This window comes from Xenopus tropicalis, chromosome 6, assembly GCF_000004195.4.
Source record: "Xenopus tropicalis strain Nigerian chromosome 6, UCB_Xtro_10.0, whole genome shotgun sequence".
Classification (NCBI taxonomy): Eukaryota; Metazoa; Chordata; class Amphibia; order Anura; family Pipidae; genus Xenopus; species Xenopus tropicalis.
The window spans coordinates 146,736,700-146,994,386 of record NC_030682.2 but is presented as its reverse complement, the minus strand read 5'-3'; the positions used below and the strand labels follow the sequence as shown (position 1 = coordinate 146,994,386).

At 44.1% G+C, this 257,687-nt stretch overlaps 4 protein-coding genes across 9 annotated transcripts; 1 reads left to right on the top strand and 3 right to left on the bottom strand.

Annotated features, from left to right (window-relative positions):
* Positions 1–19,976: 19,976 nt before the first annotated feature.
* On the bottom strand, positions 19,977–92,745 carry slc45a4 (solute carrier family 45 member 4). Of its 5 annotated transcripts, none has more exons than XM_004915023.4 (8): positions 92,497–92,745; positions 62,146–62,787; positions 30,637–30,825; positions 25,494–25,673; positions 24,080–25,149; positions 23,900–23,999; positions 21,761–21,972; positions 19,977–20,547 (listed from the first exon to the last, which is right to left on the bottom strand). In XM_004915023.4, the coding sequence occupies exons 2-8, from the start codon at positions 62,381–62,383 to the stop codon at positions 20,182–20,184; spliced, it is 2,355 nt and encodes a 784-aa protein (XP_004915080.1). In that variant the 5' UTR covers positions 62,384–62,787; positions 92,497–92,745; the 3' UTR covers positions 19,977–20,181. The 5 variants fall into 5 exon arrangements, with proteins under 5 accessions (XP_004915080.1, XP_031759664.1, XP_004915081.1 ...); XM_031903804.1 differs by lacking the exon at positions 92,497–92,745 and adding an exon at positions 85,416–85,512; XM_004915024.4 differs by lacking the exon at positions 92,497–92,745 and adding an exon at positions 76,872–77,069.
* A 19,096-nt stretch (positions 92,746–111,841) lies between these two features.
* On the bottom strand, positions 111,842–157,044 carry dennd3 (DENN/MADD domain containing 3). The gene is made up of 23 exons (XM_002934475.5): positions 156,759–157,044; positions 142,928–143,204; positions 142,352–142,467; positions 140,705–140,847; positions 139,256–139,367; positions 136,423–136,542; positions 135,144–135,362; positions 133,702–133,823; positions 132,781–132,936; positions 131,708–131,804; positions 131,310–131,413; positions 130,426–130,598; positions 125,537–126,058; positions 124,530–124,786; positions 123,504–123,674; positions 121,854–121,983; positions 120,165–120,272; positions 118,666–118,799; positions 118,368–118,528; positions 117,849–117,982; positions 115,794–115,912; positions 115,574–115,711; positions 111,842–113,748 (listed from the first exon to the last, which is right to left on the bottom strand). Exons 1-23 carry the CDS (start codon positions 156,840–156,842, stop codon positions 113,521–113,523), a joined length of 3,825 nt encoding a protein of 1,274 aa, XP_002934521.2. The 5' UTR covers positions 156,843–157,044; the 3' UTR covers positions 111,842–113,520.
* Positions 157,045–175,327: 18,283 nt separating this feature from the next.
* Positions 175,328–179,613, top strand: rplp1 (ribosomal protein, large, P1). Its single transcript, NM_001017204.2, has 4 exons — positions 175,328–175,473; positions 177,418–177,492; positions 178,796–178,910; positions 179,487–179,613. Exons 1-4 carry the CDS (start codon positions 175,402–175,404, stop codon positions 179,564–179,566), a joined length of 342 nt encoding a protein of 113 aa, NP_001017204.1. The 5' UTR covers positions 175,328–175,401; the 3' UTR covers positions 179,567–179,613.
* Positions 179,614–197,216: 17,603 nt separating this feature from the next.
* Positions 197,217–237,492, bottom strand: ago2 (argonaute 2, RISC catalytic component). Of its 2 annotated transcripts, none has more exons than XM_012964517.3 (19): positions 237,164–237,492; positions 217,107–217,305; positions 215,675–215,795; positions 214,519–214,703; positions 214,257–214,393; positions 213,044–213,178; positions 212,665–212,752; positions 210,832–210,979; positions 210,226–210,345; positions 209,820–209,942; positions 208,275–208,408; positions 206,072–206,256; positions 205,137–205,296; positions 204,089–204,179; positions 203,755–203,949; positions 203,511–203,645; positions 202,834–202,935; positions 201,244–201,443; positions 197,217–200,089 (listed from the first exon to the last, which is right to left on the bottom strand). In XM_012964517.3, exons 1-19 carry the CDS (start codon positions 237,183–237,185, stop codon positions 199,981–199,983), a joined length of 2,589 nt encoding a protein of 862 aa, XP_012819971.1. In that variant the 5' UTR covers positions 237,186–237,492; the 3' UTR covers positions 197,217–199,980.
* Between the last annotated feature and the right edge of the window lie 20,195 nt (positions 237,493–257,687).

The window sequence follows — 257,687 nt, the reverse complement described above, 5'->3', positions numbered from 1 at the left end:
TGGGAATGCCGGGGGGGGCTGTAAGGTGCCACAGACAGTCACTATTTATTGGGCTGGGGGGCTGTTTGGGCCTCTGGGTACTGGGAATGCCAGGGGGGCTGTAAGGTGCCACAGACAGTCACTATTTATTGGGCTGGGGGGGCTGTTTGGGCCTCTGGGTACTGGGAATGCCAGGGGGGCTGTAAGGTGCCACAGACAGTCACTATTTATTGGGCTGGGGGGGCTGTTTGGGCCTCTGGGTACTGGGAATGCCAGGGGGGCTGTAAGGTGCCACAGACAGTCACTATTTATTGGGCTGGGGGGCTGTTTGTGCCTCTGGGTACTGGGAATGCCAGGGGGGGGGGCTGTAAGGTGCCACAGACAGTCACTATTTATTGGGCTGGGGGGGCTGTTTGTGCCTCTGGGTACTGGGAATACCAGGGGGGCTGTAAGGTGCCACAGACACTCACTATTTATTGGGCTGGGGGGGGGGCTGTTTGTGCCTCTGGGTACTGGGAATGCCAGGGGGGCTGTAAGGTGCCATAGACAGTCACTATTTATTGGGCTGGGGGGGGGGGCTGTTTGTGCCTCTGGGTACTGGGAATGCCAGGGGGGCTGTAAGGTGCCACAGACAGTCACTATTTATTGGGCTGGGGGGGCTGTTTGTGCCTCTGGGTACTGGGAATGCCAGGGGGGCTGTAAGGTGCCACAGACAGTCACTATTTATTGGGCTGGGGGGCTGTTTGTGCCTCTGGGTACTGGGAATGCCAGGGGGGCTGTAAGGTGCCACAGACAGTCACTATTTATTGGGCTGGGGGGGCTGTTTGTGCCTCTGGGTACTGGGAATGCCAGGGGGGCTGTAAGGTGCCACAGACACTCACTATTTATTGGGCTGGGGGGGGGCTGTTTGTGCCTCTGGGTACTGGGAATGCCAGGGGGGCTGTAAGGTGCCACAGTCACTATTTATTGGGCTGGGGGGGGCTGTTTGTGCCTCTGGGTACTGGGAATGCCAGGGGGGCTGTAAGGTGCCATAGACAGTCACTATTTATTGGGCTGGGGGGCTGTTTGTGCCTCTGGGTACTGGGAATGCCAGGGGGGCTGTAAGGTGCCACAGACAGTCACTATTTATTGGGCTGGGGGGGGGCTGTTTGTGCCTCTGGGTACTGGGAATGCCAGGGGGGCTGTAAGGTGCCACAGACAGTCACTATTTATTGGGCTGGGGGGGGGCTGTTTGTGCCTCTGGGTACTGGGAATGCCAGGGGGGCTGTAAGGTGCCACAGACAGTCACTATTTATTGGGCTGGGGGGCTGTTTGTGCCTCTGGGTACTGGGAATGCCAGGGGGGGGGCTGTAAGGTGCCACAGACAGTCACTATTTATTGGGCTGGGGGGGGCTGTTTGTGCCTCTGGGTACTGGGAATGCCAGGGGGGCTGTAAGGTGCCACAGACAGTCACTATTTATTGGGCTGGGGGGGCTGTTTGTGCCTCTGGGTACTGGGAATGCCAGGGGGGCTGTAAGGTGCCACAGACAGTCACTATTTATTGGGCTGGGGGGGGGGGGCTGTTTGTGCCTCTGGGTACTGGGAATGCCAGGGGGACTGTAAGGTGCCACAGACAGTCACTATTTATTGGGCTGGGGGAGTGTTTGTGCCTCTGGGTACTGGGAATGCCCTAGGGGCTGTAAGGTGCCACAAACAGTCACTATTTATTGGGCTGGGGGGGGGGCTGTTTGTGCCTCTGGGTACTGGGAATGCCAGGGGGGCTGTAAGGTGCCACAGACAGTCACTATTTATTGGGCTGGGGGGGGCTGTTTGTGCCTCTGGGTACTGGGAATACCAGGGCCTATTTTCAATCCCAGTCCAGGCCTGGCTCCCAGCAGTGATATTGTTTAGTTCAGGGGTCCTCAAACTTTTTAAACAGGGGGTCAGTTTACAGTCCCACAGAGGGTGGGAGGGTCAGACTATAGTTAGTCCTCAAACTACGGCCCCCACTGCATCCTCACCCCTGGCTACTACACGTCTGCCTAAGCTTGGTCCTCAGCCCCAGCGCCTCCCCACGTCACACCGGCCAACGCTAATGGCGCTGAGTCGGCCACTGGAACACGGTGATGTGATGCGCTGGGGCCCAGGGCCACACTGAGACAGACAGTAAGTAGCCAGGGGTGAGGATGCAGAGGGGGAGTGGGCCGGGTAAATGACCTTGGGGGGCTGCATCTGGCCTACGGGCCGTAGTTTGAGAACCCCTGGTTTAGATATTTAATAATAGATGTAAATAAATAACTCACCCCTCCCTCTCTGTGAGTTTCCCTAGAAAACTGACCACCCAACAAAACCCGACCATTGTAAAGTAATAAACAACCAATGATCAAATGAAAGGGAAAGTAAACACTAAAATAAACTGTTGCTTAATTATCTCCAGCCACTAGGTGTCACTGTGCGACCGATCACAAACACACAATGCAAATCCGATTGGATTGTTTCTAATGGCCCAGACATAAGAATGGCCGCAATGCATGCTCGCATTAAATGCAAATATTGTGTTTATTCGCATCTTTCAGTGCAAGTGCCTTTGTGTCAGTCATGTCCATTAAACACTGCATTTCTGGGGCACTTTGTGTCCTCTGAGGGCTTTAGACAACTCATAATATAGGGGTAATGGCAGCCCAGTGTAGCATATATTTATGAGAAATCTCTCATTCCCAGCAATTAGACGGGCCCTAAAATGATTCTGCTCTGGGGCCCAGTAACTTCCAGTTAATCACTGTGTCAGGCCAGTAGCCCAGGGCAGATAGGTTCCTGTATATGTAACGATGTGTCCCTGCCACTAGATGGCGATCTTCTCATTGTTTCTGACAGTAATGTAAGCGAACCTTTTTAGGAAATAGTTCATGGATCAATCTACGGGGCCTAAATGTAACTCAGAGTCATAGAAACGTTAAATGAATATTCCTATCGCTCTGTATTTCTCCTTAAGTGCGATTTGACGCAGTCCATAGGAATTACATGAATCATCTGCTTCTCTTCATTCCGCCGATAGCGCAGTACGGGACAATACTGACTGAGGCCAGCAGGTGGCGCCGCAGAGCACACAAACCATCGTTCTCTAGGTGCCAAGGTTTAAACTGAAAGGTTAGGGGTCAGGGGTCAGCCCATCAGGCTCAGGTTGGGTGAGGATGCTGGGAGCCCAGAAGCCGAACCCGCCTTGTTTATTTGCCGGCCGATCTATAAATTCCGTATCTATCGCAGAACTACCGTTCCCATAATCCCCTCTGGGCCAATTGAGGGACTGTGTTTGTTCCTGGGTGTGACGTTTCAGTTTTTAACATTCTTGTCTCCCTCTCTCTGTCCCCAGGGGAATTGATTTACCAAACAAGTGTCACATTTGCTGTATCCATAGCAACCCAAGAGCACTAAGCTCCAGATTTACTAACAATGAGAGAGGCAAGTCCGGGCAGGCAGCAGTGAGGGGCCTCGCTTAGCGGCGTGTCGGGAAGAACATTCGCCTCCTGCTTCTCCCTGTGCCTGGGGGGCCGCCAGCCTCTGTCACTCAGGGTCTGGGGAAATAAACAGCGGTGTCAGTACAGTAGGTCCCTGAGTACAGTAAGTACCTGAGTACAGTAAGTACCTGAGTACAGTAGGTAAGTACCTGAGTACAGTAAGTACCTGAATACAGTAGGTCCCTGAGTACAGTAGGTAAGTACCTGAGTACAGTAATGTCCCTGAGTACAGTAAGTACCTGAGTACAGTAGGTAGGTCCCTGAGTACAGTAAGTACCTGAGTACAGTAGGTACCTGAGTACAGTAGGTAGGTCCCTGAGTACAGTAAGTACCTGAGTACAGTAAGTACCTGAATACAGTAGGTCCCTGAGTACAGTAGGTAAGTACCTGAGTACAGTAGGTACCTGAGTACAGTAGGTCCCTGAGTACAGTAAGTACCTGAGTACAGTAGGTAAGTACCTGAGTACAGTAAGTACCTGAGTACAGTAGGTCCCTGAGTACAGTAGGTAGGTCCCTGAGTACAGTAGGTCCCTGAGTACAGTAGGTAGGTCCCTGAGTACAGTGGGTCCCTGAGTACAGTGGGTCCCTGAGTACAGTAGGTCCCTGAGTACAGTAGGTCCTTGAGTACAGTAGGTCCTTGAGTACAGTAAATACCTGAGTACAGTAGGTAGGTACCTGAGTACAGTAGGTAGGTCCCTGAGTACAGTGGGTCCCTGAGTACAGTAAGTACCTGAGTACAGTAGGTAGGTCCCTGAGTACAGTAGGTAGGTACCTGAGTACAGTAGGTAGGTCCCTGAGTACAGTGGGTCCCTGAGTACAGTAAGTACCTGAGTACAGTAGGTAAGTACCTGAGTACAGTAGGTAGGTCCCTGAGTACAGTAGGTCCCTGAGTACAGTAAGTACCTGAGTACAGTAGGTAAGTACCTGAGTACAGTTGGTCCCTGAGTACAGTAGGTAGGTCCCTGAGTACAGTGGGTCCCTGAGTACAGTAGGTCCCTGAGTACAGTAAGTACCTGAGTACAGTAGGTAAGTACCTGAGTACAGTGGGTCCCTGAGTACAGTAAGTACCTGAGTACAGTAGGTAAGTACCTGAGTACAGTGGGTCCCTGAGTACAGTAAGTACCTGAGTACAGTAGGTAAGTACCTGAGTACAGTAGGTACCTGAGTACAGTAAGTACCTGAGTACAGTAGGTCCCTGAGTACAGTAGGTCCCTGAGTACAGTAGGTCCCTGAGTACAGTAAGTACCTGAGTACAGTAGGTAAGTACCTGAGTACAGTAGGTAAGTACCTGAGTACAGTAAGTACCTGAGTACAGTAAGGAAAATGTGAGTGTGATTTAATTGTGTCATTTTAGGCTGACATTTCCATAGACTTCGTATAGCCTGAATCCTTATAATGTCTGTCAGGGGGCATAGCGGCACTTTATCCATCAGAACTGGAGGAGGGTGGCTGCTCCCCTCTCGTGTGAAATAATAAGTTAGGGCTCAGGTTATCAGGAAGGTGGCTGCTCTCCTCCCATGTTAACTGCCGGGCGGGGCTATCAGGAAGGTGGCTGCTCTCCTCCCATGTTAACTGCTGGGCGGGGCTATCAGGAAGGTGGCTGCTCTCCTTGCTATAGCCCTGGGCTTATTAGGATCTGGGGGGGCTGCCAGGGGAATCTCAGTGCACACATGGATCCTGGATGGTAACATAATCCCTATAGTGGGGGGCAACCTACCTGTGTGTATGAGGGGTTGGTTACCCCTAAATGCCAATCTCCAGATGTTTGCCTTCTCTGTTCCACCAGTGAGTAAGTGTTACTATACGAGTAAGTGGGGAGCAGCCCATGGAATCCTTACTAAGCGCCCTCTGACCCTACCAGACAGCCTCATTAATCAACACCGGGCACATTTGCCCCTGGGCAGTTACCCATAGCAGCCAATCAGCGATTTGCTTTTTTTTTCAGCCAGCTGCAGGTAGAACAATGAAAGCAACGATTTGATTTGTTGCCATGGGTTACTGCCCGCGGGCAAATTTGCCCAGTATTGATAAATGCTGCCTTGGGCAACCCTAGCTGAACTGACTAGAGTACAGATATAAGGAAATATCATAGTTCAGTAATATAGGTTGGGGCTGGCATATCTAGGGGGGCAAACCCCGTTCTGCCCATTTCTCACCCAAACTGGCCTTAAGGCTCAGCTCCCGTGCCATTTGCCCTCTGTCCCCTAGGGGGGGCCGTCCCCACAAATGGGAAGTGTTGCGGAATTGAGGAATTCTGACCCGGGCACTTCCTGTGAGGAACGGTGAGAATTAGTGCAGCCTGCCTGGGCATCTGGGCACATAGGGCATGTAGGGTTACCGCCTGTCTGGTTTTAACCCTGATAGCCCAGCCAGGACTCTCCTTGATTGACGTGATGATCAACCAATCACATCACAGTCTCTCATCCAACGTCATCAGACTCACCCCTGACATCACTATAGGGATTATGTTACCATCCAGGATCCATGTGTGCACTGAGATTCCCCATAGGCCCTGGCAGCCCCCCCCAGATCCTAATAAAGCTCCGGGGTATAGCAGGGTATCCAGCATGCCAGTCTGGGCCTGCCAGGGGCACCAATAGCAAATGGCTGGTTGGCATATATTCTGTACATTGAAACACAATATACAGAGTTCAGTCCTCCAATGAGGAAGGAGGTCAAAGTGTTTATCCTGATAGCCCCACCCAGCAGTGTACATGGGGGGAGAGCTGCCACCCTTCTGATAGCCCCAAGCAGCAGTGTACATGGGAGAAGAGCAGCCACCCTTCTGATAGCCCCGCCCAGCAGTGTACATGGGGGGAGAGCTGCCACCCTTCTGATAGCCCCACCCAGCAGTGTACATGGGAGGAGAGCAGCCACCTTCCTGATAGCCCCACCCAGCAGTGTACATGGGAGGAGAGCAGCCACCCTTCTGATAGCCCCACCCAGCAGTGAACATGGGAGAGCAGCCACCCTTCTGATAGCCCTGCCCGGCAGTTAACATGGGAGGAGAGCAGCCACCCTTCTGATAGCCCAGCCAGGACTCTCCTTGATTGACATGATGATCAACCAATCACATCACAGCCTCTCATCCGAAGTCATCAGACTCACCCTTGACATCACAATTCCTGCCCCCTGATGTCAACACCCCGCCCCCATGATACCACAAGTCCTTCCCCCTGACATCACTGCCCCACCCCATGGTATCACAAGTCCTTCCCCCTGACATCACTGCCCCGCCCCTGTGGCATCACTGCCCCGCCCCCAGATTGCCTAAAATACTAAAAGCAGCAACCCTAATGACATCTCAGGAGGTCAGCTTCTAAAGTCCACCCTGTGCTCCTACTGGGATGCTCCTGGTTTGTCCAAACACAACACCGTACCTGTAATTGCCCCTTCTAGGCAGATGGAGGGGTATCAACATTTCTGGAATACAGAGGCCATGCAGGTCCCTCTCTCTGCTCATTGGGCCTTTGACCCAAATTAAAGGGTAAATTCTATTTGAACATCCACGTGAGAGAGCCGCAATATGTCCCACTAAGTGTGTTGGGCCCCAAAGTCTCAAATATTGCCCCCCAAAGCCTGAAACCCTCCGGGCTCCAATGAAAATGCTTGAACACTGGATTAATAGGAAATAACGACACGGGGAGACGCCGTCCAATCCGTTACTGAAATGTTTATTGAGATCGACTGTAACGTACTGAAATACACTGTATACAGAGTAAAGGATTTGAAAATTCACTTTTTTTTCAGATTTTTCGTAAATGAAACCAGATCATTCAAATAGAACAAAAAAAACAACTAAAATTTACAGAACAAAGTCCGAAAAACAAGGGAAAAAAATCATGCAAATTATTATACATCGGAGAAAAAAAAAAGAGTTGAAACAGTGTCGAACATAATGAAAGTAACACAACGCTAGAAAATCAACCAATGAACATTCACTATTGACGTGAGTTGTATTGTATCCCTTTTCCCTCGTCAAACAAACAACTTTATGTGTTTAACACACATGTATAATAACATTGCGAAACTCAGCAAGAGCTACCATAGTGCTCAACTTAATAAGTTGATAAAAAAAAGTAGTTGTCGTATGGGCAGTTCACAATGGAACTAAATATATAGATTTTTCTTTCATTATGAGATGCCTGCGTGCAGGTTGGAGTTGGAGGTGGAGCTTATTCGTGGTGCACCTACTGGCAGAGTAGGGTATTGCAGTTGGTTAAACCCTCCCACTTGTTACCAGAGAGGCTGACGGCGCTCTGCTGCCCCCTCTGTCCGAGAACAGTTGTTGCAGGAGGTTCTTCCCAACCCGCCCCCTACCGTCCTGCTTTATTGTATATTTCGGCCGTGTTGGTGTTCAACCAGACAAATACACCGCTTGCCTGTGTGCCCTACACCCGCATCACATAGTTCTTTGTATTTTTCAACTGCAACTTACCAAAAATATTCTACTCTTCATAAAACTGAATTTATGTAACACTTCGTATGTGGCGCCAATATGATCTTGCTCTGTTTGCACAGCAGAAATGCCCCTGTGGCCCTTGGGCTGTTGTTTCCCCTCAACAGAAAGCTGTAGTTCAACAACAGCTAGAGGGGCTGCGGGCTGCATCTCCCCGCTGTATATACTGACATATCTAACAATACACATTAGGCTTAATAATATATTCTTTGTACTATGTTTGCAACCCCCTCAAAGGGGCCTCGTTCGTTTTAAAGGCCCAGGGGGCAATTGCCCTTTCTGCCCTAGTCTAAAGCCAGCCCTGGGAATATACTCATGTTATATGAGCTTTATGAGAATACATTTATCAGCTGGGTAAGTAACGAAGGAAAGCAGCAGTTTCTATTGAACATCACGGCCGCAGCTGCTCTGTGGGTTAATAAGTACTCTATTACCTATAGTATAGTCTATGGGAAGTAAGGGGTTAAATTATTTCCATATTTATATATAAAGGCACAGAATTATTAGGTTTTGAATAACATGAGTTATTACGTGCTCAGACCTTGCCCCCACTACTGCCCCACCCATACTTATACATACAAACTGTATACTTTCTATTTCTTATTTTTCCATTCAGCCCCTCTCCTATTCATATTCCAGCATCTTATTCCAACCACTGCCTGGTTGCTAGAGTGACTTGCACCCTAGCAACCAGATAACTGCTGAAATTCCGAACTGGAGAGCTAAGTAATTCAAAAACCACAGAAAATAAAAATACAAATTGTCTCCTACTACACAATATAGAGACAGTGGAGACAGTCGGAGAAAGCCGTTCATCGATATGGAAGAGATCTCTATGGAAACCTGATGCCGCAGAAAGCTTAAAGCTTTGATTGCAATTTGGGCTGGAATGGTTTGTTTTTGACATCTTGCCCACTATCGGGAAACTCCATACCCCCTATGTAATAAAAAGGCACTAAGTTTGCCCAGGTGATGTAACTCATAGCAACTAATAAAATGTCTGCTTTCAAACAGGTGACCATTAAATGCTACCTGCTAATTGGTTGCTATGGGTTACTGCTCCTGGGCAAACTTAGTGCCTTTTATTACACAACCCCAAGAGCAAAACTCTATCCAACTGATTCCACGTAGTGGCCCAGCTATTCACAATACAGGTATCGGGCCCCTTATCCGGAAACCCATTATCCAGAAAGTTCCGAATTATGGAAAGGCCATCTGCCATAGGCTCCATTTTAATCAAATAATTCACATTTTTTTTAAATGGTTTCCATTTTCACTCTAATAATAAAACATTACCTTGTATTAAATTAATCCTTATTGGACTCAAAACAATCCTATTGGGTTTAATTACTGTTTAAATAATTTTATTAGCAGACTTAAGGTAGGGGATCCGAATTACAGAAAGACCCCTTATCCGGAAAACCCCAGGTCCCAAGCATTCTGGATAATGGGTCCCATACCTGTAGTATATAATGGAGGGCCACATTACAATACATTGATGTTATCCAAAGGCCTCAGTGAGGGTCCTGAGCAGCCGGGGGGCCGCCATACCCAAGACTGTAATGTGCAGCATGAAAAGTATTGATGCATTATTACTTGGAGTAGATACTGGGTATTAAGGCTAATAATAAAGGGTAAATGAATATATTTGGGAACTGCCAATAAACTTTCCATGATAAAAGGATTGAAATGGAATCTTCGGGCTTCAACAGAAAAAGAAGCAAAGTATAAGCTTTTTATTGTTAGGAAATTAGTCGCCCGGGGTAGGGCAGATTTATCAGGGGCAACTGATTTTAGGCTATATTTATAGTTTTCAATATTTATCTTTACAGTTTGACATTTGTATTTTTGCCTGGTTGCTACACCAAGGGACAGTAGCAATGAGATAACAGTGTAAATGCCAGAATGCAAAGCTACAGTAGAAAAGAAAAGGTGCAATTGCAGTTTATATTAGAGTGTAAGCTCCTATAATACATTTGTACATGACAGCAAGTCATGATCTGTACAATATCCCTGTATAATGAAGATACCAGGCCCCTATCCCCCATCACCAATACCTTTTCTCCACCCCATGTCTCAATCAGACTCTCCCAAAATAAGGACACAACCTGGTGCCTTTACCCCCTACAGTACTGCACCCCAGGCCCACTGCACAGTAAGCATTAAAGGAGCACTACAGAGGAGTGGAACCCCCTAACCACAGCACAACCCACCTAAACTAAAATAATCACTCTTGATATTTCAAAGCTGCAAACCAAATTCTTCTACTCCCCACTCTTTGTGTGCCTATCTACACTAACTACAAAAAAAAAATCTAAAAATAAAGCGCTTAAAAAGAACTAAGAGACAGTATGACAGACAGGGTGTTTATTGTAAGACGGTCTTTGTTGGTCAGTGTCTGTGTCCTGTATATATAATACACAAGAGCCAAGAATTATCTATAAATTATAATCCTTATAATATACATTTGGGTCATTTCCTTATAAACGATATCCTTATAAACGATATCCTTATAAACGATGCTTAGTGATGTCATCAGTTATAATCAGAGCTTAGTGATGTTATTTTTGACACGTGACCCACTAAAGCTTGTACAGGTATGGGGTCCGTTATCCGGAAACCCGATATCCAGAAAGATTCTAACTATGGAAAGCCCGTCTCCCATAGACTCCATTTTAATCAAATAATTAAATTTTCCTTTTCTCTGTAATAATAAAACAGAACATTGTACTTGATTCCATCTAAGATATAATTAATCCTTATTGGATGCAAAATAATTATTGGGTTTAATTAATGTTTTATTGATTTTTTTACTAGACTTAAGATATGGAGATCCAAATTACGGAAATACTCCTTATCCGGAATATACTTGCTCCCGAGCATTCTGGATAACGGGTCCTATACCTGTATACTATAATAAATATGAGGCTATTAGAAGTCACCTCTAGTTCTGTGACCTGTATAAAAGCACAAGGACTCGTCCCTTTATATGGTCATGGAACCCCTCGGGGACTTATAATATCCCTATATGTTACAATAGGGGGTACTTTATTCACTATATATTATAAGGAACCCCTCGGGGGCTTATAATATCCCTATATGTTACAATAGGGGGCACTTTATTCACTATATATTATAAGGAACTCCTCGGGGGGTTATAATATCCCTATTTGTTACAATAGGGGTACTTTATTCATGCATCATAATAAATAACGTACCTCCAGCTGTAAAATATGAGGATATTAGTAGTCACCTTGGAGTTCTAGGACCATATAAAGGCACAGGGCCAATCCTTATATTTCACAATAGGGGGGTATATTATTCACTATATATTTCTACTAACCCTCCAGCTCCTACTGACCTATCCATGTAGTTGGTGGGGATGTTAATCACATGTTGCTGTATTTAAGTGGCATTAGGGCAGCTGAGACCTTATACATCACTAGCATCATTTAAAGTGAAAGCTACATTGGTTTTGCCTTCCCCGGCCTGCCATGCAATCCCTCCTCTGTGCGGCTGTGAGTACGGGGGGAGCGTTCATGCAGCCGCCCCCACATGCGCGTATATATAGGTTACTAATGCACCATGCGTTCCCTGCATTACACAGCGCTGGAGTATCTTGCAGCTTGGCTAGAAAATGCGAGACATTAAAATATTTCCTAAAGCAGCACTTTATAATAATAGGATTATAAAGGAGGCACTGACAGAAGCACTTTGTACATAGTAACTAACATGGCTTAAGGGATGATAGCCCAAAACTAGTTTAAGGGAGCCTTACATTCCCAAAAACATTCAGCGCCACTCTCCATTTATAGCAACGCCCACTTCCACATTTTGGACCAATAGAACTTTTTAATAGCACTATGCCCCACCCCAACCTTATCCCTCATACAGGAACAAGAAATTATATTATTCCTTATTTTCATTTATATATGATATATTATATTTATAATATTGGGGGGGGATTGACATTTTAAAAGTCTTGATAATGAACTAATTTGCCCAAATGGAAGACATAGAAAAAGATGCAGGACCTTACTGTTACATGGTGCAGGTATAGCTATTGGGCCATACAGGCTGATTCATCATTTCAGTTTACCATCTCTCCCTATTAACCCCCCACTGCTACTATAGGCACCATCTCTCCCTACTATACCTGCTATCCCACAGCCCCAGTCCCTTCCCAGAGGCTATTATCCCCCCACTGCTACTATAGGCACCATCTCTCCCTACTATACCTGCTATCCCACAGCCCCAGTCCCTTCCCAGAGGCTATTATCCCCCCACTGCTACTATAGGCACCATCTCTCCCTACTATACCTGCTATCCCACAGCCCCAGTCCCTTCCCAGAGGCTATTATCCCCCCACTGCTACTATAGGCACCATCTCTCCCTACTATACCTGCTATCCCACAGCCCCAGTCCCTTCCCAGAGGCTATTATCCCCCACTGCTACTATAGGCACCATCTCTCCCTACTATACCTACTATCCCACAGCCCCAGTCCCTTCCCAGAGGCTATTATCCCCCCCACTGCTACTATAGGCACCATCTCTCCCTACTATACCTGCTATCCCACAGCCCCAGTCCCTTCCCAGAGGCTATTATCCCCCCCACTGCTACTATAGGCACCATCTCTCCCTACTATACCTGCTATCCCACAGCCCCAGTCCCTTCCCAGAGGCTATTATCCCCCCACTGCTACTATAGGCACCATCTCTCCCTACTATACCTGCTATGCCACAGCCCCAATCCCTTCCCAGAGGCTATTATCCCCCCACTGCTACTATAGGCACCATCTCTCCCTACTATACCTGCTATCCCACAGCCCCAGTCCCTTCCCAGAGGCTATTATCCCCCACTGCTACTATAGGCACCATCTCTCCCTACTATACCTGCTATCCCACAGCCCCAGTCCCTTCCCAGAGGCTATTATCCCCCTCTGCTACTATAGGCACCATCTCTTCCTATTATACCTGCTATCCCACAGCCCTAGTCCCTTCCCAGAGGCTATTATCCCCCCACTGCTACTATAGGCACCATCTCTCCCTACTATACCTGCTATCCCACAGCCCCAGTCCCTTCCCAGAGGCTATTATCCCCCCACTGCTACTATAGGCACCATCTCTCCCTACTATACCTGCTATCCCACAGCCCCAGTCCCTTCCCAGAGGCTATTATCCCCCCACTGCTACTATAGGCACCATCTCTCCCTACTATACCTGCTATCCCACAGCCCCAGTCCCTTCCCAGAGGCTATTATCCCCCCACTGCTACTATAGGCACCATCTCTCCCTACTATACATGCTATCCCACAGCCCCAGTCCCTTCCCAGAGGCTATTATCCCCCCACTGCTACTATAGGCACCATCTCTCCCTACTATACCTGCTATCCCACAGCCCCAGTCCCTTCCCAGAGGCTATTATCCCCCCACTGCTACTATAGGCACCATCTCTCCCTACTATACATGCTATCCCACAGCCCCAGTCCCTTCCCAGAGGCTATTATCCCCCCACTGCTACTATAGGCACCATCTCTCCCTACTATACCTGCTATCCCACAGCCCCAGTCCCTTCCCAGAGGCTATTATCCCCCCACTGCTACTATAGGCACCATCTCTCCCTACTATACCTGCTATCCCACAGCCCCAGTCCCTTCCCAGAGGCTATTATCCCCCCACTGCTACTATAGGCACCAGACACTAGCTTGGAGTATTCACTATTTATTAGCTCAGTAAGGTCCAGTTAGCGCAGGAGTAATGTGCATTTTTATAAAATTCCCACAAAGGACAAGTTCAGATGTGCGGCTTGATAAATGTAATCACCATGCCACGTTAATAGCTTTCCTTTACTGAGGTCTAAAGCTTTATCAGTAGTAATGCTAATTGTCATAACATGCAAATAACATTCCTATAAATGAATAAATACAAAAGAGTATCCTTTTTTTATCATCATTTCTAATTCTTGCAATTAGCATTAGCAGCTAACTAAAGTCATTTCACTTTAAGTGCAGATATAGTGCACCGAGCATCAAGGCAAACTGCAAATACCATGGAACAAGTCAGAATATCAGTAACATACGGCATATTTAAGACAAACATTTCTTCAACATTCATTCAAGTACGAGCGTTTTTCCATGAGCACATAGACTTGTATGAGATCTCTCTGCTCTTGTAAAAGGCAGTCGTTATAAGGAAAAACTCAATGAATATAGCTTATTATTGCAGTATTGGCATTAAACCTTATTGTTCTAACACACAGAGTCAATGTGGGGACCTTAAGAGATTTTTTTCAAGTCAGAGAACACACAATAGCTATGAATTACCTGGAACTATACGCTAATTAACAGCTTTAATATGATGCCATTGGTTAAAATTAGCGGTCAGTGATGTCCCCTGTGTCACATGACTAATTAAAACTTTTGCATTATAAGAAAAAAGGTACCCTCTGTTGTAAAAATACAAGGATATTCTGTGTGCTCGACTTGTATTCTAATATGGTCATGGGATTCCTAGGTGATTTAATATCCTTATATTTTACTATATGGGGTACTTGTGCCTTTATATGGGCCCAGTGACTGCTAATGTCCTTATCATTTACAGTAGGGGGTACATTATCCCATATAATACATGAGTGATACTCAGAGTTCCCTGTATAACTCAGCCTGCAGCCTTGTGCCTTTATATGGGCACAGAACCCCTCAGTGACTGCTAATATCCTTATCATATACAGTAGGGGGTACATTATCCCATATAATACATGAGTGATACTCAGAGTTCCCTGTATAACTCAGCCTGCAGCCTTGTGCCTTTATATGGGCACAGAACCCCTCAGTGACTGCTAATATCCTTATCATTTACAGTAGGGGGTTCATTATCTCTTATAATACATGAGTGATACTCAGAGTTCCCTGTATAACTCAGCCTGCAGCCTTGTGCCTTTATATGGGGGGCACAGAACCCCTCAGTGACTGCTAATATCCTTATCATTTACAGTAGGGGGTACATTATCCCTTATAATACATGAGTGATACTCAGATTTCCCTGTATAACTCAGCCTGCAGCCTTTTGCCTTTATATGGGCACAGAACCCCTCAGTGACTGCTATCCTTATCATTTACAGTAGGGGGTACATTATCCCTTATAATACATGAGTGATAGTCAGAGTTCCCTGTATAACTCAGCCTGCAGCCTTGTGCCTTTATATGGGCACAGAACCCCTCAGTGACTGCTAATATCCTTATCATTTACAGTAGGGGGTACATTATCCCTTATAATACATGAGTGATACTCAGAGTTCCCTGTATAACTCAGCCTGCAGCCTTGTGCCTTTATATGGGCACAGAACCCCTCAGTGACTGCTAATATCCTTATCATTTACAGTAGGGGGTACATTATCCCTTATAATACACGAGTGATACTCAGAGTTCCCTGTATAACTCAGCCTGCAGCCTTGTGCCTTTATATGGGCACAGAACCCCTCAGTGACTGCTAATATCCTTATCATTTACAGTAGGGGGTACATTATCCCTTATAATACATGAGTGATACTCAGAGTTCCCTGTATAACTCAGCCTGCAGCCTTGTGCCTTTATATGGGCACAGAACCCCTCAGTGACTGCTAATATCCTTATCATTTACAGTAGGGGGTACATTATCCCTTATAATACACGAGTGATACTCAGAGTTCCCTGCCATAGTCTATATAGGTTTATATGCTCTATAAAGGCAAAAGACTGAAAGATACCGATTCCAGCTGCACATTTTTTCAGAATACCCACATCTATCCCATATTTTGAGGTCAACTACACCTAAATCTCACAAATATTTCTGCCGCTTCCCTGCATTTTCTTGTTTAAGGTAAATCAGTGTGGGATCCTACTGGAGATATATCGGCACCCTATCAGTAAATAAAAAAATAGAAAGGTAGATAAAGATGATTGTCATGTGAGCCAATTAGAGGGTCTCCAGCAGATAGGGGCTTAGCAACATCATAAAGGTGCCTGTAGTGTCCCAGTCTGGCATCAAAGTGTAATAACTAATTGTGAATTACGTGCCTACACGTTAGCTTACAAGACTCTAACACTGACTTTACAGTGACAGCCCCAAATGAGCATTTGAAATTAGACTGAATATTCTAAAGCTCTGATTGGTTACTTGCTGTAGCCTATGAATATTCTAAAGCTCTGATTGGTTACTTGCTGTAGCCTATGAATATTCTAAAGCTCTGATTGGTTACTTGCTGTAGCCTATGAATATTCTAAAGCTCTGATTGGTTACTTGCTGTAGCCTATGAATATTCTAAAGCTCTGATTGGTTACTTGCTGTAGCCTATGAATATTCTAAAGCTCTGATTGGTTACTTGCTGTAGCCTATGAATATTCTAAAGCTCTGATTGGTTACTTGCTGTAGCCTATGAATATTCTAAAGCTCTGATTGGTTACTTGCTGTAGCCTATGAATATTCTAAAGCTATGATTGGTTACTTGCTATAGCCTATGAATATTCTAAAGCTCTGATTGGTTACTTGCTGTAGCCTTATGGATATATACAATTGATTACAATATGTGATTGTACCCCGGTCAAAGCATCTAAAACCACTTTGCGAGATAAAGTAACTCCTTACTAGAACATGAGAAGGCAACAAGACATTTCCTGGTTGATTTATTATTTTAGCTCCCATTATGCAAGAGCGGAAGCCATCGCCCATTTGCGGCCCCAGTCTGTTCTCATTGGGCGTGCATCTGTCTAGTGATGTTGAATTTCAATATTGGAAAAAAATATAAAAGCTAAAATCAATATCACAATATTGATAGCCTTTTTTTGTATTATCTGTTAAACAGAATACTTATGATTTGTTACATGTACTGTTATCATACGACAAATCATTAGTGATAAATTACAGTATCACTTAACTGTCTCTAGTTTAGCAGGACAGGCCCAAATCTTAAAACCTAAAATGGGGTGGGGCTTACAAAAAGTGGGCAGAGCCTGTGGTAGTATAAGGGATGTGCCTAGTTACAAGTGGGCATGGCCTGCGTGAACTAGAGGTGTGGCCTAAACTCTTCAGTATTTAAAATCAGGAATGTTGGGAATTCTAAATTGATACATTAATAATATACATTTCTTTCTATAGTGTAATCCCTATAGGCCTTTCTACATAGACCTTTCTATAGTGTAATCCCTATATACCTGTAAGACTAGTACAGGTATGGGACCTGTTATCCAGAATGCTCGGGACCTGGGGTTTTCCGGATAAGGGATCTTTCCCTAATTTGGATCTCCATAACTTGAGTTTGCTAAAAAAAATCATTTAAATATTTAATAAACCCAAAAGGCTTGTTTTGCCTCTAATAAAGATTAATTATATCTTAGTTGGGATCAAGTACAGGTACTGTTTTATTATTACAGAGAAAAGGGAATCATTTAACCATGAAATAAACCCAATAGGGCTGTTCTGCCCCAATAAGGGGTAATTATATCTTAGTTGGGATCAAGTACAGGTACTGTTTTATTATTACAGAGAAAGGGTAATCATTTAACCATTAAATAAACCCAATAGGGCTGTTCTGCCCCAATAAGGGGTAATTATATCTTAGTTGGGATCAAGTACAGGTACTGTTTTATTATTACAGAGAAAAGGGAATCATTTAACCATGAAATAAACCCAATAGGGCTGTTCTGCCCCAATAAGGGGTAATTATATCTTAGTTGGGATCAAGTACAGGTACTGTTTTATTATTACAGAGAAAAGGGAATCATTTAACCATTAAATAAACCCAATAGGGCTGTTCTGCCCCAATAAGGGGTAATTATATCTTAGTTGGGATCAAGTACAGGTACTGTTTTATTATTACAGAGAAAAGGGAATCATTTAACCATTTAATAAACCCAATAGGGCTGTTCTGCCCCAATAAGGGGTAATTATATCTTAGTTGGGATCAAGTACAGGTACTGTTTTATTATTACAGAGAAAAGGGAATCATTTAACCATTAAATAAACCCAATAGGGCTGTTCTGCCCCAATAAGGGGTAATTATATCTTAGTTGGGATCAAGTACAGGTACTGTTTTATTATTACAGAGAAAAGGGAATCATTTAACCATGAAATAAACCCAATAGGGCTGTTCTGCCCCAATAAGGGGTAATTATATCTTAGTTGGGATCAAGTACAGGTACTGTTTTATTATTACAGAGAAAGGGGAATCATTTAACCATTAAATAAACCCAATAGGGCTGTTCTGCCCCCAATAAGGGGTAATTATATCTTAGTTGGGATCAAGTACAGGTACTGTTTTATTATTACAGAGAAAAGGGAATCATTTAACCATTAAATAAACCCAATAGGGCTGTTCTGCCCCCAATAAGGGGTAATTATATCTTAGTTGGGATCAAGTACAGGTACTGTTTTATTATTAAAGAGAAAAAGGAAATCATTTTTAAACCTTTATTTGCTTATAATGGAGTCTATAGCCTTTCCGTAATTCTGAACTTTCTGGATAACAGGTTTCCGGATAAGGGATCCCATACCTGTACTGATATATGAACCCCAGTCTGTAAAGGTCCAAAACTGATTTGTTGGGAGACCCAGGAGCCTTTTTGACCCTTGAGAACAGGCGGAATTAATACTTATTTCAGATAAACCATCACACTAATGTGGCATATGCTGAACAAGCCAAAGAGGCAGAACAGCTAAGAGCCCCCAAGTATCCAGAGCACAATGTGAAAAGCAAATAAAGTGAACTTATCTTTACCCTTTGCCAAAAACAATAGCAGAACATTTTCATTTGTACAGCATTAATCTTAAACGCAGCATATGAAACCTTGCTCTCTGTGCAAACCTCTATGGGGGTCCTGTAAGCCCCTGCTGGTATATTTGATTGTTTATTCAGAAAAAGGCATTGGGGAAAAATGTATTGCTGGATCCGTCCATACATTTTCATGGTCTCACTGATGCTCATTTATTTCTGCAGAGGATTTTTTAATATTTAAGGACTCTGAACCACCAACCATTACCCCCCACACCCAATTCACCACAAATAGATCCTCCCTATCACTGAGATGAGAAAGCGTATTGCTATAAAGTTTAGTGACCCCTAGCGGATCTGAGTGCACACTAAAGGGGGTTGTCAGTGATACATTGTAGAACATTCATTTCTGGCTAGATGATTTATTGTGGCGCTGTTACATGGCTGCCCTATTGGGAAAACTGCCCATTGGCCACAAGTGGTAAGAAGTGGTACTGCAGTCTGCATTCTACAACCCTGGGTTTCTGTAATCAAAGCCAAGGAGAGTTCTACAACCTAAATGATACAAGCCCTTTAGTTGGCACCTTTTCACTGCGTAGTGATATGGGATCGATTTGTTAGACGTTAAAAAGCGAGTTATTTGTATGTTCCAAAAATTAGAGGCCTAGGAAGCGTGTTACACAAACAAAATAGCAAATGTGCCTTTAACCTTGGCGACAGCAATTAGCAATGAAGATGACTCCTAAGACAACAAGAACTACCATACTGATACAGGTATAGGACCCATTATCCAGAATGCTTGGGACCAAGGGTATTCCGGATAAGGGGTCTCTCCGTAATTTGGATCTCCATACCTTAAGTCTACTAAAAAAAAATCAATAAAACATTAATTAAACCCAATAGGATTGTTTTGCATCCAATAAGGATTATTTATATCTTAGTTGGGATCAATTACAAGGTACTGATTTATTATTACAGAGAAAAAGGAAATCAGTTTTAAAATTCTGAATTATTTGATTAAAATGGAGTCTATGGGAGACGGGCTTTCCGTAATTCGATCTTTCTGGATAACGGGTTTCCGGATAAGGGGTCCGATACCTGTATTAGAAAGAGTCAAACTCGACTGGTGTAGAGGTTTTGTTTTCCGAAGAGCAAAGCTGAAACACAAGCCTAATGTATGGGGAATTGTGTGGGCTGTGACCTAGAGGAACAAGAAAGATGCGGCATTTTCAGCTAAAAGGTGAATTTTCGATACCTCGATGCTTGTCTTAAGAGTAAACATGCAGCATGAAACCTCCATTTGCATTGCAGAATATAAAAACAGTGATTTTTTATTTTGAATTTATAATTTGGATATGATTGTAAGGTTCAATACCGGGCATTTTACCAAACGCAGCCGATGTGTGACACAATGGCGACGCGACTCTCGTAGATCTTCGTAGATCCCGGCCCCTTGGGCAATTTGGCTGCTTGGAATGGGGAAAATGTCGGACAAACCTGCAGCTCAAACGGCAGATTCACTTTCGACACCTTTAGAAGCTGTGGTTACTTTGTGGGTGAGTTTCAAGACAGGCGGCTTTTCGGGATCCACTCCATTGGTGACCGGAGTCGCCGGCGGGTTCTGCTTTTTCTGGTCGTCTTTAGACTCGTCTGGGACTTCGGGGTAGATAACCAAGAAGGCCGCAGTTAGGAAACCCAAGAAGGATCCAACTGATGCCACCAAGGGTATCACCCTTACCGTCCCAACGGCATCGACCACCCCGCCTAGAGCAGAGGCCACTAGGATCTGTGAGATATAAACCTGGCAGGACAGGATAGCGCAGTCTATGCCGAAGCCTCGCTTTGAATTCCCAGGGCTGTGATGTATATACTGCAAGAGAGATGGGAGTCATGGGAATGGGATCAGCAATTTCATCAACAATCACTAATTAAAAAATGATTTCCAGTGTGTATGTGTAATAAATAATCAGCGGGCAACTTCAGCTATAATCAAACAGATGGATTCTCAGTACATTAGTGTTTAATTAATTGACACGATTGTCAAGGCAGAACAATATGTTCATTGCTATCAGCACAACACCATTCTGTGCTATGGGGGTGTTAGAGGTCAGGGAACTATTGGCAGAATGCATTGCATGTAATCTGGGGCCCTATTGACGTAGAACTGCTCTTTTGTACTCTGGGGTAAGTGCTTATTTGTGCCCTGGGTACCCCTGGAACTATAGCAGGGTGACTGTTACCCCAATGTTTCTATATATCTGTAACCTTGTTATGGGCTAAGGGGGCCCAGCCTGAAGGCCAGTTAGGGGGGGATTTGGGGTGAGAGCTTATTTGTACCCTGGGTACCCCTGGAACTATAGCGGGGTGACTGTTACCCCAATGTTTCTATATATCTGTAACCTTGTTATGGGCTAAGGGGGCCCAGCCTGAAGGCCAGTTAGGGGGGATTTGGGGTGAATGCTTATTTGTGCCCTGGGTACCCCTGGAACTATAGCAGGGTGACTGTTACCCCAATGTTTCTATATATCTGTAACCTTGTTATGGGCTAAGGGGGCCCAGCCTGAAGGCCAGTTAGGGGGGGATTTGGGGTGAGAGCTTATTTGTGCCCTGGGTACCCCTGGAACTATAGCGGGGTGACTGTTACCCCAATGTTTCTATATATCTGTAACCTTGTTATGGGCTAAGGGGGCCCAGCCTGAAGGCCAGTTAGGGGGGGATTTGGGGTGAGTGCTTATTTGTGCCCTGGTTACCCCTGGAACTATAGCGGGGTGACTGTTACCCCAATGTTTCTATATATCTGTAACCTTGTTATGGGCTAAGGGGGCCCAGCCTGAAGGCCAGTTAGGGGGGGATTTGGGGTGAGTGCTTATTTGCGCCCTGGGTACCCCTGGAACTATAGCGGGGTGACTGTTACCCCAATGTTTCTATATATCTGTAACCTTGTTATGGGCTAAGGGGGCCCAGCCTGAAGGCCAGTTAGGGGGGGATTTGGGGTGAGTGCTTATTTGTGCCCTGGGTACAAATTATTTTTAAAAAAACCTTTACGCATAAAGATATAAAAAGTCCTATTTCTTCCTACTCACCTCTTTAATTTCATGGTACTGGCCAAGGAGCGCATAAGGGCAGTAGGAGATACTCATGGACACAATTCCCATGGTGCTAATCATGATCATGGAGACGTAGACATTAGGAAAGATGGACATGACTGCAGTACCAATAGAAAATCCCAGGGTTCCCAGAATGTAGATCACCTTGATGCTCAAGTCATAATTATCCAGGTATTTCTGTAACAAAGCTGAAGAGACACAACAATGTAAAGGAATGCCTCTCCCACAAGCCAGTTCTACCCACAGAACTGGACTGGAACTGGAATGAACTTCCTTCAGTATAAACAATAATAAAAAATGGACGCAAATTAGCTAATTACTAGATTATTTTATCATCTGCACAATGGAATGCCGGTTTAATTACAATAACCCATTCTGCCCACTTCTCCTCTGATTATCATCAGTAATCCCACACTAGGCCGTGTAACAGGCACCACTGAGTTATATAAGAATATTTTGTTATATTGCCGGGAAAATCAGTTTCAGGCCTCAAAACGTCTTGACTGGCTCGGCGGCGCAGACATGGTATTTATTCACCATCGAGAATCAAGAAAGCGAAAGGCTGCACATCTGCTAAGGCTTATCTCCGAGCGGGCGATGCCCTTTCTATTTAATTAGTGGGCCACATGATACGCTCGTTTCACGTATTCTGCGCCAGTGTTTGGGACATAACAAAGTTTTCATTGATATTCGCTCCGCTAATTAAACGCACATTTCCAAAGACTGCAGATCGGTGTCTGACGGCAGAAGGCATTAGCAATTACATTTATTCTGAGTACAGGCACAGAGGTCTGGTTCTAATGGGTCTGGTTCTAATGGGTATCACTAACAGTAACTCAGTACGGAACAGAAGTTGCAACGGACCAAAGTAAATCCTTAAAGATTGCATTATACTTTCTACTCTACATCTGTTTCCTAATGAGAATGTTTGTTTCTCTCGGTTAATCTAACATACAGGTATGGGATCTATTATGTGGAAAAATGTTACCCAGAAAGCTTCAATACATGGCAGTCAACACAATTTCTGACAGATTTATTATCTTTCTGTAATACTTAAACAGTATCTTGTCTGTGATGATAACTAAGCTAGCTTAGAACATGCTACTATCCCTTTAATAAGATCTCTGAGTGCCTCCCTATTGGCCTCCATACCCCCTGCCTCCCCACAGACCCCTGAAATTAACTGGTGGTGGTCTCCATTCTCATAGAAGCTGCACAGATCAAAGTCTGATGGGCTGAGGCAGGGGCGCTGCTGTCATGTGGTGAAAAATTCACCTAATTTAGTTATCAGGGGTGGCAAAAGCAACTCCTGGTAAATTTACGAGCTGAATTTCCAGGTTTTGAAACCTCTCTGCCGTAGGAAAGGTAAGCTCTGGGGGCGAGGGGGGCATGGCAGGAGGCTCAGGGGATGGAATCACCGCTGGGCTGAGGACAAACAATGCCCTATGTATTGGGACACATTAGAAACATGTAACTATCACTTCAAAGAGATTACAACATCATATTATCCTTATATCAGCTCTAGGAGCTAAATTTTCTTCATTTATTCAAAATGAATTTCAGAGAAAAAGTCAACTGGCCTTCCTACTATGAAGAAAATCACAGCTTGGGATCAGCAGCGTCGGAGTGGGCACCCAGGGGTGTATTTAGGTCTAGTTCTGCCCTAGGCACCGGACCTTAATACGCCCCTACCCCCCTCACCCCCAGCTCCATTGCCGGATTTCCTATGGTGTAGGCTGTGGGAATTGTTTTTTAAATAAAAAAAAGAATATAGGCACCCAAAGGCTGCCCCCCAAAAAGTGCCACCCTAGGCACAGGTCCTATTATAAATACAACCCTGATCTAATGGGGTCACTCTCACAACAATTAGATGTAGCCACTGCTAAGTGTAATAGGCGCCATCTAGACCAATCATTGGAAATAAGAAAGGACTGATGGAAATTGTCATTGGCTGGGGCCCACTAGAGCTGGGGTTCAACAGGAGGGAACCCTGGTACAAAAGCAGCCCAGTCCATCCCTGCGGATTAGGTTACAATACAGTTTAATGTCACATGTTTAGCAGTAACTAACATATATGGAAAAGGTTAAAGAACAACACATTGGATAAAGAAGTACCTGAGCAAACAGCAGCAGTAGCAGCATAAATCACTAATCCCCAGCATCCCATCTGAACACCGGCATTGTAGTTATGTAATTCTGTTGAATTGAACAGAGCCTGCAGAAACAAACACAAACATGGTTGGGCAGGGTCCATACATGAGAAGACCAAGGCACTCGGTATGTTGATGACTTTACCTGTGGGTCACCTTCAAAAATGACCTGTCCCATGAAATCGGTGTAGAATACAGCTTCGGCGATGATTGAAAACCAAGTCAGCAGATGGCAAACGCACAGCCTCATGAGTTCCTTGGGCATCTTCAGCATGGACAACCAGAGGAGCCTGACGGTGGTTTCAGTCTCCCCTTCCTCACTCTCTGTGTCTCCACTGGAGTTGGTGGCGCCACTCTGGTTTCTGTGCCTCTGTCTCTGCCGTTGCTTCTTCTGAATATCATAAATGTCATTCATGCTGCGTGACGACTTTATCAACAAGATGGCGTTCGCCCTTCTGAATCGATACCGGTGGGAACCAACTTTGCCGTAGTATGAGAAAGTATAAGACGGCTGCCGATAGAACATGTGCCTCCTCCGGCGCATGGAGTTGGCTGTACAAGATTGCTTCATGCCGATTGCTGTGTGTCCATTCAGGTTGTCTTTTGGTAAGTAATCACTGCCGTTGGGAACTTTGGCTTCGTTAATGTGATTATCAAGCAACATTTCCTCTTCCTTCTCGTTCTCCCTGAGGAACGCGGAGAGTCTGTTGAATTTGGATTTCATTAGTTCCTGGCTGTTGCTGCGCGGGGTGTTTGGATACGAACAGTCTTGAAAAATTGAAGGCTCAATATCACTTAAAAAGAGCAGCTCTGATTCGTAGTCTAAAGTTGCGTCAGGCACGTGCAAGACAGAGTCGCTTTTACTCCTTACTATGTCCACCTCAAGGAAGTCCAGGCTGAGGTCGTGCTCTGACTGCACTTCATCGGGGAACGTTGAGTAGGCCTCGTCCTCATTGATAACATTTAATCGGGACATGGGCGCAATGGTGCTGCTCATCTTGACGCTGGATAAGGTGTCCCCTTCATCTTCAAGACGGTCCTGCTGAGGGCTGTACTGTTCTTCTTCGATGCTGAAAAGGTGAAGCACAACGGACACCGAAAAAATAATGGCAGCAAAGAAGAACAACACTTGTTCTTGAGATTTAAACAGACTCCCAAGGAAAGTCTGAGTCCAGTCCAGTCCACCAAGCATATAGCCAATAGCTCCACCGAGGCCTAGGGGAAAAGCAAAGTGTCAACAGAAATATTGCACAATTACATGATTGGACTGTTTAAAAGATGACAATTCCCATAGTCTACAAAGCGGAGGAGGTCATTTTGCATGGGGGTTAAAATGCCCTGTTTGCCATTGCCCTTGAGCCATAACTTCTAATTCATTTTATAAACACAGTAGAAGGCCTGTATGAGGAGATTATGGTGCAATGGCCCTTTTACAACATTTACCAATTTGCCCTGGAAAATTATTACAAGATAAATGCTTATCCAGTGGCCCTTCTACTGAACGTTGTAGCTTACAGAAGCAGATGGGTCACACGGGGTAACGTAGAATGTCTACATACCGGCGGAGAAGGCGTGGATATTAAGTGCCATGTCCTGTTCCTCATTGTCGGCCACGTCAAGTAGGTAAGCGCGGATGGGTCCTTCTGTCGCATCAGCGCAAAAGTCTAACACCACAACACCCAGAACTGTCAGGACTATTCCGATGGGCTGTCTGTCCGGAACATCGCCAATTGAGAGACCTGTGTAATGGGACAATTAGGGGTTCACTGAATTTTTTTTACATGAAGGTACATAGTTTTTACATAAAGTACATAGATGTCTATATAGAAAAGATACAAAAATACAGTTATGATGGACCCATCTTGTCTAATCTTTTAGTTTTTTCCCTTTCTTATGGCTTTTGGAATATTGAAAACATTGCTCTGAATACTTTTCACTGGACTGTCCTTAAGTGGAAAACTGGAGTCAATTTTTACCAATAAAGTAAAGACTGAAGACATAAAGCAATGTATTCTGTTATAGGGGTTTTTTAATATGAAGTAAAGTGTAGCAAAATTCTATACACATATGGCATCTAATATAAAAAATGCTTGGGAACCCTGTGCCAAAAATCTACTGAGAAACTGAGATAAAAAAAAATATTATTGTTTTGGCTTTACTGTGAATCTGTGAAGAACTAAACTCAAGTGCACAACTGTATTTTTATTAGAAGAGAAAGGAGGAGTTATTATAAAATAAAGATTGCTTTAACATTGGCACTTTTCTGGTTAATAGGTTTCCAGATAATGGACCCCAAATACCTGCGCAGAAAACTATTCGCTCAGGCAAGTGACTGTAGCCTAAAAATTAGGGATGCACCGAATCACGGATTCGGTTTGGTATTCGGGCCAAATCCAGGCTTTTTTTGAAGGATTCAGTTTCGGCCGAACCAAATCCAAATCCTAAGTAGCATAAATTAGCATCTAGAAAGGGTTAAATGGTCAGGGGCAATTTTTAACCCCTTCCAAACTGCTAATTAGAATTTAGATTCGGTTCAGGATTCGGTAAAATCCATCAGGGTGGGTTTGGGGGTTCGGCTGAACCCAAAGGGGCTGATTTACTAACCCACGAATCCGACCCGAATTGGAAAAGTTCCGACTTGAAAACGAATATTTTGCGACTTTTTTCGTAGCGTTAAAACTTACGCGAAAAGTTGCGCCTTTTTCGTAGCGTTAAAACTTAAATGGTGCAAAGTTTTGCGTAAGTTTTAACGCTACGAAAAAAAGCGCAACTTTTTGCGCAAGTTTTAACGCTACGAAAAATCGCTAGATTTTACGCAACTTTCGTAATGGCTACGAAAAACTCGCGTTTTTACGCAAAAATCGTATTGGTAACGGAAAATTCGTAAAGAAGCCGAAAAAATCGCAAAAAATATGAAAAAATCGCAAAATACCGATCATTACGAAAAAAACGCAATCGGACTCATTTCGACCCGTTCGTGGGTTAGTAAATGTGCCCCAAAAAGTGGGTTTGGTGCATCCCTACTAAAAATAATTGTTGGTGAGGCAATTAGAAAGAATAAATTGGAAATAAATGACAAATGATATATATAGCGCAAGCAAGTGGAAGCTTATCTACCAAGCTATCTATCCAGCACTAATTTACTTCTGTAGGCAGAAAAGAACATTGAGACAAAAACCTAATTCTGGTCTTTTTCAAACAACAAGTCTTTGAAAGGAAGAAAAAAAAATGAGAAAAAGGAGATAATTTTTGGAATAATAGTGGAAACAGGAAGCATTGTGAGATATGCAATAAAAGGAAAGCAAATCGATCACAACAGGAAAGGCTTCCCTGTGAACAGGTTCCTAGTGCTTTCCCAAGCCAAGAACTGGCACGGTGAGCGGAGCCGTGTGATTCCTGGGTAGGGTCCCCCCCACACGGTCCCACGGCCAAGACTGTCACATTGAACAACGCTCTATTATTGTGCCAGGGCGTCTGCTTTATGTCACAGCCAAGCTCAGTAACATGGGGGCTCTCGCCAGGCTGTGCGTGGGCACCGGCACCATTTCAAGGAAAAGAAAACACGAGCAGGAGGTTAATTGTAAGGAACAATGTGCATTTTTGTACCACAGGGAAATAATGTCTATAACACAATCAAAGAGGTAATATGAAATTAAACATGTTCTATTTTAATATTTCTTTTTCATTTTCTTATACTTTATTCTTTATATTTTGGTGACAGTGTCTTATAAAGATGGTGCTTGTTACGATACGTATATTTTGCGTATACAGGTATGGGATCCCTTATCCGGAAACCCATTATCCAGAAAGCTCTAAATTACAGAAAGCCTGTATCCCGTAGACTCCATTTTAATCAAATAATTCAGAACTTTAAAACTGATTTTCTTTTTCTCTGTAATAATAAAACAGTACCTGTACTTGATCCCAACTAAGATATAATTACCCCTTATTGGGGCAGAACAGCCCTATTGGGTTTATTTCATGGTTAAATGATTCCCTTTTCTCTGTAATAATAAAACAGTACCTGTACTTGATCCCAACTAAGATATAATTACCCCTTATTGGGGCAGAACAGCCCTATTGGGTTTATTTAATGGTTAAATGATTCCCTTTTCTCTGTAATAATAAAACAGTACCTGTACTTGATCCCAACTAAGATATAATTACCCCTTATTGGGGCAGAACAGCCCTATTGGGTTTATTTCATGGTTAAATGATTCCCTTTTCTCTGTAATAATAAAACAGTACCTGTACTTGATCCCAACTAAGATATAATTACCCCTTATTGGGGCAGAACAGCCCTATTGGGTTTATTTAATGGTTAAATGATTCCCTTTTCTCTGTAATAATAAAACAGTACCTGTACTTGATCCCAACTAAGATATAATTACCCCTTATTGGGGCAGAACAGCCCTATTGGGTTTATTAAATGGTTAAATGATTCCCTTTTCTCTGTAATAATAAAACAGTACCTGTACTTGATCCCAACTAAGATAGAATTACCCCTTATTGGGGCAGAACAGCCCTATTGGGTTTATTTAATGGTTAAATGATTCCCTTTTCTCTGTAATAATAAAACAGTACCTGTACTTGATCCCAACTAAGATATAATTACCCCTTATTGGGGGCAGAACAGCCCTATTGGGTTTATTTCATGGTTAAATGATTCCCTTTTCTCTGTAATAATAAAACAGTACCTGTACTTGATCCCAACTAAGATATAATTACCCCTTATTGGGGCAGAACAGCCCTATTGGGTTTATTTAATGGTTAAATGATTCCCTTTTCTCTGTAATAATAAAACAGTACCTGTACTTGATCCCAACTAAGATATAATTACCCCTTATTGGGGGCAGAACAGCCCTATTGGGTTTATTTAATGGTTAAATGATTCCCTTTTCTCTGTAATAATAAAACAGTACCTAGTAACTGATCCCAATTAAGATATAAATAATCCTTAAGGAATGCAAAACACTCCTGTTGGGTTTGATTAATTTTTTATTGATTTTTTTTAGTACACTTAAGGTATGGAGATTCAAATTTAGGAAAGACCCCTTATCTGGAATACCCTTGGTCCCGAGCATTCTGGATAACGGGTCCTATACCTGTATTTACATATGAATAATTAATTCTGCCCACTGTAAGCTGTGTAATACAGGTGTTCTGGGCTATGCAAGTGTTACTGGGCATTACAACAAGGTTACTCATTCTATGTACTGTACCTGTCATGGGAAAAACAAGACGCCAGGGGGCCAGTAATCAAGAAAATGATTTGGGTCCTAACCAGTCCATCAGATAATTACCCTCAATATCTGCCCAATATCTGGCCTATCTCTACCTAAAGTCTCTGGGCCCCCGTGGCACAGCATTTTGGATAGTTCCACCCCTGCCCATGCCCTGGGGATGCCACACAGGGCTGTAAGTACAGTAACCATACTGTCTGACCGTCAGTGCTGTACCGTATCACTCTTTGCACCCTTGGGCTTCTGTCTCCACATCTTTCTTGGAAAGCCCTACTACAATACTACACTGTACTGAGCTATAATGTACTGTGTTATTATCTACACCTTGCTTTACCCTCTCCATATCTGGCTCTGCTACACCTGCAACATGCCCAGGGCAGTCACTCCTTTATATTTCCACTCAGGTGAGCTCAGGTTTTATTATTCCCTTAGTAAGCCCTTAAGGCGAAGACACACAGAGCTACTAGTAGCAGCTACTTTTTCCCAGCTACTAAACTCCTGAAAATTCCCTGGCATAGACAGTTCCTCAGAATTTCCTCTGCTAAAACGCAAGTAGAGACAATTATCATTAAATGATCAGCATTGTCTATTTTAGTAGCCACAACAATTAGCTGCTACTAGTAGCTCTGTGTGTCTTCACCCTTAGGGCTCTGGCACACGAGGGAGTTTAGTCGCCCGCAACAAATCTCCCTTGTTGCGGGGGACTAAACTCCCAGATATGACATCCCACCGGCGAAAATGTAAATCGCCGGTGGGATGGCATACGTGGCGGCGCGATTTGCAGAAATCGACGAAGTTGCCTCGAGAGGCTGGTGGGACGGCATGTTGGGGAGATTAGTCGTGGGCGGTTAATCTCCCTGTGTGCCACTGCCCTTAGGGCAAAGACACACAGAGCTACTTGTCAGTGCCATAAACACCACTGCCATAGACAATACTGACAATCTAAACCTATTGAAAGGCTACATACTGGCTTCTTCCAATCAGAGCCAATTGAATATCAGTATGCATGGCACCTACCAGTGATTTAACTCTTAGCTACCATGTGTACTGATTTCTGATTGGCTCCTGTTGCAGAGAAGAGAGAGATTATTATGTTTGTAGCACATTAAAATACAGCGTTTGGTGTCAGGATTTCAATGAGACAATCTCCTTGGCTGCTATGCAGGTTGCCACGCAGGGCATCGGGTTAGGTTTGCTCACAAAATAACTGCTGCTGATACAGAGATGTTTGAACACATGGAACAAGTATTTACACACACGCAGAATGTCAGCTGGGCTTGGCAAAGGAACCGTAAAACACTCCGATGGCAAATCCTCATATTCCTACTATATAAATCCATTATTCAGCATTATAGGATAGCTATGTATTGTATAGCATACCCACTGTGCCTTATGCTACTAGTGATTAACTGGGCAGTACCATGAAAAAGTCCATAAAAAGAAGAGTCTTTGTACTCACCAATAACAGAACCATTGAGGAAAAGTGCAACTCCCAGGAGAACTCCAACACACAGAGCGAGAATGAAAGGACGCCTGCGGCCCCATCTCAGTGTGCAGCGGTCACTAGCAGAGCCAATCAGGGGAGTGAAGATCAAACCAAGAATGGGGCTCAGGAACCATGTTAGGCTGTAGTACTGCTCAGGAAGACCTAGAACAGAGAGCCACAAGTCTGGTGAGTAGCAAAGTCTGGTGAGTAGCAAAGTCTGGTGAGTAGCAAAGTCTGGTGAGTAGCAAAGTCTGGTGAGTAGCAAAGTCTGGTGAGTAGCAAAGTCTGGGGAGTAGCAAAGTCTGGGGAGTAGCAAAGTCTGGGGAGTAGCAAAGTCTGGTGAGTAGCAAAGTCTGGTGAGTAGCAAAGTCTGGTGAGTAGCAAAGTCTGGTGAGTAGCAAAGTCTGGTGAGTAGCAAAGTCTGGTGAGTAGCAAAGTCTGGTGAGTAGCAAAGTCTGGTGAGTAGCAAAGTCTGGTGAGTAGCAAAGTCTGGTGAGTAGCAAAGTCTGGTGAGTAGCAAAGTTTGGTGAGTAGCAAAGTTTGGTGAGTAGCAAAGTTTGGTGAGTAGCAAAGTCTGGTGAGTAGCCAAGTCTGGTGAGTAGCAAAATCTGGTGAGTAGCAAAATCTGGTGAGTAGCAAAGTCTGGTGAGTAGCAAAGTCTGATGAGTAGCCAGTTCATGTAACATATGAACTTCTGGCCATGAGCAACTATGTTCTTCCTAGAGGTAAAACTGCCTTAAGATGTAGCAAACCCCCCCCCCCCCCCCCCCCCCCGGGCTAATAATGTACATAAATGAGTACTTTTACTCATCTAGTCCTAACATTGTCATCTTCTCCTACCAGTGTCATCTTCTCCTACCAGTGTCATCTTCTCCTACCAGTGTCATCTTCTCCTACCAGTGTCATCTTCTCCTACCATTGTCATCTTCTCCTACCAGTGTCATCTTCTCCTACCAGTGTCATCTTCTCCTACCAGTGTCATCTTCTCCTACCAGTGTCATCTTCTCCTACCATTGTCATCTTCTCCTACCAGTGTCATCTTCTCCTACCAGTGTCATCTTCTCCTACCAGTGTCATCTTCTCCTACTATTGTCATCTTCTCCTACCAGTGTCATCTTCTCCTACTATTGTCATCTTCTCCTACCAGTGTCATCTTCTCCTACCAGTGTCATCTTCTCCTACTATTGTCATCTTCTCCTACCAGTGTCATCTTCTCCTACTATTGTCATATTCTCCTACCAGTGTCATCTTCTCCTACCAGTGTCATCTTCTCCTACTATTGTCATATTCTCCTACTATTATCATCTTCTCCTACCACTGTCATCTTCTCCTACCAGTGTCATCTTCTCCTACCAGTGTCATCTTCTTCTACCAGTGTCATCTTCTCCTACCACTGTCATGTTCTCCTACCAGTGTCATCTTCTCCTACTGCTGTCATCTTCTCCTACTACTGTCATCTTCTCCTACCAGTGTCATCTTCTCCTACTACTGTCATCTTCTCCTACCAGTGTCATCTTCTCCTACTGTCTCCATTATGAGCCACTGTCTCCATCATTAGCAACTGTCACCATCTTGGCCTACTATCTCTATAATGAGCTACTGTCTCCACCAAGGCCAACTTTTACTATTTTGTCTTACTCTCTCCGTATCATAACCTACTGTCTCCATCTATCCGAACACCTCTTCCTACCAGGAGCCTTGATATGTTCAGGACCCAAAGCATTAGCCTCAAATTGCACCCCCTTTAAAGCGTCTGTCAATATTAATTATCTGCTACATATTCTAGAAAGGATGTGCAAATAGACAGACAGACAGACAGATAGATCAATAGATAGAAAGATATATTAATACAGAGCTTGTTCCTTTTTCCAATTTAACTAGATATTTAAAAGGCCAGGAAATAACTGAATTATTATTTTACCAATCATGGCTACAGACCTGCAATAAATATAGAATGGCCCATTACTACTGCAGTCATATTTCTAATGTATCTCATGGAATCAATATTTAATGGCTTCCATTAGATCGCTCTACTTTGGAAATTAAGACCTATACTGTGCGTTTCCTAGAAGGCTTCAGAGCAGGGGAATTCAGAACTGAATTTTAGATACTAATGAACAAGTTAAGAGGTGGCCATTATTAAAACTGATATTTAGCAAAGCCTTTGGCAGGGCTGCAGAACAGTTGCTATGAGGGTCATTAACTCCCCCACGGGTTGCCCCTGATATAAATATAAAATGAACCAAATGGATAGGAGGACCTGGAACAGTATTGGCCACTAAATCCTACTAAAAGCCAGTAAGTCCAATGACCCCATCTGTATCCTGTTGAATTAAATATCCCCTAAAAGTAAAACTTTTTATCAAGAACTGCACAGAACTCCATGCCACCACTTGACATTGGCAGAGGTATCTCTGGGACCAGCACAAATATAAATGGAAAGGGGAGTGGAGATGAAATTCAGCTCAATGTAAGTGCCGGCTGCTCCCTTATTCACAGGGAAATTATCACAAAGAGATAACATGGCGTGATTAAATAGAGTGCAGGCTAATCGTTCTAATTCTGTCAGTATGAGATGATTCACAGCGACCAGTACTGAGCACAACACCCTGGCTGATTAAAGGGCAAGGAAAACACAGCAACTTCTATTGTGTAAAATTGGCATATTGTCCTGATGATATTGCTGTCACCTTCTAGTCACGCAGAGACCGATCCGAAAATACCTGTAATACAATCTTTTTTATGCTTATATTTAGCACCACTGTATCTAATTTATATAAAGGTGTCCTCAGTACTCCTCAGTTCATTGGTGAGACTGTACAGCTGCAAGGGTTACTTTATGACCACTGACTGGAGCCAATGGCTCTGCCTATAGAAATTCTTTACACGGGACTGAAAGTGTGCTTTGTATTTCTGGCTCATTTCGGCATGGGTAGATCTCAGGTAGATTCATCTAGTAATTCATGCCCATCCCAAGGTTATTATAAAGTACTTTTTATTTCACCCTTTACACAGCAAATAATTCCCTCTGCCATTTAACATTTTATTCTTGAACCAACAAATGTATTTGTAGCTGTAATATTGGTGTGTAGGCGCCATCTCAGTGCCTTGTGCCTGAGTCTGAGCTTTCAGCCAGCGCTACACATTAGAACTGCTTTCAGCTAACCTATTGTTTCTCCTACTCCCATGTAACTGGAGGAGTCCCAAGCCGGACTTGGATTTCTTACTATTGAGTGCTATTCTGATACCTACTGGGAGCTGCTATCTTGCTCCCTTCCCATTGTTCTGCTGATCGGCTGCTGGGGGTGAGGGGGGGTGGGATATCACTCCAACTTGCAGCGCAGCAGTAAAGTGTGCCTGAGTCTGAGCTTTCAGCCAGCGCTACACATTAGAACTGCTTTCAGCTAACCTATTGTTTCTCCTACTCCCATGTAACTGGAGGAGTCCCAAGCCGGACTTGGATTTCTTACTATTGAGTGCTATTCTGATACCTACTGGGAGCTGCTATCTTGCTCCCTTCCCATTGTTCTGCTGATCGGCTGCTGGGGGTGAGGGGGGGGGGATATCACTCCAACTTGCAGCGCAGCAGTAAAGTGTGCCTGAGTCTGAGCTTTCAGAAGGAGCCAGTGCTACACATTAGAACTGCTTTCAGCTAACCTATTGTTTCTCCTACTCCCATGTAACTGGAGGAGTCCCAAGCCGGACTTGGATTTCTTACTATTGAGTGCTATTCTGATACCTACTGGGAGCTGCTATCTTGCTCCCTTCCCATTGTTCTGCTGATCGGCTGCTGGGGGGGAGGGGGGGATATCACTCCAACTTGCAGCGCAGCAGTAAAATGTGACTGAAGTTTATCAGAGCACAGGTCACATGGCTGTGGCACCCTGGGAAATGAAGAATATGGCTAGCCCCATGGGAGAAACAGGTTACAATGCAGGATTCTGCTGGAGAATCTAAAGGGCACCAAACCCAATCTGACCTGCACCCAACCAAACACCAACATTGAAGCTTAGGGCCAACCAGTGCATTCTGAATGTTATAATGATACTATAGCAGCAAACCTCTCAATAGCTGAACTCTATAACATGAGACATTTAGGCGCCAGAAGCAAAAACAGATTGGGGGGGGGGGGGTATATCGTTATTTGCTATGGGACTAAAGAGACAAGGAGGGGCATCAGCTGCATCATTAGCGCATCAGACTGACACTGGGTGGGAGGGTCTAGATCCGTCTCTATGTATAAATCAGGGCACAATTAAATGTGTGGGAGTCGCTTTTCCAGTCTCTGAGCTGTATTTGTTTGTGTGTGAGCAGGTGTGTGTTTGTGTTAATGCTGTTAGTGCCTGTGTTGTTGTGTCTGTGTGTCTGTGTTTGTATCCGTCAGAAAATGATAAAAACACCTTTATGCAGATGAAAAATGTTTAATCAATATACACTGGAAAGGTGCCCAGTACTTATTTACAAGCAGACACATAAGGAGGAGGAGGCTATTACCTAATAGTTCTATTTGTTTGCTTTTCCCTATCTCTCATATTTACTCACATAAAGAGAATTCACAGTAATTCCAGTCCTACCTTCTAAACACCGACGGCACACACTGACTGGCAAATGAACACAAACTAATGGCTCAAAATAACATTTAGTATTTGTAATGACATCCAGTTATGTATATAAACCAGTAATGTATGTATATTACAGTATAGCATCTGTTATACTGAAACCCATTATCCAGAAAGCTCCGAATTATGGAATCACCATCTCACATAGACTCCATTTTAATCAAATAATTCAAATTTTAAAAAATGATTTCCTTTTTCTCTGTAATAATAAAACAGTACCAGTACTTGATCCCAACTAAGATATAATTACCCCTTATTGGGGGCAGAACAGCCCTATTGGGTTTATTTAATGGTTAAATGATTCCCTTTTCTCTGTAATAATAAAACAGTACCTGTACTTGATCCCAACTAAGATATAATTACCCCTTATTGGGGCAGAACAGCCCTATTGGGTTTATTTCATGGTTAAATGATTCCCTTTTCTCTGTAATAATAGAACAGTACCTGTACTTGATCCCAACTAAGATATAATTACCCCTTATTGGGGCAGAACAGCCCTATTGGGTTTATTTCATGGTTAAATGATTCCCTTTTCTCTGTAATGTTTAAATTATTTTTGTAGACTTATAAGTATGGAGACCAAAATTATGGAAAGATCCCTTATCCAGAATACCCCATGTCTCAAGCATTATGGATAAAAGGTCCCCTACCTGTACCAGTTAGTCAGCAAATACAACACAATTTGTATGTGTCTTGCAAGGTTGGATTCGGTGACTCCTGTTATAGAAAAGGAAATGCAGGGGAGACGGGGGCCACAAACTGGGGGGAAAAACGATAAAAAAAAACCCTAGAACCCTAGAGATTTAGAAGAACTCATAGAACCAAAGTGTAGCCAATCAGCGCACTAGAATGATCATAGAACAAGCTAAACTGCAGCCAACCATAACATCAGAATGTTGGTAGCATTAAACCAACCCGCAGCCAATCAGAAGATGAGAAAGTTTGCTTACTGAGGAATTCCAGTGAGAGTGCACCCAAGGTATCGAGGGAAGTCTCTTTGCACCAGTGAGACTCTCTCAGCCTTGGCCGATTGCTTTGTGTTGTTTTAACCTAATACCCTGCCTGTGTCAGCATGGCAATAAATAAGCGCTGGGCGCAGCTTTGCCTTTACAGAGCCCTTATTGTTACAAACGGAAATAAATTAGCGAGGAGAGATGACAACTGCAGAGCGGCTAAAGGCTAACTAAGGCCGAGGACTTTAATAAACATTTACCTTCTCACACTTCGGCAGATGTTGAAAGCTTACTGGCAGTTTTTAAAGAGAACTCAAGCTTAAAAATGTATATTGTATATACTTAACTTACTGTACCAGCCCAGAGCAGCCCTAACAGTAATGATTTAGGCAGCCAATGTTGTAGCTTCCCATCTTGGACTGACTTGGAGTCAGTGGCACTGCACATGCTCAGTGGGCTCCGGGCTGCCAATGAGAAACTAAGCTTAGGGGGTCATGGGAAAGCATCAGAACATTAGCAGAGGTTCCAGCAGTGGCGTATATATAGAGAAAGCAAACTCCGTGGTCGTGGGGGGCCTGGGGGACAGGGGGTTCCATGGGGTTAGTTTCTTCTATAGTTATTCCACTTTGCATTATACAAAAACATGTTACATGGTACTCACTAAAAATCCACGTTGCAGTGCGCCGGGCCCCTTGAAAGGGGCCCCCCTGGTGGTGTTTTGGTACGCCCCAGGGTTTCTCTGTCATAGAAGCTCATGCTAGAGGGCTGAATCAGTTCTAGTGCAGACTGCACTGATTTCTTAACTGCCATGTAATGTGACTGTGAATTAACTACTAATCAGCTGTTATATTGTATACATACTGTATATTGTGAATCAGTCGCTAAGCTTGGGTAAGTGACAGTGGCCAAAAACATCGCAGTCAATTTTTTTGAAAGAGATTACTGTGTTGTGATTGGTCAATTTGATATGGTCTCTTTAAAATTCCATGTCCCATTGGGACATTATCCACCTAATATTTTTTTCTCTCTCTGCAGTACAAGCAATACGATAGCTCCAACCTATTTCCATTAACGGAAGGAAAGGAATGTTCCGTGCAAGGACACCCTGCCTATAGGCTGTGATATTCGTGTTTTGCATGACTGTGGAACAAATGTAGGAACTTTACCTGCAGGTGTTACTATCACAAATTGAATTTGTTTAGCAATAAACAACATGTAAATATGGGGAGAGAAAAAAAACAACATCTGGCCCAAGGGATTGAAGCTGGATATATAGTCTCTATAGTAGTGACGATCCAGGCTTTCAAAGGTGTCACAGCTCCCCATCTTGGATTCTGTTAGAAGTGTCAGTGACACCGCACATGCTCAGTGTGTTCTGGGCAGCTGTTGAGACGCTTTGGGGTTGTCACAAATGATCAAGCAGAAGATGAGGTTTGCCTGCAACCTAAAGTGATGCTACAGGGCTGATTATTACATTCTGCTGCAGAACGAACCAGTTTCAGAGCTGCCATGTACTAATAATATGAATTATTTACTAATCTGACTTATATTGTATATACAGTATATACAGTTTATCGGTCCCTACTGGCACAGAGGAGGCACAGATCTTTACTGCTAAAGGGCTGTGGTGGCCTTGGGCTGGTACAGAACCCCAAAACAGTACTTCTCCCCACTTTGATACTTAGTTAAGCTTTAGCTCTCCTTTAATGAAATTATTAACCCCTACAAATGCAGGGTAATAACAGTATATTATGCCTTTGAGGCAGGGCTATCCAACTGGAGGCACTTGGCTAAAGGGCTGGCTTGCGGTAAGAAGGTAGCACCCACCAAGGATTCTGGGATTATTTCCCCTTTAAGGCAAATAGGACAGTAAATGTAAGTGTAAACTTGAATAATTAACAAGAGCACTGTAACAACAATGCAGGCAGATAAATGGATATTTAGAAGCTTAAGCCGCACCAGCTGGCCCAGTGTTTCCTTTATCTGCACAGGAACCAACCGTCTGTCGAGTTAGTTTTTAATCAGTAACATGAGCGCTCCTAACCCTTCACTACCAGGCCCTGGCCGGCCTCCAACTAACGACAAGCACCAAATGAGTCTGTGTTTCTACTGCTCCTATGAGCACTGGGGCCAAGCCAAAATGATGTTTACAGTGATCCCTCTATGCAGAGTGCCATAAAGGAACCTTAGCGCAAGCCGAAAAACGCTTGCCGAGAATACGCTCCATATGGTTAAAACTCCCCCTACCTGTTCCTGCACCCGAATTAATTGAATATGCTCGGGACACATGTACCTGATATCCGCCTAAAAACGCGAGACTTTGCATTTTCTCGTGTTTTAGGCGGATATTGGCTACATGTGCCTGCACCTGAGCTTATTCCATTCATTCGGCTGAAGGCACAGGTAGGAGCGTATTTTCGGCAAGCGTTTTTTGATTTGGCAAAAATATGCGCCATACGCTCCATGTGGTATTAGCCTTAGCTGAAAAACGCTTTCCGAGAATACGCTCAAAAATGCCCCTACCTGTGCCTGCACCCGAATGAATGGAATACGCTCGGGTGCAGGCACATGTAGCCGATATCCACCAAAAAACGCGAGACTTCATATTTTCGTTGGATATCGGCTACGTGTGCCTGCACCCGAGCGTATTCCATTCATTTGGGTGCAGGCACAGGAAGAGCGCAAGGATCAAAGTCATTTACGATCGTTAGGATACAAAAATTCTGGAACTTTCGGATCGTACTGTGATATTTTCCTACGCCACGATGCAATCCGAAATTTTTGGATTTAATATGTTTTTTTCCCACTACTTTTTAAGGCTACCGCCCTACGCCTCCTACATGTGTCTGCACCCGAATGAATGGAATACGCTCGGGTGCAGGCACATGTAGCCGAAATATGCATAAAAACGTGAGACTTTCAAACATGTTTTTATGTGTATTTCCGCTACATGTGCCTGCACCCGAGCGTATTCTATTCATTCGGGTGCAGGCCCAAGTAGGAGGCGTAGGGCGGAATTTTCAGCAATCGTTTTTCCGCTTGCCGAAAACATCCGCCCTACGCCTCGTCTGACATCAGCCTTAAGTCCGAAATTCAGACTTTGATAAGTCAGCCCCTAAGTGTGGCATTGGCCTTACAGCGTGACTGACAGAGCTGAACAAAAACAATAATTACCTGAAAATAGGGGCAGGTGTATGAGGTTAACGGAAGCTGCATTGTGCAGTCACTTAGGAATTCTAAACAGCTGAAAGCTCAAATGCATCCCCCCCCCAAAACCCTTTTATTGTACCTAAAAGTTGTTTTTGGCAGAGACTGATTTCTATCCATAGGCAGCGGCGCAGTCACACACAGCTCAGGGTGCAGGGAAAGCACATTCCTGCCCCAGGGGCAAAAGGCTGCTGTTCCCTGTGCCCCTTCTGCTCTCCAAGCACGCACACCGCTGTTCCTGGAATTTCTTGAAACTCCTTTTTCCAAGAAGCAGGAAAAGCAGAAAAGTTTCAAAGGACAAGGTCACCTTTCCATGGCGCAAAGAAAAATAATCGTAATGGGCAAACATGTAAAGAGCTGCTTCTTTGGCGACCAAACGAGCTGATCTTTCCATTTGAGGTGGGTGATATCTGGGAAATGTGATATTGGATCACAACAAAGATATGCAGACTGTGGGGGCAAGGGCTGCATCAACAAGCCAATGTTATCCTTGTCCAATGGGGATTTTTAAATCTGCCCAATGGGCAGCCCTGTCGGGGGGCCCCATACATGGGCAGAATGAATGGGGTATGGGTATACTGGGCTCAGTGGAACACAGACTGTAATAAATGGCAATTTATGCTTATATATAAATGTCTAAAGGTGACCATATACGGGCCAATTCGGCAGCTTATCTGCCCCTGTATGGGCACGAACGATGGGCCTGCCGAATCGATATCTGGCCTGAAATTGGGCAAATCTTGGTCGGGCATGTTTGATTTTTGCATTGGATCAGAGTGCATTGGTTCGTTGATGCGGGTCCCAAACCGTCAGCCCCTATACCTGCCATTTAGCCTGTGTATGGCCAGCTTTATTCCCAACGTATATTAAAAGATTTAGTGGTTGGGTCCTGTATCTTATTTATGATACTAATCTGAGCCATTTTGCAAATAGTATCTATAGAGGTAATTTAATAAACAGAAGGCAATGCAAAAAAGTGCAACACTTTGCACAGAGTTGTTTATTTATGGGGGGCCAGGGCACATAGGCACCCCCTAAGGCCCATCCACTCTTTCTCTTTCTTGCACGTCATTCATTACCCCGGGCAGAAGCGCCCCATGCATAAGACTAAGGTGCATAGTCTTTACCCCCTTGTCCCCTTCTGCCTGGGGGAATAGTCAATTAACCCTTATGTCCTCAACAGTCTTGTTTTTGGAGTACAAAGACCAACTACTGGGAATTCTAATCACATTATAAAGCGGGAGGTATGGGACCTGTTATCCACAATGCTCGGGACCTGGGGTTTCCCGGATAAGGGATCTTGTAATTTGGATCTCCATACCTTAATTCTACTAAAAATCATTTCAATATTAATTAAACCCAATAGGATTATTTGGCTTCCAACAAGGATTAATTATATCTTAGTTGGGATCAAGTACAGGTACTGTTTTATTATTACAGAGAAAAGGGAATTATTTAACCATTAAATAAACCCAATAGGGCTGTTCTGCCCCAATAAGGGGTAATTATATCTTAGTTGGGATCAAGTACAGGTACTGTTTTATTATTACAGAGAAAAGGGAATCATTTAACCATTAAATAAACCCAATAGGGCTGTTCTGCCCCAATAAGGGGTAATTATATCTTAGTTGGGATCAAGTACAGGTACTGTTTTATTATTACAGAGAAAAAGGAATCATTTAACCATTAAATAAACCCAATAGGGCTGTTCTGCCCCCAATAAGGGGTAATTATATCTTAGTTGGGATCAAGTACAGGTACTGTTTTATTATTACAGAGAAAAGGGAATCATTTAACCATTAAATAAACCCAATAGGGCTGTTCTGCCCCCAATAAGGGGTAATTATATTTTAGTTGGGATCAAGTACAGGTACTGTTTTATTATTACAGAGAAAAGGGAATCATTTAACCATTAAATAAACCCAATAGGGCTGTTCTGCCCCCAATAAGGGGTAATTATATCTTAGTTGGGATCAAGTACAGGTACTGTTTTATTATTACAGAGAAAAGGGAATCATTTAACCATGAAATAAACCCAATAGGGCTGTTCTGCCCCAATAAGGGGTAATTATATCTTAGTTGGGATCAAGTACAGGTACTGTTTTATTATTACAGAGAAAAGGGAATCATTTAACCATTAAATAAACCCAATAGGGCTGTTCTGCCCCCAATAAGGGGTAATTATATCTTAGTTGGGATCAAGTACAGGTACTGTTTTATTATTACAGAGAAAAGGGAATCGTTTAACCATTAAATAAACCCAATAGGATTCTTTGGCCTACAACAAGGATTAATTATATCCTAGTTAGGATCAAGTACAATATATATTTTTATACACTGCCTCTGAGCATTAACATCCCACAGAACAGAATGAAATTCTGATAAACTGGCACATTTGATAAACTCTAAGACAATCTCCGGGCTGGCAGGAAAGTGTTAATAAATTACAGTACAATCTGAACTTCTGGGAATCCCTCGGAACTACAAACAGTCACACAAGGGGGCAGAATATATTTTTCAGCTTTAATAAAACAGTTTGCAATATTGGCAGAAATTTCACACAACAGAAAGTAATATTGTAGTGCACTGCCAAGGAACACAAACTGGAGGCCTTAAAATATACTAAGTGAGCAGCACAATCCACTTATTCCACTTATTATAAACGTAATGCTTTGCCATCGCTTCAATTCGTTATTTTTGGCTCCTATGCAAAGTCACTTCTACACAAACCCATCTCGCATGAAAACCACAAATAGAAATACCACAGTCGCTGTGCATTTCACATGCAGAATGTAATAAACTGACCCACCTAAACCAGAACTGTAAGGGAAAAATATAACTCACATACAGTATCATTTTATAAAAAAAAGTATATGAGAGTATAGCTTACTGTGTGCCTAGAACATTCCTTCTCTGTATATTTGTATTTATACATATGGGTAGGGGGTGCCATAGTGTTTCCCTTAGACAGTACAGTATGGGGGTACAGCTTATTGTGTGCCCAGAACATTCCTTCTCTGTATATTTGTATTTATACATATGGGTAGGGGGTGCCATAGTGTTTCCCTTAGACAGTACAGTATGGGGGTACAGCTTATTGTGTGCCCAGAACATTCCTTCTCTGTATATTTGTATTTATACATATGGGTAGGGGGTGCCATAGTGTTTCCCTTAGAGAGTACAGTATGGGGGTACAGCTTATTGTGTGCCCAGAACATTCCTTCTCTGTATATTTGTATTTATACATATGGGTAGGGGGTGCCATAGTGTTTCCCTTAGACAGTACAGTATGGGGGTACAGCTTATTGTGTGCCCAGAGCATTCCTTCTCTGTATATTTGTATTTATACATATGGGTAGGGGGTGCCATAGTGTTTCCCTTAGACAGTACAGTATGGGGGTACAGCTTATTGTGTGCCCAGAACATTCCTTCTCTGTATATTTGTATTTATACATATGGGTAGGGGGTGCCATAGTGTTTCCCTTAGACAGTACAGTATGGGGGTACAGCTTATTGTGTGCCCAGAACATTCCTTCTCTGTATACTTGTATTTATACATATGGGTAGGGGGTGCCATAGTGTTTCCCTTAGACAGTACAGTATGGGGGTACAGCTTATTGTGTGCCCAGAACATTCCTTCTCTGTATACTTGTATTTATACATATGGGTAGGGGGTGCCATAGTGTTTCCCTTAGACAGTACAGTATGGGGGTACAGCTTATTGTGTGCCCAGAACATTCCTTCTCTGTATATTTGTATTTATACATATGGGTAGGGGGTGCCATAGTGTTTCCCTTAGAGAGTACAGTATGGGGGTACAGCTTATTGTGTGCCCAGAACATTCCTTCTCTGTATATTTGTATTTATACATATGGGTAGGGGGTGCCATAGTGTTTCCCTTAGACAGTACAGTATGGGGGTACAGCTTATTGTGTGCCCAGAGCATTCCTTCTCTGTATATTTGTATTTATACATATGGGTAGGGGGTGCCATAGTGTTTCCCTTAGACAGTACAGTATGGGGGTACAGCTTATTGTGTGCCCAGAACAGTCCTTCTCTGTATATTTGTATTTATACATATGGGTAGGGATTTTATTGAAAGTAAAAACATTACAAGTAAAATATAAACATTTCAGAAACAGAAAAGCAAACAAAAATGCATCACATTTTTACTCAATGAAATTCAGAAGCAAAGAAGAATCACAAATGAAAATGTACATTTACCCAGAGTGCAACATTCTCTGCCTTTCGCTCAGTCTCTCTGGATTTAATGAAAGCAAGTTCCCTTACAATTGCCCCTGTGACTTGCCCCACCGCTTCTCTCTTCTGACTGAGGGTTAACTTGCAGCGCATATGCCACAGATAATAGCGCATAACAGATATTATAAGATACAGGGTTTCCGTAGTTACCGCGCCAGCACACTCACGCCCCACTATCCCGTACGCCATCTCCGTATAATTCAAGTTCTCCAAAAAACCCAACTGTAAAGTATTTGCCAGGGAAGATTTGAGGCTCTTGGTAATGACACAGTCTAACAGAAAGTGCTCCTGGGTCTCATCCGTGCCACAGCCCCAGGGGCATTCCCTGTCCCCCACATTCAGATACCGTAGGTTCCCCCTGACAAACAGTTTCCCCTGGAGGGAGAGCCAAGCGTTATCCTGAAACTTTTTGGGCAGTCTCTTACTGTTTAGGAACTTTAGGCTCAGAGCCAGGGTCTCGCTCGTGCAGTCTCTCAGAGCAAGGGGAACACAAAAGAAAACCTCCAAAATCCTGAAATAAATGTTTCTCCTAGGGGCAGACTTGAGTTCCTCCATCCCTATGTGCCACTTCCTAATGAGCTTCAAGGCCTGAGCTACATGGGGTGGGACACAACCTCCTCTTATCCGGACACTCTTCAGCCTATCATTGAGCAGCCAGTCCTTGATAAAAGGCGATACCCAGGCCCTAATACTGCTCTCCCACAGAGAGTCGTTCCCCTGAGCCATACCCCCAAGGTTACATTTGAGGAATATGACACAGAAGAAAGCCACCGGGCACAGCATGCCCAAACCTCCCTCCTTTCTCTGCAGGAAAGTTACTCCCCTTTTCACTGGGTTCAGTCTGCTCCCCCAGAGCATTTGGAAGAACAGACTGTGGACTCTTGCGTAGAAAGATTCTGGCAACAAGAAGATATGAGAGACAAACAGAAGCAGAGGGACCAAGAAAGACTTGATAACGTTAATCCTTTCCCTATAGGTCAGCCTCCAAGCCTTCCATCGCTGAACCTTTGCTGCACAGGCATTCAGTTTCTCATCCCAATTTGCCTTTGCATCATCGCCCTTCCCAAATTTTACACCCAAGATCTTAACCCTCTCTGGGGCTACAGGGAAGTCTTTTAGTTGGAAACCCGGCTCTTCCTCTAAGACCCAAAAAGCTTCCGATTTTTCTTGGTTGACAAGAGACCCAGAGGCCTCTGAGTAGCTTCTGATGTGCTCCATTACCATAGACGCCTCCTCTGGTCTAGACAGAACAATGGTCACATCATCCGCGTAGGCTACTAACTTAAAGGGCTGACTCAAGGGAAACCGAACACCCTCCAATGCACTATGCTGTAATGCTCTTAGGAAAGGGTCCAGAGCAAACACATACAAAAGTGGACTGAGAGGGCACCCCTGTCTTACCCCTGCTCCCACCTCAAAGTCTTTGCCTCTCCAACCATTAATCAATGGAAAGCTTCTTGCCCCTTGATACAAAGTCTGTAACCATCTGACAAACTGACCCGGAATGCCGTATTTCAGCAAAGCAGCCCATAGGTATTGGTGATTAACTTTATCAAAAGCCTTTGCTTGGTCCAAGGTCAGGAGATACTTTCCCCATTTATGGACTTTGCACCTCTCTAAGGCCTCTCTTATTGTAAGGACTGCTCCAAAAATGCTACGTCCCTCCACTGTGCAGTACTGAAAGGAAGATAGTAAAGTGCCAGCAAACTTACTTAGCCTTGAAAAGAGAATTCTTGCAAGAATCTTTCTGTCAGTGTTAAGAAGAGCAATGGGCCTCCAATTCTCAACATGCCTTGAGTCCTTCCCCTTTGAAAGCAGGATCAAGGAAGAGTATCCCATAGAGGGAGGAAGACTACCCTTCTCCAAACTCTCATTGAAGACTTCAACAAGAACAGGAGCAAGTCTGTCTTTAAATCTTTTGTAAAACTCAGCTGTTAGACCATCAGGCCCTGGGGCCTTTTTCTTTTGCTGTTTGTCTATGGCCTGAATCACCTCTTCCAGTGTTATTTCTGCTTCCAAAGTGGAAAAATCCAAATGATCAGTATTGGGCCCTGGGGTTGCCTTCAAGAAAGCCTCGGTCTTTCCCTTATCCAAAACTCTTTCCCTGAAAAGCCCAACATAGTAAGATCTAACGGCTTCCAAGATCCCCTCCCTTGACTTATGAAAATGACCCTGGGAGTCATAAAGACCCTCAACCAGCTTTTTCTCAACAACCTCTTTGCAGTTCTGGCAAGGATCTGGGCAAACAGAAGCCCCATAGTCTCTTTCCAGAACCAAAGACTTGTACCGGCTGTACTGATGTTGCCTGATCAGTTGCTTGAGTCGGTTTCGCTTTTCAGCCCCCTCCCCTTCCGAAATACAGACCTCTAGCTCCTTTCTTAAGGACTGGTACCTCCTCTCCTTCTCCCTCCCTTTTTTATAAGAGATAGACTTGAAGAGGGACCGGAAAGAATCCTTGGCTGCATCCCACCATACAGATAGAGAATCATACAGCTCAACCTTTGATAGCTGCATCAGCAGCAGATCCTCAAAAGATTGTTCTGCCTGTTCTCCTTCCAGGGAACCTACATCAAGTCTCCATAAACCCCTCCCAATCTTGGGCTGGTTCCGGATACCATACAGAAAGGAGAGTACCGAGTGATCTGAGAACTCAACGGCCTTCTCACAGACCTCTGTAAAAGATTCACCTTTCTTAACAAAAATCATATCTATTCTGCTGCTTCTCTGCCCACAGAAATACGTATGTTTGCCTGCCCGACCCCCCCATGTGGCCACATCTACTAAACCCGCATCCTCAGCCAACTTATTCATAAATGAACCCTCATATTTACAGAATCTGCCAGTCCTGTCTACTGCCCTCAGGACTTGGTTGAAGTCCCCTGCCAAAATGACTGGACTTGATGTATACAGGTACGGTTTGATCTCTAATAAGAGTTCCCTTCTCTCTGAGGGCCCCTGGGGGCCATACACATTGATCAATCTGATCAGATTCCCTTGGAATACAATGTCAAGCATCAAACAACGCCCAACCTGGATTTCTATGATTTTTTTAATCTCCAACCCCTGAACATTTTTGAAAAGTATTCCTACCCCTCCTGCCGGCTCCTCAGCAATAGACCAAAAGGAGGGCCCGTGCCACCAATCTCTTTTGGCTTCAAAAATCTCACTTCTGGTTGTGAGCCTGGTCTCCTGCAAGAAAAGGATTTCAGCCTCCACCTTTCTAAAAAAATCAAAAGCCAAAAATCTGGTCTTCTTATTCTTAATGCTACAGACATTGGCTGTAAGGAATGGGATAGGATGATCCATCATTAGGTCTTGTTTTGCTTCTGCCTACCACCAACCCCTTCATCACCCCTTCTTTTCACCTGAACTTTTGGGGTACTCTCTGCCCCCTCCAGGTCAACCACCACCTCCTCCCCTGGGGACTCTGCCTCCTGACTCTCCTCCCCACTCTCTTTTCTCTCTCTTTTTTTCCTGTCCTTCTTTGCCAAGGCCCTAGCCTTCCTCTCCTCTTTCCTCTCCTCCTCCCGCAGCCTCTCCTCCTCTTCCTCAGCGAGATCCCCCCAGGTTTTACCATCTGGCAGGACAAATCTGTTGTCTGTTGCTACCGTCATTTTTGGGGGAATGTTTTTATTTTTCTCTGACGATTTTCCCCCCGCCACACTCCACTCCCCTTCTCCTCTAGGCTTACTGACCCTCTGCTCTCCTTCCTTTTTCCCACTGTTCCCCTTGGGTAACCTCCCTTGTGCCCCACCCATCACCTTAGTAACTGGGGCAGAGGATTCAGGCTGCACAGCCTCCCTCTCTGGTTCCACTACCTCTGAGGTTTGATCCCCTTCCTCCAGAAGTTCCATTGAGAGGCTCATTTCCTCCTCCAAATTAGAACATTCTGCCACCATATTGTGCCATGCGTCGGGGCAAGAGCTGTGGGCGTGGCCTAACTTCAAGCACAAATTGCAGCGGATTTTCTGGCATTCCTTACTGGGGTGCCCAGTCTCACCACAGAGGGCGCACTTTTGAACTGTGCATTTAACTGCAAAGTGCCTGTTTGATCCGCACTTGAAGCACACCCTGGGTTGGCCGGGGTAGAAACAAACGCCCCTGTCCTTCCCAATAAAAAAGGAATTGGGGAGGTGCTTGGGGACATGGAGATTCATGTGCAGTTTGACCTGCACCTTCCACCCTCCTACCCAGAAACCCTCCTCATCATACAGTGGGGTGAAGGGGGACAGAACGGTGCACTGTCTCTTTAGCCAGATCAGCACGTCATCCGGGTGCACAGACTCAGTCTTAAACATGATGGTGACTGTCTTGGTGTCGGGCCTGGAGACTGGGGTCACCCTAAACCCCTCCCACTCTGGGGCACCTTTCTTACCCTCATACCTGCGCCAGAAATCATCCAACCCCTGAGACAGTTTGAAGCCAAGATCAAACTCAGTGTCTGTGACACTTATCAGCCCACTTACGTCTGCAGGGGTAAAACCCAGGGACTGTTTGATGAGATTCCTGCCCACAAACCTGCGCCCCGGGAACTCACCCCTCTCCTTCTCCCACTTGATCTTCACTACATTCTTCCTCCTACTGGCAGCACTCTCACCCGCCATAGAGACATTCTGCTGAAACAGTCTCTTACCATCCCAGGCACCTCTCCTCCCTTGTGCCCCTTCACTCTCGGTATTTACAGGGGGATTCCCTGCACCCTCTGTGGCACCACTTTCACCCACTCTTGCTGCAGCATCACATACGGTTTTATCAGTCAGTGGTGCAGTCATGTCAGTACTCCCTGCAGCCATATTAGTACTCCCAGCAGCCATGTCAGTACTCCCAGCAGCCATGCCAGTACTCCCAGCAGCCATGCCAGTACTCCCAGCAGCCATGCCAGTACTCCCAGCAGCCGCGCCAGTACTCCCAGTAGCCATGTCAGTACTCCCAGTAGCCGTATGAGTACTCCCAGCAGCCATACCAGCACTCCCAGCAGCCATATGAGTACTCCCAGCAGCTATACCAGTACTCCCAGCAGCCATATGAGTACTCCCAGCAGCTATACCAGCACTCCCAGCAGCCATATGAGTACTCCCAGCAGCCATGCCAGTACTCCCAGCAGCTATGCCAGTACTCCCAGCAGCCATGTTACACTGCCCACTCACATGAGGCACACTCCCACCAGACACACTCACAGTATTAACATTATTGCATGGCAAAGAATTAGTCAGTGGATCCCAGGAATCCGCACATGACGGACCCCCATTCCCACCCGCAGGAGTCACAGTCCCTTTAGGAAAAGCAAAAGAGTCTTTCAAAACCTTTTTCAGTTGGTTTCTCTCCATTTCCTGGAACCTCCTGCGGTTATGATAAAGCTCTCTCCAGGGCTCTATAACTGCCAGAACCCCGGTAATGTTACTTTCAATGTCCTCCAAGTCTTTATTTAAATAAGCAATTTTTTGAATAGCTTTTGCTCTCTGTGCCCCCCTAAGGGCCCCCAGTCCAGCCACCATATTGTCTATACTCCCCTCCAAAATGTTCCTTTTCTCCTCCAGAATACTGATGTCTCTCAGAGCCCTGATGATCTGGGTCTGATTGGGCCCAGCTGAGCCCACAGTCTCTGGCTTCCCAGCGCCATTGCTAGCAGCTGTCTCTCCCCCATCACACAGGTGCATTGCTCCTACCTGGGCCATTGCAGCAGTCTCAGAACTCTCTCTCAGCGCCTCCTCAGCCACTTCCATAGCCACACAGCCTGCGGCCTCAGCACTCTCCATGGCTGCCTCGCAGCCTGCAGCACTTCCCTCCTGGGTCCCAGCATGCCTTGCAGCAGCTTCCTGGCTTGCCTCTGAACTGCAGCTCCCAGCAACAGAACTGCCGTTTTCCGCAGCAGAACTGCAACTCTCTGCAGTAACCTCGGCTTGGTCGTCCAGGGTGTTCGCTCGCTCGGGGACCTCCATTACAGATGGAACGCCGCACGTGCCGGTACTTTCTCCTTCTTTGTCACTTTTAGCCATGGCCTTCACCTCCTTGCGCACCTCACTGCTCTCAGCCGCTGCTGCCAGATTGGGGGGAGCAGCCTTCCTGCTGGATCTCAGGCAGATCCTCACTCCTTTACCCGGAGTTACCACAACTTTCTTCCTCATTTTTTGGAGGAAATGTTTTTGGGGAAAATGCAGGAGAAAAAAAAAATAAAGAAATCTCCTGAGAGAAATCCTCACAACCTGCAAGGTTTGCAGGTAAAAAAACACTCCTCCCAGACCCAAAAAGGGCCTGGGAAACCCTCACAGTCTGGAGCTCACACACACACCTCCTCTCAGTATGGGAGTACAGCTTATTGTGTGCCCAGAACATTCCTTCTCTGTATACTTGTATTTATACATATGGGTAGGGGGTGCCATAGTGTTTCCCTTAGACAGTACAGTATGGGGGTACAGCTTATTGTGTGCCCAGAACATTCCTTCTCTGTATATTTGTATTTATACATATGGGTAGGGGGTGCCATAGTGTTTCCCTTAGACAGTACAGTATGGGGGTACAGCTTATTGTGTGCCCAGAACATTCCTTCTCTGTATATTTGTATTTATACATATGGGTAGGGGGTGCCATAGTGTTTCCCTTAGACAGTACAGTATGGGGGTACAGCTTATTGTGTGCCCAGAACATTCCTTCTCTGTATACTTGTATTTATACATATGGGTAGGGGGTGCCATAGTGTTTCCCTTAGACAGTACAGTATGGGGGTACAGCTTATTGTGTGCCCAGAACATTCCTTCTCTGTATATTTGTATTTATACATATGGGTAGGGGGTGCCATAGTGTTTCCCTTAGACAGTACAGTATGGGGGTACAGCTTATTGTGTGCCCAGAACATTCCTTCTCTGTATATTTGTATTTATACATATGGGTAGGGGGTGCCATAGTGTTTCCCTTAGACAGTACAGTATGAGGGTACAGCTTATTGTGTGCCCAGAACATTCCTTATTCAACACAATTATTTTTTGGGTTAAATATTCATTCATTGCCTGCAAAACGAGCAAGTCGTTATCAGACTGAGGCCCCAGGTCCGTTCCAGGTCACTCTGGGAAACAAAAACTTGTACATCCACGTAAATCCATTGACTTGTGAGTGGGAAACAGGAACCGGCTCCAAACAGGAGCAACCAAAACAGCTTTATTTTAGATTCTGTTGACAACATTCCATAGGAAACGCTATTATTTCAGGACTTATCACAGATCATTCTGGGACGTTTACTGGCAGCTCCGACCTTGTTTACCTGGTGAGGAATTGAACTTCCGACTACGAGAAAAAAAACAAAAACAGCCGCCAGGGCGCTGAGTGGGTCCTCGCTCCTACTGAGACCCTCTCGGCCTGGCATTTCCCAGCCAGTTCCAAACAAACAGGACACCGCTTGTAGTAAATAATTGCTTTTTTATTCTTTTTTTTTTTTCCCTTTGGTAAAACAGGGTCTAAACAATAGTGAGACCAGAGCAACTTGTGGTTCACAGGAAATGCTGACTGTGTCGGAGTAAGTGTGAGCGCTGAGTCGGGTCACCGGCTACGGTGGAAAAAAAATCTCGCGTCACGTGTGAACATTTCTATCGCCGCAACAATTTGTGTCAAAGTGAAAAACCTCAGTTTGACTTCTGAAAAACAGCAGCGTGGGAGTCTGAATCATAAAGATGGGAGTTTAACGAAATGCGCCGAGAATATCCGCAACCCGGGGCAGAATATTTTTGACAGCATTTATTCAGTTTGCGTGGTCTGTAATGGTTAATTGGCACGCTTCAAATTACTTTGCCAATTAAATGTATTGATCACTTATAGTCTTTTGCAATGGCACCACAGAATATACCATCGTCCTAAATGGGCGCCAAAAAATTTCACTAGAATAAAATAAGTAGGGGTCTCACTAAAGGACAACAAAAGCCACATTTACTGCAGGAGGGTGTTTGTTAGTCTCAAATCCCTATCCTGGGACCCTGGACTGGCCAATATTTTCACCTTGGGCATACCCCCCAACTGTCCAGCTTTCTGCGGGACTGTCCCAGTTTTAATAGCGCATCCCGCTGTCCTGGACAGTTCAATGAATGTCCCGCATTTCCATAAAAGATTACGGAAATGCGGGACATTCATTAAACTAGCCCGGACCACTGGATGCGCTGGCTGGAGCCGGGCACTCCGGCTCCTTATGCGGCGGCGAAAGCCCTTTTATAAGGTTGCGCCCCGTGCGTATTGATGTCATACGTACCGATGGGGCACAACCTTATAAAAGGGCCTGTCACCGCCGCATAAGGAGCAGGAGCCGCAGAAGAAGGAGCATCTATGGCAGCACTGTGTATGGGGGGCACTGTGTATGGGGGGTACTGTCTATGGGGGCAACTGGGGGCACTTTCTATGGGGGGCACTGTCTATGGGGGCACTGTGTATGGGCGGTAGTGTCTATTGGGCCATTGGGGGCACTGTGTATGGAGGGCAAAACTGGTATATAGTTATAACTAACTTATAGCTGACTGCCTTCTCTCTATATTTGTATTTTATATGTAGGAGTTGCTATATTGTTTGGTAGGGTATAGCACATTTTGAATCTGATTACACCATTTCAACTATACAAAAGGAGTATTTTTTGAAAACAAAAAGGAAGGGGGGGGGGAATTGGGGCATGGCCACAAACTGGGCGTGGTCAAAAAATTTTGCTGCGCTGCACACGCCAAATCATTTTGTCCCTCTTTTCATTTTTCAAATGTTGGGAGGTATGCCTTGGGTCTATGGTAAAGTAAAGCTAGAATATTAGTATACTGTACACAACCAAGTCCCAGTGCCTATTTTTAAGAAAAGAAGGTTCCAGTTTGGCCTAACAAATTGGCTCTGCCCCAGTAAATTTGGCTTTTGTCCTAATTTTACTACTGCCTCCTAGTGGTAAGTGGCTTTTAAAACATGGCATAAATGGCTGTGTATATTGCATGTAAAAGGGCATTTTCTTGCTCCTAGCTGTTGTACAAACAGTGGTATCTGAGGCTCAATCTGTCCCAATATACGGTCTATTAGGATACTTTGAAAAAGGGGTGTGGCTTAGTAAAATAGTGAGTTGTGGGTACTGCAGTAGGCGGGACTAGAACACTAATGACAGCTTACAGGGGGACAGACAACAAAAGACTAACGAAGCACAATATGTTCACCTAGTCTAATAATACACAACATCAGGTATTTGCATTTAATAAGCAGGTGACTAGTACATTTATCAAGTTACCAGACTACAAACACTGGCACTTCTAATAAATTACCCCCAGGCCTCATCCAGGAATCTGCCAAGCAACACAATATCTGCACGTCTCCCAAGATGGCACAATGTACACCGACAACGCGCAGGACTTATATATATTCACATTGTGTCCCTCAGTCCTTCAAAAAATGTCCAGCCATTCTGCAGCCAAAGGGTTAAGCCTTCTTCCACATCCTCCTCCTCTTTCTCATTTATGTGCAGAAACAATGGCAGTCAGTTTAACCCCCGGCAGAAACATGCACGTGACATTGTTAGTGAAACGGCAACAATCAGGATGGTTTGCAGCTCTTATGCTTCCTTCTCTCTAAGCTAAAAGCAGGAGGGCCGCGCCAGAAGTGTGAGTGAGGGCTGCACTCCATAGAAACCAGTACAATAGCAACACATGCCTCAATACAAACAAATAAGCCACGCTCGAACTGGGCCTTTAGTTACCCTTTAAAGAGATAGGGACACCTGAAATGAAACCTTTTTAAAATATATCATATCATTGTGTTTGCATGTTATTTATAATTTTGCCTGATGCTTTTACATTCCCTATCTGATCCCCCATGTCCCTCCATATTTGTGTAGCAGGAGTCTGTTAGCTTTAGAACCCACAGGCTGAGAAGGGACAGTCAGATTTAGGAATTTTAAGTAACAATTACTTACAAAAGCAGCCCTAGCAGCAAAAAATGACCAACGTGACCTATAGGTGACTTTTTATGTAGATTCATATTTTGAAAAATAGCTTTTTTTTGTGTCAGTGTCACTTTAATAAAGTGGATTTTAGACTTTTATATTGGGAAGTTCCCCTACCTCACTCGCAACGATTCGTCCCAATAGAAGGAAAAAGCAAGAGACGGCATTATCCCGTGATTAAGCAGAATTACCACAAGTAATGTGATTTACTTGCAGCGATGTTAGCAAAGGGGGTGGCATTTTGACGGATTTGTTGCCCACAGGACATTTTTACCTCAGACCACTGTCACTGCCCTAAGGCTGATTCAGGGCAGGTAAAAGTAATGTGTGCATTGCAAAGAGACCTCTACTTTTGGTTGTACCGGTATGGGATCTGTTATCTGGAAACCCGTTATCCAGAAAGCTCCGAATTATGGAAAGTCTGTCTCTCATAGACTCCATTTTAATCAAATAATTCAGATTTTCTCTGTAATAAAACAGAACATTGTATTTGATCCCAGCTAAGATATAATCAATCCTTATTGGATGCAAATCAGTCCTATTGGGTTTAATTAATGTTTTATTTTTTTTTAGTACAGTTAAGGTATGGAGATCCAAATTACGGAAAAACCCCTTATCCGGAATACCCTTGGTCCCAAGTATTCTGGATAATGTAGGGATTGTCACAGGGAGCTGGAGTTATAGCCCAATACCATTTGGAAGAGAGCAGGCTATACAGGGCCGGAACTAGGGGTAGGCAGAAGAGACAGCTGCCTAGGGCGCAACGATTGGGGGGCGCCAGGCAGGTACCTCTCCTGCCTACCCCTAGTGCTACTTTGTCATTGCCTCCGCTGCTTGTCATTAGCGGTGGAGGCAATGACCGATCTAATCACACCGCCCCCCTGCACCTCCTCCTGTGCTTTGGCGCGCATGCGCCGTTCAGGGGGCGGGGAGGTGGGCAGAGTTGGCCGACCGGGTTGCCTAGGGTGCCCGGTTGGCTTGGCCCGCCCCTGAGGCTATATATCCTTGTGGTAGATGAGGTTATGAAATAAGACTAAGCATTGTATACGCTCGAGTGCAGGCACACTAAGCCGATATCCGCAAAAAACGCAAGACTTCACCTATTCGGCAGGTATCGGCTATATGTGGCTGCACAGGAGTGTATTCAATGCCTCCTGGAGCAGGAACAAGTAGGAGGATTTTACAGTAGTGGGGCGTATTCTCTGCAAGTGTTTTTCAGCTTGCCAAGAATATGTCATGTCTGGCATTACCCTAAGGCTTTCCAGTCAACAACTATAATTTAGCTCAGGTACTAGGGTTCTCCAATCAGAGCACAATACGGATATTTGTAATCATGTTTACAACGTTTTAGGGGATCCTCTCCCTTTCTAAAGCAGTCTCACAGAGTATAATTTATCTTCCCATTAGTAATGGGTGTCCTGTAACCCAGGCACCACAGAAGGGCAGACAAGCTTATGGTCACGGCGGCCATCTTGTGTGCAGACCTGAGTGCTCCCCTGCTCTTCCCAAACAGCCCTGAGCCGTGATATGGCTCTGTGCAGAATGAGGCTGCTGAAATGTGATACTTGTTTTGCACATGGAAAGCGGCGCGGCCACAGAATTCCTTATTCAGCAGTGATAGCACGACAGGGGGAAAGCACATGGAACCATTTCCCAATACTGTCTGGCACATCATATTTACACCTGAGAGGGAACTCTAATTCCCACCGTCCTTAGCTAGCCTCTGCAAATCCCTAATGCATCATTCTATTTCAGCAAGATTCTAACCAGTGTTAATGAACCTCTGGCCGTAACAATGATTCAAGTAGTATAAATGCACTAATGAGATAAAAGATAAACAACTAACATAAACTCTTACATGCCCCACCCACTTGCCCATCTGTAGTTGTCACATTGTATAACTGAAGAAAAAAAATCCCTGCTAGATAACAGGAACACCTCATTTATACTTCCTGTTACAGGCTCCACCCACATAATGATCATTCTATGGTACAGGTATAGAACCCCTTATCTGGAATCCCATTATCCAGAAAGTTCCGAATTACGTAAAGGCCATCTCCCATAGACTCCATTATAAGCAAATAATTTTTAAAAATGATTCCCTTTTCTCTGTAATAATAAAACAGTACCTGTACTTGATCCCAACTAAGATATAATTACCCCTTATTGGGGGCAGAACAGCCCTATTGGGTTTATTTCATGGTTAAATGATTCCCTTTTCTCTGTAATAATAAAACAGTACCTGTACTTGATCCCAACTAAGATATAATTACCCCTTATTGGGGGCAGAACAGCCCTATTGGGTTTATTTAATGGTTAAATGATTCCCTTTTCTCTGTAATAATAAAACAGTACCTGTACTTGATCCCAACTAAGATATAATTACCCCTTATTGGGGGCAGAACAGCCCTATTGGGTTTATTTCATGGTTAAATGATTCCCTTTTCTCTGTAATAATAAAACAGTACCTGTACTTGATCCCAACTAAGATATAATTACCCCTTATTGGGGGCAGAACAGCCCTATTGGGTTTATTTAATGGTTAAATGATTCCCTTTTCTCTGTAATAATAAAACAGTACCTGTACTTGATCCCAACTAAGATATAATTACCCCTTATTGGGGCAGAACAGCCCTATTGGGTTTATTTCATGGTTAAATGATTCCCTTTTCTCTGTAATAATAAAACAGTACCTGTACTTGATCCCAACTAAGATATAATTACCCCTTATTGGGGCAGAACAGCCCTATTGGGTTTATTTCATGGTTAAATGATTCCCTTTTCTCTGTAATAATGAAACAGTACCTGTACTTGATCCCAACTAAGATATAATTACCCCTTATTGGGGGCAGAACAGCCCTATTAGGTTTATTTAATGGTTAAATGATTCCCTTTTCTCTGTAATAATAAAACAGTACCTGTACTTGATCCCAACTAAGATATAATTACCCCTTATTGGGGGCAGAACAGCCCTATTGGGTTTATTTAATGGTTAAATGATTCCCTTTTCTCTGTAATAATAAAACAGTACTTGTACTTGATCCCAACTAAGATATAATTACCCCTTATTGGGGCAGAACAGCCCTATTGGGTTTATTTCATGGTTAAATGATTCCCTTTTCTCTGTAATAATGAAACAGTACCTGTACTTGATCCCAACTAAGATATAATTACCCCTTATTGGGGGCAGAACAGCCCTATTAGGTTTATTTAATGGTTAAATGATTCCCTTTTCTCTGTAATAATAAAACAGTACCTGTACTTGATCCCAACTAAGATATAATTACCCCTTATTGGGGGCAGAACAGCCCTATTGGGTTTATTTAATGGTTAAATGATTCCCTTTTCTCTGTAATAATAAAACAGTACTTGTACTTGATCCCAACTAAGATATAATTACCCCTTATTTGGGGCAGAACAGCCCTATTGGGTTTATTTCATGGTTAAATGATTCCCTTTTCTCTGTAATAATAAAACAGTACCTGTACTTGATCCCAACTAAGATATAATTACCCCTTATTGGGGTACGGAAAGACCCCTTGTCCTGAAAACCCCAGGTCCCGAGCATTCTAGATAAAAGGTCCCATACCTGTATAACTGAAGAAGCCAAAACCCAACTAGAAAATGGAACATCTCATATAAACTTCCAGTTACAGGCCTCACCCACTTACCCATCATTCTATGGGACAACCGAAACTGCCAAAACCAACCTAAAAAAAGAGGAATGCCTCATGTAAAATACATGCTATGCCACTCCATATTATACAGGCCCCACCCACTTACCCATCATTCTGAGGTATAACTGAACAAGCCCCACCTAGAAAATGGAACACCTCATAAAAACTTCCAATTACAGGCCCCACCCACTTACCCATCATTCTATAAGACAACTAAAACTGCCAAAACCCACCTAGAAATGAACGCCTCATGTAAAATACGTACTATGGCACTATGGCCTCCCCCCTATTCTATGGTTCAACTAAAGAAGGACAAATACCCCTAGACACGAGGAACGCCTCATATAAACCGCTTCTTACGCTAGGTAGGACGACTTATTGATGCGTGTAGCCCGAGTCTGAGGTAGAGGAGGATGCAAAGCTATTTTTTGGCAGCCATGAAGGAAACACAGCCCTCTACTGAAGCAGAACATATTTTCTTGTGTTGTGGGAACAGGGCAGAAATAAATGGTTATCAAACTGATACAGACAAGGTCCTGCACAAACCTGAACTGACCTTTGTGTGTTTACAAAACAAGATGGCAAGCTGTTACCCAGCTCAGCGCCAGAAGAGGTGCATAGGATCAGCAGGAGCAATGGCTGCCAAGAAAGTCCTTGCTAATAGTCACTCACATTTGTTCCACTGCTTTCTAAATAGAAGTTGTTGTGGCCACTAAATGCCAGTCAGTGATGTGATTCCAAGGCCATGGCTCACTAACAAGAACCATGTAGTCAATAAATTCCATTCAGGGTGTACAGTGGGACAATCGCTGTTGATAAATGTAAGGTCATGTACCTTGGATGTAAAAATATGCCTCAAGTGACAAATTCATTATGGAGAAGGATCTAGGTGTACTTGTGGGTACATACACCAGGCTGTAGCAATGCCAATCAGCAGCTCCAAGGGCAAACAAGGTTCTGAAATGTATTAAAAGGGGTATAGATTCTCAGGAGGGGGTCATCCTTCCCCTTTACAGAGCGCTGGTAATGCCCCTTCTAGAATATACTGTGCAGTCTTGGACTGCAGCGCTCAAACGGGACATCACTGAATTAGAGAGAATCCGAAGAAGGGCAACTAAGCTGGTAAAGGGTATGGAAAGTCTCAGTTCTGAAGAAAGAAGCTGGGATTGGTTATCTGGAAAAGATGAGCTTAAAGGTCCCCATACACGCTGAGATCTCGCCAAGCGAGCGGATCTGCACCCGATATCCCCACCTACGGGTGGGCGATATCGGGGAGCGTGGCTCTGGGGCCAAACGATCGAATTATACTGGCGGCAAGGGGCAGTCGGTTTGGGGACCGCATCAACGAGCCGATGTGGTCCCCGATCCGACATAATTTTCTAACCTGGCCGATCAATATGGCCAGCCAAGTTTCAGGCCAGATAACGGTCAGCCAGGCCCCTCGTTTCTGCCCCTACACGGGCAGATCAGCTGCCGAATCGGTCCAAGGGACCCATATCGGCAGCTACAATCTGCCCGTGTATGGGGACCTTAAGGGGCGATATGATAAATATATATAAAGGGCACCCATTCCAATTGTGGAATTCTCTCCCTGAAGTAGTTGTAATGGCAGATGCATTAGACAACTTCAAGAAATTACAATGTTAATATGCAAAAGGGGGATTTTCGGTGCCCCGTGTTTAATTAGCAGACATTCCTGGGGCAAATTCTTGCAATTTCAATAAAAGTAACTGGGGCATGTTTTTGGAAATATGTGTTTTCCGATGGTCTTAGGCGACCCCTGTGAAAGGGTTGTTCGACCCCCAAAGGGGCCCCGACCCACAGGTTGAGAACCACTGGTCTAAAGGCCAAAGTAATGGCCTCAAAAACGGATACCTGGTTGGGGATCAGCCACAGTTGGGCTAATTGTAAAATTCCAACATGTTTACAGAATTGGCAGGACAGTCCCACAGCACTGACCTGGAAAGGGGTGGGGCTTCATCAAAAGGTGGGTAGAGTTTGGGCATTTGGGGGAGGGTCTCGGTGCAACTTGGTGGGTGGGGCGTGATCTAATTTGTCCCACAGTTGATAATTCAAATGTTGGAAGCTTTGCAATAAAATGTGGCCCTCTCCCAGGCTCAGGGGCCAAATGATCACATCAGCCCAATCTGGCCAAACGCCATTCTGTACCAACCTACCCAAATAAGCAGATCCTGGCAGGTGTGGCTGAATAGCTTTAGCAAGGGGGAGACTAAAATCAACCAATCAGATCAACCATTCCAACCAACATTTCAAAATATTCTCATGGATAGTGCAGTTTGTAGCTCAGGGAATTACTTAGCACAATGCCCTTTCCTCCACATGGCATATACCAGCCTTGTGCCTCTGGCAGTGAAAGGGTAAAGACACTGGATACCAGTTTGTCGAGTTTCTTTAATCTCCAAACTGTTTTGTCTGCGCTTCACAATAACTCTCCCTGTTCCTTACGGACTGCTCAATTATTTAGCTGCTCCCTCATTTGTTTCCCAGCACATATCTTGTGTTATTAGAATCTATATTAAGCCTTTGATAAGAGAGAAGAAGTTCTGCAGTGGAAAATTCCACCGGCTGAAATGATTTTGCCTGTGCTCCGTCCCTGGTGGATCCATGACTCATTGTGTTGGGAAGACAAATAACTGGCACCGACACCGATCATTAGAGGTGTGTGCAAGCTGGGTACTGAGTCAGCTACAGGTGCTCTGTTGCAATTCTTTGTTGCTCAAAAAGTCTCATCGAACAGAAATGCAATCTAACATAATACAGGGTGGGGCAGATTGTGTAATGCACTTGCACTAATTATGCCATGTAATAAATGCTGTGCCCTAATCAGGTAGGTCATGGGCCTGTAAGATTGACACAGATAGTGTGGAATCCTTCCATAATATTATATGTCCTCTACCGCTACATTCTTAATATTTATTTCAGTATTATATGTGCTGCCAGCATAAAGTCAGAATCATGTACAACCAACATAAGTCAGATCTCTGTACTAGCATACATTAAATACATTTTACTTACAATTGGGGGGGGGATCAGATAGGATCTGTGCCACTGTGACAGAATGCTCTGTTATACAGATAGCTAGAATCTCAGCCATAAAGCAGGGCAGGACTGCTGCTTACAATGGGGGGATCAGATAGGATCTGTGCCACTGTGACAGAATGCTCTGTTATACAGATAGCTAGAATCTCAGCCATAAAGCAGGGCAGGACTGCTGCTTACAATGGGGGGATCAGATAGGATCTGTGCCACTGTGACAGAATGCTCTGTTATACAGATAGCTAGAATCTCAGCCATAAAGCAGGGCAGGACTGCTGCTTACAATGGGGGGATCAGATAGGATCTGTGCCACTGTGACAGAATGCTCTGTTATACAGATAGCTAGAATCTCAGCCATAAAGCAGGGCAGGACTGCTGCTTACAATGGGGGATCAGATAGGATCTGTGCCACTGTGACAGAATGCTCTGTTATACAGATAGCTAGAATCTCAGCCATAAAGCAGGGCAGGACTGCTGCTTACAGTGACTATAGGATCTATAACCACTGAGACAGAATGTAAATCCATATGCAAGCAAAAAATTGATTTAAATTTCATGAAACTGTACTACATTGCTAACCATTACACACTGTTTCAGGACAAATTTCATGCTTTATCAGTTAATGACAGAGTCTCTTTTAGGTTATCAAGTGCCAATTCCAGGGATGGCAAAATCTTAGTGATAAAACGGAGTACAAATTCTTTCTCCGTATCTGGTCCCAACTCTTTTTCAGTGACTAAGCACTGTAACTCATTAACAAGAAAAGTGAGAGATGTGCCAGGATAGATTAGTTGCTATCACCGATGGGATATAGCGATTAACACGGCATGTATTGCTTATGGTCTGGTCGCTGCTGATAAAGCCTTGCTGGCCTTGGCATTCCAGCTCTAGTGATTATACTAAAAGAAATATGCCTAATAACCCCAGTGTCAGTACTGAGAAATGGTTTGAGATATACCAGTTTGTGTGGTTTGACTGGTGTAAAACATTCAGCAATGTAAGGAGAAATATTTACTGCATTATTCTACTGAGCTTTAAGCAGTTCCGCAAGGTAATGTTACATGGGGGGGCTCAAGATGAAAGTGATCAGGGGTGAAAATGAAAACCAATCAATGGAAAGTAGAAACCAAACCAATTAACAGTAAACTAATTTCATATTTATGTTACTGTATTGCAAAACAAAGTGGTAACTCTGCCAGGGCGTGCCCAACACCAACACTGGCATTGTCTTAGCTTGCTGGTACGTAACAGGACCTGGGAGAATCTGTACAGGAAACCCACCAACAGCTCCTTCCCCATTGCTGCCCCCAATAACTAGTCTCCTTGCCCTCTAAAGGTCCCCATACACAGGCCGATGTGCTCGCTTGGCAACATCGCCAAGCGAGCGGATCTTCTCCCTATATCCCCACTTACGGGTGGGCCCTGGGGCCAAATGATCGAATTATAATGATGGGTATAGGAAAAGTCGGTCTGGGGACCGCATCAACGAGCTGATGCGGTCCCCGATCCGACTATATTTTCTAACCTGCCCGATCGAGATCTGGCCGATTTCAGGCCAGATATTGGTCGGGCAGGCCCGTCGGTAGTGCCCATACACGGGCCAATTAGCTGCCGAATTGGTCTAGAGATCTTAAAACAAAAAGGTCCTTTTTGTTTTAAGATCTCTACAATAAAGACAAGTTTTAGTGGGCCAAGGAGTGTGTGCCATTTCTCTTCAAACAGCAGACCAGATATGCCACTACAATTCATAACCAAAAGTATACACTTACCAATTTGCAAAAGAACAGGGGTGACCAAAGCCGTCTCCATGGCATAACAAAACTCTCTGCCGAACATGACCGCCCCGTGCATCACCCATAGCCTCACGGGGATCCGGTCAATGGAGCTCTCGCTGATGGTTTCATCGCGGCTCTCATTCTCCTTGGTCTCCTCTTTCTTTAGCTTGGTCAACGGCAGCTCCTGAACTTGCATAGATTCGGAGTCGGCATTCTGAGGGGCCATCTTCATCACCACAAAAATATATATATATATTCTTAGATTCTATATAAATATTAATACTATATCTCTCGAAAGATAAATAAAGATTTCTCTTTTTTTTTTGTTCAGCTTCGTCAGATTCTTCATGCAATTAATACTTGTATTCCACTGCGCTGGGGTGGATGTTTCCGCAGCTCGGTGAGCACGCAAGATACGCGCCGTACAAGAGAAAAGCTATTTGGTGCTAATGCAATCATATGGCTTGGTTGCTCTACTGTGAACTAGATTTAAAAATCCATAATTGCCATTCAGTTAATACCAGTTTCATCGTTTCTATAGAAGAAGTAGTAAAATTGTTGGTCTTGCTATAGCAGGTGGGAAAGGCGACACAAAATGGTGATCCACTTTTAATCCCCATCGAGTGGCTGATTAATCTGTAAAAGAGAGGGGGAAAAGTCAGAGAGGAACAACTTTATTCAGTAGGGGCTGCTTTCCAGCAACTGAGGCTACAGTAAAAACACACATTTTTTAGTATATTTTTATCCTAAAATGCAAAATATGTTATGATTTTGAATCACACATACAGGTTTGCCTAATGGAGTTTAAAGGCTAAATATAGATATTCCGTAAGGTTATCATTGGTTCAACCTGCAGTATTAGCCTTTCCTAAGCAGCCATCTTCTTACTGTAGGATGGCTACATCGCCCTGTCTCCTCCCACAGCCTCCTTTTGATAGAAAGGGTGTGGCCTGACAGCCAAAGGAAGTATAATGTGATATTTATAGGGGGTGTGGCCAGTGAAACAGGGCTATAGATGGCACTAGTCAGTCTTATTTTAGCCTCCTCTGCCCCTCCGTTACTGGCTTATGCCTGAGTTAGGGGACATATAAAGGGCTAGGGGGGTCCGACATGCAGGCAGGACTGTATTCATGGAGCTAGGTGCAGGGACTTTGTTAATTCAGACAGCATGAAAGGTAGGGTGCAAAGTGCTAAAAAAATAAATCAAAAAATGGTGCAATCTGCTCAGTTTTTGCACTTTGCACCCTGTCAGGTTGTAAATGAGCCCTCTATCATTTATTGATTGGGCCATGGTTGCTTCTTCCTCTTTAGAAAATAAAAAACAATGGCAGCACAAAGGCAGGTGAAATGGAATATCCCTTTATTATATACAGAACGTAATGAGAATGTATGGATATAATTATAGTGGGTCAGGAGTGCAAAAAACTCACTCAACAGGATCAGCAAATACACTTAAATATGAAAACTGACAAAAATCTATGGGCCCCCACCTGCCCAGTTTACAACCAGATGCTCAGCTTTGGTCAGGTCCGAAAATGGAACACTGGGAACTTCCCACTTGAACAAGGCTGTCGGCTATGGAAGAGGTCAAGAACCTTCCGTGCCCATATACATACACCTCAATAGAGAGAACATTATTTCTTGTCAAGTTGCAATGAGTCATGTGACCCCACTAATCACCCATTATAACGGATATCATAACTACAAATTATTTATAAGGTTTAACTGCATTTCTACTCCGGTCTAATAGAATCCTAGGCCCAACCTTCCCTGTTTCACCGGGCAATTATCGGATTATCTGAACAGAGCCGCCACAAAGACTTCTGCAAGGACTCTGAAGGTGTTGTCATTATTCCCTGTTTCCTTTGTGACTAACGACCCAAATGACTTCATTTCTACCGACCCCCCCAAATATAGAAGTTACAGGAAACAATCCGTGTTTGTGGGGAACGTGATAAACATCACAGAGATCCCTTCTGACTCACATACACACACCGGCTTTGCCCAAAAGACGTTGTTCTTTCCGAGCGCCCGTGGGCAGGAAGCTGGGAATTCATGGAAGGGCAGTCAGAGGAAGGGCGGGGGGGGTTACGTTTATACAGGACAATGCGCCCAGATCCCATGTCACCTGATTATTAGGGGAATATTAGATTCTAATGAATGAACAGAGGGATGCTGGGAACGGGGAGAAGCAGATGCCGGAAGCAGCCTTGGTCCCAATGTGTCAGTTACTGCTATGACCCTGGCGCCTCCTATGGCCCTGGCGCCTCCTATGACCCTGGCGCCTCCTATGACCCTGGCGCCTCCTATGGCCCTTGCGCCTCCTATGACCCTGGCGCCTCCTATGACCCTGGCGCCTCCTATGACCCTGGCGCCTCCTATGACCCTGGCGCCTCCTTTGACCCTGGCGCCTCCTATGGCCCTGGCGCCTCCTATGACCCTGGCGCCTCTTATGACCCTGGCGCCTCCTATGGCCCTGGCGCCTCCTATGACCCTGGCGCCTCCTTTGACCCTGGCGCCTCCTATGGCCCTGGCGCCTCCTATGACCCTGGCGCCTCCTTTGACCCTGGCGCTTCCTATGACCCTGGCGCCTCCTATGGCCCTGGCGCCTCCTATGACCCTGGCGCTTCCTATGGCCCTGGCGCCTCCTATGGCCCTGGCGCCTCCTTTGACCCTGATATTCTGAGAAACTTTGCAGTTGGTCTTCATTTTTTATTATTTGTGGTAATTGAATTATTGAATTATTTAATTTTTTTGTTCAGCAGCCCTCAGGTTGCTAGGTTCCAAGCTAACCTAGCAACGAGGCAGTCGTTTGAATGTGAGACTGGAATATAAATAGGAGAGAGACGGAAAAGAAATAATAGAATAATAAAAAGTAACCACAACAATAAAATGACCACAATAGTTTTAACAACAGTCTGAAAGCTGGAAAGAGTCAGTAGAAGAAGGCAAATAATTTAGAAACAATAAAAAATAAAGACCAGTTAAAAAGTTTGTAAGAATTGTCCATTTTATAACGCATTAAAAGTTAACTTGAAGGTGAACCGCCCCTTTAAAATCACATGACTTTGTCACATAAACATGGAAGTTGTGCGCCGTTCTCTTTCAATGGCCAAATTAGTATCTGGTTCGGTATTTGGCCAAATCTTTCACAAACCATTTGGCCAAATCCCAAAATAGTGTATTCAGTGCATCCCTGATATTTACTTTCCCTTAAATTGTATGGGCATCGCCCAATCAGGGACAAAAGTGGAATCATATAGTGAATACAAATTCTATCCCTTTTAAACAACAAGTAAATTGATGTTGGCATCTGCAATAAGTAAGTCAGCCTTAGGGCATCTTTAACCTCTTAAATGCCACCTTTATTTAGAAGCCAGAACACTGACCAGAAAGTACCACTGTGCCAACCTATGTTTCTGCGTTATAATATAATTATTGTATATAATATAATATGTAATTTACAATAAAAAGGCGCATGAAAAGGGTTAAAAAAAATGTTTTACATTTTCAACTGTCCCGTTAGCGCGGCCCAGTTATGGAGGGAAGTGGGGGCCACAGGGCTCCGGATGTTCATATTCGCACATCAAAGCAGAAAAAATGGCCTGACAATCAGCGAAATCAATGACTTCCTCTATTGTCCTGTAATAAAGCGGCTGCCAAGTCATGTGACCTCCCTGCGTCCCCGCTTTCCCGGATAGTTAAAGGTCAGCGCTGTGGGAAATGTTGTAGCCAGCGGTAGGCTAGGGGTTAACCGGGGGTTGGTTTCATATTGGGGTGTAAGGGCAGTGCCATTGGGAACCCCTTAACCTGAATGCAGCCATTTCCCTTCGTTTGAATAGGAATTGCAATGCCCATGGGAGATCCTTCCATTGTTTCACTAGGGGTAATATGGTTAGTGCTACTGCCTTGCAGGGCTGGGGGTCCTAGGTCCAATTCCAGCCAGGGTACTGCTCTGCGTGGAGTTTCTATGTTCCCCCCATGTCTGATTGGGTTCCCTTCAGGTACAGGTATGGGACCTGTAATCCAGAATGCTCAGGACCTGGAGTTTTCCGGATAATGGGTCTTTCCGTAATTCGGATCTCCTACCTTAAGTCTGCTAATAAAAATATTTAAACAGTAATTACACCCAATAGGATTGTTTGGCTCCAATAAGGATTAATTACATCTTGGAATCAAATACAAGTTACTGTTTTATTATTACAGAGAAAAGGGAATCATTTAACCATTAAATAAACCCAATAGGGCTGTTCTGCCCCCAATAAGGGGTAATTATATCTTAGTTGGGATCAAGTACAGGTACTGTTTTATTATTACAGAGAAAAGGGAATCATTTAACCATTAAATAAACCCAATAGGGCTGTTCTGCCCCCAATAAGGGGTAATTATATCTTCGTTGGGATCAAGTACAGGTACTGTTTTATTATTACAGAGAAAAGGGAATCATTTAACCATTAAATAAACCCAATAGGGCTGTTCTGCCCCAATAAGGGGTAATTATATCTTCGTTGGGATCAAGTACAGGTACTGTTTTATTATTACAGAGAAAAGGGAATCATTTAACCATTAAATAAACCCAATAGGGCTGTTCTGCCCCCAATAAGGGGTAATTATATCTTAGTTGGGATCAAGTACAGGTACTGTTTTATTATTACAGAGAAAAGGGAATCATTTAACCATTAAATAAACCCAATAGGGCTGTTCTGCCCCCAATAAGGGGTAATTATATCTTAGTTAGGATCAAGTACAGGTACTGTTTTATTATTACAGAGAAAAGGGAATCATTTAACCATTAAATAAACCCAATAGGGCTGTTCTGCCCCCAATAAGGGGTAATTATATCTTAGTTGGGATCAAGTACAGGTACTGTTTTATTATTACAGAGAAAAGGGAATCATTTAACCATTAAATAAACCCAATAGGGCTGTTCTGCCCCCAATAAGGGGTAATTATATCTTAGTTAGGATCAAGTACAGGTACTGTTTTATTATTACAGAGAAAAGGGAATCATAAAAGCGTATAAAAGCGTGCGCGTAACCCCGCCCACCCACCCTCCAGTCCGTGGAAAATTTTACCCGCTTGCCACCGGTCCTTGGCACAAAAAAGGTTGGGGGCCACTGCAATAGAGGACTGCGTAGATCTACAATTGACTGCTTTGATTTCTCCCATAAGCAAAATTTAACCAAATAGTGATATGGAGCTCTGTATAAACAAACTGCAGCCTTTGTTAGGCTTTGAGATAAATAGCAATTCATTATTCAAAGGGCTTCTCTGCGGACCAGAAATTGGCTTTACTACACCCTCCTTTGCAAAGCAGGAAGTTGGAAGGAAAGTTGCACGCTGGTTTCAATTTCTATTTTAAAGGGCAAGAAATAAAACCATAGATGTTTCTAAATTAAAAAAACTAAGTTCAGCACAAGCCCTACTCGCTGTGCCCTTGTGTCGTGCTGTTGTCTCCCACATAATTGCAATACAAGATGGAATACTGAAATATAAAATATTCTAGGTGCTCAATAACAGGACCTGCCCTTCATGTTTCCTTTCCCGGCTCAGCCAGGCCTGAAGAAGGCAAGAAAAACCAAGCTGTTTGCTTTAGAGGTTTATATTTAACCCAAAATCGCGCTCTCTGGGTCGGCAGAGTCACCCCCTGATTCAACCGAGACGCGCTGCAGGGCAATTAGCCGAGAGAACAGAAGTAAAATGCATGAAAAACAAGACTAATTGCGCACATGTGACACGTGAATCCATCAAAAACATAAAAAGGACAAAAACAGACCTTTAACTTTCTATATAATTACTATAATTAAGGAGAAATAACCTATATTTAGAGCTGTGTTTACCTTCCACATATCAAGGGCACCGCTTTTTACAAGAATATTGAATAAAAGGAAAAATATGCTGTACCCTCATACTGTACTGTCTAAGGGAAACACTATGGCACCTCCTACCCATATGTATAAATACAAATATACAGAGAAGGACTGTTCTGGGCACACAATAAGCTGTACCCCCATACTGTACTGTCTAAGGGAAACACTATGGCACCTCCTACCCATATGTATAAATACAAATATACAGAGAAGGAATGTTCTGGGCACACAATAAGCTGTACCCCCATACTGTACTGTCTAAGGGAAACACTATGGCACCCCCTACCCATATGTATAAATACAAATATACAGAGAGGGAATGTTCTGGGCACACAATAAGCTGTACCCCCATACTGTACTGTCTAAGGGAAACACTATGGCACCTCCTACCCATATGTATAAATACAAATATACAGAGAAGGAATGTTCTGGGCACACAATAAGCTGTACCCCCATACTGTACTGTCTAAGGGAAACACTATGGCACCTCCTACCCATATGTATAAATACAAATATACAGAGAAGGAATGTTCTGGGCACACAATAAGCTGAACCCCCATACTGTACTGTCTAAGGGAAACACTATGGCACTTCCTACCCATATGTATAAATACAAATATACAGAGAAGGAATGTTCTGGGCACACAATAAGCTGTACCCCCATACTGTACTGTCTAAGGGAAACACTATGGCACCCCCTACCCATATGTATAAATACAAATATACAGAGAAGGAATGTTCTGGGCACACAATAAGCTGTACCCCCATACTGTACTGTCTAAGGGAAACACTATGGCACCTCCTACCCATATGTATAAATGCAAATATACAGAGAAGGAATGTTCTGGGCACACAATAAGCTGTACCCCCATACTGTACTGTCTAAGGGAAACACTATGGCACCCCCTACCCATATGTATAAATACAAATATACAGAGAAGGAATGTTCTGGGCACACAATAAGCTGTACCCCCATACTGTACTGTCTAAGGGAAACACTATGGCACCCCCTACCCATATGTATAAATACAAATATACAGAGAAGGAATGTTCTGGGCACACAATAAGCTGTACCCCCCTACTGTACTGTCTAAGGGAAACAATATGGCAGCTCCCCTGAGCTTTCCTTTCCTTACTAACCTGCCAATATCTCTGTATATTGCATTCATTGGGACTGGTAGCAGAACTGGAATGCAACAAAGAAATAAATCCTACAATGTAAGTCTAATCGCCGTAATTACATTGCAGCCGATTCTGATTTAATGGGAACATTCAGAACTCAAGGCTCTAATCCTGCGAAAGATTTAAGGATCTGGCACTGTGAGTAGTATATAAGGTTAATGTTCTATTACCAGCCCTGGGAACAGTGGCTTCCAATCAGTCCTGGGGTTAGTAAAACCAGGACAAAATGGCCTTTGTGATACTGGCGAATCAGAAGGTATAATATACTTGTCCCAACACAGAGAAGCTATCGGGTAGGTTTCTGGGTTCACCTATAACTTTGCCTTTATTACAAGCCCCAGTGGATAAATATCAAATAAAATGACACCCGAGTTACTGATAAATCCCCACACGCAAGCACTGGATTTATCACTGATCTGAGTTGAGGGGCGGGGAGTGGGAGGGGTTTATCTGCGACATCAGATATTATTATAAAGGATCAGCTACATACCTACTTGCCCCAACATGTACCAATACTGGGGAATAAATCTTATAAATGATCTTGTCTCGCAGGTCAGCACATACACGCAGCCATTAAAGGGAATATAAACCCAAAAATAATTGCACCTAAAAAAAGCAATTGTTTTTCTAGGCAACTTTCCAATTTGTTTTTTTTTTACTGTATCTATGTATCCACTTCTGCACTGCTGGTTCTGACTACTGAAACTATAACCGAAGAAGAAGCATTCTGTGCACGTGGGGATAAATACGGCCACACGGTAGTCAAAGTGCACGTGACTGAAAGTTCATGGAAGCTAAACCTTGGTAAATAGAGGGTATTTTGTATTAAATAGCTTAGCGTGGCCGGTGCTTATCCTCTTCGGACCATATGGGCCGCCACATTGTGCATCTCTGCAGCCTCGCTCGGCATACGGCGGGATCAGGTGGCACGACTGCTGAGGAAGGGGGGAATTGATTGCCTCAGGTTTTATGTTTTTATGAATAACTTTGGGGCAAACTGCCCATGTATAACATCTGCCAGTGATCCCCATACACATTGCGCCTGATACACTGTATTAGTTATTATCATGTGCCCATGGAGCAAGGCTACTGGTAGATGACTTAAGGTGGCCAACAGTTATTGGCCCGTGTACGGGGCCCACCCAACAGATATTTGCTCGAAAATTGGCCATTAGGGCAGGATTAAAAATGCTATCTAGGCAATGTGACCCAATTGGTTGGCCCGAGGGCGAATGATCGGATCAGCCTGATTTCATTAATTAAGGTGGGCACATTGGGAAAAGATCTGCCTGTTGGGCGAGGGCATCTTGTGGTGCCAGGCAGAGCACAAATAAATCATTCCCTTTTTTTAAAATGAGCAAAGGAAGCACAGAATCAAAGGGAGGAGCTTACAAACCCTCCAGCCATTGGTACAGCATCTCCAGCGTCTCCCTAAGGCAGGGGTGGGCAAACTTTTTGGCTCAGGGGCCACATTGACTTATCGCCAGGCGGGGCCAGTGTTACGCCGTTTCCGCTCGTCAGTCCCCGGACGCCAAGTCTCATGTGATGAGACTTGCAGAGTTGGCAGGCCGGATTAAACAGTCCAAGGGGCCGGACGTGGCCCGTGGGCCGTAGTTTGCCCACCCCTGCCATAGGGCCAAACGATCACATTGAAACTGCGGGTATATGGGCCATCGGCATCGGAAAATCAAAATTGCCCGATTGAGATCTGCCCAATTCTAAGGCAGATATCGGTTGTGTAGACCAGTCAGGGGTGCCCATACACGGGCAGATACAGATAAGCTGCCGAATCAGTCAATATGTACAGATATGTTTAATATTAGCCACTGGTCACATGCTGATTATGTATGAATATTACAGAATACTGTAGCATTTAGACCCCCCCCACACACACACAAACTGCAGCCCATCCTCCAGCAGAGCAGATTGGGATACAATGTAATGCTGATCATTTCCTAATCATTAGACCCATTTCTCCCTGTTCCTCTCTCTCCGGCACCGAGTTACTTGGCCTCAGCTATTATGGGAGCCGAGTGTTATGGCCCCTTTCTCCATACAGATAACTGCGAGGAGGACAATTTCCGATGCGCACAGATGTGTCATAACCTACTGGGGGAGATTGCGCTGCAGCCTGATGTGCGCGGGGGGAGGCCCTTCCTATGCGGCTGTTCGGCACATACGCTGCGTATTTATTGGATAAATGGATTTATTGGCCTATAAAGATAAAACCTTCGGAGCTCTGTGCCTAATCTCCTTCTCAGCGATTTCCCAGTATATGTTCATTACATTTTTTTATTGTTCTTTGTAAAAGTCATTGCTATTAAAAGCAGTGTCTCTCTGTCCCTTTCTACTCCCTGCACTGCTGGTTCTGACTCCTGAAGCAGGATTAACAGACCTGGTGAAGAACTAATTTCTCTTTCAGGGGTCAGAACCGGAAAGCAGAAAGATAAACAGACACTGCTTTCAACTGCAATTGCCTTTCCAAATACAGGTATGGAATCCATTATCCGTAAACCCGTTATCCAGAAAGCAGCATAAAACAGTACCTGTACCTGATCCAAACTAAGATATAATTACCCCTTATTGGGGCAGAACAGTCCTATTGGGATTATTTAATGGTTAAATGATTCCCTTTTCTCTGTAATAATAAAACAGTACCTGTACTTGATCCCAACTAAGATATAATTACCCCTTATTGGGGCAGAACAGCCCTATTGGGTTTATTTAATGGTTAAATGATTCCCTTTTCTCTGTAATAATAAAACAGTACCTGTACTTGATCCCAACTAAGATATAATTACCCCTTATTGGGGCAGAACAGCCCTATTGGGTTTATTTCATGGTTAAATGATTCCCTTTTCTCTGTAATAATAAAACAGTACCTGTACTTGATCCCAACTAAGATATAATTACCCCTTATTGGGGCAGAACAGCCCTATTGGGTTTATTTCATGGTTAAATGATTCCCTTTTCTCTGTAATAATAAAACAGTACCTGTACTTGATCCCAACTAAGATATAATTACCCCTTATTGGGGGCAGAACAGCCCTATTGGGTTTATTTAATGGTTAAATGATTCCCTTTTCTCTGTAATAATAAAACAGTACCTGTACTTGATCCCAACTAAGATATAATTACCCCTTATTGGGGCAGAACAGCCCTATTGGGTTTATTTCATGGTTAAATGATTCCCTTTTCTCTGTAATAATAAAACAGTACCTGTACTTGATCCCAACTAAGATATAATTACCCCTTATTGGGGGCAGAACAGCCCTATTGGGTTTATTTCGTGGTTAAATTATTCCCTTTTCTCTGTAATAATAAAACAGTACCTGTACTTGATCCCAACTAAGATATAATTACCTCTTATTGGGGCAGAACAGCCCTATTGGGTTTATTTAATGGTTAAATGATTCCCTTTTCTCTGTAATAATAAAACAGTACCTGTACTTGATCCCAACTAAGATATAATTACCCCTTATTGGGGCAGAACAGCCCTATTGGGTTTATTTCGTGGTTAAATGATTCCCTTTTCTCTGTAATAATAAAACAGTACCTGTACTTGATCCCAACTAAGATATAATTACCCCTTATTGGGGGCAGAACAGCCCTATTGGGTTTATTTCATGGTTAAATGATTTTTTAGTAGACTTAAGTTTTGGAGATCCAAATTACGGAAAGACGCCTTATCCAGAGTACCCTTGGTCCCGAGCATTCTGAATAATGGGTCCTATACCTGTATTGCTAAACCCAATGATAATGAGGAATGAATGTATATTGGGAAGATTCTTATAATTACATTTTCTTTTATTAGTTCCTCTTTAATCTATAACCTTTATTATATGCCTATGGCTATTATATATCTTTATTACCTTTCAGTCAGGCAAAAGGCAATTTCGAATCCACGGCTGCACTAGAATATAAAGGGGCTGAGCAGTGATTTATAGCACTGGATTAACTACCTCTGGGGGGGCGCACTGTAGACACCTATACCCGCCCCAGGGCCAAACGACCGAATTAGCCCAATATCGCCCGTAGGTGGAGATATCGGGAGAAGATCCGCTCGCTTACTGTTTAGCCCACCTGTACCCTTTGTGCTATAGTTTATACAGGAGCAGGGGCCAGCCATGTTGTAGCTCCCACTCTTCCCAGCTACAGTCAGGTGATCCCAGTGGTTTTAACCACTTGGGGGTTTTAACCCTAAAAAACCGGGGGTGACCACGACGTAGTTGGCTTATACAGAGACCCGAACCCCCAAGTCCTATCCTTAACTCACAAACTATTTACTTTTTTGCAGAGATCAGTCACCATTACTTGTGTCTCCCATTGAAGGAAAGTGTCGGCTTTGTATAAATTCAGCCCCCCCCCCCATAATAACGACACCCGAGGCCGTACAATTCGCTCTCACTCACGGACAGGCTTCCCTGTTTGCCCTTCAACGGCTTTGACCTTCCCAGGCTTTAGATTACACTGAAGCCCCTGCACTCGGGGGCCCTGTTCAACTTCACATTTCAACAAGATTCTCAGACCCTGGAAAAAGTCCCGTGTGAATGACGGGGGCATGGATAAATGTTATGTGTAGCGTCCAACCCGCTGCCCTATCTGCTGGAATGTCCGGACTCCCAGATACAATGTATGTGCAACAATGTAGCCTGTAGCCTGGGCTGCACTGCACGGTTGCAAGGTTGCAAGGTTCAGAGCAAGCAGTATGGCCGCACTGACGCCGCTCTCTGTAGCAATTACATTTACTGCTACCCCCAAAACCATAGGAAATTTTGAATAAATGTATATTAGGAAGTCTCTTCCATTGACATTTTCTTTCATTATAAAGAGGTAGATTTTTGGATTTGCATTCCCTCTAAGTCCCAGGAATCCTGCCTGCCAGCATTTTATTGCACCTTGCAGAGCGGCGGCGGCACCTGATTTAACCTTCGGAATGAATCACCTTGCGGAATGTGCAGGAATGCGGTTTCTGCCCTGTGATTTATTCCATGATAACCCGCTGATAATTTCCCATGATAACTGCGGCTGTGAGAATGACGACTGCCATTTACAGCCGGACCCCTTGGGAAGATTTAAAGGGATACTGACCCCTGTACCTAAAGCTAAGGCCAAGGCTGAGCAGTTATACTAATATGCTTTAGCACAACCCGGAGCCGACAGTCTCTCCCAACTCTGCTCTTTGGGGGTGTTATTACCAGTTGGGGGGGGCTAAATTCTGGCAAATTTGCACTGAGCATTGCCCACAGGGAGTCCGACCCACTGGCACGCTGGGGAATAATTATCATTGTACCTGAGGTACAATATAGTCCTGTGCAGGTATCTATGTCGGAACTGAGAAACATGAACTAGGTCACTCGAACATCCCAGGTCAGATCGGCAGAAAGTTCCATTTATCAAAAATTCATAGAACTGACTCACTTACCCTTTATTTTCCGACACACATAAACCTTTCATTACTCCATGTAACGTTCTGTAACATAAGGAAAGAGTGACAGCAGGGACCTTAAGCTATTCATTAACAATACAAACAGTACAGGTATAGCATCCATTATCCGGAAACCCGTTATCCAGAAAGTTCTGAATTACGGAAAGGCCATCTCTTATAGACTCCATTTTAAACAAATTATTCTAATTTTTGGAAATTATTTCCTTTGTCTGTAATAATAAAACAGTACCTGTACTTGATCCCAACTAAGATATAATTACCCCTTATTGGGGGCAGAACAGCCCTATTGGGTTTATTTCATGGTTAAATGATTCCCTTTTCTCTGTAATAATAAAACAGTACCTGTACTTGATCCCAACTAAGATATAATTACCCCTTATTGGGGCAGAACAGCCCTATTGGGTTTATTTAATGGTTAAATGATTCCCTTTTCTCTGTAATAATAAAACAGTACCTGTACTTGATCCCAACTAAGATATAATTACCCCTTATTGGGGCAGAACAGCCCTATTGGGTTTATTTAATGGTTAAATGATTCCCTTTTCTCTGTAATAATAAAACAGTACCTGTACTTGATCCCAACTAAGATATAATTACCCCTTATTGGGGCAGAACAGCCCTATTGGGTTTATTTAATGGTTAAATGATTCCCTTTTCTCTGTAATAATAAAACAGTACCTGTACTTGATCCCAACTAAGATATAATTACCCCTTATTGGGGGCAGAACAGCCCTATTGGGTTTATTTCATGGTTAAATGATTCCCTTTTCTCTGTAATAATAAAACAGTACCTGTACTTGATCCCAACTAAGATATAATTACCCCTTATTGGGGGCAGAACAGCCCTATTGGGTTTATTTAATGGTTAAATGATTCCCTTTTCTCTGTAATAATAAAACAGTACCTGTACTTGATCCCAACTAAGATATAATTACCCCTTATTGGGGCAGAACAGCCCTATTGGGTTTATTTAATGTTTACATTATTTCTTAGTTAACTTAAAGCATGGAGATCCAAACTACGGAAAGATAACCTATCCGGAAGACCCCAGGTCCTGAGCATTCTGGCTAACAGATCCCATACCTGTACAGAATTTATATTCCTTTTCTTTATATATGAGCAGATCCTTCTGATATGCCTAAGGTGGGCGATATTGGGCTAATACAATTGTTTGAGACTAAATAGCGGGACCAATGTGGTCCCAATGAGCTGATGCAGTCCCTGATTCAACAGGGAAATCAAACTTGCCCCAACGACATGTGGCTGATTTTTGGCCAGTTATCTATTGGGGAGGCCCCCTGGGGGCCCCATAAACAGGCAGATAAGATGCCAAATCAGTCTAAAGGACTTGAAAAGCAGCTTAAATCTGCCCATGTAAGCCCACCTTTAGACAAAGTTTGGCACATTAATTCTCCCACCCATGAATACATGAAAACCAGCAGAAAAGGAATGTTCTGGGCACAAAATCAGCACATAACGTACTATAAAATGGAAACAATATGGCAGCTCCCTCTAACTATTATAAATAAATACCCAGAGAAGGAATCTTCTGGGCATGAATGAATCTATAAAAAGCTATTTATTACATAAAACAAAAATATCTTTAATGTCAGGGGGCCTATGCTGAAATAATTGTTACTGCCCTGGGGGGGCTGAGAGCTGCTATTATACAACTACGCACACAGTTAAAGCATTTTCAAAAGTTAAGTCTGGCTAAAAAAGGAAGAAATATTTCAGATATGCCTGCAAGTACCAGAAGAGAGATACCGAACCGAAAACTGGGGAATTTACCAGCAACAACACCGATTGTGCAATACGTGGCGCTGTTAGAATGCAAGCTCCTAGGTCCACTCCACTTGCTTTGGGGAACTTCACTGATAAAGGGCCCAACTTAAGCAAGGACGCTGTGTATCCGGGATGCCCAACCTATCCCCCTTCATTGGTTTGTAAACTACAACTCCCAACTCCCGTGCAGGGGAGAACTGCATAATAAACTCCCATGTTGGCACTGAATTTGGGTTAAATTCCATTTAAATTGCAGAATGACTTTGTCTGCATAGCTTAATTTCCCCTTTAATCGCCATTACTAAAAAAAAACAAATGATTTCTGTCCTGCTCTTATAGAAATAAATAAGAAAAGTGGCCAAGTGCCCAGCGGCACTATATATCTGTATCACAGGTGCCCCCATTCAGAATGCTACGCAATGTGCAGCACTTACCCACAAACCCACCTAGCTGACAATATCCTGTACAGAGCAGCAGGACCTTACGGGGTTAACCTTGAAGGCTGCAGTGGATTTTCCTTGTGCTGCAGGGCAACATGCAATCCCAGCAGGGAAATGGTGCAAAGTGGCCCCGGGGCCCGCTGCCTTCTCTTTGGGTCACACAGCTCCTGAGCACTACAGCCAGGCCAGTCTCTCTGCGAGCTGTTTGTTTTCTGACTGCACCAAACATAGGATCCTATTGGCAGGCATGTGAAAAGGGGAGGGGCTGGGAGTATTTGGAAACCAGTATGGGCCCCGCCTCTGGCAGGCGTGAAATGTGCAGCGTTGAGTTTCCTTGGGATCAGTTCCCCAGCAGCGCAGGAGACGTTTATATACCGGTAGAAGCCACCTTGCCCTCTCTCTGTGCCAATATCCTTTAGTAAGGCAGGGTGTCAGTCACTCAGGGAAGGGCAATTAGGGCACAAAATATACCCCTAAAGCCACACGGTGCAAGAACGGAGTATTTACATGTTCCTTATCTGAAGAGGCCACTGTACACCTTAGGGGTTAATTATGAATCCTGGGGCCACAACTGCAAGAGAGTCCCCCTAACTGCTCACTTACAGAGCTCTTGTGCCCCCCAGGGGTGCTGTCAGGAGATGCAGCTGAGCCCCCCCCCCCCTTCACTATTATAGTGCTAGAGCACTTTGCACTTTGAACACTATCAAACTGGGACAACAGGGAGCCAACACCCCCATATGAATTCCAGAAAACCCACTTATCCAGCAAGTCGAGGGTCCCCAAGGGTTCCAAATAAGAGGTCCCCACCTGTTCTACCCCAGAGGTATCCACAGAATGGATTAGGGATGCACCAAATCCAAGATTTGTCCTATTTTAGCAGGATTTGGATTAAATCACACGGTGCAAGAACGGAGTATTTACATGTTCCTTATCCGAACAGGCCATTGTACACCTTAGGGGTTAATTATGAATCCTGGGGGCACAACTGCAAGAGAGCCCCCCTAACTGCTCACTTACAGAGCTCTTGTGCCCCCAGGGGTGCTGTCAGGAGCCCTGTCCCCCCCCCTTCACTATTATAGTGCTAGAGCACTTTGCACTTTGAACACTATCAAACTGGGACACCAGGGAGCCAACACCCCCATATGAATTCCAGAAAACACACTTATCCAGCAAGTCGAGAGTCCCCACGGGTTCCAAATAAGAGGTCCCCCACCTGTTCTACCCCAGAGGTATCATCAGAAAGGATTAGGGATGCACCAAATCCAGGATTCGGCCAAGATTTGTCCTATTTTAGCAGGATTCAGATTCAGCCAAATCCATGGTCCTGGTCGAACCGAATCCGAATCTTTAAAATCCTGTGACTTTCCATCAAGTTCAAAAATTTTCACTGCACGGTTCTTTTAAAACCTTCAATGACTTGATCTGCATATACAAAATAAGATTCAGATTTGGTTCGGTATCCGGCGAATCTTTCACGAAAGACTCGGGGTTGGGCTGAATCCCATAATAGTAGATTTGGTGCACCCCTAGAATGGATATACAGTACTTTCAACTCAGCCCCTCCAAACTGTCAGAAGATTTTTGGCCCATGTATGGGTCCCTCCCAATAGCCAGACCGATCCATTTCTGGCCCAAAATCAACCAAATATCTATTGGGCAGGTTTGAATACCATGTCAGGCAAGGATTGGCGGATAATGTAAAATCCTCTCACAATGTTGAATCCATTGGATTGGCCTTTGTGAATCAGCCACTGGGTCCTGAATGTTTCCTACAGTATTTGGCCCAACCCAAAACGTATGAATTGGTTACATCCCTATAATAAATTAGCACAAATCCCCCTGTAACGGCGCCGGGCCGCAGGTCCAACCAGCAAACATAAATTCACCTTTAGAAAATCTTTTTTTTTAACTGCCAGGAAAACACTTAGCCATGACAATAATCTAAGATGGAAAGTTATATATCCTGGCCAGAAAGGAATAACCGCACTTCATTTCCGGTCCGTAGCACACGAGGATCCATTAGCAGGAACGCTGCATTACTGAAACCCCTGGCAAACCGCTATGGTCTGAGAGTGCCGCCAAGAAACCCTCTAATGGACTATGTGCCGACTGCATTACCCTCCATAAGCTTCAGCTATACAGTGTCTCTATATTTGTCACATACCATTACTGATAAACTAAGATAGGAAATAATGTGCCGCCTACTGTCAAATATGAGGATATTTTATACTGAATAATAAGCCTTGTGCCTTTATATGGGCACAGAGCCCCTCAGTGACTGCTAATATCCTTATCATTTACAGTAGGGGGTACATTATCCCTTATAATACACGAGTGATACTCAGAGTTCCCTGTATAACTCAGCCTGCAGCCTTGTGCCTTTATATGGGCACAGAGCCCCTCAGTGACTGCTAATATCCTTATCATTTACAGTAGGGGGTACATTATCCCTTATAATACATGAGTGATACTCAGAGTTCCCTGTATAACTCAGCCTGCAGCCTTGTGCCTTTATATGGGCACAGAACCCCTCAGTGACTGCTAATATCCTTATCATTTACAGTAGGGGGTACATTATCCCTTATAATACATGAGTGATACTCAGAGTTCCCTGTATAACTCAGCCTGCAGCCTTGTGCCTTTATATGGGGGGCACAGAACCCCTCAGTGACTGCTAATATCCTTATAATTTACAGTAGGGGGTACATTATCCTTTATAATACATGAGTGATACTCAGAGTTCCCTGTATAATACATATATAGGTACTGACTGTGCGGAAAGCAAAACACAGTCAGATTTTAAGCAGAGACAGCCCCTCAGTAACACTGGTCGGACTGTACAGAATTTTCTTTGAAATTTCCTTTTTTCTAGGGAACAAACAGATCTGGATCCAAAACCAACAAGCGCCAAAGGGCCCTGTGCAGGAATAATCCCCGCAATTAATCTGTAGAGAAAAACAAGGCTGGTGTGAGCGCTGGCGCGGCCGGGGGCACAATGCACCTATTACTGGCATTAGCGCCTAACAATGGGCAGCTTTCACAGATTAATAAAGTGCGCGGCGGTAAAGCCCCGACTCTCACATTTTTAGGATATTTCTCGGGATAAATATTAGTTTGGAGTCTAATCTGGGGGATGAAACAGCTTGTTGCTAAATAAGAAATCTCTCCGGCAACCAAACAACAACAAGCCGTGCCCTTGTGCCCTTGTCTGGATTGTTCTCGAACACAGGAGAATGGCTGCTGCCGAACTACAATCCTTTGTCCCACAATCCTTTGGGGGGGATAACGGTTATCTGCAAAGAGGGGTTTGCATTAAATCCATTACCTGTAAAGGGATACTGACATGTTTGTTCCAAACCCCATCAGTTAATAGAGCAGCAGAATCCTACATTGTAATCTGTTTTCCCCATGGGGCTAGCCATATTCTTCATTTCCCAGGGTGCCACAGCCATGTGACCTGTGCTCTGATAAACTTCACTCACACTTTACTGCTGCGCTGCAAGTTGGAGTGATATCCCCCCCCCCTCACCCCCAGCAGCCGATCAGCAGAACAATGGGAAGGGAGCAAGATAGCAGCTCCCAGTAGGTATCAGAATAGCACTCAATAGTAAGATATCCAAGTCCGGCTTGGGACTCCTCCAGTTACATGGGAGTAGGAGAAACAATAGGTTAGCTGAAAGCAGTTCTAATGTGTAGCGCTGACTGAAAGCTCAGACTCAGGCACACTTTACTGCTGCGCTGCAAGTTGGAGTGATATCCCCCCCCCCCCCCCCCCCACCACCCCAGCAGCCGATCAGCAGAACAATGGGAAGGGAGCAAGATAGCAGCTCCCAGTAGGTATCAGAATAGCACTCAATAGTAAGAAATCCAAGTCTGGCTTGGGACTCCCCCAGTTACATGGGAGTAGGAGAAACAATAGGTTAGCAGTTCTAATGTGTAGCGCTGGCTCCTTCTGAAAGCTCAGACTCAGGCACACTTTACTGCTGCGCTGCAAGTTGGAGTGATATCCGCCCCCCCCAGCAGCACAATGGGAAGGGGTTCCAGTAGACCCATCAATGCAAAATCAGAGTTCACACTTTAACTTCCCCTTTATTTTCTCACCACTTTTTTTTTTTTTCTTTAACACAAGAACTGCTTCATCCACGAATAATGCACACGTAATCTATCAGCCACTTGCTTCTCTCAGCAGCCAGCAAAGCATTTACCCTACGTCCTGAGTAAGCAAAATCCTTTACAAGTCAGCGGGAGAGACGTTTTATTAAAACATCCATTTAAGAAATTGGGAGAAACAGAGAATTAGCTGCTAAAGGCACAGATTGTACCTATTGGCGCTGGAGCTCCCACAGCAGGTGGCACATTAGACTGCAAGCTCTATGAACAAGGTGCCGACTGTAGAGCATTATTTATTATTAGCATTTGTTATTAATTCCTACTGTAAGTAATGAATTGGCTGCTGTGCCCGTGAGTGAGCAGCTCTAGGAGGCATCAGATTGGCAGGAGCAGAGGGCACAGAGGGCTGGGCAATATCACATAACATAATAAACTTGCAGCCAATTGTCACTCAATAGGCCAGAAACGCTAATTCCTGACTCTAGAGATAACTCTTTGGGGCAGATTTATCAGGTCCATCAAGTTTAAAGAGTTTAAAGGTGTGGTTCACCTTTATGTAATTCTAAGCAACTTTTCAATTGGTCTTCATTATTCATTTCTTATAGTTTTTTTGCCTTTATTTGCCTATTTCTTCTAGCTCTTTTTTCTTTTTCTATTCAGGCCCTCTCCTATTCATTTACCATCCTCTCATTCAAAATGCTCCATGGTCCCTAAGGTAATTTGGACCCTAGCAACCAGAAAGCTGCTGCAACTCCAAACTGCAGATAATGACTTAAAAACTACAAATAATAAAAAATGAAGACCAATTGCAAATTGTCTCAGAATATTACTCTCTACATCATACTAAGGGTGAAGACACACGGAGCTACTAGTAGCAGCTATTTGTCACAGCTACTAAAACAGACAATGATGATCATTTACTGATAATGGTCTCTACATGTGTTTTAGCAGAGGCAATTCTCAGTATTGTCTATGGCAGGGGATTTTCTGGAGTTTAGTAACCTTGAAAAAGTAGCTGCTACTAGTTTCTCTGTGTGTTTTCGCCCTAACTCAAAGATTCTAATCATTCCTATAAGATTTTTAAAAGCATATTTATCAATGTGTGAAAGTTATAACTCACCATGTAATAAATACACTTCTAAGAATCCCATAGGAAAGAACGTGGGTGAGTTTTTATGTATTGAGTTCTAATCTCACATTTTGATGGGCTAGTGGCCCATGGGGCTTATTGCCCGCCACTGCAGATCGGCCAGGGCACTTTCCATGAAATACCATGGAGAGGGGAGACAAGCAGCTTCCCGCAGGGGTAATATTGGGGCACAACAAGCAGGAATAGTGAGTAAATAAGCTTCTCGCCCCAGGGGAAGGAAGCCGAGGAGGCAGCATGGGGGCTGATGTTTGTGCCGTCTGGCATGTCAATTATTTACAAGCAGACTTTCCATAACAACGGAACCTTTTCCATTAGCGCTGGCAGGAATGCACCCAGCCGGGCAATAAGAACAGGTGCCCTTCTCGGGTCTCTGACACTGTGCAATGCTGCTGAGCCGGGAGCAACAAATAGCAACTTGTATGTGTAACACATTCTCCTGCACTGCCCTCCCTACCTGCCCGCACCACATCCGCCATTTGCAGAAAGGGCCCACCAATCAGCACTCAGCAATGCCAAATGTATTCTCTATGCCACGCAAGGGGCCACTGTCTGTGCTATTTATTGTTGGCTGATAACCCCCCCCCAAATAAATTATTGTAAAGTTTTTACAAAGTATACATGCTAATAATAAGGGAAAATAAACCCCTAACGCTTGCCAAACTAAACACCAATTGGACTCAAATAGGGTCAAATCACACCTGAGTTTTAAAGTGACCCGGGTCCTTCGCTCAATTCCCAACACCCAGCAGTGTTAGGTCCCCCAACATCACCAGCCTGCCCCGCCCCCACACATTATAAGCCCACCCAGATACGGCCACCCATGTTCTGATACCAAGGTCCTACAATTATGGGCCTACAGGGACCCATGAAACAAGGACTGCATCAATGTGCCTCACCTGATTTCCTAACTGCCCAAAATATATAGACGTGAGTACCTGTGGGCCGGTCTGGACCGCCAAGTCAGCAGATTTTAATGGGTCATGTATGGCCAGCATTAAAGGACAAGTTAAGTCAATTTGGCATTTTACTGCCATTAGATTCGCCACATTAGTGCCACCTAGAACACTATATTTATTCTGCAGAAAGCTTTACCATACCTGAGTAAACAGCCCTAGTAGCTCCCTCTGTTTGTTTAAGATAGCAGCTGCCATTTTAGTTTAGTCTCAGTAACTTCCTGCTGCAGCTCTAGTCATTGGTAGCTAAGATCACACATTCCTAAGGGAGGGGGGAGTTAGTTTTATGAATTCTCATGGGAAGGGGGAGCAGGAGAAGGGAGAGAGGTCTGCAGACTCCGGGCCCCGGGAATGAAGGATTTTTCTGAGAGCAGGAAGTCTGATACCTAAGAACATGTTTACACAAAAGGAGACAAGAAATCCTGTGTTTCTTTTGATAGAGGACTCAGTGCAGCGTTTCCGTGAGTGCTTATGGCTGTATTTACATAGACTTTTCTGATGAAGCTTACTTGGTTTTTACCTTTCCTTTTCATTTAAGAGAGACGTAGCCTCTGTGCAGGTCTGGACTGGGATTAAAAATAGGCCCTGGTATTTCAAAGACACAGAGGCACAAACAGCCCCCCAGCCCAATAAATAGTGACTGTCTATGGCACCTTACAGCCCCCCTGGCATTCCCAGTACCCAGAGGCACAAACAGCCCCCCCAGCCCAATAAATAGTGACTGTCTGTGGCACCTTACAGCCCCCCTGGCATTCCCAGTACCCAGAGGCACAAACAGCCCCCCCAGCCCAATAAATAGTGACTGTCTATGGCACCTTACAGCCCCCCTGGCATTCCCAGTACCCAGAGGCACAAACAGCCCCCCCCCCAGCCCAATAAATAGTGACTGTCTATGGCACCTTACCGCAGCCCCCCTGGTATTTGCCTGAACCCACAGATTGTCAGTCCTGCCCTGGCTCTGTGTGTACATATAGCTACTGCCCAGGCAGGGCCCCTCACTCACACTAGAGAAATGTAGAAATTTAATCGGAATAAACATTATATATATATATATATATATATATATATATACTATACAGTTTTTATTATAAATGAAGTATAATCCAATATATGTTGGCGCTATATAATAATATAACAATTGCTGGAAAATACAGAGTTATACACTTATACTTCTATATGTAAATGGCATCAACCAAGTCACGCTGCAGGCTGAACAGGCAGCCAAGAGAGCCCCGGAATCCTACTGCATTCGTGCATTTCCACAAAGGGAACATTTATCAACCTTGGGGCTGCTGCTAACGCTATCCCTATGGGCCCCAAGGGCCCGAGTCACTGATTTATGGAGTGCGGGCAAACAGTTACGGCATTCGGCCAGCCTGTGACTCTCAGTCTGGCGCTCAGTAACCGGGGGACATTTATGGGACAAGGACGTCACACGTGTTGCTTGTACCCCTATGAACATCAACCAACTGCTGCTGCATTCATACTGCATTTAAACCATAGCCTTAAAGGAACAGTAACACCAAAAAATGAAAGTGTATCAAAAGTAATTAATATATTATGTACTATTGCCCTGCGCTGGTAAAAGTTGTGTCTTTGCTTCAGAAAGATTCCTGCAGTTAATACAAATAAGCTGGGGGCAGCCATTCAAGCTGGAAAAAAAAAAGAGAAAAGGCACAGGGTACATAGCAAATAACAGATAAACTCCGTAGAATACAATGGGAATCTACACAGCTGTATTTGTTATCTGCTGTGTAACCTGTGCCTGTTCTCCTATTTTCAATTTGAATGACTATTCCCCCGGCTATAGAGCAGGTTTATTTATATGGGCAGCTTAAGGCTCAAGGGGCATATTCTCCTCCCTACCCCACCCCTCCCACCTCCCATTCACTTGAATAGAAAGTGAGTGTCAGCTCTGGTACTGGCCCATCGGCCCAAAAGCGCACATTTTCCCTGGGGCTGCAGCGCTCATGCTATGGGCCCCAGGCAGGGGGCAGAAGTACTTGGTTGCAATATTCGCGTCCCAGTATCGGCAGCCATCTTTATAATACCAATCCCCTCCGTTACTGATACCTCTCTGGTTAAACCTTGGGGGGTTAGGGACATATTTACTAAATGGTGCAAAGTTCAGGCTGGATTTATAAGAAGCGGCAGGTTCCATGATCCAAGGGGGGGGGGGGGTGAGAAAATAAAAGTGCTATTGTCATTAGATTTTCAGAAACCATACACCCTCCCCCCCCTCCGTCTGTTTCCCAATTCCAGTTCCCCATTCCGCACATGTGATCCTCTGTACAGAGGCCGAGCCGGCGGTCTGACCCTACTTACCCCAGCACTGAGTGTGGCCCCTCCGGCCCCCGACTTCCACTCATCACTTGTGACACGGGAAGCCACAGAAACCTACCACGAGCCGCGAGCCCTACTGATCCCCTTCCCAAACAAAGTGCGCTCATGCTAAAAAGCGCTGACTCATTTACTTTCATATGGGGCCCCCGGGGGGGTCAGCGTTTATCCGAGGGTGAGCACATGACTGCCGGCGAATCACAAGACGCATGAAAAAGTGCAATGTTTTCAACTAAAGACGAAGAAAAAAACACAATATCAACTGAATTTCCAGTTAGGGGGTTGTTATAATGAGGGGAAGCGACTTTAAGGGGAGGGGCCAGGCAATGTCCCTCCTCCAGCTGTTAAACTTCAACTCCCAGAGTTCCCTGTGGTTGCACTGACATCTCGTGGGGCACAATATGGACAGTTATTATATCATTTCATAGTGTTGCAATACCTGCATGTGTGCACCTGGGGTTCCCCAAGCCCCCCCCCCCTCGCCTACATCTGTAGAGATTTACCACAATGGCCACCAGCTGAAGCACAGATGGACGTTTAACTTAGTTCGGTAAACCAATCAGGGATTAGCTTTGATCAGACTATTGCACTTAGAACAATGAAAACAAACATATCATTGGTTGTTATGGGTTACGGCACCAGTGTTCATAAATGACCCCTGCTGCCCACAAGGCAGGACATGTTCAGCTAGATCATTTATGTACTATTAGATTTCACATGAAAGGACAGGGGAAGTGCTACTAAATGGGGAGGGGGGGCCATTTGCTAGACACCACCAGTGAATATAGTCATTTACCATAAACCTAGGGCCAGCGATCCTGCCCCCCCCAGCCCCGGTACAGAGAGCAGGTTACTTGCCCCAGGCAAACTGGTGCAGACTTGGAGAACAGGATTCTGAGAAGTAACATTATAGGTGGATAAGGTGCAAATATAGACTGGTGTGCGTGGTGCATAACGCCCCCCCATATAAATTCCTCCCTGCTTTCCCCCCGACGGTGGCGCTCAGAAGTAGGTCAGTGAAATGCATACAGTCGCTAAAAATACCAGTTTGTAACCTGCAGAGTGCGGCCGGCCGGGCGCCCAAACCCTCGCCCACGGGACGATATGCTTTCATCTCATAGACTCACCCGACACACCTACTGGTTTATTATTATTACTTGTAAATAAAAAGGTATATTTCCCCTTTAGCCAACAAGAAGCAGTGGCTCAGGGACTTTTTGGGCTTATGTGAGGGCAAGTGGGGCATTAGCCGTGTCCCTTTAGGGCAATAAGATGTAAACGTGGGCAGTTAAACACCCAGTGTGCCCCCAAGGAGGTCTGCGGGCTGCATTTTCTTTAATGTGTGGGGCCTAGGGGTGTTGTTAGAAAAACCCCCACGGCAGATAAAACCGCCCTGTAGCAAGTTGAAATTTGCCCCCAAACACCAGCATTAAAGATCTCAAGGGCATCAATCAAATCTCCCAATGCCACGTGCCCGGCACTGAATTCCATATGCTTTAAAGGGGAACTAAATTTTTAGTGGGAATTAATATAATAATAAAAACATTTAACTTGATGGTAAATTATCGTGCAAATGCCCTGTTGCTCCTGGTCGCTTATTTAGGTAGCAGGCAATTCCTTATTAAGCATGCACAGAGGTTTAACCAATCACAGCCCTACTTTACTGCTGCGCTGCAAGTTGGAGTGATATCCCCCCCAGCAGCCGATCAGCAGAACAATGGGAAGGGAGCAAGATAGCAGCTCCCAGTAGGTATCAGAATAGCACTCAATAGTAAGAAATCCAAGTCCGGCTTGGGACTCCTCCAGTTACATGGGAGTAGGAGAAACAATAGGTTAGCTGAAAGCAGTTCTAATGTGTAGCGCTGGCTGAAAGCTCAGACTCAGGCACACTTTACTGCTGCGCTGCAAGTTGGAGTGGTATCCCCCCCCCCTCACCCCCAGCAGCCAATCAGCAGAAAAATGGGAAGGGAGCAAGATAGCAGCTCCCAGTAGGTATCAGAATAGCACTCAATAGTAAGAAATCCAAGTCCGGCTTGGGACTCCTCCAGTTACATGGGAGTAGGAGAAACAATAGGTTAACTGAAAGCAGTTCTAATGTGTAGCGCTGGCTGAAAGCTCAGACTCAGGCACAAGGCACTGAGATGGCGCCTACACACCAATATTACAGCTACAAATACATTTGTTGGTTCAAGAATAAAAGGTTAAATGGCAGAGGGAATTATTTGCTGTGTAACAGTGTCATTTAGAAATAAAAAGTGCCCCATAAATATCATGGCAGTGTCCCTTCCCAAACAGGGTTCTGTCAGATAAACCAGTAATATCGACACTTTCACATCAACGTTGCACAACTTGTGGCGCTCCATTTGCCATTCCAGTGCAACTCCCAGCACCCTATCAGATACAGGCACTGGTGTGTCTGGCCGCAGCCTTACGACACGAGGGGAGGGATTTTATTGCCGTGACACATACAATACAATAAAATCAGGACTTGTGCTTCGGAGGAAACAAGTCACATGGCCTGGATACTGACGGATAGGTCTATAACAGGACAGGGGTAAGTGCACGTGTGGGGACAGGCAGGGACTGCCGGGATTATTCATGGCTCTGCCTCTGCGCAATAATCACGTTCCTCTCTGATGTCACCCCCCCCAGAGAGATGCAGCATCGTCCCTCATTAAATGCGTCTCCTTCCCCTCGCACCCCCCTCAGTACCAATAATATGCATTGTGTGTATAGTCAGGCAAAGCATCCAACCTGCAGCTCACTAGCGCTTATTGATCTGCTGCTCCCAAACCGGGGGGGGAATCATAGATTAAAAAAAAAACAACAACCCCTGTCACGATCTTGCCTTACTACTCTCGCCTCGTCACAGGCCCCTCCATTATATCATTTTGCCTCACTATACACAATATCCCAGTTAGAGTCTCTTACAAAATCTTGCCCTACTATACATATTCTATCCCACCATTACATACAGGGCCGCCATCGGGGTACAGAAGGAAGTCCAATCAGGAGTCCCAAGAGGTGTGATCCACAGGTTGCAAAGGGGTTGGTTCTTGCAAAGAGTGGGCAAGGTTTTGTCACAAAAGGGCATGGCCGGAGTGGGTCGGGCATGGCCGGAGTGGGTCGGGCATGGCCGGAGTGGGTCGGGCATGGCCAGGGTGGATCGGGCATGGCTAAGGTGGATCGGGCATGGCTAAGGTGGATCGGGCATGGCTAGGGTAGATCGGGCATGGCTAGGGTGGATCGGGCATGGCTAGGGTGGATCGGGCATGGCCAGAGTGGATCAGGCATGGCCAGAGTGGATCAGGCATGGCCGGGGTGGATCGGGCATGGCTGGGGTGGATCTGGCATGGCTAGGGTGAATCGGACATGGCTAGGGTGAATCAGGCATGGCTAGAGTGAATTGGGCATGGCTGGAGTAGATCGGGCATGGCTAGGGTGAATCGGGCATGGCTAGGGTGAATCGGGCATGGCTAGGGTGAATCAGGCATGGCTAGGGTGAATCAGGCATGGCTGGAGTAGATCTGGCATGGCCGGGGAGGATCAAGCATGGCCTGAGTGGATCAGGCATGGCTAGGGTGAATTGGGCATGGCTAGGGTGAATCGGGCATGGCTAGGGTGAATTGGGCATGGCTGGAGTGGATCAGGCATGGCTAGGGTGAATCGGGCATGGCTAGGGTGAATCGGGCATGGCTGGGGTAGATCGGGCATGCCTGGCCGGGGTGGATCGGGCATGGCCGGGGTGGATCAGGCATGGCCGGGGTGTTGTTATCAAGATCCACCTCGGGGGTCCACATGACCAGTGGGCTAATAACGGGGCTACCTAAGGGGTTACAGCCATTTCCCATGACACCATTATCCCTTACTATGCACACCCCCCAACATTTATAGTCCCTCTCCTGACATCACCTTGCCTTATTATACACACTATTGCACAATTACAACCCAGATCAGATGCTGGGGGTTACAGTCAAGCCAGTATTTACCCCAAACCTTTGTAGTGGAGATAACTTACCCCTGCCGTACCCTAGAAAGTGCCCCCACCCCCCCGCTCTGACAGCGCTGATGCTGACGTGGGGTGTCACCCAGGGGCACTGATCTAATTCTGTCTCCATGTTCCCTTATCGCTCTCTTACATAACCCACCATGGACAGAATGCAGATGCCTCCGCAGGAGAGCGCTGATTGGTGGAGAGCCCGGCCAATGGGAGCAGGGCAAGGCAATGCTAGTAACTGATTGCAATCAATATACTCCTGCGCTGACACACAGGCCCATTATTCACGGCTTCTGCTCCATGGATTCCTGGTAACTTGGCTGAACCTGAAGGGCCTTTTGTCATCTTGTGCTCCCACCCAAATATATATCAGTATTTACCCACATCTGTGACTCCTACGTACCCCAGGCACACAGCATGTTCTGCCCATTTAACCCCTTTCAGACCAATGCTCTATGCAGAAACCTGTGTGGTTGCCCTGACTGACCAATGGAATTGAAGCACATCCATCACTAAACCACAGACAGCAGAGCGAGACTGAACCTACTGGGCCTGATCAGTGGGTCACAGACTGCCCATATGTACTCAAACAAAAAAGGATAAGACTTTTAACAATGCGGCACTTAAGAGGTTAACCCAGTCGGGATCAGGGAATCGCAAGGTCAACGCCGCCACTTTCCCACAAACGAAGCTCGTGCACGTGGCTAGAATCCCAATCACTCATATACATGCTGCATTATTACATAACAGTCACATGACCATACGCTATGTACTACCCAAATAACCCCGGGCTATGAGAAGGGCTCCGGCTCCCTGAATAAATCAATGGTTGTTGGGAACTACATTTCCCAGCATCCAAAGCCTGGCGAGAAATGATGGGAGTTGAGGTTCAGCCAGTGTAAACAACCCCCCCCCCCCTTAAGACTTGCCACTTACAGCAGCAATGGACCTCTGACAGAGCAACATCAGTAGAATCCTAAATAATTGATGATAATCTGCACGTCAGGCCACACAACGATAATTACTTCAGCTACCCAGAATGCACTGCTGCCACACTGGAAGGAAACAGGTTAAAGCAAGATTTTCTAATCAACCAATTAGCTCCTGAGTGACCTGCAGCAACTTACTGGTCCCCAAGAGGGAAAAGCATTAGACTTTTCAGCCAGTTTCCCAGGATATTCCCATAATGCACTGGGGGGTAACTGTTATCCCTGCAGAGTCCTTTTTCCCTCAACATATGGGTATTTTACACTGTACCGTTGGGGTTTCTGGGAATTGTAGTTCCAGGAACTCCAGGCTGAAAAATCCCTAGAGAAGGAGTGGGGGTTCCCTGGGAAACCTTAATAAGGTGAATTAAGGACACTGCAGAGACGTTGCCCTGTGACCTTGCTGCAGGTACAGGGAGGCAGAGAGGTTGAACTATAACACTAGCAGATGAATGGCAGGCAGTGCAATAGCCGCTATGGTTGGTCAGTGCGGCAGGAATGGGCCACCGTCAGCTACTGAACTGCCGCCCTTGTAGCACAGTTTAGCCAGGAATGATGAGAGCTGTAGTTCTGCAACAGCAACACGGACAAGGATTTCCTACCTCTGGACTCAGAGTGCGAGCTCTTGGGCGCAATTCTCCTACACCTGCAGTGTGTACTAGTGGCCCAATAACATGGCACTGCTGGGCAATATAATGTCCGGGCACTGGGACTGCCTTTCCCCAATTAATGATAATAATATATCGGTGGGCATCACTGGGGCAATATCATGGCAATGCCCACTGTGGATTATATTCCTGTGCTTAATAGCAATGCCCCTGTGGGCACCTGTAAGGGAAAATACTGGTAATGCCCTAACAACTAATGGCAGTGCCCAGTTATTGCCTATTCAATATTAATGATGGTACCTGCATGGAAGAATGATGGCAGAGCCGGGGCAATGACGATTCCCCATTAATTACGGTACCCCCTATGGGCACTTGTAGGGCAATATAATGCCCAATCAGTGGCTATTTCCCAACAATGATGATGTCCCTGTGGGCACCTGTAGTGTTATATGATGCCTTTGCCAACTGAGTTGGTTATTATGCAATAAGGTTTATGCCCCTAAGGGCATTCACCTCCATGTAATGGGCAGTGCCCCCTGAGTAACTGGATAGCAGTGCCCAGTAAGTGACTATTTCCATTTAAAGATGGTATCCCTGTGGGCAAATACAGGGGCACAATAAGGGGCAGTGCCCAGTAAGTGGCTATTTCCCATTAAAGATGGTATCCCTGTGGGCAAATACAGGGGCACAATAAGGGGCAGTGCCCAGTAAGTGACTATTTCCATTTAAAGATGGTATCCCTGTGGGCAAATAAAGGGGCACAATAAGGGGCAGTGCCCAGCAAGTGGCTATTTCCCATTAAAGATGGTATCCCTGTGGGCAAATACAGGGGCACAATAAGGGGCAGTGCCCAGTAAGTGACTATTTCCATTTAAAGATGGTATCCCTGTGGGCAAATAAAGGGGCACAATAAGGGGCAGTGCCCAGCAAGTGGCTATTTCCCATTAAAGATGGTATCCCTGTGGGCAAATACAGGGGCACAATAAGGGGCAGTGCCCAGTAAGTGACTATTTCCATTTAAAGATGGTATCCCTGTGGGCAAATACAGGGGCACAATAAGGGGCAGTGCCCAGTAAGTGACTATTTCCATTTAAAGATGGTATCCCTGTGGGCAAATAAAGGGGCACAATAAGGGGCAGTGCCCAGCAAGTGGCTATTTCCCATTAAAGATGGTATCCCTGTGGGCAAATACAGGGGCACAATAAGGGGCAGTGCCCAGTAAGTGGCTATTTCCCATTACCTGTGGGCAAATAAAGGGCACAATAAGGGGCAGTGCCCAGTATAATGATGGCCGTGTAGGAGACAATATTGCCAATGCACCCCAGTAATAATAATGCCCCCCCCCCGGGTACCTATAAAGTGACTCCTGCCAGTGCCCAGGGAGCGGTGCTGCCATACTGCATGGGGCCACTGGATGATCCCAAGGGGCGACTGTCCCACAGGCTGGGGGAGGGGGCAGCAAGCAATTCTCCTACCTGGGCTCTGCTCTCCAGGAATGGCTGGCTGCTGGCCGGGCTGCTGCGGGCAGGGTATAGGGTCACAGGCGGGGAGTGAGCGGCATCCCTATGGGAATAAAGATCCTTTAGCGCTGCGTCTCTGCCTGGCCAGCCCCGGGCTCCCGTTATATAGTCACACGGTTCCGCTCTCTCGGTGCTGTCCGGCCTCTTGTTGTGCAGCTCCGGTTCCCCCCTCCCATTTGCTGGATGACAAGTGCCTCCTGGGAGGCGGAGGGAGGGGCGGAGCAATAGCATAGACAGTGTAAAAGGGGAGGGGCATGAGACGCGGGGAGGGGCTCCGCCTGTAAAACCACAACCATAGCCGAAGGCCTGAGGAAAAGTAGGCGGAGCGTAACGACGAACAGCAATGAAAAAGGCGGAGACAGAGTGATAGAACCCTCCCACTTGCAGAAGTCACCAATGGCTGCGGGAATGGTATTATGCAGAGACATTGGAGAGGGGCGGAGACATAAACGGTGGAAGAGTGAGCGGATTCACTGGCCCCTCCCCTTTGGGAACGGCTCTTTAGGGTTCCGATGGTGCTTCTCCTACATATCCGAAATATAGTGAGGGGCGGGGCTGCAGGAGATAAGCGGAGCGCTGACAGGCAGGGGGCTGGGCGGTGACAGTGGGAGGGGCCTCTGTAATGTACTTGGGGCGGAGCTTGTAGAATGGCAGGTGTATGTGCCAAAGCGAATTCTTAAAGGGACCGCCCGCTTTATACTCCGCTCTGGCGCAGCTTTATGGCGCAATTGGGCCGCTCCGGGTGTAGCTTAGAGCCTGTCATGTTCCTATATAAAGCGGCGAAGGATTGGGCTTTTATAATAATGCCGGAGCGGATCCCTGTGTTTGTATATAGTGTATATACTGTGTGTATGGGGATTCCCTCCCCTCGCCTGGGGTTGGACTGGATCTCCCGGCATCCTCTGTGGCAATTATTATGTACCCCCAGCCTTGTGCCTGTATATAGTGTGGGGTGTGTGGGGCCCTCCATGAGCAACATCAGGGGATGTGTAACCTTCTCTCCATGGGGAATGGGTCTCAGCAGAATCCATAAAGGCCGGGGCCCACCATGTTTATTCCTGATGATCCACTGGCCAAGTCTGGCTCACAGAACCCCTCAGTGACTGCTAATATCCTTATCATTTACAGTAGGGGGTACATTATCCCTTATAATACATGAGTGATACTCAGAGTTCCCTGTATAACTCAGCCTGCAGCCTTGTGCCTTTATATGGGGGGCACAGAACCCCTCAGTGACTGCTAATATCCTTATCATTTACAGTAGGGGGTACATTATCCCTTATAATACATGAGTGATACTCAGAGTTCCCTGTATAACTCAGCCTGCAGCCTTGTGCCTTTATATGGGGGGCACAGAACCCCTCAGTGACTGCTAATATCCTTATCATTTACAGTAGGGGGTACATTATCCCTTATAATACATGAGTGATACTCAGAGTTCCCTGTATAACTCAGCCTGCAGCCTTGTGCCTTTATATGGGGGGCACAGAACCCCTCAATGACTGCTAATATCCTTATCATTTACAGTAGGGGGTACATTATCCCTTATAATACATGAGTGATACTCAGAGTTCCCTGTATAACTCAGCCTGCAGCCTTGTGCCTTTATATGGGCACAGAACCCCTCAGTGACTGCTAATATCCTTATCACTTACAGTAGGGGGTACATTATCCCTTATAATACATGAGTGATACTCAGAGTTCCCTGTATAACTCAGCCTGCAGCCTTGTGCCTTTATATGGGCACAGAACCCCTCAGTGACTGCTAATATCCTTATCACTTACAGTAGGGGGTACATTATCCCTTATAATACATGAGTGATACTCAGAGTTCCCTGTATAACTCAGCCTGCAGCCTTGTGCCTTTATATGGGCACAGAACCCCTTAGTGACTGCTAATATCCTTATCATTTACAGTAGGGGGTACATTACCCCTTATAATTCATGAGTGATACTCAGACTGGCCGCTGGGCACAGTTGAACTAGCACACACCCCCTGTTGGCTTTACCTGAATAAGGAAGGATTCTGATCAGGATCAAATGGCACAAATCGCTGCTTTAGCGACATTTCCCGGTGAGCGTTTCCGTACGGCTCTCTCAGTTCCCATTGGATGTTTTTCTCTTTTAAGATAATCGGTTGAATGAAATAAAGTGGATTGAATGGAATAATTGGGACGCAATCATGTAAGCAGCGAGGCTCTGGCGCTGGAGGGAAACAAGAGCCTCTCATGATGATTGGCTTTGAGGAGGTTCTTGTATAAACCCGAGGGCCCTTAACTCCTGCGTACCCCCAGTCTCTGATTAACCCCCGACTCCTGAGCTACAGGCCAGTGTCATTACCCACAGGGCCAATGGGGCAGAACTGGTTTCAGATGACCCGGAGATCCCAAAACAACGTGCATCTTCCTCCAGGGGTGGATGGGATTAGGGTATTGGGCCCATTATTGCCCTCAGCATCACAAGTGCCCCCTTGTAGGGGGTGGTACAATAGGTAAAAGTAATGGGGGGTAACGGTAATTATATACTCTATTATTAAACACAATAGCGATTTCCAACTTAACTTCCAGCTTGTGGGAGTTGTAATTCAGCAATGAGTAGGAGCTCACAAGTTGGACATCCCTAAGTTTATTTAAGTTCCACCTTAAAAGGCCATGGTAGTAACACTTTACAAAGATGATAACAGTCAAATGACCAAAGAAACCAATCAGATGTTTGCTATCATTATTAAGAGTCAGTTAAGTCAATAAACGCTATCTGCTGATTGGCTGCCATAAGTTACTGAATTGAAGTAACTTATTATACTTTATATAGCATTTGCCAACAAAGAGTTGTGGTTTTACAACATGTGCAGGAGCTCCAGTTATAAGAAGTCTAATCAATTCAATAAATATTATAGGTAATATTGTTGTGTTTAATAACTGTGCCAAACCAGAGTCATTAATATATCTATATACAGGTAGATTCTTTAGATACTTCCAGCTGTAATATATTCCCAGTGCTCTGTGTGACAGCTGTGACCCACTTGTATAGCTGCTTATAATATATACATGGGATACCTACACTGCCATTATTCTGTTATACCCCACTCTCCATGCTATTAGCCAGTTATGTCTGCAGCTTTACACTGCTAAGTATTTGGGGGTTTACCACATTCAGCATAGGTCTTGTTCCCTACTAGTCTCTTACAGGATCTGTGCCACTGTGACAGAATGCTCTGTTATACAGATAGCTAGAATCTCAGCCATAAAGCAGGGCAGGACTGCTGCTTACAATGGGGGGATCAGATAGGATCTGTGCCACTGTGACAGAATGCTCTGTTATACAGATAGCTAGAATCTCAGCCATAAAGCAGGGCAGGACTGCTGCTTACAATGGGGGGATCAGATAGGATCTGTGCCACTGTGACAGAATGCTCTGTTATACAGATAGCTAGAATCTCAGCCATAAAGCAGGGTAGTACTGCTGCTTACAATGGGGGGATCAGATAGGATCTGTGCCACTGTGACAGAATGCTCTGTTATACAGATAGCTAGAATCTCAGCCATAAAGCAGGGCAGGACTGCTGCTTACAATGGGGGGGGATAGGATCTGTGCCACTGTGACAGAATGCTCTGTTATACAGATAGCTAGAATCTCAGCCATAAAGCAGGGCAGGACTGCTGCTTACAATGGGGGGGTCAGATAGGATCTGTGCCACTGTGACAGAATGCTCTGTTATACAGATAGCTAGAATCTCAGCCATAAAGCAGGGCAGGACTGCTGCTTACAATGGGGGGATCAGATAGGATCTGTGCCACTGTGACAGAATGCTCTGTTATACAGATAGCTAGAATCTCAGCCATAAAGCAGGGCAGGACTGCTGCGTATCAGTATACCGGAGTGGATTGGCAGCACAGCAGAACTACATCTCAGTATAGCAATGGCCGCACTTACTAATGAATATCCCATGTCGGCCGCTTGCTGGGTCGCTATACAGACGAGACTGATTAGTCTGCGGGAAACATGTTTGCTTGTTCACAGCTGCCCTTCCTTCCTAACTTGGCTTTACTTTGCCTTTTTCAAGATCCCCAAGTAGGACGAGAAGGAAACACTAACATTTTCCTTTCACTTCACTGAAAATTCAAACACACGGGGCCTGTAACATAAACAGGAGAGCGGCTTCCTCCGTATCCCAGAGCCCAATCTCAGGCACATCTGCCCACACCTGCCATTATAGCTTCCTGTCTGTCTCTGAGCGCTCACAGCGGTCTCATCATCTCGGCTCTGGGCGTCTCTGAGGGATATGCTGAGCGATTCAAATGCTGAAAACGAGCTGTCGATGTGTGATGTCACGGATGACAATGTAACCCCAGTGCGTGATGTCATGGATGACAGTGTAACCCCAATGGGTGATGTCACAGATGACTGTGTAACCCCAATGGGTGATGTCACGGATGACAGTGTAACCCCAGTGGGTGATGTCATGGATGACAGTGTAACCCCAGTGGGTGATGTGTGATGTCATGGATGATAGTGTAACCCCAATGCGTGATGTCATGGATGACAGTGTAACCCCAATGCGTGATGTCATGGATGACAGTGTAACCCCAGTGGGTGATGTGTGATGTCATGGATGACTGTGTAATGCCACTGGGTGATGAAGACTTCACAACAATTTCACTACTTGCTGACATTGCATTAGTTGTTACCCCCAATACCCCTCAAGTGGGGCACATAGGACTGTGTGTTGGCCGCTCCATACTGGGGCCTATTGTACTTTTGTTAGAAGAGGAGGAAAGGATGGAACCTGCTGACAGGAGGTAGTGTTTCCCATGGGTAAGATTAGTAGGTGCAATTCTGGTAGCTCAGCTATATGCAAGTTCCTCTATGGAGGGTCATGGTAGAACCATGTGATACAAAATAACCCTGTGATTGGCCGCCCTCCCCGACTCAGTTTGCAGTTGTTGTTACGCCACCCGGATAGACCAAGTCGGTTGATAATCAGTTACCTGGCCAATGCAATGGTCTAGGGTCAGAAATTTGTAATCATGGTGGTGAGGGTCCCACAGCTTGAATTGTAGGTAGTAAGTGGGGGGGGGGGGGGGGGGGGGGGGGGGGGCTGCAGGTATAAGAGAGCAAGGTAATGACGGTACAGCAGGATGGTGGCAGAACAAATGTATAAGTGCCGGGCAGTGTGGCTAAAAATGCTGTATTTTGGCCTCCAGTAGCTCCCCATCTTGGATCTTGTTTGGCCATCTTTTGTGTGTCACTGGCACCACACATGCTCAGTGGGCTCTGGGCTGCTGGTGAGAAGCTAAGCTTAGGGGGTGTGGGAAACCTTTGAGCAGGAAGTGAGGTCACATCAAGTCAATGCTATAGGGCTGATTATGAATCAATTCTGATGCAGACTGCACTGATTTCTATGATGCCATATAATGGAAATCTGAATTTCTAACCAGCCTAATACTGTTATATTTATATTCTATATACACAGTATATTGTGTAAGTGTAAGCAGCACAGTGAATCAGGAGAAAAGGAGATGGGGGGCTACCGGGGGCACAGATTTCCCTGCGGCTGTGGCGCTTTGGGCCGGTACAGAACCCCAGTATATAACGTGTGACATTTCTAGGGTAATTCTTGAGGTTTAGTCCATTGATAAAAGTAACAGGGCCCCTCGGTCTGCGTTCCTGTATCCCCGCCAAACTAAAGCCGGCCATGGAAATCACAAATGTATGTAAACTTCCTATCCTTACGCTGGGAAACATCTGGGGGGGGCGCAGAAGGATAAACCCAGAAAAGTGTTTTTAAGAAAATATTTGCCGATTCCATCATTTCCACGCATTGTGCGCGTTTGTTATTACGGTCAGACTGTCACGCACCGCTCACACTTCATCCATCTCGCGCCCCTGACAGACGGCTGCCCTTCCCCACCTTGTCCCATCCATTCTTCCCCAGCCATACAGGGGGCTGCCAAGAATAAGACTGGGCTAATGTAAAAGTGCTGGCACGGCCAGAAAGCCCCCGGCAGGCCTTGTTGTGCTTGTGGATAGAGGCTGGGGGGGGCAGCCCCATTTGGAGTGGGGAGATGGAGAGTCAGGAGGGGCCCCCACAATGCCCCTTTCTGTGCCTGGAGGGGGAACTGAACGACAATGGATCCATGGGAATGTGCTGACATTTGGTAAGTCAGTATTACCGGAGGGTCAGGGAGTTGTGCCGCTCACTCAATGCAACTTATTGTATGGGGAGAGGAAGCCGACACAAAGGCGCTAAGTGCCTGGGAGCCGAGCTGCTACCTATTGTGCGTGGGGCCGGCCAGTAAAGGGCAACTTAACACTATTACTCACATCTGGATTAGAGTCTCATTGTGCAACGTAGAAACATGGCCAGCGCTAGCCTCCCAGGGTAGTAACCAGAAACATGGCCAGCGCTAGCCTCCCAGGGTAGTAACCAGAAACATAGCCAGCGCTAGCCCCCCAGGGTAGTAACCAGAAACATGGCCAGCGCTAGCCTCCCAGGGTAGTAACCAGAAACATGGCCAGCGCTAGCCCCCCCAGGGTAGTAACCAGAAACATGGCCAGCGCTAGCCTCCCAGGGTAGTAACCAGAAACATGGCCAGCGCTAGCCCCCCAGGGTAGTAACCAGAAACATGGCCAGCGCTAGCCTCTCAGGGTAGTAACCAGAAACATGGCCAGCGCTAGCCTCCCAGGGTAGTAACCAGAAACATGGCCAGCGCTAGCCTCCCAGGGTAGTAACCAGAAACATGGCCAGCGCTAGCCTCCCAGGGTAGTAACCAGAAACATGGCCAGTGCTAGCCTCCCAGGGTAGTAACCAGAAACATGGCCAGTGCTAGCCTCCCAGGGTAGTAACCAATCGGGTGTTTCCTGGGTTGAAGGGAGTAGGACAAGAGGCTGAATTATTTTGGGGATTCTGGAACCAGGTCTAATTGACCAATGAGTAGTGGCCAGAGTGTAGTAACCTTTACTCCCCCCATACATGGTGGGATTAACTCATTAGCCACCCACATGCCGTAGCAAATCAGGTTGAAGCATTACACAGTCTGGCTGGCCCTGCAGGGCCGTATACATGGGCCTATAATCTGCCAACTCGGTCCAAAGGGGCCACGTGGGCCACATTTATTGCACTATGTATGGCCTGCCCCACTATGGTGCCACGTCATAGTAAGCTGCATGTGCGGTGGCACTAAAACCAATTTGCTGTAGGGCCTATCACTAAGTTCAGTAACAGCCCCCGGGGGCAACTCTTCCCTTGGGACGGACTCAATTGGCCTTGCTGGGGGCAAAACCAAACCATCAGCTACCTACATCAGGGTTTCTCTCCCGGGGGGGCTGGTTTTAGGGCATTGGTCCAGCTGTTGTTGTACAGGTATGGGACTCATTATCCAGAATGCTCAGGACCTGGGGTTTTCCGGATAAGGGGTCTTTCCATAATTCGGATCTCCTACCTTAAGTCTACAAACAAATTATTTAAACAGTAATTAAACCCAAAATTATTGTTTTTCCTTCCAAAAGAATTAATTGTATCTTTTGTTGGGATCAAGTACAGGTACTGTTTTATTATTACAGAGAAAAGGGAATCATTTAACCATGAAATAAACCCAATAGGGCTGTTCTGCCCCCAATAAGGGGTAATTATATCTTAGTTGGGATCAAGTACAGGTACTGTTTTATTATTACAGAGAAAAGGGAATCATTTAACCATTAAATAAACCCAATAGGGCTGTTCTGCCCCCAATAAGGGGTAATTATATCTTAGTTGGGATCAAGTACAGGTACTGTTTTATTATTACAGAGAAAAGGGAATCATTTAACCATGAAATAAACCCAATAGGGCTGTTCTGCCCCAATAAGGGGTAATTATATCTTAGTTGGGATCAAGTACAGGTACTGTTTTATTATTACAGAGAAAAGGGAATAATTTAACCATTAAATAAACCCAATAGGGCTGTTCTGCCCCCCAATAAGGGGTAATTATATCTTAGTTGGGATCAAGTACAGGTACTGTTTTATTATTACAGAGAAAAAGGAAATCATTTTTAAAAATGTGAATTATTTGATTAAAATGGAGTCTATGGGAGACGGCCCTTCTGTAATTCAGAACTTTCTGCATAATGGGTTTCCGGATAAGGGGTCCAATACCTGTACTACATATCCCAGCATCCCCTGACACCCCATCGCTGAGCTTCCAGCACTGCCCAGGGCCACCCCAGATTAGTGAGCTGCAGGGACTGATGAAGGTGATGCTGCTGAATGAATGGAGCCGGGCATTAAAGCTGCTCGAGTGACTCGCTGACGTCTAATGGGGATTAGGGCTTTTCTGGAAATAGCAATAGATAATCTTTTATTTTGGCACTTGGCATTATGTTGTTGCTGTGGCGTAAGGGTCAGCGCTGCTTGCTGCACTAACTGCTGTATAGAATACCCTGATATACCGTCAGGGGCTGCTGGGAGTTGTAGTCTAACAACAGCAGGACATTTTTACAACTACTCCTTACCCTGGCCATACCCATTTATACCCACCCCTTTAGGAGAGGCGATTCAGCACTGCCCTTGATAGACTGTGCATAGCCGGACACCAACCAGGGCGGCCAGCAGCAGGCAGCTACATAGCCGGGCACCAACCAGTGCGGCCAGCAGCAGGCAGCTACATAGCCGGGCACCAACCAGTGCGGCCAGCAGCAGGCAGCTACATAGCCGGGCACCAACCAGTGCGGCCAGCAGCAGGCAGCTACATAGCCAGGCACTAACCAGCGCGGCCAGCAGCAGGCAGCTACATAGCCAGGCACTAACCAGCGCGGCCAGCAGCAGGCAGCTACATAGCCAGGCACTAACCAGCGCGGCCAGCAGCAGGCAGCTACATAGCCAGGCACTAACCAGCGCGGCCAGCAGCAGGCAGCTACATATCCGGGCACCAACCAGCGCGGCCAGCAGCAGGCAGCTACATAGCCGGGCACCAACCAATGCGGCCAGCAGCAGGCAGCTACATAGCCGGGCACCAACCAGTGCGGCCAGCAGCAGGCAGCTACATAGCCGGGCACCAACCAATGCGGCCAGTAGCAGGCAGCTACATAGCCGGGCACCAACCAATGCGGCCAGCAGCAGGCAGCTACATAGCCGGGCACCAACCAGCGCGGCCAGCAGCAGGCAGCTACATAGCCGGGCACCAACCAGCGCGGCCAGCAGCAGGCAGCTACATAGCCGGGCACCAACCAGCGCGGCCAGCAGCTACATAGCCGGGCACCAACCAGCGCGGCCAGCAGCAGGCAGCTACATAGCCGGGCACCAACCAGCGCGGCCAGCAGCTACATAGCCGGGCACCAACCAGCGCGGCCAGCAGCAGGCAGCTACATAGCCGGGCACCAACCAGCGCGGCCAGCAGCAGGCAGCTACATAGCCGGGCACCAACCAGTGTGGCCAGCAGCAGGCAGCTACATAGCCGGGCACCAACCAATGAGATCTTGCTGTTCCAAGTCAACCAAACCAGTGCCCATCTATGCCACGGGCATAGGCTATAATGAGTCATGTGTGGCAACGGCTTGGAATCCTCTGCAGGCAGCAGCGCAAGGTATTCGCTCATCCTCGTTGGCATGTAAAGCACTTCCCTCCCTCCAGGAGGAGCTACCTGGGCATCTCTCTGCTAATGGTTTATTCTGGTGCCATTATGTAATATATTGTTGCAATTATATAATACATTAGTGCTTATATAATTAATTGGTGCCTATATAGTGCATTCGGAGACACGCCTGAGTCACATGACTAGTTACATGTGCCGCACTTTGGCGCCACATGGGGTAAATACCAGCTTATTGCTGCCGGTGTGGTTTCCAGCTCAGCCTGTGGGCAGCACAATGCTTGCCCCCCCACACTGGCCCAGTGGTGTAAATACAGTATATACACAGCAGGCCCTGCGGGGGGGGCCCGGGCTGTGGGCTCTCTATACCTTAGGCCCCTCTCCTACCATAACTATAGTGGGGGGTTGAGGCCAGGGGAGGAGGGATGGTTGTGCCGGGCCCTCTCACAAGATTTTTCTGCTGGGGGGCCCCAAGCAAGCAAGTTACGCCGCTGTACTGGCCAATAGACTGTTCCTGTATCCAGCTGGATTTGGCTCTATATATAGAAGAACTGGACCCGGGAAACCAAACTAAAGGCTCAATTAATTTGTTTTCTCTGGAAATTAAGGACAAATCCTTTCATCCGATTTTAGTTTCCGCCATAGGCCTATATAACACCTATAGTGTTTAGCACTATCTCCATCTAATTGTGGCACTGGGCCTGGCCTGCAGGGCCGCCATCAGGGGGGCACAGTGTGACGTCAGTACGGATAAGGCACAACCTTATAAAAGTGTGGATGCAACGGGGAGCTGGGGGACATAGCAAGACACTGGGGGGGTGAGCTGGAGGATGCTGGGGGGAGAGCTGGAGGACGCTGGGGAGGGGAGCTGGAGGACACAGCGGGGGGGAGCTGGAGGACACAACAGGGGGGGAGCTGGAGGACACAACAGGGGGGGAGCTGGAGGACACAGCAGGGGGGGAGCTGGAGGACACAGCAGGGGGGGGAGCTGGAGGACACAGCAGGGGGGGGAGCTGGAGGACACAGCAGGGGGGGGAGCTGGAGGACACAGCAGGGGGGGAGCTGGAGGACACAGCAGGGGGGGAGCTGGAGGACACAGCAGGGGGGGGAGCTGGAGGACACAGCAGGGGGGGGAGCTGGAGGACACAGCAAGGGGGGAGCTGGAGGACACAGCAAGGGGGGAGCTGGAGGACACAGCAAGGGGGGAGCTGGAGGACACAGCAAGGGGGGAGCTGGAGGACACAGCAGGGGGGAGCTGGAGGACACAGCAGGGGTGCAGGAAGTAGTTGGGAGTGGGCAGTATTGTGCAATGTTTTAGGGGGTCCCTGCCCTGGCACCAATGCAAAATGTAACCTCTGGCTACCAATGTTGTAGGGGGCCCTGGCTACCAATGTCTGTGTGACCTTTGTACTGATGGGAGGGGTCACTGGGGGGCAAGGTGTGAGAGGAGGGGGGCCCAGAAAATTTTGTTGTGAGGGGCCCTGTGATTTCTGATGGCGGCCCTGTTGCCTGTCAGGCTCTCTAGTGGGCCCAGTCACACATTGGAAGGACATGAGTAGGTGATACAGGGCACCGTGAGGCTGAATTCTGGGGATGGGGGGCACCTCAGGCAGCAGGACGTATGCCCCCTCCCGTCACATCTGGGCATGGGGATGCCGCAGAGAATATTAGGGTACAACAGAGAAAGCCTTTGCTGTGGGCCCCCAACAGGACCAACCTGTGGCCGTGCCAGCATTCTGGGAGTTGTAGTGCAACAACAGCTGAAGGTTGGACACACCTGCAACACATACATTTCCCCTTAGACTGGGGCCCCAGACTTCCTGCCCCACGTGTGTAACTTCCTGGCCCATTGCCACCTCAGCACAAGGTGGATGATAAATGCGCCCTCTGACTCTCCCCGATCATCCGCTCATTAAATCAACAGCAGGAAGTGACAAACAAGGAACTCGCCAAACCAGAAACTCTCGTGAGCGATGGATTCGTTGAGAACCCCGGGCCCTAACGCTGCCGGCAGCTCCAATACACTCTAGCAGACTTACCCCTCTGTGTCTAGACTTACGGGTATAGGGAAATGGATAGCAGGACCACCAATGATCTCTTAGCAGGACCACCAATGAGCCGTTAGCAGGACCACCAATGATCTCTTAGCAGGACCACCAATGAGCTGTTAGCTGGACCACCAATGAACTGTTAGCTGGACCACCAATGAACTGTTAGCAGGACCACCAATGATCTCTTAGCAGGACCATCAATGAGCTGTTAGCAGGACCACCAATGATCTCTTAGCAGGACCACCAATGAGATGTTAGCAGGACCACCAATGATCTCTTAGCAGGACCACCAATGAGCTGTTAGCTGGACCACCAATGAGCTGTTAGCAGGACCACCAATGAACTGTTAGCTGGACCACCAATGATCTCTTAGCAGGACCACCAATGAGCTGTTAGCAGGACCACCAATGATCTCTTAGCAGGACCACCAATGAGCTGTTAGCTGGACCACCAATGACCTGTTAGCAGGACCACCAATGAACTGTTAGCTGGACCACCAATGACCTGTTAGCAGGACCACCAATGAACTGTTAGCTGGACCACCAATGAACTGTTAGCTGGACCACCAATGAACTGTTAGCTGGACCACCAATGAACTGTTAGCAGGACCACCAATGATCTCTTAGCAGGACCATCAATGATCTCTTAGCAGGACCACCAATGAGCTGTTAGCAGGACCACCAATGATCTCTTAGCAGGACCACCAATGAGCTCTTAGCAGGACCACCAATGAGCTCTTAGCAGGACCACCAATGATCTCTTAGCAGGACCACCAATGAGCTGTTAGCAGGACCACCAATGAGCTGTTAGCAGGACCACCAATGAGCTGTTAGCAGGACCACCAATGAACAGCTTGGGATGACCAAAAGGCTAAAGAGTCTTCATAGTTCTTGATATACTTGGTCATCCAGATGCTACTTCACAGGAGGAGCCAGAAGTTCTAGAGGGGAATAATTCAGAATGCTCCTCCCATTTGGGTTGTCCGTTTGCTTTAGAACTTGAGTAATGGAAACACCTTTGTGGGTCTCATTACTCCTTCCTATGGGTGAAGGGAACACCACTACTACAGGTTTCAATACATGTTGCTATGGGTAAAGGAAGCACCACTGCTCCTCTCGTTACTATGGGTAAAGGAAGCACCACTGCTCCTCTCGTTACTATGGGTAAAGGAAGCACCACTGCTCCTCTCGTTACTATGGGTAAAGGAAGCACCACTGCTCCTCTCGTTACTATGGGTAAAGGAAGCACCACTGCTCCTCTCGTTACTATGGGTAAAGGAAGCACCACTGCTCCTCTCGTTACTATGGGTGAAGGAAGCACCACTGCTCCTCTCGTTACTATGGGTGAAGGAAGCACCACTGCTCCTCTCGTTACTATGGGTGAAGGAAGCACCACTGCTCCTCTCGTTACTATGGGTGAAGGAAGCACCACTGCTCCTCTCGTTACTATGGGTGAAGGAAGCACCACTGCTCCTCTCATTACTATGGGTGAAGGAAGCACCATTGTTCTTCTCGTTACTATGGGTGAAGGAAGCACCATTGTTCTTCTTGTTACTATGGGTGAAGGAAGCACCACTGCTCCTCTCGTTACTATGGGTGAAGGAAGCACCATTGTTCTTCTCGTTACTATGGGGGGGGACAGTCTATGCTATGAGTGAAGGAACACTCTATAAAGTGTAAAGTAGACATTCTACATCAGGAAACCTATGAGAACTCTTCCTATGTACTAGAAGGTGGAAGCTGCCATACACATCAATCATCATCATGGTTATAGGAACATGTCGGGGCCAACTCACTGACTGACCTAAACAACAAAGGCAATGCCAATGGATCCCAACAGGCACCGCCAAGTATCCAATTAGGTCTCTAAACTCACTATTGCTTCCAGGCATGGGAACTGTAGCTCCGCCCATTATATAAAATGGCACGTGAATAAAACATTAGACGAGTGTGCTATCAAAAGAAACACAGGATTTCTTGTCTCCTTTAGAGTATACATGTACTTCTGTGTCAGACTTCCTGGGCTCAGGTTGCTCCTCTCCCCCTCCCAACTGTGTAATCTGAGCTACCGGCAGCCAGAGCTGCAGCAGGAAGCTATGGAGACTGAGCTAAAATGGCAGCTGCTATCTTAAACAAACAGAGCTTCTAGGGCTGTTACTCAGGCAGGTAAAGCTTTCTGCAGAATAAAAATAGGGTTCTAGGTGGCACTAATGTGGCAAATCTATTGGCAGTAAAATGCCAAAATGCCTTTCCTTCTCCTTTAATTAGCATTTCCCAAAAACCGAACAATGGTACACTGTGGGCCCCCCAAGCATCTAATGATACACTGTGGGCCCCCCAAGCATCTAATGATACACTGTGGGCCCCCCAAGCATCTAATGATACACTGTGGGCCCCCCAAGCATCTAATGATACACTGTGGACCCCCCCAAGCATCTAATGATACACTGTGGGCCCCCCAAGCATCTAATGATACACTGTGGGCCCCCCAAGCATCTAATGGTACACTGTGGACCCCCCCAAGCATCTAATGATACACTGTGGGCCCCCCAAGCATCTAATGATACACTGTGGGCCCCCCAAGCATCTAATGATACACTGTGGGCCCCCCAAGCATCTAATGGTACACTGTGGGCCCCCCAAGCATCTAATGGTACACTGTGGACCCCCCCAAGCATCTAATGGTACACTGTGGGCCCCCCAAGCATCTAATGATACACTGTGGGCCCCCCAAGCATCTAATGGTACACTGTGGGCCCCCCAAGCATCTAATGATACACTGTGGGCCCCCCCAAGCATCTAATGGTACACTGTGGGCCCCCCAAGCATCTAATGGTACACTGTGGGCCCCCCAAGCATCTAATGATACACTGTGGGCCCCAAGCATCTAATGATACACTGTGGGCCCCCCAAGCATCTAATGGTACACTGTGGACCCCCCCAAGCATCTAATGATACACTGTGGGCCCCAAGCATCTAATGGTACACTGTGGGCCCCCCAAGCATCTAATGATACACTGTGGGCCCCCCAAGCATCTAATGGTACACTGTGGGCCCCCCAAGCATCTAATGATACACTGTGGGCCCCCCAAGCATCTAATGGTACACTGTGGCCCCCAAGCATCCAATGGTACACTGTGGACCCCCCCAAGCATCTAATGATACACTGTGGGCCCCCCAAGCATCTAATGGTACACTGTGGACCCCCCCAAGCATCTAATGATACACTGTGGGCCCCTCAAGCATCTAATGGTACACTGTGGACCCCCCCAAGCATCTAATGATACACTGTGGGCCCCCCAAGCATCTAATGGTACACTGTGGCCCCCAAGCATCCAATGGTACACTGTGGACCCCCCCCAAGCATCTAATGATACACTGTGGGCCCCCCAAGCATCTAATGGTACACTGTGGACCCCCCCAAGCATCTAATGATACACTGTGGGCCCCCCAAGCATCTAATGGTACACTGTGGACCCCCCCAAGCATCTAATGATACACTGTGGACCCCCCCAAGCATCTAATGATACACTGTGGGCCCCCCAAGCATCTAATGGTACACTGTGGACCCCCCCAAGCATCTAATGATACACTGTGGGCCCCCCAAGCATCTAATGGTACACTGTGGGCCCCCCCAAGCATCTAATGGTACACTGTGGGCCCCCCAAGCATCTAATGGTACACTGTGGGCCCCCCAAGCATCTAATGGTACACTGTGGACCCCCCCAAGCATCTAATGATACACTGTGGGCCCCCCAAGCATCTAATGATACACTGTGGGCCCCCCAAGCATCTAATGGTACACTGTGGCCCCCAAGCATCTAATGGTACAGTGCCCAGCCCCACAAATTGGGTAACGCAGCTTTATGGCTTATAAAGGCAATGGCGCTGAGAGTGCCCAACTGCCCTGGGAGAGTTAAGCAGGAACAGCCGTTCTGCTCGGAGACAAATAACAGAGAGTGGGAACTGCTGGTTGGGATGTGTGTGTAGCACCACAATCACCGCAAGTTCCTACTCCTGTCACTGCTACAGCCGCGCTCCTATTGGCTGCCAGACACCTGCATTCAGTGACTCATTGCCTTCATGGGATTGGCTGCCTCAGGGAGATGTGCGGGGCCCTAGGCACTGATCCTTATCAAGGTCACATAGGGCCCTATTGGGAAAAGGTGCTGCCCACTTGCAGGTAACTGTACAGAGTAACCCTGCAGCTGCCAGGGATATTCAGCATGTAGAACTACAACTCACAGCACTCACCTACCAACAGTTTGGGGGTGCCGCAGTACAATAAAGAAATACTCGAGGGTTCCATGTTGGACACAATATAGTTAAAGCCGTTCCTCTGCTGTGTATAGGCATACGGCTGGGCGCTGCCATAGTGGTTTCCATTCTGTAGGTTTGCTGTATGCAGCCTTGTGTTGTACAGCGCGGCGGCATCTGTTGGCGCTTATTAAATACGTATTAATAATAAGAAAAATACTTTGCTGAGTATTCCTGGGATGTGGAGGCACGGCCGCACTTTCCTACAAGGTCATTTCAAACATAAATGCACTGCGCCATCTAGTGTTCAATGTGTGTAACCACTTAGGCTCCAGTACCAGCTACAAAAATACATTAAAGGGGCACTGCCATGTTATTTATGGGGTACTTTTTATTTCTAAATGACACTGTTACACAGCAAATAATTCCCTCTGCCATTTAACCTTTTATTCTTGTACCAACAAATGTATTTGTAGCTGTAATATTGGTATGTAGGCGCCATCTCAGTGCCTTGTGCCTGAGTCTGAGCTTTCAGCCAGCGCTACACATTAGAACTGCTTTCAGCTAACCTATTGTTTCTCCTACTCCCATGTAACTGGAGGAGTCCCAAGCCGGACTTGGATTTCTTACTATTGAGTGCTATTCTGATACCTACTGGGAGCTGCTATCTTGCTCCCTTCCCATTGTTCTGCTGATCGGCTGCTGGGGGGGAGGGGGGGGATATCACTCCAACTTGCAGCGCAGCAGTAAAGTGTGAGTGAAGTTTATCAGAGCACAGGTCACATGGCTGTGGCACCCTGGGAAATGAAGAATATGGCTAGCCCCATGGGAAAAACAGATTACAATGCAGGATTCTGCTGGAGAAGCTCTATTAACTGATTGGTTTCCCATGACAGTATTCCTTTAAAGGGCAAGTTACCCTTTCAATAAAGCTTTTATTAAATGTTACACTTACCTTGTATTCCTTGTTTCTTCTCAGGCCCTCTGTTATTCATCTTCCTTTCTGAGCTCCTGACTGCTGCCTTGTTGCTATTGTAACCAAGGCCTAGCAACCAGAATGCTGTTATAATTTGAAGCCTGACAAGCTGGATAGCAAACAAGCAAATTTGTACAAAAACACACAATGTAGCAGCTAAAGTACCTGTGTCTTACCTGGTAGGCACTTACAGGTCTGTTACTTCTGATGCAAAAAATGAAACTGCCCGTGGGGGGGTCTATAATGTACCGTTGGGTAGGCATGAAATTTATGTTTTACTTGCCCCCGAATCCCATACAGTCAGGGCAGGCTGACAGTCTGTGGCAGTGAATCCCATAGAGTCGGGGCAGTAAAGCTGACAGTCTGTGGCAGTGAATCCCATACAGTCGGGGCAGTAAGGCTGACAGTCTGTGGCAGTGAATCCCATACAGTCGGGGCAGTAAGGCTGACAGTCTGTGGCAGTGAATCCCATACAGTCGGGGCAGTAAGGCTGACAGTCTGTGGCAGTGAATCCCATAGAGTCGGGGCAGTAAAGCTGACAGTCTGTGCCAGTAAATCCCATACAGTTGGGGCAGTAAAGCTGACAGTCTGTGCCAGTGAATCCCATAGAGTCGGGGCAGTAAAGCTGACAGTCTGTGCCAGTAAATCCCATACAGTTGGGGCAGTAAAGCTGACAGTCTGTGCCAGTGAATCCCATAGAGTCGGGGCAGTAAAGCTGACAGTCTGTGCCAGTGAATCCCATAGAGTCGGGGCAGTAAAGCTGACAGTCTGTGCCAGTAAATCCCATACAGTTGGGGCAGTAAAGCTGACAGTCTGTGCCAGTGAATCCCATAGAGTTGGGGCAGTCAGGCTGACAGTCTGTGCCACTGAATCCCATTGAGTCGGGGCAGTAAAGCTGACAGTCTGTGCCTGTGACTCCCAGCACCTTGCCTGATGGAGGGTTTAATTTACCCCCAGCCCCCCCCATCTTGGTTCTGCCCTATGATACCTTAGTGTCCCATTGGCTTTCAGAAAGTCTCACGTCAGCACACAGCGGCTTATTATTATTTATTCCGTTATAAAACGCCATCAAATATAAAGTTCTATAAAAGTATTTGTTACATTTATATAAATGTAAAGAAACCGGAATGTGCAAAATATTTCACTTTTGCTAATACGAAAGCAAGAGCCGATGTTCCAATACAATAATACAATATAGCAGCATGTTTATACAGGATCAAACTGCCCCTCCCCATAGCAACCAATCAGATCCCTTTTTCGCTGTATAACTTAACTAGTCTATTCCTGGTTGCTATCGGTAACTGCCCCGGTGCAGTTTAACACAAGCAATATTAAATTAAAGGCTGTGTTTATTGGTGGGCGAATCTGGCTTTGTGGTAAAAAGATACCATTCATTTATATTGCTTAAAAAATGAAAATATGTTTTTGGTTGGTAGAAAAATATTGGTGTATTTGCCCTTGAATTCTTGTTGCCAACAAAAATGGCTACGAGCCAACGGGGCCCCCCAATGCTGCACAGCAACCGCCACTCACTAGTGTTCTTTCATTTACAGACTCTCCCTCCCATTTGGATGCAGCAGAATAAAATAATAAATAGGTTGATATCAAAATACGCCTTGTGTTCTGTATTGTCCCCTCGTATAGAGAGAAACACAGAGACAACGGATTCAAACGGACATAAAAGTAAATTTAAATGCACAAAGTAGTATATTAGCAACTATCTCTATACACAGCTATGAACACTGTTAATAGGGCTGTTCCTGCTGAACTGAACTACGTATATGCCAGCTTTATGGTATCTCTCTGTACAAGCTATGAGCAAACTTAGGGGGCTGTTCCTGCTGAATTGTGCTTAGTACAGGGGAATCCCTATGTGCCATAGTTTTATGGTATCGCTCTGTACAGGCTATGAGCAAACTTAGGGGGCTGTTCCTGCTGAATTGTGCTTAGTACAGGGGAATCCCTATGTGCCATAGTTTTATGGTATCTCTCTGTACAGGCTATGAGCAAACTTAGGGGGCTGTTCCTGCTGAATTGTGCTTAGTACAGGGGAATCCCTATGTGCCATAGTTTTATGGTATCTCTCTGTACAGGCTATGAGCAAACATAGGGGGCTGTTCCTGCTGAATTGTGCTTAGTACAGGGGAATCCCTATGTGCCATTGTTTTATGGTATCTCTCTGTACAGGCTATGAGCAAACTTAGGGGGCTGTTCCTGCTGAATTGTGCTTAGTACAGGGGAATCCCTATGTGCCATAGTTTTATGGTATCTCTCTGTACAGGCTATGAGCAAACTTAGGGGGCTGTTCCTGCTGAATTGTGCTTAGTACAGGGGAATCCCTATGCTGCCATAGTTTTATGGTATCTCTCTGTACAGGCTATGGGCAAACTTAGGGGGCTGTTCCTGCTGAATTGTGCTTAGTACAGGGGAATCCCTATGTGCCATAGTTTTATGGTATCTCTCTGTACAGGCTATGGGCAAACTTAGGGGGCTGTTCCTGCTGAATTGTGCTTAGTACAGGGGAATCCCTATGCTGCCATAGTTTTATGGTATCTCTCTGTACAGGCTATGAGCAAACTTAGGGGGCTGTTCCTGCTGAATTGTGCTTAGTACAGGGGAATCCCTATGCTGCCATATAGAAGCTAAGGTAAAACAGAGTAACATGGAAATAATTACCCATTCACCTTATTATATTTATATATTTCCCTTACACTACCAATACAAAGGCAAAAAAAAATAAAATGATGGATCTGCGCTGACTAAATCTGCTCTGGAGTCAGTTTGGGGCCCCATTCTGAAGCCTCCGCCATCCCCGCGGCAACTTTCTGCCATATGGAGGCGACAGCTGAACCCTGGATGTCACTGATGCACCAAATATTCAGATTTTTCAAGGCCGAGCAGCACAAACACAAATAAATACACAGTATTTAAACCAATGGAAAATAAATACCAACCGCTCTGTACAAGTCCCATGTTTTTCTGGTCGTTTGTTGGTGTAACGGAATATAACTCGACATCCTAAAACCAGAACGTTAACCCTCTGGGCAACGTTCCCTTAATTAAATAATTCTAGTGTGAAAAACCCACTTTTGTGGTTTATGTCACGGCAGGTTGTGTTGTTTACGGTTCAATGTAAATACACAGGTCTTGTTCATCATCTTCATCATCATCATCATGATATCCCAGTGGCAGAGTAAATGAAGGATCCGTTGAAGAAAGTTAAAAATTGTGGATATCTGAGCAGGGGGCCCCAAGTTTCCTTCTTTCCGATTGGCTTGTAGCAGAGATTCTTTCAAGCGTGAGTGGAACCGTCCGGCCCATTTCCAATCACATGACTCGGGCCATTTCAGTCTGAATGCGACTGCTTGCTCTGATGCATTTCCAATCACATGACTCGGGCCATTTCAGTCTGAATGCGACTGCTTGCTCCAATGCATTTCCAATCACATGACTCAGGCCGATTCAGTCTGAATGCGACTGCTTGCTCTGATGCATTTCCAATCACATGACTCGGGCCATTTCAGTCTGAATGCGACTGCTTGCTCCAATGTATTTCCAATCACATGACTCGGGCCATTTCAGTCTGAATGCGACTGCTTGCTCCAATGTATTTCCAATCACATGACTCGGGCCATTTCAGTCTGAATGCGACTGCTTGCTCCAATGTATTTCCAATCACATGACTCGGGCCGATTCAGTCTGAATGCGACTGCTTGCTCCAATGCATTTCCAATCACATGACTCAGGCCGATTCAGTCTGAATGCGACTGCTTGCTCCAATGCATTTCCAATCACATGACTGCTGACATCACTAAGTAACCAAGGCTGTTTAGTGTTAGTAACTGAACCCAAATGAATTGAGAGGAACTGTGGGAAGCTGGTGCCCAGATCTGGGCTATATGTATAATCCCCTGCTTGAGTATAACCTGCCCATTATATAATCCACTGTAATCCATCTGGAACATGTCTCCTGTTTAATACAACTCTTTATGCAACAGAGGGAACACTGCACGGATATTGATTGGTCTGTTCCTCCCGTCCGGCAGCAGTTGCTCAGTTTGGGGCCCTTGGCGGAACGTGGCACAGACACGTGGCACAGCATCGGAAGTTTCTACAGCAGCAATAAGTTTAAATCTGAAAAGTTATCACAGATGAATCTTCTACTTTCCAAATAGCGACTTTCCCATCTTCTTTCCCGGAGCCGCTCAGAACGTATCTGTCCTCCGCCGAACAGAGGGATTTGACTATATCCACGTGCGCAACCAGTTCCTTCTCCACAGTCTTCTTCTCTGCGTCAATGACGTAGATCTTTCCTTTCTGTTTGCCTTGGGAGATGCCCTTGCTGCCAACCCAGATCTAAGGGGAAATAGAACAAGACACCTCAGAAAAAGACCATTATTATTATTATTACAGGCAAAAGGTCTCTCTTCTGGAGAAACACAGGCCTGAAACAGAGAAGATCCTGCAGGAAGGGTTATGCCCAAAGCAAAACGATGGATGGAAATCACAGGAATGGACAAGGGTTTGGGATCTTAAATGTAAAAAAAGCAATTTATATTTGGGGACAATAGAAGAAATCAGCAAAGGGGCAGTTCACCTTTAAATTACCTCTAGGTATGATGTGGACAGTGATATTCTGAGACAATTTGCAATTGGTCCTTTATGGTTTTTCAGTTATCTTTTGCTTAGCAGCTCTCCATATTGGTATTTTAGCAACTATCTGGTTGCTAGGGTCTTATTTCCCCCAGAAACCTGGCAGTGGCTTGACTGAGAGAATGGAATATTAATAGGAGAGGGCCTGAATAGGTAGATAAGTAAGAAAAGGTGAAAAAGTAATAATAGAATCATAGCATCACAGAATAATAGTTTATTGGCATTTATTTATATGCGGTCAAAAAAACTTATTGTGTGAGGCGGAAGTTTTATTTTTATTGTTACTTTTCATAACTTTCTTTTCTATTCAAGCCCTCTCCTATTTATATACCAGTCTCTCATCCAAACCACTCCCTGGTTGCTAAGGTAACTTGGACCCTAGCAACCAAATAGCTGCTGAAACTCCCAACTGGAGAGCTCCTGAACTGAAAATGAACTGGAGTTAGGAAGGGATTTTTTCCTCTCTGGGGCAAATTAGAGAGGCTTCAGATGGGGTTTTTGCCTTCCTCTGGATCAGCTGGCAGTTAGGCAGGTTATATATAGGCATTATGGTTGAACGTGATGAACATTTGTCTTTTTTCAACCTAACTTACTATGTTACTATGTAATTAACTGAAAAACTACAGATTATAAATAACAAAGACCAATTGCAAATGATCTCAGAATATTACTCTCTACATCATTGATCCCCAACCAGTGATCGGGGGCAACATGTTGCTCCACAACCCCTTGGATGTTGCTCCCAGTGGCCTCAAAGCAGATGCCGATTTTTTAATTCCTGGCTTGGGGGCAAGTTTTGGTTGAATAAAAACCCAGTATAATGCCAAACAGAGCCTTCTGTAGGCTCCCAGCCCACATAGGGTCTATTAAATAGCCAATTATTGCTCTTAGTGGCACCACCAGGAAACTTTTTCATGCTTGTGTTGCTCTCCAATACTTTTCCCATTTGAATGTGGCTCACGGGTATAAAAGGTTGGGGATCCCTGCTCTACATCATACTAAAAGTTAACAAAGTGAGCAACCCCTTTAATTTGTATCTGAGCCTACTTTATATTGCTCTAATGCAGTTTTCCAGTTTGCCACTAGGTGTCACTGTAATGTAATGACACAGTTAATGCAGATTTATTTACGTGACAACTACAATATGACTACAATATGGCAGTTATGGCCACAGAGAGTTACCCCATATGTAATAAAATGTACCCCATGGCAACCAATAAGATATTTGCTTTTAAACAGTAGATGCTTTCTGCTGATTGGGTGCTATGAATTACTGCATCGGGGCAAACTTTTAACCTTTTATTACATAAACCCATTAGGATGAAGACACACAGAGCTACTAGTAGCAGCTACTTGTCATGGCTACTAAAATAGACAATGCTGATCGTTTACTGATAACTGTCTCTGTGTGTTTTAGCAGAGGCAAATCTTAGTATTGTCTATGGCAGGTGATTTTGTGGTGTTTAATAGCTGCTACTAAGTAGCTCCGTGTGTCTTCACCCTTATAGAAAGCATTGAGACACATTACCTGATGTTTGACTCTCAGCATGCAAGTGATCTGAGTACAGTCCTGAAGGACGACCTTGTGTGCAGGCCTGGATAAGTCATTCATATCAAAGACGGATATTTCATTATTTGCGGCATAGGACACCCACAGCTGACCCTTCTACAAGAGAAGCAGAGAGAAGGAGATGATCAGTAACTGGGTGTGCGCCAAACAGCTGATCAATAGCGAGTCCATTACCCACCGGAGAAAATAACTGAATGGCGGAAAAGGAAGAGCCCACTTTCCTGAGATTTTCGGCAATTTCCACCCTCTGATATACTAGGCCTGATTTTTTGGTGACAAGAATGCACTCTCTTGTGCCTGCGGAACAAACAGAATGTTAGTTACTGACACAGTAATAGCAATGTAACGAGCAGTGATATAGCTCAGCTAGTAAAGAAAGACATGGGACATCATAGTCTGCTTATTCTACCTCTTCCCAGCTTTCAAATGGGGGTCACTGACCCCGGCAAACACTATTGCTCTGTGAGGCTCCAGTTTTATTGTTAGTTACTTTCTATTCAGCCCCTCTACTATACATATATCAGTGTCTCTCCCAAACCAGTCCCTGGTAATTAAGGTAAACTGGATCCTAGCAACCAGATAAATGCTAAAATCCTAAATTGGAGAGCTGCTGAGCAAAAAGTGAAATGATTAAAAAAAAAATACAAATAATAATAAATGAAGACCAACTGCAAACTGTCTCAGAATATTACTCTCTACATCATACTAAATGTTTACTCAAAGGTGAACAACCCCTTTAAAAAATTCCTAACTGCTGTGACTTATTTGTGGAAAAAGATTGGACGAATCCCTTACATAGTTACATAGTTACAAAGGGTTGAAAAAAGACCAGAGTCCATCAAGTTCAACCCTTCCAAGTAAACCCTTGATCAACATTCATCTACATCAGTGCTGTCCAACTTCTGCGGTGCCGAGGGCCGGAATTTCTCTCGCATACATGGTGGAGGGCCGCTAATGGAAGCCAGTTTTGGCCACTCCCCCATTTTAAACCACACCCACTTCAAACCCCATTTCGCTGCAGGGATATCAACCATCATTCATATGTTAAAGAATTATATTATGTCATATTAAGACACACCGTTAAATCCATATGCCTCCTCCTCCCCTGTGGATAGCACAGCAACCCCCAGCATATAATTACACACCTTAGGGACCATTTAATGGCAGTTGGTTTCCAACTGCTAACAAACTCCCAGAACAAACCCCTGCCAGGTTCACCTCCCACAGGCAGCATGGGACAGGCAGAGTATGGCACACACAGGCAGCATAGGGCAGACAGAGCATGGCACACACAGGCAGCAGGCTGCCTGTCCTATGCTGCCTGTGTGTGCCATATTCTGCCTGTCCTACCCTGCCTGTGTGTGCCATATTCTGCCTGTCCTATGCTGCCTGTGTGTGCCATATTCTGCCTGTCCTATGCTGCTTGTGGGTGCCATCCTCTGCCTGCCCTATGCTGCCTATGTGCCATACTCTGCCTACCCTATGCTGCCTATACACAGGCAGCATAGGCCAGGCAGTACATACAATGTCTGAGGTGTGAAGAGGGGAACAATGTGGATGATTACAGCCTGAGCCTGAGGTGTGAACACTGCAGGGGGTGAACAATGCAGAGATTAAAAAGTGTGAACAACACAGGGGATTACATATTTAAACAATACAGAGGGATTACAGCCTGAATCTGAGGTGAGAACCATGCAGGGGGGGCAGTTAATCTCAGTACTGATACCATTTAAAGCAAACACAAAATTAAGCCATCAAAGCAGCCAGACAGGTGGGGGGCCACACAGAGGGGGGTCGAGGGCCGCATGCATGCCAGTTGGACAGCACTGATCTACATGTATTAAAGGAGAACCTAAGGTTAAAACACTCTCTCCTGCTTCCCCCTCCCTCAAGAATGCTAAGAACTCCCCCCCCCTTAGGAATGTGTGATCAGAGCCAATCAGCAGGAAGCCTCCTCCTAGTCTTACAAAGTGCCATGTACAGGGGTCTTTGTCTTAGTGCAGGAGTGAGGCATTATGGGAATTTTCTTTACACAGCTCAGCGTTTTGTTTTTTCCTATGAGGCTTCTGATCATCTGAACGGGAGAAATATGGGAAGACTTAAGGGCACTATTGAGAGAACTGAAGGTATGCCTGCAGCTTGGGATTAACTCTTTATTAGCCTTTCCTTCTCCTTTAATGAAGTATTTGACAGCTGGGTACAAACCTCTAAGCAATGTAATGTGATAACTTACAGAACAGGAGGAGATCCTTGTAGAGCCTCATCGAGTTTATTGAATGGCCCTCCAGCTTAAATTTGTGGTGTATCTTCAGGGTACTGATGTCCCAGGCCAAAATGTTCCCATCCACGCTGCAGGAGAAGGAGAGTCTTCCCATGCAAAGCAGTCAGAAAGATAAGTGTAAGCCATATATTATCAGTACGGAGTCTCATCATCAGTAACACAATGGCAGCCCACGTATGGCTAGCTTTATACCCTTGATTAAAATGGTGGGTACATGGGCATCGGGCTAAGGACTGCATAAATGAGCCAATGCAATACCCAATCCGTTGGGAAAATCAAACCTGCCTGATCGAGATCTGCCCAATTTTAGGCCAGATGTCGGGTAGGTCGGTTGGGGGGCCCATACACAGGCAAATAAGCTGCTGAATCGTTCTGAAGGACCCAAATCGGCAGCTGAAATCTGCCTGTGTATGGCCAACGGAACAATCACCTAGCAGTCTATGAAGTGTAAAAGCAGTGAATACGCCTTACCTGTCCTGAATCTTTTTATCATCTGAGAGAATATCGACTACTTCCGACCGATGGGCAGTAAGCTGCTTGTTACACACCATACTGTGAGTGTTTATGATGTAAATGGAAGAGTCGCTGGATCCAATCCAAACCTGACTTTGCTCCACTCCCACCATGCACCTCTGCAAAGGGAAACACAGTGATAAGGGAAGGGGCAAGGCTGGGGACTGCAGAGCAGCTAATGGAGGCCGGTTATCGGCATGGAGGATGCCCGGTTACACAAATTCCTACTATTATAGCTCATTCTCAGTGTACTTACTAGCTTAGAATTTCCCACTTTAACGTTGTGTTGTTGGACAGACCAAGTAGAAGCGTTGAAGACAACGACTTTTCCTTCTCCTAGTGCACACCACAGTTTTGAGGAATCATCTCTTCCGGAAGCATCCAGTTGGCCTGTAGAACAATTTATAGTAACACAGTAAGTTGGGTTGAAAAAAGACGTATGTCCATCACGTTCAACCATAATGCCTATATATAACCTGCCTAACTGCTAGTTGATCCAGAGGAAGGCAAAAAACCCCATCTGAAGCCTCTCTAATTTGCTGCAGAGGGGAAAAAATTCCTTCCTGACTCCAAGATGGCAATCGGACCAGTCCCTGGATCAACTAGTACTAAGAGCTATCTCCCATAACCCTGTATTCCCTCCCTTGTACTGAGAGCTATCTCCCCTACCCCTGTATTCCCTCACTTGTACTGAGAGCTATCCCCCCTACCCCTGTATTCCCTCACTTGTACTGAGAGCTATCTCCCCTACCCCTGTATTCCCTCACTTGTACTGAGAGCTATCCCCCATACCCCTGTATTCCCTCACTTGTACTGAGAGCTATCTCCCCTACCCCTGTATTCCCTCACTTGTACTGAGAGCTATCCCCCCTACCCCTGTATTCCCTCACTTGTACTGAGAGCTATCTCCCATAACCCTGTATTCCCTCACTTGTACTGAGAGCTATCTCCCCTACCCCTGTATTCCCTCACTTGTACTGAGAGCTATCTCCCCTACCCCTGTATTCCCTCACTTGTACTGAGAGCTATCCCCCATACCCCTGTATTCCCTCACTTGTACTGAGAGCTATCTCCCATACCCCTGTATTCCCTCACTTGTACTGAGAGCTATCTCCCATACCCCTGTATTCCCTCACTTGTACTGAGAGCTATCCCCCCTACCCCTGTATTCCCTCACTTGCTAAATACCCACCCAACCCCCTTCTTGTACCTATCTAATGTATCAGCCAGTACCACTGATTCAGGGGGGGTCCCACAACCTCACAGCTCTCACAGTAACAAACCCCAAATATTTATTTCCGAATATTGATCCAGAGCATACCATGGATCAATTAAAATTTATGATTCTTGAAATTGTGACCACCCTCCAACATTTTTCAGCACAATTGTGTTGGATTTACATTGAAGTGCAAGCTCAATTGCATCAATTTTAATTGGAAGCAACTGCATCAAGGGCATCTTCCCTCTGTCAACTGCAATTACGCTGGAATCATGGGGAAAACACACATGACGATGGCACTTAGTGTGGCGCACAGTGAATGCCCCTTTTATCTATGGCAGGGGAGGAGAAAAGCATTGCCGCAGCAAAACTGACTCTTTTACATGATTATAACAGAAAGTCTAAACTTAGTGGCTTGACCTTTCAACCGTTTTACATACAAAAGGGCCCGAAAGAGAGTGAAAACTACTGTGTATTTGTAAGGAATCGTGCATAATAGTGTGTTCAGCTCCAAAAAGAATAAACAGGTGTGTTACCTGGTGTATAGAGCAGCACATCCACTGACTGCGGGACAGTCTCGCCAACGGAAGGGTTAATTCTGTGCTTTAAGGTTTCTGCAGTTGTTTTTGGGACCATCATGGGCACTGTAACCAAACAGACAAATTACACTTTAGGTAAAAATAATAGTGTTTCATAAAGACTCTCCAGCGGGTGGGAAACATTTACGCTCATTTACAAGCTCTGGACAAGGGCAGTAAACAATATCAACCAATCAATCACCAATTAGCTTTTGATCTACTACAATAAGAATAATAAAAGCAAATTTCTGATTGGGTTGCTACAGGTTACTGCCCTGGAGCAATTTGGCCAATGTAAATAAATGTTCCCCACTGTGTTCAATGAAGCAAATACTGAATGAAGCAGAATATTTATTAGGATTTATGAAACCCTGAACTCACTTTTGTGCCAATGTGAACTGGCTTAAAGTAGAACTCAAACCAAATATATTATATATATAATATAATGAGACTGTGCCATTCTAAGCTGTGGTGGGGTGATGGACTTTAAAACAACTGGATTTTTTAAATAGCTAAAATGCTATATTTATTCTGCAGAAAACTTTACCATTTGAGTAAACAGCCCTAGAAGCTTCCTGTGTTTGTTTAAGACAGCAGCTGCCATTTTTGCTTGGTCTAACTTCACTTTTAGGCAGCAGCAGAGAAGGGAGGGGGAGAGAGGAGCTAACTGAGCAGGCTCATGCTGTGCCCTAAAGGATTTTTCTGAGAGCAGGAAGTCTGATGCAGAAGATCATGTATACAGAATAGGAGGAAAGAAATGTGGTGTTTCTTTTCACCGACGACTCACAGCAGCAGTTCTGTGAAAAAAACAGTATGGGAGGGTCCTGCCCTAAAAGGGAAAGTAACTGAAACATTAGGTGGGGCTGACCAGTTGGTTGTAGCACAGGTATACAACCTGTTATGCAGAATGCTTGGGGCCTAGAGTTTTCCAGATATGGGGTCTTTCCATAATTTGTATCTCCGTATCTTAACTCTAAGCAATCATTTAAGTTCTATAGGATTATTTTGCCTCCTGTAGGGATTCATTTTATCTTTGTTCTCTATTACAGAGAAAAGGAAATAGGTTTTATCTGATTTTATCTGATTACAATAGAGTCTATGGGAGATGGCCTTCTTGTAATTTGGAACTTCTGGATAACAGGTTTCCGGATAACAAACATTCCTTTCCGGATAACGGAAACAAGAATTTTGAGGTCGATTTGATGTATAACAGGTAGGCAGTGCAGGAACTGGCAGAGAGGGGCAGTACTAGCAGGAGGTATATGAGTCTTGCAGCAGTGTATAAGATGGATTGGAAAAAGTTGCTTAGAATAACATCTTCTTTCCTTATGTAATATAAATGTATGGGCAGAGATGGCATTTAAGCTCCATATGTGCAAGCAAACATTTGAATGCCATCCATAAAGTAGGATTATGCAGCAAAGACAGGGCATCTTTCATTACTGTACAGACCTATTGTATGGTTGGCATACAAATGGCTGCCCCGAAGCTCTGGTTGTGGTACTTCACCCATTGATCAGATGTATCCCTAATCTAAACTGAGTACTTCACTTGTCTTACAGACACATGCAATTACAAAAAATTGCACACAGAGCAAAAAGATTTCACAATTTCCAAAGAAAGAGGATGTGTTGAAAAGCAAAATACCTTCGTTCCTCATCTTATCAAAGTGGGAAAGTTTAGAAGCAGCATAAATGGCTTTTGTGGTCTGCAAGGAGCCGACGACTGCATCCATCAGCAGGGCATTCGTTAGCGCCTCCTGGATGTACTGCGGATCCTATGCAATAAAAAGGCAGTAAGTTTACTGGATATGGTTATCATTGATGAAATAAGTTCAGTGGTTTGGTTGCTCCATCCCAGCTAAACTCCCTTATATCTGCCAGTGTCGGAATTAGAACTTCAAAGTGTTTTTATTTAATGATAAGTAGGTTCCTTTCCTCAGTGAAGTTATGATACAGTTGATTTATGTGATCAACAAAGTTTATAAGCTTTAAATACCAAAGATGGACTAAGTGAGGTAAGATGGACATGCATGCATTGATCCCATTGGGCAGTTTAGTCAGTCCTGGCCAGACAATCTGGGTAGGCATAGCACAGACTTAGGGGCCTGTTTACTAAAGGTCCCCATACACGGGCCGATTCTAGCTGCCGATATGGGTCAGTTAGATCGATTCGGCAGCTAATCGGCCCGTGTATGGGGACTACCGACGGGCCTGCCCGACCGATATCTGGCCTGAAATCGGCCAGATCTCAATCGGGCAGGTTAGAAAATCTAGTTGGATCAGGGACCGCATTGGCTCGTTGATGCGGCCCCCGGACAGACTTTGCCTATGCCCGTCATTATAATTCGATCGCTTGGCCCCAGGGCCAAACAATCAAATTAGCCTAAATTCCCCCGATATCGCCCCATACACGGGCCAATTCTAGCTGCCGATATGGGTCCCTTAGACCGATTCGGCAGCTAATCAGCCCGTGAATGGGGACTACGGACAGGCCTACCCGACCGACATCTGGCCTGAAATCGAACAGATCTCGATTGGGCAGGTTAGAAAATCTAGTCGGATCGGGGGCCACATCGGCTCGTTGATGCAGTCCCCGGACTGACTTTGCCTATACCCATCATTATAATTCGATCGTTTGGCCCCAGGGCCAAACAATCAAATTAGCCTAAATCCCCCGATATCGCCCACCCGTAAGTGAGCGGATCTTAAGGTGTATGGGCAGCTTAAGATTGGAGATAAATATCTCCGGTGATGTTGCCCATAACAACCAATCAGCAATAAGATTTGAACAGTCACCTACAAGTTAGAAATCAAAGCAAAGACCTAATTGATTGCTACAGGCAACATCACCGGTCATATTTATCTCCATTCTTAGTAAACACACCCCATAGATAGCTGATAGATAGATAGATATCTGGCCCTAAGGCAGATATAGGTTGGGCAGGCCATTGGTTTGACACCATATATAGACCAATATGCTGCTGACTTGGTATGGTGTGTGCAGATAGCCTGTAATTCCCTGTACTAAGTACAGGGGCTCTTAATGTCAAAAAATAAAAGCTGAATTATGGGTACCTTTGTCAAAAAAAAAAGAAATATAGTGCAAACACATATAAAGCAAACTTATGTACTGCTCCCCCCGGGGATTTCATTGGCTTTCCCTGCCTTTTGCAAAGACTTCTTAGCAGCTACCAAACTCCTTACAAATGTTCTGCAATTTCTTAAGACAGCCTGATTAAGAAAAAAAATCAATGGGGGGGGGGGGGTTTCATTGCTAGAACCCTTTGATTCAAACCTTGTGGTCGTCAGCCATTTTCCTGCCGGCCCACATCTCTTTGATCATGAGGTGCCACAGTTCACATTCTGTCTTCAGGTTGGCTTCAAAGATCTCTTTTTTGGTTGAGGCTTTTATTCGAAGAGTTGGTATCCTCATCACAATGAAGGTTACAGTGGTGATTCTAACTTCCTACAGTGCAGAAAGGAACAAAACCCACACTTATTTCAATACATGTAAATCACTGTTGGAGAGACATAGATAGAAGGCAGCATTCTGTTGGATATTCTATACTCTGACCATTATAGAGAGGGACTGTGGGATCATATAAGTAATATTGGTGTGTAGGCGCCATCTCAGTGCATTGTGCCTGAGTCTGAGCTTTCAGCCAGCGCTACACATTAGAACTGCTTTCAGCTAACCTATTGTTTCTCCTACTCCCATGTAACTGGAGGAGTCCCAAGCCGGACTTGGATTTCTTACTATTGAGTGCTATTCTGATACCTACTGGGAGCTGCTATCTTGCTCCCTTCCCATTGTTCTGCTGATCGGCTGCTGGGGGGGAGGGGGGGGATATCACTCCAACTTGCAGCGCAGCAGTAAAGTGAGACTGAAGTTTATCAGAGCACAGGTCACATGGCTGTGGCACCCTGGGAAATGAAGAATATGGCTAGCCCCATGGGAAAAACAGATTACAATGCAGGATTCTGCTGGAGAAGCTCTATTAACTCGTTATTAAAAAATGTATTAAAAAACACGTTTTCCCATGACAGTGTTCCTTTAAACTAAAATTCCCTTGTGTTTAATCCTAACTAAAGTTAAAATTGAAGTAAAGAAGTATATTTCAATCCTATCATGGTTACCGGTGAAGGTCAACATAACTTCCGTGACACACAGCAACATCATGTCTATTAACATGGGGGGTTTTTTTTACAGACCCCTCCTACCCCAAACCAGACACAATCTATGTATTTACCCACTGGACGTGCCAAACAACAAGCTAACTCCCAATGCCTCCCACGGTGACTGCATGGTATTACCACTTACCTCTATGTTTCGGAATGGAGCGATTTCAACAAAGCCAGATCTTCCCTCCAGCAAGAGAAACAGGCGCTTCTGAGTCATTGCAATCTTCCCCACCCCGTAGTTGGTCTTGACGGAGTTGGACAGCTTGTAGACACACTCGTTCTTATCCAGGTTTTCTGTTATTTGGGGAGGCAGGCTCTCCTCGGCTTCTGCTTCTGTTTCCTTCCAGTAATTGTAGAAATCCCTAAAAATTTCTGGGTCTATCTGTTTCTGGTGACCTGAGATTCACAGTGATAATTAGCAAAGGTCCAGCTAAAGTAGCAGCTTTATACAAATATGTTACTAATAATGTACTTTGGCATCTTATACTTGCTGGGTACACACAGTGGGGGTCATTTATCAACGCTGGGCAAAATTGCCCATGGGCAGTAACCCATGGCAACCAAATTTGCCCAGTGTTGATAAATGAGCCCCACTGTCTATCCTACTGTATCCTAAAACCAAAACTCTAAGGCAATGTTACAGAAATATATATGCTGTACTATTAATGGAAAATATATAAAAGTGTCCAAATCCCTTTATATAAAAAACGCAGGCCGAGAAATAGCCACTTTGCTCAAATCTGTGTTCTTTTGTGCCTAAGCCAAAACTACTGCGTCCCCCTGGGTGCAGGCACACCGAGCAGATTTCTGGGTGCAGGCACAGAGTGGATTTTGGTGCTGAAATGCATAATGGTTTTAGCACAAAAATCTGCTAGGTGTGTGTGCGCCTGCACACAGGGGGACGCAGTGGTTTTGGAGGCAAAACAATCCTATTGGGTTAAAATGATGTTTAAATTATTTTCTAGTAGACTTAATGGAGATCCAAATTGCGTAAGGATCCCGAACATTCTGGATAACAGGTCCCATACCTTTACTGACCCTTTGAACATCATGTTCTTAATACATAGAATAAATCCCCTTGCTTTTTTCTCAGAATGAACCTGCCGTTCAAGCCAAAGAACCCAAAGAAACATGGCTTATTCTTACCTACAGTTAAAGCATCGAACAGTCTCTGAATCGTTTCGACATCTTTGACAATCCCCGATTCCTGAATGCGACGCACAAAATCATCCAGGTGCATGTGTGTCTTTGGCAAGGAAAACTTCTTTACGTGGTCGTCCAACTTGGCCATCTCCCTTTCCGTTTCCAATACCTGGCTAATGAGTCTCTTGAGTTCCGGCCTGCGTTCCGCCTGCTGCCGCTCGGACGCCGATAACGACACCACAACCTTTTTCACCAACTCGACCGGGAAGATTCTAATGTCAGTCTTATACAAGCTCTGAAAGTCACAAAGTGCAACCACCGGTTTTCCCTGCATTAAATAGACCAGGCCGCGTAGGTAATAGTATCGGGCAAGCAGGGTAGAGTTATCGGGGGGCAGGCAGGCAATCTCTTTGTTGAGGTAGTTATTCAGCTCTGTGTAGTAGTTTTGCACACACCGACCCAAAAGAGGGAAATTTATTTCCGGCAGCTTGAAAGTATAAACAGGTTTTGTTGATGATTTCAGGTCTGTAAGAGACAGTAAAATACTGCTTTTAGGTGTGGGTTCACCTTTAAATGTTATAACTAAGTATGTTATAGAATGGCCAATTCTAAACAACATTTCAACTGTTCTTCATTATTTATTTTGTATAGTTTTCTAATTATTTGCCTTCTTCTTCTGACTCTTTTCAGCTTTCAAATGGGGGTCACTGACCCCGGCAGCCAAAAAAACTTCTGCTCTGTGAGGCTCCAATTTTATTCTTACTTTTTCTTACTTATCTTTCTATTCAGGACCTCTTATATTCATATCCCTGTCTCACATTCAACCCACTCCACGGTTACTAAGGTAATTGGGACCCTAGCAACCCAAAAGCTGCTAACATTTGAAACTGAAGCTGAGCAAAAAGTGAAATAATTAAAAAACTAAGAAGAATGAAAAATGAAGACCAATTGCAAATTGTCTCAGATTATTACTCTCTATACTAAAAGTTAATTCAAAGGTGATCTTTAAAATAAAATGTTAATGCTTTTATTTGGACTTTAAAGCTATTGAAAGCAGTGTCTGTCCCTTACAATGGCTGCGCTGTTCCTTACACTGCTGCTTTTGCCTACATGTACCACTGACTTAATTTGCAGCAGCCATCTCTTCAGACTCCAGTTCCCACAATGCTTTGCTCGCTTCCTCCATTTTTCCTCCTTTACAGATTTGTTAATTACAGAACATGCAGCGCACTGTGGGCAATCTTCGCTGGAAGATGAATGACGACTGCATGAAACTCTTATCTCCTGTATTTGAAAAAAGTGTTACAGTTCTATTTAAAGGGCAAGTAAGACAGGGCGCCTTTTATCCCACGCTCAGGGGAGAAGATACACTCACCAGAGCCACTTATGGATAGTAATAATTAGCTATTTATTAAGTAATAAAGACTGAATTTGGTTCTACTGTAGACAATACACAGGACATACAGAGCTCTGGGGAAGATCCCTATTACACAACATTAGAAGATTACTTCCACAAACACACTGACCCAACTGTATCCTGGGGTAAATGCAGTCACTTCCGCATTCCAACAGTTATTATTTTAAGAGTAAAGTAGATATATATTTATATAGCCACGTGGCTACTGTGATACATGGAATTCCTGGCAGTAATTATTCCTACATATCAGAGAATAAAACCACACAGGAGCTGGATAAGTTAACTGAAGGATGGCATTCTGAATAAATCTGTGGGGCTGCTGTAAGGTGCCACAGACAGTCACTATTTATTGGGCTGGGGGGGCTGTTTGTGCCTCTGGGTACTGGGAATGCCAGGGGGGCTGTAAGGTGCCACAGACAGTCACTATTTATTGGGCTGGGGGGGCTGTTTGTGCCTCTGGGTACTGGGAATGCCAGGGGGCTGTAAGGTGCCATAGAGAGTCACTATTTATTGGGCTGGGGGGGGGCTGTTTGTGCCTCTGGGTACTGGGAATGCCAGGGGGGCTGTAAGGTGCCACAGACAGTCACTATTTATTGGGCTGGGGGGGGGGGGCTGTTTGTGCCTCTGGGTACTGGGAATGCCAGGGGGGCTGTAAGGTGCCACAGACAGTCACTATTTATTGGGCTGGGGGGGGGGGGGGCTGTTTGTGCCTCTGGGTACTGGGAATGCCAGGGGGGCTGTAAGGTGCCACAGACAGTCACTATTTATTGGGCTGGGGGGGGGCTGTTTGTGCCTCTGGGTACTGGGAATGCCAGGGGGGCTGTAAGGTGCCATAGAGAGTCACTATTTATTGGGCTGGGGGGGCTGTTTGTGCCTCTGGGTACTGGGAATGCCAGGGGGGCTGTAAGGTGCCACAGACACTCACTATTTATTGGGCTGGGGGGGCTGTTTGTGCCTCTGGGTACTGGGAATGCCAGGGGGGCTGTAAGGTGCCACAGACAGTCACTATTTATTGGGCTGGGGGGGCTGTTTGTGCCTCTGGGTACTGGGAATGCCAGGGGGGCTGTAAGGTGCCACAGACAGTCACTATTTATTGGGCTGGGGGGGCTGTTTGTGCCTCTGGGTACTGGGAATGCCAGGGGGGCTGTAAGGTGCCACAGACACTCACTATTTATTGGGCTGGGGGGTGCTGTTTGTGCCTCTGGGTACTGGGAATGCCAGGGGGGCTGTAAGGTGCCATAGAGAGTCACTATTTAGTGGGCTGGGGGGGGGCTGTTTGGGCCTCTGTGTACTTGAAATACCAGGGCCTATTTTAAAATCCCAGTTCGTACCTGTGCACATACTACTGGCCTACTAGTGCCGCTTGGGTCAGAAATTTCCCTGCTTGTAAACAACCCAAGTCTGACCAGGTCTGTCTGATATTGCCAGTGGGTGGCCAGCTTTGGGCAACACTACATCATCAGACAGGTACTGTATACTACAGTGGCCTATGTTGTCCTTCACCCATTCTAAGCATAGATGCCCATTTTTAGCTAGAACCTGCCCAAACTGTACCACTCATTACTAGCTCTCACCTATTTAGATTCACAACCAACTGAAATAATTCTGCTGAGATGCCAACAGTGGGGTTCTGGTCCTCCCCCAGCCCGTCAGCAGCTAGCAAGTTTCAAGTCATACTTTCTTATGTAAAGTAAAAATGTCTGAAGAAATTTTCACTAAGCATATTAGATATCTGTAAGCACTGCATACAGCCTTGTATTAAACAGTCACATTAGCAGCCATAATGCCTAACCTGCCTAACTGCTAGTTGATCCAGAGGAAGGCAAAAAACCCCATCTGCCAGTCAAACATATAGTACATGTGCTTATTATCTGGTACTCAAGCCCATATAAACACGTGAAGCAGGAAAAAGAACACATTCCTCATTACACCAAATAAATTGGCTTTTGCATTTTCAGTCATGCAGAGCAGATATTTCTGCCATTTATGACACGGCGGTATTGTTAAAGTTTCAGACTTTTCAAAAAGAAAAATGCAGCCGCACAGGTTTGCCCAGAAAGTCAGAGATTCTTGTATATGTGTGTAATGCTTCACTCCCAGACCCCTGTTATTAATAGCATATACAGGGAGTCACAGCTATGCGTGCATTAGTAAATCAGTATAAATGTAGTTATGTATTAAAAAAGTGCATTTGTTTTCTCTTTTTTCTACCCGAGTTCTGGGTTCACTTATCTCTTCCACTCTCACTGCTAATCAGCCACAGGCATGTCAGGCAGTAGGACTGGAAATATATAGGGCATTTCATTTAACATGTCGTTAATCCTGATTTGTGTCTTGAGACTATTGATATGATCCTGAGTTGGAATCCCCAGCATAAAGCAAAACTCGAGTGTGTGTAAGCAGCAAAGGCAGCCTGGGAAGTAACAGCTCCTGGAGCTAGGAATTAATTCCAAGGCCCTTCTACATCTGTACGACCTGACCTTTATTATATAGCAGTGCAGAAGCAAGCAGCGTCTTGGCTCAAGATGGAGTTATAGAGAATGTGTGGGGCACATGTACTTTTGTGAATTGTGTTTAAAAAAGAAAGAAAGGTAAAAACTCAGTAAGCTTTATCAGAAAGGTCTATGTAAATATACCATAAGCACTCACAGAAACGCTGCACTGAGTCCTCTATCAAAAGATTTCTTGTGTCTGTAATTCCTCTGCCAGAGACACGCAGCTCTCTCCTCTCTCCTGCTCCCCCCCTCCCTCAAGAATGCTAAGAACTCCCTCCCCCCCTTAGGAACGTGGATCTGAGCCAATCAGCAGGAAGCTGACTCATTACTAATCCACGAACGTCTGAAAGCGTCCAAATGCGTTTTTTTCGTAATGATCTGCATTTTTGCGGTTTTTTTCGCTGCCGTCGCGATTGGTTCGTACTTTGCGCAACTTTTTCGTCGACGTTACAACTTTATTGTATATTTTCCGCAACTTTTTCGGATTGGTTTTTCCTCCGTTTACTATAGCGCAATACGAAAAAATCGCGATGGCGACGAAATAATTGCGCAAAATACGATAAAGTCGTGACGGCGACTAAAAAGACGAAAAATTTTCATTTCCAATCCGTTTTTTTTCCATTCATGATTCGGATTAGTAAATGTGCCCCATAGTCTAACTAACTGAGCATTGCTTTTGGTGCAGGAGTGAGGCATTATGGGAACTTTCTTTACAAAGCTCAGCGTTTTTTTTCCTATGAGGCTTCTGATCATCTGAAAGGGAGAAATATGGGGAGACTTAAGGGCACTATTGAGAGAACTGAAGGTATGCCTGCAGCTTGGGATTAACTCTTTATTAGCCTTTCCTTCTCCTTTAAATGGAAGCAATTTGGGATTTTGCGCATGTTTTTGTACTTCAACTGCTAGAACGCCACAACCCCAGTTAATGCATAAGCCTCCTCTATACATGAATCTCTAGATAAACAATGATCAGCCCTTACCGTTAGTAGAGTCTGGCCTCCTGAGAGACCACTGCCTGGGAACCTCAGTCTCTTTAGCTTCTAGCAGATTCGGCATACTTATGACAAGTTTCTTACTGAACATGTGCTCCGGCCGAAAGCGCTTCAATTTTGCGGTGGCCCTTCTTGGGCTGTCAAACAGCGTACTGAATCGTCTGGGGAAACAAAAAGTATACCGACTGTGCTGAAAACACTCCTTTTAAGTAATTAGTAACTAGTTTACCATTTCTGCCAAATGCATATCAGTTCTAGTGATCTTAAGATGGTTTTCTCATCACTTCTGCATTCATAAATGCAACCATAATGTAACATCTGCCTCTATATACAGTTACATAACTTAACATTTCCTGGGAAGATTTCAGCAATATCACAAATAACTAATCAAGTAGACTGGTTTGACCATGTTAACTTGAGGGTAGCCAAGTCTGTATGGAGTATAATATAAATCCAATGGCCCCAGTGTTCACATCTTTTACAAAGCAGGAAACTTTTACTATATCAATCATGGTAAAAATTAAAAACAGAGGGATGTATTTGTTCAGTGCTGTTGTTGCTAAACAGTGGCCCCAAGGGGAAACTAAGCAGTGGCTAGTGAACCCACCCTGATGGCCAGTTAAGGGAAAATTTGGGAAGAATGCTGATTTGCTCTCCTAGATGGTCCAGGAAGCCTTAATGTAATTTGTAGGTGGGATGAACACTTATTTGCCATCCTAGATATTCTAAAAATCATGGGTGGAGATTTTATATGTAGTTATATATTATAAGCTAAGGGGAACCATGACTTCATTATTGGATATCAAAGGGGAGCCTAAACCCAAAAAAGTCTGGAAACCAATAGTTTAATAAATAAAACATGTCAGCGTTACCCATTTGTTTCAGAAGACGTGTTCCACTCCATCTGACAGAAAGCATCCATTCTTTTATTCAGACGAGCTTTTAAAAATGAATGGAACATGTATGTGTCTAAGACCTACAAAAAATATACATATGCACACTGAGACACTACAGAAGAAAACATGTGAAATAGTACTGAAATAAAAATGTAACCTTTTGGCTATACACTTTCCCCAACTTTGTCACACATACTTTATGCAGAGCACACACCCTACACACGCTTACAGGAATGCAATGTGTTAGCTGAACATGCACATTCATGTAAGGGACAAGATATGTCTCGGGAATGGGAAAAAAAGGCAGCTGCTGTTCTCCATTCACATATAAGCGGGCTAATAAATATGCCGTTTTCTCTCTGCGTTTCTCATACCTTTTTATAAAATGGCTGGTCTCCCACTGCTCTGGATTTCAGGAATTCCTCACTGTTAAATACTCGGTGTTCAAAATTGAGGTGGGCTTTTACATCCCTGTCAAAGATGGAGGAATGGAATAAATAATAAAATACTGAATGGGTAACAGAACAAAGCTTAAACATAAAGGATGGGAAATCCACATAGCCAAGATGCCTGACTGAAGCGCCTGCAGCTAGACATGGTTATACAGATTTGCAGGCTGCTCCACAGGGCTCCATAGACTACTCTGTATGACCACAAGTGCAATTTTGAGCACAACTGCTATTTATCCCCCATATTGCCATGTTTTCCCCCCAGTATTCCCCACAGTTTACCCATCTTATTTAGGGATGCATCAGACCCCCAGTAGAAATTAGGGATGCACTGAATCTAGGATTTGGCCAATAGTTGGCCATTTTCAGCAGGATCTGGCCGAATCCATGCCTCTGGCCAAACCAAAGGAAAGGTAAAAACTCAGTAAGCTTTATCAGAAAGGTCTATGTAAATACAGCCATAAGCACTCACAGAAACGCTGCACTGAGTTCTCTGTCAAAAGAAACAGGATTTGTTGTCTCTGTTTTCCTGTGCCAGAGACACGCAGCTCTCTCCTCTCTCCCACTCCCCCCTGCCTCAAAAATGCTAAGAACTCCCTCCCCGCCCCTTAGGAATGTGGATCTGAGCCAATCAGCTGGAAGTTTCCTCATAGTCTTACAAACTGAGCATGTACACTGGTCTTGGTCTCGGTGCAAGAGTGTGGCATTATGGGTATTTTCTTTACACAGCTCAGGAGAAATATGGGGAGACTTAAGGGCAGCTTGAGATTTACTCTTTATTAGCCTTTCCTTCTCCTTTAAAATCACGGAAATTGAAAGTTGTTCCCTTCTCTTTAACCCTTCCTTCTCCCACATTGCATATGCATATTAGGATTCGATACAGTATTCTGCCAAATCTTTGACAAAGGATTCGCAGGTCGGCCGGATCCTAAAATACTGGATTCGGTGCATCCCTAATAGAAATGCCCATCTGTACATGCACCGAGAGGCTGGCCTACCTGAATATGTCCACAATAAGCTGCAGGGTGATTTTCTGCACTTCGCTATTGAGATTTCGCTGCCACATTCTCTTGCGCATTCGTAACTCGCCAAGATCCATGAAAGCACCGAGGTGGGCCAACTCCAAGTCATAGTGCATCTGAAGGCTCTCTACCCTGTATGAGGGACACACAATTACACATTTCTTCTTGGTTTGGCAACCCCAACCCAATTTTAATAAACCAGCAATAAATGTAATAAAGACATTAATCCAAAAATGCTCTCTAAACTGATCCCTGGTTTGTGCAATAGCAGAAGAACGGACCAAAGCAGCTTTTTTTAAATAAAAATAAGAATTAAATAAATGTAATTGATGTTTTGTGGACAGTGGTCTGAAAGTCTACAGTTAAATAAATGATAATCTAGCTCTTGAGCACCTCTGTCGTATGTCAGCATTCCCTCAGCAGCGAGGTGCTGTGTGCTCAGGAGAAATTAATGAACAGCCATCTTAGTTAAGTCAGCATTTACCACTGAGAGAAAGCCTTCCTCCAGCCTAATTAGACTGAAGTCACATGATGTGAGTCAATAGAACGTGCACAATGTTGCTCTACAGCACATGCATAGTCTCTAAAGGTGGCCATACACAGGAAGCTTTGGTCATTTGGCATAGGTGCCATTGGATTGGGGACTGCATCAACAAGCCAATCTGGTCCCAGAACCGATGGAAAATCAAACCTGCCCGATTGAGATCTGGCCAATTTCAGTCCAGATTTTGGTCAGGTAGGCCTGTCTGGGGTGTCCATACACGGGCAGATAAGCTGCAAAACCGGACCAGAATCGGAAGCTGAAATATGCCCGTGTATGGCCACCTTATCAATCAAGTCAATTGAAATTAAGAATTATGGGGCTACAATTGGGCATCCATTTAGAAGCCGGGTTACCTCTGTATGAAGGATTCTGCAGCTTCTACAGGAACATCGGGAACCTCTCCCTCCTCTTCAGTAGGCAGGGGGTACAATATTGACCCACCATCAATGCTGATTAGTACCAAATCCTCTGCTTCCTAAGTCACAGGAACGAAGGTTAGAGAAACAATACAGAGAAGCTGGCAGGACAATGCACTTATAGCAAGGAATAACACATTTAAACACAATAAGCTCTTCTATTTTTCACTTTCTACGATCTTATTTCCTGTAAAACTGCTGTGCGGAGGTGGTTCAGCTTTAAGTTAACTTTTAGTGTGCTACAAAATGCCCAATTCCTAGCAACTTTTGCAATTGTTTTCATTATTTATTGCTTAATACGCAAGTTACTTCAGCTTCTAGGCAAGTTATGAAGTTTTTCAGAAGTTTTTCAGAAGTTGTGTAAATTGCATAAGTTTTTTTTTTTCTTTTGTGTAACTTTACACGTAACTTGCGCAGTTTGCGTAACTTTCGCTATGGGACCAGGCCCTCTTACGGAAGATGGTTTCACAGGGCCTGGCACAACACTACCCTCTCTCTCCTACTGATGGTGGCCCTGCAAATGGGTAGGCCCCCTCAGGGTCAGACTGGGCCACCGGGAAAAACCCGGTGGGCCCCGGCGGCCCAGATCCCGATGCCTGTTGTCCCCGGCCGCTGGTGTCCTCCCAATGTGCTTCACTAATGCGCGCTCAAGGAAAGACGCCAGGAGGGGGCCCCGGTGAAGGCTTAGGGGGGTGTGTGCCGGGGGCACCTTGGCGGGTGTAGGGCCCCTGGAGCAGTAGCTCCAATGGGCCCTGCACCCCCCAGTCCAACCCTGGGCTCACTTTCTCTAATATTGTTAAATCAGACTTCCAGCCTATAACCAATGGTTGCATTCCTTGCAGGTTCTTCAGTTAGGAGGAAGTGCTTTGTAATTACTTCTGCTGCAAAGAAATAAGTCGTCGTCTGAGGACCCGAGCCCAAGCTGCCTGCCCTCCTGAGCCTTTAACCAGTAAAAAAAAAACTATTTTAAAAAAAAAAATGACAATTGTATTTTTATTTTTTTAGCAAGAGAGAGTATAAGAGTGGGGTAAACTTATGGTAATAAATAGAATATTTAAAATACTGATTTATTTCTTTATCACTACAAACAAACACAGATTTCTGAAGGTTTATACCATACTGCTATCTATGCCACAACAGTTAATTGAAGACCCAAAAGTAAATAAGGTAAGACTTTTATAATTTTGCGACGCATACTCTAATATCTTTTTAAATGGAAATTTAAAAAGTATAAGTGTAATAGCTATAGTAAAAAAAAAAAAAAAAGACACAGAACACGATAAAGACGGGAAGATAAACTACCTCATTTCCCACATGGAATACCAGGGGATAAATATTTCTGTTAGTCGCCAGCCAGGAGAATGAATCCAGTTACTCACCTTCTTAACCTCTTCAAAGTGATCCAGATGGCACCCCATTAAAAAGGACGTTGGCGCCATGATAAAGTCCAACATCTGACGTGACAAAATTGGCACAAATGTATGCTGCCACTGCATGGGGTACAGGTAAACCATAAAGCATTCAGCGATGAGTGTGAGAAGGGCCCAGTCAGAGGAGAAGAAGACAATTTTCTGCTCGGTCAGGATGCACGACATGATCTGGCAAGAGAAACACAGGGCGGCCATAAGGAAGCCTTCGGTACCTGGCACCCACATACAGTGTGCCGAGTAACAGATGGGTGAGCAAACTGTAACAACTAAGGCATGTAGGGATGGCAGCTTTTAAAAAGCTTTAGGAGCACAAATAGAAGATTAAGGACATGTAAACCCTACATGTATATAAGTTGGGCACATCTCCTCCACCCAAACCATACCATTTGTATTGCCTATATCCCCTCCATTCGCCAGCACCATCACATTTTCCTAAAACAGCAGCCTTCACCTGGCGGCCATATTCCCTCTCACCCATCATCAGTGACATTTACATCTGCCAACAGCATGCGTGCGCTGTAAAGTTCATGCAATCAAGAATGCAGGCTTACACAGGCAGAATTTACTTTGATAAAAGGTCCTGCTTAGATTGCGCCCTGTAACGGTTAAGCTGAGCTCAGGAAAGGCAGATAGGAGAAAAAAACATGTTTCTCCAGCAGAGTGCACAGCTAGAGCAGAGTTTTTATGGAAACCAGCAGTGCCATCTCTTTATTGGCTGCTAGAATAGAGTCGGGAAGAACTGAGCATGCTCAGTAGCCAAGAGCCAAAGTCAGTTCATAAGGGAGATGGATGAGCGGGTTAGAGGAGGTGAAGGAATCCACAGGCATTAAGGGGATGCTGCTGTCTTAGTATTAACCCTTGAACAACCAGCATGGCAGGTATTTAAAGATTTCATAAAGGCTGTTCACCGATTAATTTTTTTGTGGGGGGTTTACATGTCCTTTCTGTTAAAAGTAATGTGGTTAATAATAACAGCTTTACTGCAATAATACACTACTAAAATCCCAAACAGAAGCACCGGCCGGGGGTTTCAGGAAGTAGTTCTGCAGAATATAAGCGAATTGGACCAGGAACTTCCCCTTAAACATAGAGAAAATTACAAGGGTAATTTTTTTTTTTTTTTGCCTTACTTTCTAGATTATATGGTCTTACTATGTACTATGTGCCTGATGGAAATAAACCGCATACAGCCTTGTCCTACATACGTGGAACATAGATCACCGATTACCTCTAACACCTGCTTGGGACTGAAGCACAGAAAAGGAAGGTGAAGATCGAAGTCGATTAATGGACTGTCTAAATCTTCTCTTGATGGGAAAACGATCTGAAGAGGTTTCATGCTCAACACCTACAGGGGAGATAAACGTCAATTTTATTCTCCATAATAATTAGGAGAAATAAAGAACAAGCTGAGCGTATGAAATCTGCACAAAACTGCCACCTAATTACATACTGTTCATAGCGGATCTGTCCATGGAAGAGAAAATTAATGCTGACCCATTCGTTAGGTTACAATGCATATACCATTACAGTGTTATGCAATATCAGCTTTTTAGCATGAGAACAATTTAACACATTCATGTACTGGTGGAAAAACCCTGCTTCTTCTAAATAAACCATTTTCATAAAAATATACTTTATTAGTATGTGCCATTGGGTAATCCTAAATAGGAAACTGCCATTTTAAGTACTAAGGGCCGCCCCCTGGGATCATAGGAGTCACAGTGCCCACAAACAAGCCAAGGCACACATACATGCTAGGCCCCATCAGCCAATGAATGGGCAGAGTTCTGCCTTTTGCTCCCACACTACTTCCTGTTACAGTTGTAGCTGCATCACTTCCTGTCAGGTGATCTCAGAGGGAGCACACAGCCCATCACTAAATGGCGGCTCAAGGGAAAGGATGTAAAAGGGCAATATTTACTGATATACCTGTATATATATTCCAGTTTGGGGAGATTTGAGATTTGGGGCCACTTAACATAATATAAACTGTCTGTTGGTTACGTATTCATTCTGGGGGTTTAGTTTTCCTTTAAGTCACGTATTTTCTCCCAGACAGACTAGTCATGTAAACAAGTTGGCAGAGATTCACGACTGTCAGCACAGCCCCATTCAGTACTTTTCTCTGTAACAGTGTTTATGAATAGTTTGAGTAGGAGACTTTGACCAAAATGAACTACATTTATAGGTCCCTGTGAGTGTGAGTGTAGCAGCAGCTGTTTTTTAGTCATGGGCACTATGGCGCTGAATATTCACTGCACTGTTGTTCCATATCCGCTGCATCATTATTCCTGGCACAGGGAGGGAAGGAAAAAAATAACTATTTAAAGAAAGATTCTATAAAAAAGTTTGTGTGCCTGTATTGTCAGCCGGACTAAGGGAGTTAAGTGTTTTTTCCACTGAACAGCTGAGCTTTTGTAGCCATTAAAGCACAGGGAGGGTGCCACAGGAAACAGACCCAACCCATGATGAATGGCTACATGTAAGTAGAATGTACGTAAGTAACAGGCTGTGAGACAGCGGCAAAGAATGGCACAGATCTAGCCAATCACATCCAAGCTAACAATGACCAAGAGATGGACAAGAAGGTACTAGCACATTCTAAAGAGGCCTCCTAGTGCAGGAATTCTATGGCCGCCATGGGATAAATTTTGTATAAAGAAATAATATTGGTGTGTAGGCGCCATCTCAGTGCATTGTGCCTGAGTCTGAGCTTTCAGCCAGCGCTACACATTAGAACTGCTTTCAGCTAACCCTATTGTTTCTCCTACTCCCATGTAACTGGAGGAGTCCCAAGCCGGACTTGGATTTCTTACTATTGAGTGCTATTCTGATACCTACTGGGAGCTGCTATCTTGCTCCCTTCCCATTGTTCTGCTGATCGGCTGCTGGGGGGAGGGGGGGATATCACTCCAACTTGCAGCGCAGCAGTAAAGTGTGCCTGAGTCTGAGCTTTCAGCCAGCGCTACACATTAGAACTGCTTTCAGCTAACCTATTGTTTCTCCTACTCCCATGTAACTGGAGGAGTCCCAAGCCGGACTTGGATTTCTTACTATTGAATGTTATTCTGATACCTACTGGGAGCTGCTATCTTGCTCCCTTCCCATTGTTCTGCTGATCGGCTGCTGGGGGTGAGGGGGGGGGGGGATATCACTCCAACTTGCAGCGCAGCAGTAAAATGTGACTGAAGTTTATCAGAGCACAGGTCACATGGCTGTGGCACCCTGGGAAATGAAAAATATGGCTAGCCCCATGGGAAAAACAGATTACAATGCAGGATTCTGCTGGAGAAGCTCTATTAGCTGATGCGTTTTGGAAAAAAACATGTTTTCCATGACAGTATTACTTTAAAGATCACAAATAATGCTGCAGTATGACTCTCCTTTAGTAATCTATACTGTCCCCCGCACAAAACGAAGGTTCCATGTGCCCCTACATTATTAGCAGCAGGTATAAAAATAGCAAATAAAAAAGTAAAATGTATTAGTGGGCAGGGAGGTCTACAGTGATTTTACTGCAGGACACACAGAGGCAGGGGAGGTTTTGACAATCTGCCATTAAATGTTATACTGAACTAAAAAATCTTAAGCAGAAAGTCCATTTTCTGTTGTACAATAATGAGTTGTTGGTTCCCCGTGTTCAAAATCATGGGGAAAAAACACTAAAACAGAAGGAAGCCAATATGAAACTGCAGAAGTTGTGGGAACCTTGTGAGAGGTCGATTCAATCTGCAATCTCACTAATGGTCCAAGTCCTGTTCTGCTTCAAGTTTATATCTCATATTATGGCCCAACCATGTCTCTGCGCCTGTGGAATGCCCTGAGGTGGCCTGCCTTGTATAAACTGCACAGTGGGCTGCCAACAAAGCTGGGCAACACTGACCGTTTATGTTTTTAAACTAAGCCAGGGGCTGAAAGAACAGGGTGATCCCCCAGCACAGGGCAGCCAAGGCCTGAACAGTAAAGACTAACATGCAGCATACAGCTTTTTGTACAAGTATAGTTATGTATGGGTGTAATAAGTGCAAACATGTTACTGGTATAATCGGTATAGTTACCAAATTGAGGGGTCCGGGTGGGGGGCTTGGTATCAGGCACAGTTTTGCTGCAAATTCCTTGATGCGATTATCTGTATCGGAATCCTTGCAGGATTTCAGCTGCATCAGTAAGCTAAAAGTGACACAGACATGAAAAGCCAGTGATATTCTCCCATAATATGCTCACTGTTTCTATAACATCAGCCCTCATCCAACACAGATAAACATCAGTGTATTCATCTCATATGGTTTTCACAGAATCTATTAACACTGCTCCTCCAGTCAGGTACTCATCTTATTGGCCCATGTATAGAGGCCTCCTCATGGCCTTTCTGACCAATAGAATTCTCACAGAATATTATTCTCATATCATAACATAACAACAGATAAGCTAGAAAGTCACTGAAAAATTGTCAAGGGGCACAGATATGTTTCCCTGAATGTTACAAAACCCTGGAGCAGCTGTAAAGCCTAGAGCAGCAGTACCCAACCTGTGGGGCTTGCTACCCTAAAAGGGACTAAAGCAGTGGCTGCGAGGCCCAGAATGAAGGTCAAAATCAGACCAATGGCACAGCTGCCAGTATGTTCATGACCGCCTCCTGTGGCTTTGCCTGGGTGAGTGCATTTTAAGTTCTTGTGATCATTATAAGGCTGCTCATACCTTTATTTCCACAAAGCCAATAGCAACAGCAAGAGGCAGCCACAAGAGATACACCAGATGAAGAGTGCTGTGTGTGCCGTTGGTCTAAGGGAGAATTATCGCTGACTGATATGCAGCAAAAAGGTTCACATATCGGTTACCTTGTTATGAGCTCAAAGGGGCCCTGACCTAATGTTAGCTGTCAAAGGGAAACTACTGGCCCTTAGATTCAATTCTATGATTAAAGGAGAAGGAAAGGCTAATAAAGAGTTAATCCCAAGCTGCAGGCATACCTTCAGTTCTCTCAATAGTGCCCTTAAGTCTCCCCATATTTCTCCCGTTTAGATGATCAGAAGCCTCATAGGGAATTTACCTGAGCTGTGCAAATTAAGTTCCCATAATGCCTCACTCCTGCACCAAGACTAAGACCGGTGTACATGCTCAGTTAGTAAGACTATGAGGAAGCTTCCTGCTGATCACACTATTCCTAAGGGGGGGGAGTTACATAGTTACATAGGGTTGAAAAAAGACCCATCCAAGTAAACCCAGCATGCACAACCTATACTTACCAATCTAAGTGAGTTCTTAGCATTCTTGAGGGAGGGGGGGAGCAGGAGAGGGTAGAAAGGAGAGAACTGCGTGTCTCTGGCACAGGAAAACAAAGAGACAAGAAATCCTGTTTCTTTTGACAGAGAACTCAGTGCAGCGTTTCTGTGAGTGCTTATGGCTGTAATTACATAGATCTTTCTGATAAAGCTTACTGAGTTTGTACCTTTCCTTCTCCTTTAAAATAAACTTTGCCAAAACTACAGAACATACAAAGCCCTTACCATGAAAGACAATCTTTTAGTGCGCTGTAGTATGGAAACCTTGATATGACACACAATGCATACGGAACAAAGGTGTCCCGGGCCTTCGTATGACTTGAGTTATAATCCCAGTATATCTGTCCATTATGAAGGCTTGTTGTATCCTTAAAAAAAAAACAAAAACAATAATACCGCAGTTATTTTTGATTTATTGTTTTTTCCTTATAAGGGCAAAAAGTTCCATTTCACATTGGAACTGTCAAGACCACAAGACCACAGAGCACTGCTAAGGAGGGGTCTGCTATTTTAAGGGGATGTGTTATTCGAAGGTTATTGAGTTTCAGACACCAGACTACGGGTAAGATTTGTTACAGTTCTATGGAAGTTATACATTTTGCTGCAGTAACTATAAGATGATGCATTCGTTGAAGTTTTTGTGGGAATGAGATTTTCATTAGAGCAATATTTTTCTTGCAGCTACTGACAAAAACACTTGAGTAGCAATCGACAAACTCTCACAACTGTTACACAGCACAAGTTCTTATGGTTTCGGTTTGTATTTTAAGTTTTTATTGGTCATTCACAGTCAATGTGTGAGTCACAAAGCTGTAAGCAATGCAGGGAGGAGTAGCAATAAATTCTGAGGGTAGAACTTCCTTTGGTTAGCATTGCACACTCGCAGAGAAGCAATGGAAACTTTACAATATTCCACAGTATAACAAAGCACTTTGAGCTACCCAGGAATGTCAGTGCTGACTGGATTCACTTGCTACCAGTCTCCCTGCACCTTAGGTGCCCATATACGGTAAGATCCACATTTAGTGAGGCTGCCAAACGAGCAGATCTTCCCCCGATATACCCACCTACGGTTGGCGATATCAGGCTAATGCGATCATTTGGCCCTAGGGCCCAACTATCAAATAACAATGACGGGTATAAGGAGCCGTCAGAAGGAAGACCGCAACACTGAGCCAACGCGGTCCCCAATCTGATGGAGAAAACCAAGCCTGCCCGATTGACACCTGGCTGATTTTCAGCCAGATATCAAATGGGGAGGCCCATTGGGGGCTTCCATACACTGGAGGATAAGTTGCCAAATAGGCAGCTTAAATCTGTCCATATATGGCCCCCTTAAAGGTGGCCATACATGTTAAGATCCGCTCGCTTGGCCTATGGGTGGGCGATATGGGGCTATTTCAGGCTAATTCGGACGTTTGGCTCTGGGGCCAAACGATCGAATTACAATGATGGGTATAGGCACAGTTAGTTCGGGGACCTCATCAACGAGCCGATGCGGTCCCCGATCGGACTACATTTTTAAACCTGCTCGATTGATATCTGGCCAATTTCAGGCCAGGTATCGGTCGGGCAGGACCGTCGTTAGTGCCCATAAATGGCCCGATAAGCTGCCAAGTCGGTCTAAGGGACCCATATCAGCAGCTAGAACTGTTCCGTGTATGGCCACCTTAACTCTCCAACTGTACTTAACTGTATCTCTCCAACTGTATCTAACCAAGCCATATTTTCTATACAGGCACCCAGTGACTCATGCCTAAGGAGGCAGCTTCAGGGGACAGTCCAAGGATGCCAATGTATAAAAAAAATAGTGCAATTGTTTAAGGCCCCCAGTCTTCCGCCGAACACTTTCTACAAGACCTAACGAGATACCTGCACAGATCTATAGTACTGCATGACCACTCCATACGTCCTCTTCCCCATAACATCTGTAAAAACTAAGAAATGGAAAGAGTGCTCTTTTGGATCTGACGAAGGTTGAAGGCCTCCTGTAAAAAAATACAAAAATAAGGATATTCGATTAAGATTACAATTACAGTGCATGGAGAATTGCTCAAACCAATAGTGTGGCACTAATACATGCTATTCAGTAGGCCAGGAAAACATTTTTAACCTCCAGGACTTTACTTTGTCCACATGTGATGGGGCAAACTTCTAATCAAAATACCTGGCCTGCAGACTAGTAACTGCTGGTCAAAGTCAGGCACGGCCCTTAATCACCCTATTTGAATATATACAGCCGACATTTGAAAAGCAAGGGGGAAAGAAAAGAAAAGAAAAGGAAATAGTTTTGGTTACAAGTCTTAAAAAAGCCAATATTCCTACTTCAGCTGCAAAAAGGTCTTGTGACATTATTAAATAGGCTGCTAACCGATGATACATAGTGCTGCAGGAACCACACACTGCTCCTTATTGTGCACATTATGAAAATAATTCATTTGAAAGTACCTGGAAAGCACAGTTGCGGCAAGCCATCAAGATCTATATCCTTAGGAACTGTGATGTCCTCGGCAGGCGCGTCTTTCTTGTCCGTTTTGTTATCCGACCCGTGCTCAGACTTGGGCTTGTCTTTCTTTTTCCGGAAGGAGCGCCTCTTCGCTAACCGTTGATAGTTCTGGGCAGAAGGGGCTGTTGGGGTCTCCTCTTTGGATGTAAAGGGTGGGACGAATATAGAGATGATTTCTGGCTCTAAAACTTGAGAACTTCTTATTCCTTTCTGGGCAACCTGAGGGGCAACAAAATATAATTCCAATATCAGAGCTGAATCTTTCACTATAAGTGTAAACATACTGAATAATACAGTATTTAACATTATCCTGAAGAATTAAATCTTTACAAAGAAGTAAGGTAGAAATATCTACTCTGTGCCGTTGAACTTGCCCCCAGTAGCCCCCAGTAGCCCCCATCTTCCCATCCCCAGAACATACTCAATGCAGCTGTCAGTTACCTGAGCTTAGGCACCCACTAACAATGCACTGTATATAAAGAATAAAAATGTCACAATACCAGGTTGAAAAGTAATGAATTCAGACTCTCATTATATAGCAGCTCCAAAGCCGGTGCAGTCAGCATCAGAACTTAATAACTATGTCATATAGAAACTTTATATGACAGACAACCCCTAACAAAATCCAAGATTGTAAAGACCTGAATCATTAATGTTATAGAGATACAGAACATCCGGCTTAATACAGTATGTTCATTATATAAAACACAGCATTTCGTTTGCCATATTTGTTTTAATAGTTTAGTTCTCCTTTAATTTATATAGAGATATAATATTATTTTTAGAGAATATTCACACAAGATGTCGCGCAGCACTGTACAATAACCGATACAAAAGGTAAAGATGGCCCTATATCTGAATATGTGTAGTCACACACCCATTCAGTCAAACCTAAATTTGTTAATTGAAACTATAGATAATACATAGCATATTTCTGGCCAGAAAGCCCTTTAAAACTCAATATAAGTATCGGACCTCTTATCTGGAAACCCATTATCCAGAAAGTTCTGAATTTACAGAAAGGCCATCTCCCATAAACCCCATTATAAGCAAATAATTACAGTTTTTAAAAATGATTCCCTTTTCTCTGTAATAATAAAACAGTACCTGTACTTGATCCCAACTAAGATATAATTACCCCTTATTGGGGGCAGAACAGCCCTATTGGGTTTATTTAATGGTTAAATGATTCCCTTTTCTCTGTAATAATAAAACAGTACCTGTACTTGATCCCAACTAAGATATAATTACCCCTTATTGGGGCAGAACAGTCCTATTGGGTTTATTTAATGGTTAAATGATTCCCTTTTCTCTGTAATAATAAAACAGTACCTTTACTTGATCCCAACTAAGATATAATTACCCCTTATTGGGGCAGAACAGCCCTATTGGGTTTATTTCATGGTTAAATGATTCCCTTTTCTCTGTAATAATAAAACAGTACCTGTACTTGATCCCAACTAAGATATAATTACCCCTTATTGGGGCAGAACAGCCCTATTGGGTTTATTTAATGGTTAAATGATTCCCTTTTCTCTGTAATAATAAAACAGTACCTGTACTTGATCCCAACTAAGATATAATTACCCCTTATTGGGGCAGAACAGCCCTATTGGGTTTATTTAATGGTTAAATGATTCCCTTTTCTCTGTAATAATAAAACAGTACCTGTACTTGATCCCAACTAAGATATAATTACCCCTTATTGGGGGCAGAACAGCCCTATTGGGTTTATTTAATGGTTAAATGATTCCCTTTTCTCTGTAATAATAAAACAGTACCTGTACTTGATCCCAACTAAGATATAATTACACCTTATTGGAGCCAAAACAAGCCTATTGGGTTTAATTACAGTTTAAATAATTATTTTAGCAGACTTATGGTAGGAGATCTGAATTACAGAAAGACCCCTTATCTGGAAAACCCCGGGTCCCGAGCATTCTGGATAATGGGTCCCATACCTGTACATGAAATGTATTTCTATTATTGCCCATTCCTTGTTATGCTATACTCGTACCATCTCAGTAGTATACCCGTTCCTGCCCATGTAGTGCCTATGAGACAAGCACCTTTCAGTTCCCCAGAAATCTCACAAGAATAAAAAGGATATTACACAAGACCCATAGCAGGATACAGCCTCGGAGCATCACTGTTCCCCATAATAACACTGACTGCTGCACGTACATATCTCTCCCATACACAGAATGGCTGCTGTAACCTGACCCACAATGCAGTTCAGTCAGCGTGTTACATCACATGTTGATAAATCTGCCCCATAAACTGCCTTTCAGGTTCTTAACGTGTGAGATTAAAACATCCGTGTTATTGTGACTACACGGGTAACAGAACTCACGTGAGAGTGATCACCTGACAGCAGAAGTGAAAGACGGAACAGAGATATTACACTTTGTATTAAATCTCTTTTGTTATCTACTAAATATCAACCCTTTTACCCAGACAGAATGAGTCAGGGATAACTACAACTAAAAAATATATTTATTCAGAATTCATTCAAATATTTAGGGGCTGATTTCAAGAACATTTGGAAATTCTGCCTTTTTTTCCCTGTGTTCTGTCCACAAATTGTAACTGGTTATTTTTTCCCCATTCAAAAACAAGCTATAACATATTCTACTTACACAGACCTTTATGTGAATATCTTTAAAAAAGGGGCTGTCCACCTCTGAGTTAACTTTTAGTATGAAGTAGAGAGTAATATTCTGAGACAGTTTGCAATTGGTCTTCATTTATTATTTGTATTTTTTTAGTTACTTCACTTTTGCAACACTCCAGTTTGTAATTTCAGCCGGTATCTGGTTGCTAGGGTTCAAATTACCTTAGCAACCAGGGTATGGTCTGAATGAGGGACTGGAATATGAATAGGGGAGGGGCTGAATAGAAAGATAAGTATTAAAAAGTAACAATAACAATAAAACTGGAGCCTCACAGAGCAATAGGTTTTGGCTTCCAGGGTCAGTGACCCCCATTTGAAAGAGTCAGAAGGCGGCAAAGGATTAAAATATGAAAACAAATAATGAAGACTATTTGAAAAGTTGCTTTCAATTGGCCAATCTATATATACTAAAAGCCATGCAGATGTAGAGTAATGCAAACAAACAGCAGAAAAAAAAGGTCACAGTATGAATTTGTGCATGAAAATTGATTAAAATATTTGGTTTCAATATTACAGGTATGGGATCCCTTATCCGGAAACCCATTATCCAGAAAGTTCCGAATTACAGAAACGCCATCTCCCATAGACTCCATTATAAGCAAATAATTCTAATTTTTAAAAATGATTCCCTTTTCTCTGTAATAATAAAACAGTACCTGTACTTGATCCCAACTAAGATATAATTACCCCTTATTGGGGCAGAACAGCCCTATTGGGTTTATTTCATGGTTAAATGATTCCCTTTTCTCTGTAATAACAAAACAGTACCTGTACTTGATCCCAACTAAGATAGAATTACCCCTTATTGGGGGCAGAACAGCCCTTTTGGGTTTATTTAATGGTTAAATGATTCCCTTTTCTCTGTAATAATAAAACAGTACCTGTACTTGATCCCAACTAAGATATAATTACCCCTTATTGGGGGCAGAACAGCCCTTTTGGGTTTATTTAATGGTTAAATGATTCCCTTTTCTCTGTAATAATAAAACAGTACCTGTACTTGATCCCAACTAAGATATAATTACCCCTTATTGGGGGCAGAACAGCCCTATTGGGTTTATTTAATGGTTAAATGATTCCCTTTTCTCTGTAATAATAAAACAGTACCTGTACTTGATCCCAACTAAGATATAATTACCCCTTATTGGGGGCAGAACAGCCCTATTGGGTTTATTTAATGGTTAAATGATTCCCTTTTCTCTGTAATAATAAAACAGTACCTGTACTTGATCCCAACTAAGATATAATTACCCCTTATTGGGGGCAGAACAGCCCTATTGGGTTTTTTCAATATCTAAATGATTTTTAGCAGACTAAAATCCGGATCCGGAATCCCCAGGTCCCGAGCATTCTGGATAACAGGTCCCATACCTGTACTAATTGCAGACTGGTCACTGTGGGGAGGAAAATATTAGCCCCTAGTTACATAACCCTGTGCTGCCAGTTATTAATATGGCTGATAATGGCTTCTAGCCAGTCCCTGTGCCCCACCAACACTAGCCACACACTGGCCCCCATCCCTACACAGTACACAGAGGGCTGTGAGTATAAACCATCAGATTTTATTCAGGATAACGTAAAGGTTTGGTGAATAGCTGTGTGTTTGTCCAGCTGTCCTTGTTACAGTGCCACGTAATCTTTCATCTTTTCATCCAGGAATGTGACTATTTACCTTGCACTGCGATGACTTTTACTTCCCCTTGAAAATCTCGTCCTTAATTATATAATCACGTAGAACACATTTTTTTTCCCACACTCCCAGAAATTATTGCTGTGAAATCACCTATCCATACATACCAACTGTCCTGATTTTCGAGGTACAGTTCTGATTTAACAGCTCAGCCCCCAGTCCCAGATTCTCACTGAAAAGTCCCTCATTTTCAGACATACGGTGGCCTTCTAACTTCTAAGGCATTTTGGCATTTTACTGCAGAAATCTTTACCTTACTGGAGTAGAAGAGAGAGGAGAGAGTTGCGCAGACTCTGGCCCTGGGAATGAAGGATTTTTCCAAGAGAGGAAGTCTGACACAGAAGAACATGTATACACAAAAGGAGACAAGAAATCCTGTGTTTCTTTTGATAGAGGACTCAGTGCAGCGTTTCTGTGAGTGCTTATGGCCTTTCTGATAAAGCTTACTCAGTTTTTACCTTTGTGGCTGGGTTATTTCAGAGAGTTGCTGTAGGTATGGAAACAATATTTCAATAAATCATATCCCATGTATTAATACTGCAATGCACAGTGACTAATCATCATAATTTGGGACATGTGACCATTATGGTTTTTTTGCTAGACTAATGGCAAAAATAGTGAATAAACAGTTGGTTGATCAGCAGCACAAGGCTAAGATGGTGGCTATAACCTGGCACCCCCAGCTATATGAATGAATACAAATATACAGAAGGAAAGAAACCCAGGCTGTACTCTAGCCGCCAGTTATGGTTTATCCAAGTGTCAGACACACCGACAGAGTGAATAATTGGCGATTAGAACCTGCACTATGAATATTCTATTCACGTGGCCTTATCTTATGTAACCCAGCGCCGAAAGGTCATGTTTAACAATGTGCGCGTGTAGAAACGGACAGAAATATGAGAATACAATCTGATTATACAGCATGGACTGTATTCTAACATATTATATAAACAGAAGCTTTCCTATCTTGGCACCGTCCCATTCTAATCAACGTCTCTTTAGAAGCAACTCAGGCGCAGGACTCTCAGCAAGTTTCTATAAACAAGACCCGCTCCAGCTGCTCTCTACCATTGCCTAAAGGGCATATAAACCTACAGATATATTTTTGCCTGATGGAAGAAAACACAGGTATTAAAAACTTTCAAATATTTGTTTCAAATCCCCTCAGGTCCCTTAGGGCAGTGATCCCCAACCAGTGGCTCAGGGCAACATGTTGCTCCCCAACCCCCTTGGGTGTTGCTCTCAGTGCCCCCAAACCAGGGAGTTATTTTATAATTTTGGTTGAATAAAAACAAGATTTCCTACCAAATAAAGCCCCTGTAAGCTGATAGGGTGCATAGAGGCCCCTAATAGCCAATCACAGCCCTTATTTGGCTCCTCCATGAACTTTTATGGTGCTTGTGTTGCTCCCCAAGGCTTTATACATTTAACTGTGGCTCACAAGCAAGAAAGGTTGGGGATCCCTGCCTAAGGGGATAACTATTATTAATATATTGATTAGTAAGATTATCCTTATTACACTTAATTTTTAATTTTCTCAAATCCCTCCCTCTCTACTAATTAGTTAAATAACTTGACACAAGTGCTCCCCATAGGGTCACAACTATCACTGAAGCAAGAATAACCTTTGTACTCTCAGTGGAGTAAAGGAATATTAGGTGGTGCCCTATCCAACAAGGACCAAAACTAATGACTCCCCACAGGGATACACGGATACATACTGTATGGAAAAAGTGCATGAGCAAACAGATTATTCAGAAAAGAAAACAAGTATCAGTTAAATACAGAATTGCTAGCGTCAGGATAAACAACTGCTTTATTGTTTCCAAGGGAGGTGCGAACGACACGGATTTCTATAGTGCGGATTGCGCCACTGGAACATATTGAATCTATTTTTACTTGTCTATGAGACATTTAACCAAAAGGCATTCATGTACGGCTCAGTCACTGCTGCGCTGCTTCTATAGTTCTGCGTCTACGTCACGAATGGAACCAAAACAAAGCACATTCCAACCATATAAACAGTGACGCAGTGAAAAGTGTTATTCAAGGCTCCGACCAGCCTGTCTCTATTTGGCACTGTAACTGTCTAACAGTTTTATAGATTCATTTATAATCTGTCCTTTGTCTAAGTGTGCCCTTACCCTTAAAAATGTGGGTTTGGGGTGTATGCTTTCCTATCTTTCATACATTTCTTTCACTTGAGTTGATTATATAGGTTAATACAACTGAAAAGGAATCATACACAGGAGTCATTTGTGCCTTCTTCCCCCAGTACACCATTGTTTAATTTTCCACTAAGCCTATACATGAGCCGATTCTAGCTGCCTATGGGTCCCCCAGACCGACTTTTCCTATACCCGTCGTTATAATTCGATCGTTTGGCCAGGGCCAGGGCCCCTAAATATTGCTATTGAGACAATTAGTATTTAATCCACAGGGAACAAAGTTGAAAATATGGAAAGGCTCATGTTGGTACAATTCCTCAGGGGTTCTAAATCGGTATATGAAGCACTGCTTCATGCAGTTCTGTACTTAGAATGTGCAATTTTGGGAGGTTTGTCCCAGTGAGGCGCCAGTAGAGGGAGCATACAGCCCCTCCACTAGTCCAAATGTTCAAAGCGACAGAGAGGATTGCGGCCCGAGCCGCTTCTGTTGCCACTTCGGGTTGCGCCCCGTGCGTACGTGACGTCAGTACGCACAGGGCGCAACCCAATCTTCACCGGTATGCCGGTATTTCAAAAATGAATATCAGTTTTTTTTTTAAAAACGGTATTCGGTATATGGCGGTATACCGCCCAGCACTAGGGGGTTCTTTCTCTTCTGTATGTTTATTTTTAAACACAATTCAGTTTTGATAACACAAAATGTGCAGTTATAGCCCAGCAAAGGGAGGGTTATCACTCACAGTGTATGTGCATTTGGAAAACAAGGAGGTTCAAAATAAGGTTTGGGGAGCAAGTAATTACAATGCAATACAATGTGTAAAATGTAGCAAAATTTTAATTCTACAAAAAAAATATAAAAATTTGTAGCCATTTTTGTGCCAGTACAGTGAGTGTAAAATGAGTTTAGTCTCATTCCTTTCTCGAAAAACAAAGCAGCAGTTCTGGCCTATATTATGGCTGAGATTCTATCCTTAGAACTCTATTGTTTGTGTAACTATGAACTATTCCTCTGTGCTTTTTACTGTTCAATAAAGAGAAACATTTGGTTACACCATTTGTATAAACATACGTACGCTGTCGCACCCCAGAACGGCAATGTCGTCAGTCCTAAACTAAGTGAAATAAGAGTATCCTCCTTGGGACTGTACCTGCTTGTGTCTTCTACATTCATCTATCCCCCCCCCCCCCCCCCCCCCCCCCCATTGTAAGCAGCAGTCCTGCCCTGCTTTATGGCTGAGATTCTAGCTATCTTCCTATCTGATCCCCCCATTGTAAGCAGCAGTCCTGCCCTGCTTTATGGCTGAGATTCTAGCTATCTGTATAACAGAGCATTCTGTCACAGTGGCACAGATCCTATCTGATCCCCCCATTGTAAGCAGCAGTCCTGCCCTGCTTTATGGCTGAGATTCTAGCTATCTGTATAACAGAGCATTCTGTCACAGTGGCACAGATCCTATCTGATCCCCCCCATTGTAAGCAGCAGTCCTGCCCTGCTTTATGGCTGAGATTCTAGCTATCTGTATAACAGAGCATTCTGTCACAGTGGCACAGATCCTATCTGATCCCCCCATTGTAAGCAGCAGTCCTGCCCTGCTTTATGGCTGAGATTCTAGCTATCTGTATAACAGAGCATTCTGTCACAGTGGCACAGATCCTATCTGATCCCCCCCCATTGTAAGCAGCAGTCCTGCCCTGCTTTATGGCTGAGATTCTAGCCAATAAATAAGTTTCTCAAGTTTGGAATTTCATCAGCTATCTGGTTGCTAGGGTCTTGTTTACCTTAGCAACCAGGCAGTGGTTTGAATGAGAGAAAGGACTATGCATAGGAAATGAATTTAAAGATAAGGAATACAAAGTAACAATAATAATACAATTGCAAACTTAAGAGCAATAGTTTTATGACTGCCGGGGTCCCATTTCAAAACTGGAAAGATGTACAAAAGGACAAATAATTAAAAAAACAATAAAAGAATAAATAATGGAAGACAATTGCAAAGTTGCTAAGAATATATTATTTAGTATTATAAGGGATAATGTACCCCCTACTGTAAATGATAAGGATATTAGCAGTCACTAAGGGGTTCTGTGCCCATATAAAGGCACAAGGCTGCAGGCTGAGTTATACAGGGAACTCTGAGTATCACTCATGTATTATAAGGGATAATGTACCCCCTACTGTAAATGATAAGGATATTAGCAGTCACTGAGGGGTTCTGTGCCCCCCATATAAAGGCACAAGGCTGCAGGCTGAGTTATACAGGGAACTCTGAGTATCACTCATGTATTATAAGGGATAATGTACCCCCTACTGTAAATGATAAGGATATTAGCAGTCACTGAGGGGTTCTGTGCCCCCCATATAAAGGCACAAGGCTGCAGGCTGAGTTATACAGGGAACTCTGAGTATCACTCATGTATTATAAGGGATAATGTACCCCCTACTGTAAATGATAAGGATATTAGCAGTCACTGAGGGGTTCTGTGCCCCCCATATAAAGGCACAAGGCTGCAGGCTGAGTTATACAGGGAACTCTGAGTATCACTCATGTATTATAAGGGATAATGTACCCCCTACTGTAAATGATAAGGATATTAGCAGTCACTGAGGGGTTCTGTGCCCATATAAAGGCACAAGGCTGCAGGCTGAGTTATACAGGGAACTCTGAGTATCACTCATGTATTATAAGGGATAATGTACCCCCTACTGTAAATGATAAGGATATTAGCAGTCACTGAGGGGTTCTGTGCCCCCCATATAAAGGCACAAGGCTGCAGGCTGAGTTATACAGGGAACTCTGAGTATCACTCATGTATTATAAGGGATAATGTACCCCCTACTGTAAATGATAAGGATATTAGCAGTCACTGAGGGGTTGTGTGCCCCCCATATAAAGGCACAAGGCTGCAGGCTGAGTTATACAGGGAACTCTGAGTATCACTCATGTATTATAAGGGATAATGTACCCCCTACTGTAAATGATAAGGATATTAGCAGTCACTGAGGGGTTCTGTGCCCATATAAAGGCGTCTATCACCTGCTACACATTTAATATCAGCTGGGATTCAGAATACAATTTTACCGTATATTCAATATAACAACCAACCAAACCCACTTTTAGTGCCATATTTAGTGCTCATCACTCACTCGCAGACATATTTCCCAAGCTGTTAGTTTCTTTACACAAAAGCTATTTCTGCATCACGTATCTGCTTCCTCCTTATGTACGAGGGCTACTGGAATTTCTGATCACTAAACCCACTGGCATGCAAGCCACAGACAATGACAGAGTGTGAATTAAAGGGGTAGTTCCCCTTTAAATTAGCTTTTTGTGTGCTGTGGACAATTTACTGAGACAAATTGCAGCTGGTCTTCATTTTCTATTTTTTTTTTATTTTTTCAGTTATTTAGCTTTTTGTTAAGCAGCTCTTCAGTTTGGAATTTCAGCAACTATCTGGTTGCTAGGGATTTATTTATCCTAGCAACCAGGCAGTGGTGTGAATGAGTGACGGGAATGTGAACAGGAGAGGGCCTACACAGAATGATAAGTAATATAAAATATAATTAGCAACAATATTGTAGCCTCAAAGAGCAATAGTTCTTGGCTGCTGGGGTCCGTGACCCCCATTGAAAAGCCAGAAAGAGGCAGACAAGGAAGGCAAATAATAAAAAATACATAATGAAGACCAATTGCAAAGTTGCTAGGAATGGGGCATTCTATAAAGCCTGAAGATGAACAACCTCTTTAATATTATACAGCTTCAAGAAGGGGCTGGGTAAGTAGTATAGGGTTAATCGAGGGACTAGTCCCATTCCCATCTTGGAATTTTTCCGGCTCTGGGGCAAAGTAGAGAGGCCACAGATGGGGCCACAGATAATCGTATTGGTCGCTATGGGTCACTGCACCTGGACAAGCTTAGTACTTTTTCTTACATACGTGGGCTTGTGCGCTATTCCCCTAGGATTCTAAGTACTTCGGAATTATGCCAAAAAAATTTGCAGTTATGCACTGGATGAGCCCCTATCCAACCACCATTTTTGACATGAACTGGCTGGGTAGAATTCCAGCCAGGGTCAGACTGGGGGGTGCAGGGCCCACCGGGACTACTGCCCCAAGGGCCCTGCAAGTGCCCCAGCTGGCCGTGTCCCCCGCACCCCCTGACCTCCCGCAGGGGCCTCTGCCCGACATCCTCCCGAGTGTGTGTAAGTTTAACCCGTCAGGGGAGGAACACCGTCGGCCGGGGGACCGCTGGAAAGGGTCGGGCTGCCGGGGCCCATTGGGTTTTGTCCCAGTGTCCCAGTCCAACCCTGGTTCCAGCTTTAAAACTGCCCAGAAACATCAGACCAAGTTATTATTAACATTTATTTATAAAGCGCCAACATATCCCGCAGCGCTGTACAATAAGTGGGTTACATACATTGGACATACAGAGTAACATATAAAGCAACCAATAACTGATACAGGAGGGGAAGAGAGCCCTGCCCAAAAGAGCTTACACTCTACAAGGAGTAACATATAAAGCAATCAGTAACCGATACAGGAGGGGAAGAGAGCCCTGCCCAAAAGAGCTTACACTCTACAAGGAGTAACAAATAAAGCAATCAATAACCGATACAAGAGGGGAAGAGAGCCCTGCCCAAAAGAGCTTACACTCTACAAGGAGTAACATATAAAGCAATCAGTAACCGATACAGGAGGGGAAGAGAGCCCTGCCCAAAAGAGCTTACACTCTACAAGGAGTAACATATAAAGCAATCAGTAACCGATACAGGAGGGGAAGGGAGCCCTGCCCAAAAGAGCTTACACTCTACAAGGAGTAACATATAAAGCAATCAGTAACCGATACAGGAGGGGAAGAGAGCCCTGCCCAAAAGAGCTTACACTCTACAAGGAGTAACATATAAAGCAATCAGTAACCGATACAGGAGGGGAAGAGAGCCCTGCCAAAAAGAGCTTACACTCTACAAGTTGGGCACGGTTTTGGACTAAGCCGGTTAGGGTTGGGCACAAACTGGTTAATTCCAAACCCCAGCAATACTAGCTGTTAGACACACATTCCTTACTCTGTCACTCAGTTTTGTTTCTATTATGCTCATTATAATGGTACAGGTAGGGGCCCCCGTTACAGGCAGGGGGCCCCCGTTACAGGTAGGGGCCCCCGTTACAGGCAGGGGGCCCCTGTTACAGGCATGGAAAAAGTAACATTCGCACCAGCACTGCCCAAACTGTGTTGCCCGGCACAACAGAAGGAATGCACCCCCCACAGGTACAGCCCCCCCAAGCTCTTTATTACGCCCCCGTGGAAACATGCAGGATCCTACAGTACAGCTGATCTGAATGAGCACAAATGGTACCGCTCCAAACACTAACACACAAACAGGACCTGCTGCAGGATGTGATAAATCACCTTATAATACATAAGAGCCACGAGAATCCAGCAAAATATATCCTTGTACACGGGCTCGGTGATGTCATGGGTTAATGGAGGTCACATGACCCACTGAAACGTGTGTTACAGAGAATACTGTACCTTCCAAGCACAAGCATGTTAAAGGGAAGGCTAATTCTAAGCAACCTTTTAATTGGTCTTCTTTCTTTATTATTTGCCTTCTTCGTCTAACTCTTTACAGCTTTCAAACGGTGAACATCCCCATTAGAAGTCACTCTGAAGATCTATAAATGCAGGGGGAATATTATATTGGGTACTTTATCATTAGGTACTGAACAAAGGGGGAAACATATTCCTACCCCCCCAGCACCCCTGTGAGTGGCATTCCGCCAGCTGTACTTCAGCTACGGGCGAGGGGTGCAAGTTGAGCCGAACACGCCAACAGCTAAACTCACTGGAATTCTGTGAGATGTAGTTTAACTACTGAGGGCTAATATCAGCAATGCAGCAGATACTGAACTACAACTCTCAACTTGCCTTAGTTTCTTGCAGTAAGACAATTTGATTCCCTGCAATAAGAGTGTTGCCCACTCAACTCACAGATAAGGACCCATCCATGTAGGGTGCCATAGGGTGCTGCACACCAGTGCTACCAAAGGATCTGCCCACCCCGCAAAAAGCAGGGAATCGGGGGCCAAGCGCAGGGCTATGGCATATGTTGGTGCCTTTAGACAACTTGACTGATGTACAACTCCCTGTATCTAGCCCTGAGCTAAGCATGGTGGGAGTTGTAGTTCTGAAGGAGCAGTGTAAGGTATATAGCTACATTTGGCACTCCTGCGCTAAGCATGGTGGGAGTTGTAGTTCTGAAGGAGCAGTGTAAGGTATATAGCTACATTTGGCACTCCTGCGCTAAGCATGGTGGGAGTTGTAGTTCTGAAGGAGCAGTGTAAGGTATATAGCTACATTTGGCACTCCTGCGCTAAGCATGGTGGGAGTTGTAGTTCTGAAGGAGCAGTGTAAGGTATATAGCTACATTTGGCACTGCGGCTTCATTCGCTAAGCATGGTGGGAGTTGTAGTTCTGAAGGAGCAGTGTAAGGTATATAGCTACATTTGGCACTCCTGCGCTAAGCATGGTGGGAGTTGTAGTTCTGAAGGAGCAGTGTAAGGTATATAGCTACATTTGGCACTGCGGCTTCATTCGCTAAGCATGGTGGGAGTTGTAGTTCTGAAGGAGCAGTGTAAGGTATATAGCTACATTTGGCACTGCGGCTTCATTTGCTAAGCATGCTGGGAGTTGTAGTTCTGAAGGAGCAGTGTAAGGTATATAGCTACATTTGGCACTCCTGCGCTAAGCATGGTGGGAGTTGTAGTTCTGAAGGAGCAGTGTAAGGTATATAGCAACATTTGGCACTCCTGAGCTAAGCATGCTGGGAGTTGTAGTTCTGAAGGAGCAGTGTGAGGTATATAGCAACATTTGGCACTCCTGCGCTAAGCATGCTGGGAGTTGTAGTTCTGAAGGAGCAGTGTGAGGTACATAGCAACATTTGGCACTCCTGCGCTAAGCATGCTGGGAGTTGTAGTTCTGAAGGAGCAGTGTGAGGTATATAGCAACATTTGGCACTCCTGCGCTAAGCATGCTGGGAGTTGTAGTTCTGAAGGAGCAGTGTGAGGTATATAGCAACATTTGGCACTCCTGCGCTAAGCATGCTGGGAGTTGTAGTTCTGAAGGAGCAGTGTGAGGTACATAGCAACATTTGACACTCCTGCGCTAAGCATGCTGGGAGTTGTAGTTCTGCACCAGCTGGCTATAAGAGCTACTTGCCAGCCATACCTGGCACTGCCTACCTTGTCTATTTCCCGGATCCTGTCGGCGGGGGCTCCCACCAGGGCGCACACCTCCAGCAGTCCGGAGGGCAGCGCGTCCTCCATAGAGGCAGTCACCGTGCCCAGGGCTGAGGAAAGGGACGCACAACAGAGCCGGGGTTGTTTCTATGGCAGCCCCAGGAGGCGGGGTAGACGCGTATCCGCCTCAGCACCTTCCTTCTCCCTCACGGTCACACACCGCACTGACTCACAGCATTGCCTGCACCCCTGACTGCTCACACCGAACCAAGAGGCGGGACTTCACCCGGAGCTCCGCCCACACTTTCCCCATAATAAGGCTCCGCGTTGGTTTGTTCATTCTCCCCGCCCACCTCCCCAGACACCTGGCGACTAGTCCGCCTCCCTCCTCTACAGCCGCTTTATCCAGCTCTAGCCAATGGCGTTGCAGGGGTGTGGCTTGCCTGGGCAAGGTAGGAAGTGTAGCGACACGTCACAGGGCTCCTCCTGGCGCTACAGGAGAGCGGGAAAAATACTTAAAGTGCCCGCCCCTTATATTTTCAGCTGAGGTGCGAAGTTTCCCCTCATTTTTGCTCAGCAACATCGCTGGGACAGGGAGCAAAGAATGCCTGTTCATTTATTCACCTCTTTCACTCCGTGTGACGCTCAAGCTGTGTTACAGTCATTTTTGCCCTTATACGTTCCCAAACCCTGTATATTTACCAAACCTGAGGTGCATTTTCGCTTTTGCCATCAGTGAGCCCACTCCGTCCTCAAAATGTCAAGCAAGGTGTCCTAACTCCGCCCACTTTGTTCCGACCCATATGTCATCAATTGGACCAACCCTTCCAACATTGGCTCCACTCACCCTGCAAATAGTGTTAGTGTATTGTTATATAATAAATAGGTGTAAACATTGAACATACAGATTATACACACAAATATAAGCAGGGTCGGACTGGGGCTGCAGGGCCCCCGCCAGCCATGTCCCCTAACCCCCCCTGCAGGGTCCCCCACCCAACGTCCTCCCCTGAGCGTGCGTCAGTTTAACATGTCAGGAAGGAACAGTCGGGCAGGGGGAGCGCCAGCAAGGGTTGGGTCTGGGTCGCCGGGGCCCCGTCCAACCTTGAATATAAGCAATACTTGAGGTCCCAGTCCAACCATGGCTATGGGAGAACAGATGGCTTTTAGTGCAGTTAGGGTGCAGACACATGGAGCTACTAGTAGCAGCTACTTGTCACGGCTATTAAAACAGACAGTGCTGATCATTTACTGATAATTGTCTCTACGTGTGTCTTAGAGGCAATTCTCAGTATTGTCTATGGCAGGGGATTTTCTGGAATTTAGTAGCCATGACAAGTAGCTGCTACTAAGTAGCTCCGTGTGTCTTTACCCTTAGGGAGAAGGCCAGAGTTGCCAGATTTATTTTTCCAAACTAGCCAGTCAGTTCTACAACCAGCCCAAAACTAGCCAAAAGCCACTTGGAAAGTAGCCCAAAAATAGCTCAAAAAGTATATATGGGAAACCTGCCTTTTTAAAGTGTATAATCACTCCCCAAGCCCTGTGCCCCCTCTCCTGTTACTGGGATGGCTGGTAATTCCCTCTGTGCCCAGTCCCGCTGGGAAGTCACTACAGAAATGGATTCAGAATGTTGCATTAACCCCAGGCATGATATACATATGGGTGTGTTGAACTACAACTCTCAGCGGCCCCAAGAGATCCTGAGAATTATACCTTAAGGATCAACTGCAGCAGGGAGCAGGTTGTAGAGCAGACAGGTTGAGCCTGAATAGAATAGAAATGGGAGCCTCTGGCTATACTGTCCAATTGCATGCTGGGTATTGTAGTTTTATATTAATCCCAGCTGTAGGCTAATTGTTAGCTACAAACTACATTACCCAGCATGCAATTAAACAGGCATGCCAGGTTTACTAGGGAGAAAAACTTTGGCTAGTTTCCAAACTACAAACCAAGGCTCCAAAAAATAGCCCAAATCTGTACCTTGGGCGGTTTGTACTTTGGAAACCTGCCTGGGCTTTAAATAAGTAGCCCAATTTGGCAGAAAAACCGCCAACCTGGCAACCCTGGAGAAGGCTTGCTGGCCTGAGCAGTGGGAATAGCAGTTACAAAGACATTGTGGAGTTTAGTTCCCCTTTAAGTTACAATGTAGAATACTGGGCACAAATGCCCCTTTCACAGATTTGTCGGTCAGAAAAAGGATCTTCATTTATTTCTTGTTTCCCTTAAGCTCCTTCGTGTAAATAAGCAGAATTGGAACAAAGATACACTGTTATTTGGAAAGGAAGCCCCTAAAAATCACTGCAACATTGCACATCCCCTGCCGCTTTGCATTTAACATTTCCCCTCAGTTTTCCTTACAATGCAAATCTGTTATAGATCCCCCCCCCCCCCAGCCAGGGGAGATCACTTCAGTTTCAGAACATGATGGGAAACGGTATAATGTACATTTCTGTCCTATGGCACGCGTAGAAATGCTGGCACAGAAACCACTGATTTGGCCAGGGTCGGACTAGGGGGTGCAGGGCCCACCAGGGCTCCCTTCCCAGGGGCCCTGCAGGTCCCCTAACCCTCCCATAGGGTCCCCCACTCGAGGGCCTCCCTGAGCTCACATAAATTTAACGCGTTAGGGGAGGATTGGTCGGGTCTGGGCCACCGGGGCCCACCGGGATTTTTCCCGGCGGCCCAGTCCGACCCTGGATTTGGCCACCTTCTGCCTCATATAAGTGCCCACTCACAGGACTGGACTTCTCAAGGCACACAAATTAAGAGCAGAAGGGGACTGAACCTGTGGTTTCTCCGCCGGTGTTTACATGCAAAGCCTTAGGGCTCTGGCACACGGGGGAGATTAGTCGCCCGCGACAAAACTCCCTGTTCGCGGGCGACTAATCTCCCCGAGTTGCCTACCCCTGCCATCCCACCGGCGAACATGTAAGTCGCCGGCGGGATGGCAGACGAGGCGGGGCGATTTCAGGAAATCGCCGAAAAAGCCTCGATTTGCGCGAAATCGCGCCGCATCTGCCATCCCGCCGGCGACTTACATGTTCGCCGGTGGGATGGCAGGGGTAGGCAACTCGGGGAGATTAGTCGCCCGCGAACAGGGAGTTTTGTCGCGGGCGACTAATCTCCCCCGTGTGCCAGAGCCCTTAGAGCTCTGACAGACGGGGAGATTAGTTGCCATGCGACAAATCTCCCTTGTCGTAGGCGACTAATCTCCCTTGTCGTGGGCGACTAATCTCTGCCACAGCCCTTAGGATGAAGACACACAGAGGTACTGTGAGCAGCTACTTGTCACGGCTACTGCTGATCATTTACTGATAATTGTCTCTACACGTGTTTTAGCAGAGGATCCCTTATCTGGAAACCCATTATCCTGTACTGTCTATGGCAGGGTATTTTCTCGTGTTTAGTAGCCTTGAAAAAGTAGCTGCTACTAGCAGCCCAGTGTGTCTTCACCCTTAGCTAGACTGGTTTTTTAACTACGCCTTGTACCATAGAAAGTTTGTTTTACCAGTAAAAGGTATTGTTTAGATAAAATGCACTTATTTGGGGAGCCTACTGCTTTAAACCTACTGAGAAATGTTTGGTATGTCTAAGTTTGTTTCCTCTTAAAGGAGCAGTTGGCCTTGAAATAATCTTCCAGAATAGGTGACTATAAAGGGGCTGATTTGACACCCATACCTCCCAACTGTCCCAATTTTTGACAGCTCAACCCGCGTTTCCGGATTCTTACAGAAAAGTCCCTCATTTCCCTTTGATCTCCTGCACTGAAGCTAAAAAAGATACAAAAAAATAAAATAGCTTTTGGCAGAGAGCCCAGAAATCTTAACGAGCGTCACCTGCACTTAGATACTGTGTTTCTTACTTTTAATTAAAAAAGTAGCTTTTGGCAGAGAGCCCAGAAATCTTCCAATCCAGCCCAGATATGTTTATAGAGCACTTTAAGGCTGATGCCACACCAGGCGTAGGGCTGATTTTTTCGGCAAGCGGAAAAACACTTGCTGAAAATTCCGCCCTACGCCTGCTACTTGTGCCTGCACCCGAATGAATGGGATACGCTCGGGTGCAGGCACATGTATCCGATATACGCACGAAAACGCGAGAGAATGCAAAGTCTCGCGTTTTCATGCGTATATCGGCTACATGTGCCTGCACCCGAGCGTATTCCATTCATTCGGGTGCAGGCACAAGTAGCAGGCGTAGGGCTGAATTTTCGGCAAGCGTTTTTCCGCTTGCTGAAAAAATCAGCCCTACGCCTGGTGTGGCATCAGCCTAAAGGGGTTGCTGACCTTTTAGTATATTGTAGTGAGTGCTATTCTGAAACAATTTGCAACTGGTCTTCATTTTTTATTATGTGTTTTTTAAATTTTCTAGCTTTATATTCAGCTAATCTCGAGTTTGCAGCTATATGGTTGCTTGGGTCCAAATTACCCTAGCAACCAGACAGAGGTTTGAATGAGAAACTGGAATATGAATAGAAAGCTAAGTAATAAAAAGTATTTATACCAATAAAATTGTAGCCTTGCAGAGCAGAAGTTTTTTTGGCTGTCCGTGTCAGCCAGTTGAAAAGTTGCTGGCCATTCTTTAACATACTAACACACAGAGCTACTAGTAGCAGCTACATTTTCATGGCTACTAAACTCCAGAAAATCCCCTGCCATAGACAATACTGAGAATTGCCCCTGCTAAAACACACATAGAGACAATTATCAGTAAATTATCAGCATTTTTGGTAGCCACGACAAGTAGCTGCTACTAGTAGCTCCGTGTGTCTTCACCCAAAGGCTTTATTTATGGACAATAAAAGCCACAAAAGGCAAGTTCCAGCCAAAAAAGAGAAAAAACTAAATACATTCTTTGCATAGTAGTCTGCTGGTGGGGAGCAGCAGTGGGTTTTCTTTACAATTCCCCCACCCAGGAAATATTATTATATTTATTAAAAATTATTTATTAAGTTCCAACCTATTCTGCAGCTTCCATCCATATGTATAAATACAAATATGCAATGAGGGAATGTATTTTTGTTTTTATACATAGGGAGGTGAAATATTTATTCCCTTTGACAGTACAGTATATGGGTAGGTATAGCTTACCTTTATAATACAATGTCAAAGGGAATAAATATTTCAGCTCCCCCATGTATACAAAAATATAAAAGAGAAGAAATATACAGTTGTACACATGATACTATAAAAAAAAAAAAAGAGAAATGCATTATACTAACTGTTTTTCATTCTTCCAATAACACGTTTTTCTCTATATATTTGTATTTATACATAAGGGTAGGGTAGGCCTTTATGCAATAATACAAATATATATAGAAGAACCTTTCAACGTGAGATTGAGGGCACCAAGGAACTTAAACAAGTGTTATTTAACAGTAATCCTTTATTGTATCCTTTATAACAATAAATACCCTGTGCTTTTTGTGCCCATAGACAGAACATCCTGCCCATCATCAGTTTGGGGTGTTGTTATTAGTAGGGCAAGTTATTTTGATTTTTTTGTTTGTTTGTTTGTGTGTTTTGGTTGGTCTGTATATAGAAGTGTGTGTTATACCTTGTTGTTTGCCGTCCATATACAGAAAAATAAATTATTTGCAGTGTTACATTTAGTGTGACTAAAGCTTGACATGTTGTTATAACTCTGAGACCACAGATTTGTGTATGGAAGCAATCTGACTGGTTCTTGTAGGGATAAAATACACTGAGATTTCAACATATGAGAAGTTTCACTTGCACTTATGGTATTTAAAGAGGTTTTCCTTGTTTATGAGAATATACCTTTAGGGCAGTGGTACATGGGGCCTGAAAATACCCGTCTTTAGGTAAGCATTGGAATTGTGTCATGGAGGGGGTTTTGGGGGAATCTGTCTCTTGTTTTGCAATGGGCAACATTGCCTAAGGGTGGCCACACATGTTCAGATTCTATTTTCAACAAATGTTGGGATATCGATTGTACGTTTGAATGCAACGATCTGAAACTCACATTCAGCTTGAAATTGTGGGATAAAGCCCTAAATATAACCAATGGAAACATGGAATAGTTACAGACACCAATCGTACCAAAGTGACTCCCATTGTAGATCCCCCTAGGATATCAGCAGATACACAATACATGTGCAGATTTTATCCTTATCCAGATGAAAATTTGTAATCTGTCCAATCGACTCTTCGGAGCCCACACATGATCCGAAAACAGTACAAAACTTTATATGGGTGCGTGTATGGGCAGCTTAAAGCACTGCTGTACAACACAGTACTGGAGACAAGGCTTGGCGCACTATAGCCATGATAGCAGATGGTGTCTAACCTCATTGCATGAATCACTGCCATGTCTGGCTGAAACACAAGCTACGCAGGGAACCTTCTACTCATTATTTCCTGGGGATAATTAGATGGGAAATTCCTAGCATGACTGTGTATAGCGGGGGTATAACTGGCAGAGGGGTCACACAGTTACCAAGAGAAATCCCACTGGTCCCTGGCTCTGAAAGGCCAGTTGACCTATATTCTCTGTCATAATGGCTCTACGCCTTTGCCTCCAATCACAGCACAGCATTCGGAGTGATAATAACTGCAAGTGCTCCCATGGGTGCAAAAGAGGAGAAGGAGGTGGTGATTCTGAGCATTTTGTTATTACTGCTAAGGGTGAAGACACAGTGAGCTACTAGTAGCAGCTACTTAACACCAGAAAATCGCCTGCCATAGACAATACTGAGAATTGCCCCTGCTAAAACACACGTAGAGGCAATTATCAGTAAATGATCCTCTTGTGTCTTTGACTCTTAATTTATTGCAACTGTATCTTGTATTTATTTGTATTTATTTATTTGTATTTACTGTTATACTGTGCATTTATCTATTATTATCTTAATAACCCCCTGTTTGTATGTTGTATGTATTCTACTGTACAGCGCTGCGTACATAAGTAGCGCTTTATAAATAAAGATATACATACACGCATACATACAAATGATCAGCATTGTCTATTTTAGTAGCCACAACAAGCAGCTGCTACAGGTATAGGACCCATTATCCAGAATGCTCGGGACCAAGGGTATTCCGGATAAGGGGTCTTTCCATAATTTGGATCTCCATACCTTAAGTTTACTAAAAAATTAATAAAACATTAATTAAACCCAATAGGACTGTTTTGCATCCAATAAGGATTATTTTTATCTTAGTTGGGATCAATTACAAGGTTCTGTTTTATTTCTATATAAAAAAAGGAAATCAGTTTTAAAATTCTGAATTATTTGCTTATAATGGAGTCTATGGGAGACGGGCTTTCCGTAATTCGGAGCTTTCTGGATAACGGGTTTCCGGATAAGGGGTCTGATACCTGTACTAGTAGTGTCTTCACCCTAAGCACCCTTCACCGTGTGTCTTCACCCTAAGCACTGCGCAACAAATCTTCCTGGCCGCAGGCGACTAATCTCCCGAAATGCCATCCCACCGGCTAGAATGTAAATTGCCGGTGGGATGGCATACGCGTCCCCGCGATGTCCCGCAGTCGCCCGAAGTTGTCTTGAGATGAAACGTTGGCCGACTTCGGGACATCGCAGCGTTGTGTATGCATAATGGTGGCCATGTATGTGAAGATCCATTCGTTCAGCCCTCGGATGGAAAGATAACATTGACAGTATGCAGGCCATCATGCCGAGGACTGCTCCGGCCCCAGTAGTATTTTTAAATCTGCCAAATCAACATCTATCCCATTATTGGGCAGATAGCAGTCGGGCAGGCCCATCTGAGCGCCCCATATACCCCATACAATTGGCCCGTGTATTTCCACCTTATGTAGGAACACTCCAGTGACAAATCATGTGGAATTTCACCAAATGCCATTACCCTTAGGTCACTCAGTGTGAGATTTTTATCTGTTCGTATTATCAGACAGATACAGAGAGAAGAACATTCCTTTGTTTCAGAGCCAGGAAGAAAGCTCGTGGCCTCACAAACCTGTATTTCTGGTTTCACACGGGAGCAGAAGCCTTTGTACTTAGGCTTGTGGGAATTTGACTATTGAAATTGTGGGGGTCAGAACACCCTATTTTTGCACTTTGCTCATTGTACTTGTATTTATAACTCATTGTAAGTTACGTTTTTACTTACCCTTTGCATAATGAAAATATCAGTAGGTGAATGTTTGATTATTAACTTGCTGTGTTATGTATTTCTTATATGAAGGTCCTAGTTACAGTGTTCTTATAACCTTTCAAAAACTCTTTATATTATTATTATTATTAACATTTATTTATAAAGTGCCAACATATCCCGCAGCGCTGTACAATAAGTGGGTTTCATACATTGGGCATACAGAGTAACATATAAAGCAACCAGTAACCGATACAGGAGGGGAAGGGAGCCCTGCCCAAAAGAGCTTACACTCTATAAGGAGTAACATATAAAGCAATCAGTAACCGATACAGGAGGGGAAGGGAGCCCTGCCCAAAAGAGCTTACACTCTATAAGGAGTAACATATAAAGCAATCAGTAACCGATACAGGAGGGGAAGGGAGCCCTGCCCAAAAGAGCTTACAATCTACAAATACTGCAGTCAACTGTAAGGGAGATACCATAAAACTATGGCAGCATAGGGATTCCCCTGTACTAAGCACAATTCAGCAGGAACAGCCCCCTAAGTTTGCTCATAGCCTGTACAGAGAGATACCATAAAACTATGGCACATAGGGATTCCCCTGTACTAAGCACAATTCAGCAGGAACAGTCCCCTAAGTTTGCTCATAGCCTGTACAGAGAGATACCATAAAACTATGGCAGCATAGGGATTCCCCTGTACTAAGCACAATTCAGTAGGAACAGCCCCCTAAGTTTGCTCATAGCCTGTACAGAGAGATACCATAAAACTATGGCACATAGGGATTCCCCTGTACTAAGCACAATTCAGTAGGAACAGCCCCCTAAGTTTGCTCATAGCCTGTACAGAGAGATACCATAAAACTATGGCACATAGGGATTCCCCTGTACTAAGCACAATTCAGCAGGAACAGTCCCCTAAGTTTGCTCATAGCCTGTACAGAGAGATACCATAAAACTATGGCAGCATAGGGATTCCCCTGTACTAAGCACAATTCAGCAGGAACAGACCACTAAGTTTGCTCATAGCCTGTACAGAGAGATACCATAAAACTATGGCAGCATAGGGATTCCCCTGTACTAAGCACAATTCAGCAGGAACAGCCCCCTAAGTTTGCTCATAGCCTGTACAGAGAGATACCATAAAACTATGGCACATAGGGATTCCCCTGTACTAAGCACAATTCAGCAGGAACAGCCCCCTAACTTTGCTCATAGCCTGTACAGAGAGATACCAAAAACTATGGCACATAGGGATTCCCCTGTACTAAGCACAATTCAGCAGGAACAGCCCCCTAAAGGTGCCCATACACTATAAGATCTGATGTCGCCAAGCGAGCGGATCTTCACCCGATATCCCCACCTACGGGTGGGCGATATCGGGTAGCAAGGGACTTAAAAAAAAATAATCCGATCGTTTGGCACTGGGGCCAAACGTTCGGATCACATTTGAGCTTATGGGGCAGTCGGTTCAGGGACCGCATCAACGAGCCGATGCGGTCCCCGATCCGACCGGATTTTCTAACCTGGCCGATCGAGATCCGGCCAATTTCAGGCCACATATCGGTCGGCCAAGCAGCTCTGTTCTGCCCATACACGGGCCGATTAGCTGCCGAATTGGTCCAAGGGACCGATATCGGCAGCTATAGTCGGCCCGTGTATGGGCACCTTAAGTTTGCTCATAGCCTGTACAGAGAGATACCATAAAACTATGACACATAGGGATTCCCCTGTACTAACACAATTCAGCAGGAACAGCCCCCTAAGTTTCCTCATAGCCTGTACAGAGAGATACCATAAAACTATGGCAGATAGGGATTCCCCTGTACTAAGCACAATTCAGCAGGAACAGTCCCCTAAGTTTGCTCATAGCCTGTACAGAGAGATACCATAAAACTATGGCAGCATAGGGATTCCCCTGTACTAAGCACAATTCAGTAGGAACAGCCCCCTAAGTTTGCTCATAGCCTGTACAGAGAGATACCATAAAACTATGGCACATAGGGATTCCCCTGTACTAAGCACAATTCAGTAGGAACAGCCCCCTAAGTTTGCTCATAGCCTGTACAGAGAGATACCATAAAACTATGGCACATAGGGATTCCCCTGTACTAAGCACAATTCAGCAGGAACAGTCCCCTAAGTTTGCTCATAGCCTGTACAGAGAGATACCATAAAACTATGGCAGCATAGGGATTCCCCTGTACTAAGCACAATTCAGCAGGAACAGACCACTAAGTTTGCTCATAGCCTGTACAGAGAGATACCATAAAACTATGGCAGCATAGGGATTCCCCTGTACTAAGCACAATTCAGCAGGAACAGCCCCCTAAGTTTGCTCATAGCCTGTACAGAGAGATACCATAAAACTATGGCACATAGGGATTCCCCTGTACTAAGCACAATTCAGCAGGAACAGCCCCCTAACTTTGCTCATAGCCTGTACAGAGAGATACCAAAAACTATGGCACATAGGGATTCCCCTGTACTAAGCACAATTCAGCAGGAACAGCCCCCTAAAGGTGCCCATACACTATAAGATCTGATGTCGCCAAGCGAGCGGATCTTCACCCGATATCCCCACCTACGGGTGGGCGATATCGGGTAGCAAGGGACTTAAAAAAAAATAATCCGATCGTTTGGCACTGGGGCCAAACGTTCGGATCACATTTGAGCTTATGGGGCAGTCGGTTCAGGGACCGCATCAACGAGCCGATGCGGTCCCCGATCCGACCGGATTTTCTAACCTGGCCGATCGAGATCCGGCCAATTTCAGGCCACATATCGGTCGGCCAAGCAGCTCTGTTCTGCCCATACACGGGCCGATTAGCTGCCGAATTGGTCCAAGGGACCGATATCGGCAGCTATAGTCGGCCCGTGTATGGGCACCTTAAGTTTGCTCATAGCCTGTACAGAGAGATACCATAAAACTATGACACATAGGGATTCCCCTGTACTAACACAATTCAGCAGGAACAGCCCCCTAAGTTTCCTCATAGCCTGTACAGAGAGATACCATAAAACTATGGCAGATAGGGATTCCCCTGTACTAAGCACAATTCAGCAGGAACAGTCCCCTAAGTTTGCTCATAGCCTGTACAGAGAGATACCATAAAACTATGGCACATAGGGATTCCCCTGTACTAAGCACAATTCAGCAGGAACAGCCCCCTAAGTTTGCTCATAGCCTGTACAGAGAGATCCCATAAAACTATGGCACATAGGGATTCCCCTGTACTAAGCACAATTCAGCAGGAACAGCCCCCTTAGTTTGCTCATAGCCTGTACAGAGAGATGCAGGTATGGGACCTGTTATCTGGAAACCCATTATCTAGAAAGTTCCGAATTACGGAAAGGCCATCTCCCTTAGACTCCATTATAAGCAAATAATTTAGATTTTTAAACATGATTCCCTTTTTCTCTGTATTAATAAAACAGTACCTGTACTTGATCCCAACTAAGATATAATTACCCCTTATTGGGGGCAGAACAGCCCTATTGGGTTTATTTAATGGTTAAATGATTCCCTTTTCTCTGTAATAATAAAACAGTACCTGTACTTGATCCCAACTAAGATATAATTACCCCTTATTGGGGCAGAACAGCCCTATTGGGTTTATTTAATGGTTAAATGATTCCCTTTTCTCTGTAATAATAAAACAGTACCTGTACTTGATCCCAACTAAGATATAATCACCCCTTATTGGGGCAGAACAGTCCTATTGGGTTTATTTCATGGTTAAATGATTCCCTTTTCTCTGTAATAATAAAACAGTACCTGTACTTGATCCCAACTAAGATATAATTACCCCTTATTGGGGGCAGAACAGCCCTATTGGGTTTATTTCATGGTTAAATGATTCCCTTTTCTCTGCAATAATAAAACAGTACCTGTACTTGATCCCAACTAAGATATAATTACCCCTTATTGGGGGCAGAACAGCCCTATTGGGTTTATTTAATGGTTAAATGATTCCCTTTTCTCTGTAATAATAAAACAGTACCTGTACTTGATCCCAACTAAGATATAATTACCCCTTATTGGGGGCAGAACAGCCCTATTGGGTTTATTTAATGGTTAAATGATTCCCTTTTCTCTGTAATAATAAAACAGTACCTGTACTTGATCCCAACTAAGATATAATTACCCCTTATTGGGGCAGAACAGCCCTATTGGGTTTATTTAATGGTTAAATGATTCCCTTTTCTCTGTAATAATAAAACAGTACCTGTACTTGATCCCAACTAAGATATAATTACCCCTTATTGGGGCAGAACAGCCCTATTGGGTTTATTTAATGGCTAAATGATTCCCTTTTCTCTGTAATAATAAAACAGTACCTGTACTTGATCCCAACTAAGATATAATTACCCCTTATTGGGGGGCAGAACAGCCCTATTGGGTTTATTTCATGGTTAAATGATTCCCTTTTCTCTGTAATAATAAAACAGTACCTGTACTTGATCCCAACTAAGATATAATTACCCCTTATTGGGGCAGAACAGCCCTATTGGGTTTATTTAATGGTTAAATGATTCCCTTTTCTCTGTAATAATAAAACAGTACCTGTACTTGATCCCAACTAAGATATAATTACCCCTTATTGGGGCAGAACAGCCCTATTGGGCTTATTTCATGGTTAAATGATTTTTTTAGTGGACTTAAGGTAAGGAGAGCAAAATTACAGAAACCCCCATGTCCCAAACATTCTGGATAACAGGTCCATACCTGTACCACTAAAACTAATCTTTTATCAATTCTAAATATGTATGTGTGTTTTTTTTCTTAAAGCTATATTTATAGTAAATGGGTGGAAAGCTCCATTTCCAGTAAATGAAACAAATGCCGCATCCTATTGTCCTTCTTGTAGAGCTTCCGTGTAGGGACAGCAAGATAAATGTGGGGGAAATATAAACCCTTGAAACAAATGAATGTAATATTGCCCAAGATGCTCCTGGGAGCACATCAGCAATGTATGAATGTATGAATTGGGCAAACAAGATACAGTCAGTTGAAAATTAAGTTAGTGAGGAAAGTTTTGTGATGTGTCTTTCCTTAAAACTGAACAGTGAAACTCCTGTGAGTCTCACTAATGCTTTATCTTATTAAAGGGACACTGCCATGATATTTATGGGGCACTTTTTATTTCTAAATGACACTGTTACACAGCAAATAATTCCCTCTGCCATTTAACCTTTTATTCTTGTACCAACAAATGTATTTGTAGCTGTAATATTGGTGTGTAGGCGCCATCTCAGTGCCTTGTGCCTGAGTCTGAGCTTTCAGCCAGCGCTACACATTAGAACTGCTTTCAGCTAACCTATTGTTTCTCCTACTCCCATGTAACTGGAGGAGTCCCAAGCCGGACTTGGATTTCTTACTATTGAGTGCTATTCTGATACCTTCTGGGAGCTGCTATCTTGCTCCCTTCCCATTGTTCTGCTGATCGGCTGCTGGGGGGGAGGGGGGATATCACTCCAACTTGCAGCGCAGCAGTAAAGTGTGAGTGAAGTTTATCAGAGCACAGGTCACATGGCTGTGGCACCCTGGGAAATGAAGAATATGGCTAGCCCCATGGGAAAAACAGATTACAATGCAGGATTCTGCTGGAAAAGCTCTATTAACTGATGGGTTTGTAACAAACATGTTTTCCCATGACAGTGTTCCTTTAGAAAGAAGATGAGTGGACACAATAAGCATTTTGGAAAGTCCAACACATAAAATTAACAGCTAAATAATAAATAATAAATCCTGGCCAATAAAGATGGTTGGATTAGAATCTCACCAAGCGCCAAGCCTATTTGTGTTCACTCGCCAACAAAGTCTGACTCACTTGTTTAGAATTAATTTCAGCGCAAGTGATTAGCAGTTTTGTAAATCAATTCCCTTTTTATAATCACAATTATTCATTATTACATCACAGACTTTGGTGACCGCAGGCAACAAACGAGGCGCAAGGAGCCGGGGGGGGCGTGGCCTCACCTCAGTATCCCTGAGCCATAACCAACACGACTTACCTGTTTAAGGGACTTTTCTAGGAGCCCTAAGGAATTTCTTCCCAGAATCCTGTTATGACTTACCTACATGTTTGTAATTAGTACAAAGGCAGAATGTTTTTACCTTACCCACAAAGCTGCTTCAGCGTCAGTCTGGGTCTCACCATAGAACCGGATAACAAGAGCCCAGTCTCACTAACAAATGCTAAATGATATTGCTGGGGGGCGAATAAGGAAGGGTCGTGGCATTAGGAAGGTTGAGAACCACTGCCTTAGATAATGCAAGGCCCTTTTAAAGGGGAAGTAAAGAACTACTAAAAGTCGCAGGACATATGGCACAAGGTGAACAGTCCAAAACGTTCTATTAGGTTGAAGACACACAGAGCTACTAGTAGCAGCTCTTTTTTCATGGCTACTAAACCCTGCCAGAAAATCCCCTGCCATAAACAATACTGAGAATTGCCTCTGTTAAAACACACGTAGAGACAATTATCAGTAAATGATCAGCATTGGCTATTTTAGTAGCCACGACAAGTAGCTGCTACTAGTAGCTCTGTGTGTCTTCTCCCTTAAGGTGGCCATACACGTTGAGATCCGCTCGCCTGGCGATGTCGCCATGCGAGCGGATCTTCTCCCAATTTCCCCACCTACGGGTGGGCAATATCGGGTGAATTCAGGCTTATTTGGACGTTTGGCACTGGGGCCAAGAGATCGAATTAAAACGCCGGTAATAGGCGCAATTGGTTCGGGGATCACATCGACGAGCCGATGGGGTCCCCGATCCAACTAAATTTTTTAGCTTGCCCGATCGGTATCTGGGCGATTTCAGGCCAGATATCGGTCGGACAGGCCCGTCGGTAGTGCCCATACATGGGCTGATAAGCTGCCGGGTCGGTCTAAGGGACCCATATCGGCAGCTACAATCGGCCCGGGTATGGGCACCTTAAGACTTGGCTTTGTGTAGTGGGCAGTGCACAAATTCTCTGGAAAGCAGAGGGGCTTCACGTACCAGAACCTATAACATTACAATAGAACAATGGCACCAAGCAACACAGAGACAGACTATCGTGGTTTCTTTGGTGTGTGTAAAAATTATATAAATAAAAAATACAGGCATCCCTATGCTGCCATAGTTTTATGGTATCTCTACATACTTTATATTTCCATACATCATTTTTTTATATTAACATTCAAGCCGGTTTGACTTACTTTGCTGTAGGTTCATCCAAGGTTTGATCTTTTTAGCTACATACGGTGCAATAATCAGGTAGAAAAACAAACCATTGGGAGCAATACCATGTGGCTTGTCTGACTCTGAGCTTCACTAAATGTACTCTGTCTCCACCTACAGGTGAAAATTGAATTATGAAAAATAATGATATATTCGGCATGTCAGTAAAAAGCTGAAGTTTTATTCTCTGTAATTATTTTATATCATGACACTCCCAAATAGTTTTATGTTAGAAAATAAAACAATGAGGTATAGTGTTACTGGCATGATTACTTAATCTAAAGATTAAAGGACAAGGAAAGATGTGTCTGATAATTTGAATGAATCTTGTTACAACAGCGCCACCTGCTGGTGGGTTTCTGAGTCCCTGTAGTCCCTGTAGAGGGCTGGTCTGATGTTGTTAAAGAAATATGTGAGAAATTATATATATGTTATTCTAATGTTTTTCCTAACCAGAAGAATGTAAATGGCAAAGGTGCTAGGAATAGCTCTCTCATCAATTTTACATTCACTTGAAGTTTTACTTACCCTTTAACAAAGAAGCAGGCTACAAATGCTGCACATTGGCTTCTGTACAGCCCAACGTAACCATAGCCCTTTAGCAGGAAGATCTGGGCCTGTGAAGATGCCTTGTCTTCATTTCTATTGATTCAAAGACTCACAATATATTGTAGATATAAAATATAATAAACAACCCACAATACAAGGCTAATTACTAATTAAGATTCTCATTATATGAATCCGCTCTGTAGCATCAGCTTCCATGACATGAGAACCTCATTTATTGCTTGGCAATGGGCGATGACCCCTAAGCTAAACTGCTGCCCAGAACACACTGAGCATGTGCGTGTCACTGACACGCCTAACAATAACCAAGATGGCCACCCCCTGTGCACAACAATTACATTACTGCTATAGAGATTCTGACGGTTTAGGGCAGTGCAGTAAGTTTAGTATATAAAATATGGCATTTCTACCCAAATTAGGTTTTAGTTCTCCTTTGATGTTTGTAAGACCTTTGTCAAAAACAGCAAATTTAAGAGAAACTAAAACCCCTCAGAAACTTTTTACTTTTAGCCCAAATTCACATGGCCTAACCATATTGCCCCTGATTTCAGCAATAAACTGTTTCCAGGTTGGATACTCAGGGTGAGGCCTTACCAGGGACCTATAAAGGGGCAAAATCATGTTTCATCCCTTGAGTCAATGCCCTTTTTTGTACAAGACAGCACTTTATTTGCTTTAGTAGCCACAGAATGACACTGCCTAGAGTTACATGGTTTGTTGTCTACAAAAATTCCCCACATTGGTCTCTATTAAAGGAACAGTAACACCAAAAAATGAAAGTGTTTTAAAGTAATTCAAATATAATGTACTGTTGCCCTACTGGGCTTGCCCTACCCAGGGGTTAAACTTGATACAGCTAAACTATGTAACTATATATTGTATTGTGTCCCATGATTTTATAATAGGAGAGAACTGGTTTGTGTGTGTTGGAACCTGGAGTTTTGCGTAGCCCAGTGGTTCACAACCTTCCTAATGCCGTGCTTTAATTATAGTACAGTTATACAGTAATATACAGTTATACATACGCCCTTTAATACAGTTCCTCATGTTGTGGTGACCCCCAAACATAAAATTATTCCTAAGCCCATCAGATATATGTGTTTTCCGACTGTCTCAGGGGCCCCCTGCGAAAGGGTCGTTCTACCTCCAAAGGGGCCCCGACCCACAGTTTGAGAACCGCTGGCTTAGAGTCTGGGCAGCCATTGGGTCAATGCTCTGGGCAAACCGGTCAGAGCCAGTATTTAGAACTTGACCAAGATTCATTTTCACCCTCTTAATATCATCCTTGGGCACATCACAAGCTCTCTCTCTGGCTCTTTTAAATGTCATTTTTAAAAAATGAAAGAGAAATACCAGCACTGGGAAGGCACTGTATTGCCTAAGACTAGTGTCTAAGCACCTTAGCGCAGCAGACATATTGCTATTGGGCACAAAATTGCGTCTTCGGCAGCAAAGTGCTCGGTTTTCAAAGCCAACTATCCGGCAATGTACAACAAACAAGTATTTAGGAAACTTTATTTTAGTGCCACCGAGTTCAAGTTCCCCAAACTTACACTTAATAGGTAACCCAAGCACTGAAGCACTCAGCCCATAATACTCACTCTGCCTCACTACGAAGCAACTCTCATTATGATTGGTGCGCCTTCCTGTCTACAGGCCTCTGCGATTCAAGGTTGCCAGATTTATTTTTCCAAACCAGCCAAAGCTGATTTGGAAAGTAGCCCAATATGTGCGATAAAAATAAAAGTATATATGGGAAAACCTGCCTTTTTAAAGTGTATAATCACTCCCCAAGCCCTGTGCCCCCTCTCCTGTTACTGGGATGGCTGGTAATTCCCTCTGTCACTGCAGAAATGGATTCAGAATGTTGCATTAACCCCAGGCATGATATACATATGGGTGTGTTGTACTACAACTCCCAGCAGCCCCAAGAGATCCTGAGAGTTATACCTTAAGGAGCAACTGCAGAAAGAACGTAATGGTACAATCTCATACCCTATAGAGCAGGGAGCAGGGTGTAGACAGGTTGAGCCTGAATAGAACAGAAATGGGAGCCTCTGGCTATACTGTCCAATTGCATGCTGGGTATTGTAGTTTAATATTAATCCTAGCTGTAGGCTAATTGTTAGCTACAAACTACATTACCCAGCATGCAGTGGGACAGGCATGTCAGCTTTACTAGGGAACAAAACTTTGGCAGTTTCCAAACTACAAGCCCGCCAAAGCTCCAAAAAATATCCCAAAACTGTACCTTGGGGGGTTTGTACTTTGGAAACCCACCAGGGCTTTAAATTAGTAGCCCAATTTGGCGGGGAACTGCCAACCTTGCAACCCTGAGGAAACCAAACCATTGAAGTACTCAGCCCATCATACCCGCTCAGCCTCATCGAAGCGACCTATAGGCAACGCTCATTATGACTGACGCGATTGGTGCGCCTTCCTGCCTGTCATAATGCGCGTTGTCTATAGGCCGCTTCGATACCCAGTGAGGCCTTACGTTTTCACTGCTTTGTTAAAATTGTAACTTTTACATAAAGTTATAATAAAAAAAAACTCGCTGGTCCTGCCCATTCGTGACAGCTCGGGGCCTATAAAAACTAGGCCCCGCCCCTGCCCGCCCTCTCTCACACTGTTACGGTGGTTGTGTAAGGTGCTTGGTCCTTCAGCCGAAGCTAAGGCCTGATCTGTATCCGGCGGCTAGCACCCTGTCACTCAGCCATCCGCGTCCCGCTCCGCGTTATACAGCTCAGCAATGGCCTCCGTATCCGAGCTCGCCTGCATTTACTCCGCTCTCATCCTCCATGATGATGAAGTCTCCATCACGGTGAGAAGCCCGCAGGGGGGAAGCAACATGGCGGCCGGCCTGCTTCATATCATGGGGCGGAAGTGCCGGGGAGATTATAAAGTAGCGGTGGCTTGGGGAGGGGGGACTTACCGTATATACTATTGTACTTGTAGGAAGCAGGATGGAGCAATGGCAGTTACAACTCTGAGTTATACACACTGTCACTAGGCGACATATTGGGGTAATGAAGCTGCCAGTGCCGGGGAAGCTGATTGGGCGACTACATGTGCTCCTTGGCTTGTAAACATTAACCCCTACCTGCCTAGTTGTTGGGTGGGTACCCTGAGCTTTGCTGGAGGATGCTGGGAGATGTAGTTCAGCAGTTGTAGCCCAGTAGGTTACACATCTCTATGAAAGCAGCAGCTTTTAGTGTTTAAAGGGTTAATAGAGCAAGGGGAGGTTAAAGGGTAACTCCACCAAAAGTTATTGTAGTCAATATCCAGTCATTCCTTATTGTGCTGGGGCCATAGCCCTCTGTCATTGCTACTGACTGCTGTTCAGCACTTACTGTTGTCTGGTTCTGACTCTCCAAACAATGTAGCAGAGGGCTGGTTATTGCTTGACTTACAGTATTCCCAGGAGTTGGGAACGGTGCAGAGAATAGAGGCTTCCGCTCTGCCAGATTGGTGGGGAATTCTGGGAAATTGTACAGAGTAAAGTTGGCCATACACGGGCCAATTTGGCTGTTTATCTGCCTGCGTATGGGACTCCCCCCACTGATGTCTGGCATACAATTGGGCAGGTTTGATTTTCCAATTGGCAATGTGCTCCTGTAGAACAGACCTACCTGCTGTCTTAATATGATTGTTTGGTCCCCCAAGCCTTTTAATTAGCCAGATTTTGCCCCCCCAATGGTTGTATGAGGGGAAGGGGCTATTGTTTGGTGACAGTTACCCTCGCAGTATCCTTGGCTGGGAGATGCCGGGAGTTGCACATTGCACTTGGCTTATAAGCGTACGGGTAGGGGTGCATTGGATCCCTTCATGAAAGATTTGGCCAAAATTCTACAGAATTAGGCTACAGAAGGGCTAAATAGAAACACATGCTTAAATATTTATTAAGGAGCCCAAAGTGTGGGCAGTGAGTGACTGGAGTTGATAGTTGGGGGGCTGGGTAGGGGTTGCCCCTGGCGTTTGTGAGTGTGGGTAACAGTTGGTAATTACAGGGGTTTTTCACCCTAACTTATTTTGTAGTATGAAGTAGAGATCTCCAGTCACTCACTGCCCACACTTTGGGCTCCTTAATAAATATTTAAGCATGTGTTTCTATTTAGCCCTTCTGTAGCCTAATTCTGTAGAATTTTGGCCAAATCTTTCATGAAGGGATCCAATGCACCCCTACCCGTACGCTTATATTCTGAGACAATTTTATAATTGGTCCTCATTTTTTAATGGTGGCTTATTGATTATTTAGGTTTTTGTTCAGCACATCTCCAGTTTGGAATTTCAGCAGCTATCTGGTTGCTAGGGACTAAATTACCCTAGCAACTGGGCATGGAGTGGTTGAGAGACTAAATAAGTAACAATATATTTGGAGCCTCACAGAGCAAAGCTGGAAAATAAAGAGACGTTGCTAAGAGCTGGCGATTCTGTAACAAACTAAAGTTTAACTTCAAAACAAAAACTGTAGTACTGTGTTAGCCAGTGTCAAAAATACAAGAGTATTATATATAATTATTAAATATTATATATATGTATACACATTAGGTAGCCAATATAGGTATCATTTCTACAATACTCTTGTATTTTTTTTATTTTAAATTTAACGTAAATGTGAGCTGCCCCTTTAGACTCAATGGCAAAGAAATGAATGACATTGGCCCAAGTTTCTTGCTGTTTGGTCCAATTAGACCAGAGTAGCTGATCCCGGCAGGATCGCTGAGCCGATTGCCTATTGACTGACTGATTCTCTGTTTGTTTCCAGGAGGACAAGATCAGCACCCTCATCAAAACTGCAGGAGTCACCATAGAGCCATTCTGGCCCAGCCTGTTTGCCAAGGTAGGTTGGTCACTAATAGCCTTGTGTGTAGCCCCCGCTTGTGCCTACCCACTGGCACCTACCCACTTGTACCCATCCCTACATGGGCATCACACTCATACCTGTGGCACATGGGGGTCATTCTCTGCCAGCAGATCACCAGCTGCATGGCTGTGCTGGGGCCCTTGGGGGCCAAACCCTTACCTGTTTTTCTCTCGCTGTCACCCCCCTGGCAGCTACATGCAGCAGCCTTGCCCTGTGGGACACTGGCTATTTTTTTATCCTGAGTTCAAGACCCCTGCCATAAAGCAAGTCACACGAATATTAGCAGTTTTACATTGGATTTGCACTGAGTGCCCCCCCTGCAGTTCTGCCTGGGCACCCAAAGGGGTTTATTCCTTATGTCCCCCATGCAGTGTGTGATTTCTCTGCTCTGTCGCTCGTTAGGGTAAATAAGCACCAGCATCGGTACCAACAGGCAGAGATGGGTTAATGTTAACCCTCTGGCTGCTGCTGGCACTAACAATATACCGTATATACTCGAGTATAAGTCGATCCGAATATAAGCCGAGGTACCTAATTTTACCTAAGAAAACTGAAAAACTTATGGACTCGAGTATAAGCCTAGGGTGGGAAATGCAGCGGCTATTGCTAAGTTTCAGTAATCAAAATAAATACCAATACAATTACATTAAATGAGGCATCAGTGGGGTATATGTTTTTAAATATTTATTTCAAAGATAAACAGTAAATTAGCTCTGTAAGTGGAGAAGAGGGTCAACAAAAACAATGTGGTATCAATAATGATGCCTTAAGAGTACTACCCCCTTAGCTCAATCAGCAACCCAGCTAAAACACAAAATCATTCAAAACTATATATAGATTATATAGAATATAAAGTGCAATGTCTAGTGCAGATTGGGACAGGTGAGAGCGGTAGATGAAGATGAATTTGGGAGCGGGCCAGGGCACTGGAGGGTCTGGTTGCGGGGGGCCTAATTTGCACACAAAAGACAGAGGGTGCTAGCCTGGAGGGACTCATGGCACCCGACTCGAGTATAAGCCGAGGGTGACTTTTTCAGCACATTTTGGGTGCTGAAAAACTAGGCTTATACTCGAGTATATACAGTAATTCATTAGGGAATGGGTAAAGCTTTCATGTAAGTGGCAGAGTGGGTGCTGAGATGCCAGTGCCATAGGGGTTACATTTCTGAGTCCCCAGTTACCGTACTGAGGTGCCCTCTGACCTGACACAGTGCCCTGCTGTATTTACTAACGTGCCCAGAGCTGTGAGTAACCTGTTGAACATTTCTATTCTCTCCAGGCTCTTGCCAACATTAACATCGGTAGCCTGATCAGCAACGTTGGTGCCGGCGGTGGAGCTCCGGCTGCTGGTGGCGCAGCCCCATCTGCAGCATCTGCTGGAGGAGCAGCACCAGGTAATAACTGGGAATCAGAGTATAATATTCACATGCTGAAGGTTTATTTCCCCTTAACTAGCAGTAAAGTCTAAGGGTTATGTGCCAGTGTGCCCAGAAGCTTGGAGGCAGGGTTCCCATCTCACTGCTGCACTGCTCATTCCTCTATCTGTTGCGTGGTGATGCAGAATCCATTGCAGTCAGCAGCAGGCTCTGACATTGCTAAGAAATATGGACACTGTGCGGTTTAAAGCAGCAATGGGAGGGCACATACAGCTTTGGGCGTCTCTGCTTGGGCAGCCTCCCCATAAGGTTAGGGGTTAATAGTAACATAGTAGGGGAGAATGAACAAGTAACAGTAAAATTTAACCTTTATTTCCCTAAGTGGGTGGAGCTTCTGTAGCACCGAGCGGGGGCCCAGTCTGCTGACATTGTAACATTCATCTTTGCAAAGAGCTTTCTAACCGAGTTAACTGTTAAGGTTCCAGACTTGGTTAGGTATTGGTTAACTGCTAGGGTCCCGGATTTGGCTAATTTGTTAGGGGTCTTGGCCTTTGGGGAGCCAATTGCTGATTATTTGTGCACCTTCCCTTCCAGCTGAGGAGAAGAAGGAAGAAGAGAAGAAGGAAGAATCCGAGGAGTCTGACGATGACATGGGCTTCGGTCTCTTTGATTAAGACCATTTTGTAAGAGGATCTTATAATAAAAGAAAAAAGAACCATCAGAACTGGGTCGGTGTCTTATTCTTTGGGCTGGGGCTTCAGTGTTCAGTGATCCTGCTCCTCAGCCGTGTCTGTGCCTCTGGCCCTGCGGTATCAGCACATTCTAACCCATTAGGGGTAGCTATAAAATGTCCTAATCCTAGCAACTTTGCAATTGGTCTTCATTGTACTATTTCTGAATTATTTGCCTTCCTCTTCTCTCTTTCACTAAACTGTAGCCTCACAGCAATTGTTTTTTGGCTGCCGGGGTCACTTTTTATTCCTTGTCTTTATATTCATATCCTGTCCTATTCATATTCCTGTTTCTCATTCAATCCACTGCCTGGTTGCTAATGTAAACAAGGTCATAGCAACCAGATAGCTGCTGAAATTCCAGACTGGAGAAGCTGCTGATCAAAAAGCTTAAACAACTGAAAAACCATAAAGAAAAATGAAGACCAATGGCAAACTGTCTGATTATCAATATCTGTTGTGCCAAGTTAATTTAAAGGTTAAAACCTGCTTTAATGCTTGGAGATCATGGCAGCGCCCCAATTCTGACTGGGGCCGGGAAGCCTGATTCCATTGGTGGGCCACAGGTGGGGGCCGGGAGTAGCGGCCACAGGTGGGGGCCGGGAGTAGCGGCCACAGGTGGGGGCCGGGAGTAGCGGCCACAGGTGGGGGCCGGGAGTAGCGGCCACAGGTGGGGGCCGGGAGTAGCGGCCACAGGTGGGGGCCGGGAGTAGCGGCCACAGGTGGGGGCCGGGAGTAGCGGCCACAGGTGGGGGCCGTAGGGGCTGAAGGGAGGGCTCTGGGTGGGAGACCAATAACAGGCTGAGGGCTGCAGGGTATGGTGGGAGTTTCCCAGACCCCAGGTAAAGAGGAAAGTGACAGTAAAGGTGGCCATATGTATTGTTAACCATTTGCTTGGTGAGGTTGCCAAATGAGCGGATAATCTCCTGATATGGCCACCTAATTACTTGGGGTAATTGCACAGGCACAATGGGAGCGAGGGAGCATCAACCGCAGATTCCTTCCCCGATCTGATGGGAAATCAAACCAAAGTTGGGTAGGCCTGCCCACACACGGGCATCTGCTGAATTGGTCTGAAGAAGCCGAATTGGTAGCTGATATCTGGCCAGGAATGGCTTTACTGTTCCCATTGTCTCACAGCCCAGTCTGTGCCCGGGCATTATTCCCAGTGTAACGGCCTGGCATTCCTGCTGTGATAGGAAATTCTTATAAAGGGCTGCAGAGAATGCTGGGAGTTACAGGCCTAATAACCTTTAAAGCCCTACATAGCAAACTGGAGTCTATTAACCCAACAGAGGATGCTGGGAATTGTAGTCTAATACCTAAAGTTCTGCAAGGAAGGGGCTACTTGTCCATTAACACTATAAATCCTGCAGGGGATGCTGGGAGTTATACAGCAATAACACATGACAGGCCATTCTAGAGTGCTGGGAGTTATACAGCAATAACACATGACAGGCCATTCTAGAGTGCTGGGAGTTATACAGCAATAACACATGACAGGCCATTCTAGAGTGCTGGGAGTTATACAGCAATAACACATGACAGGCCATTCTAGAGTGCTGGGAGTTATACAGCAATAACACATGACAGGCCATTCTAGAGTGCTGGGAGTTATACAGCAATAACACATGACAGGCCATTATAGAGTGCTGGGAGTTATACAGCAATAACACATGACAGGCCATTATAGAGTGCTGGGAGTTATACAGCAATAACACATGACAGGCCATTATAGAGTGCTGGGAGTTATACAGCAATAACACATGACAGGCCATTCTAGAGTGCTGGGCGTTATACAGCAATAACACATGACAGGCCATTATAGAGTGCTGGGAGTTATACAGCAATAACACATGACAGGCCATTCTAGAGTGCTGGGCGTTATACAGCAATAACACATGACAGGCCATTATAGAGTGCTGGGAGTTATACAGCAATAACACATGACAGGCCATTCTAGAGTGCTGGGAGTTATACAGCAATAACACATGACAGGCCATTATAGAGTGCTGGGAGTTATACAGCAATAACACATGACAGGCCATTATAGAGTGCTGGGAGTTATACAGCAATAACACATGACAGGCCATTATAGAGTGCTGGGAGTTATACAGCAATAACACATGACAGGCCATTCTAGAGTGCTGGGCGTTATACAGCAATAACACATGACAGGCCATTCTAGAGTGCTGGGCGTTATACAGCAATAACACATGACAGGCCATTATAGAGTGCTGGGAGTTATACAGCAATAACACATGACAGGCCATTATAGAGTGCTGGGAGTTATACAGCAATAACACATGACAGGCCATTCTAGAGTGCTGGGCGTTATACAGCAATAACACATGACAGGCCATTCTAGAGTGCTGGGCGTTATACAGCAATAACACATGACAGGCCATTATAGAGTGCTGGGAGTTATACAGCAATAACACATGACAGGCCATTATAGAGTGCTGGGAGTTATACAGCAATAACACATGACAGGCCATTCTAGAGTGCTGGGAGTTATACAGCAATAACACATGACAGGCCATTCTAGAGTGCTGGGCGTTATACAGCAATAACACATGACAGGCCATTATAGAGTGCTGGGAGTTATACAGCAATAACACATGACAGGCCATTATAGAGTGCTGGGAGTTATACAGCAATAACACATGACAGGCCATTCTAGAGTGCTGGGCGTTAGAGAACAATAGAATCTGTGAGATAAGTAGGAAATTCTCCGAGTTCTAGTCCAGTAAAACACAAATGGAGTTGAGGAGCCAGCTCAGTGGGATCAGAGCAGCGCAGTCCCAAATATCTGTGTCAGTCAAATCTGATATATGCCTGGCCCGCCCCCATCACGTGATCAAGTCTCGGCCCGCCCCCATCACGTGACTCGTGCTGCACCAATAGCCTTCTCCTGGTCTCTCTAGCCCGCCATTTGTGTGTGCCCTGACTGAGTGCACTAGGCGCTAATGCTGCCTGCTCGGTGCCGTTTGGGAATCCGGTTGGGTGGGACATGGGAGGAACTTCCCCCCGGCGCTGCGTGAGGTGATGAGAGTACGGAGAGCCCTCACAGAATCCCTTCAGCCATAGTATGGCGCCATAACAGCAAGTGTCCGTTATATTTACCTTACCCATGCGAGCTCTGTTCTTTGAGACGATGCCCCTAGATTGGCTACCGGCTAATGATGGCCCGCCCATTACTGAGTTATAATGCCTGTCACGTGATGTGGTGCTTGCGCGTACGGGAGTAGTTTCCTCTGCGCCTTTACCCAAATCAACCACTGGGGGCGCAAATGTTCTACGTGACCTCCTCAGGAACCAGCGCCTGGGCTCCTCACACATGGCCCCCCCCTCCCTTCCCCCACAAATGAATTCCAATTGACTGGCCCTTTACTTTCAGCTGGAAGGCGCTTCTCCCTGGCTCTGGCGCTTAGCCCATTGTATCCGTCACATAGTGTTTCCCTTAAACCTCTCATCCAAAAGCTGCTACTCCCTATTAAACCCATCAGCCCCAGAGCCATGTCTCCTTCATTTAATCTCAATTTGATGTACTATTTGGGATTTTGGAAATACAGTGCTTATGGGTGGCCCCTCAGTGACTGCTAATATCCTTATCATTTACAGTAGGGGGTACATTATCCCTTATAATACATGAGTGATACTCAGAGTTCCCTGTATAACTCAGCCTGCAGCCTTGTGCCTTTATATGGGGGGCACAGAACCCCTCAGTGACTGCTAATATCCTTATCATTTACAGTAGGGGGTACATTATCCCTTATAATACATGAGTGATACTCAGAGTTCCCTGTATAACTCAGCCTGCAGCCTTGTGCCTTTATATGGGGGGCACAGAACCCCTCAGTGACTGCTAATATCCTTATCATTTACAGTAGGGGGTACATTATCCCTTATAATACATGAGTGATACTCAGAGTTCCCTGTATAACTCAGCCTGCAGCCTTGTGCCTTTATATGGGGGGCACAGAACCCCTCAGTGACTGCTAATATCCTTATCATTTACAGTAGGGGGTACATTATCCCTTATAATACATGAGTGATACTCAGAGTTCCCTGTATAACTCAGCCTGCAGCCTTGTGCCTTTATATGGGCACAGAACCCCTCAGTGACTGCTAATATCCTTATCATTTACAGTAGGGGGTACATTATCCCTTATAATACATGAGTGATACTCAGAGTTCCCTGTATAACTCAGCCTGCAGCCTTGTGCCTTTATATGGGCACAGAACCCCTCAGTGACTGCTAATATCCTTATCATTTACAGTAGGGGGTACATTATCCCTTATAATACATGAGTGATACTCAGAGTTCCCTGTATAACTCAGCCTGCAGCCTTGTGCCTTTATATGGGGGGCACAGAACCCCTCAGTGACTGCTAATATCCTTATCATTTACAGTAGGGGGTACAGTATCCCTTATAATACATGAGTGATACTCAGAGTTCCCTGTATAACTCAGCCTGCAGCCTTGTGCCTTTATATGGGCACAGAACCCCTCAGTGACTGCTAATATCCTTATCATTTACAGTAGGGGGTACATTATCCCTTATAATACATGAGTGATACTCAGAGTTCCCTGTATATCTCAGCCTGCAGCCTTGTGCCTTTATATGGGCACAGAACCCCTCACTGACTGCTAATATCCTTATCATTTACAGTAGGGGGTACAGTATCCCTTATAATACATGAGTGATACTCAGAGTTCCCTGTATAACTCAGCCTGCAGCCTTGTGCCTTTATATGGGCACAGAACCCCTCAGTGACTGCTAATATCCTTATCATTTACAATAGGGGGTACATTATCCCTTATAATACATGAGTGATACTCAGAGTTCCCTGTATAACTCAGCCTGCAGCCTTGTGCCTTTATATGGGGGGCACAGAACCCCTCAGTGACTGCTAATATCCTTATCATTTACAGTAGGGGGTACAGTATCCCTTATAATACATGAGTGATACTCAGAGTTCCCTGTATAACTCAGCCTGCAGCCTTGTGCCTTTATATGGGGGGCACAGAACCCCTCAGTGACTGCTAATATCCTTATCATTTACAGTAGGGGGTACAGTATCCCTTATAATACATGAGTGATACTCAGAGTTCCCTGTATAACTCAGCCTGCAGCCTTGTGCCTTTATATGGGGGGCACAGAACCCCTCAGTGACTGCTAATATCCTTATCATTTACAGTAGGGGGTACATTATCCCTTATAATACATGAGTGATACTCAGAGTTCCCTGTATAACTCAGCCTGCAGCCTTGTGCCTTTATATGGGCACAGAACCCCTCAGTGACTGCTAATATCCTTATCATTTACAGTAGGGGGTACATTATCCCTTATAATACATGAGTGATACTCAGAGTTCCCTGTATAACTCAGCCTGCAGCCTTGTGCCTTTATATGGGGGGCACAGAACCCCTCAGTGACTGCTAATATCCTTATCATTTACAGTAGGGGGTACAGTATCCCTTATAATACATGAGTGATACTCAGAGTTCCCTGTATAACTCAGCCTGCAGCCTTGTGCCTTTATATGGGCACAGAACCCCTCAGTGACTGCTAATATCCTTATCATTTACAGTAGGGGGTACAGTATCCCTTATAATACATGAGTGATACTCAGAGTTCCCTGTATAACTCAGCCTGCAGCCTTGTGCCTTTATATGGGGGGCACAGAACCCCTCAGTGACTGCTAATATCCTTATCATTTACAGTAGGGGGTACATTATCCCTTATAATACATGAGTGATACTCAGAGTTCCCTGTATAACTCAGCCTGCAGCCTTGTGCCTTTATATGGGGGGCACAGAACCCCTCAGTGACTGCTAATATCCTTATCATTTACAGTAGGGGGTACAGTATCCCTTATAATACATGAGTGATACTCAGAGTTCCCTGTATAACTCAGCCTGCAGCCTTGTGCCTTTATATGGGCACAGAACCCCTCAGTGACTGCTAATATCCTTATCATTTACAATAGGGGGTACATTATCCCTTATAATACATGAGTGATACTCAGAGTTCCCTGTATAACTCAGCCTGCAGCCTTGTGCCTTTATATGGGGGGCACAGAACCCCTCAGTGACTGCTAATATCCTTATCATTTACAGTAGGGGGTACATTATCCCTTATAATACATGAGTGATACTCAGAGTTCCCTGTATAACTCAGCCTGCAGCCTTGTGCCTTTATATGGGGGGCACAGAACCCCTCAGTGACTGCTAATATCCTTATCATTTACAGTAGGGGGTACATTATCCCTTATAATACATGAGTGATACTCAGAGTTCCCTGTATAACTCAGCCTGCAGCCTTGTGCCTTTATATGGGGGGCACAGAACCCCTCAGTGACTGCTAATATCCTTATCATTTACAGTAGGGGGTACAGTATCCCTTACAATACATGAGTGATACTCAGAGAGAGAAATAAAGGGCAGGAGACGAGTGAGACTCTTAGAGACTTTATTACTGGTTGCCATACTATGAGGCAAATAAAGAGCGGGGGGGGGGGGGCACCATACAGAAGAGTTCATAGCACACCATTCACATCAGTCAGATAAGAGTTACAGCACTTGAGTTTGTGGGGAGAAGAAAAGACTCACTATAAAGCTTTCTTTTCCTAATTTCTCATATTACAGAATAAAAACAAGAGGAAAATAACTGTCAAGGTTACATTTCTTTTATTGCAAATATAGTGCAAACTATGTTACTAGGGAGCGTCGTTAGCAACCCTTGAGCGAGAGGGAGTATCTGCATATGGCCACCTTTGGCAATTACATTTCCTATTACCTTTCTATGGGGTTGAAGAACAGTGAATTCACATTAAGCCTTTCACACGGCTTTGGCCGCCAGTCTGGCAGTGCAAGGGTTAAGACAATACAAACAACCCTGTGCCCCTTGACAAAACCATCCAATTAAATTGAAAGTAACATTTGGATGGCGGTTGCCCAACCCAATATCCCTGGCTCCCAGGCCAACAACTCACGTGGGGTTAGTAAAGGGGTGGTTCACCTTTAATTTAGCTTTAATATAGAAAGGCCAACACTAAGCAACTTTTCAATTGGTCTTCATTATTTATTTTATTAGTTTTTAAATGATTTCCCTTCTTCTGCCTCCCCAGCTTTCAAATGGGGGTCACTGACCCCGGCAGCCAAACGCTATTGCTCTGTGAGGCTCTAGTTTTATTGTTATTGTTACTTTTTATTCCTTATCTTTCTATTCAGCCCCTCCCCTATTCATATATCAGTCTCTCTCTGAAACTGCTCCCTGGTTACTATGGTAAACTAGACCCTAGCAACCAGATAGCTGCTGAAATTCCAAACTGGAGAGCTGCTAAAACAATGAATTAACTACCAGTAATACAAAATGAAGACCAATTGCAAATTGTCTCAGAATGTCACTCTCTACATCATGCTAAAAATTAACCTAAAGGCAAACAACCCCGTTAACTACATGTGGGGCAGGGTGCAATCCGCCATTTTTGCCCTACAGGTGGCAGAATTGCCTCACATCTCCAATCAATGTTTGCCCCTCGTGAATACAGTGATGGGGAATGCAAGGAGCTCTGTATTCATGGGGCAAAGAGAAGGAGGGAGGAGAGACAGATGCCCCCCCAGCAGTGGCCCTTGTACTTACTGCCTTGCCCTAGGGCAGATGGTAAGGAGAGGGGCTGCCCTTTACCCACAGACGCTGTGCCTCTGAATGAACACTAGGGGGCAGGCTTTTACAGCCATTAGTGCTTTTGCCCTTCTGCCTGGGGTCTAATGAAATTACCCCTATACTTATAATGAGTAAATGACTCATGCTGTCTGCCCCCGACTGAGACTGAGCTTTCATCAATAGCCAATAGAAAGCATGGGGGGTTCAAGGCTTCTGCCGAATATATTGCCTTACGCTGGCACTGCCAGGCCGTGCAGCAGAAGCCGGAGCTGAGAGAGGCCACAGAAAGGTCCGACTAGGAAGGAGCACAGGATCCCACAATAGGCAATTAAATAAACAGCGAGACGAACCAACACGCGTATCCGGCGGCAACGGCGCTCGGACACGGACTGACGCGAGGAACACGATGCAGCATTTTCAGGCTTTATCTTGAGGTACCTACATAGATTTAGTTTCACTATTTTTTTTTGCCAAAAGTACTATTTACCTTAATTCTAAACAAAAAAAAAATAAAAAAATAAGAATAAAATGCAGTCTTTGAGTTGATCCAAATGTCGGGCGTACAAAGAGAAAGTGCAACGATGCGGATTGGTTAAATATGCAGCATATTAATGCGCGGCGCAAATCCGTGGCGCCGACTCATAAAAGTCACTTCTTACGGTTTTTTTTTATTAAAAAATGTTTTTTTTTTTGCAGCAAAAAGAGCCAAAGTAAAATGTATAAATCTGTTGAAGGAATGTCGCTGTTGCTAATGGCGCCGGTGGCACGGCGACCGGCCGTATATTAGAATAAATACCTAGAATATTTTCATTATAAGTACAGGTATGGGATCCGTTATCCGGAAAACCCTTTATCCAGAATTCATATAAAATAATTTAAAAAAATTAAAAACATATTTCCTTTTTCTCTCTGTAATAATAAAACAGAACCTTGTAATTCATCCCAACTACAATATAATTACCCCTTATTGGGTTTATTTCATGTTTAAATTGATTTTTTTTAGTAGATAAGTATGGAGATCCAAATTACTGAAAGACCCCTTATCTGGAAAACCCCAGGTCCCAAGCATTCTGGATAACAGGTCCCATACCCATAGAAGATTAAGGTCTCATTAGTATCAGAACATTTTCATGGACAAAATATAAATATACACCCTCTATTTCTGTCTCTGGGGGATCCGCCACTACCTAGCAACCCAGTCTTGTAGCCAAGGCCCCAGGGACATCAGAGCAGTAGAAAGGGAGCCTGGGCAAAGGGATATGCTTTACAGCACTGCCATCAGAGCAGTAGAAAGGGAGCCTGGGCAAAGGGATATGCTTTACAGCACTGACATCAGAGCAGTAGAAAGGGAGCCTGGGCAAAGGGATATGCTTTACAGCACTGACATCAGAGCAGTAGAAAGGGAGCCTGGACAAAGGGATATGCTTTACAGCACTGCCATCAGAGCAGTAGAAAGGGAGCCTGGGCAAAGGGATATGCTTTACAGCACTGCCATCAGAGCAGTAGAAAGGGAGCCTGGGCAAAGGGATATGCTTTACAGCACTGCCATCAGAGCAGTAGAAAGGGAGCCTGGGCAAAGGGATATGCTTTACAGCACTGCCATCAGAGCAGTAGAAAGGGAGCCTGGACAAAGGGATATGCTTTACAGCACTGACATCAGAGCAGTAGAAAGGGAGCCTGGGCAAAGGGATATGCTTTACAGCACTGCCATCAGAGCAGTAGAAAGGGAGCCTGGACAAAGGGATATGCTTTACAGCACTGACATCAGAGCAGTAGAAAGGGAGCCTGGGCAAAGGGATATGCTTTACAGCACTGCCATCAGAGCAGTAGAAAGGGAGCCTGGACAAAGGGATATGCTTTACAGCACTGACATCAGAGCAGTAGAAAGGGAGCCTGGGCAAAGGGATATGCTTTACAGCACTGACATCCGTTTTGTTCAAGACGCTATGGACCTAAAAACACTGATGCTTTTTGAAATGCGTTTATCCCACTGGGAAGGGGCTTACTGGTTTGGCTTTGGGTCAGCAGTAAAGATGGAGCTTAGTTAAAGGACACGGCACAAATTGTGGTACCATTTGACTTCATGATGATGTGCCCAACCCGGCTCTGAGCTTGGGCTAACAGGCTAACAGATCGACGTAACACCCAACCACTGAGCTTCTCTGCTCTTGTATGACATGCGTATAGTGCAACTGTCACTCTCCACAGATGGGCAAAGGAATGACCTGAGGTAGTCTAGAACTGGAAAGAGCTGGGTGGCAACTTCTCAGACGGGGAGAGAATAACGGTCAGTTATGGCACAATCGCAAAGCCCGGGAGAACCGATACCTAAACCCATAGTCCACAGACTTGGCTGAATACAGAATCCTCAATAATGACCTGGGGGAACACGGGGCCCAATTAGAACCCTAGTTTGCATATTTGCACCCCTAACTTATATTGGGGGGCCCAGCTAAGCACAGGGCTGGCTGCCAGGTATCCAAGCAAACACAGATGACTGCAGTCTAAATGGAAGACAATTCTTCATTGGGGCCAGGAATAAATGTTTCTATGGAAGAAGAACTGGTTACATGGGGAATAAGGAGATAAAGTGATACCGACACATTAGTATGCAAACCCATAATATCATCTGTATTACTAGAAGGGATGAGGCACAAACATCATTCAATGGCGGGGCTCTTTTTGTAGTCAGCCTATGGGAGGCTTGCCCCACCCCCCCAGTTCAGTGCAACTTCTTCAGCTCTCCCTCCACTAATACCTCTGGGCAGGGGGTGGCATAGGGGGATTTTCAGGCAGAAAGAAGTATTAATACTGCCTCATGATGTCACCTGGGGCCCCTTAACATGGCGTGTGTCCTCCTAAAGGGCCAGTTTTGTTCTGCGACTATATAATCCCATGCACTGGCCGGCAAGTCCAATAATACTAAACCGCATTCTAAGTGAAATAAAAGGAAGGCAAAGGGGCCGGCGCTGCTATTATACGCACCGTTACTAGGGTGTCTATGGTGGGTACACTCCATAGCAACAGCCACCAGCATTGGACATGGATATGGCGCCTACAGAGCCAAACAAACTGCTGTGGAATAATCATGGAAATATACTATATAACGGATACACAGTGCATAGCTTATTGTGCGCAGAGAACATTTATCCCTTGTACAGAGATATGGGATTTACTACAGGGAACTTGGTGTTTTCCAGATACAGGAGCCTTTCTGTAATACAGAGCACAAGCCTTAAGGCTACTGAAATCCCTTGCTTGCTGCAAGGCACCGGCTTATTACAGAGACATTATATAGGTAGGACACTGCTACTGTAAAGCTTTACACAAATAGGCCTTCCGGATAATAGATCAATCACTTTCTGAATATAAAACAAACAAAAAAAGTTGATTTTCTGGGATTATACTGGTATTATAATCTATGAAATCCTTTGTTTTATTGTTTACTTGCAGAGATAAGGGGTGAAAACAACAATAAAATCAGTATGTATATTTATCCATTACTCCCATCATTCCCGGCAGCAGCTCCCATACAGTAGGTGTGAAGGAAAGAGCAGAAGGGGCAGAAAGAGAGAGCAGAAGGGGCAGAGAGAGAGAGCAGAAGGGGCAGAGAGAGAGAGCAGAAGGGGCAGAGAGAGAGAGAGAGCAGAAGGGGCAGAGAGAGAGAGAGAGAGAGAGAGAGAGCAGAAGGGGCAGAGAGAGAGAGAGAGCAGAAGGGGCAGAGAGAGAGAGAGAGCAGAAGGGGCAGAGAGAGAGAGAGAGCAGAAGGGGCAGAGAGAGAGAGAGAGCAGAAGGGGGCGGAGAGAGAGAGCAGAAGGGGGCGGAGAGAGAGAGCAGAAGGGGGCGGAGAGAGAGAGCAGAAGGGGGCGGAGAGAGAGCAGAAGGGGGCAGAGAGAGAGAGAAGGGGGCGGAGAGAGAGAGCAGAAGGGGGCGGAGAGAGAGCGCATCAGGGCTTTACACCTTTACAGGTACTAAAACATGTATAAATTAAATGGCATTGTTTCTATGCCAGCAAGGCCACCAATAGATATATTTAAAATTGGCAGCTCCAAGCTAGAAAGAACTGACTGGTAGAGCTCAGGGCTGGCATGCACGGGTGGATAACCTGCGCACTACCAACCTTGCCCATACAATATGGGCCCATTCCTACTCTGACCCCCCGGCACTGGGCACTAATAGCAATACACTGAGGCAGGCTCATTGGTCTTAGTGGTCATGGACTCAAAAATGACATCTGTAGCCAGCACTTTCCTACACGCGATGCCCAACTATAAAACTGGCGCGGGGGGGGGTCACATGGTTACTCGCCTGTAAACAAAAGCAGCAGGTAGGGAATCCCATACATAGCACTGACAGTCAAGCAGCACCACGCGCACTCACAGCAAACGCCACTTCTACCGATCGGATACACAAACACCGTCACTTCAATATAAAAGTTAGCACCATTTTGCAAAGTTACATATAAAACGTACTCGTCAGTAAATATAATGGCATTAGGGGGAGAGAAGAAGCTATACAGGGCTGCACATGGGGAACCCCAGAGCACCACTAAATCCTATACATAAGGCTCCCCCCGTGCCTGTATTGGCTGAACAGTGTTATGGTGAATGAAGCCTTGCCCAGGGCGGCACATACGGACATGGCACCTGGGGGGGTTCTCGGGGCAATCCTTGTGCCCATATAATGGGTTTGGCTCTGTCTGGTACAGAGGTAGCCAGGAATCCATGCTGATGTGCCCGACAGAGGATGGACCAGTCATGGCTCCCATACACTAAATACAACACAGCTCTGGTTCTGTCAGTTAAAAGGAAAGGTTCCCTGCGACTATTCAACAGGTAAGAAATAGGAAATCTCTCTTTATTGCACAGTTAAATATTTCGACTTTTTCTACTATCAAAGAAACAAAATGCTGGGAAAAAAAAAATCACGGCTAGTGCAAAACTCCGTTACACACCCAGGGCGTTTCCCACATGATTAGGGATAAATAATATATATATATCCGCATTAGATTAGTCTGTACTTCTAAAGGGGTCGTTAACAACGGCTTGATGAATATATGGTACAAAGGGCCGCACCATGCTCAGTGTAAGGCAGCAGATTAGCTCGAGGCTAGCACACTCCAACCCTTGGGAATAGGTATATATGTGGGTGAATATGCACAACAGGCTGCACTTCCCGGGGTTTTGCTATATACAAGTCAGAGTGTGAAAGTGTTAAATAAATACACAGGGACCAGCTGTGTGTGTGGCAGACGTAACAGTCAGTGTGACCAGCAACCCTATGCCCCCCCCCCGCTATCAAACAGCAGACTCAACAAGACTCGACTTGGGATCCCGTAAAGGAATCGTTCAGCATAAAAATTAACCTGGGTAAATAGACAAACTGCTCAAAATAAAAAAAATGTTTACAATACAGTTAGTTAGGCAAAAATGTAATCTATAAAGGCTGGAGTGGGCAGCTGTCTAACATAATAGCCAGAACACTACTTCCTGCTTTACAACTCTCTAAGCTGTCTGCAGTCAGTAACCAATCAGTGACTTGAGGGAAGTGGGGGGGGGGGCATTTGGAACATTAGGCTCAGTTAGTTTGCTTTTAAATCTGACCTGTGAGCTCACAAACTAACTGACAGTTATGTCCCAGGTGCCCCCATCCCCCTAAAGTCACTGAATAATTAAGACAGTGATCCCCAACCAGTGGCTCAGGGGTAACATGTTGCTCCCCAACCCCTTGGGTGTTGCTCTCAGTGCCCCCAAACCAGGGAGTTATTTTTGAATTCCTGACTTGGGGGCAAGCTTTGGTTGAATAAAAACAAGATTTCCTACCAAATAAAGCCCCTGTAAGCTGATAGAGTGCATAGAGGCTGCCTAATAGCCAATCACAGCTCTTATTTGGCTCCTCCGTGAACTTTTATGGTGCTTGTGTTGCTTTCCAAGTCTTTTTACATTTGACTGTGGCTCACGAATAAGAAAGGTTGGGGACCCCTGAACTAAGAGGATAGAGAGCTGTAAAGCAGGAAGCAGTGTTCTGGCTATTATGTTAGACATCTGCCCACTCCAGCCTTTATAGATGACATTTTTGCCTAACTAACTATATTACAAATATTATTCTGCTTAGTCTGTATATTTTATCCAGTTTCGTTTTTACACTGAACTGTTTATAAAGTAAATGTACTAAAATGTCAGCAAGACAGTTACAGTGTTAGACAAATTAAATCCTAAGCAGAGTTATTGGTGAATATTAAATGGAAAGGGATACTCAAATGCCCATTAAAATGAGAGATTCCAGACACATTTGCTGCCAGTGTGTGACTGTGACCCAACGGCTTGTTCTGAGCGCGGATCATACACACTGCTAACATGGACATGTTACAGTCTACTTGCAACGGAAACATTAAACCATTTTTGCTAAATCCTCATGGTACGACTACCAATTCCGTGGGTCACGGAAAGTGACTCAATTGTGAGCATAAGGTCACACACTATTCAATTAAATGAGTTAGGGCTGCGACACACTGGGAGGATCAGTCGCGCCCCAACAAATCTCCCTTGTCGCGGGCGACTAATATCCCCTAAATGCCATCCCACCGGCTAGAATGTAAATCGGTGGGATGGCATATGCGGCGGCGCAATTTGCAGAAGTCGCGGAAGTTGCCTTGAGAGGAAACTCGCAGTGCCACGTAGGGAATTGCTTTCAAGTCCAGTTGCTGGATACTGTCTATCTCGCCCTGGATGAATAAAAACTTTCATAGAAACAAGTCAAACAACCCCTTTAAAAATAAGAACACATCTAAGGAATACAGAGCCCCGGAAATCAGGGTTATTTGTGAGGAAATAACGCAGAGCGTATAAAAGATATTCCCGCACCGTCCTGGTTACGAGTACATAAAACTGGCAGATTTATAGCTATATCTTAACAGCACATTCAAAAATATTCTCTACCCCCTCGTTAGCGGGCCGGCACGACCGAGCTTGGGACTGTTAGAAAGAAAGCAACACACCACGGCATTCGGTTAAATATAAAACATCCCCATTGGGCTAAAGGACCTCGGCTGTACAGTACAAGGGACTATTTACATTATAGACAGAGGAAATAAACGGGACAGTGCACTTCTCAGCACTACACAATGGCTGCTGAGCGACGGAACACATCATTTCAGGTATTTTCCGAAATAAAAGACCCGAAAAGTAGGGCAGTAGATTTACTTACAAACCTTGGGTAACAGTGAATCGATTGTCTTTATATATCAGGAAAGACTGCTTTACACTCGCTGTACAGAGATCACTGCAAAGCCTTCTCACTCCATGGCTATCCGTTATATATATTACACAAGCTGCCATAAGACACTAGGAATTACATACAGAAAGGCCGCAGTATTGAGTTTCTGCATATTCCCATACAAACTCTGGGCTTGTACACATCAGGGAGGGGGATATGCACTATAGAAATTGTTACATATTTAATACCAATTCACAGTTGTAACCAAAAAAGCCTTAATGAAGTACAATTGAGGGGGCTTCTGCACCCCCCCACGTCCTCCTACTTGGCAAGTGAATCCTTTGGCATTCAGGAATACAGTCCACATTGATTCAGTATCGCAAAGGAATCATTTGTATCAATGTCAGATTGTCGTCATTTGTTAGGGAAATGGGTTCTGACAGAGAATGTGGTTAGGAAAGTAAATAATGGGTTAAGAACACACACAATAAATACACAAAAATTCCATGTGAAAGGCAGGGAGAAGCAGTGCAGCAGGATAGGGTTTTGTTGAACTTAAATATAAGAGTAGTGTCATGCAGGAGAACTCAATTTTGGGAATAAAAAAAAACCAAACCACTAAAATCATTACAAAGGGGTAGTTCATCTTAAGGGTGAAGACACACAGAGCTACTTAGTAGCAGCTACTTGTCATGACTACTAAATAGACAATACTGGGAATTGCCTCCGCTAAAACACACGTAGAGACAATTATTAGCATTGTCTGTTTCAGTAGCTGCTACTAGTAGCTGTGTGTGTCTTCTCCCTTAAGTATAGCCATGCACAAACCAATAATATCACTGGTGTGTGTGTATAGGGGCCTACCAAGCAATCAGAACTATAGAAAGGCAGCCATACCATTGTCCATTTGGTCTGTGGACTCATTGGTCAGAGAGCATACCCAATCAGTCTGTGTATAACAGCCTCAGATTATAGAAAGTTCCACTCTTAACTTTTCATTTGGTCTCCAGTAAAAAAATAAAGTTTCCCCACTATTTTTTTTTTTTGTTTTGTCTTTTTTCGCCTCTGTAGCTTTTACATGGGGGTTAAACAAAAACCTACAGCTACAATTATATTACAACTTTTATTCCTTTCCTATTCATCTTACAGTCTCCCATTAAAACCACAGCCTGGTTTCCTGGATAAACTGGACCCTAGCAACCAGACAGCCAAACTAGAGAGTTACTGAAAGTAAAAGGAAAGATTCTAAACTAATTGTTTTTTTTTCTGATTTCTCCATGTTCTCAATGGCAAATTGGTATGACCCTATACAGGTATGGGATCCCTTATCCAGAAACCCTTTCCAAATTATGTAAAGGCCATCTCCCATAGACTCCATTATAAGCAAATAATTCTAATTTTTAAAAATGAATCTTTTTCTCTGTAGTAATAAAACAGTACCTGTACTTAATCCCAACTAAGATATAATTAATCCTTACTGGAGACAATACAAGCCTGTTGGGTTCATTCAATATTTAATTGATTTTTAGCAGACAAGTTATAAAGATCCAAGTTACGGAAAGATCCTTTATCTGCAAAACCCCAGGTCCTGAGCATTCTGGATAACAGGTCCCATACCTGTACTTTCTGAAATGATTTCATATGCCCAGTAATAGTAAGGACAATGCTATGTAGGCTTTTCTTGTGCTTGAACAAAAAGCTAATTACATTTCAAAGTGATTTCCCCTTTAACCAATGGCCTGTCCAGAGTGGGACCCCATAACCCCCTTCAATATAAAGATATCCTCTTGCAACAGAAACCAGTCATTTAAAGGGCGTTGCATAAAATATGGAATTGGCCGGCTATGAGCGGAGGGCTTATTCCATTAACATGCCGTGGTTTATATTATTGGACGAGACACGCGCTGACGAATTTCAACATAAGACCGGACAAACAATAAAGCAAATAGATGCAGAAATGGGCAAAAATGATTTTGGAGAGGGCAGGCTGGCTAAGACCGACAGATAGAAAAGAAAGCAAGATATAGGTATATAAACAGACAGGACGCCATTTGTCTACATAAAATTCATTCAAATAGAAAATAGATAATAGATATTTTATAATGTGCAATGACGTATACATGAAAACATCCTGTATCATTATTATTATTATTATTTCTGTGTGCAAAGAGAAGCAAATCTGCCCACCGACACTGTGAGAAGAGCAAAGCCTTCACTGAATGCACAGCCGACCCACGTGGGACTCGATGCATAGATATTTCTGTAGATAAAAAAGCACCACTACAAGTTGATCGATAAGAGCACGGCTCGTTACGACTTGGCTGCGAGGAAATGTGCGTTTCTAATGCCCGTCACCGACACGCGGGGTTACAGGAAAGCGATAGGAGCGATGCGCAGTTTGGTCTGAGGCTGGCAGAACATGCAGAAGATGGGGTTACCGAAATAGGTTAAATTTAGTCTAAACCGGGAATAGGAAACCTGCAGCCTCTGCTGGAGTTGCTGATCTCCCAGCAGCCCCCCTAGATTTCAGCTGCATGGGATTCTGGGAGAAGCCCAATAATTTTCATTTTAATGATAAAAGTAACGACTTCCCACAAAAGTTTAGGGATTCTGATAGAAACCCTTACAGCTCTCACTCTCTCCATGCCATGTGTACTTGCTTCAGGTTTGGCCCCTGTAGAGTGCAGTCACGACCACAGTGATTTTTTTTTTTAGGAGTATCTGAGGTTGGGGCTATGTTGCTGCACCTTACAGCTACTAAATAAAATGTATGTTTGTACAACTATTTATATAGAGCTACTAGAACACACAGAGCTGTACAAATGTCTGCTTTCCCTAAACCTTGTGGGAAGACTTTACTTCCCCTTTAAAAGCACCCAAGCAGTATACATTACAGCAGTAACTGATTCTTGAGTTCTGTCCTGTAACACATTAAGCTGGCTGTACATGCCCACATTCGGCCCGTTTTGACCACAGTGCCCAACTGACCGGACATATATGTCAACAGAAAGCTGTTCTTACTGGCCAACTGTACTCAACCCACAAACCCTGCTGTCAGATGCCTTTAGGGTGGCATTTAGCCTTTACATCTCTACATTTTGGCTGGAACAAACACCAAACTCCAGTACCTCCAACAGAGACTGCAGGTTTGAATAAAGGCTCAGTAGTACTACAGATGGAGCAGACTTTTTTTTGCTATGTCTAGAGAACACACTCCACCATTTTTTTGGCGGTGTGCTAGACGCTTCACTGAGGGCAGAGTTTCCTAACCTTCTCCCTTATAGGGAATCAGCTTTAGACCCCAAAATTGATTCAGAATTAATTAAGCACCTTATTTCAATTACTGTTCTCTACTGTCGGGGAAAAAAACTGCACACGATTAAGGAAACTCACCCTAAACAGCAGGGGAACCATTCTTGGGTCCCAAACCATCAGTTACAAAATAGCTGATTTAGGGCGATACCGCACTGGGGAGTTTTGATTGGCGCAAATGCTAATGACATCATAAGGGAACGCCGCTCCGTTATTTATAACCATTTCCCACAGCAGGGCACAGCGCCAAGCAGAACGTTCCTTCATATCAAAGCAGGCCTTTATTACAGTAGCAAAGGTGAGAACTGAGGCTATAACTATTGCTATTAAGTGTAAAAAAGTCAAATCCATGGTCAGATACAGAAGTGACACAATTGCATATTACTAACAAAAGCAAAAGGAAAAGTTCCATTGGGGGTTGCATATAAATGTCACGCTGAAGGTAAACATGATAACTGCCTCCTTTAAGCAACATGTCGCATTTGATCTATTGAGTGAGGCGCTCGCGGGTTGTATTGCAAGACACGGGTGAGAGAAATAAAGCTTTCCTTTGTTGTAGGCTATGTAAGCGCCGATATCTGGACTCGAATTAAAGGGGCAGTACGTAAAGCACATTCTCCTATTCATCACATCATCACAAATGGACTTCCAGTTGCTGGCTTTGCAATAAATGCAGCACTGCTAATAACTAGAAAGGAACAGATGCAGCTTGATTTTTTTTCACATTTTGCAGCTGTAACACTACCAGATTAAAGGGACACCGGCATTCATTTTTTCAAAATTTCTGTGCCAATCCCAGGACCATGGCTCTCCCCCCACCCAAGTCAGGGCTAAGAAACAGAGCAAGCTGGGCTATTGTGTGTTCCTATAGCAAAAAGCAAACAGACTCGCGGGGCTTCTTATGACTGGGATGTAGAAACCAGGCAGGATAAAGCACCCCAATATACGGAGATTTGGTGGGGGAAGTACCATTACAAGGAAATCTGGTTCTGGGCCTGGCATGGATGTCAAAATAGTGTCGGTGTCCCTTTAAAGTTTGGTTTTTTTTTTTGTTATTTTCAAATGTGTGATAAGTACCTCTAGCAACAAAACAGTTAAAAATTCATTTTTCTTTTTAATCCATTCACTGTCGGTGGAGCCTGTAAGAACAAATCCTTGTACCACAGGTCACATTGTCAAAGAAAGGTTAAACATGTCAGCTCATTTAACCCATGCACAGAATAGATATGTTGCTATTTAAAAAATAAAGTTAAAAAAAAAAATGATGATTTTGTTTTTTTTGTAAATAAAATAAATAGCATGTCATATTAATACTGGTAAATAGAAATATTTTTTTTCTTTTTTTTGTGTTTTTCTTTTCTTTTTACATTAGCTTAACATGATTGTACTGATTGCCACAGACCCGTATTGGTAAGCAACTTTGGAAAGGTTAGAGTTTAGACACAAATACGATAAACGAGACTTTCTATGGAGAGTGTGTTCTGAATGGCACCGGGTAATAATATATGTAAAAGCATGAGATGGAGACACTAGGGCACTAATCCTCTCCAGTCATGATTAAATTCATTAATATGACTGACTCTCTGAAGTACATAGAGTTATGTACCAGAACATTTGACACATAAAAAGCTACATATGGTAAAATCGTTTGCTAATTAAAAAATATCAATATTTTAAGGCTTCAAATGTTCTGCTAATGCCTTTTTTTTCTTTTTAAGCTCTTTTTTTAGCTCCTTTTTTTTTAACCAACCCAACTGACAGCAACCATCACATTAAATTCAGCAACTGAACAGGGATAATACAGGATCCGAAACATTATTCCATAGCAAAAGTCTAAAGCCCTGAGGTTACGTGTTCAGTTTTTCTACATGGGTACGTGTTTCTCTCTCTGCACCTTTGTAAACATTCCCATACCAAGCAAACTCCAAGCTACATTAATCGCAACAGGTCTGCATCGTGAATGGAAACATAATGTGAGAAGCGGTTCGGACGGAAGGCTGGTTGGACAGTGGGGGAAACAACAGGGTTACCGGTAGATTGCACTTTTTGCTGGGAGTCGCCGTAGTATGGACTATTTTACAAACAACTAAGTGCAGCTGGTCTGTGTGAATCCGTTTCCAGGAGTGCTATTAAGTCACTGGATAACAGCGCCTGTTACGCAAAGTACATCGTACGCAGTGTGTCCTGATGTACCTGCACTGCCTTAGCAAGTGCTTGCTGATCTCTCCCGTTACTCTGACCGGATGTATGGCTCCCTTCAGCACTGCAAGAAAAAAAAAAAACATACTGCATTAAAACCAGACAAAATATAACCATATAACCATATAATATACAGTTTGGTAATTTCCCTATGGAACCAAACCATAAATTATATCCTTATAAATAGAGGTTAGTGATGTCATCAGTTATAATCAGAGCTTAGTGATGTAATTTCTGTCACATGACTCACTAAAACTTGTATATTACAATAAAGTACTGCTCTGTAATATGAGTATTAGAAGTTACCTTCAAGTTCCATTACCTTTTTAAAAGCACTCAGCCTTCAGCCTTAGGTTATAGAGCTCCTTGCAACGGTGGTACATTATTCACTATACAAACACTACTTTATATGGTCACAAAAACCCTCAGTGACTGCTAATATCCTTATCATTTACAGTAGGGGGTACATTATCCCTTAAAATACATGAGCGATACTCAGAATTCCCTGTATAACTCAGCCTGCAGCCTTGTGCCTTTATATGGGCACAGAACCCCTCAGTGACTGCTAATATCCTTATCATTTACAGTAGGGGGTACATTATCCCTTATAATACATGAGTGATACTCAGAGTTCCCTGTATAACTCAGCCTGCAGCCTTGTGCCTTTATATGGGCACAGCACCCCTCAGTGACTGCTAATATCCTTATCATTTACAGTAGGGGGTACATTATCCCTTATAATACATGAGTGATACTCAGAGTTCCCTGTATAACTCAGCCTGCAGCCTTGTGCCTTTATATGGGCACAGAACCCCTCAGTGACTGCTAATATCCTTATCATTTACGGTAGGGGGAACATCATCCCTTATCATACATGAGAGTTCCCTGTACAACTGTGCCTTTATAATTAACAGTAGGGAGTACATTATTTCCTATATAGGCTACGCAATTATAAAAAATTCCCATGTAGGTATGAGCACTGGTGGTACCTTAACTTGAGGCAACAACAAAAGAAGCCCAGCTGCAAATAGGGATTATGCTTCCATATTGAACAATACATTTATCTACAAGCAACTAAAACTGAGCACTTAAAACACTAACCAAAATTATGCCTATTTATAACAACTTTGCAATAATGTTCCAATCCAATGTTTAGCCCTTAAAAATTCCCCCGAAATCCTAAACTGCCAGTAGATTAAAACAATAAAACATACGTACCTGTCATGCTCTTTATCCACCAAATGATACCTTGCTCTGAATGCCACCAGGTGAGCATAGTATGCTGGAGCAGGGATAGATACAGAGCGAGTGCAACGGACATAAGTGTGGCAGAGCTGGTAAGTGAGGATCTGCAGCTCATCCGATGAAAAGCGATTGTCATCCCACAGGACATGATAGTGCGACGGCCTGCTTGTTCCCTATAGGAATAAGGTATAGGCGGTTAGAAATAATGTACTTGGCAAACTAGCAGTCTGGAACAGCAAACCACTTCAAGACACACATGAAGCCTCTGCAGTTAAAACAGATATATAAGAAATCGTCTGTTTCTGATCCGCAGAAGGTGATTAGAGGCTCCATTATGACAGAAAAGCTCATTTTGACAATGATAATGTTAGAAAAAGCACTATACCAAGGTATTTTTATTTTTAGAGATTTTATTTTTCGATTTTCCATACAAAAAAGAGAAAAAATTGACATTAACATTGACAAGAGGAGGGAAAGAGAGGGGAGAATGGAGGCAGTGAGAGAAGAGAGGGAAAGAGTGAGGCAAGGGCCCAGATCATACCAAGGCTTGGAAGGACTCTGGTACAATAAAGTAGTTTGCTGTTCCACCCAGGCCCCCCATATAGCCACAGATTTTTCATGGCATCCTCTTGCTAAATATGTGGGTTTTTGAATTGGAAGAGAGTCGTTCACTAGTTTTTGCCCAAATTGCAGGGGAGGGGGTCAAGATATTTGAATGTGCTGGAATTTGCCTTTTTAGCATAGTATAATAATAGCAAATAACACACTCTAGAATAGGATCAAAGCTGCAGATCACCTGTTAACCCTAAGTGGCAAAGCTCTGGGGAACGGATGTTTGGGAAAGTGATCTTCTCATCCAGTTATCAGAGAACATTACTCCAAAATCTTTGAATTACAGGAAACGTCCAAAACACATGAAATATACATCCTATTTTGTCTCTACATTTAGGACATTGATCAGACACATTATCATAGATCTTTGCTAGACGGTAGGGCAGTGATCCCCAACCAGTGGCTCAGGGGCAACATGTTGCTTCCCCAACCCCTTGGGTGTTGCTCTCAGTGCCCCCAAACCAGGGAGTTATTTTTGAATTCCTGACTTGGGGGCAAGTTTTGGTTGAATAAAAACAAGATTTACTCCCAAATAAAGCCCCTATAAGCTGATTGGCTATTAGGGGCCTCTATGCACCCTATCACAGCCCTTATTTGGCACCTCCATGAACTTTCATGGTGCTTGTGTTGCTCCCCGAGTCTTTTCACATTTGACTTTGGCTCACGAGTAAGAAAGGTTGGGGAACCCTGTGGTAGGGAGTCTCTCAGAGATAGAATAGCTCTGGAAACAGCTTGAGAGCATCATTCCACATCTCGTCTAGCTCAGGAATATTTCTGCCATTTATTCTTGCTTTTCTCTGAGGGCGAAAGGCCCGTTTTAGAGAGATATCAATGTTTTTTTACAGCATTCTAACTGTACATTATATTTACTATTATTTTTTATATGTCTCTCTATATCAAATCAAAGCATAAAGAATGACCAGTAACTTTTGTATTCAACAAAGGACTTACCTGAATACCAGCGTGACTGCACAGGTAAAAATCAAACTCTGATGGGTGGGTGATCTTTGTGTCTACGGTGGTACCGGCTGGTATATTTCCACTCTTCCCTACCTATGTGGAATAAAAACAAATCAATTGTGAAATACAATTCTGTTAAAGCAAGTATCCCTTCCCATACATGCAAATAAAGTCTGATTCTGAAGTACTGGTATGTACACAGTATGTACACCTTTGAATTTTCTCTTCACCACCTTATCTCCCAACAAACCTCAGCTGATATCTTGCATTAATGGATTAAATTTTCCTGCCTGATCTACAAACAGACCTCCACAGAGACTGCTCAATATTGTCTGGCCAGCATACACAAACTGAAAATCTTAATTTTTTCTATATATACACATGTATGGACAGCTTTATGGCATTGGTAAGAAGCATTTTGATCTTGGGCATAGTGTCATGTTGGCGACATTCCTCTATTAATGAAGGTTGTATTCTGCTATCCATTTCCTTTTGTCCTTGGGGCACTACAAACATGCAATTATATTTCTTGTGTAAACAGAAATAAGTCCCCTAATGGTCCAAAGGTTTTCAGATCAGAGATGCTAACAGATTTAACAGCACATTAAGGGTATCAAGTCATCTGGTAAAAACATATCAGTCTTATATACAACCTGTTTACTACTTACTCGCTCATTTCGGTCTGTACAGAATAGCCGTGTGTGATGCCTTTTTTGCACTACAATAAATGTAATTCCCGGCTGGTAATCCTTCTCCAGTTTAATACAGGCTTCCCTAATGGCCAGAAGCTCATGATGGAGCACCTGTAGATTGTGGAAATCAGGTATTCAGTTAGCTAATTTTTCTTGTATCTTTGATACATTCTTGCATTTAAATTAAATTATTATTTCTAATAAAGTAACCTAAAGAGACCTGTTGAAACTGTCCTTCCGAGACACCGTCTCTGTAAAAGATGATTCTTGTGGGCTTGAAGCGTGTTGACTTGTAGAACTGGATAAGCAGCTCTCGAACCATGGCAGACAAATCCTGGATGATTTCTTGCCTGTGCTGCTGTACCCTCACAGTGGCACAGTATCGGTTGGGGTGTGCATCCATACTACCTACAACCTTAAATTAAAAATAAAAGAATAAAGTCCATTAAAAAAAAATACATTCTGGTATAGGGAATGCATGTAAAGTAATCCTCAGTGCGACTCTTAAGGCTATCATAAGTCGCACTAACTATGTAAATATTCTCTATGCTCACCGCAGCAATTGAAGGCTTTTTGCCGTCCCCTGCTGGTGGGTGGGTAACATCAGCTCCAAGAAATATGACAGGCTGTTGAAACACAGGAGGTCTGCAGGAGAAATGTGTGTGTTACAAAACAAATAGCAGTATGACAACAATCAGTGAATAAAATGTATTCAAAGGCAAAGATTGCATTGATAATAAAGAAATTAAGAGGCTCTTCGAATAAATTCACACAATATTTGTATTTCAGGCCACAGACAAGAGCAGCCTAATGGGCTACAACACATAAAGTGCTTTCTCAGTCAAGGTGGTTTTTCTGGCCTAATTGCACTCCGTCAAATGAGGCTTGGGGGTCTTAAAGGGGTTGTATACTTTTGTGTTAACATTTAATATGATGTAAAGACTTCATTGGACTTTTTTAATTATATGCTAGGGATCAAATAACCCTAGCAACAGTGGTTTGAATGAGAGACTGGTATATGAACAGGAGAGGACCTGAATAGAAAACTAATAAAAAGAAACAATAAAATGGTAGGCTCACGAGATCACCAAACAAGAGAATCATTCCCTTGATATGCCCACCTATGGTGGGCGATAGAGTAAACTGGAATAGGATCCGTTGAAGTAAGGGCCAAATCAATGAGCTGGTACGGTTGCCAATCTGACGGAAAGATCAAATATGCCTGATCGGGCACTTTTTGGCCAGATCTCAGTCTGTTGGCAATATGAATCTGTCTGAAGGACCCCCCCAATTGGCAGCTTAAATCTACCTGTGTAGGAATTGCAGGAATTAAATCTTCCTTTAGGAATTGCACTCCCAGTGATTAAAAATTAGTAGGGAAATACTGGCAAATTAGTACAACTACATGTGTTTGAAGGATTCCAGTAGGGATATAATACCATGGAAGGAGGAGTGAGGAGCTTGAGGGGGGAAAAAAAAAAATACATGACGAGGGTGAAAAAGCAACACTAATAATTATACACTCAATTCTTGATATTTCTATTAGACAAAATGTGAAATAAAAGTATGACAGCCATTCAAAATTTATATTTGACAACTTACCTGCCCTGGGGCAACAAGATGTTATTGACGCCTCCTAATTTTACATTGATTTTTAAGCACAGGTTAGACAAGGTTTGTGGTGTGGTCCTCTGCACATTTTTCATCTGAACACACTGAGTAGCCATTCCCAGAACAGTGTCCCCCACACGTTTCACTTCCGCTGTAAAACAAAAAAAAACTATGCATGTAGGTTCTCTTTCAGATGATAATACCCTAAGATTATTAATATTTTCCTAAACATATACATACCCATACACATTGATTTGTGTTTTCAAAAGATTAAAGGGCATGTCAACCCCCCAAGTTTTTTGGTTTTTTTTGCCTAATAAAAGAAAACATAATTCCAAGCAACTTTCCATTGTGAATGTATTGAACATGTCAAGTTATTAGTAAATGTAATTGCTATTGAAAGCAGCATTTGCTGAACTCCTGGTTGTTACTTTTTAAACAATGTTGCAAAGATCAGTCTCCTCCAGCGAGTCAGGCCTGTCAGGCTGTTGCCTTGTGTTACATTGTTTCATATGCCAGAGCCCCCAGGGCAGGGAATAGAAAAGGACACTACTTCTAATAGCAATTATAAATACAAATAAGTCAAAAACCATTGCAATTTTGTCATGAATGTATATTGCAAAGTTGTTTAGAATTAGGATTTCTTTTATTACTCAACAAATTGTATTTTTTGGGTTGACTTTATTTTTGACTGGGAATGATGTTGACAAATGCTGATTTTAATAGTAAGCTGTTAATGTTTTGGAAGCAGACATGCATGTCTATTAATCTTTTTTTTAAGTATGAAGCTTTGGTAGGAGGGAGGCAAACAGCCGCATATACACAGGGTAAAACAGCCCAAGGGTAGTTATATTTGAAGCTGCAGAAGATAAAGTCCCTATGATCCAACGTATGACAAATGTGGTTGAATTTCAGTTTGTACTCACCATAGACAGGGGTTTTCCCAGGAAGTATTACAACGACTAGTTGTAGCCCTGTATAAGTATTCTTCAGATGCCTGAACATTGGCTCAACGCTATCTGCTCCCTGGGCATATTTGCAGAAACACGGCTGTCCCTGGATAGGCATCCCGGCATCACGTGAGATCTTCCTCAACTGTTCTGTAAATGTCCTGGTAAAACACCAAACTATAGTGAGGTTTTTTTTTTTTTTTTTTTTTTAAATATGTATTTATTAACTTTCCATTAAAACGGACATAACAGAAAATAAACATTGTAGGTTACTAATAGTTTGGTGATGACAAAACAAATCTGCACTCTGGCAGATTTTTTTGGCCTATGGTTGTACAATCACCCCTGATTTCCATTCTGAGCTATATACAGCAACTGGTTTACATGGTGACTCCTGGGGGGGGGGTGACCTTCGGTCCTGGTAAATTTCACAGGTTATTCTCTGTTTATGTAGAAATCAAGAAATCAAGCAAATTAGGAAACACCCTAACAGATGTTCCCCATCAGACTTCATTAGTATGCACCATTACCCAAATCAATTAGGCAAAAAGACTCTCAGAGAATGGTAGAAAAATCATGATTAAAATTTAACCTTTATTAAACTTCAATAAAACTCAAATTATACTAATAGAAAAGAAAAACCCCAATTAAAAATAGCATGGGGTGGAGAAAAAGCTCTGTTGTGAGGAGTGAAACGCACGTTGGGCAGTTTGATGGGGGAGGTTTGGGTGTTGATGTGGGGGATCACTGCCTAATCGGGGGCAGGCTAGAAGGGGTGCACGATTGATGTGCAATTTTAGCTGCGGGGGTGGAACGCTTTGTGGACAAGGGAGGCTGGGCTACAATAATCTGACGCCGCATTTGATAGTGGGGTGATGGAAACAATTACTGGGGGGTGTACGGATAAGCTTAATGAGATTGAGGAGGTCAAACGTATACTCTATAATTGAAGCGTTGGTGACTAACACCCTGGCTATTTTCTGTACTTTACGAACAGTAATAGGACACAACACTGTGTTTCTCTTTATGAGATAAGAATTGTTACAAATGTTGCAAGTGCTCTGAGATACTTTCCCTATCACTTCCAAGTTGAAGGGTGTAGTGAGAATTGGCTACAGATCACACTATTTAAAATTTTAATATTGTGGCATGTTAGCTTGAATCTAATAGAGGCAACTAATTAATACTCTATAGGCAATGTCCAGTTTGTTCTCCCCCCCATGCTATTTTCAATTGGGGTTTTTCTTTTCTATTAGTATAATTTGAGTTTTATTGTTTATAAGTTTAATAAAGGTTAAATTTTAATCATGATTTTTCTACCATTCTCGGAGAGTCTTTTTGCCTAATAATTGATTTGGGTAATGGTGCATACTATTGAAGTCTAATGGGGAACATTTTAGGGTGTTTCCTAATTCGCTTGATTTCTACATATATACACTTCATTTGCACGTTACTTGGGGATGTTTTCTCCACCTCTGTATCGCTTTAGTTATGTATAATTGACATTTATTTGAGGTTATTGTGGAGGGTGCGGCTTTTCTCTTTTTGTACATTATTCTCTATATATACTGCTCTGTCTCCACCACCACTTGATTGATTTATAATAATTCTGAGTCAAACCAAGTAGTATGTCAAAATGGGTGAATTGTAAGGTGTCTAGTATGTTTTTCTTTGTTAGTGATTATCTCTAGCCTGTCCATGTGAAAGATGTATTGTAAATTCAGGTTATTGGAGGAGATGTTGTTGAAAGCCCCTGTTTTACTGGCAACTATAGTGAGCTTTTAATGTATATATAAGCTTTACTAATGGCTTTATTTCCATAGTGCTTTTTATTTGTAAGGTAAATACAAAGTCAGTGCCCTTATGAGCATATCCATAACGAAGAGTAACATTATACTGCCTGCAAATTTTACAGCTGCAGTTTACAGTCACATGTAGAACAACTTAACACAAAATTACCTCACATGTCCAGTCCTGGGCATCTCAAACATCATGAGTTATCTCTTAGGAAAGATATATATGTACACATACTGCTTTCCCACTACTCATTAGAACTAAGATCACTGCCCCCAACATTATGAACAAAGAGCGTTTTGCTTTCCTAAGCAATAAAACATGTCCATTAATGTCTGCCTATGACGTCAACCCTGCATAAAATCACATCTTGAGAGCCACTTACTTGAGGTGAACTTCAGTACACTGCCGTTGTGGGGCAAAGCAGGCGATGGCCCACACCTTTATTTCAATGCCGGTGTGGAACTGTTTGTTTCTCATGTCCCAGACACCCTGGACAGGGGTGGCAATTGCTTTGTTCTGCAAATCATAAAGATCACATCTTGAAGATTCTAGCAGCAGTAAAATAAAGTAATCACACCACTGATGGTCACACCAAACATGCATGCCACATTAAATAGTAGCTAATATATGCTATGTATGAAAAGGTAGCAAGCTTATCTTTTTATTTATAAAATGATGGGAGAGATCGATCTATAGGTACACAGCTAATTAATATCAGCCGTAACTGAATATATCTCAATATTGTAAGATTAAAAGCTCACACTACAAGTGAGTTATCTTTTAGGGTTTGACTCTACAGGTATTTTGTCCTACACCATTATGCTTCCTTCTCCATTAGGTGCACAATAGGCCCTTAGAGTGTAAGCTCGTGCAAGCAGGGCCCTGCCCCTATTGTCTCCTAACAATATCCACTTGTAACATTGAATGGATATTGGAGAAATGTTTATATATGTAAACTATTTGGTCTTGTATCCCTTTACACTGTAAAGCACTGGGTGGTGCTATATAAATGATGGTTATAGATGCCCACAGCAGAGAATGATCTTTTCACTGTAGGTGATGGGGTACTAAATGCTATTGGCTGCAGAGGAGCGAATGATGGTCCTGTATGGGCTGCATGGAATTTGCCTGAATTTGAGAACAAAAATCTGCTACTGCATAGTTTTAATCAAAATCTCTTTTCTACTTTAAGCCTTTATGACAAACAAGTTCTGCTTATATCAACATAAAACAGTATCATCTACATACACACTTAACACACTTGGCAAAATGGGGTTAGTATTTTTGGAAACATGCAGTCACTCAGGCATTTCTTCTCACAAACATAAAAACTTCCCATTTTAAATAAAAGGGTTTGCTTTGGTTTGGTCAGAATCTGACACTACAGCACAAAATAGAAAGGGCAGAATTCTTCCTAATATACATACAGTTCTGGTTACACTGTGCCAGATGTCATTATACTGGATAGTAGGAACATTGTATTTTTACTCCAAAAACATATAAAAATGCTTTGCAAGTGTTAACAGGGGATGACAAAAAAATTTCTAAGGTACAAAAAAAAAAAATGTACAATATGACCTCAGATTCATAGTAATATAAGCAAAGCATAGATTTTGTTGAGTAAATTAAATATTTGCATATACCATGGCAAATAGGGTTAAAAAAACCCCACAAATGTATCTAAAGCCCCAATTCAATCTATTTGTGATGCAAAGACAAACTGTGAACGAACATTGTTTCTTTCATTCTCACTAATGAGTTATTAATGAGATCAAACACACTCCACACGCATTTAAGAGAACATACAGCAACATGAAGCGGTAACAATGGTAACACATTCATTGCAAAAGCAAACACAGCAAAACACAGTATAAAGATCAAGAACTATATAGATGTCTACCAAGGGAGCATTTGGCTCTTCCCATACCCTGCCTCCATAAAGGATTGAAGGAGGTTGAAGGACTCTGCCTGTGACATCGGTCATGTCATCTTTCACCATTATACCAAACTCTCGCACAAAGGGATCAGTATTAAAACTTGCACTTCGCATCTAAAAGAAACAGAAAAAAAAGACACAGGTTTTACTATTTGCTTTAATAAAACTAGTTTTTTTAGTAAAAGTTTAATTCAATTTTCATACAGAAAAGGCATTGTGTATACATAATATGAAAATTTTCCTTTATACATACATACATTTTTTTGTTGGGAAACACCCAACTGAAAAAACCTGGATCCAGAGGGCATAGCTAACATATTGCCACTACCCTGTGAATCCAGGTTTCCTTCTGCTTTAAAGGAACTGAATACCCTCCTGTTCAATAAATAACACTTACTAATTTACTGATCTCTTCTTGGCGATCTGGAGCAGATCGAGCAGTTGCCCGTATCATAGTGGAGGTCTGATTGTCCGTAAGTTTCTTTATGCACCTTTGACCAGCCACTATATTGCATACCTAAAGCAGAATAAAAGGGAGAGAACATTAAGAGATGCATACATCCCAAAACTCCCTAGTAAAGATAAATATTTCACCCACTACCCTTGCCCGGTGTACTGGGGTAATTTTCTTCCCTCTTCTTTGCTCCTCACATCCAATCAATAACTAAATCATCACCCACTTGGAATAATTTTAAATATAAATTATAACAAAAGAACATCAGAATTTACTTGTCATGTACATATTGGCTACTGCAACTCTCTACTAAATGATCTACCCTTCCTACATACACACGTACTTGCGGCTGTACTAACCAATAGACACTAATTAGAACTAAGCTTAATTATTTAAAACTAAGCTTCCAAAAAAATGTATTTTAATCCACTCGATTTACTAAGCATTTTTTATCTAGACAAAATATGTACTATTTTCCGTGCTACCTACTGGGATTAGATATTAAGACATGGTACAAGAAACGTATCTAATTCCTAGAACGATACTTGCCTCAAGTGGGAGGTATGTGTGTTTCTGCTCCTGCCCGACCTGTAAACATGGTAAATGAGGGTAACGCAGAACTAGTTTGTGTCTGTCCTTAAAGTACTGTGCGACGGTGCATTCTACCGTCTGTCCACTCTCCTGCTGGAGAGGGAATCTGCAGAAACAAACAAATGGAAAACACCATAAGTCATTATTTTATCAAAAAGATATACCATACATGTGTTCAGATGTCTGTGGGTATATAAATATCAGCGTATAAATGCTTTATATTTATAAATTAAATATCTAAGTATCTAAAAATAAAAGGGGTGTGTGCAGAGGGGAGCATATAATGGGATAAACATAATAAAATGACAAGAATGTATCTAAACATTAAATAAACCCAATAGAACTGCTTTGCCACCAATATGGATTTGTGCCACTTCGTTAGGATCAAGTGCAAGCGATTGTTCATTTTACAGAGAAAAAGGAAATCAAAAAAAGATTAATTATATGCTTAAAAAAAAATCTATGGGAGATGGCCTTCCTGTAGTTTGAAGCTCTCTGGATAATGGATCTTAAACTGGTGCTTTTCATCCTATTTATGAAATGCTAGATTCTAGAGAACATGCTAATCTTCAATGAAACAACCTATTCAATATTTTAACTACTGTATAAACTAAATGCTCATTACAGCCAGATCTCTGAATATCAAGAAGCGTAATCATTAGAAAAGCAAGCATTCTAAATATCTTTTCTTTAAATGCCAGTTTGCCAATTGAAAGCCAAGCTGAAGATCTATTATCAAGAACGCTTGGGACCTAGGGATTTTCTGGACAGGGGATCTTTTCAAAATTCATAATTAAAAATAATGTAAACATTAAATAAACCCAATAGGGTTGCCTACATTATGGACCTTCAAGGTACATTTTTATTACAGACAAAAGGTAAACCATTTTTAAAAATGTTTAGTTTGCTTAAAATGAACAGTATAAGAGCTGGCCCTCCTGTAATTCTGAGCTTTGTAGCTAAAGGGATATTCTTCACAAACTCGTCTCTGACACACACAATATATCTGGCTCGGCTTTGAGCAATGGGATTTTCCCTACAACAAATCAGACCGTTATTTTGGGTATTATATGGAAATGCAAGCTCTTCATTCAGTCTGATGACTGTAAGTCAATATGTCTCTAATACGGAGTTTTTGTGGATGATATTTCAGGAGTTAAGGACAACCATTTACATCAGAGCAGAACCCCCTTAGGCAAGATTAAACATGGTTTCATGAACAGTTTTTTGTTTTTTTGCCAGGCACCCCAGGTGAGCCTTTATGAAATACAACTGGAAGAGAAGGGAAATCTTTTTACTGTTCCATTCCATGGTATGAAACATTGAAACAATTAATCTAGCAAAGAGGCATTCTGAAAGTCAGAATGAAAGATTAATATTAAACATAAGCAATAAAACAGAATATTAAATCTTGTGGCGTTTCTTGGTTGCCAGGGTAAGTAACCACAGCAACCAGTTTTTTTTTTCCCTTTACCATTGTCTCAGAACTACCGAATGGAGTTCAACAATAAACCAAACTACCAAATATGAATTTATAAAGTTATAGTTGGCACCTTGTTTTTTTTACCAATGTGAGTTTATGGGTTTCATGGTGACCCAGCCTAAATCTCATTTTTAGGTCCTAACCTAACATAGTATTTACTAACTCAGTGATTGCTGTACCAGCAGGCCCCAAACTGTATATTTTACTATATAAAGCTTGGGGCCTAGAAATAAGCACAACAAAAAGGACATTTCAAAAACCATAATAAAAAAAAAAGAAAATTATTTAATAAGTGGAGAAGAACATACGTTTGATGACTTGCTGGTCGCCTTGTTACGTTGCAAACTCTGTATTTCCGTTTCATTTGTCCACAGTGAGTTATTTCCACTTTTAAACCTACATGGATGTTAGACACCAATATTTATTTGCATGGCGTTTGTGATTGCTATATTTAATTTCACAACAAAAGTATCAAAACTAAGATGTGTGTTTAACCTCTTGCCTGCTGGAGCTCTTTAATATTGCAATTCAGTGCCCAATTCAACACAAAGCACAAATCAACGGGCAACTCACATAAGTAAAAGCTATGGTACCGGAAGGGCCCAAGCTGTATATTTTACTATATACAGAAGGCAGGTGTTTAAAGAAACCTACAGATTAAGAAAAAGTTACTTGAAGTTAATTTACCTTTAATTTCTTTGGTAAATTTAACCCTTTGGGAATCAGTCAGAGGTTTCTGTTGCTCCTCGATGCTTTTAAAATCCAGAACTTCACACATAAACTCAATTACTGGTTGTGCTTTGTAAAATGCTGTAGCAGACACTGTGGATGCATTAAAAATAAAATTGTAAACCAGTTTGTATATTGTGTTCTAGAAGTGTTGTTATAAGTAACTTATGAGAGAACAGCAACAATTGCACAAAACCATATATTAAGGGACACGACTATACCTACCAGCACTCATTCAAACCTTACACTTGCATTTTTTTTTTTATTCTTCCCCCACTGCTACTGTTACAGTAATATTAGCTCTGCTGGGAGTTTCCATCGTGCTTAAGCTTCCATTCATCTTAGGAGCTTGCAACAAGCTGTCATATCACTTCCTATAGTCCTGTAGCAGTGTTACAAACAAGCCAACAAGGACAGCTGTCTGCCTCCTGGGTTGCTAGGTATGACATCATTAATCAGCAGGAACAGCCCCCTAAGTTTGCTCATAGTCTGTACAGAGAGATACCATAAAACTATGGCAGCATAGGGATTCCCCTGTACTAAGCACAATTCAGTAGGAACAGCCCCTAAGTTTGCTCATAGCCTGTACAGAGAGATACCATAAAACTATGGCAGCATAGGGATTCCCCTGTACTAAGCACAATTCAGCAGGAACAGCCCCCTAAGTTTGCTCATAGCCTGTACAGAGAGATACCATAAAACTATGGCAGCATAGGGATTCCCCTGTACTAAGCACAATTCCGCTTAGAACAGCCCCTGTACAGAAACAGGTCACAAACGGATTTACCAGAAGGGTGAAAAAAGTGAAGTGGCTTTATACAAAATGTAATAATTTGCTTCAAGTTTTATGCAAGGACAACTGAATTCGGTATGTTACCAGTCATGAGAAAATACTTAATTGGAACCACTTGAGCCAAAATGTCTCTTAAACTTAAACTTTTTAAATAGGGGGCTCAGAGTGTTGGGGGGCGCAGACTATAGTTAGTCCTCAAACTACGCGCCATTAGTGTCAGCCGGTGGGACGCAGTGCCGTGCTGGGGCAGAGGACCAGGCGGAGGCAGACAGGTAGTAGCCAGGGGTGAGGACACAGCAGGGGCCAGGTAAATGACCTTGGAGGGCTGTAGTTTGAGGACCCCTGGTTTAGAAATACAACTCTTTTCTCTATACCTACCATCGATATTGAGCATCATTTTCCAGAGCGACGGCCGTACGGACTGATGAAATCCAAACCAAACTTCTCTGCCACCCCCGAGAGGATTTGCACAGCCTTCAGATGCAGTAAAAAAAGAACGACCAACTGGTGTATACCTATTTTCCAAAATAATTCCATTATTACTCGCATGCCCACCATGAATAGAGTATGCCGCTTAAAGAATAGCTTAATATGTATAAAATCAGTCAATTGAATAAAATCTGTGCTAATAAAACAGTACCTCATAGAAGGTAAATGCCTCATCACAACATCTAAAGCCTGAATTGTCTCAAAAGGGACACTGGGAAGACGACCAGACAGTGCATCATGTAGGGCCTGCAAGCTTACACACGCCATCCACTTGATTGCAACTTTGAAGATGCGATCTTTCCCTTCCCCAGGTAGTGTGACTTCTAACTCCACCTGCTGTGGGAAGAAACAAAAAGATGATTCTGAATTCATTCAGCACATATCCAAAATAACCTAACAGCACCAATGTTCCAACGTTATAAACATATACATAAATGTATATACGCTATATATGCTATGTGTATGCTATATACACCTTTCCCAAAGTGATGAATGTATTCAACTATTTATTTTTATAAAAAAAAACACAATATATTTTATATATCTATGTTATAGATTAAAAAGCAATATCAGATCTTGTTTGCCACTTCCCTGCATAATTTGAGTTAGCTTAAAGGGAACTGCCATGATTTTTATACAGAGTATTAATTGGGAAAGCCCCAGTTTCACATTTATTTTTTAATTTTCTACTTTTGACAAGCTGGCACAATATTATATATATATATATATATATATAATATTATATTATATATTATATAATATAAATATAATATAAATATAATATAAATATATATATATATATATACATATACATATACACACACACACACAAACATATATATATATCCCCATCTGTTGTGTCTGTTTCTGGCTTACAGATAAGGAGAGGTTTATTTTGTAGGAGGGATTTATCACCTGCCACAACTGCCCTGAGAAATGAGGAAACTAAAAAAGAAAGCACTTTTATTTTCCCCTTTTTCCCTGTTCTGCTCAAGAACAAAAAAAATTATTATAAATTTAATTAAAACTGGCAAAATCAATGTTCAGAAAAATTCCTTTCCATTGAACTGCTGAAGAAGGAAGTATATTGCCCACAGAGAACACATTTCTAGGTAGCTTCATATATTTGGCTAGGTTATTAATATGTTTCTACTTTATACCATCCATAATAAGAACTTAATGAAGACACATAACAAAAACAAACACTGACGGCTCACAGCACAAGATGACATGACTTTGGCAAGCCGCTCTAACGTAACAGGTGGTAAATGAAATAGGGAGAAACAAACACAAATAAGAAAACTTACTTTATCTCTTGCAATCGGAAGAGGCATTGCAGTGTAAAGGTTTTTTCTTCCATCAAACACTGGTTTTCGATCCCCGAAGATTTGAGCTTTAAAGTGCTGGACCATGTGTTCAACTATTTCCCTAAAAGTAAAGGGGACAGACACACACATTTATCCCTTTATCACAATATTTTTGTAAAAATGACTGTGAGAGCTGATTTTTCTATACAAAAACCCAAAACATACAAGGCAGTAGCCTTTCAGGTTATTTGCCAAAACACACTCTCTAGTCTAGATTATCCATCCATATCCATAAGCAGTGGAGTAATAGAGTCGGTACCTTTAGACAGGCATAGGAGAACGCCCTTAATACATATTTAATATAAACAGTGCCTACTGAGCTTAAAGGAGAGGAAAAGGTAAAAACCAAGTAAGCTTTAGCAGAAAGGTCTATGTAAATACTAGGGATGCACCGAACCCACTTTTTTGGATTCTGCCGAACCCCCGAACCAATCCTGATGGATTCTGCCGAATCCCGAACTGAATCCGAATTGGCATATACTGCGCGTGCGGCTAATAATTTTCCCCCCTAAATTTTAACCCTTTCCGAATGCTAATTAGTACATGCTAATTTATGCTAATTAGGATTCGGTTCAGCCGGGACCGTGGATTCGGCCAAAACCCAATCCATCAAAAAAATGGCTGGATTTGGCGCATCCCTCGTAAATACAGCAATAAGCACTCACAAAAATGCTACACTGAGTCCTCTATCAAAAGAAAAACAGGATTTCTTGTCCACTCCCCCCTTCCCATGGGAAATGTGGGATCTGTGCTTCCAACGGCTATAACTGCAGCCGGAAGCTACCAAGACCAAGCTAAAATGGCAGCTGCTATAAGAGGGAGCTTCTAAGGCTGTTTACTGAGGTATGGTAAAGCTTTCTGCTGAATAAATACAGCGTTCTAGTTGGTACTAATGTGGCGACTCTATTGGCAGTAAAATGCCAAAATGACTTTCCTTCTCCTTTAAGATTTCAAGAAGGTCTGGTAATCGCCCCACCAATGACAGTTACTGTGTTATTACCTCCCTGCCTTACTTATTTAGCCTAATATATGGATGGACAGGGGGGCTAAAGGTGGTCATACAATTTCGGCAGCTTATCTGCCCCTGTATGGGCACTAAAGACAGGCCTGCCCAACCGAGATCCGGCATGTTTGATTTTTCAGCGGATCGGGGACCACATCAGCTTGTCAATGCAGTCCCCGAATGTCCCCTATGGTGCCTATACCTGCCTTTTTAACTTGATCAACAAACGACCGAATTAGCCAGATATCTCCCACCTGTGGGTGGGGATATCGGGAGAAGATCCGCTCACTTGGCGACCTCGCCAAGCGAGCGTATCTTACAGTGAACGGACACCTTAAGGTGCAGAAGGATAATGTATAGACTGAATACCTGTTTACTCGTCTGGGGCATTTCTCTGGTTTTATATCAATCTCATAGTGATATATTTCAATTTTGGGAATGTCCATTTCAAAAAAGTTGGCCTGGAGCTTGATGGTCCTCCCTGAGGTACCAAAATCTGGCCGTGGCGGAGGCTTGAAGGTATACGCCGGCATTGGGAGAGGTGGTGTTGGGGTTGGTGGAACGAGCACTAAAGAGAGAAAAAAAAAAAAAAGATGATTACAACTTCTATACAATACATATATGCTTATTTTAAAGTAAGATAGATGAAAATAGTATCCCTTTAAGTAGCAAAACAGAGGTGAAATTATTTGACTTTAATGCTGGATCTCATGAGACTCCCCCTGTTTTAATTTCCACCAGCAACTCCTTGTGATCCCGGTGTCCCAGCATATTCTGTGCCCTAAAGACATACACCTTGAATGCTGTTAGATCCCAGTAAACCACATTTGAGTCCTATATATAAGCACTGCATAAATAATCCTCTTTCCCTTTTCAGTTTGATGGGGAACACATCATTTTTGCAGCCAAAACCAACCCTGCTGCAGCCTATTGACTTTTAGTGAGAGCTGCCTGACTGTAGGTATCTTGGCTCCAAACACACTGTTAGAGCTTTTTCAGGCTAAGAGCCAGTTGTACTGGGAGAGCCAGGTCATTCCCACTGAATCTCAATAAAAGTGGCCAGGATGGTTTTGGGCGCTTCCCCACTAGCCGATATATACCCTATAATAGGCCTCCTAGGAAGCTTTCTGGAGGGAGAGTATATACATACACATACATGTATAGGACCTGTTTTCCAAAATGCTCAGGACCTAGGATTGGGTTTCTTTGATTGCTGAAATTGCGAAACTGGAAAGCTGCAAAGTAACTCAATCTGGTTGCCAGGGCCAAAATAACCCTAGCAACCATGCACTGATTTGAATGAAAGACTGGGATACGAATAGGCGAGGGCCTGAATAGAAAGACTAGTAATTAAAAGTAGCAATTACTATAAATTTGGATCCTTACAGAGCATTTGTTTTTTTGTTTTTTATTTTTAGACAGGGTCAGTGACCATCATTTGAAAGCTAGAAAAATTCGGAAGAAAGCAAATAATTAAAAAAACTATATAAAAGAAAAAATAAAGACCAATTGAAAAGTTGCTTGGAATTATCCATTCTATGACATGCTAAAAGTAAAGGTGAACTCCGCCCCCCGCCATTAAGCTTACTTAAAAAGTAGCGAAGCATAGAATCCAGGATTCGGCAGGATTCTGCCAAATCCACGGTCCTGCCCGAGTCATAAAAATTGCATGACCAATATAGTGGATTTGTTTCATCCCCATTAAAACGTAATTTAAACATTACTGAAACCCAATAGGATTGATTTGCCTCCAATTAGAATTATATCTTAGATGGGGGTTTTATCATTACAGAGAGAAAAAGGAAATTGTTGATTAAAATGGGAATTCCATCTGGATAACAGATCCTATGAAATAAATGCTTTTAAGACTGCTACATCTTCTAACCGATAGCAACCAATCTCTGTTGGCAGTAACTGGTCAGCTGTCAACTGTTTGGAAACTGGTTTGTGAGGGTTACTATAGGTGGGCAAAGGTTAGACTATATTACTTTACCCGATATGCATTCTAGGAGATCTAGATAAAGCAATAGAGGCGCAGCACTGCTGTCACTGCGTACAGAAGCAGTGCAAAAAAAGTGCAGTTATCTGGGACTTATCTACAGAAGCAGATTTTTGGAGAGGTGACTTTAGGCAACACCCAGTGTTCCTGCAATGCTGTCTGAGCAGATAAGCCCCCGGCACAGACACAGCCAAGCCATGTATATTATTCAGCAAGAAAATCAACTAAACCTTATTAGCAATTATCCAAAATGTCCTTTCATTTGGTCACAAAAGTATTATACATTAATAACATAACATACACATATATATACATACATACAGACATACAGAGAGAGATATTACATACATATACATATATATTTATATAAAATAGTTTCTCAAATGAGAAACTAGAATATGAATAGAAGTGGGTCTGAATAGAAAGGTAAGTAATAAGTAACAAGGAGAAGAGAAATACATTTTTGGCTGCTGAGTCTGTGACCCCCTTTTGAAAGCTGAAGAGTCAGAAAAGCGAATAATTCAAAATTTTCAAAAAAAAAAAAAAAAAAAAAAATGGAGACCAAATGAAAAGTTGCTAATAACTGGCCATTCTAGAACAAACTAAAAGTTAGGGGAACCACTCCAATAGCATCACAGTGTTAAATGTTTAGGTAATTCTGAAGTTGTAAAGGTCAGTCATGGCTCTCACACCTATAGGATAAATTCTCTCATTTGTGGGTGCTGTATAGACATGTTACTTTTTTTTATTGGCCCCTCAGTTCACCAACTATGATGCTGCCCTGCCCAGATATTCCGACCAACCAAATCAGAGAAACACTAAGTGACAGGTTACTTTAAGGAATATAGGCTAAATGTTGCACTCACTGCATATACATATAGCCTGTCCCAGGGGCCACAAGTAGGCTCCTGAGGAACCTTAACCTTAAGCGACTCTGGCTTCTACAGCAGCTGTGCTGCAACCATTGATCCTTCATGCTGACAGGCCCCGGGCAGTATCGAATGACCCATGCAGCACCTGTCAGGGCCCATCTCCCAGCCTGCATTGCCAGTTGGAGACACGTACTCCTATGGCAACTTGAGCGACAACATCATATAAACTCATAAATACAGTTTTCTTTTTCTGGCTACTGTAGTTTTAAAGCTAAAAATAAATACAGTATATACACAGGAACGAACAGTTACAGAGCACAGCTCTGGCAACATAGAGCCGGGGTACAGTGCGCTGCTGCAGCTATGGAGCTCCTTCTTTACATCATTAAGGGGCCCCAGCGAGGCCTCCAAAGGGCACCGGGGTGACTTAAATAAGCACAATGCTGATAGACACTATAGATGTTATGTTAGAGGGTTATTTTCCAAAGTAAAAAGCTTGTGTGTTTCATGAGAAAGCAGCCTGGGCAGATACAATCCACAGATTATTCCTCTGCAGCCATACAGTTATTTGCAAATGAAGATGGCTGGCTGTTTAATATTCTATGTACTTCTTGTTGTGACTGCTGAAACAATGTATCAGAAACTGATTGGAAGAGAGAAACAAACACTGCTTTCAGTTGCAATTACAGTTACAAATTACTGTAAAGTGACACTGCCATGTTAGTTATGGGACACTTTTTATTTCTAAATGACACTGTTGCACAGCAAATAATTCCCTCTGCCATTTAACCTTTTATTCTTGAACCAACAAATGTATTTGTAGCTGTAATATTGGTGTGTAGGCGCCATCTCAGTGCATTGTGCCTGAGTCTGAGCTTTCAGCCAGCGCTACACATTAGAACTGCTTTCAGCTAACCTATTGTTTCTCCTACTCCCATGTAACTGGAGGAGTCCCAAGCCGGACTTGGATTTCTTACTATTGAGTGCTATTCTGATACCTACTGGGAGCTGCTATCTTGCTCCCTTCCCATTGTTCTGCTGATCGGCTGCTGGGGGTGAGGGGGGGATATCACTCCAACTTGCAGTGCAGCAGTAAAGTGTGCCTGAGTCTGAGCTTTCAGAAGGAGCCAGCACTACACATTAGAGCTGCTTTCAGCTAACCTATTGTTTCTCCTACTCCCATGTAACTGGAGGAGTCCCAAGCCAGACTTGGATTTCTTACTATTGAGTGCTATTCTGATACCTACTGGGAGCTGCTATCTTGCTCCCTTCCCATTGTTCTGCTGATCGGCTGCTGGGGGTGAGGGGGGGATATCACTCAAACTTGCAGCACAGCAGTAAAGTGTGACCCAGCCCGTCAATGGTTTAATGGTGCAGGCAAAGTAGGAGACTGATGCCAGTGGAGGGGCTGATACTCATCAACCCCATTCTCAGCTTTTAACTAGTAAAAGTTTATATTACGTATGCTGGAAAAATGCTTACATTTACGTAACTTTTTTTCATGTAAAGTTTTTTTGGGTGATTTCTCTTTTTAAAAAATTAAAATTTGACAGTTCATAGCTGAAGAAGCAAGTAATTTTACTAATAAATAATTTACTGTGATAACTGGAGTGCTTATAGCATTCTTGTTTTGGGGTTTTCTCCCTTAGATCAGTTTAAAAGTATTTCAGCTATTGAAAAGGGGAATATGTTCTACAAAACATTAACATGGCAGGGTGCACCATATACACTCATGTTTGAATTTATGGGCAGAATTCTCCTCCACGACATTAAAATAAAAACCACATGGGAGGTATAGGACCTGCTATCCAGAATATTTAGGAGTTTCCCAGATAAGGAGGCCAATTCCTGCATTTCAGGTTTAGTTGCTTAAGCTCAGCGGTATGAATCTTTTATTATAAATTGCTAGAAATGCATCCCTTTTTCCCCCAAATTAAATACAAACACAATGTAGCCATGCATATTATGTAATCCCAAATGAAAATTATAAAGGTCAATTCCCTGAGTCACCGGCTGAAACGTTTCCCAACTCAGAGGAAATCCTGCCGCTCATTTACAGATGATTCACAGGGGAAACCGAGCCAAGAAACTGAGCGCTCCCAAACCTGAGCCCTGAACTCTCCCCAACAACAAACGTATATTTGTATATACACACACACAGGAAAATCTCTGGCGCTGGCGAGGTAAACAAATAAGTTTGCCCATAGCCTGTACAGAGAGATACCATAAAACTATGGCACATAGGGATTCCCCTGTACTAAGCACAATTCAGCAGGAACAGCCCCCTAAGTTTGCCCATAGCCTGTACAGAGAGATACCATAAAACTATGGCACATAGGGATTCCCCTGTACTAAGCACAATTCAGCAGGAACAGCCCCCTAAGTTTGCTCATAGCCTGTACAGAGAGATACCATAAAACTATGGCACATAGGGATTCCCCTGTACTAAGCACAATTCAGCAGGAACAGCCCCCTAAGTTTGCTCATAGCCTGTACAGAGAAATACCATAAAACTATGGCACATAGGGATTCCCCTGTACTAAGCACAATTCAGCAGGAACAGTCCCCTAAGTTTGCTCATAGCCTGTACAGAGAGATACCATAAAACTATGGCACATAGGGATTCCCCTGTACTAAGCACAAGTCAGCAGGAACAGCCCCCTAAGTTTGCTCATAGCCTGTACAGAGAGATACCATAAAACTATGGCACATAGGGATTCCCCTGTACTAAGCACAATTCAGCAGGAACATAGGGATTCCCCAGTTGAGGGTGTAGTGGCTATGTAAAAAACTACCACAATGTCACCATGCATATGTTGTATGGAACTTCTTAGGGCCCATGTAATTATCTATGACAGTGCTGTCCAACTTCTGCGGTGCCGAGGGCCAAAATTTCTCTAGCATACATAGTGGAGGGCCGCTAATGGAAGCCAGTATTGACCACTCCCCTTTTTTAAACCACACCCACTTCAAACCACACCTATTTTATCACAATGGTGGTAGCACAGCAAAATCCAAAATGCTTGCGGGGATATCAACCGTCATTCATATGTGAAAGAATTATATTATGTCATATTAAGATATACCCCTAAATCCATGGATAGCACAGCAACTCCCAGCACATCATTACACACCTTAGGGACCATTTAATGGCTATTTCCAACTGCTAACAAACCCACAACAAACCCCTGCCTGGTTCACCTCCCACAGGCAGAGTATGGCACACATAGGCAGCACTCTGCCTGCCCTATGCTGCCTGTGTGTGCCATACTCTACCTGGCCTATGTTGCCTATGTGTGCAATGCTCTGCCTGCCATACCCTGCCTGTGTGTGCCATACTCTGCCTGCCCTACCTGTTTGTGCCATACCCTCCCTGCCCTATGATGTCTATCTGCCATAATCTGGCTACCCTATGGTCCCTGTGTGTGCCATACACACAGGCAGCATAGTCCAGGCAGTACATACAATGTTTGAGGTGTGAACAATGGGGGGTGATTACAGCCTGAGTCTGAGGTGTGAACACTGCAGGGGGTGAAAAATGCAGGGATTAAAAGGTGTGAACAACACAGGGGATTACATTTTTAAACAATACAGGGTGATTACAGCCTGAGTCTGAGGTGTGAACACTGCAGGGGGTGAAAAATGCAGGGATTAAAAGGTGTGAACAACACAGGGGGATTACATTTTTAAACAATACAGGGGGATTAAAGCCTGAATCTGAGGTGAGAACCATGCAGGGGGGCCAGTTAATCTCAGTACTGATACCATTTAAAGCTTACACAAAGGTAAGCCATCAAAGCAGCCAGACAGGTGGGGGCCACACAGAGGGGGGTCATGGGCCGCCAGTTGGACAGCACTGATCTATGAGGTTTGAGCTCTCTACTTTAGAGCATATAGTTTAGATTAGATTTTGTTTATAAATTATAAAGATCTATGCTTTTGTAGATTGTAGCAGAAAGAAATACATAAGCATTTTTAATTCATCAGAACGAGTACTTTCCAAAAATATATGGTTTTGTGGGATTCATTTACAGTTAGGGGATTCTGTGACACAGACACAGTTTTGTTTGCAGGGAGCAAAGTTTAAGACATTAATCAGAATAAGAAGCTACATTTTCTGTAAAGTGGTATCAATTAACTTCAACTTAAGTTTCCCCTGTCTTTTCTATATTCTGTAATTCTGTATTTAAACCCAAGAGCATGTACAAGTTAGTGTATTTTTGGTCTGTGGTAAAAAAAAAAAAAAAAAAAAAAAAAAATCGCCTGTAATAAGTTAAATGCAACGTATTCAACACAACCGAACCATCTCAATTCAAATGTGTTCTAGCCTTACATCTAAAAATAGGTTTATTTCTGGTACAGTGCTTTGATATTACTGTACATATTTGGCGTAGACACTTTGGGTAATGTCACAATAAGCTGTTTAACAACTGTGCCCTCAAAGTACTCAATCAGCCCAAAGCAGCCCTGTTATGCCATACAGGACAAGGTAAACTATTATGAAAATGAAATGTCCATAAATGCTTCATCTTGTCGAAATAAGAAGCTTTCTAAATATATTCAAATAATAAAAATATTGTACAGTTTGTAAAACAACTGAATTACTCTCCACAATTCCCCTCTCTACCTGCAGGCTTTGTGTCGGAGGCGGTTATTCTGAATGAAACAGTGCAGAACATTCAAGTGCAAAGGGATCCGCCATTTTGGGATTCAGCTGAATCCTTCGTGAAAGATTTGGCCGAATACCAAACCATTGTAAGCTCTTTTGGGCAGGGCTCTCTTCACCTCTTGTATCGGTTATTGGTTGCTTTATATGTTACTCCTTGTAGAGTGTAAGCTCTTTTGGGCACGGCTCCCTTCCCCTCTTGTATCGGTTACTGATTGCTTTATATGTTACTCCTTGTAGAGTGTAAGCTCTTTTGGGCAGGGCTCTCTTCCCCTCTTGTATCGGTTACTGATTGCTTTATATGTTACTCCTTGTAGAGTGTAAGCTCTTTTGGGCAGGGCTCTCTTCACCTCCTGTATCGGTTACTGATTGCTCTATATGTTACTCCTTGTAGAGTGTAAGCTCTTTTGGGCAGGGCTCCCTTCCCCTCTTGTATCGGTTACTGATTGCTTTATATGTTACTCCTTGTAGAGTGTAAGCTCTTTTGGGCAGGGCTCCCTTCCCCTCCTGTATCGGTTATTGATTGCTTTATATGTTACTCCTTGTAGAGTGTAAGCTCTTTTGGGCAGGGCTCTCTTCCCCTCTTGTATCGGTTACTGATTGCTTTATATGTTACTCCTTGTAGAGTGTAAGCTCTTTTGGGCAGGGCTCTCTTCACCTCTTGTATCGGTTACTGATTGCTTTATATGTTACTCTGTATGTCCAATGTATGTAACCCACTTATTGTACAGCGCTGCGGGATATGTTGGCACTTTACAAATAAATGATAATAATTAAAATAAGGGTTAAAGAGAACCGTTTGCGGTGCACAATTTCCAATATCTGTATTTGACAACAAGTCACACGATTTTAAAGATTCGGTTCGGCCAGAGGCCTGGATTTGACTGAATACGAATCCTGCTGAAAACGTCCGAATCCCAAACCAAATCTTGGATTCGGTGCATCCTTAGTCCAAATGATTATTTTTATAAAATGTTTTATTTCTATGCTTATTTAGAAAAAAAAAAAAAAATTTCATAATGTATTGTAAAGGGGACATATTATGTAAACAAAGCAGCATATGCCAGTGCATTATACATCTCTATATAAAGAATGTGATGAGAAAAGTTGTGTTTCAGGCTGATTTTTTAAAATTGTTCTCTAAAAAAGCTACTAGTCCAGCCCACGATTTCCATTCCTGCTGGCTCCTTTCCCAGGCTGCACAGGGAAGCTGCACTTGGCACACAGCACTGTAGTATAGGAACCAATCAGCAGCTAGCCTGACCTGGTAGGGAACTGTAGCAGCCTTGTGTGCATATTCTTTTGTGGGCAGACTTGTGCCTGCTAATTAGCCGGCATCTGCTATCTTGTTTCAAACATCAGAACCAGGGTGAAGAGTAAAAAGGTACTAACACTTTCGGGCTTATCTATCAATTTCCGAGTTTGTGAATTTGGGTTTCTTTTTCTGAATCAAATAAACTCATTTTTTTAGCACAAAAAAGACTTAAATTGTGAAAGGAAAAATCAAACTCTAAAGTTACAATTACAGTTTCGTTGATAAATCACCCCGAGCGTTTTACCCACAAGCAAGAGTAGGATAAACAAAATACTGGTGATATTTGATTTGGCCTATGCCGAGCAATACAAACAATTATCGCAGATTGGTACTTGTGAAATGGACAACTGCAAACGAGCACTCATTGAAATCAGTACAATTAGGGGAAGATGGATTAATCAGGGGAGCCACAATGAGTTTGTATTCTAATGAAAGAGCCCTGGGATCCGATTATAATTGTGTAATCCTTGTTTGTTACATAGCTGCAAGACCCCGGTTGCTTGTAAATGAATGGAATGTAGCGCATAACTGGCTGGCACACTATAAATGACTGTAACGATGAAAAGGCCCAGTAGTGGCTCGGCCCCCCCCGTGAGAAGCAGATCTGATGGGATTATGCCGAGAGCTCAGAACAACATTCAGCCTTGTGAATGGAAACCCATGGCCATATTAGGAGCTTGTCCTCAGATAACTCCCAGCACTCAGGGCTGTGTGTGAGCCGGAGACTGACGGGGCAGGCAACAACACCTTCCCACCCAGCTACAACTGCCACACAATTCCTGGGTGGAAACAATAAAACAATTTATTTTATAGAAAAACAAATTCCACCCCCCAGTGCGGTATATAATGAAATGTATGCGCAGGGTATGGCGCTGGGGATTGCTGCCGGCTACAGATCACAAGATTAGGTTTCATCATTACATAACACTCATGCTGTGAGACTCGGCCATGCAGGGGGAACTGCTGTGTGCAATTCTCTTGCACTCGGAAACCCTCTCAGATAATCAGTCTGTGTTTCTAGGAAACCAGACAGTCTACACTAAGGATTTCCCCAGTCACAGATTGCAGTGGCAGCCCAGGCCATTTGCAACATCAGACTTTATCAGATTAAAATCTATTTCTATTCAAACTACCTGAGATTAATAAGGATGTGTCCTTTTATACTATCAAAAGCACAAACCCAGCGCTCCAGAATGCCCACTGTTCTGTAAGGAACACATACTATACATTTATTTACACATTCATTTTCTCCAAGTTACGAATACCTTAGTACAGGTATAGGATCCCTTATCTGGAAACACGTTATCCAGAAAGTTCTGAATTACAAAAAGGATATCTTCCATAGACTCCATTATAAGCAAATTATTCTAATTTTGTACTTGATCCCAACTAAGATATAATTACCCCTTATTGGGGCAGAACAGCCCTATTGGGTTTATTTCATGGTTAAATGATTCCCTTTTCTCTGTAATAATAAAACAGTACCTGTACTTGATCCCAACTAAGATATAATTACCCCTTATTGGGGCAGAACAGCCCTATTGGGTTTATTTCATGGTTAAATGATTCCCTTTTCTCTGTAATAATAAAACAGTACCTGTACTTGATCCCAACTAAGATATAATTACCCCTTATTGGGGGCAGAACAGCCCTATTGGGTTTATTTAATGGTTAAATGATTCCCTTTTCTCTGTAATAATAAAACAGTACGTGTACTTGATCCCAACTAAAGGCCCCCATACACAGGCCGATAATAGCTGTCGATATGGGTCCCTTGGACCGACTCAGCAGCTTATCTGCCCGTGTAGGGGCAGAAACGAGCGGGCTGGCCGACCGATATCTGGCCTGAATTTGGCCAGATATCGATCGGCCAGGTTAAAAGATTCAGTCGGATCGGGGGCCGCATCGGCTCGTTGATGCGGTCCCCGAACCGACTGCCCCATTGCCGCCTACATAATCCGGTCGTTCCCAGGGCCAAACGATCGGATTATTTATTTATTTATTTATTTTTTTAACTTCAAGCTCCCGGATATCGCCCACCCGTAGGTGGGGATATCGGGGGAAGATCCGCTCGCTTGGCGTGTACCGTGTATGGGGACCTTAAGATATAATTACAGTATTTTTCTCTGTATAAAACGCACTTTTTCTTCCCCAAAACTGGGGGGGGAAAGTAGGTGCGTCTTATACGGCGAACTACATCTTCCTCTAAGTGCCGCGGCTCTCTGCCGCATCCTTGCTTTAAAAGGTTGAGCCCGTGCGTACTGACGTCACACGCACAGGGCACAACCTTATAAAAGCACAGAAGCAGCTGGGAGCCGCGGCACAGAGAGGAAGACATCACGGGAGCTGGAGGCCGCTGGGGGGAGGTTAGGGGGGACATGGAAGGTGCTTGGGGGCCCTGGGGGAAGCTGAAGAATGCTGGGGGTGCCGTGGGGGAGCTGGAGGATGCTTGGAGGCCCTGGGGGACGCTGAAGGATACCTGGGGGGGCCCTGGGGGAAGCTGAAGGATGCTTGGGGGGGCCCTGGGGGAAGCCTCATTATGTGCGAGCCCAGAGACAATTAACTTTATACAGTTGATATAAAATATTTTACTACAGTATTTTGTCCAGAATCTTTTTTTCTAGATTTTCCTCCTTTAAAATTGGGTGCGTCTTATATTCCGGAGTGTCTTATAGGGCGAAAAATACGGTACCCCTTATGGGGGGCAGAACAGTCCTATTGGGTTTATTCAATATTTAAATGATTTTTAGTAGGCTTAAGTTATGGAGATCAATAAGATAAATTCTGGAAAGATCCCTTATCTGGAAAACCCCAGGTCCCAAGCATTCTGGATAACAGGTCCCATACCTGCAGTAATATTTTAACCCAGAGAGGGTAAAGCTGGCCATATATGCACCAATATTATCGCACAAAAATTAATTTGATACAATATTTGGTACGTGTATGGCAGATCGATGAGACGACCAGTATCACAAAAGCTTCAGATATTAAGTGGGACAAGCTATTTTGATCTGGCGCTGTTGAAGGCTGTTGCCCAAGCAAAATCTGTGTTTAGGGCTGAATCGCCCAGGGGAGGTAGAATCCTCATTTTTTTCCACCTCCATATCGGACGATGCAGTATTTTCCTGGACCACACAAACCAAAACATTATAGTAACACTGTGGTTTGTTTCTTTTGTGGTTTCTCAATTATTTACTTTTATCCCCCCCTCTCCGTTTCTCCAGTCAAAGACAGATTAGTTCTATAATTCTTATTTTACTTAACATTTACATAATTCTCGCATTTGCATTGCTGTTGGGTTAATTATCAGATAATAAAATTCATAACCCAAACCAAATAATATTTGTGAATACTTTTAGCAGTACCCAGAAATGTCCACTTTAGGGAAACGTCAAACACGGGCTTTTCTCCATTAGTAAACAAACGATAATACAGGTATGGGACCTGTAATCCAGAATGCTCGGGACTTGGGGTTTTCCGTAATTCAGATCTCCTACTTTAAGTCTAATAAAAAAAAATTTTCAGCAGCAAGGATTAATTATCTTAGTTGGGATCAAATATAAGGTAGTGTTTTATTATTACAGAGAAAAGGGAATCATTTAACCATTAAATAAACCCAATAGGGCTGTTCTGCCCCCAATAAGGGGTAATTATATCTTAGTTGGGATCAAGTACAGGTACTGTTTTATTATTACAGAGGAAAAGGAAATCATTTTTAAAAACATGAATTATTTGATTAAAATGGGGTCTCCGGGAGAATTCCGTAATTTGGAACCTTCTGGATAATGGGTTTCCGGACATTATCCTACTGCAGACAGACGTCATTCATGTTTGTGTGCATTATTAGGCTACAATCCACGCGGTTTCTGCTGCGGCAGGCAGTGTTGCCATTTTCTCAGCCAGCCCAGTAAACACCACAGACAACAAAGTCCCACAAACACAAAGGAAAAGCATAAAGTAAACCAAGGTGGAGTGGCAAAAACAGAAACGAGCGAAAAAGATTAATCCACCAAACAGCTGACATGGGTAATTTTCAAGACTCTCATAAAACGCACTAAAATGTATACATTTTGCAAATTTTTAATATCACTGAGGTTGTTGGAAGAGCACAAACAGGTTGCAGAACTTAATACTACACTGAATGTTTTTAGTCTTCAAACCCTTCCAGAGAAGCTTGGAAAACGTATTAGAAAATAGGTTTTTATTAAATGACACTGTTACACAGCATATAATTCCCTCTGCCATTTAACCTTTTATTCTTGAACCAACAAATGTATTTGTAGCTGTAATATTGGTGTGTAGGCGCCATTTCAGTGCATTGTGCCTGAGTCTGAGCTTTCAGCCAGCGCTACACATTAGAACTGCTTTCAGCTAACCTATTGTTTCTCCTACTCCCATGTAACTGGAGGAGTCCCAAGCCGGACTTGGATTTCTTACTATTGAGTGCTATTCTGATACCTACTGGGAGCTGCTATCTTGCCCCCTTCCCATTGTTCTGCTGATCGGCTGCTGGGGGTGAGGGAGCGATATCACTCCAACTTGCAGCGCAGCAGTAAAGTGTGCCTGTGCCTGAAGGGTAACTGATGGGTTTTGAAAAAAAAAAAATCATGTCTCTCCATGTCAGTATCCCTTTAAGGTTCTGCCATCTCCCACCACCACTGGTGATCGCTACTTGTCCCTAGGGAGGGGGCGAGAGTTTGATGAGCCTAGGAGTTTCCATGTAAGAATCTGCACTGAGAGAGGGTGTTTGATGAATTCCTGCAAACATCACTGTATGCATTCTTATAAAAAGAGCAAATCAAATATTCACTGTGGATAGAGATGAGGAAATGGGACATAAAGTGTTACATTATATATAGATATACAAAGCAGACGAGTCATTATCATCCCTTATACAGCAGACATTCCAGCAAGCTTTACAGAGTGTGTTTAATGAGTCACAACATCCCCTGCTCCAACGGACCTTACAGTCTATTTTTCCTATTACAGTCATGCACAGTAGAGTCAGTTTGATCACGAGCCAATTGTTTGAGAGCCTCGCAATTAATATGAAGGCGGCGTGCAGATCATAAGCATTGTGCCGCACATAGATGGTCACTTTATGAGCAAGGTCATATAAGATGAAGTTCCTAAACCGGACTGTTGTGCCAACCGGTCAGTTATAGCTTCTAATGCTAACGGGCTCCTGCTCCACAAATATGGCCGCCCCCTCGTAGAGGAACATGGCCATTTGATGTGTAATGTAAAAGCATTGGGCAAATACCTTCAAGGCAAAATTATAAAGAGCATGCCAAGACAATGTCATAACAGATGTGAACAAGGGTTTAATTCCTAATGTTAGTATCTCTTTAATACTTTCTACCACGACTCAAAGGCTAATGCTACACAGGTCATTTTATCCATTAGAAAACCCAGGGCTACACAGCGGGGTATTTATATAAACTATAGTAGGGTAACATGCACTGGTACAACTGGGGTGTTTGCTACAGAAACCCTACTATAGTTTATATAAATACCCCGCTGTGTAGCCCCGGGGGCAGCCATTCCTGCACTGGTACAGCTGGGGTGTTTGCTACAGAAACCCTACTATAGTTTATATAAATACCCCGCTGTGTAGCCCCGGGGGCAGCTGTTCCTGCACCGGTACAGCTGGGGTGTTTGCTACAGAAACCCTACTATAGTTTATATAAATACCCCGCTGTGTAGCCCCGGGGGCAGCCATTCCTGCACCGGTACAGCTGGGGTGTTTGCTACAGAAACCCTACTATAGTTTATATAAATACCCCGCTGTGTAGCCCCGGGGGCAGCCATTCCTGCACTGGTACAGCTGGGGTGTTTGCTACAGAAACCCTACTATAGTTTATATAAATACCCCACTGTGTAGCCCCGGGGGCAGCTGTTCCTGCACCGGTACAGCTGGGGTGTTTGCTACAGAAACCCTACTATAGTTTATATAAATACCCCACTGTGTAGCCCCGGGGGCAGCCGTTCCTGCACTGGTACAGCTGGGGTGTTTGCTACAGAAACCCTACTATAGTTTACATAAATACCCCACTGTGTAGCCCCGGGGGCAGCTGTTCCTGCACCGGTACAGCTGGGGTGTTTGCTACAGAAACCCTACTATAGTTTATATAAATACCCCGCTGTGTAGCCCCGGGGGCAGCCATTCCTGCACTGGTACAGCTGGGGTGTTTGCTACAGAAACCCTACTATAGTTTATATAAATACCCCGCTGTGTAGCCCCGGGGGCATCCATTCAAGCTGGAAAAAGGCACAGGTTAGATAACAGATAAGCTCTGTAGAGTACAGTGTCATTTTATCTGTTATCTGCTATGGAAGCTGTGCCTTCTCCCCTTTTTCCAGCTTGAATGGCTGCCCCAAGGACTACACAGCAGGATATTTTATAAACAGAATAGTAGCATTTCTAAAGCAAACACACAACTATTACCAACGCAGGGCAACGGTACATGATATTTAAATTACTTTGATACATTTTCTTTTTTTGGTGTTACTGTTCCTTTAACTGTGCGATGACCTCTGACAAAATGCAGTGAACACCTTCAACATACCATGTAAGGCCGCTTGCCTTTACTGTAACGGTTCACTACCACGTCATCCAATATTGCTTGTAGTCTACAGGTTTACCAGCAATGCTGCTAAATAGAGCCTTTAAACTAATGACTTAGTTGAAGAACTGCATGGAGCCTGGCAGAACAACGGCGCTGATGCCCCAGGGGCTGTATGTTGATTTAGTTCAGCCTCAAGGAAAACTCAGATGAGAGCAGCAATTAAAAGCAAGCCGGCACCATAGGGTTATATCAGAAAAACTCGGGTTTCTCACATCCCTTTAAATGAATCTTATAAAAAATAGTTTGTGGGATATGACTCGGCCACAGAGAAGACAATAATTTCCTTCAGAGTAAAACCATTAGACTGAACGGGCTGCTACACAAGCCTTAGTACATCACTCAGCTATCCCTGAGTTCCTTAAAAGGGAATTCCGGTTTTCAAACCAAAATTTAAAAAAAAAAAAAAAAAGCCCCACACAACACAGAAACCCCTAATATACCTGTTCCATGCACAAAAAAAATGGATAAATCCCATTTTTATACGCTGAAATCCAGCTGCAAAACAGCTCTTCTCTTTCTGCATCATTTGAAATCCTGGCAAAGGAGGAGAGACTAAAATACTGATGTTACAAATTGTTCTCCACAGCATGCAGGAACTACATAACCCACAATGCATTGCACTGTGACGTTCCTTTCCTTGTTGACATCACGTGTGCAGCAGGGAATTGTGGGATTGGGAGGATGCAGGCGACTACTGTTACATTTTATATGAGTCACACAGTAGTCAGCCGGAACAAGGGGCCAGCCTTAGGGAATTGTTCCAAACCCTATTACATAAAAAGATCATGAAAAGGCTGCATTAGGTTGCTTGAAAATATATTTACTCTTCAAGAAGCCTGTATTTAGGCGGAGTTCCCCTTTAATTGCAGCTGTTACAATCAATACAATAGTTGCTAGCGTCCCACAAACGCTGCTGAGAAAAGTTTCAACTATTGCTGCCAATTGTATAAACAGTTCATTTTCATATCATGGCGATCGCTTAGTTGATCGGAAAGGTTGAAAAATTCCGGTTGGATAAAATCTGCGCAGGTGTATCTGCCGATACCCTTGGGGGCCCTACAATGGGAGTCACTTTGGTACGATTGGTGCCTGTAACTATTTCACGCTCAGAACCTCCTCCCATTGGTTATATTTAGGGCTTTATCCTACAATTTCAGCCTGAATGTGAGTTTCAGATCGTTGCATTTAAACGTACAATCAATATCCAAACAATCGGTGGAAGAAGCCTCAAATCTAAATGTGAATGGGCGGCTTTACTCCAAAACACTATAGAGAGGAACATTAAGTTTTAACCTTGCATTTTAGTAAAACGCCCAAACATAAAAAGTAGAAAGCAATTTTGTTTTTGGTAGATCTGAAAACAGCTGAACTGAATAAAGTGTTTGCCCCATTTTCTAGCAACATTGCAGTTGGTTTTTATTACTTATTTTGTATAGATTTTGAATTATTTGCCCTTCTCTTCTTCCCAGCTTTCAAATGGGGGTCACTGACCCCCCGGCAGCCAAAAACTTTGCTACAATTTTATTATTGTTGTTACTTTTTACTACTTATCTTTCTATGCAGGCCCTCTACTATTCATATTTGCATCTCTCATTTATACCATGGCCTGGTTGCTACGATATATAAGACCCTAGCACTCAGATAGCTGCTGAAATTCCAAACTGGAGAGCTGCTGAACAAAATGTGAAATAACTGAAAAACCATCAAAAATGAAGCCCAATTGCAAATTGTCTCAGAATATCAATGTCTACATCATACTAAAAGTTAATTTAAGGTGAACAACCCCTTTAACATTAACTAAAGGTGGTTCTGGGTAAAGGCAAGGAGGAAGGGCAATGCCAGCTCAGGGATGGATTCTCAGCCTGTGTTTATAAATCCAACACGTGGGGCAATAAACAAAAGACAGAAACATTAGTGTTATCATTTTGCAAAATAGCAGAAAACATAGTTGAATAAACTCACAGGGAGCTTACAGCATTTACTGTACCACAAGCCACCCAGAACAGAACTCATGGGTGGGGGATAAGCAAGATTAACAGATAAATACAAATTAGTGCCGTCATTGATAAGGTGACCCACAAACCTGCTGCAATTCTAGAGATAGGGACAGGAAAGGAAAAACCGGCGGTATCCGCAGAATTTGCTCTGAGACCATGCAGCAGACAGGAGAGGGGGCTTTACACTTACTCAGCCCTTAGTAACACACTACTGTCAGATCGCTAGGCTTATACACTATGGGGCTCATTTAATAAAAGTGGGAACTGAGTAGTAATGCAAAGTAATTAGTTCTGCCCACCCAGCTGCAGGAAGAATAGAAGGTCTGAATAGGACTGGGTGCTATAGGTGACTACACTAGTGCCAAGCTGCCCACGTTACAGGTCTGAGGAACCCAGCAACACCAACCACAGAAAGCCTTACAACTGGTGCACGTACATTCCAGAGCCCCAACACTGCACAGAGAATGTATAATGGATACCGGCTAATGCCCCAGCTGAGCTAACACTCCAACTTCCCTGCAACAAACACACGTGCAATGCTCCCATTCAAAAGCAGCCAAACTAGCAGTATATGCTGGACTATGGCAGGCAGCCCAATCACACAAAACCTTTCTTTTAACAGAACCCCATTCAGAACCCTTACTATCATGTGACTTAAGCCATGTTTAAATCATGCACCTTTACGCTAGCCATACATGGTGAGATCCGCTCCCCAAGCGAGTGGATCTTCTCCCGATATCCCCACCCACGGGTGGACGATATTGGGCTAATTTGGCCCTGGGGCCAAAAGATTGAATAAGAATGGCGGGTATAAGGTGCTGTCGGTTCAGGGACTGCGTCAACAAGCCAACGCGGACCATGATCCAACGGAGAAACCAAACCAGCACAAACATCTGGCCAATTTCAGGGCCTCAGTCGGGGAGGCCCATTGTTCGTACCCATACACGAGCAGATAAGCCACCGAATCGGTCTAAAGGACCAATATCAGCAGCTAGAATTGGCCTGTTTATTGCCACCTTTACCCCCCTTGTTTCTTTGCCAAGACCTTTCAGTAAAACACAGATTAGTGCATTGGTGTTTGTGCCCACTTCTGTCTGATTCTGACCTCAACTGCACAGGCTCCTGGCCAACAACCGCCCCAAGAGAGCTGGACATCAAGCGGCCAGAGACGGCAGCCATTGCTAATTTTTAATACAGAAAATTTGCTGCACTTTGTTTTTTCCAAGTTCTAGTTGTGCATCCCAAGATGGCAGCCCCCATTGCCACTACACAACTCTGCATCTGTTTAACAGGCACAGGGCAGATCTGGGCAGTATGGGTGGGATGGAAACCTCTGCAGGGGGTACATGATACACACATGGGTTTCCTTGTCCTTTAAAACACCATACAATTATTTTTTAAAACCGTTACAGGCAGCACTCCATAATAGCATTAAAATGACTATTATCACTACAACGGCAACAGCAACATTTTGAGCCTTATTGGCTCTCTATCAAGCTTGGGGTGTTATATTGATATTATGGCTGCAAGTGTCCAGGAGTGGGGGCCCCTGCTGGATGTGCACCCATTGCTGAATCGTGCTACTGAGTGAGTTTTAAGGTCCCCATACACGGGCCGATTCTAGCTGCTGATATGGGTCCCTTAGACCGATTCGGCAGCTAATCTGCCCGTGTATGGGCACTACCGACGGGCCTGCCCGACCGATATCTGGTCTGAAATCGGGCAGATCTCGATCGGGCAGGTTAGAAAATCTAGTTGGATCGGGGACCACATTGGCTAGTTGATGCAGTCCCCGGACCGACTTTGCCTATACCCGTCGTTATAATTCAAGTCAAATTAGCCTAGATTCTCCCGATATCGCCCACCCGTAGGTGGGGGATATTGGGAGAAGATCCGCTGGCTTGACCACATCGCCAAACGAGCGAATCTGAAGGTGTATGGCCACCTTTACCTACTGGTTTGCAATTTTTTTCCTTCAGATGAATCCAATTTACCAGCGCTGCTCATAGTTACACATGCAAGAGTGTCTGGGTCACAATTACGTAGGACAAAACGCTCACAATTAAAATGAATCCACAATCTGTTAGTCGGAGTAGCAGCTCACCCTAACATTGCCTTTAGTACAGTGATCCCCAACCAGTGGCTCAGGGCAACATGTTGCTCCCCAACCCCTTGGATGTTGCTCTCAGTGCCCCCAAACCAGGGAGTTATTTTTGAATTCCTGACTTGGGGGCAAGTTTTGGTTGAATAAAAACAAGATTTCCTACCAAATAAAGCCCCTGTAAGCTGATAGGGTGCATAGAGGTGCCTAATAGCCAATCACAGCCCTTATTTGGCTGAACATTTATGGTGCTTGTGTTGCTCCCCAAGTCTTTTTACATTTGGCTGTGTCTCACAAGTAAGAAAGGTTGGGGACCCCTCAGACAAAGTATTCCTACTACAACTCGCACTTGTGTTTTTTTTTAGTTTTCCTGCTTTTTAATGACTTGCGATTTGTTCTCCGGCTAGGAATTTAAAATGGTTGCCTGGTTACTAAGGCCCCACGTTCCCTAGCAACTACACCGCAGTCTGAATGACAAATGATAAACATACGGGGAAACCCAATAGAAAGATACATAATAAACAATATATGCCCAGCCTCCATACTACAATTTAGGGTTCCTAGGTCAGCATTGAAATGCAGCACTAAAACAGTTAAACACACAATATCATGAAAATAAAGACCAACTGCAAACTGATAGTCCCCCTCTGTCACCACTTGTTGCTGAACTACAGCTCCCAGCATTCCTAGCAGCTGGAGAGTAGAAGGACAGGTGGAGAGGCACAAGTTGGAATGACCCCCACTCCGGCTCCCCATGTGACCAGGCGGCCCTCCCGCCGTTTCCAGGGCTTCTAGGGCCCTGACTCTCCCAGCGCAGTGGGATTGGGATAAAGCAGCGCTAACTCACCCGGCCCGGCCCCGGCGTACATGTCTGCGGCCCCAAGAGCGAAGTGCGAGGGGGAAAATAAAGTTCCAGACACAGGGGGTAACGCAGCCAGTCCCGCCCCCTTCGCTGTGCACAGAACCCCTCAGAGAGCGGCCAGTCAGTCCGTTAGGGCTCCATGGTGTAAGGCACGGTGTGTGGGAGGGAATACGCCGAGTTCCCGCCTCTCGCTTCTCTCGCTTCTTTCCTTTTTTTTCTCTTTCTTTTGCGCGACATGAACTGAGGGGAAAACGGCCGGCGGACAGAGGCTGGGGGGCGGGACACGCAACGTCAAGGGGCGGGAACTCGGCGCATTGGAGGGAAGGGGGTGACGTCACACGACGCGGGCGGAGCTCTGGCCGGGGAGAAAAGGGAAAGCGGCTGTTGCTGGGCGGAGCTTTTTTCCTCTTTAGCTTGTAATAGAAATAAGGGGGAGGGGGCGGGGCCAGACGCGGCGGGTTTGGTTATTTTTCAACAATAATGAGCGGCGCTGGGTTACTCGCCGGAAGTGAGTGCTCTGCCATATTGGGTATGGGCAAATCGATAAAGCGCTAAACTTTGCCTTTGCCCGCGAACTGTGTTTATCCGAGGGCTTAAAGCGATTACATTGACGGACAATGGACTGTTTATGTCTGGTCTTCGTCATCTGCATTTTGTCTGTTAGGCTGAGCAGCCCCATAAGCCATACACCCTGTAATAAATATAATGACTATACGGTTCTGCGTTTGTGACCAATATTTGAAGGGCATTTTTTTTTTTAGAATTTCTTTATTATTTGATTTCTTTTGGAAATGTAAAATACTGTCTGGTTGCTAAGGTGAGTGGTACCCAGTAACCAGACAGCAGTGTATAGATTATTTCTTCTCATGGATGGACCTGGGCTAACAGTTAAGGTGGCCATACACTTAAGATCTGATTGTTTGGCGAGGATCTTCCCCCAATATGCCCACCGACGGGTGGTTAGACGGCAGTAACAGGCACTGTCGGATCCCACAGAAATATCAAACCTGCTCAATTGAAAGCTGGCCAATTTCAGCCAGATGTTGGTCGGGTGCCCAAACTTGGGCAGATAAGCTGCTGAATTGGTCTAAAGAACCATTATTGGCAGATGAAATTGGCCCGTGTATGGTCACTTTCAATGTTACACACCTTGTATTTTTCCACTGATATGAAGGCGCCCAACCCTTTCCTAGTGCTATCTAATGTATCTGCCATTACCAGCCCTTCAGGGAAAGAATCCCACAATTTCTTTTTTTTTTTTTTGTATTTTAACTTTTTTATTGATCATAAAACATTACAGTCAATGATTCACAAAGTTGTGTGTGGTTACATCAATAAAGTATACAAGTATGATTCATTGTGTATCATTCCTTTAGGGAAGGGGGGAGGAGGTAATGGGAGGGCGTTAGGGGGGTTGTGCGGGTCGGGGTCTTGCTTTCTCAGAGTCCTGAGCTGCTGGGAGGTGTAAAGTAAAAGTCAAAAGATGTATACATAAGGAAAACGAATGGTGTTGTAACTTCTCGAACTAAAACCAAACTGGGTGGGGTGCCTCTGAGAAGTTAACCCAGGGGTGGGCAAACTTTTTGGCTCAGGGTCCACATCGACTTTGAAAATTTGACATACGGGCCGGGCCAGCGCCATCTCCGCGTGCCAGTCCCCTAGGTACTTACATGCAGTCTTGACGCCAAGTCTCGCGTGATGAGAGTTGCGGAATCAGCGGGCCAGATTAAAAAGACCAACGGGCCGGACGTGGCTCGCGGGCTGTAGTTTGCCCACCCCTGAGTTAACCTGAGCACACTTGCAATATAAATGGGTTTTCTGTTTTTACTGGTTTTTGAGATTTTGGCTCCCTCGCTCTCAAAGTCAGAGTGTCAGTGACCCTTAAAGGAACAGTAACACCAAAAAATTCAAGTGTATAAAAGAAATTCAAATATAATGTACTGCTGCCCTGCACTGGTACAACTGGGGTGTTTGTCTCAGAAACACTCTTATGGTTTATATAAAGAATGCAGCTATGGTGGCAGCCATTCAAAGGAGAAAAGGGACAGGCACTTAGCAGATAACAAATAAAACACTATTGTATTCTACAGAGCTTATCCGTTATCTGCTATGTAACCTGTGCCTTTTCTCCTTTTTTCCAGCTTGAATGGATGCCCCCAAGGCTACACAGCAGCTTATTATATATAAACTATAGTAGGGTTTCTGTAGCAAACACACAACTTTTACCAGTGCAGAGCACTAGTATATTATATTTTATTTACTTTAAAGCTCTTTAATTTTTTGGTGTTACTGTTACCTTTAATGACCAGGGGCAGTCTGAGGAAAATAACATTTTTAAAGACCATCCTGAGATCTTATTTGACCATAGTTTGTCAATCCAAATGTAAAGGAGAAGGAAAGGTAAATCACTGGGTGGTGCCAGAATGTTAGGAGAGAGACGAGGGAAGGAAGAGGATCGCTCTCTCTCAGCTACCTTTGACTGGCGCGGTTTTCTCCTAACAGGAGCACCAACCTGGGGTATAAAGTTAAGGTGGCCATACACAGGCCGGTTGTAGCTGCTGATATGGGTCCCTTAGACCTATTCGGCAGCTTATCGGCCATGTACGGGCACAAACGACGGGCCTGCCCGACCGATATCTGGCCTGAAATCGTCCAGTTATCGATCGGGCAGGTTAAAAAATTTAGTCGGATCAGGGACCGCATCGGCTTGTTGATGCAGTCCGCGAACCAACTGTTCCTATTCCGGCGTTCTAATTCGATCTAACCTAAATTCACCCCATATCGCCCACCCGTAGGTGGGGATATTGAGAGCGGATCTTAATTTGTATGGCCACCTTAAGTGAATACAGTCACTAGGGCAGTGTTTTTCAACCTTTTTTGGGCCAAGGCACACTTGTTTCATGAAAAAAATCACGAGGCACACCACCATTAGAAAATGTTAAAAAATTTAACTCTGTGCCCAGCAGCAGTGCCCCCCTAGTACATTGGTGCCAAGAGCAGTGCCCCCCTAGTACATTGGTGCCCAGCAGCAGTGCCCCCCTAGTACATTGGTGCCAAGAGCAGTGCCCCCCTAGTACATTGGTGCCCAGCAGCAGTGCCCCCCTAGTACATTGGTGCCAAGAGCAGTGCCCCCCTAGTACATTGGTGCCAAGAGCAGTGCCCCCCTAGTACATTGGTGCCCAGCAGCAGTGGCCCCCAGTACATTGGTGCCAAGAGCCAGCCCCCCTAGTACATTGGTGCCCAGCAGCAGTGCCCCCATAAGTCAGTGTGCCACGTGGCCCCCCCTAATACATTGGTGCCCAGCAGCATTTTACTTCTGCTCTTCGGCGGCTTCTCCGGTGGCTTCAGCAGCATCTTCGTATCCCTCAGGCGCGCCGCCTCTTCACTTCTGCCTACACGCGACCGTACACAGGCCCTTTTATAACGTTGCGCCCCGTGCGTACTGACGTCACCCTTACACATGGGGCGCAACCAATGACAGGGCCCGGATTTTATTAAAGGGGGTCCGAGCTACTAAGAAAAACTGTAGCATCGCCGGGCCCCCTTTGAAAGTAAAAATTGCGGCCCTGCCTACGGCACACCAGTCAGCATCTCGCGGCACACTAGTGTGCCGCGGAACAGTGGTTGAAAAACGCTGCACTAGGGAGTGCCTAATATTTTGGCTTCCCCCACCTTTCCTTCTCCTTTAAAGTGAGACCCCTTTTCCAGGAATATTATAGATGGCCAAGCCACACAATATCCATCCATTGGGCATATATCTGTTAAGGCAACTGTTGTATGGACAAGGAAAGTCAGCTTTATTTGGGATTGTCAGTTAATTAGGCACCCCAGTTAATTAGGACCCAGGCCAGGACTCCTATTTGTAAGAAAAGAATTGATGTGGGTTCTCTCCATCTCAGCACTGCTATGTTGCCTCATTCTTGGTCACTTGGGAATACAAACTGCTTGTTGATTACAATGAATGAAACGCTTTGCTTTACTTGGATACAGCCTGGCACTCTGCCCTCCCACTGGAAATGCCAAGACCACCAGAGGCAAAAGCAGTTCCAGCATGTACACACAATCCTGGAATATACAGATGTATTAGTTACTATATTCTATGTTACTAGAAATTAATGGGAATTCTACAGGTCGATTAATACTGCATCATTTCTGTTTGACGGCGCGTGACCCTGAATCAGCAGTGTTATATAATTATTGAGAAAATGCTGAAATAAACTGAATCTTATACCATAGAGACACGTAGGCAGCAGTGCAGTGTAGCAACTATAAACAGCGGTTCAGAGCAGACTCTCCCCAGGGTCCATGAGGGGAGCTTGGAGACTGAGACTGTTATCGTTACTGTTATCACGATATTTTCGTTAAAATTCCACAACTTTTTAGTGGTTTTCATTAACTTCCATGAAAAATTCATATTTTTCGCAACGACTACAAACATTTCAGAATTCATTCAAGCTTTGGTATAGTGACTATCTTTTGGCCAGGTTGGATGTGTACAGTGCCATTGTGCCCTATGGGAGGCTTCTACAATCATGCATTGAAGGTTTCAAAGCTAGAAAGGTTTTCGCGCTGTTTACGATCGTTTGGATCAAAAAATTTTGTGACTTTCGGATGTCAACCACAATATTTTCATGCGACCAAGAAAATAATTTTCGTGACATTTTTGAACATCAGAAATTATTGTGGTTACTCCAAATTTTTTCCAATCATGCTTTTAACCACCCAAAATTCATGGTTTCATGAATGGGCCCCTAAGTAAAATGGCCTAGGAGCAATTGGAGCAATAAAACTCAGGGCAGTTTAAAAATGGCTTTCCATTTTGTGCTTTCCTTTTTTACCTTTTCAAATATGTTTTCCCACAATAGACACCTATTAGTTTAGTGTATATGGACCTTTTTTCCTAGTTTGTGAAGTCCCATCCAGAGACATCAGCCCTGCAAAGGAAGGGTTAGGAAGACTTGTGGTTTGTAAGCATGGTCCGATGGGAGTGGGAGGGCTAGAGATACTTGGGTGGGTTTTAACAAATTTCAAGCAGCTTTGCAATATTCATCAATTACAAAATATGCAGCCTTTTAATGATGTTTAATGTAATAATCTGGTTTGGAACAGTTCCCTAAGCCCCACCCCCTGTTCCCTAAGCCCCACCCCCTGTTCCCCTGCTGATCTGGCTGACTACTTTGTGACTCAAATAAAACAGTAGTCGATTGTCCTCAACCTGCTTCCTCCATATCCCACAATTCCTCAAACCTGTGTTGTCAATAAGGAAAGGAACATCCCAGTGCAATGCATTGTGGGTGATGTAGTTCCTGCATGCTGTCTTTACGCCGTGGAGAAGTTGTTACAATTTGTAACATCAATGTTTTAGTCCCTCCTCCCCTGCCAGGATTTCATGCAAAAGAGAACTGCAGCTGGATTTCAGCATATAAAATTGGATTTATTCCTACTTTTTTAAGGAACAGATTACAGGGATAGGGATATTGGGGGTTTTGTGTTGTGTGGGGCTCTTTAGCAAGTTTTGTTTCAGAAGCCGGAGTTCCCCTTTAACAAAATAACATGCTGCACACACGAAAGGACAATGAAATGTAAAATCTGCCAGTTTCCTTTCTGCTTACCACTGGTTTTATCTATCACTAATATTCTTCTTTCATCTGCTTACTCCTCTTACACTTTCCCTCTGATTTTCTCTTTCCATTCTATATTCTCCTCATCTCTTTTCTCTCCCCCATCATGTATGCTGTCCCTTTCCATACACCTTGCTGCCAGCCTGTCCCTTGGCCCATTCTACATGCCTCCCCCTGTATGCTCTGCCATCTGTCGCATGTGCCTCAGATAGGAACTGGGCCAAGGAGCTTACCTTCTGTTGACATGGGCAGGGTATAAAAATAGTAGGGGTTACCATAACATGTATAAGATAATTGGATTTTGACAATTATTATTAACATGTATTTATAAAGCACCAACATATACTGCAGCGCTGTATAATAAGTGGTATTTATACATTGGACATACAGAGTAACATATAAAGCAACCAATAACCAATACAAAAGGTGAAGAGGGCCCTGCTCATAAGAGCTTACAATCTACAAGGCAATAAAACAGAAGTAAACATATTTTCTGGAATTTGTGGCCCCCCCCCCCTTTATCAGAATGGTTACAACCTATACAGGCTATTGATAATTTTACTGCTATGTTTCCAACAGAAATGCAAATAGAAGGCAAGCTCTTAGGTATGAAACAGCAGCTTAATGCCCAGTTGAAGGTATAAAGAAGGGTACATATGGGTGCCTACAGGAACTTACCGGCAAATCTCAGTTACTATTTGAACTAAAGCTCAGACATTAGTGGGATCACATGGTCCCTCTCCAACTGGGCAGCATCAGAAATCAAAGCTTCATTTTTCCATAACAGACAAGGAGCAATTAGAGGAAAATAATACCCCCAAACAATATATTGCATAAAACAGTTGATCTGAAACCCTGCTTTATCTAAATAAACCATTTTCTAAAAAAATATACTTTTATTACTATATTGGTATTAGTATTTTTAGTAATATGTGCCATTGGGTAATCCTAAATAGAAAATTGCAGTTTTTAAAAAGTAGTGGTTCACCTTCAGGTTAATTTTTAGTATGTTATAGAATGGCCTATTCTAAGGAACTTTTTAATTGGCGTTCATTTTTGTTTTTTATTGTTTTTTAATTATTTGCCTTGCTCTTCTGACTATTTCCAGCAAATGCCTGATTGCTAGGTTAAACTGGACCCTAGCAACCAGATAGCTGCTGAAATTCCAAACTGGAGAGTTGCTGAACAGAAAGCTAAATAATTAAAAAACCAAAAAATACAGACAGATTGCCTCAGAATATCACTCTCTACATCATACAAATCACAGTGCATACCTCCCAACATTTGAAAAATGAAAAGAGGGACAAATAGACTTTGACCACGCCCACTTTTGTGGCCACACCCCAATTACCACCATTACCCATTAAAAAAATACTCCTTTTATATAGTTGAAATGGTGGGATCAGACGCAAATGTGCTATACCCTCATACTGTACAATATACAATATAGCAACAATAGAAACAATATAGCAACTCCTACATATAAAATACAAATATAGAGAGAGGGCAGTCAGTTATAAGTGAGTTATAACTATGTACCAGTTTTACCCCCCATACACAGTACCCCCATACACAGTGCCCCCAATGGCCCAATAGACAGTATCCCCCCATACACAGTGCCCCCATAGACAGTACCCCCCCATACAAAGTGCCCCCATAGATAGTACCCCCATACACAGTGCCCCCATACACAGTGTCCCCCATACACAGTGCCCCCCATAGAAAGTGCCCTCATAGACAGTACCCCCATACACAGTGGCCCCCATACACAGTAGCCCCCATATAAAGTAGCCCCCATATTACAGAAATGCGGGACAGCGGGATGCACTATAAAAACCGGGACAGTCCTGCGAAAAGCGGGACAGTTGGGGGGTATGACAGTGCACACAAACAAGCCACACATACATGCTAGGGCCTATCAGCCAATGAATGGGCAGAGTTCTGCCTTCCACACTACTTCCTGTTACCGTTAGAGCTGCATCACTTCCTGTCAGCTGATCTCTGAGGGGGCACACAGCCCATCACTAAATGGCGGCTCAAGGGAAAGGATGTAAAAGGGCAATATTTACTGATATATATATTCCAGTTTGGGGAGATTCTTTAATATGGTATAAACTGTTGGTTAAAGGACAAGGAAACCCTTCAGTTCTCTAGTACAGGGATTCCCAACCTTTCTTACTCGGGAGCCACAGTCAAATGTAAAAAGACTTGGGGAGCAACACAAGCACCATAAAAGTTCATGGAGGAGCCAAATAAGGGCTGTGATTGGCTATTAGGGGCCTCTATGCACCCTATCAGCTTACAGGGGGCTTTATTTGGTAGGAAATCTTGTTTTTATTCAACCAAAACTTGCCCCCAAGTCAGGAATTCAAAAATAACTCCCTGGTTTGGGGGCACTGGGAGCAACACCCAAGGGGTTGGGGAGCAACATGTTACCCCAGAGCCACTGGTTGGGGATCCCTGGGCTAGTATATAATCAGTCATCCCTTGCTCAAGTAGATCACTATGTTTCCCCCCAAAATACTGATTATATGTCTTGCTGATAGGTTTTCCCAGTGAAAGCTCTGCCGCGGGCTCCATATTAGCTTGTATACGTCATCAATATGTCTTTGCTGTATTATTCATGCAATGAAATCTCTGCCCGCTGATAATATACAGGGCTGGAACGTACCATACGGCTGCGGGCAGGGAAGTAATCAGCAATGGGAGAAGCACAACAGGAATGAATATACTATTCACTTGCCCATCAGCGCCTACTGGCCATGTTTTTGTTTTGGTTGCATCACCATAGCAACCAGTGAAATCAAGGGTGGGCATAGCGGGGGCCAGTGTTTGCCAGTGCGCCTTCTCCCAATAGACAAAGGGAGTTCACAAATCTTCCTTGTCCTTTCATTGTATTCATTCTGGGGGTATAGATTTCATTTAAGGCATTCACTGTGGGAAAACACTAAATACACAATGTGCTGCCCACCTTTAAAGGGGAACTCCAACTCCCGAACGAAAATTTCTCAAAGAGCCCCACACAGCACAGAAACCCCTAATATCCCTATCCCTGTAATCTGTTCCTTCAAACAGTAGGAATAAATCCCATGTTTATATGCTGAAATCCAACTGCAAATCAGTTCTTCTCTTTCTGCATCATTTGAAATCCTGGCACGGGAGGAGGGACTAAAACACTGATGTTACACATTGTAACTACATACCCCACAATGCATTGCACTGGGATGTTCCTTTCCTTATTGACATCACGTGTGCAGCAGGGAATTATGGGATTGGGAGGAGGCAGGCTGAAGGCAGGCTGAGGGACATAGCCTTTATTTTATTTGAGTCACAAAGTAGTCAGCCAGATCAGCAGTTGAACAGGGGCAGGGCTTATGGAACAGGGGCGGGGCTTGGGGAACAGGGGGCGGGGCTTAGGGAACTGTTCCAAACCAGATTATTACATTAAACATCATGAAAAAGCTGCATATTTTTAACTGATGTATATTGTATAGTTGCTTGAAATTACAGTGCCCTCCATGATGTTTGATTTACCCCTCTGCTCCTCAATTGCCCCAAATATTAAGGTGTCCTGAAATAAAGGCTATGTATAAAAAGTGTTGTCATTTCTACATGGTGAAACCGAAATTTATGCAAAAACGTTTCAAGTCTGGAATGAGCACTTTAATCTGAATTGTTTGAATTAAAATGTCGCCGCGTGAACATGGAAATGGAAAATCTTTAATGACTAATTATAGATTACTAATATTGAGCGCTGCTTCTTGCCACTGAAATAATGTGAGTGGAACTGTGTCAGGTTTTCATTTGTTAGGAATAGGGTCGGACTGGGCCGCCGGGACACTGGGAAAAAACCCGGGGGGCCCCAGACCCGACCCTTGCCAGCGCTCCCCCGGCCGACCGTTTTTCCCGTGATGCGTTAAACTTACATGCACTCAGGGGAGGACATCGGGTGGGGGCCCCTGCCAGGGGTTAGGGAGGCTCAGCGGGCACCACCAAGGTGCCTCTTCTGGCCGCGTCCCCCACAGGGGCCCCCGTCGCGCACCCCTAAACCCCCCCTCCCCGTAGGGTCCCCTGTCCTACGTCCTTCCCTGAATGCGTATGTGAAATGCGTCAGGGGAGGACAACGAAGGCCAGAAGAAGCAGCAATAGGGTTGGGTCTGGGCCGCTGGGGCCCACTGGGTATTTTCCGGGTGTCCTGGCGGCCCAGTCCGACCCTGGGGGCGGCAAGGGGTTGCAGGGGATGCAGAATTTGGGGGCACCTGCAGACCCCTGGGGCGGCAGCCCTGGTGGGCTCTGCACCCCCCAGTCCGACTCTGGTTAGGAAAAGGAATTAATCATTATCCTGGTTGTTTCTGTGTCTCTAAAATTTAGGCAAAACTGATCCCCTGTTTCTGAGAACGTAATGTAATTAGTAGCGATGCACCTACTCCATAAGTTATGGATTTGGCCAAATACTGACATTACTAAATGCTGGTTCATTTGGCCTATGCTACCAGAAATGGACTTGTTGCTTTTGGGGGTGCTCTGCCTACAGGCCAGCTGAAAGTGGGGCGATCATTGCAAATAATTCACAGGCTGTAGACAAAGAGCCTTGGGTTTCCCAACTTCCAAGGGAACCTGGGTTGCTTTATACGTTCTCCCAGAGGCAGATTTTATTGGACCATTATTGGATATCACCAGAACCAAAGTGCTGCTGGATGGCAGCCTTGCTTGTTGGTATTACACTCCATTTAGCTATATAATGAATGATTTCACGCTTTTAGTTTTTTATCTTGGGGTTGTTCACCTTTGAGGTAACTGTTAGTATGATGTAAAGAGTGATATTCTGAGACAAATTGCAATTGGTCTATTTGTAGTTTTTTTTAATTATTTCACTTTTTGTTTAGCAGCTCTTCAGAGTTTTAGCAGCTGTCTGGTTGCTAGGGCACATGCCAGGGAGATGAGTGAAAGAGAGACATGAATATGAATAGGAGAGGGGCCTAGATAGAAAAAGATATAAAAAGTAATAATAACAATAAAACTGGAGCCTCACAAAGCAATAGTGTTTGGCTGCCGGGGTCAGTGACCCCCATTTGAAAGCTGCAAAAAGGTTAGACGAAGAGGGCAAATAATTCAGAATTATAAATAAAATGAATAATGAAGACCAATAGAAAAGTTGCTTAGAATTGCCCATTCTATAACATACTAAAAGTTAACTGAAAGGTGAACCTTTAAAAGAGTTCCATTGGGTTAAGAAGTGGGTCTGAGAGCATAAAAATGTGAATTTGGATCAGTTGCACCAATAAGGCCCATTAAGATCCGGTGCTCCGTGAGTTTGGCATTGGGGTTGTTGCTATACATTAAACAGGGGCCTCTGTACAACAGCCCCAGGAATATTAAAAACCAATCTAAATTAAAATGTCCTTTTTCAGGTTGATGCCTCACCTGACACTGTCCTAAAGGCAGTCCCAGTAGAGATTCTAGGGGTTATGTAATAAAAGGTACTAAGTTTGCACAAAAGCAGTAACCCATAGCAACCAATAAGATGTTTGCTTTGAAACAGGTGGCCAGTAAATGCTACCTGCTGATTGGTTGCTATGCTTTACTACACGTGGGCAAACGTAGTACCTTTTATTACACATGGGGGCTAGGGTGGAGATGAGACTTATAAGGATAACAATACAATAGACCCAAGTGGTTCAACAGTGAAAAGTGCTGCTAACTGATAGTCCGGTCCAGGGTTCTAATCTGAGGAGGTCCTAAAAACCCCATTGAAAATAACATGGAGACTTTTTTCGTCAGCTTGCCTTTGCCAGAAAGCATTCCCAGTTCACATGTCTCCATAAGTGAGATTTACCCTTTTTCAAAGCTTCTCTTATCCCCGCTGGCAGGACCCTCATTGATTTATTGATCCTAGCCCAGTCTCCCAAGGTTCTCAGGGATCATTGTCATTGAGTCCTATTGACTCTCAAGAGCTTTGGATGGTTCATCATCTGGAGAAGGAACACTCTGACTTTATCACATGATCTACAGTATATTGAACTGGACCGATACCAGAACCAACCCTAACCCTTGTTCTGCAATGAGTATGGAAGTAACAGGACTGCCTGAGGTTTCTGGGCCTCCTGCCCTTTTTTAGGGATGCTGATAAGGTGGCCTTGGTGGAATATGGGGCCATCAAAGTGGATTTTCTTAGTAGGACAGAATTTCTTCAGCTGATTTTCTTCTGCAGTACTGCTGTGGCGGCCATAGCTGTGAAAAGAGAGAAACAAGCTCAGCAGGGGATTTCTGCTTGGGGAATTGGGCATGGAAATACAGATGAGTGGTCACAGTTAGGGGGGGCACACCCCATGTTTCCTACTTTTAGCCATAGCTCAATTTATAACTTTACCAGTAGATGGCGCTCTGTTGTTTAAAAACAAGCTTCAAAGAATCTACATCGCATGTAATGATATTGCTGTGGCTAGAACTGACCAGAGGAACCTCAGATAATTCTTCTCCTTACTAACTGTGTTTTATAGTGTAGACAGCTGACTGAAGTAACCAGGAAACAGCACTGTTGTTTCAAATTCATTTTATAAGCAGATTAAAAACAGATAGTATCTTGAAAACTATATAAAAAATGTTTATGCTTTTTAGATTTATTGACTCTAAAAAGTAGAGCCTCTTATATTCATTTAAGCTCTATATAGTGGGTTAATGAAACTGTTTTCTGTACATGTAGGTATTTTATTACGTTCAGCTATAGATTGTAAGCTCTTGTGAACAGGGCCCTTTGGTCATATTTTTAACTCTGTTATTGTAAGACCCCTGTTTGTTATAAATGAATGTACAGCCCTGCGGAACTTGCTGTCCCTAAATAAATAAATGGTGGTAAGCGTGAAAAGTGCGGCTTTCTTTAATTGCATTTCCCTAATATAAACACTAGATGGCAGGGTTGGGCAATTAAATGCAGAATTATTACAGTGAAGAGGTATTTTGTATCCAAATACTAAGGCTCAGCACCCCCCTAAGCAGGATGCCACTTGTTGCCTCCATTTGCACCCTGATATATTCACTCTCTAAGGTCTGTTTTACACCTTCAGGTGAACCCCAGGTACCACATTCTGACACTACATTTATTTATTTTCAACTAATTGTGTAGCTCCAACATCTGAAAAGAGACAGCAACTCACAATCTATGAGCAAAGTCCCCAGTTTGAAGGCCAGTTAGGGGGAGACTTGGGGTGAGTGCTTATTTGTGCCCTGGGTACCCCTGGAACTATAGCAGGGTGACTGTTACCCCAATGTTTCTATATATCTGTAACCTTGTTATGGGCTAAGGGGGCCCAGCCTGAAGGCCAGTTAGGGGGGGATTTGGGGTGAGTGCTTATTTGTCCCTGGGTACCCCTGGAACTATAGCAGGGTGACTGTTACCCCAATGTTTCTATATATCTGTAACCTTGTTATGGGCTAAGGGGGCCCAGCCTGAAGGCCAGTTAGGGGGGGATTTGGGGTGAGTGCTTATTTGTCCCTGGGTACCCCTGGAACTATAGTGGGGTGACTGTTACCCCAATGTTTCTATATATCTGTAACCTTGTTATGGGCTAAGGGGGCCCAGCCTGAAGGCCAGTTAGGGGGGATTTGGGGTGAGTGCTTATTTGTGCCCTGGGTACCCCTGGAACTATAGCGGGGTGACTGTTACCCCAATGTTTCTATATATCTGTAACCTTGTTATGGGCTAAGGGGGGCCAGCCTGAAGGCCAGTTTGGGGGGGATTTGGGGTGAGTGCTTATTTGTGCCCTGGGTACCCCTGGAACTATAGCGGGGTGACTGCTACCCCAATGTTTCTATATATCTGTAACCTTGTTATGGGCTAAGGGGGCCCAGCCTGAAGGCCAGTTAGGGGGGGATTTGGGGTGAGTGCTTATTTGTGCCCTGGGTACCCCTGGAACTATAGCAGGGTGACTACTAGTTGATCCAGAGGGAGGCAAAAAACCCCATCTGAAGCCTCTCTAATTTGCCGCAGAGGGGAAAAAAATTCCTTCCTGACTCCAAGATGGCAATCGGACCAGTCCCTGGATCAACTAGTACTAAGAGCTATCTCCCATAATCCTGTATTCCCTCACTTGCTAAATACCCACCCAGCCCCTATATGAAGTTATATAATGTATCAGCCAGCACGACTGATTCAGGGAGGGAATCCCACAACCTCACAGCTCTCACAGTAACAAACCCTTTCCGAATATTCTTCTTCTAAACGGAGTGGGTGCCCTCGTGCCCGTTGGAAGGACCTACTGGTAAATAAAACATTAGAGAGGTTATTATATGATCCCCTTATATATTTATACATAGTTATCATGTCACCTCTTAAGCGCCTCTTCTCCAGTGTAAACAAACCCAACTTGGCCAGTCTTTCTTTATAATTGTGCTTTGTATGTGTTTGTATACTTACAATAGTGCATGTGTTTGTAAATGGGCTCAATATAAATGCCCTGTATGGCCATTCCTCCCCAGTAAACCTTTGGCACCCCGGTGTCTGACTCATGAGCCATTTCAAAGCCTATCAAGCAATTTACTACTTTCCTCATAATTCTGCCGCTCCCTCTTCTATAAATAAACAGAAATATCTAGAGGGATCATTCTCAGTGCACAATAACCCATGCCTATGTATTAGTGAACATTTATGGAACATAAGGAATGCCTACATTTGAATGGAGTATACTTTCCCTTTAATAACCATTCATTCAGTGTTCCACCAGGTACAGGGTTTGTGCTGAGTCGGCACATTGCCCCGCGCTGAGCTTGCACGTCCAGCCCCTAGTGATGAACGCACTAACAGGCTTTCTCAATAAGCAATGATCACAAGCAAATCTCTTGCTTTCATTCCCCCCAGCCCCCTCCTGGGATAATGGCAACAAGATGGAATCCTGTTGTTTTGGGAAATGCTCAATAAATACATTACTTGGAGCCTAATGAAATCCGCCATGTCCGGAAAAGTCCATTCATAAAGGTTTTATCAATAAAATGTGATCCCACCTTGGGGGGAAGTAGAATTATGAGAATAGCGCAGGAAGGAGCGAATGATAAGGGAAGGAATATTGCCGTAATTGTGTTACTCGCAGACTGCGCGTCTCCCTCCCTACTCTGCTCTAGCACAATATTCTATATTAAAGTGAATATAAGGACACAGGGAGATGTCAGCCAGTGACTACAAGGCTCTAGCCCAATATTCTATATTAAAGTGAATATAAGGACACAGGGAGATGTCGGCCAGTGACTACAAGGCTCTAGTGCAATATTCTATATTAAAGTGAATATAAGGACACAGGGAGATGTCGGCCAGTGACTACAAGGCTCTAGTGCAATATTCTATATTAAAGTGAATATAAGGACACAGGGAGATGTCGGCCAGTGACTACAAGGCTCTAGTGCAATATTCTATATTAAAGTGAATATAAGGACACAGGGAGATGTCGGCCAGTGACTACAAGGCTCTAGTGCAATATTCTATATTAAAGTGAATATAAGGACACAGAGAGATGTCGGCCAGTGACTACAAGGCTCTAGCACAATATTCTATATTAAAGTGAATATAAGGACACAGGGAAATGTCGGCCAGTGACTACAAGGCTCTAGCCCAATATTCTATATTAAAGTGAATATAAGGACACAGAGAGATGTCGGCCAGTGACTACAAGGCTCTAGCCCAATATTCTATATTAAAGTGAATATAAGGACACGGGAAGATGTCGCCCAGTGACTACAAGGCTCTAGCCCAATATTCTATATTAAAGTGAATATAAGGACACAGAGAGATGTCGGCCAGTGACTACAAGGCTCTAGCCCAATATTCTATATTAAAGTGAATATAAGGACACGGGAAGATGTCGCCCAGTGACTACAAGGCTCTAGCCCAATATTCTATATTAAAGTGAATATAAGGACACAGAGAGATGTCGGCCAGTGACTACAAGGCTCTAGCCCAATATTCTATATTAAAGTGAATATAAGGACACAGAGAGATGTCGGCCAGTGACTACAAGGCTCTAGCACAATATTCTATATTAAAGTGAATATAAGGACACAGGGAAATGTCGGGCAGTGACTACAAGGCTCTAGCCCAATATTCTATATTAAAGTGAATATAAGGACACAGAGAGATGTCGGCCAGTGACTACAAGGCTCTAGCACAATATTCTATATTAAAGTGAATATAAGGACACAGAGAGATGTCGGCCAGTGACTACAAGGCTCTAGCCCAATATTCTATATTAAAGTGAATATAAGGACACAGGGAAATGTCGGGCAGTGACTACAAGGCTCTAGCCCAATATTCTATATTAAAGTGAATATAAGGACACAGAGAGATGTCGGCCAGTGACTACAAGGCTCTAGCACAATATTCTATATTAAAGTGAATATAAGGACACAGAGAGATGTCGGCCAGTGACTACAAGGCTCTAGCCCAATATTCTATATTAAAGTGAATATAAGGACACGGGAAGATGTCGGCCAGTGACTACAAGGCTCTAGCACAATATTCTATATTAAAGTGAATATAAGGACACAGAGAGATGTCGGCCAGTGACTACAAGGCTCTAGCACAATATTCTATATTAAAGTGAATATAAGGACACGGAGAGATGTCGGCCAGTGACTACAAGGCTCTAGCCCAATATTCTATATTAAAGTGAATATAAGGACACGGAGAGATGTCGGCCAGTGACTACAAGGCTCTAGCCCAATATTCTATATTAAAGTGAATATAAGGACACGGAGAGATGTCGGCCAGTCACTACAAGGCTCTAGCACAATATTCTATATTAAAGTGAATATAAGGACACAGAGAGATGTCGGCCAGTCACTACAAGGCTCTAGCACAATATTCTATGGATATTAAAGTGAATATAAGGACACAGTGAAATGAATAAGTGTAACAACACTCGGAAGCACAGTGATTTGTTGCCCAGTACCTGCAAGGGGAATGTTTCAGTTGGCTGCACCAGACATTTTTCTGGCTTGAATACCCAGTGCTGCCATTGCTGTGTCCCACTTTGCCCACCCCAACTGAGTTGGCACATTCACATCCCCATGACATTTCTCTTGCCCATCTATACCTATAGGTGCGGGCTTAGCCACCACCCCCCATACAAGTACTATATATTCATATAGACTTCTTACAAGTTCTCCTCAACCAATGTCTTCTCAACCAAAAAAAAAAATTCACTCTCTTCCCATGCCTGACATCACCGCAAAAGGTGGAGCAGGTTCTAGCATTTAATTGGTTCCCAAATGTTGCGGTCCTTGAGAGGGGAAATCGCGGCGCCGCGTATGCCATCCCACCGGCGATTTATATACTCGCCGGTGGGATGGTATTTCGGGGAGATTTGTCGCGGACGACTAGTCTCTCAGTGTGTCACAGCCGTTACGACTTGCGCGAATTGTCGTGACTTTTTCATAGCCATTATGACTTTTGTGAATTGTCGCGACTTTTTCATAGCCATTACAACTTTCGCAAATTGTCGCGACTTTTTCGTATGAGCGCTCGAAAAAGTCGCAAAATACCGATCATTACGAAAAAAACGCATTCGGACGCTTTTCGGACGTTCGTGGATTAGTAAATGTGTCCCTATGTGTGGGGCCCCGTAACCAGCAATTTGGTTAAACAAGATGTGGGGGGTGGGCAGTTCAGCCAGTGACCCAGAAAGCCAGTCTGTGTGTGGGCAGCATTATACAGACTCATAACGACTAGCGCTCGGGTGTCTTTTTCAGCCTCAGCTCCTTGCTCATTCTGTCACCGCAGCGTGATGTGTAAAGCAGAAGGGAAACCTCCGACTCACATTGACACCGGGTTATAATGAACTGACAGTTAACAAATCAGGCAGTTAACCTTCTGACTCAGGGGAACCCGTCCCATAGTGAGGCAACAGTTAAAGGGCAACTAAAGCCTGAGGAGTTCTTTTCTTACAATGTTGTTTTATTAAAGGGCCAATTGCCCAGGACCCACCAGGACTTGGCGCCCACTATGAAACCTTTCAACTGCTTTAACTTTTGACTGGAAAGGTGGAAGAGCTTAATATAAATTATATTATATAATAATTTACTTTAATCTTGTGTTGCTCAGGGATTTTTTTTTTAATTGAAACGCTGATATTTGTGATTATGGATTATCTCCTAGCAACACTGTAGGCCCAGGGCAACACGCTTGGATCTATGTTTGCTTCACTAACTATAGGCTGTTCATTTATTTCTTGTCTTAAAGGGGACCTGTCACCCTAAGAAATAATTCCAGATTCTTTTGTATGATGTTAGTAGAGCAAAATAAACTTTACTTACACTGTATAAATTATTAAATGTCTTTTTCCTTCAGTTTTGGGATATACAGTCACAGCCAGCAGGTCGGCACCATTTTGTGTACACTGTTATTAAGGCAAAGCTTTGTATCCCCCCAAAATCTTATACATTTGCCATCTGGGGGATATCTAGGAAGTGCTAAATGGAAAGTTAAAGTAATTGTAATTAAAAATCTGAGCTGTCAATCATATATTGCTTGCCCCGCCTCTATGCCTGCGGCATAGAGGCGGGGCAACCAATATATGATTGACAGCTCAGATTTTTAAATACATTTATTACAGGTATGGATGATTTAATTAAAAAAATAATTTGGGTTCCATGTTTATTTTATTATACAGCTTTGTATGTGTGGGTGACAGGTCCCCTTTAAATTCAAGTTCCCCTGCTTGAGGGTAGTCCTTTTACAAATATCTTATGGTAACTGTGGGGGCCCACCAATGAGAATGATGCTTGGTGATGTCATGAGTTATAATTTGTGCTTAGTGATGTAATTTGTCACATGACTCACTGAAACATGTGTATTACAAGAAATAAAGTACCCACTGTTGTAACATATGAGGATATTAGTAGGGATGCACTGAATCCAGGATTTGCTTTGGGATTCGGCCTTTTTCAGCAGGATTTGGATTCGGGGGAATCCATGGCTCTGGCCAAATCCGAGTCCTTAAGTGTCACTTTTTGTCACATAAAACCGAAAGTTGAAAGTTTTTCACCGCGTGCTTAGCACACAGTTCTCTTTAATCCTTCCTTAGCGTAATTTGCTTATGCAGGTTAGGATTCAGATTTGGTTCAGAATTGGCTTGTGTGGTTGTATCCCACTTTTGGTGCCCATTTGGGGTCCTATACCTTATATCAGTGATCCCCAATGAGTGGCCCAGGGGCAACATGTTGCTCATTAACCCCTTGGATGTTGCTCCCAGAGGCCTCAAAGAAGGTGTTTATTTTTGAATTCCTGGCTTTTGGGCGAGTTTTGGAGGCATAAAGACCAGCTGTGCTGCCAAACAGAGCCTCCTGTAGGCTGCCAGTCCATATAGGGGCCAAATAGCCAATCACAGCCCTTATTTGGCACCCCCAGGAACATTTTGCTTGTGTTGCTCCCCAATTATTTTTGGATAGAAGTTCCACCAGTACACCCGTGCCTTCTCCAATAGTAAACTTGGCTCACAGCCTAGAGGGTCGACACCCTCACAGGAACAAGAAAGAGGTGACCGGCACAACAGGGCTCTGCCTGACAAAAGGGTATGCCCCCGAAGCGTTGCTACTACACTTTCAATAAACACAAAGGGGCTAAGCCCTGTTACCATTTCACTTGTCGTACTTGTCACTTGTTTTTTTACATTTGAGTTTGGGGACCCCTGCCTTATATGAACTTTTCCTTATAATATTTGTTATATATGTAACCCCTATTTGGCTGTACCCCAGGCAAAGCACGGCTAGTATAGGTTTAGAGCATGAGGTACATGCGACTCAATCCTTCAGGATGGGCTTTCGCTATATGGAAGTAACCAAGGGAGCCAGGGGTGTAGTGCAACTACAACTCACTGAAGTTGTGTGTAGTGCAATTCAGCAATAATGGGTGCCAGAAGGTACTTGAACAATAGAACTGATTTATTGTCAAAGACAATCAATGTGCAGGGTTATTGCAATATACTCCCATACAGATGTTATATGATAGTAGTACTCTGAGGACAGCAAAGAGGATGCACACCGGTTTATCCCACCTCCTTTAGAGTCTGGGCAGGGTAAATGCACCTGGGCAGCTTGGCACCCAAATGGAAGCAGTCAGGATAGATACCTCAGTCCTCAAGTTGAATACCTCTGGCTTTAAGAGTCCTACAGCCAACTATGGATCAGGGTTTAGGTACTGCCTGTCTCCTATGTCTTAATAGTAGCCCTATGCTGAGGCAACAGTGGCTGTATGGAAGGATACTTTCCGCTACTTTCCTGGGTGGAGCCGAAACTGCTCTTGCTTCCTTCCCTCTCTATCTCAATCTTCTAGGGTGGGCTCGACAAGAGTAACTATCTAACTGGTCCTCGTTCATGGGGTCCCTGTCCCCGACTTCACTAGAGTAGGTGATGTCTCTAAGGTAAAGTAAGGCTTTACTGGGGCCTTGTTGATCCCAGGCTCAGTGGACCTTCACCTGAGACACAGAGGCAGCCAAAGAGGAAGCCACACCCCCCTGCTAAACACTATATTGGATTGCAAGAGGTGTGGTCAACCCAAATAACCAATAAGGCAAAAGGCAAACTCTATACTGATACCTGGGTCTTTGCCCAGTAACAGCACCAGGGTTGCCAGGTTGGCATTTTTTCCGCCAAATTGGGCTACTAATTTAAAGCCCTGGCGGGTTTCCAAAGACCAAACCCGCCAAAGTACAGTTTTGGGCTATTTTTTGGAGCATCGGCGGGTTTGTGGTGTGGAAACTAGCCAAAGTTTTTTCCCCCTAGAGTACCGGTTCCACTGCATGCTGGATAATGTAGTTTGTATTTAACAATTAGCCTACAACTAGGATTAATATAAAACTACAATACCCAGCATACAATTGGAAAGTATAGACAGATCAGGGCCGCTG

Excerpts from the sequence above, each read along its gene's own strand:
- dennd3 (XM_002934475.5), bottom strand. The coding sequence starts at position 156,842 with ATGGAGGACGCGCTGCCCTCCGGACTGCTGGAGGTGTGCGCCCTGGTG. Across the intron at positions 123,675-124,529 it reads CTCCATTCCGAAACATAGAG|GAAGTTAGAATCACCACTGT; the intron begins GTAAGTGGTAAT and ends TCTGCACTGTAG. Across the intron at positions 121,984-123,503 it reads AAATGGCTGACGACCACAAG|GATCCGCAGTACATCCAGGA; the intron begins GTTTGAATCAAA and ends TTTATTGCATAG.
- rplp1 (NM_001017204.2), top strand. The coding sequence starts at position 175,402 with ATGGCCTCCGTATCCGAGCTCGCCTGCATTTACTCCGCTCTCATCCTC. Across the intron at positions 175,474-177,417 it reads ATGATGAAGTCTCCATCACG|GAGGACAAGATCAGCACCCT; the intron begins GTGAGAAGCCCG and ends GTTTGTTTCCAG. Across the intron at positions 177,493-178,795 it reads GGCCCAGCCTGTTTGCCAAG|GCTCTTGCCAACATTAACAT; the intron begins GTAGGTTGGTCA and ends TATTCTCTCCAG.
- slc45a4 (XM_004915023.4), bottom strand. The coding sequence starts at position 62,383 with ATGAAGATGGCCCCTCAGAATGCCGACTCCGAATCTATGCAAGTTCAG. Across the intron at positions 24,000-24,079 it reads TTTTTGAAGGTGACCCACAG|GCTCTGTTCAATTCAACAGA; the intron begins GTAAAGTCATCA and ends TTGTTTCTGCAG. Across the intron at positions 21,973-23,899 it reads TACTGCTGCTGTTTGCTCAG|CTTTGTTACAGAAATACCTG; the intron begins GTACTTCTTTAT and ends GTGTCTCTTCAG.
- ago2 (XM_012964517.3), bottom strand. The coding sequence starts at position 237,185 with ATGTACGCCGGGGCCGGGCCGG. Across the intron at positions 210,346-210,831 it reads ACACATACCTCCCACTTGAG|GTATGCAATATAGTGGCTGG; the intron begins GCAAGTATCGTT and ends ATTCTGCTTTAG. Across the intron at positions 206,257-208,274 it reads TGTACTGAAGTTCACCTCAA|GACATTTACAGAACAGTTGA; the intron begins GTAAGTGGCTCT and ends GTGTTTTACCAG.